This window comes from the organism of the source record quoted next, unplaced genomic scaffold (genome assembly GCF_019419815.1).
Source record: "Pyrus x bretschneideri cultivar Hongxiangsu unplaced genomic scaffold, Pyrus_bretschneideri_v1 Contig1, whole genome shotgun sequence".
In the NCBI taxonomy this organism is placed as follows: Eukaryota; Viridiplantae; Streptophyta; class Magnoliopsida; order Rosales; family Rosaceae; genus Pyrus; species Pyrus x bretschneideri.
In genome coordinates, this window is record NW_025999390.1 from 14,183,452 (window position 1) to 14,464,342 (window position 280,891).

The window sequence follows — 280,891 nt, forward strand, 5'->3', positions numbered from 1 at the left end:
GAAAATATACTGTGCATTTTGGTTTGTCATCCCAGTGGAAAGTTCCAAAACAGATTAAGGAAATGGGGACTGCATTCAGAAAATCTATTTATCTCTACAATTTATTATTAATTTCAAGTTTTGTTGATTTGCCTATGGATTTATTTTTTTAATTTAATATTCTGTTTTGGTTGGTATTTCATGTTATGCGTTTTTTGAGAGGGATGGGAGGAGGAAGGACCTCCTCGTTCTGCAAGATATTCTCGGCTTTGTAGGACTTGGAGAAAATATGGACATGGGCCACTTGATGCCTTGGCCTTGTGAGCGGACAATAAAGTCGTCATCTTTTGGGAGTTTCTGATTAGACTGTTGCTTGTGCTTTCAACAACAATGACAACGAAACTTTATTCTATTATGTAGGGTCCGAGTAAATTTTAAAGCACCAGTACACTCGATTTTACGTCTAAGTTTTCATTTAACTCTAAGTACTCAATGTTTTTTTATTTTTTTAAGTCTTTTCAATATCTTCATGGGTCTACCTTTTTGCCCTGAGCTTCTGTCTCATTATCGTATTTTCTAATCGGAGAATTTGTAGGTCTTCGGTTCATATGCTCAAATCACCTTAACCGATTATTTATCATCTTATCTTCAATTGCAACCGCATGCACTTTACCTCGTATACCCTCATTCTTAATCATATCGTTTCTCGTGTGTCCACACATCCAACAAAACATTCTCATCTTGGCTATACCCATCTTTTGCACGTATTGATGCTTGATTTCATGTTTTTATATAAAAAAATTTGTGCAAAACATGTATTTTTTATTATTAATATCGTCAGATACATCAGTAATATGTCAATATGATTTATTCACAATAAATAATATTGACGCAACACTAGTATTTCAGTATTACCCTATTGAAGATGGATCATGTGCTTTCCGTAACCGGGCTATGTTTATGTAAAATGGAACTTCCGTGAGTGAAGGTTTTCTCCCAAACAAAACACACTCACAAAGCAACACAAGTTGAAGGAAATTGCATTTGCATGCCAACCAATTTGCAACTTGACCTTTTGTCTGGTGAAAAATCACGGGAGACAGGGAAAAATATGTGTGCCTTATTTCTGTCCTAATATCTGCCAATATCTCACATGCATAGATTCCTTTTAATCAATTTTTTTTTAGTCTTCTTAATCTGCATATAGGACCTCTGTCACATTGTTTATCCCACTTGCCTAACTTATGAGCACTGCCAATTGATAGGGCTGTTCATACGTCTATTTTTACCATCACATACTTTTGTTAATTTTTTTAAAATTTATTTAATTTAGTGGTTGAAAATTAAGAAGAGTGTGTCAGAAGTAAAAATGAGTGTGTGAATAACACTACCCTAATTACATTTGCTAAGTTATTGATACAAAAAAAAAAAAAAAAAGCCACTCAAGGGAGAATTTTCAACTTGCTCAATTCAATTAAGACATTATCGGTAGTGGTATTTCGAGCCCATTGCACACTATTATGTAAAATGTTAAAATATATAATAACACGTGAAAAATTAGAATATCATCAACGTGGCATCTGAGGTGTAGACAAATTTCTCCCCATAACAAACTTATACTCATGGCTTTTTTCTTGTTCTGTTTTTTCCATTCCTTGTTTTGCAGAATGCCCGAGCTGGTTACCCAAAACCTATTTCAGTATTTTAATTGTACGGTAGAAAACTGACTGGTCGTTGTTTCAAACCCTACTTGGGGAGATTGGATTCAATACGATTCAAAAAACTCGGAATGAAAGGGTTCACTTTGACTGTTAAGAGTAGATAACTGGTTCGTTTATGGTACTTAAATTACTTATTGCTGCTCTAAATTTTCTTAACAAAAAAAAAAAAAAAAAACAAAATTGATTGAAGAAGATATACTTAGGTACAAGATTGAAATTACACACAACTGCTTAAATCCTCAAGCCCCAAGTCCTGCAGTATATTTGACACCAGTAGTAGGCAACCACAGGTCGCCTTCAATAAATTGGGCTACAGTATAGTTCTGGACTTGAGTAGACTCATTAAACACTCGGTAGCCGGGCCATTTGACTCGGCTTTCGAGCCCCGCTCCGGGCCCATAATTTATGTACTCCCCATAAGACAATGTGCTCAAAGCAAAATCCGCATTCCACTCGAGCCACCCCTCAGGCCTTATGGCATTGCTCAAGAAGGACTGCATTATTACAGTTCTTGAATACAGCTTCCAAGGCCTACCAAGGTAAGTAGAAGTTGAGTTGACAAAGGGTAACAAGTCTGCATCTGCAGTTATGTTGCAGAACTGGATTGAGATTCCGGTCGGCTCGTTCGGGTCCTTCCGGCCCTGGGCCGTGACGCTGTTCTTCTGATTTGGTAGGCCTTTTTTGGCTAGGATCTGGCAGTTTTGGAACACAACAGTTGCATCACCAAAAATGAAGTCAACTGTGCCACTTATTTTGCAATCTCTGTAAAACTGGCGCATTGCGTGTGCGTAGAGTGTGTCTTGGTAGCCTCTTATTTGGCATCTGTAGAACACCGATAGGTCGGAATCCGATCTTAGGGCAACTGCCTGGTGCTTCTCTGGCCCTGCCGTGTTCTCGAACGTTAGGTCTCTTGCTATGAACCCTCTACCACTCACAGCTGAAGACATAGTTCCATGAAAACAAGATCAGTTTTCATAACATGAATGGTTGAATACAAATTCCTAATAACAGAAGGAGTAAATCACAACAATAGTCCTAAACTTATACTCATGTTTCACTTTTGCCGTTCAACTCAATTTTTAAATTTTGTAGTTCGTCAGTTGCGTCATCTATCTACTTAAGTCATGCCGGACTTAAATGTAAAACGGTAAGTGGGACACATAACACAATTGGAAAACGTAGAATTGAATTACATAAGTTTAACAATTATAACATCAATGTTACCAACAGAGATGCATCGGTTGTATATAACCTATTTGCCATGGCGATATTATTAAGGAAAGACTTACACACAAGCAATGCACACAAAATCTGATGGCAAAATAATGAATTGTTATGGTCATGATGTAAGACTATCCAAGGTGATGCTCTGCTAGGTGAGACCAAGAAATTAAGTATGCTAACATGTATTGGGACCATGTACTTTCCTCTCGTACCTCCCACCTACCATTTATTAAGGTGAACATTATTGAATTGGTTGGGATCCCATTTAAGATTCCAATAGTCTTAGAATAGAATACCAGGATAAAGCCAAAAAAAAAAAAAAAAAAAAATCTAAGATACTTTATGTAAAAAGAAAAAGTTTAGGGTGAAAAATCCGAAAAAAATAAAATAAAATAAAACTACGCTCTTTACATACAAATAACACTTTGAATTGTGTACATATTTTCATGTGTTAAGTTGTGATTTGCAAGTAAGAAGGAAAGGGCAGTGTAGGGAAAATTATTGAACAGATGCTTACCAAATGTTGCGGATCGAAATGTGGTCCAACCATCGACAAAATTTCGACTTCCAGAGATTATAGTAGCATCCATACCATCTCCAATCATCATTAGGTTCCATTTTTTCTTCTTGATCTCCACATTCTCTTTGTAAGTGCCTCTCTTGATGTATATAACGTAGCGGGTCATGCTTTCATCCGGCGCTGCTAACACAGCATCCGTGACATTTGTGAAATTCCCGGTACCATCTTGGGCTACAACTGCATCCACATTGACACCACCGGCTTGTAGAAGTTTTCGATCTTCAGCTTTAACCCACGAAGGGATTTCGCCATTAGGCCCGTGGTGATCGGTATTAGGTTGCACTTGGGTGAGGAGGCCTTGGACTAAAGAGGTAACTTGGTTGAGGCCAGTTGTGACCAACCCTTTGACAATGCTGTTGGTGCCTTCGAACCCATCACTGCATGTGTCCTGGTTAACTAGTGCAGCGCTCAACCATGTCCTCAGATCAGAACTTAGTTTCCCTGTGCTGTTATCTTTGCCTAAAAAAAGTACAAATTGGTGCCTTTTTTGTTAATTGGTTGACATGAAAATTCAATCTTATAATATGAAATTGGATTACAAATTGCCAGTCTGCAGACCAATTTTATGTCTATTGGACTTGAGTCGAAAAGCAACTCTATTATCAAAGGCTACTGATTTTTTAATAGAGCAATATTCTAATCAGTCTAATCTAAATTATTGGGATAGAGATTTGAACTTCGAGTGTGAAGAGAAACTACGATGCTCTAGTTAATATGCCAATATGTGATTAAGGCCGTGGATGCAACTAAAATCATAATCTATTCAGTTTGAAGTGTAGATGACTAAACGACGAGTGCCAATCAAATCTATATTATTGGGAGAGAGCCTTGAATTTCGAGTGTGAAGAGAAAGTACAATGCTCTAGTCAATATGCCAATATGTGATTAAGGCCGTGGATGCAACTAAAATCATAATCTATTTAGTTTGAAGTGTAGATGACTAAACGACGAGTGCCAATCAAATCTATATTATTGGGAGAGAGCCTTGAATTTCGAGTGTGAAAAGAAAGTACAATGCTCTAGTCAATATGCCAATATGTGATTAAGGTCGTGGATACAACTAAAATCATAATCTATTCTGTTTAAAGTGTAGATGGCTAATCCACGAGTGCCAAATTAATGTGTGTCTTGCATGCAAAGCTTGTCGGAAATTGCAGAGGAAATAATTTTATATTTTATTTAGCTTAGATTTCAATCCACCCCTTGACTTCATGAACCAGAATCTAAACTACCCAAAACAAGTCAACGGCTAAGGAAAATGTCACATAAACAAAAAGATCCAAAATTAATAACAGACTTAAGCACTTAACTTAAGGGATTAAAGGGAATATTTTTATTTTTTTATTGAAGAGGGAATTTTTTCTGTTATGTTGTAGTTACCTTCCGGGTTCTGGGAAGCAGAGAGAGACCAGTTCAGCTCATCAGCAGTGAAGTCAAGCAAATCGAGGCAGTCGGAAATGGCGTTGGAAAGGTGAAAATCGCCGAAAGCTGTTGCAAACTGAGAGAGTATGGAGGCCACTTGCTGCACAGCACCAATGGTGTCCCTCAAGGAACCTGCAAATTCGGATGCAGGCACTTTCAAGCACTCTGACCGTATGTCATTTGTGATGCTGCAGCTAGCAAAAGGGATTCTGCTTTTGGAGCAGGCACACAATAAGACTAGCAAAAAAAGCAGCTTCCCAGAAGCCATTTACCAAAAAAAGTGCTTAATGACGAAGACCTACTAAATTGTGTGCGACTAACAAATAAATATGAAAGTGGAGGAGGAGACTATTTAAGGCAAAGAGAGGATTGGGTTGATTGAGCAGAAGAGGTTGGATGGGCAGGTGAGGGAATTTAAGAGAGCCGGTGCATCATGGTTGATGCGGCATACGACTCAGTAGTCGTGCTGATTGCAGGTTGGGGAAGCAGGCTTCAAGACCATATTATATACAGATAGAAAGCGGTATCTTCTAGAGTTGTTCGCGGCCCTCATGTCAAATACAAGCTGCTGTTAGATACAAACAGAGCACACAGCGCGCAAAAAAAAGTTTATTCACAAGCATTTCGACGAATATTGATGGGTTTGTTATCGTTAGCCAAACTAATTTTTATACATGTCAATATATATTGACATATACCAAAGTAATATAATGAGTGATATAGAGAGAATTTGTCAATTGCTGTTAACGTAATCTGTCGAGATATGTCTAACATATATTACATCAAACACTTGGTGACATAAAAAGGACATGTATCAGATTGGATTGTCCTTAAAAAACATTCTCATGTATATTTTCTGAACTCTAAGATGGTCATGGGACAACCTTGGTCCCTAATTCCATCCACTCCTGATAAATCGACATAACAATGTTTGAAACTTCTAGCTAAACAATGGTATGAATTAAAACAATTATCTTTTTACCGAGTTGTATTGCTTTCAAACCCCTGTAATGTTACGTGATAGAAACAATCACCCGTAAATTAATTTTGTTTATCATATCAATTTTTTGCTTAGCAAATTATACGACAGTGTTTCGTTTGTTCAAAAGTAGAAACAGTCCATGTGTCGGCAGGCCCTACGGTACAGTTAGGATTTCATTCTCTAATTGAAAAAACCCACATGCAAATGAAATCTAAGTAATAATTCGCCATGATTTAATATTTAGCAGTGGTCACTTGTACGACTAATTAATCACGTCCCATCCGAATGTCCCATAAATTCATTTACGCGGTACTGGATTTTTAGTAGGATCCATTTATGCATGTTATTCAGTAAGAGCAACTTCACCGATGTCTTGAGTTCAATGGACCGGCGATAAAAATAACTCAATAGCCTTAGTAATCTGCTCCAGTCCATGCGGGCAATGGGGCACGGGGGAAGCCCAAGTGAGAGGCCGACTCGAATTAATGGCCCGAGAGCCTGAGGCCACATGAAGCAAGGCTAACGTCAGGATGACATCAACCACATTATAAAATTAATAAAAAAAAAAAAGTAAAAAAATCAATAAAAAATTAATTTAAAATGTAAACAATTAATAAAAAAAATCAGAAAATTTTTAAAATAAAAAAAAAAGATTTAATTTTTCTATAACTATCTTATCATTATGTTCCACCTTACACTACAATTTTATATTTTCTTAAATACTTTGGGTTGTAATCTCTTATTTAATGAAACGTGGTACAACAATACCGATTAAAAATTATATCCGAAATTTTGAAATAAAATTATTTTATAAAATAAAATTACTAATATTTTATGGCCTATTGTCATGGCTATTCAATTTAGAGGTAGAGATGCAAAAGACAATTATTGTTCATTACAAGCAGTTACTGTTCATTAAGGGATTCAATAGTGAGTTGCCCTAGGGGGTCTTTGCAACACTGGAATTACTCTAATTGTGCTCTTAGGAAATGAGCATGATAAGAGAAAAACGTGTATGATACAAATATATCGTTAGGATAACATATCGTGTTAATAATGTAATAATACTTAAAAAAAATAATATTTCGTTGCAGCATGTCTCATGATAATAATGTAATAATACTTAAAAGAATATTTTAGAAAACTTATATATATATATTTACATTTTTGGTAAGAACGCCACTAAAGCAGCATACCCATATCATATAAGTAGTGTTTGAAATTTCTTCCATAAAATTAGAGAAAGATATGGAAATGAAAAATGAAGTCTAAACTTCACTATATGTTGGAAAAACTCTTAAACTTCAACTAAAATCGACAGATTTTATCAATATTTCCGACATATCGGTAAGGTAAATTATACAAAATTACCTCAGCTATAGGTCAAACCACAATCTCATACCTCATGTTTTAAGCATTACAATGTCATACCTCAATTTATGAATTCGTTGCAATGTTAGAATTTCATTAAATTTTCTATCAATTTGACTATTAAATAACGATGTGACAGGGGTGTGACCCACTCCTTCCCCAATTCAAATAAAAAATTAATTAATTTTTAATAAATTTTTAATTTAACTATTAAATTTAATTTTAAAAAAGCCTCACGCTCACGAGAAATTTTTCCAGTTCCAGCTCCACTACCCTTCTCCCTTTCCGTCGTCGCTGCAACTAGATAGACTGATAGCCTCCCTCCGGTGGAAATCGTAACCATCGTCAAAGTCAAGCCCTCAAAAATGTATTTTTTTTTTTCCTTTCCTTTCTAATTGTCATCTTCAATGGAATCAATTCACGTTCTAATGCTTAAACCCATCAGTTTTCTTTGTAATTTTCTTAGGGTTTTCATCTTTCTTTTTCGATTTATTTCGTCAAAATTGAAATGGATTTTGAGGGCTTGATTTTTCTTTTTCAAAAGTCAGTGATCTCTTGAGTTCATCTTCCTTCTTCTCTCTAATTCTGTTTCTGCTAGTTCAATTTGTAGGATTTAATTTAAGGTTTTAAGTTGGAGAATTTAATTTAAGAAAAATTAGTGAAAAATACTTGAAAACTTTAAATTTTAACGAAAATGATAAAAATGTGTTATAAGTGAATAGTACGGAACTTTTCGTTAAAATTCTTTTAATTTAAGATTTTCAGTTGCAGGGCTTGGTATGAACGACAATTAGGGAGAATTTAATTTAAGGTTAAATTTGATTGCTGGTCCACTTCATGATTCCCCCATGGGATTGGGACTCGATCGAACAGAGAGTGGCGAAGGTTTTGTGGAAACGATTGAGGAACAGGGACGATGGAATCGAAGCTGGGTTTAATTGAGCTGTTGTTCATCAGCTGTTATTCGCTCCGGGTGGGTGAGGAAGAGATTTTTTTTTTTAATTAATTTTAAATATTAAATAAAGAATTTATTAATAATTAATTAAGTTTTTATTTGAATTGGGAAAGTAGTGGGTCATACTTCTATCACATCATCATTTAACAGTCAAATTGACAGAAAATTTAACGAATGTCTGACATTGCAACGAATTCATAAATTGAGGTATGTTATTGAAATGTTTAAAACATGATGCATGAGATTGTGGTTCAACTCATAATTGAAGTAGTTTTGTGTAATTTACTCTATCGATTATATATTGACAACAGTCATACGAACTCTAAAGTTTCATTTTAAATTCTTTCATGTTTTTTTACAAATTTTCATCATTTTTATTAAAATGCAACCGATAACAATACATTCATCGATATTTACACAAATTTAGATATCGATATTTAAATCAATGCACATGAGTCAGTCTCGTTATTTGGAGGCCACCACATGCAAATTACCTGTCTTTCTACGCACCCTCTCCTTTTCCAAGACAAATTTTGGATTAATTGTGATAATTAACATACTGCATTGCCGGTGCGCCACGTGTACACATATCTCTTTTCCAGATTTCTGCACCTTCTAAAGTCAATTTGTTATGCTGGCTTACCCCAGAATATATTATTTTCCAATGTTTTATAAGGGAATGAAGAGTTCTTTTCTTCTTCTTTATTTTTTTATCGACAGAATTCTTTTCTTTTTGAATTATGATATTCTGTCCACCATATGCAAGTCTACGCACATTATTTATGATATGTAATGTTTCCTAGACGTATATTGATAGGTTGCTTTCACAATATTCTACAAATTTTCTTAATATCACTTTTTAGATGCTTTGGCATATATTCATATCTGTTGATATGTGTACATAATTTGATTGACGACAACAAGCCTATCAAGTGTTTGATGAAATGCCTTGATGAAGAAATTAAATTTTTTTTTGCATGTTTCGCACTTTGTTTCTCTATAAAAAAACTTACCCATGAACGTTAATGTCTCCCAAAGTTCAAATGCTCAATCCGTCACTGCATATCATAATCGTAATTAAAAAAAATGAAAAGAAACATCAAGATCATTGTAAAGTATATGTATGGTGATGGAAATAATAGCAGGGTTATTGAATGAGCTAATGAAGAAGCCATATAAAGGCACATGCATCTATGAAATTATGAATTAGACAATTCTAAAGCAAGAAAGGAACATTTTCTCTCTCTCTCTCTCTCTCTCTCTCTCTTCTATCTTTTTCCTTTTCATAAATCCTCTTGATAAGTACCACCAACCTAACAAGTAAAAACTCAGATCCCAATTTCCAAAAAAAACAAAAAAAAAAGGAGGAGAATATTAATGTTCTTGGATCAATATTGATGCATGTAGGATCAAAATCATCCGCATTAAAAACAAATTCAAAGTTTGGAAAATTTGAAAGTTATCATCAATTCCATTTTGGTAGAACAGGTGATCAAATTCAATGAAATTCTAGAACACAATTAATACAAAGTATAATATACATATATATGTGTGCGCGCGTGCGCAACTACTAAAGAAGTGTGTATCTCGGCATACAGATTTGTCTCATTTTCTTGTTTGTTTTTCTAAATTTTGTTATGTTGCTCGATTTGTTTTGCAGTTATACTTTTAGGTTCAGCTTTAGAGGGGTAAGGTTTCATGTCCCCCTCCTTCCTCTTTTTCTTGTATCTTTATTATTTTTGTTTTTAGAGGGATAAAATTTATGTCCCCCTTCTCTTTCATGTAATTTTTTTTATCATTTTTTCTTGTATTATGAGGGGTTGGGTTTGTGTCCTCCATGACTAGATGTAACTTTTTTTCTGTTATCAATAAAGTTTCACTCGTACCGTTAAGGTTTTCTAAAAAAAAAGTGTGGATCCAATTGACTCATCATAATACATGCTAATGTGACAATCACATCAACACATAATTACACTAATTCACGTATTATGATATAGATGGATTAAAAAGTTGATATGTATTGTACTTAAGGCCTAATATTATAAATATATCACTGTTACAAATTAAGATACAAGTGAATTTGTAATACTAGATGGAGGAGCAACAGTTACACTGAAATCTTTGCTGTGTTTGGCATGAACTCCAATTTTACTGTTGAAAATGAAAAATAAAGGGAGTTTTAACAAAAAATTCATGGTACTGTTTACTTTAAAGAAAAATCATATTTTTATACTAAAAAATCAATTCTGGTACTATTCACTTTACTCTTTATTTTGTCCTTATCATTAAAACTTAAAGTTTTCAAACCCTTTTAATTAGTTTTCTTAAAAATAAATGTTTTTTCTGGGCAGTCAAGCAAGTCACAGATGCGGATGAAATAAAAGTGCCATGTTATGAATTAAAGGAAATGGAATCTAATACTTGCAGCAATTCAGTCAACTCTAGATGGAAAGTCCTTTTCCAAAAAGCAATAAAGGCCGAAGAAGAATGGCATATGAATGAGCTTTAAAGAAGAAAAGGGCAGATACGCAAAAATAAAACGCGATTTACAGCTTGCGTTTGATTGGACTTTACTCAAACTTGCTTTTGCGTTTGGAGAAGCATCATGTCAAAAAACGCGCTTCTCAGCTTATGGTATTGGGGTGCCTACATATTATTAGGATTATCTTCCATCGTCTTTCCATCTTCTTTCATTCCTTCATTTTACATTCTTTATTTTGTCTTTTTTTTTTCTATAAAAAATTTATATACGATATTAACATGACTTAATCTTGATTGTTCAAATAAAAAAAAAGGAAAGAAAAAAGAAAAAAAAAAAAAAAGAGAATCTTAGTCCACATAATATTTGCATGTCGTTATTGAATCTGTTGGCTACAGTATAGATCTATTAATTATACCGTCGCATACACGTTGGATCTATTTGAATGTCATTATCTCTTGAAGTTTCTTTCTAACAAGAAATTATTTTAAAAAAAAAATTCTCTCTAATTGTATAATAACATATGACATACTTATTTATATTTCGAGTACACTATAAAATCTCTCATTTCTGATGTACCTTAGTAATTAAGTTTAAGGATCGATGTGATCAATGCCCTTGTATCATAGTTTTCAATTCAATGTCATACATATAATTGTTTTTAGGATTCGAAACTAGCATAATAATTTAAGAAAGGGAAGAGATTCGAACTCGAAACGCATAGACAAAAACTCATCACCATATCAAAACCAGCATCTTGGACCACATGCTTGTTAGTCCTAAAATTGACTTGGGTTATGAATAAAAGTACCTAGTAGAGGTCCAAGTTTCCAAACTTTCATGCGTATTAAGAATTGTATGTATTAGGAAGGTAGATTTATTATGTCCCCATCATTGAATTTGTGAACAAAAAGACGGTGTCGGGCTTGTCATGCCGACCGGCCAGTAGACTTGATGCACAATGTAGGCTACCATGTTCCGTATTCCTCACAACTTTCATGTGCAATAAACTGTTGGCTAATAAAGTTATCAAGGAAGAACAACTGTATATGATATGGAGGTGGGGGTGGGGGCCGCACTACAGGTTCACTAGAGATTTTTTAAATTTTACTGTGACAAGAGCACGTCAGGTACATTAAGTATAATAATACGATTGGTTAGAAATTTGAAAAAGAAAAATTTTCAACCACTTATATTATGATACTTAATGTATAAAATTGGTTTTTAGCACATCGAAAATTTTCTCCATCTCAACTGCTAAATCAATCGACTGTGGGATTGTTGGTTGAATGTTTATGGAGAGAATCTTTGCTTTCTCTTTTATGCAATTTGTCGGATCATCTTTGGAATTGCAATATTGCGCTTTCGTGTTTTATTCCTGCGCATTGTAGTACTATTCCTTTCCTGTCCTCCTACGTCTCTTTAATAATGTAGCTGAATAGCGAACTGATCAAATTATTAGATGGATTTAGATGATCCCAATAGGTTTTGAGACTGAAAATATTTTGTTTTTCTTGTCTTTCGATAAACGAGGTTCCAACTTATTGACTTCTTTTAATTTTTTTTTTTTTTTTTAAAAGAAGGACCTTTATGGTACAAGCTCATTAGTAAAGAAAATCATTACTTGAAGATTTTAAGTCGTCTTATATCCACTTCATTCATCTCATATCATTTGAACTGAGACTCCTAGTCTCCTTTCGAGTTCAAAATATAAAATAGAACTAGTATATGCCCACATATAAAGTGTGTGTGAATTTTTTTTTAATTAGAAATGATAAAATCACCTGTAGGTGAAACTTAAACAAAAACATCAAAATTTTATTTTGTGAAATTACATTACTGCCTTAACTTTTTGTTGTGGTAGAAGACAAAAATGTCTGTTCACCCTCTTTTGGTTGACAAAAAAGTTCATTAATTAGTAGTTTAGATACGTAATGGTTGTCCCTGACCTAAAATTTTATTAGGGCCTTTCTTTCTTTGCAATCTCGACGTAGACTATTTAGGTTTTAGGATTTAGATCATCTCCAACCGAAGGGTCCAGAGGGCCAGAGGCCCAAAAATAGCCCGAAAACCGTCTCCAACCGAGGGCTAGGCCAGAGGGCTGTGGAATCTAAGAGGGCCCCACGAAATTGAAGAGGGCTAGAGGGCTGGAGGGCTGGCTGCATGACCGACAGGAATACGTTGCTATTATTTAGTGTAAATGTATTATTGTCGGTTATAGCTGACAGTAATACATTTATACTAAATAATAGCAATGTATTCTTGTCGGTTATAACCGACAGGAATGCTTTGATTATTATTATTATTTTTTTACTGTTTTAGTATTTTTTTTATTTACAAAATTTTTCCTGTAACTTCTATTTTTCATATTTTTTTAAATTCTATTTTTTTCTATAACTTTTATTTTACAAAATTTGTTTCATATATTTTTTTAAATTCTATTTTTTCCTATAACTTCTATTTCACAAAATTTGTTTCATTTTATTTTAAATTCTATTTTTTTTTCCTATAACTTCTATTTCACAAAATTTGTTTCATATTTTTTTTAATTCTATTTTTTTCCTATAACTTCCTAAGCCATTATACAACATTAAATTAAATTAAGTAACATGAAACAACATTAAACAATATGAAATTACATTAAATTACATTAACCAACATAAAAATTATACTACATAAAAAAAAACATTTAACAACATGAAACTTAAACAATATTTAAGTTGTAGTTTTTAAATAATAAATTATATTTGACCCTATAGCCCTCGGTTGGAGACGGTTTTTTGTGATAGGGCTAAAACAAGCCCTTTGGTCCTTTGGCCCTCGATTGGAGACGGAAGCAAATATGGTCATGTACTGTTCATTAAAATATTAATATCTTGAAGAATCTTGGGGGGCCAGATGGCTAAAACGAGCCCTCTGGCCAGCCATCAGTTGGAGATGGCCTGAAAGGGCCCCACGGAATCGAAGAGGGCTAGAGGGCTGGCCATTTTTTTTTTTTTTGCTTATGTTGGATTTCTTGTCGGTATAACCAACAGGAATTCTTTAAATATTTTTTTAACAGTTTTATTATTATTTTTTATTTACAAAAATTTCCTATAACTTCTATTTTTCATTTTTTTTTTAATTCTATTTTTTCCCTATTACTTTTATTTTACAAATTTTTTTTAAATTTCATTTTTTCCTATAACTTGTATTTCACAAAATTTGTTTCATTTTATTTTAAATTCTATTTTTTTTCCTATAACTTCTATTGTCACATCCCGGCCCAGGGCGGATCACTTCCCGCCCCCGACTCCACTACCGTAGCACGATATTGTCCGCTTTGGGCTTACCATTCCCTCACGGTTTTGTTTCTGGGAACTCACACGAGAACTTCCCGATGGGTCACCCATCCTGGAAGTGGTCTCGCACGCTACTCGCTTAACTTCGGAGTTCCTATGGAACCCGAAGCTAGTGAGCTCCCAAAATGCCTCGTGCTAGGTAGGGATGAGAATATACATTTAAACTCCCCTAGGCGATGTGGGATGTCACAATCCACCCCTTTAGGGGCCCAACGTCCTCGTCGGCACACCACGGCCAGGGTTAGGCTCTAATACCAAATTGTCACATCCCGGCCAGGGGCGAATCACTTCCCAGGCCCGACTCCACTACCGTAACACGATATTGTTCGCTTTGGGCTTACCATTCTCTCACGGTTTTGTTTCTGGGAATTTAAACGAGAACTTCCCGATGGGTCACCCATCATGGGAGCGCTCTTGCGTGCTACTCGCTTAACTTCAGAGTTCCCATGGAACTCGAAGCCAGTGAGCTCCCAAAATGCCTCGTGCTAGGTAGGGATGAGAATATACATTTAAACTCCCCTGGGCGATGTGGGATGTCACAATTATTTCACAAAATTTGTTTCATATTTTTTTTTTAATTCTATTTTTTTCTATAACCTCCTAAGCCATTATACAACATTAAATTAAATTAAGTAACATGAAACAACATTAAACAATATTAATAACATTAACCAACATAAAAATTATACAACATAAAAAAAAAACATTTAACAACATTTAAGTTGTAGTTTTTAAATAATAAATTATGTTTGGCCCTATGGCCATTTGGCCCTCGGTTGGAGATGGTTTTTTATGACAAGGCTAAAACGAGCCCTCTGACCCTCGGTTGGAGACGGAGGCAAATTGGGCCCTATACTGTTCATTAAAATATTAATATCTTGAAGAATATTGGAGGGCCAGAGGGCTAAAACGAGCCCTCTGGCCAGCCCTCGGTTGGAGATGGCCTTACACTTCCTCACTTACTCTTTCCCTCTGCACTTTTTTATTCTAACCGTTGTATTGAATAAATCAAAGAATAAAATAAAAAGGGGAGTACAGAGAGAAAAAACGAGATTGCAAACCAAAATCTTTTCCCCATAATATGTGATTGGGTATTTGGGTGGGTTGAGAGGTGGTGGGTTCTAGGTTCCAAGCCCATATCTGCAACCTTATGTCTACAAGCATATGGAATCAAGATCCGAATTATCATTCTTTGTCTTTCCTGACAATTGACAAAGATCGACCGTCCCGACTTGAAATTTGACGCGCTGCTGCCGGTATGAGGCTGCCTGGTATCACTCCGGCGCAAGGGAGAAGAGATTTGAACGGAAGCGTTTGATACCAATTATGCGACAGGGCTCCTTGATCAGATCAAATACTTGAGTTCTTCATGAATGCTATGTGATTATCCAACCGAGCCGGTCATAGTGTCGGGTTCAAACGAACTTGACCAAACTGTAATGCTGTACAAATTTGTGCAACAAAATTCAGAAACAACGGATTCATAACTTCAATGCAGTGTGTAGGCATTTTCATGGTTGTCAAAAGCAAAACATTAGGGGTAGAACAAAATCCGACATCTCCGTCGTTCTAGCATTAACAGCAGCAGCAGTAATGGCGAATACAAAACTACTAGCAAACCTAAAGAACAATGCAAGGTCACAAATAAATAATGGAAAATTTTGGATTATTCAAGAATTTTCGACATCATCCATATTTACAACTTGGGAATTTTCCTTTTACCCTATTCTCCTCTAAATGAATAATAAGGAGAAAAAGGAGAAGAAACCAAGCCCTATCCAGAAGTGGGGGTAATGATATCATCACTTCTCACAATTGTCCTACTAAAACTTTCACCGGACAACCCTATTTTGTCCGGTCACCAAAGAATAGAGATCATCAACGATATTTTCTGTAGCATCCTTCTGATGCACTCCATGTTCTCAACATACCTTGACAAATTGGCGGCCAATCTTGTAACGGGTTGTAAGAAAAACTATGAATTTATGCTATTTATTGTCATCAGCTGCTTCTCGACTTCTTCCCAGTTATGAACCCTGGTGACCAGGGGGTGTTGATCAATAGACTCGGTCTTGCACCAAGGATATGAGTTCTCATAATCAAAAAGTAGAACTCTGATCCCCACCTCGGCACATTCGAGTGCATATCTTGGATTGTCATCAATTAGAACCTTTGCTCCCAGGGACCTGACAAGTACACGTCATCAGAACAGAGATCCGCTATACTATGTATAGTATAGGGTCCTATGAGGAAGATAGTAGTCAACAAAACCAACAAGCAGGTAAACATGAATCATTACCGGAACAGGAAACTTGAAAAGCGGATTTGTAGGTTCTAAAAACCGAAGGAAAAAAAGCTTTGAAAGTTGCATACTGAAACGTTTCAAATACATAACATGTTCAAAACCAGCTGAAGTAGTTCATGGGCAAACCTGCATATTTCTGACTTAGGCCTGGACTCTCCATTTAAAGCAAAGTGGTTGCCAAAGTGAATCTCCTGAAACAGCCCTGGAAAATGTTGTTCGATCCATTGAATGGTGTGGTCCTTAATTGCATTCTGCCGAGACCTGATAATGCACATAGATGCCAAAATATCAAGTTACTGAATGCTCTGGTAAAAATAATAATAAAATGAACTCAGCTAATTGTACATACGTCACAACTGACAGGTCACAAAAATCTGACAACTTATGAATGGTCTCCTGAGCACCTGGAAGTGGGTGGATCCCGGCCTTGAAATATGATGTTTTAAAGAACTCATGAACACGAATATCGGCTGCCAAAACAAAGTAATTATTACCAATCATGACTGCTTTAAAGAAGGGAAAAAGGTATGGCAGGGAAAGAAGTGCAGGTAAAATTTAAGCAAAAATCTCAAAACGTATATCAATTGGAGCATACGTTTCTAATAAATGCTATCTTACATCCAACGAATGACATAAAAATTAAAAAATAATCAAATTGTTAGCAAAACTGAGACAAATTAATTCTAAGGGTCGGTTGTTCATTCAAATGTCTGAATTAATAGAGGTGCAATAAAAATTTGACCATGAAACCAAACAAATCCGGTGATTTAGGGCAGAGATGGACACATTTGTAGTACCTTCATCACGTGAACAGTTCCATATCTGCAACAAAAAATATGATATGTCAGAACATGTCCAAGAAAATGTAAATATTTTCCGAAGAATGCATGTTAATGAAAAGGGCAACAGAAAATGTATAATATATATTCGTAAAGCCTGCTACCAAACAGAACTGGCACCTTATACTATAAGAACTCGGATTTCTGGAGTAACAACTCAACTCAAATAAACTCAATCAAACAGGCTAGGAGGAATGTACGAGGGAAAGCAATATTACTACACAATATTGAAGTATAAATGAAAGATCATGATGTATTATAGACTCTGTGTTGAGAATACAACGTAAACCGCCAACTACCACCAGCATACTAAACCATAAAATGCCAGCATAGTCATTGCAACATAGCACACTCAGTCCTCAAAACAACTCATAGGTTCACTATTCCGAGATATGGCACACAAGGATGCAAACCAACAACCACACTGCATGACCGTAAGAAGTCCAAAATCATGACCCAACTAGTTGGCACTTGGCAGGCAATACCTTGAAGAACTCGTACACATGGTAATCTGAAACTGAATGGTGGGAAGAGTAACGATCAGCAATAAACCGGTTGAGAGCCGAGACAAAGTTTCCCAATACTGCTCACCAAAAACAGCATTCAAACAATAACAACCATATATCAGCTAATACACAACTCCCAAACTCTCTCATATTGTTAAATCAAGACAAACCCTAGTTGGCAAATATGGAAGACAACACAAAGATCATAACAGAGAATGAGACTCAATGCACATAAATTTATACCCTCGTCCACATCGACTGCGACAATGATTTTATCACCGGGCAAAGGATGGTGTGGGATTCTGGACCGGCCTCCGTGCTCCTGGCAACCATTTGAGGAGGCCAATCCAACAGCATCCGGGCTGCGGAGTTCCAGTTCATGATCACGAACCAACTGAGCATTGGGATGACGCTTAATGCTATTGCCATGAGACTGATGGTGGGGATGATGCTGAGATTGCAAGCACCCCTTCACAGCAAAATTGCATCCAATGCTTGTATTCCTCAGATTCCCAGGAAAAGTACCAGCTTTCCCCGGAAAATTGGCAAACTTGCAAGAATGGTCCGCGGAAAAATGGGACGGCGGCCATTGAGCTTGGGAATGAAACCCACTGCAACCACTATGGCTACCCGTAAAAGCAGCCGCCATGGCCCCTGTAAGGTGCTGGCGGCGATGGAGGAGCAAAGGTCGGTGCTTTGAGCTTGCAAAGAGGAAGCGATCGACGCCTTGCCTTCTCAACAACAACATAACGATCCCCAAATGCCCCTCACACCCAAGACCCCAACATTCACAGAGATTGCAGCATAAACCCTAGAAATTGCCGATTTGGGAAATTCCCAACTCCCAAAACGTAGGGGGATGATTCCTGTGAGTCGCCCACGAGATCCACGAGGTTGGGAAGGTGATATCCAAAGAATATTCACGTAATTTCATATAAAGCATGGAAATTGGAAGCTATCTCCGCCTTGTTTGTTTCACAGGAGCTGCGATCCAACCCTATAAATTTGGCAAATAATCTAATTTTTCTTTGTTTAGTTTTATAGTAATTTTCAATTTAAGAGGATTAATTAGTGGTTAAAGCGGAAACTCGGCCTTGATTTCCGATTTTCTTTTTTATAATTCAATTTGTGGAAGTAGAAGTAGATTCCTTCCATCCCCCTTGTAACTTTCTTTGTTCATATCTGTGTTTATCGAGCATGGGACCCACACGAATGTGATCTGACGGTTCTGATTGTGTCTCCATGTTTTCTGCTGGTGGTGGGCCAGCTCTATCTTTTCTTTTCGTTTCCTCTTGTTGCTTCATTTTTGTTTTCTTGGCCATTGAAGGGAAAAGGAGTCTTATTTTGGATTTTGCTTCGGATATGAAAATTGATGTTATTTCGTGTTTATTTAGAGTAACCCTAACCAGCTACTAGATTAGTAACTTTGTAATTGTCATTACCTCTCTGTTTACACACCCCCGCAAGAAACTTGTTGGCTTGAAGTCGTTTTTTTTTATAGTGTTCATTTGTTAAAGTAATGTAATATCTAACATGTACTTTTTTAGAGAATAAGCTTTGTAATCAGGTGAATTACCTTATATCTACAATTGAGAGAAAGTCTTGGGTCGAGAGGCTTGTACAGTGCAGCAAACACAATAGAGTTAGCGAGTGTTTAGCGTGTGCGGTCAGACAATCACTTTATCTAGACACATAAGCAAAATATAAGAATTTCTCATCTAACTAAAGATGGTTAAGATTTTCTCGTACTTGTTCGATCAGCAAGTCAACTTTTAGTTGAACCGTCATATAATGTAATTAGCTAATCTAATTTATAAAACAACGTCAATTCAATAGAAAGGGGATTTATAATGGCAAGAACACAAATCAAGGAAAAAAATCAACATTGATGTAATGCAAAGCAACCCTTAAAATATACAAGTGGTGGGGAAAAATTAGACGATCAATGTGGACACTAGAACAAGTACAAGTAACCCCATCATAACTTTGTAGGAGCTCTGCTCTCTCAACCCGGCAGCCGGCAAAGCAGGAGACCGTCGAGCCGGTTCGTGCTTCCTGAGATCAATCATGATCTCGAACCGGCACGAACTCCTCTGACCATTCTGAGTCGGAGTTGGATCCACATTTGTAGTGACCGAAAGACCAGAGAAGTTGCAAGCACCTTTGCGCTGGTCCATGGTTTGAAAGTACATATTGAAAGCATAAGAGGCATTGCTTTTAGCATCAAGCATTCCACATGAAGATCCATATCCAAGACTTGTGCAATCTGCGTAAGTGCAAGCGTAGTTGACACTTTGAGCTAAATTTGGATCGGAAGTGCTCGCGTCGGGCGACATTACACACCATTGTCTGGCCAAATATCGCACCCCTTTCGCCGGAACCAAAGATTTTCCGCTACCAATGTCCAATGGGTATTTGATTGATCCGTCATAATTGAACATCCCCCAATGCCTCTCGAAATTCCCGGGCAGAACGCTCTTGGCATCTTCATCTATGAGTGCAAATATGTAAATTTCCGGCGCGGTTGACCTCTTTGGGGTGCCTTGTCCCGCAAGAATTCGGTTTACAAGGCCTTGATTGAACCGCCGGGCGTCTTGTATGTTGGCGTTAGGGTCACCATCCGTTGGCCATCCGATTTCTCCGACAATGACAGGCAATGAGGAGAAGCCGTTCTTTTCAAGGGCGGCAATGCAGGTGTCAAAGTTGGCATCAAGCACGTTGGTGTAGGAGATCGAGCCATCGACAACAGGCTTCGCGGTGTTGTTGAAGAAGGCGAATTCTTTCGGGAAGTCGGGGTCGGCTTGGAGGCTGAGGAAAGGGTAGATGTTGATGGTGAGCACACCATTGTTGTCCCTTAGAAACTTCATGATGGACATCATGAGGGCGTGGATGTCAGACCGGAAGTTGCCTCCGGAGGGAAGGCCGCTGTCAGTCTGGTAAACGTCGGCGTTTAGGGGAATCGTCACCTTCACTTGTCTCCCTAGCCCTGCTTTTATGAGGGCTGCTTGAATGTTTTGGAGTGCTGGAAACGTGGTATGCAAGAAAGTGTCTTTGTAGTTTTGGAGGAAAGGTTCATTGCCTACAGCCACATACCTGCATAGATTCACATGTGAAAAATAATTCAATTTCAAATTAGAGAGGATGTTCCTTTTAGTGGTTAGGTGTGACTATTTTCTTTTGCAGTTATTCCGTACATGACATAGGAGAAATTCTTGTGTTCGGCAGGTGGACCACACTCGCAAAAAATGCAACTCTACGATATTAGGTGGGCCAGCATAGAATTGTGTGGAACCCTTGTATAAGAGCATTTAACCTCACACTCATGACAAGAGTTCGGAATTTCAGTATATGAAAAAACGAGCACGAATATTTTGAGTCATTACCTTATATCGACGCCGTTTTTGGATATGTAGGAAGATACATTTTGAGACACCCATTTCTCAGCAACAGTAACACTACTAGCGAGTGGTGCCAAGAACTCATTAGGTATCCCCACCATCACCTGGATGCCAGACCTTCCTAGAGCTTGCAATGCCCCGACATCAGCTTCGAACAGCTTCACCTTGCTGAAGCCATTGTCCTTCAAAAGCTTGACGACAATGCTAGGCGGCAACTGATGTGTCGAACGGGTTCCCCAGTTGCATGCCAAGCCACCAGCACCCTGCAACGCTCTCACCAACCCTTCGCCGGTTAAGCAGAGCAACAAAACCCACAAGCACTGGAAATGGAAACCCATGTTTTGCTTACGCCCCCTTACCCTCAATCTTCGTGTTTTCGAGCATATTTCTACCGGCTCGAAAATGTCCTTTTATGAGAGGAAGGGGATGGAATCAGATGAACGTTTAACTGGAAAACTGGATTCTGGGAGGGAAAGGAATAGAGTGAACTTGTTGTAAACCAACATTTTTTGTGCGAAGTACTTCCCGGATGGGAATCGAAAAACCCATATGGAAGGAATGCCTTTTTCCCAACTGGCATGTCTGTCCAATGCATTTTTCCCAACTGCATGGGGAAAAGTCCCTTTCGAATTATTCTCGCTTTGTGAAAACTGAAAAGATATAAAATAATATAAATAAATAAAAAGTGTTTTTTTTGTTGTAGGGTCGTCTTAAAACGCTTCTGTAAAAAACACTTATGCTCATAAGCGATTTAGTTGTAAATGCTTTTGTTAGAAGCATGTCAAACAAATTTAAAATTTAAATGATTTTTGAAAAAGTGCTTGCAGGTGCTTCTCCAAAAAGCACTTTAAACAACGTAAACAAATGATGTTTGTAATTAATCTACTAATCATTTGTTACTTTAAATTACACCACAACCAAAAAAGGAGGAGATGATTTTGAACAATAAGAGGCCGATGCAAAACAAACATGTTTACTCTCTTTTTTTTACTTTCCTATTAACTCTACATTATACCGTTACGACAAAATTTACCGGGTAAAATGAAAATTAGACCTTCAGCGTATGGAGCAGTGATGTCGAAAATCATTTCTACTGGGTCTCTCGTGAAAGTGGCAACACGGGGAAAGTAGCTTATGGCAGAAGTGCTTTCAATTGTGCCCTGAAGAGATCACCAAGAGCTCCGCGAACAGTCCATCTGAATGAATCAAGCAAATATAAGTTTTCCCGTAACATATCATAATCTCTAATTAGTAATGAAATGATGTAAGAACATGGAATGTCAAATTTAGTTACCTGGTCACAGCATACGAGTTTTGTAAGCAACGGATAGAAGTCTCTAAGATGCCGTCTGAAAATCTGTTGGTTCATAAAGCACATGCCTTTAATCACCTGAAACCAAAACAGCGAGCAAATATTCACCTGTTAATACTGCAAATATTCAAAACTCACGGGCACCTGATCCCGTAAAATATTGTCCATTAAACAAGCACAAGGAGGTGAATTCACTAAACCACGAAAATTTTGTGGCTTCTAGATTTTAACAATATGTTTAAATAGTCCAAATGGCTCTTTATACCTTGATAATTATTGGAGATCGTAATTCCAGAACCCGATGAATATCCATATTAGTAGTCTCCCCAGGACTGGACTGCAAATCAGATGCCTCCCTGAGTACCTGTTCACAGAAAGACACCAGCTTCTCTTCGGCTAATCCTTCAACTTTCTCTTCACCATTAGTTTCTCCCTCTTTGTCAGCACTAAACCCAGAGGTTGCTTTCTGTAAGATCTCCAGATATATACAAGTTCCTGCTAATTCTTGGCGGAGAAGATTCAGAGGTGGCCTGTCCAAAAGATGAAATCGTCACAAACTATGTTCTTTTGTCCAACAAACTATCGTCCTCAAGAAGAAAATTCCATAGCAAAAGAAAATAATTTGCCTACAAGATTTAATCCTACCTCTCATCATGAACTTGGTGCATGCGTGTTCTGAGATTGGTATATGAATTGTACGACGCTGCGAACTCTAATGCAGACAGCAAAATATCCATAATAGCGATCTTTTGTGGTGTTTTCAAGTTGCTCCAGTATTTCTTCTGCAAATTGCAAGCGATTTTATTAGGCAAACAGTTCTCGAAGACTTTCTTTACAGAAACCAATGACAAAAATGTGATCCAAAAAAAAAAATCCAAAATGCAAACCTGAATACCATCAATGGCACCAAGAAGTAAAAGTTGAGTGATGCATTTGCCCCTACAAGTTCCCAACAGTGAACTTTCCTCCTCATCTCTGATATCAGGTTCGACAGCCTCAGTCACCTAATGCAGCAGAAGAATCAAACACATCATAAAGGCATGGAAATCCGGAAGCATATATACACATAAAATAGCCACTAAATCTGGATGCTCTGTGGCCTAACAGCATGAACTATAAATCCTGCAGAAATTAATATCATGCTACATCATATGATCATACCCTAATTGGAGAAGATGGTACTGAAACCTCGGATGGAATAGCCTTAGGCTTAGAAGTAAGATTTCTAAGAAAGAGATTGTCCATAATCCTTTGACCTATTGTTTGACTCCGTTGGAGGCTTCGACCTTCAGCAGATTTTGAAGCACTTCCTGATGGTGATGGAAGGCCTACAGTAGAACTTATCTCCATCAATCATAGTTTTAGTACAAATATTGACTCTCTAGGTTCTATTAATAGAGGAAATAAATTGTAGTAATCAGTAATTAGAGAGTTCTGTGAAGCATATTTTTTTATAAATGCAAACTACCGTAAACACATCTTAAAACCTGACCTTCAGATCCATCCGTGTTCATTTGCACCCCCGAGTTTTGTTTAACCGATACTGGATTTCTTCCATTATCACTGAATTCAAATTGACGGCTATCCACTCCCTCATAATCAGACTTTATGGAAGGGCTATCACCTGAATTGACCTCTAAATGTCCGGTTGGCACCCTATTATTGTTCTTCAGATTCTCAAATCCCAAAGCGTTTAGCAGTTCAAGTGGTTGCGTTGTGTACAAAGCATCTCTGATTGTCATAATAAAAAGAATAGTATTAGAAGTTAGAACAACCACGAAATATACAAGACAATAAGTAATTCAGACCTTATGCTTTTCAACAATGTATCCCAGTCGCTCTCACTAAATTGATGTCCTCCAACTTCAATGAGATGCACAAGTGCACCCAGAGATAATGAAACAACTGCTTGATCAGTCTTTTTGGCACAATCCAAAAGTAGACTGAGTAGGGGTGGCAACATGAAACATACTTCCTGCACAAACGAAATATTTCCACATTTACACGATAAATCTTTGGAACACCAACTTCAAAATGCACTAAAGATTTTTAATATTTTTTACCACCAGAACCGAGATATGATAATACAGTCTGCATTATTATTATTATTTTTTTACCAATGGTCTAATACACCTTATACATCTAGTATTTAGCTCAAACTACCTTATAAAACGTGTTGAAAAGGTTGCAAAGCAACTGCAGCGAGTGAATGCTTGTTTCACGGAACCATACATCATCAGAGGAAACCGAGCTTTCCTTTCCAACATGTCTCACATGATCAAATATGGGAAACAAGATCCGATGAAAAATGCTCTCCCAAAATGCTGATGAGAATTTGCTACCTCTCTCATTCAGTAGATCAAACAAAACTTCAAGCGCACAGCTTCTGACCTCTGGTCTTGGATCTGATGTCAGATCAGACAGACCAGCCAGCATTGGGAACCAGTAATGTTCAGTCACATCAAAAGTTGTATCCACATTTACGTCAATAGGCCTCAAAGCACCACCAGGTATAAGACCCTGAAATAAATTGACCAGCGTTAAACGAAGAGATCTCAATAGCAACGTGACAAGCTATCAATACAAGCAAGTTGGAAGACACCATCGAACCACAGATCTCAACCCAACCCACAACCACCACCACCATCCACAGAAAAGAAACCCAAGAACAGTGCTGAGTGTTTTTTTTCTTCTTCTTTTTGCTAAATAGCCAGTCACCAGACTATCAATAAAGTAAATTAAAAAGCTAAGTAACCCTTTTTCTTTCTTCTTTTTTTCTTAACCACCTGCTGTGTCATGTCATACTGACAACCTAACAAAGCTAATTGGAATATTCTATAAGATAAATTGTCAAACCCAATCATTTCAATTTATAAATTTCACCTGAACTTTTATGGATTCAATTTACTTCTAACATAGTTCAGGAATTATTTACAGTATCTGGCAAACACAAATGCTGAAGGACATATGTGAAAGCAACATGCAATGAATGAAAAGGCATTCACACAGAGGAAATGTTACTATGTTAATATACAAATGATAGGTTCAACATGCAGTAAACCAAAAAAACTAACAAACCTCTGCCAGACGATCCTCACATATGCGCAATAGTGCAATAGCCTTCAAACTTATACGGTGTGAAGTTCTATTATTAGCAAACCTGATAAGACAGTTGACACAGTCCATGAAACAATCTCCAACTACTTGATCGAAGTGTTCCAAGATAACTGCAAATTTCACCATATCATATATACCACAAATGTGAAGATGAGAAAAAACATCAAATATGCAATGAAAAAATGTAAGAGAAATTGTTACCCTGTTCTACATTTTCAAATGCACTCTCAACAATTGATTCCAATTCATCATCTGCAGCAGCTGTAAAAATCATGAAAACGTTACGCCATCCAGACTTGATGCTTCCTATTTTGGATTTTATCATCTGAAAAAGGCAACAGAATCAATTTTGTTTGTAGCAGTCTAGCAGGATAGTTGTATACTGAAAAGGTTAATAAGAAGAAAGGAGTGCAATCAGGAAAGTAAATTATGTACACATACTTGAACGATGCAGTCAACTATTAAGCTCCTTATGGTTTCACTTCGACTATTGCTCATAAGAACAACAAAAGGTTTAAGAATGTCATTTTGGAATGTGAAATTGGCAAGTTCCGCCCGCTCCAGATACTTCATACCAAGCTGCCTCAGGGAATCTATTGCATACATAGCAATTTTTTCATCATGATGACTCCCAGCTGAAATAAAGTGGTTTGCCAAAACAGACCATATTCTAGCCCAGACCTGTAAGGCATTAATAGACATTCAAAATATGGAGAAAATAAAAATAACCAAAGCACAAAACAAAATAACACTTCATGACATGCGGTTAATGATGGTCATCTTCATGCTAACAAACACCTTAGGCTAAGTCACACTTCACACGTCATGAATCAATTTCCTTAGTGAACAACTTCAAGTATGAACTGAGCTATTCATGCCAACATAGGAATGCTTGAAGTGACCAAATCAAGGTGTGAGGCTTAATCTATGGACCAATCAAATAATACAAAACCCAATCAAAGGGTAAATTAGGGTTATCCAACGAAAAGAACCAATCAAATATCCAAGATAGTAGGCTGGGGTTCATATATTGATGTGAAACTAAACTAAATGAAATAAAGGACAAAGAATATCCAGATTTTCCTTAAGCTTGCCATAGTAGCCGATAAGTTTTAGATTTTTAATAAGCAAGTGGCCCACAGTTTACATTTAAAAACATTGACCCATGGTGCCAGCTTTTTCTGTTGCAAAAAGAAACTGATTGTGCAAGAAACAAAGGATATTATCCAACCCCCAAGAGGAATGGGGGATTTCATGAGATGAGACAGGGCTAACTTCTATTGTTTAATCCAAAGGTGCAAAGGGCATCCAACGGTCAATAAAGGACATTAGTCAATTTACTATAGATCATCACATGACTACCAGCAACAGACTTCTCAAGATTCACCATCCAACTTACAAGTAAAATGAAGGTTTCGATAGATAAAAACATACCATGCGTATACGAGCCATGTTGTAGTAGCTGATCTCAACAAGTTTTTGCAAGCTAAACACACGAGCTGGGGTTTGCTCTAGTTCTTCAGCTGATACACCACAGAGTGCAGTGAAGAACTCCACTACAGAATCACTAGGAAGCTGAACGCTATTCACAAATACTTGTTCAGAAGGTTTTCCAGCCAACTCCCTTAAAGATTGAAGAAGAGCATCTTTGGAGATTTGGTTTGATCCTTGCATGACTGTTGCTGCTATAGAGGGATTTGAAGTAATGAACTCAAGCCGAGAAACACATTCTAAAACTGCATTCCATGTATCTCGAAGGGAGCCAGTCCCTGAGTCACAAAGAGATAGTAGAGTTCGCAGTGCTTCCACATTTTTACTACGCATTTCCTTCGGAGCATGCAAGAAAGTAAATCTGAGATCCAAAATCCAAAGCTCAATTAGCATTAGATGAAGTTTGCTTCAATTTCAAAAGTGTGATACACAACACAATTCTTTCCACGTTAAATACATATTTTTCACAATACATAAATATAATATACACACACACACACTCTTAGAATGGCAACAGAAACAACAAAATAAATAGATGCAAATATGTGGAAACATTTGGCAGAAGAAAACACGAGACTGTTTTACCTGACCAGAGATGTTAAAAAGGCATATCGCATGGTATTCATTCCGAGAACATGTGTAATGTGTATTCCAGCTTTCAATCCCTCCATACAGAGAACAACCCTCGACTTATTCTCACCCTCCTCCATTGTAACAGAAAAAGTAGCGAGCAAAGGCCAACCTACAGCTTCAACCATAGGCCTTACTAGCTCTAACTGCTGTGCAGTATAGAAGACCCCTCTTTTTGCTCCTTGGTTCCGAAATATAGCTTGTGTTTTCTTAATGATGGCTTCACTTTCAGACTTAGTATCAACGGACAGCGCACTTGTGGGAAGAGCCAGATTAAGGATACTGACAAGGCGGCCTCTCTCTTCACCTTCTCGCTTATATTTTCCACTTTTCTCAAGACCAGCAGTCTCATCTTTCATCTTTATCTCTTCTTTAACAATTGAAAAATAGATTTCTTCCAGAAGTTCAGTTGGAGCACACTCTTCTGCATCATCCACAGCATTCATGAGTATAAAATCTGACTTGGACATTTTTGGCCACACCATTGGATTATGCGCATCAGTATTCAACATTATAACCGCGTATGCTAAAATGTATGCAGTGTCTGCATTTTTGAAAAGACCTGGATTATCTGCACAATATCTGCACATGCAACACATTAAACATGGCAAGCAATAAAAATGGCATATAATCTCAGTACAATGTGGATGCCTGAATCACATTCAGTCAGAAATTAGATTTTACACATTTACAAGGGATACATGAATTACATATGTTAGAATCATATACATGGGCATGCAAGCATACTCAGTATCCATTTATATACAAAATTAAGGAAACTGACAGCAACAAAAAATTCAGACACCCCCAATACCTTTCTGCAAATTTCTCCATGATGCGATCTATCTTTTGAGCTTCCCCTGGAAGTCTGAATCCTTTAAGAAGTTCACGAATTGCAGTATCAAACTTCATTCCTGAAAACTTCATGGAATCTACATAAGCATGCATCACAGCAAGGGGAAATTCTTCATGGTGACCCAAATATTCCCCAATCATAGCCTGAAAAAAAAAAAAAAAAAAAAATTCATTCAAGTACTAAGAAGTCTGTATCTTTGTAGAAAAAGCAACATATATAAGAACAGAGCTTCCACCTTGTCCAGACTGGGAGTACTTCTCAAAAATTGGGCAACTGAACTGGGTGTATTTTCCACCAATTTATTTGATTTCAGATACTCTACACCCTTTACTGGTTGCCTATTGAACTGCATTATTATTCATGTTCTAAATCAGTTCCAGAGTAGCAACAAATCAGTTCTCAGAAAAAACATAATAATTATATGAAAATATATATTATCCAGGTTAATCAAGCTAAGAAATTTGATACAGATTAATTACCTCAGAGATGGCAGCTTCAAATGTAGATTTATGAGCTTTAGCCTTCTCAAAGTTACTAGTTACATCAACAGATTCTTTAGCTTCACCATATAGAGACCGAGTCTTATTACTCTGGTTTTCTGATTCTACACGCGACTCTTGCCAATCAACTAGTGATTTAAGCACATTCACGAGACACTGGCAAGGTCAAGGAAAAAGGGGTCATCCAGCAACCTCTGGTACCATCAATGAATATCTAGCAGGAATAAACTTATGATAAATCTGGGAAGAGAGTAAATTGCTAAACCTACCTGAAGAGATGAACCTTTAATTGAGGTTGCCTGTGATACAGCAACCACATTTGGATCTGCGTTTTGAGTCCCTTGAGAAATTCTGGATAGAGTTGTAACCTATAGTAACAATCAGAAAACATTGCAGATGTATTAGATGAACAAGAAAAAAAAAATGGATGGAAAAAGATTGTGAGACAGTATGTAAAATTGTACCATACGCTCAAACAGGTTTGGTGCCTCAAGATCACAATCATAGTTCACAAATATGTCAACAAGCATCTGAGGATCCTTGCAAACTTTTTCAACCATCCTGCAAAGCAAAACCTTGTTAGAAGACCAGATAAGGAATAAGGAATCATGAGGTTCTGCTAAGACGTGTTGAAAGTGAATGCCATTGCCACCAAATATAAATGAGAATAACATGTGCATAATACTACAAATGTAACAACCAGAGAAGACAATATACCTAAGAACGCTTAATTTCTGGTTAATTGGAAAATCCAAGCCATCCAGTGATCGTAGAACTATCAAGGGAAAGAAGATGCCTATTTCACCCTGAACAAAACTTGTTGGTGTAAGGAACTGAAGATTTCAAGGTAAGCTTTGCATCTATTTGTCAAAATCATACACCCACCTTGAGGCTTTCTCTGAAGCGCAACAATAGCACTAAAAAAATTCCAGTTGCATACTGCAGGAAGGAAACGCGTAATCAGAAGCACTAATCTCATAGCATACTCCACTAAAATTGCATGGAAGAAAGATATTATGTAAACCTGAAATATGACAGGAGACTGTGAAACTGAAGCCCGCAACAAAGCATATGATAGGTATGCTTTCACCGAGTCAATAAAATGGAAGTTCCTAGTAAATGGATGGCCAACCCCTTCCAATAAACCCTGAAATACCATATAATTAATTACATTATTTATAAAACAGTGCACATAAATATCAAGAATGCTCCTTAAGCATATAAAAAATCATATTCGGCATTCCCAAATCACTCTTTTTCCTTCCATTGTCTTTTAAATACTACTCTCGGTTACTTAACAATATCGCCTGTTTTTTCATGTTAAGCATCCATCTATAAAGCATGCACATACAAGCACAAATTAAATCACTAATATAACCTGCAAGAGCTCAAGAGACAAAATCCTTGTCTTCAAAGTAACTTCATTGTTGTCTTCCTTCATCCCCATCTGCAAACAATAAATTTAAGATTCATGAAGGAGGCTAGGAATTTCTGTCGACAGCTAGAAAACATTGCTCAAAATGCCAACCTTGCAAAGCGTGCGGAAAGCCAGTAAAGCATCATGTTGAACTATGGTCATGCTCTCGAGGTCAATCCCTCTACAAGAAATTACAATAAGTTATGAGCAATCTAATGTAAAAAGCATTTGGTGTATATTGAACTAAGAAAGAGATATCTTAAAGTATAAAATCATATCCAAACCTGGTTATCTTTTTACCATCTTCATGTTGCACAGCTTTGTCCAGGACAGCCTCTAAGCCCTAAACAAAATAGAAGCGACAATCTTAGTAAAAAGAAAACTTGGGCTACATAAAATAGCCAGAATGGGGATACATAGTAATTGTGGAAAACACAGCTTCTTAAACTGCTAAATTCTTGACAACATAGATAAATAAAGAAAAACATGTACCTTGATGTCAGCACCGCCAGCTAGATTCTGAAGTTCCTCAACAGATGCAATGGGCGTATCTTTGACCTGGTTAGGTTGATCTCCTAAAGTCATTTCTTTCTCACTTTGTCCTGAGGAAGTTTCTTCAGCTTCTGTATTTGAATTTTGTCCTGAAATGGTTTCTATATGTCCAACAGAACCAGTTGATGCAACCTCAAGTCCCTGCAAGAATATACAAACTTTCTAGAATAAAGGGTAAAACAACTAAAATGTATGCCTCTCCTGTACAGTTGTATGAGAGACTACAGATAAAGGCATTCAGAACTGAAAATTCAAATCCATACCGGATCAGTCTCCATTCTCCTGAATATGATGCTGATCATCTGTGTAAGCATTGCCTTTGACGTTGCTTGGTTTATGGGACTCTTGCTACAAGCCCAAACTTACATTAGCACTGCTTGAACTTGAAAATGGGATCTTTTATATAAACTTAAAATTACCTGTGCAGAGCAATATTGTAGCACACTCTGATAACTCCCAGCAAAGGTTCCCCGTGTACTGCATTTGAACAGGTTTTAAATAAAAAGAAAATTTTCTTGCACTAAAATTGCCGCAAAGAAAAAGGCACAATGAACCATTACCAAAAATGCATATGCAGTGATTGACAAAATATAAGCTGACTGTATATGCATGACTGTGCAAAGCAAGAAACCATATCCACATACTAACGATGAATAAAACATAGAAAGGACCCAGTACCACTGTACACATGAGTACATTTACAGGGATAAAAGGCCCAACTAAGAGCAGACTATAGAAGTCATATACTAAACTAGAAAAATTATACTTGATACCCAAACATCCCCGATAACGTACCTCTGAACTTCGTGGATGCCACGGCAGTAAGAAGAACCTTCAACACTTGCAGAACGGTACTGCACATCATTTCTCAAAATAAGTAAGAATAACAAACCACATATATTGAGGGAAAACAACCAATGCACATGGCACATACCTATCAGGTGATGAGTTGTCAACGCAACTGCAAACCATGTTCAAAAGGTCTGTGAACAGTGGTACACTTTTACCATCATCTAGACCAGGATCTCCCTCTAAATGATCATATGCAATGAGTTTCTGTGCTTATGAAATTTGAAGTACTAGTTAGCTATTACGAGGTAGGTGCACGAATTATAAAATCAACAACTATACGTAATGATAGCACAAACAAATGACTAATCATTTAAGAATGCAGACACTGACGGACAATGAATTTCTTGATGCCTCGTGTAAGGATTCTGCAAAGTATCAATTTCTTGAAGCACATAATGTTAAATCTACAAATCATAAAATCAAGAAATGAAAATGCCTACATGAATGCAATCCAGAGCAGGTTCTAGGACTTTCAAGTTCTTTGTCTCAAATGCAAGTCGTAGGGGATTCAAAACAAGCTCTGCCTGAGCTCCTTCTAAGGTGTTCCCGGCCTTTGCTAGGACAGTTGAAATAGTTGTGGTTGTGATCACCGGCTTGGCAACGGACTCTGTCCTCCTCAGTTTGAGACTGACCTGGCACTGTATCAGTTTTTGCAGCTCCATCTTCTGTTTCAGGAGAACTACAAAATAGGAGTAATCCCAAAAGTAAAAAATAGTGGACCTAAACGTCTGATCATGTCATTAATCCCATAAAAACATAATAAAAAAAATTCTGCAAGTCCGCTTATTAAAAGCAGGAACAGAGTAAGAGGGAGAAAAAATGATTAATAGTTGAACAACAAATACAGACCTTCCATCACCAGCTGAAGTTGTAGCTTGATTCTTCTCACTTGGTTCGGTTTGTTGAGTCTGGTTGACCTCTTTCGTACTATCTAAAGAGAAGAGACACAGAAACACACGTGAGGGAGAGAAATAACTGAAATTGATTACCGATCCTTAATGGAAGAAAGATCATTCATAAACAGAAGTAAAATAAATCAACAAGACATACTAACTAAAGGCTTTGGTTTCCCAATCCAAGAAGCTTTAGAAAAATTAGCGAGCACACGCATTGACGCTACAAAAGCCTAAATAGACATTTGAGTATTCAACCATTCCCAAATGCCAGAATTTGCTGAAATCAAACACATATAGGCATTACAAAACCAACAAAAACTCATTCCTAAGCTCACACTTTCCCGACATTATCGTACAGTATACTATCATACGGTCATGCCAGCCCGCGAAGCAATCATCAACAAAATTTGATTTCATCCAACTCTAAACTACTGCATTTCACACTAAAAATACAAAAAACAAACAATTCAACAATCTCGAAATCGAAACCAATCTGAACACCGGATCATTCAAAGTCCAAAAATGCATGCGAATACGCAATGTGTATGTATAGGTGTATTCACAAGGGAATCAGACTGAAACCTAAATAAGCCTGAATAGCCTTCTGAAGATCTGCATGCTTTTTAGGAGAGCACTCCTTGAGCATAGACTCGAATGCTCTCGTCACAAAACCGCCAGCAGCGCCGCCCGCCATCTCTGAAAATTATCCAAAGCGTACGTCTGCAACTCGGATTATACCAAGATCCATTACCCATCAAGTGCAACGGTAATCGAAGATTGAATGACAGAGAGAGACAGAGAGACAGAGAGACAGAGACAGAGAGAATTGTACGTTGCCTTGTTCGAATTGACCGTTGAAGTCTTGAAGATGATCACAAATGCGAAGACGTCGTCGTTTAGACTGGCGAGGCGAGAGCGCAGAAACAGAGATCTGGGAATTGGGATAAAGGCGGAGCTAGTCGAGCACAATGCGACTGTATACTCGAGATCTAATGCGTCGTCGTTCTGGACTACCGCTGCTTGTATTGATTTGGTTTACTGGTCTCGTTCTACCGGAGCATTGCCACGACGGGTTTGTGTCTTTTGAGACTTTCGCGCAAGTATAACTGTAGAAAATTATAAATGGAAGCTGCTGATTCAGACCATATTTCGATTTTGACCCCTTGGAATTTGGTAAATTGCTCTTCAGGTCGTTCCTCCTCCTCTTCGGTTTAAAAACCGGGTCAATTGTGAAAGAAAAAATTAGAATATCTTACAGTTTTTTATATCATTTAGATTAAACATCTATGCTTTTTTTAAATTTGATTAAAATGTTTTGACCAATAGTCACCTCTATTTTTTAAAATTAAAATAAATTTTGAATTTATCTTTTTATCTGCATGATGCATTTTTCCTTATTTAGTGGAGATTTTAGTAATTAAACTATATTTTCTCTTCTTCCAAATATGTTTTTTTTATGCAAACATTTAATATTATTTCTTTTTTTCAAATAGTTGGTGATCAACATAAAAGCTCCGTGTAATTTTTTCAATTTTTTGTGAAATTATATTTTTTTTGTTGTTTTTTTAAGTATAGTTGTTGACGAATTATTATTAAGTACAACATGTTACGTATATATTAGTTGTGGGTACGTTTATTTGCAATTTGGTACGTTTGATTTGATACATATTGTTAATATTGGTACATTATTTTTATTTTGGTACATTTTATTTTGTACACATTGTGTATTGGTACGTTTATACTATTCTCAATCCTATTTTCTTTTAACGTACTAAAAGAAAAACTCATTTCGGTACATTTGATTTTGGGGGATTTAAAAATATTTTAAACTATTTTGAAAATAAAATATCTTCAATCGTAGATAATTATTGCTAAATTGTAGCATTATTGTGAAAATAAATTGAATCTAACCAACTTTTTTTTTTTTTTTAACAATTATCTCTAACGGAAGAGAGTGTAATCAAAAGGCTAGATTATAGGAAATTTGTTACAATATAATGTGCATATAGCACCAAAATTATGACAAAAAAAGTTTAATCAAATCACTAAAAGGCATGGATGTTTGATCTAGAAAATTCAAAATTGAGGTGCCTATATCAAAAGATCCCATTGTGAAATGGGTACTATTGTCACCCACACATTTTCACTTATCACCTGCCTCTCCAATTTTGATCAACAATTAACAAAGGTGTCTCAGAGGAAAAAAGTAAATGTGTGAATAGTACTTCAATCATAAAAAAAATAATAGGTTCATTTGAGAATTCTTTTGAATGACTGAAATTGCACTATCACCTATCAATGCACTCATTATAAAAATAAAAAAAAAGTGCGTGAATAACACTTTCACCAAAAGCGTTTTCAACTATTTTAAAAGCAATGTCAAACGAGCCCAATGTTTTCCCTTGCCAAATTAAAATACTAGTTTATAATAATTTTGCCAATGTGCTAGACTTCAATTATTTTTTCATTGTAAACGATTAGTTTTTTTTTTTTTTGATGAATTTTGATATATATATATATATATATATATTTTTTTTTTTCAAAAGAGCCAGGAATAGGCTAAGAAGTGCAAGGGGTGGAGTTGTCCTCCTCAACTAAATCACTAATCAAAGAGGGAGTTTCTTCAACCCATATACTATCTCCTCCAGAATGGAGGGCAAAACGGGCTAGCCATAGGCTACGAATTGGTTTGGCGACGAATGTGGGATGTAGTAGCTTTAACGATCGAAAGCAGCAAAAACTTGGCATCCTCTATGATAGGTCCAATGAGGGACACTACGTAGAAGACCTATGTAACCCATGTAAAAGGTTAGTTTTTTTAAATACAATGCTATAAGGGTAATTATGGGTAAATTACATTTTACCCCCTCAAGTTTAAGATTGATTTCAATTCCTTACAATATCTTTAAAACATTTCAATTTCATACATTACTTATCATTTTATTTCCATTTAAAAATCTGTTAAGTAAACCGTTAAGTGATGACGTGAGAAATTTGAGGTCCCTATTTGTTCTAATGTGGCTGCCACCTTTGTGCCACGTGGCTAAAAACTTAATAAAATATTTAAAATATTAAAATAGTTATTTAAACAAAAGTTAAAAAAAAAAAAAAATCAAATCCCCTACTTCCCCAAATCCCCACTCATGCCCACCCTCCCACCCCCATCACCCACCCCTTCCCCCCCAGTACACTGGCAAAACTAGCCGGCAAAGTAGCTCCGTGTCGGAGCTCGTCGAATCAATGTTTGGAGTTCATTTTTCTCCAAACTGACGTCAGAGATAAGTTCAAGGGGAAAAAGAGATTTTAATGGCGGTGTTGGTGGTCTGAAATTTGTCGGAGATGGTGGTGGTCTTCATCGACCTGATTGATCGGGATTTTTGTCGAGTGAGGGAGAGTGGTGAGAAAGAATGAGATAGTTGGGGAGAGAGAGTGATGCGAGAGAAAGAATGTTGTGGGGTAGGAGAAGGGGTGGGGGATGGGGGAAGGGGTGGATGATGGAGGAAGGGTTGGGTGATAAGGGATATGGTTTTGTTTATTTATTTATTTATTTTAATTTTTTTTAACTTTTGTTTAAATAATTATTTTAATATTTTAAATATTTTATTAAGTTTTTAGCCACGTGACATAAATGTGACAACCACGTTAGTACAAATGGGGATCCCATATTTGCCACGTCATTACTTAACGGTTTACTTAACAGATTTTCTAACGGAAGTATGAAATTGAAATAAAATGATAAGTAAATATATGAAATTGAAATGCTTTAAAGATGCTGTAAGGAATTGAAATAGACCTCAAACCTGAGGTGGTAAAACGTAATTTACCTTATAATTATATAGGAGAGTTGGCTAAATCAAACGGTTTGATTATTATTTTATTTTATTTTATTTTTTGTTTGTCAATTTGATTCACATGAAGAAACTCGCAAAGATCAGTATGATTTTAATTTTTAAAAATCATGGACTAATCAAACCAAACCGCATACATATAATGTTATATTTACTAAAAAATTTGTTACATACTCTACAACCCTTATGAATTTTGTTTCTTCTCTTTTAGTGCGACTTTAGAGTATTGAATTCATGAATTTAAAAGTTAAATACTATGGGCTACGGAATTGGGTTGGCTGACGGATGTGGGATGCAGTAGCTTTAGCGATCGAAAGCAGCAAAGATTTGACATCCTCTATCATAGGTCTAATGAGGGGCACATATGTAGAAGACCCATGTAACCCATGTAAAAGGTTAGTTTTTTTAAATTCAATGAAATAATTATGGGTAAATTACATTTTATCCCCTTAAATTTAAGATTGATTTCAATTTCTTACATCATCTTTAAAACATTTCAATTTCATACATTACTTATCATTTTATTTCGATTTTATACATTCGTTTGAAAATCTGTTAAGTAAACCGTTAAATGATGACGTGTCAAATTTGAGATCCTTGTTTGTTCTGATGTGGCTGCCTCACATTTGTGAAACTTAATTCCAAAAACCCTAGCCGCCTACCACTTCCCTCCTCACAACCGTTCTCTGGCTATGGCTGGGGGCCGGTGGTAGGCCCTCCTTTCCTCTTCATAGCTCTCCCTTCCTTGCTCTTCCCCAACCCAGCCTTCCCCCTTCGCCTTTTTTTCCGATTTTTTTTTCCACCTCCCTCTCCCCCTCCCTTGTGCGTCCCTTCCCCTGACCCCTTTCCCTTTCCGGTTTATCCTTCCCCGTCCTTGCGCCAACCCCGCCGGCCCTTTTAGTTTCTTCCTTCCCTGCTTTCTCCCCCACCTTTTGCACGCGTATCCCGTGATTTCGGGTCTCCTCCCCATATCCGGATTTGCCCTTCTCAAGGTTATCTTGATTTGGGTCTGATGGGGTTTCCAGATTTGGTTGTGGCTCCCTTTGGCTTGTGCGGTTTCGTATTTCGGTGAGTGGATGCCTGCATCCCACTGGCCGGGTGCATCGGATGTTGGTCCCTTCTCGGTTTATTTCCCTTTGATTCGCCTCGGGAGAGGTTTATGTAATTTTAGTTTTATTTAGCTTTCATAGCTTAGTCTTGGTCTTCCTAGGAAAATTGCTCTCTAGGGTTCCTAGGTCTCCTTAGGTTCTCTAGGAGAGCGCTTGTCTGAAGATTGATTACGTCGTTTAGCGTCGAGTTACCTCCAATTTGTTGGAGACATTTTCAGCTGGTGGTTCACGCTAGTTTTGCAAGCGTGTGGAAAGGACTATGGAAGCCATGGTCGCATGCTTTGCTGCATGGTTGACGCTCACAGCACAGCAATGGTTATACGCTACATGTTTGGTGGGTGGAAGATTCCCTGATTTGTTTAGGGATATCTTGTAATTTGATTATGTATTGACATTTGGGGATAGGTCCTTTCGTTGTGCGGGACGCTCCTTTTCCTTAGATCAGATTGAAAGCTCTCACAAGGTTTCATTGAGGCCATACTATTCTCAGTTTGTTGTCAGTTTATACTTGTATTGCTTTGCTTGCAATGAATATCAAATATCGTATTCCTCTAAAATAATAATAATAATAATAATCAGTTGGAACTCGAGTGCAAGACAATATCATAGCTAGTAAAAAAATAAAAAAAAATCGATTAAAAAATGAGAACACTGACTCGACTAACTGACTTAACTTACAATATAATTCACAAATATCTATTTATTTATTAATTTGGACTAATCAAGAATCACAATTTACACAGTAACACCTCGCTCAACCAAAATGGCTCTATAACGTTAAATTATACTTGTACAAATCAAAACTCAAGATCATCCCCAAAAAGGTAGAGCAGTCTCTCAACGGCCCAGCTGGGCTGCGATCTGCTGTGATCCCAGCTCAGGCTCTGTATCTGTGATGACGTCAGCAATGGAGTCCTGCAGAGCGGGCAAGTCTTTTGATTATCCTCATCATGATTATCATGATGGTGGTGGTGATGATGATCATCATTATACTCGAGCCACCTGTCAATGCACTCGGTGTGGAACACGTGGCAGCAGTTCCGCATCTCCCTGACCTCGTCCCCCATCTCCAGCTGGCTCAAGCACACCGCGCACGTGTCGCAGTCGCCGCCGCCGTTGATTCCGTAACTCCCTCTCCGCTCTGTGATTTCTCCGAAGGTGGTCTGAGTCAGACAGTCCCTGATCAGTTGGGTAGAAGCGGAGGAAGAAGAGGAGCAAGATTCTTTATCGTACTCTGCCTGTAGGAAATCAAATCCCTCCTCGGCGGTGGAGGAAGCGGAGGAGGAGGAGAGTGTTTGTCTGAGTCTGAGCGCCCAGAACACAACCCATCTCATCAAAGCAATTACAAAAGCCGCTTTGTACAGTACGTGGCTCAGTATCAAGCCCGACGAGGACGCGTCGTCGACGACGAAGAAACCCATCGGATCAAATGCGAGCAGCGAAGAAACCATATGAAGGAAGAAATGCAGAGCAAGCAGAGGAAGAAGAGAAGAAAAGCAGAGGAGGAGGAAAAGGGGAAGTTCCCAATGGCATCCAGCTGCTTTATAAAGAGGTGGGTTTGTGTGTTGTGAAGTGGAAGGATGATGCGTGTGGGGTCCGTTTGCTTTTATGCTTTGTAAATTGTGACCGACTGGCTGACTGGTCACCGTTGTCCTTTGATTCGTTATTGGGGGATTGATTTGTGCGTTTCTGAGTCAGTTGGAAGGGTCGGTTGTTCATAGGTTTTAAATAGGTTTGATTATGTTTGGTTTTGTAGATTAGGTAGGTGGAATTAGTATATAAGTTTTGTAATGCATCATCATTAAAGGTAAAGCATGTGGATCTGACCATAAGATTACAACTAACTTTTTTTCCTTTTTTTTTCTTTTAATTTCGTCCCTTGTTTATATACCTGCTTTGATGACCAATTGTGAGATGGGGTGGCAACCGTCGTCTTATCCTTTGTGTCAAGTCATGATCTGTTGTGAAATTCACTTATATCAGAACCTTTATTAAAAGGGGTTTTTACTTTTAAATTCACTTATGTCAGAGTCTTAATTCGCAGGGATTTCCATGTTTTAAAAAATCGAGACAAGTTGTGGGACTTATTATATATTGAACTTCAACCATCGAATTGTTTATTTTTTAAGTCATCATTTGATTGTTATGATGAAATTTTAATGTTTGATAGAAGATAGTGTTCGTCAGTTTCTTTGAATTCATTTAGATGCTTCAAATATTTTCAATTTGGCTAAATATTTTGCAAAAATTATTTATAAAATGCAAATTAAAAAATAGATAGTTTAAATCGTTGTGGAATGATCCCATAACTAATTCCCATTTTGACCTAAAATAGGAATACCTTTGGATAAAAGGCCTGCACTTTATATTAATGACTGATAATCACTCAAACTTTAGTATTTGACATCTACATAGTTGTCAGTTAGCCATTGATGCATTGTAAAACTAACTTACATCAATAGTTGACAATTATTAATAGTCACTCACATGTACGTGGATGATCGCTAGTGGTTGATAGATTATTAGATCCAAATCTATCAACCCAATTAGATTAACCGCATACAAATGATTGTGTGTGCAATTGTCATCGATGACACAAATAACAGTCGTCTACCAATGCATTTTAATAATCACTCACATCAACGACATGAACTATCAATCGCACATCTGTTAATGCGTATTGAGATTCACTTATATTGTAGCTGACAATCGCTTTGTCATATCGATTTCTTGTGTCATTTACAGTCTACTATTGAAATTCAAGAATACACAAGTGGATACATTTTTTCTTATGATAAATAGCTTTTTCATGATACGTGAGCATGACCCTCTGCAATCTGCATGCTTGATTACCACCTTTTGATGCACCATATCCCAGTCACATTCCACCAAGGTACAACAGTTTTTCCAAATTCCCCTTTACTTTTCACTGCAATTAGCGATAAGAATGCACCCCACATATGATCGTTGCTTTATTGCTTCCATCCTCACAAGTCACAACAAAGGCCATTTACCAAAGAAAAAGTTGAGAACAGTTTATGATGCAGCAAACACCAAATACCATAACCACAAAAGCAAAAACTTTATTGGCATAATTCGCATCAATACCCAGGATAGTGTGATCCCCCCTTTTTCCCTATCACAAACAGAAGATGATATTTCCGATGCCATCGGAGAGATCTCTTATTGACACTCAAAAATGTAGCATTGTATCCTTTGCCAGGCGTGTCATATATATATATAACAATCCATAACAGAAACCCATCAGGTACTATGTCAGAAAAAACTTCTCGAGCGGAAACAAATGACTTGCACACGTATCTTAAAAATGGTTATACATCGCTCAATAGTCCTCACGGTCTTCTATTTTCTTCCATCTTCTGTCGCATTTTGTATTGGAGAGTGGCGGGAGCACAGTCCAATGGTGTTTCCCCTGTGTGTAAGAAGGAGCCAGTCAAGTGGTGACCAAGTGATGCAATATGTGAGCAAAAGTTGCCTACTAGCTACTAAAGTGTTCCCGGCTATAATCCAAATGTGAGCGAAAGAAAAAGTTCATCTATGACTCAACAGAACAACATTGATACTTGTATTACTTTTCTTTCATCTATGACTCCACAAAATAACATTGATATTTATGTTACTTCATCTAAACAGGTACCCTCTGCATGCACCCCACTTCCACGGGCGTACGCACCACGCTGGTAAGACATGCACCTTTATGCAAGGGGTAAGACAACTCATGATGGTGTCTTGCATTCGGGAAGCAAAGTGCACTTATTATCACCACCTCTCATATCCCAGCTTTTGGGCAGATGATCGGAGAGATTCACCAAAAGAACAACCAGATGGATACAACCTAGGCTAAATGCAGCACAATTCGACCATTCAAACACAAAAATTATGTCGACAGGACATTCCCCACTCATGCCTTGGTAATCTTTATTAGCTATCTTACAAAATAAAGTTCAGCAACAACTTAAAATCTAAGAAAACTGGGGAAAAAAAATTACCCTGTGCATTCTTGTAGTCCAGGCTTGCTCCACCATCCATGAGGACAAAAACAATCTCAGTTTGATTAAAGACCGCTGCCTGACATTAGTGTCACAAAAAGAAATATAAGCCCTGGAACCATTTGGTACATGCACAGACACAACAGAGAGAGAGAGAGAGAGAACATACTAAATGTAGCAAAGAAAGTCCTTGCTTGTCATGGTAATTCACATCAACACCCTGCCAAAATGAGAGTGTTACATAAAACCCACTTTTTGGATATTAATTTTACTCTAACTGTTACCTCACTCAGAAGCTTCCTGACGGCAGCAACGTCACTATTCTTTATAGCTTCTCTCGTACCCTAAAAAAGCACATAAAGAAGTCATAATCTAGAGCAACTAAATTTCTTCTGCATGATTGTACCTTTGGTGACTAAATAGAAAACTTAAAAGTTATACCTCCCCATTGGCTTCATAATCTGTCCGGGTTTTATCAGAAATTCCGTTGTTCGCTTGACCAAGATTGAAGACAGAACTGCAAAGTTTATACAAATAATTACAGACCATTACACAGTGTACTTTGGCACCAACATCCCACATAGCCAGTTTACAGTTAAGCATAATGCAGAAACATTATTGTTTACGAACATCAATGTTTATAGAAACAAGTGGAGGGAATGGTCATTATAAAATGGCTACATTTTCTGAATATAACTGCATGTCTACATTGTGAGCTTATCACACAGAAATCACAAAGTAAATCAAGATTCAACCATTATCCATTATGTCAGGCCAGGAGTTACAGGTATGGCAACAAAAACGTAGAGGCAACCAACCTCTGCTTGCTATTAGACGTGGAAGCTTTGGGTTTTAAAGCAGTTTCTGTCTTCTTTGGTTTTGGAGTCGGCCGAGGGGCAGGGGTGGATACGGTTTTGCTCTGCCACAAACAAAAATATAACCTTGAGATAAATACAATGTGCAGAAGCAACATCCAAAGAAATTGGAAAAATTATACCTGCAAGGGAGCTGCATCCACGGATGGCACTGGCGCTTCACAAATACATAAAGGCATTCCACACTTGCAGTCTGAAATGGTTGGGACAGGCTGATACTGTACAGTTGGTTCAGCCTTTGAATCTACATCTGAATCAATGTCCAATCTAGAAACTGAAGATGTTACACCATCAACTCCATCCGAAGAAGCTTGTCCGTCACGTTTGGTAGTTCTGTGCAAAAACAAAACCCAAAATGACCCAATATTAGAAAAGATTTTTCGTTTCCTTCAAAGAAAATAAAAGGAAAAATAATTGAGAGAAGAAGACCAAAGGACAAGAAGTCCCAACTTTAGCAATTCACCGTGGGGTAGCATAACAACAACATCAGAATGGAACACAGATTAGGGTGGAAGCCTGTAAAGTGCTCAGTATTCTTCACTAAGCATACTTTTTGAGCAGTAGGGCATAAGGAAAGAGTAAGAAGTACAAGTGTACATGAACAACTACGCACAGGTAGGGGAAGGCATGGCATGAATCTCCATACGTAAATAAGATATACAAATGAGTACACCTGCGTGATCCTTTTCAGGTTCATTAGCCAATTATTGCCACTAAAGCACCTTCACCCCTGGACAAACTCAAACACTGAAAGAGGGTTTCCTTTCCATGATTCCATTATAGCTTACCCTGAAGGCCTAGCAATACTTTATTACCAACTACTTAAAAGACCAGTAGCCCTTGAATGTTTAATACAACAACAACAACAAAGCCTTTTCCCACTAAGTGGGGTTGGCTATATGAATTCTAGAATGCCATTGCGCTCGGTTTTATATCATGTCTTCCGTTAGATCCAAGTACTCTAAGTCTTTTCTTAGAGTCTCTTCCAAAGTCTTCCTAGATCTTCCTCTACCCCTTAGGCCCTAGACCTCTGTCCCGTAGTCGCATCTTCTAACCGGAGCGTTAGTAGGCCTTCGTTGTACATGTCCAAACCACCGTAACCAATTTTCTCTCATCTTTCCTTCAATTTCGGCTACTCCTACTTTACCTCGGATATCCTCATTCCTAATCTTATCCTTTCTCGTGTGCCCACAAATCCAACGGAGCATCCTTATCTCCGTTACACCCATTTGATGTACATGTTGATGCTTCACCGCCCAATATTCCGTGCTGTACAGCATCGTCGGCCTTATTGCCGTCCTATAAAATTTTCCCTTGAGCTTCAATGGCATACGACGGTCACACAACACGCCGGATGCACCTTTCCACTTCATCCTATCCAACTTGTATTCTATGGTTGAGGTCTCTATCTAATTCTCCGTTCTTTTGCAAGATAAATCCTTGGTAGCGAAAGTGGTCGCTCTTTGGTACTTCCTGGTCTCCGATCCTCACCCCTAACACATTTGGGCCTCCATTTGCACTGAACTTGCACTCCATATATTCTGTCTTTGACCGACTTAGGCGAAGACCTTTAGATTCCAACACTTCTCTCCAAAGGTTAAGCTTCGCATTTATCCCTTCCTGAGTTTCATCTATCAACACTATATCGTCTAGGAAAAGCATACACCAAGGAATATCATCTTGAATATGTCCCGTTAACTCATCCATTACCAATGCAAAAAGGTAAGGACTTAAAGATGAGCCTTGATGTAACCCTACCGTTATGGGGAAGCTTTCGGTTTGTGCTTCATGAGTTCTTACAGCAGTATTTGCTCCATCATACATAACCTTTATAACTTGGATATATGCCACTCGTACTCCTTTCTTCACTAAAATCCTCCAAAGAATGTCTTGAGACCCTATCATACGCTTTTTCCAAATCTATAAAGACCATGAGTAAATCCTTTTTCATATCTCTATATCTTTCCATCAATCTTCGTAAGAGATAGATTGCCTCAATGGTTGAGCGCCCTAGCATGAACCTGAATTGGTTGTCCGAGACCCATGTCTCTTGCCTCAATCTATGCTCAATGACTGTCTCCCAGAGCTTCATTGTATGACTCATTAGCTTAATACCCCTATAGTTCATGCAATTTTGTACGTCGCCCTTATTCTTGTAGATAGGCACCAAAGTGCTCTTTCGCCACTCATTTGGCATCTTCTTCTTAGTTACTAAACTCCCCCAGAGAAATACTCCTTTCATGTCCTTCATTAAAAAGATTATGAAAATAACCTCTCCACCTGTCTTTGACCGCATTCTCTGTAGCAAGAACCTTTCCATTCTCATCCTTGACGCACCTCACTTGGTTTAGGTCTCTTGTCTTCTTTTCCCTTGCTCTAGCTAATTTATAGATATCCAACTCTCCTTCTTTGGTATCTAGTTGCTTATACATATCATTACCAGCCGCTAGCTTAGCTTCTCTCACAGCTTTCTTCGCCTCCTGCTTCGCTATTCTACACCTTTCACCGTTTTCATCGGTCCTATCCTTGTATAAGGCTTTACAACATTCCTTCTTAGCCTTAACCTTTGTTTGTATCTCCTCATTCCACCATCAAGATTCCTTTTGGTGTGGAGCAAAGCCCTTGGACTCTCCTAATACCCCTTTTGCTACTTTTCGGATACAACTAGCCATGGAATCCCACATTTGGCTAGCTCTATCCCACACGCATTGGGTGATTACTTTCTCTCTGAAAATGACTTGTTTTTCTCCTTTTAGATTCCACCATCTAGTCCTTGGGCATTTCAAGGTCTTGTTCTTTTTTCTCTCTCTTTTGATATGTACATCCATCACCAACAAGCGATGTTGATTAGCCAAGCTCTCTCCCGGTATAACTTTGCAATCCTTACAAGTTATACGATCCCCCTTCCTCATTAGAAGAAAATCAATTTGTGTTTTTGACAACCCACTCTTGTAGGTGATCACATGTTCTTCGCTCTTCTTAAAGAAGGTGGTGTTGGCTAGGAAGAGAGCATATGCCATTGCAAAATCCAAGATGGCTTCTCCATCCTCGTTTCTTTCCCCAAAACCATGGCCACCATGAAAATCTCCATAGTTGCCTGTCTCCTTGCCCACGTGTCCATTTAAATCTCCTCCTATAAATACATTCTCCGTCTGAGCGATTCCTTGACTGTTTAATGAAAGAAATCAATGCCAACTTTAGAACCAAGGCAATCAGATGTAACCTGAACTGTAGCTTTTTACCGGGAGTTGCCATCTGTGGCAACTTCCCTTGAGTTTCTATTTCTAGTCGACTACATAAGTTGGTTGACAAATTTGCAAGCTTAGCTCACCAAGATCAATTAAGTTTTCATTAAAAATAGGATTTCAAGAGTCTTCAAGCTGAAACCAGTGATTCATTTCCATCGTCAATCAACTCCAGTAGTCACAGCAAGAACTCACAAACATCACAGACAATATATATTTAGAATATTGCTAGGTAGACCAAATTTGCAAACCATGTGATGTGACATCAATAGGAAATAAGCACGTTAATCAACACTTGAGTAATAATCCAATCATCAACAACCACGTCAAATGGTTTTTAAATTTAGTTTAAAAAGATAGTCTCCCTAGCATTACCCTTAGAATTGTCATGGATTCGATGAATGAAAAACGCCAAAACATATAGATATACAATTGAACAAGCATGTATAGAAGTATGCGTATTCTAAAAAGTTCAATGAGGAGTAATTTACCGAGAGGAGTCATTGAAACATTCACTGCAAACTCTAACGGGTGAATAAATGCCAAACTGTGGTAAAGCCTGAGATTGCAAAAACACGATCACTCATTAAAAGTTCATCAATTGGAAGCTTTGCTGCAAAGATAAACAAAGCTTTAAGGAAAACAAACACACCATTTGGTTTGCCGAGTGTTCGTGGCATAATGTCCGCCCACAAGACCGGCAATGATGCTGCATAAATCATAAGCTAAAGGGCATCAACTGCGCTGAATAAACTACTCCAAAAATAGTAACTTTAGTTATAAGCATTTGGGTTCATTAACTCTAAAGTTGCTTGTGACAATCACAAACAAGAAATGCTGAATGCTTAAGTTGGATTCAAAGGTTGTAACTTGCGGCAAGATGATCAATCAATAATACCAATTGGAAAAGAAAAAAAAAACCCAGTTTTAGATCATCATAAAAGAAGCATCATGGCCATAAAAATCAAATTTTCAGCTCTGATCTTACCCAATTGGGAAAAATTTAACTAAAACTCTAAACTTTGAGATCCCAATAAAGCATGGGAAGCCATGGCAGTGGAAATTATGTAAAGGGATCCTTCTGGATTCGATATGAAGGAGAACTAAATAAAAGGGTACTCCTAAATTAATCAAATTCCATTACTTTCTGAAAGAAAAGAAAAAATCGTAGGGAGAGAGATGGGTACCCGTCGCCTGAAAGCGTTAAAGCTGCATTTGCAGACGTCACAGCGCGGAGCTTCTTGGAACGACGGAGGCTCCATTCACTCGCATGCAAATTGTGGATCGATTTTTTATACAGACCGAGTCAATCTTCAATTTTCATGGCTTCCTCCACCATCAATCTCCGAGCATCTCCATTTTTTCACTCGGCTTTTTCTTTACCCGGCAGATTTCGGGTTACCCGCCGAGTTTGGCTTCCGGGTTTTTTTCTCTTTTACTTTAGTTTCAAAGGATTAAATTTGAGAGATAAATGCTAAATAATCACAACCGTCCGGAACAGTCAACGTGTTGGACGGTGCAGATCTTCTGCAGATTAAATATTAATTTTCAGAAGGGAATAGTACCACCCAGTACATTGCAAATGATAATTTCTCTTTTGCAAATTATAACATGTGATTAAAATTATTATTTTTTGTTAGGTGAAAGAAATTAATGAGATCGACTAAAAGCGTCACGCGTACTATAATGTTTTTTAGAGAGCTATTCAATTAATTTTTAGTTTTTTTCAGTTAAAATTCAACTTTTAAATAAAGAATGTGATTTGACTACAAATAGTTCTAAGTAAATCATTAGAAGTACATTATGATGTTATTGGCACTAGGTAAAAGAAAAACATTTACACTCTTAAGGAGGGTATTTTTTTCTTTCATTTTTTTGTGAATAAGAAGCTATCAGATTAGACTGGTTTAAATAAGTTTTTTAAATTCCGTCTGTAATTTGCATTTACTATTTCTTACTCTAACCGTTTTTTTCTTAACAAGATGGATAACGCAACGCAAGTCAAATTAACTTTAAAATAACTTTTTTTAAGTGTTAATATCAAAATCTAAGATGGTTTTATAATAAAAGTGAATGTTCAAGTCTAATCTTTAAAGAAGTAAGAAAAAAGCAAAGTAAATAAATAAATGCTAAAGAGAATCTCAAAAGTGAGATTCTTTATGAACTTTCTGTCACTTCTTATTTTTTGCATAATTTTTATACTAATATTATAAAATATTATGCAAAAAACATGAAAGGTTGAAAATTCTATGAAGACTTTTACTTTTAAAAGATATCATGTAGCTTATCTCAAGTAAATAACATTTTATGTACGGGTAAGATTTTTCCCCGAGAAAGCAATAACCCAACAACACACATAATCAGAAAGTAGAAACATATTTGTGACCACACGATCGTATGTGGTCACGAATACGATAACATCGACGGCGACGTACAGCACACTCCAAACGCCAGGGCATTGTCGTTAACGTTTTGAATTGCAGGAAAGCATCTGGACTTTAAACACGTGGGGAAATTTAAAAAAAAATGGTGAAAATTAATTAATAATTGAGAGAGAGGTTTAGTTGGCCACGGGAAGAAGCGGCCTTTTTTTTATGAGTTGTTTTGTGCTTCTCTATATTTTCTGTGAAAGTTGTGAAGCAAGCAACAACCTGTGAGGAAAAAGCAATGGAGGAAAAAGCAGAAGTTGGTTGTGATGTGAAGCTTTCAGAGATGGAGAAAGAAATGGTTGCCCAAAACAAGCCTAACCAGACAGAGGATGATCTGCAAAACCTCAGGTGATCTCAAATTTATGTATAAATTGCAAATTTAGAAACTTATTTTTGTTGGTTTTTTTTTTCTTCCCTCTTTTGATTCGAGCGATATTCTAATTAATTTAAACTACGAGAAGGGTGACTTCGAATTTGGATGTTCAGGAGCACTCTGTTCTAGCCAACTTTGCTACGAATTATGGGTATGAAAAGGGTTTGGAAAGAAAGGGTCAATCTTTGACTGAAATTTGGGTTTAGGAGGATTTTGTTTCTGTGGTTTGGAACAAGATATTTATTTTGCGAATTATTGGGGGTTTTATTGCAAAAGACAAGAAATTTCAGCTGCACTAGTTGTAATTTTCTGGTTTTAGATAAGGTCAATTTGGATTTGTGTGCCTCCACGGTTGCAACTTTCAGAGTGGTACTGTTCATGTTTGTTTCCATCGGATTTTCCAACGTTGTTTAGTTTGTTGGGTAGCAGTTTGGAAAAATAAATGTGATTTAGTTTTTGATCTGGCTTGTTAGTTTTATGATGCTGGTATATTGTGTTTGTGCTTCATAATTTATTTTTTTATTTTTTTGTCAAACGATAGATTTTGTTAGATTAGGTATTAGAATAGCCACCGATGGAATTCGAACCCATGCTGTCATACTGTGCTTCATAATTTTGGGTTGGCAGGAAATTGGATCTTTGTGGTGCTTTCTGTTTTGGAAACAAGAAATTAAGGCAGAATATATAGTAGATTTGGTTATTATGTAATTCTGTTTCTTTTAACTGTAACTCTAGATTTGGGGCTTGTTTGCTTCTGTCAAAAGTGCGTCTGCTAGAAGTGCTTTTATGAGCTTGGCTGCTTTTGGAAGAGTTAAAAGCGCGTCTGACTTGTTTTGGCAACTTGGCAGTTCTTCCCCGAAAACATCAAAAATTTTATAAAATTCAAGTGTTCGTAAAAATAAGCTTCAATGACCTAGAGACAATTTTAAGTTTTTTTTTTGACAAAAGTAGTCAAAAGTGCTTCTACTTGTCAAAAGTGCTTTTAGCCTTGCCTTGCGCTTTCTTAGGCTCACATGAAATTTGGTTTGTCGTTGTTCTTTATGTTTGAGTGCCAGGAAAGGACTATCTACACTAAACATTACCAGTCCTGCTCCGGCTCAGCTTACCATCTTCTACGCAGGGAGCGTTAGTGTGTTTGACGCAATTACTGCAGAAAAGGTAGGTTCTTTTCTGTCCTTAAATAATGTAAGCATTAAGCAATTTGCATCTAACTCTGTCATTTACGTACTTGAGTTTTTCTGTACTGATGCACTTAAATGCGTAATAGGTTCGTGAACTTATGCTTATTGCGGCTGCTGCTGCTGCTGCTGCTGCTGATAAGAAGACCAGTGATGTGAAGAATACTGCGACAAGCGGTCCTCCAAGTCCACTGGTTCGTACAGGGTCGTCTTCGCTGCAAAACTCTTCTGCTCCTGGTTCACCAGTTGTCCAGCCCTACCCTGATCAGAAGAGTTCCATTAGCAAATTGGAAGCTGGTAAGAATTCAATACTTCACCAAGACGTAGTAATGTCGATGCAATAATTGTAAATTCCTTAACGAGATTATTAATGATGGCTACACGGTTCCCACTTCATTGTTTCTGTTGGTTCAGGGTTTCCCATTGCAAGGAGACACTCTCTTCAGCGCTTCCTGGAGAAGCGACGTGACAGGTACCCCCTCTCCAAATCCTGTGATGGGTTTTCATTTTGTCACCGTGCCTATGCAGCCATCTCAGTTTACACATCGATCACTGTGTTTTTATTGCTCCTTGTTCATTCTTGCAGGTTGGTCAGCAACAGTCCATATCCTACTTCGCCAGCAACACCGATGGTCGACAACGCAAAAACTAATCCGAGCAATAACGCTTCTCTGGGTGTGGGTTGCTTCAAACAATCTGCCATGGTTCAGGAAGAAACTCAACCAAGTTCGGTTGCCTAGCCAGCTTGAACTTCTATGATTCTATCCTATTTTATGACTCAGCATGTGTAGTAACTTCGCAAAGACGTACATTTAACCAGTAACTGTTGTGTTTAAATTGCCCGTTTGTGCAATCGGGTCCGCGCGTGTATAAATCATCCGTCGATTGAAACTGAAAAACAACCCTGAATGACAGACTGGTGGTCGACGATGAATTATGTGTTTGATTGGTGACGAAGAATTTGTAAACTTGTTACCCCTGTTTATGCCGAGGCGGTTTGATTGTATTCGTTATGTTATATTACGTTGTGGACTTGACTATAACAAATGACAAACTATTTGTGTTGCCTCGGTCGTGTGGTGAACATGAAGCTACTTGTTATAATAAAACCAAGTTCGCTTTGTATTCTATGGCACCCCGAAATGTATATCAATTGCGCTCGGTTCGGCAGTTTGTGTTGGAACCAAATTTGCACGGTTAGGCACAGTGGCTGAACCTCAAACTAAAGCTCCGGTGGGAACATGTACCGTATGAGTCCCCAATCGAGGGGTTCAGTGCGTTGCATTCCATTTCACGCAATTCCTTCGTTCTGCAAAATCTCATATGCTTTGCCGCACGGCACATCACAATCTTGCTCACGTTAAGCAATGTGGTGTGCCGTACGGCAAAGCATATGAAATTCTTATCCACGAGGTTAGCAATGTAGAATTCAACTCAAGAAGTTTTTTGTTTTGCTCCCTTGGATTCGAACTTTCATTATAGGCAGAAGCTTCGAGCACACCACAACCACAAGCAATTTTCACAGCCAACAAATTGCTTCTTTTACTCTGAAATATAGGAAATACTGGAAGGAAACACATGCACAAGCAGATGAGGAAGCATATAAAATTAACAGTGAGTAATCGTCGATAAAACATAAGAAGTTTCAAGCACCACATCTTACAACACAAAGAAAGATCCAAAATACCATACGGTAAACTCATATTTATTGCCGTCTAACTTACATTCTGCGTTTTCAGTGTGCGCTACGCAGAATTCCATGTAAGTAGCCACCGGTCATTACAAGTGACACAAGTGATACAACGCCGGCTGGAAATACCTTCCCTGACTTCTTGAAACGAGAACCCATCACTGCTAGGAGGGCAGCAGACAACCCTGGAGGTAGGAGAAAATGAAAATTAGTAAATTAGTTAAGGTTGAACAAAATCAAGAAACTCAACTGCACTTGCAAAGAGCAAAAAGGGATATCCTAGAATTGTCTGTATTCTGCGGCATCAGACAATTGAAATATGTCAAGCAAACATAATCCACCAATCAACTACTGCAGCAACTATCAACATAAGTAAATGAGATGATTGCGACGATCACTTACCAAGCCCGATAGATGATGCAAACACTGGTCTTACAGGAAGCTCAGTAGAAACATAAAAGAGTAAGGCCGCTGATATTCCCCCTGCCAACAGTGACTTCTGGCTGCCACTCTTCAAAAAGCCCATAAGGCCACCCACTGTCAAAAAAGCAACTGGACATCAATAAACTGATATGTTCCTAGGGATAATTGCTATCCATGAGATAATTATTTGATTCCCAGGATTTTGTTGTCTTGGGACACAAGAAGCTAACTGGAAGTTTAAAACCAAGGAGGTACCTCGAGTACGAAAGACTTAGTGACATTTGGAAGATACTAGACTGTAAAGCTTCTCGAACTAAAAGAAAAATTTGTAGACCAGTTGAAAAAACTTCGAACTTGCAAACACAAAAAGTCTTCCTATGGGAACCAACCATATCTATAACCCGACCTATATTGCAACACTACTAAAAATCACCTATAAACTTGCAAATACACATTACAACCAGAATCCATAACTCCGTAGCCGAATCAGAGATCACCAATAAATCGGAAACCAACCGTTATACTATTCGACATCAAACACGAAATGCTTTACTTCCTTTGACATTACAAGCACAACTCAAGGCCTAGACACAAAATTTAGCGACAATCGCAACAACCACACAGGCAAAATCTAACTATTATCTACCTTCCTAATCAATTTTACAAGATAATCAAAGATGTTAACTTTAAATTTTACAAGCTAACCAAAGATGTTAACTTCACATTTTACAAGATAATCAAAGATGTTAACTTTATTATTTACAAGCTAATCAAAGATGTTAACGATTCGAAAGCAAAGGAACTTGATTGATTACCTCCAACAAGGGCAGCATATCCTAGGGTTAGTTTCTGAGACATCGACATCCCTTTCTTCTTGATCTCTTTAGGTCCCTCCTCGCCCTCCCCTTTACCCTCACTATTATCACCTCCACCTCCACCCCCTCCGCCGCCGCCTCCTCCCCTGCCGCCAAAATCACCCCCACCGTCTCCGCCGCCGGCAACCGGTTCGATACCGATATCCTTGATTCCCGAATCAACAGTGAATATGGTGGTAGTTTTCGTGTCGGAAACCACTCCAAGTTTTTGAATCGCCGTGGTGTAGCTCAACCCGCGAGACGCTCCGAATCCGTGAAAGGTGAGATTGTTGTTGTGCTGCAGGCGCCTAGCTCCGCCGCCGCCGAGGAGAAGAGAAATGGTGGTGTTGTGGAACGCTCCGATTTTGGGGCGTAGGAGGAAAAGGGAGGACTGGGAAATGCACAAGTCTGCCATATGCGTGTGAGCTTTTTAATTTGGTTTCTGGATTCTTCGTGTGGCTTTAGGTTTATTTCTTCCTTTTTTTACCTTATTGACAATAAATCGTGGGCGCCACATGCTACTCCATGTTGCATGTCCGAAGAAGAAGAAAATATTTGAACTTTTTTTGCTATCAAATGGATGGAAAGGGGGAAAATTTTGCATATCTTTAACAAAAAGTTAAAAACAAAAATCCATTAGGAGAACGCTAATGACTCGTTTATTTTCTACATGATTGAATTAAAGAAGAATTAAGATTAAATTTATGTTAAAAGTTGTTTACTAAACCATTTACCCTTCGTGTAAATAATATCGTTTGTTAAAAAATAGAATTATGTAGAATCGAAGTAAAAATGATGTTTATTTCATATAAATTGTTTATTAGTTCACTGGTGTAATAAAAAACTAGCTTGATTACTAAACTGTTCCATTGTAAAATCATATATTTTACATGCTAATTAATTGTATCACTAATATTAATTAAACACCCTATACAATTTTTTTTTTACCAAAACTTTAATTATCCTAAAAATACTTAATTGTTGTAAATTATACTTATTATGTGGCCGTTCACTTGCCAATATGTAATATGTAATTAGTTAAGATATTTTTTATGCAAATTATGTCTCTAGGGTTAATAACTCCCATGAGTTTTTTGTGTTTCACAAAACCTCCTCGTGTTTTCAACGTATCACAAATACCCCTAACGTTTTAAAATCATTTTACAAATCTCCTTCCGTTAGAATTCCTTTAGTTTTATGCTGACATTAGCGTAAACTAATTTTAAAATAACAAAATTAACCTTGTATAGCTATTTTAGTTAGAAATATGATATCACACTTATGCCCCAACACTCCAATTCACCAATCGCCTACATTAAACATGCTATCCTTTCCGCTCGGTGCTCTCTCTGTCCTTCAATTTTCTCTCGTTTGCTCTCACTTCCTGTCTCAATTGCAATTCGAAATTAGTTTTATCAAGTTATAAAAAGTTATTTTTTTATTGAAAAAAAAAAAGTTATGCATCGTCACCTCTTCATTTTCTAGGAAACAAGTTGAACTTCTTTGTAAAGGCCCAGTCAATAAAATTAGGAAAGGCCCATTAGGCCCAAGATGAAGCTTCCTCACCAGTTCCACTAGAACAAACCTCACTCACCCACAGCAAATCACAAACGAAATCAACACATCCTGCTTCCCTTTCCGCCAAATATAATCAACTATGCAGCGTTCGAAATCCCGCCAATTCGATCCCTGAACCGGTGAAATCCAAATCGGCCCAACTGGGATAATGGGTCGAAGAATCATGGAATGGGCTGCCCGGTCCGATCACATGGGCGGCATTCCGAGGAAGATGGTGATCACGGCGGTGGGGGGTCTGGCGAAGGCCGTCGTCTCCCTCATCAACTCCACCACTGTCCACAATGCCGGCACCCTTCTCCGTCTGGTCCGGTCTCGGCCTAATGGGGTCCCACTCGTCACTGTCAGCAACCACATGTCCACCATGGACGACCCCTTTTTGTGGGGTTTCAAGGGGTTCCCCAGCACTGATGCGAATTTGGCGAGGTGGGTTTTGGCCGCCGAGGACATCTGCTTCAAAAATTCGGTGCTTTCTTACTTCTTCAGACTTGGTAAGTTGAATTTGGTTTCTTTTCTTTGTTTGATTTGGGGGTTTTTGCACATTGTATCTGTTTTTTCGAGGTGGGATTTGTTTTTGATGTGCTGATTTGGTCAGGGAAGTGCATTCCAATTACGCGGGGTGGCGGCATTTATCAAGAACACATGAACGAAGCTCTTGAGAGATTAAGTGAAGGTTCATGGGTAATAATTTCTTAGTCTTATGTTTACTGTTCTAGTTTCTGCTTAATGGGTCAGTCTAGTTTCACTTACTGAGCACTTGTGGGAGATATTCAATCATTGTATATGTCGTGTTGCCGATATCACTCACCTGAGATTTTTATGTAAAGTTTGGAACTTTTGGGGTTGATGGGTTCTTCAGTTGTAGTTTGTGAAATGGAATGTTACCTTATAGACTCAGTAGTTTTGAAAAAGTTGTTGACTTGTGCTGTGAAGTGTATATCTATGTGAAAGCTTTAGTTGTTTAAATTCAAACTTTTGGATCTCTGATGGGCAGTTGCATACATTTCCCGAAGGAAAAGTATACCAGGAAGATGCACCTATAAGACGATTGAAGTGGGGGGCTGCTAGTCTCATTGCTCGTGCTCCTGTAACCCCTATAGTTTTGCCGATTGTTCATACTGGGTTTGAACAGGTAATTTTCTTTTCTTAGGATTCTTCCTCTTTATCTGGTGTTTCGACCAATTCCATGTGTTTCTTTTAAGATTTTGACTAGATTGCTATTAGATGTTAGTTCCAAAGATGGAAACTTCCCAAGCCCCACCCCACTCTCCCCAACGAAATGCGATTCTGACATGTTTTCTTAACAATGAATTATTTACAACAGTATCACAAGCTGTCTGATTGAATATTCTTTTTCGATTCCTTGTAAGATGTATGACATGAACCTGGGTATTAGTTTCATCCATTTAACACGATGGTCCTTGATGGATTCTGATTTGCATTTCCTTGTCTCTCTCTATCCAACATACTCTTTGTCATTTGTATTCAGGTTCCGATCAATTGACTGAAAACTTGAGCCATAACATTGTAACCTGAGATCCAAATGGCTAGCTGTGTAGTTTTGGGAATGATTGCTTCACAGAATATCGTTGTAGAAAATTTCAGCTTTACATCTTTTTGGGGATATTAGAATTTCAGTGTGCCTCAAAGGCTTATGGATGTGGCAGTTAAAACTGTTTCTGTTATGCATTCAATATGTCTTGAAAAAATTGCACTACTGACGTATGGTTTATTACATATGTTGACGTTACCTAAGGTGCACCAGAAAATCTAGTTAAATTTGCTGATATCATGAAACTCTGCTGTGCTTTTCAATGATTTTGTCCACTTTTCGTTATGCATGTCTTACTCTTTGTAAGTCCTGCACAATGATGTAGTTAACTGGAGCTATTCATATAACATAACTTTATCATTTTTGCATTTACACAGAAGGTAAAAATACGTATAAACCTTACATTTTTGTGATCATCTTTTGTTTTTGGTTATTTAACTTTACCAATACAGATCTTTTGCGACCCATTTGTTCAACATTGCTCGTTTCCCATTTGCTACTATTTAAATTTCCAGGTGATGCCTGAGAAGTTTTATCGTGGTAAAAGGCCTCCATTTCCGTTATGCAATAAGCACATTAAGATAATAGTTGGCGAGCCAATGGAACTGGACCTTCCTGAAATGAGGCGGATGGCAACCTCTCTGTCTCGTAATACATCTCATTCTACTCGAGGATGGCCAAGCACTTGCCCTGGTGGTTTGGACGAGGCAGCACAAAAACATCTGTACAGTGCAATTTCCGAGCAAATCCAAAATGTCATGGAGCGCTTACGGATGTTTGCTAAAAGTTTTTCAAAGTCCAAAGATCAAAATCTTTGCTAGCATAAGTAATTTTTTGAAGTATGTTCAACAGTTGGAGAATTGCACTTCAATCACCTTGAGATATACTCCTAAACGGGAAGCGTATGCATCCCTTTACTCCAGCGTTCAATCAGTGAGTTCCGGTTCTATCTAAAGTAACAGGATCCTGCCGGCTTCATTCTACGTCATGCAGTTGAATAGTTAGTAGTTAATTTACAAAACTTGTATTGTTTTATGAGGTTCGTTTGTATCATCGTCCATTTTGTAGTTGATTTTACGAACCATTCTTGTACCATTACTTCTTGTATGTTACAACATAAAAAGGATCGAATGACTTCAAATTCTCCTCTTACTGTTACCATGTGTACAAATTTTGAATTCGGCGCAAAAGTGTATGCAATAGCGTTTTAAAATTCATACAACCGATCCTGCTTAGTGGAATAAGACATGATTGTTGTTGTATTTATATATTTGTAAACGAATAACTTTAGAAAATTTGCATTATTGCCTCTTTTTTTTCCTTGCTAATTCTTTAGTGATACTAAGGGCTACAACAACACTTGACCTTAAACTATCTAAAGAAGATGTCTTTATAAAGGGGAAAAAGAAACACGTGTGGGCTCATTTCACATGTTGCTCTACATTTCGACCAAACTTTTGTTGTTGCTGCACATGCTTTGTAGGCTTGTCCCAGATACAAGTAATAGAATGTATGTTGGATACTAAGATACTTAGAAATTGATTTGTATAAAGGATTCGGACGCAGAACTTACAACTCTTAATTACTTGAGTTACAAGTCTCTTACAATCACTACAAAACTAACAGCTCTTAATTATTTGAACTACAAGCTGCTTACAATCACCGGACAATATTTAGAAAATAGAGACAAACTAATGATAACAGAATTGGTTAGGTGGTTTCAAAATGTGAGGATTGGGGTTGCTTAAATTAAAAGGTACCATCATTGTTGGAGGGAAAAAATTGTTGCCTTGATGGGACTGGAAACTGTTAAGTGCTTTGCTGTCTCAAAGCAGAGCATAAAAAGGGGCCTTCTCTCTTTACCTGCTGCTATAAATAATTTGGTGAACTGCAGTTGGTGGCTTTTACTCGGTACTCGGTTGTTCTCATTAGGCTCATTTGTATGTGGGACTTGCACACTTCTCCTCAACTTTCTCATGATTTCCCTTTAATGCAATTTTTAGCTCCTTGACTTGTTCACCTTGCTGGGTTTTCATTGTTTGTTTTTGCCCTTTACAACATTTTATATAGAACGCTCGTTTTCTTGGCCGTTTGGTAACTAAGAATTCATGGTCGTTCACTTTTAAATTTGTTGTTGAGAGCTGAAACCAAAACAACAATTGAGTGACTATGCATTTCTTGATCACCTGGTGACCACAAGAACATATTTGTGATATGAAAAACGTAAATTTAATAAATTAAGCAATAAATTCATATATCTAATTTGTGTTGCTAAGCCGATCAAGTGGCAATACTCGTGGGTTGTATAATTGTATTAACTCTTGTTCTACATTTGGCATGAGGCGGCAATGCCGGCTAGCTTCTTGAGCAGTCATCATCATATGTTGGCTAATTTGGCTTTTCCATACAGCAAAGCAAGGTACTTTGCATAACCATTTTGTAAAAATATAAATTAATATAGGGACCCAATTTCTTTGTTTGAAAAAAAGAAGTCGATGAATGTGAAAGATGCAGGTTCCACACTTAGATGTATTTTGGGACATGGCACCAACCTTCTAAGACATGGGGGTATTCATATACTTTTAGTTGATAGATTTTTAAGGTGATAAATTGACAAAAAGACGTATAACTATAAATGTTTTTAGTAGTGAGAATAGTCTTTTGTTATCAAATAATTAACTTGTTATGATGTTAGACTCTAAAATCTATTTGAATCACATCATTACGCTTTTTATGAGGGTTGAAATTTATCTGACAAAAAATTTCGCTATCTTAAGACCCTTATAATTACGGCCGTCCAAAAAGCAAAAATATAATCATGGTCGTTTAACAACCTGAAATCATGTCCAAACATGTAGTACTAATTGAACTTAAACAAGATGACATTATTATGAAAACCACAACTAAAGTGTTAAATTACTAAGTTAATTACTAGAAGAATCTTTTAATAAGTATAATAAAATGTATTAGCATGTAGTATTATGTTGTCAGATTATGAATTCCGTTTGGACCCTAAGATGACGGGGCAAACAAAATAACAATTATTTAAAAACTGAAATTATGTCCAAATAGGCAAATATGTAAGTATCAATTAAGCTTTAACAAAAAGATATTATTGTTATTTTTTTCTCTTTTTTCGGTAAAAGCAAGTAAAACCATAGACAAAAGTAAAATTATTGGCTTCTAGAGCAGGAGACTTGGAAGGTTAAAGTTAGATTGATGGGCCCATCACAAAAAGGTCCCACAAGTACAAGCTTTAGCGGATGGAAGGCCCAAAAGTTTGGGGCATTTCCCGCCCCAGGACAATCTCCAAATTACAGTACTGCCCTTCCGTACATTTTCAAATTATACATACATCATATCAAAACTTCCTCCTCGGAAAAATAAATGATAATTTTGAATTGCAAATGACCAAAGGTAGAAGGATATAATGGTCATTTCACACGTGGAAAACTCGAAGGATTGAAATACACACGAGGAAGCACCCGAACGCGCAAAAAAAGAAAAAGCTTTAAAAAATAAATGCATATTGAATTTACGTAAATGGCCTTTGTCTTTTATAATAGTCCCGTGATTCTCTCTGCTTTCACAGGAAGCAGTGGTGTCTTGAGGATTTTTGTAGCTCAGATCTCTCTCCTCTCCCTCTCTCTCTCTCCTCTCCGTTCGTTCAATCGTGCAGAGGTCAGTATCAAAGAGAAAGAGACCTTCTTGTTTTCCTGTTTCATCGATTTATGAATGTCACATTACATTTGATTTTCTTCGGGGTTTTTTTCTCTGTTCGTTCTATCTCTCGATCTGTTATCTCCTCAGAGCCAAATCCAAAGACCCATTTGCAGGCAGGCAATAATCTTACCAAAGGTTGGTGCTTTGTTGATTTTTGAGGTATTTTATTTTCTGGGTTTGCTCGTTTCTGGCTTGATATTGCTGCCTTACCATGAAAGTTGTCGGCTTAATGCGTTGGAAATTATTAGGATGAACTGATTATGTTTTGATTGTGTAATGTTTCGTATGAATGTGTTTTTTACTTGTTTTTTTTTGTTGCATTTGTTTTTTTTTTCTTTTTTTTTTCTGAATTTTATAGGCAGGGGACATAAGGTTTGTTTTTTTTGTTTTGTTGATCTTAAGGACGATAACCTCGTACTTGAATAATTTGAGGAGCTGAAGCTGTTTCTGGGAAGTGAGTGTGTGCCTCTGTCTGTGGGGGTTGCGGTGAAATGACAATTGACCTGAACCCGTCAATGTCGCAAAGTGTGAGAACAACTAATTCTTCTTTTAGCTCTAGCAATGGAAATGAGGATTCAACTCCTTTACACGGTTCTGCTGCTGCTGCTATTTTCGAATGGGGATGATTATGACAGTGATAGCTCCAGCTTGGCACCGCAGTAAGTTCGCTTGCATATTCCTCTTGATCCGTGTCTTCAAATTTCGCATTGAATGCCTTAATTGTTCTGCTTACGAAGTCATTATGCCTGTTTTGTTTGTTAGCAAATTGTTGTTTGAAATCAGTCTTAATGTCTCATTGTAATAGTACTATTACAAAGATGGGTTCTTAAACATGCTGGTTAGCAAAACTGATGAGCAGTTTGCAGTTAAACTTGGTATGATGCCGTCCTACCTCTGACTGCAGCATTCTTTCCTCATGTTAATTGCAGAACACCAAGGACCTATTCCATGGACATCCCGGCAGAACTTGCTGGTGCCATACCCTTGATTGATAGATTTCAGGTAGGAGCATATATTCTCTCATAATCAAGGTGATATGCTTGTACAACCTACATAACATGTGTGCGCATACATTTCAATGTTCATTTTCCCTTGGGTTTTTTGTTCCTGAAATTAAATTACTCGAAGTGCATAGATTACTTATTGCTCATTGTTTTAGGGCAATCAACAGTTGTTATGTTTTTCATATAAATTATTTTCTTTTGAAAATAGGTAGAAGGATTTTTGAGGTTGATGCAGAAACAGATTCAGTCTGCTGGAAAACGCGGATTCTTTACAAAAAAATCCGTTGGTCCTCAACCCCGAGAGAAGTTCACTTTTGAGGATATGTTGTGCTACCAAAAAGTAACTACATGCTATGTTTCATAATGCTCCCTTTTATTAAAATATAAAACCCTTGAAGAGCTAAATTATGGGCTTTTACAGGATCCAATACCTACGTCATTACTGAAAATAAATAGTGACCTGGTAAGCCGGGCAACAAAACTGTTCCAAATCATTTTGAAGTACATGGGAGTTGATTCATCTGATCGAGTTACTCCAGCAAGCTTAGATGAACGTATAGAGCTTGTTGGAAAGATGTTTAAGCAAACGTTGAAGCGAACAGAGCTTCGGGATGAACTTTTTGCTCAGATTTCAAAACAAACAAGAAATAATCCCGATAAGTATGCATCTTTTTCTTTCCAGTCATAGTGTTTTGTTTCTATGATAGATATGATTTGGGTGTGTACAAGGCAGTGGTAAAACTATAGTCAATTCTATGCTCCATGAGTTGACTTGGTTGGTTTTGGTATAACAGGCAATATTTGATCAAAGCATGGGAATTAATGTATCTGTGTTCGTCCTCTATGCCTCCGAGCAAGGACATTGGGGGGTATCTGTCCGAGTATGTCCACAATGTTGCACAGGGTGTGGATATTGACTCTGAGGTTCGAGTCCTAGCAGTAAATACATTAAATGCTTTGAAGCGTTCTGTGAAGGCTGGTCCTAGGCATACGATACCAGGCCGCGAGGAGATTGAAGCGCTTTTAACTGGTCGAAAGCTAACAACAATTGTGTTTTTCTTGGATGAAACCTTTGAAGAAATCACATATGATATGGCAACAACAGTGGCTGATGCTGTTGAGGTAGGCTTATCAACTTTAATGGGAACACGGGCCTTGTGGTCAAAATTAAAATTCTAAGCAAACAGCTTTCTGGTTAAGTAAATATTTCGGGTGGTGCAGTAGCAACATACTGGGTGCATTGGACACACATTTGAAATACTATAAGAGGATTGGGACTGATATTTAAGAAATTTTGTTTCAATCGCTTAATAACTTGAACCTTTTTTTAAGTCCAGTAATTCTGACTATGGCATAATGACTCTGAAGTCTGAATTATCCACTATGAATGGTAACCAAAGTTGTGTTGCTGACTGTTGTCTAAGTCACAAGGTCTTTTGCCACTGAATTTGTTTAGTTTATATTTCTGATTTGCAATTTCGATCCATCACCTTTAAGTACTCATACGATTGTAATAATAATCCGCCCCAGTTTCTTACTGTTAAAAAAGTTCTTTATTCTTGTTCTGTTATACACAAACTATAACAATTTCTATCTTCTCTATTATGTTTTTTTAATAGTTTTCCATGTCGCTTTCAGGAACTTGCAGGGGTAATTAAACTGTCAGCCTTTTCTAGCTTTAGTCTGTTTGAATGCCGTAAAGTTGTAACTGGATCAAAATCACCTGATCCTGGAAATGGTAATTCTTTTATTTTCCTTCCTGATGGTTTCCTATGTTAGGGTTCACTGAACTTTATCTAATTTTCTTGTCACACAGAGGAGTATATTGGGTTAGATGACAACAAGTACATAGGGGATCTATTAGCAGAATTCAAGGCAGCAAAGGATCGAAGTAAAGGAGAAATATTGCATTGCAAGCTGACATTTAAGAAAAAGCTGTTTCGGGAGTTGGATGAAGCTGTCACAGATCCAATGTTTGTGCAGTTGTCCTACGTTCAGGTGCGTAATTTCTATGAAAGTATTACGAGCTTCTTAATCCATTGTTTTTTTCTTCCTTTGGTGAAGCTCATTAAAAAAGAATTTGAGCATTGTTTGTTGACCTGTTGGTTTGTCATTTGCTTTTTGAATGACATCAAGGAAAATATTGCTTTCAAGAGCTGAAGTTGAATCGTGAACATATGACTTCTATCTTAATGATTGCTACGGTAGTATTTAACTACTGGGATTAACCTCCAAAGTTTTTTTTATATGTTGTTATGTTGTAGTTGCAACATGATTATATACTGGGAAATTATCCTGTTGGAAGAGATGATGCTGCGCAGCTTTCTGCATTGCAAATCTTGGTTGACATCGGATTTCTGTGCAATCCTGAATCATGCACGTCAGTGTTCTCGCTACCCTTTTTTTTGTTCCATATTTGATTTGGCTTCTTGTTATCTGTTATTGTTTTAGAGTATGTCACATTTATAGTTGGTCTTTCTATCTTGACTTGAGGTTAATATTTTTCAGTGACTGGAATTCGCTTTTGGAACGCTTCCTACCTAGACAAATCGCAATCACACGAGCAAAACGAGAATGGGAGTTTGATATTCTTTCACGTTACCATTTAATGGTAAGTTACCGCAGAGGGGTAAAACTTTAAGTTGCTATTCATTGCATGGAAATCTGTTGCACGAGTTCTTATATACAGTTACTTTAAAAAGGAGGACAAATCTTGATATTTGATTTGCTTGTCTGTGACTCCTTGTGCATGCATCCTCAATCATACGTCTTTACTTTGAAGGAGATATACTTTTGATATAAGACATTGTTATTGTATTGTAGGAAAGTTTGACAAAAGATGATGCAAGACAACAATTTTTGAGAGTACTGAGACAACTTCCTTACGGGAATTCAGTCTTCTTCAGTGTTCGCAAGATTGATGATCCCATTGGACTTCTTCCAGGGAGAATTATTTTGGGCATCAACAAAAGAGGCGTGAGTTTTATACAAATATAGTATATGTTCCTGTGTGCGCACCTTGTTTTAACGTGATAGACATTACGATATCACATTCCACAGGTTCATTTTTTCCGTCCAGTTCCAAAGGAATATCTACATTCAGCTGAGCTAAGAGACATAATGCAATTTGGTAGTAGCAATACTGCTGTTTTCTTTAAGATGAGAGTTGCAGGTGTTCTTCACATATTCCAATTTGAAACTAAGCAGGTTTTAGCAACTCTCTAAATTAGCTGTTTGTTGATTGATCGTTTTTGAGGTTTATAGGCCTCTTCACTTAAGTTTCTTTGAATTATATTATATGCATTTCTCCTTTCCTTGCAGGGTGAAGAAATTTGTGTTGCTCTTCAAACACACATAAATGACATCATGTTGCGGCGCTACTCTAAAGCTCGGATTGCTGCTAGTGGTTCAACAAATGGAGATCTTTCTAACAATGCCAAGCCCTCTGATGGTGAAGTGTATGGAAAACGTGTACAGGATTTGTCAAAAGCTGTTGGAGAGTCTCAGAGGAATGCTGATCAAGTAAGAAAATAAGATTTAATTGTGCTGAAATGTTGATTACTTCTATTATCTGGTGGTTGAATGAAACTACGTTAATTCAGTTGCTGGAAGAATTGTGTGAAAAGCAAAAACAAGAAGCAAAAATGCAAGAAGAATTAGAAAGTTTGAAACAATCCTTGGCATCTGAGAAGCAAAACCTGACAGAAGTTAGATGTGATCATGATAGGCTTAGGTCATCGTGTGACGAAAAGGATAAGGCGCTTCAGGTCAGTATCACTAATTTTCTAGAATCAGTATTTGCACTCAATGTGCTTTAAATATTTTAACCGATTCTCAAATCTATTTAGGCTGCACTGCTAGAGAAAAAAAGCTTGGAAGCAAGGCTGCAGAACTTGGGTAATCAAGTGGCAGAGAAAAGTAACAAAACACAGCAAGTTGGTGGAAATAACCACGTAAGTTTTTGATGAAAATAAATTTTGGTATCAATTTAGTTAAGTTGGTTCTTTCAAGTGATTTATGATAAGGCACAAGGGATTTTGAAAACAATATCTTACACAGGTATTGCAAAAGCTCGAAGATGAGATAAATCTTCGTGGTGAGGAGTTGTTAGCAAAAGAAAAAACTATAAGGAGACTATCTGATGAAAAAATATCATTGGAGCAAAGACTATCTGGGCTTGAAAAGACTAAATCTGTTGAGGTGATGCCCTTGACATCTTAATTTGGTGTTGGTTCATTGCTTCTTTTTTAATGTTTTTATTGTCTATGTTTCTGGTAGCTGATAGAAGAATCAAATATCTTAGTGAGTGTTGATTATGCAGATTGATTCTATTGAGAAAAAATTTGAGCAAGAGCGCAAAGCGTTAAAGCTTCAAGTGTTTGAACTTGAAAAGAAGCTTGAAGGAGTTAACCAAGAATTAGCAGGTCTTAAGTCAATTCTTGCCACCAAAAACTCTGAGGTTGCTGAATTACAAAGTAGCTTAAAGGAATTGGAGGAACTGAGAGAAATGAAAGAGGTAATGATCCTGTACAGATTCTTTAGTGAAGCTTTTTCTTTCGTTTCTTATATTTATTTTATGTACAAGGTTCCGGTTTTGAAAATGGTAAACATTGCCAACAAATTCATGTTTGATTTCAGGACATTGATAGAAAGAATGAGCAAACTGCTGCCATCTTGAAGATGCAAGGAGCTCAACTAGCTGAGATAGAAGCGCTTTACAAAGAAGAACAACTTTTGAGGAAGCGATATTTTAATACTATAGAAGGTTGTCATTCCTTGAAATCTTTCCAATATTTAAGCAAGCCTTTTTTTTTCTTTCCCTTTAGCATCACTGACGTGAGGTTTTTTCCATTTATATACTTTTCAGATATGAAAGGCAAGATTAGAGTCTTCTGTCGGTTAAGACCTTTGAGTGCAAAAGAAATTACAGAAAAGGAAAGAGATGCAGTTAAAAGTGTAGATGAGTTCACAATTGAACATCCATGGAAGGATGACAAATTGAAACAACATATGTATGATCGTGTATTTGATGGTAATGCCACCCAAGAGGATGTATTTGAAGATACAAAGGTAAGTTTCTTTGTATTAAACAGTTATCATCGAAAGAGAGCTAATTTTTTTTTTAATTGATATGAATATACTTTGTAAATCATGTCTAACATGTTTGTTTACGTGCACATAATGCAGTATTTGGTACAATCTGCAATTGATGGGTATAATGTGTGCATATTTGCGTATGGGCAAACCGGTTCTGGAAAGACATATACCATATACGGTTCAGAAACAAATCCTGGACTTACTCCACGAGCTACTGCAGAGCTGTTTAAAATATTGAGGCGAGAGAACAACAAATTCTCATTTTCGTTAAAGGTATATCTTGTTGGTTCTGTACAATGAACAATTTTAGTGGTTGCCACTTACAACCCTTGCAAGAGCAAGATAAGATTGTTAAATGCTTTCTTTCCTATGAACATGTGAAACTTCTATATAGTAAGTACAATAAAAACGTCCATATAAATAGAAGAAAATGGGAAAAAAAATTACAAATTGGACAAGATATACGAATTACATTCATTGTTAAAAACGTCCATAAGTTTAACACCCAAAAAAAAATATACGAATTACATTCATTGTTGTTGTTTAGGCTTGGTAATGGTTTTTTCTTTTTATTAATTACTACTAGGTAATTTGATCTAAATTATTTTTGCGCAGGCATACATGTTGGAGTTGTATCAAGATACACTTGTAGACCTTCTCTTACCGAAAAATGCCAAGCGTTTGAAATTGGAGATCAAGAAAGATTCAAAGGTAATCTCTTTACAAATCTCTAATACTTTGTAATTCTATAAGGTGTCTTCTGATTAGACTGAAGAGTATTTTAGCTTAATCATATTTGATCCTTAATGCATGTTATTTAATTTTTTTTATTTATTCGGATCTGATAATTAGTATCACATCTTTAAGGTCACTCAACGGTTAATTTTGTGATGTTAGGGTATGGTCACGGTTGAGAATGTAACAGTTCTCTCAATTTCATCACACGAGGAACTGAAAAGTGTCATTCAAAGAGGTTCTGAACGAAGGCATATTTCCGGAACTCAGATGAACGAAGAAAGTTCAAGGTCACACCTCATAGTTTCTGTTGTCATTGAAAGTACCAACCTTCAAACTCAATCTGTTGGAAGAGGAAAGGTATATCAGTATATTTCAAATCAAATGAATAAAGGTGATGCACACTGGTTTCCGTTCACTTCAGGTCTAGTTAATCATTTGTTTTAAAATTATGTTGGTTAATATTTTTCTTTCACATAATCATGTGTAGCTAAGTTTTGTGGATCTTGCTGGTTCGGAAAGAATAAAGAAGTCAGGCTCTTCAGGTAGTCAACTTAAAGAAGCTCAAAGCATCAACAAGTCACTTTCAGCACTTGGTGATGTTATTAGTTCTTTATCTTCTGGTGGTCAACACATACCGTACAGGAACCATAAGTTAACGATGCTAATGAGTGATTCACTTGGTGGTAACGCCAAGACGCTTATGTTCGTAAATGTTTCTCCCGCTGAATCAAATGTGGAGGAGTCGTACAATTCTCTAATGTACGTCGTGTTTCTCTTTATTGTTTGCTTTTTCCAAAATCAAATCATTTGACCCTTAATGTTTTTTCCAAAAGGTAACGACTACTATTTTTGCACTCCTTCATGCTAAATTCAGGTATGCATCAAGAGTTCGATCAATCGTGAATGATCCAAGCAAAAACGTTTCTTCAAAAGAGATCATGCGGCTGAAGAAGTTGGTTGCACATTGGAAAGAACAAGCAGGCAAGAGAGGAGACGACGATGATTTGGAAGAAATTCAGGATGAGCGACCGGTGAAAGATAGAGGTGATGGCCGCTATTCCATGTAACTTTGCTGAAACTGGTTTGGCGAAACTTGTAGGGAAATCCTAGCATTACAAGTTTCTTGCCAGAATTTTGGAATGTAAGCTTTAGGGTTTCGGCAGGGTAGACCACGTCGAGCGAGAGCATACAATTTGGTTCAGTGTTCTAGTTGATATTATATTTTAGGGGTCCTGATTCTCTCGTTTAACATTGTGTTCAGATGAGAAAAGGTTGTAACTGGGTTAGGAGGATATGAGTTGTACAGTGTGGATGGCATGTATATGACGGTTCCTTGGGCTAGCAATGCCACGATAATAGTATCGCAAGCCAATCTTATAACTGAACCATCATATGATTGGTGTTGCTATATGCAATGCAGTTTCTCAAGCCAATTCCGTTACTAATCCATCACATGATTGGCGTTGCTACATGCAATGCAATATCCCAAACCAATCTCGTTACAAAACCGTCGTGTGATTGGTGTTGCTACATGCAACAATGCAGTATTCCAAGCCAATACCGTCACTAAACCCTCACATAATTGGTGTTGCTACATGCAATGCAATATCTTAAGCCAATCCCATAATTTGTAGATCCCAAGCCAATCCCGTCACCGAACCATCACATAATTGGTGTTGCTACAGGCAATGCAGTATCTCAAGCCAATCCCGTCATTAAACCATCACATGATTAGTGTTGCTACATGCAATAAGCCAAACCTATCACTGAATATCACATAATTGGTATTGCTACATGCGATGCATGTGAACCATCACATGATTGATGTTGCTAATTTTTTGTTCATTGCCAAATCGTTCTTTGCTATTGGTATATAAGAGTCTGTGTTGCAATTTGGTTTAAGTTTCTTGTATATTTCTCATATATTGTGTGAAAGTACAATGACACATATATAGGAAAAGAAGGACCGGTTACAGCCAACCATCTTTAGACTAAACCCTAGAGACCGGCTATACTCCTTAATTGAAGGAATTACACCAAACAATGCTAATAAGTGATTTACACCTTTCTGTCTAGGTACACAAGAGGGGCTGAGCAGCCAAGCAGCCAAAGTTGACAAAAAATGCCATGCCATGATTTTTTATTGGGATATGTTATCCACACATCCTATTTTACTTCTCACATATCTCTTGATAATTTTTGTTCGTTGATTTTTTCAATTCGTACGATCTGACGGTCAAAAATTAGAAAGATGTGTAAAAAGTAAAATGAGATGTGTGATATTACACCCCTTTCTGATTTCTTATCTATCTGGAATTGGTAAGTCTCAATAGTCTGTGATAGAAAAACGCGAAAGCAAAATAAAAGCCCAAAATCAGAAGAAAAGAGTTGCTTGCAGACCGGAGGTCGCGGCTGCTTGCGTAAGGTACGAACTAGTAAGAAGGTAGGAGTAAAGATATGGGAGCTGGAGATGAGGATTGCAAGACGATCCCAGCCATTAATCTGCAAAATTTTCCAGATGAAGAAGAGTACAGGAAACTGAGGGAAGCTTCAGAGACATGGGGATGCTTCAGGCTTATGAACCACAGGATCCCAGTGGCTTTGATGTCAGAGATGAAGTGTGTGGTCAGATCTATGCTGGAGCTGCCCTTGGAGATGAAGGAGCAGAACAAAGATTCACTAGCTTTCACTGGCTACATACCTCCCAGCAAACTCAATCCTCTCTTTGAGGCTTTCGGTATTTACGACTTGGCCTCACCTCAGGCTGTTCATGGCTTTTGCTCTCAGTTGGATGTCACTTCCCACCAGAGGTTAGATTTCTACTTGTAACCTTAATAATCTCACAGAGGCCATTTGGTTTAGACTTTTAGTAACACTGAGCTGCGGCTTGCATAGAGCCGGTGTCCGATGAGCGTAAGATCCTATAGTCTATAGTCATGACTCCACGTAGTACGATTTTCAGTTGGATTAATCCGATTTGTTCTAAATTTGTTAAGAAATATAAATATTTTTACAATTATATTGTATAGTTATTATCATCAAAAGATGAAAACACGTCAAAAAGAATTAATTTACTTAATTGGTTTAATAAAAAATAATAAAAATGTTCTTATAATATAAAATATTTTCATATGGATAAAACCAATGTTGTATTTTTAATATAAAATATTTTCATGGATGTCAGTTTGAGGACAAATAACTAAGAAAACATGTTATTGTTATAAATACTACATAAAATGTATAGGAAAATTTTTTATTTTTAATTAGAGATATATTAAGATTATATGTAGATGATGCTTTGAAAAAAAAAATTTTTTTTTGATTGTATGAAATTACATATATGCTCCATATTTTTTATTCAAGTTCTCTTTTAATTAAAAAATTAAACTGATAATTTCATATGATTTTGATTTAATAAAAAATAATAAAAATGTTCTTATAATATAAAATATTTTCATATTGATAAAACCAATGTTGGATATTTAATATAAAATATTTTCATGGATGTTAGTTTGAGCACAGAAAACTAAGAAAACATGTTATCATTATAAATATTTGAAAATAAAAAATATTAAATAAAACCGAATTTTCAAATTGGGCCCACATCAACACATTCCCTCTCCCAGTTCTCATAAATCCCTTTTCCAATCCCACCATTTCCACCTTTTCCACTTTCGGAGCCACCGCCACCGATTCGGCGGTACTGATACGGGATTGGGATGGTGAAAGACCGTATCCGGCAACTATCAAATCTCAACAAAGTCTTTGCATGAATCCAAATCTCACAAATGAAAAAAATAAAAATAAAAGTAATGACCTTAATAATAGCTATGCCTACTTGGACCAATGAGGTTCAGTCTTCATTGCGGTCAAAACTCTACGAACGACAGTCTTGGATGAAAAAAAAGGTTACACCTTACTAATCGCACCATGACTTACAAATTTGCTTATTTTAAGAGGTGGACACTCAATTTAAATCCTGTAGCCCACTTAGCAAAAGTACTAAGTATCTCGCCTCGTTTAGAATTTATGGGATCCTCCCTTGACGACAGTTGTTGAATGAAAAGAAAGCTCCAACCTTCTTAACCTAACGTAAACTGGTAAGTTTATCATTTCTTTATCAATAATACGTTATTAATGTGGTTCTTAAAGTCGCATTTGTTACTGAATGTGCAGAGAGGTGATAGAGAAGTATGCTCAAGCAACATGCGAGCAGGTTGTGGACATCGGGAAGAAGTTGGCAGAAAGTTTAGGGGTGGCCAACACTGATTTCCACAAGGGATGGCCTTGCCAATTCAGGATGAACAAGTACAACTTCTCTCCTGCATCAATGGGGTCCCCTGGTCTACAAGAACACACAGATTCTGGATTTCTAACAATTCTTCAAGAGGATGAAGATGTTGGTGGTCTGGAAGTGATGAACAAATCTGGTGCCTTTGTGCCTGTTCATCCTTGCCCTGGCACTCTCTTTATCAATCTTGGGGACTTCGCTCAGGTCTTACGTCGATACTTTATTTATGTCATATCAAGACTACCTCGAACTATTTGCTATAAATACATCAGGAATATATCGACGTAACTGTTTGATACAGTAATATTGCTATTTGATAACAGTGTCGTTGATATTTTTATACCAAGGTTTGGAGCAATGGGAGGCTGCACAACGTGAGGCATAGAGTGAAATGCTCGGAGGCTAGTATTCGAGTTTCGATCGCTACATTTCTCAGCGGACCAAAAGAGGAAGCGATAGAAGCTCCGCCGGAATTGGTAGATTCGGACCACCCACGTCTCTACGTCCCTTTTGTTTACGACGATTACAGAGTTAGCAAGTTCAAACTGCTCAAAAAATTACAGGCTGATAAAGCCCTTGCACTTCTACGTATCCCTTCCTAATTTGGTGATACGTGTGTGGCAAAGCTTAGCTGCCATATATAATAAAGAAGTGTGATATCTTCACATTTTATTTTACTTTTAACTCACTCTTTTAATTTTTCGGTCGTCAGATCGGATGAATTAAAGAAGATCAACGGACAAAAATTATTAAAAAATATGTGAAAAGTAAAATGAAATGTATGGATAGCACTCCATGATATGTCATCCTCCTTTTAGAGAATCCCCAATAAAAATGTCAAAATTTCAAAAACATATGTCTAATTTGTATTTGATGACTGAGTTGACATTGAAGTAACATCTTTAAATTTTCCTTCTTCAGTTGAGACGTCAGCTTCCGATTTTCTTTGTTCAAGTGGGACCTATACATATATAAAATATGTTATATTAAATTTTTGGGGAGATTCAGACCAATGGTAAATAAATAAGTTGCTTTGGAAGTGGTGGAGATATTTTAAAAATCAAAATGAAGGATTTGAAGCTAACAACTTGACGTCAAATTCCACCTTAGCTTTATCAGATCAGTTGGAGAGACATATACTGTAAAATACTAATGTTAGAGCCTTCACTTTGAAATTGAAGTTTCGGTTGGAGATACTCTTATAATAAATATATAAAATAAGTGTAAATCAAAAGGTTTGTAAGTACTTGAGGTTTAAAATTCAAATCTGACTCCCTCAGTATCATTTCCATAAAACATATTGAATTCTAAGTCATGTACTAAGGAAAATCTGTTTTCCCAATTCTCAAACTTGTAAAATAGTTACCACTAGTTAGACTGTCTGTGCGTTGCTACGGTGGCGTGTTGTCTTGTGTGCTATTTTTGCAATGAACCGAAATAAATGTTAATGAACGAAGGAAAATATTGAAAATGAATAGGTTTTAATAGGTTTAAACACTATATGGCAGAGCTAATGATGAAGGAGAAAATGGTGTGAAAAAATGAAATAAGAGTTTAAAACAAAGGAGAAGCAAAAGAAGAAGAGATGAACACCCTTGTTCAGCAGATGAGGTTTTTTAGGTGGTTACCATTTGCACCCATTTAATTTAATTTATTTATTTTTTTGTGTGTTTTCAGATCAATCTGAAGTCAAGAAATACCACAGGAAATCTGTATTCACAGCAGAGCGACAAAAATGTAAAAGTTTTTTGTTTTATGCGACGTTGGTAAAAGAAATACCCTAAACCGTTCCTCAAAGAAAAATAAGAAAGACCTAAATGTTAACAAAAAAGAATGAGTTTTTTGTTATGTAAACGATCATACCTAGGGCTCGTTCGGGTCAGGATTCAGAACCAAAACCCCTAATCCGAATTCCAAACCAAAACATTTTGGGATGAGATTTTATATCTCGAAACCGAACCGAAACTATTCATTTCCCAAAATTCGGGATTCTCAAAAGTGTTTCGAGATTTTCAGGTCACTTCGGGATTGGGCCTGTATATCCGATATTGCTATGTTGCTGGAATTAGACAAGGAAAGCTCTACGGTGGTCTACTTCCTTCTACAAAATTTATGTTTCAAATCTTCCTCAAGTCGTTTGAATATTGGTGAGAATGCTCCTGCAATTAACATAGAACCATATCTTATACATTTTCCATTGCAAAACATTTGGAGAGAAGATACTTTGACAAAACTCATAGAACTATATCCTGCATGCAGGTCCTGCACTTACCCACCCTAATTCGAAACCCACAGTCCTCAAACCCTCACACATTCGACAAAATACTCAGAAATCAAGTTAATCAACATGAAATTTGACCCTAAACACTAAAGAACAGAACCCCAGTGAAAATCAGAAACCCTTACCTGGATTTTGGGACTCGATTGGTGTCGGATTCGAGTCTTCCTTCATGCTCTGCGTGAGTCGATGGAGGACGAGGAGCGACGTGGATTCGACGGAGGAGCGGAGCGGCGGGACTGTGAGTGAGACTACGAGAGTGTTTGAGTGTGAATGAGTGAGACTGAGAGAGACTGAGAGTGAGCTAGAGCGATTGAGAGAGAGTCTGAGAGACCTAACAAATGGCTTGACTCAATGGACGGTTGGATTAGATCTTAACAAATCCAGTGGTTCAAGTAATTTCAAATAAATAAAAAAATAATTAAATATATATAAAATATTCGGTTCGGTTCGGGATTACCGAATGCTTTCAAAGCTATGGCCAAATCCCAAACCGAAACTTTCGGGACAGGTTCGGTTTCGGGTACCGAATATTTCGGGAAATTCGGTTCGGGCATTTTTTGGTCAAATTTCAGGACAGTTCAGGATTTTCGGGAAAAAATTCCACCCCTAATCATACCAATATGCCCTGAATAAAGGTTTTTTTGGAAATGTAAAAGTATAAAAAGTTCGAAAAGAAATGAGAAGTCGGGATCGATCAATCCCAGCTTCAGTACAGGAAACCAAAACAGATTCGATCTGTAAACATTTTGGAGGAAGGATTGGATATAAAGAGATGCAAATACTGTTTACAATGAATAAAAATGAGTGCAAATATAATTGGTTCGCATATAATAAGCTAGTGAAAACAATGGAGGACATATTGGGATCTGATAATGACATGCTGAGAAAGTCAATAGCACTGATCAATACAAAATTTAAAACGTTGGTGGTTGACCCTGAAACACGAAGGACTAAATTTGGTTTTAAAGGTTGAAAAAAGTGATGCAGATATGCTGCATAAACCATAACGAAGCTACTTTTATGCTTATGTACTGTCTAGGATGACATTTATGGTATAGTTAAAGGTTCTTTACGTTTTAGTAGTAATTAAGTCTGGTGTCAACGCAGCCACTTGAGAAAAATTGGCATTTAATGTCTCCAAAGAAAGCCTTTCAACAAACTGCTTTAGACAAAGTTAAATAAAAAAAGAAAAAAAAAACTTAATGGGAATGAATGCAGATTGGGAGAAGATTTAACCGGTTACAGCATCTTAAAAGTAAGCTGATTGGTTGAATATAGATGGGGTGATTAAATCTATGCAATGTAAGATTAGAAACTGAGGATTGTGGGTTCGATAAAATTCTAATATAAATGGATGAAAAGCTAAAAAATAGGAAGAAGGCAGCCAATAACAAAACTAAGAGAATATGCATATTGCAAAATGGTTAATATTAAAAACTAAATGTTTCAATAGATTATACGAGAAAATATGCCCGCGCGTTGCTGCGGGACTTGAACGCACTCACCTTAACTGCATGAATAAGACACATTTAACCTGAATAAATTAAGACACATGCACCATGCACTCATCTTAGAGAGATAAACAAAGATACCAAAAACGGAGAGGCAATGTCACATTGTTTTGCATGATCTTTACACACACACGTACCCTAAAAGTAAGAGTGTAAAATCTACGCTAAAATAAACAACTAAGTATGAGCAGGACCTCGTAAAAAGTAGGTGATCATATGTGTTCTTCAACTGTCTGTCGAACCTGAAATCAACGAAAGTGATCCACCGTAAAAAACATGGTTAACCACCATGTATTGAAGCTATATATAATCATTGAAGAAAACCTTTTACATCCAGCACAAAGCAAACTATAATCGAAAATGCAGATAAATAAATAGAAAAAAAAAAAAAGGAAGGAGAAAAAAAATAGTCGAAATTTCTTTTATGTCCAGCAATGGAACCAATAGAGATTGTGTAGAAACAATGCAGTAAACCACCATGTATTGAAGCTATATATAATCATTGAAGAAAAACCTTTTACATCCAGCACAAAGCAAACTATAATCGAAAATGCAGAAAAAAAAAAAAAAAAAAGGAGGAAAAAAAAATAGTCGAAATTTCTTTTATGTCCAGCAATGGAACCAATAAAGATTGTGTAGAAACAATGCAGTAATCACCACCAGAGAATGGGGATAAACAGAATGGTAATACACACATACCTATCAAGATAGTAAAATGAAAACAACTAAACATTTAAATTCAAAGGTCCCTCGGAACATGCTAAAAGTAAAACTAAATTGCATAGCGATTGGCATCTAGATTTACCTTTAAAATGGCATGTGATATGTCATTAATAAAAGCCCTGAATTCTTGGTTCACTGCTAAATTGGTAGGAGCTTTTGCTTTATCCATCAGAACCTTAAAACAAAACCTGTAATAGTATGATAAGCGATGAAGATCTGGTAAGTTTATTAGACATTGTTTCAAATACAAATTGGGACTCGTGGGAAAAAAAAATAGAAACAATCAAATATCATATTATATTCCGACAATACTCTGAGATGGTATGAAGTCACCTCATCTAATTTTATGACAAATGGGTGAGACTCGTTAAAGAAACTCAATAATGGATAGAATGTTTAAATCTATCTGATGAAAGAAGTGATAACGTTGTGGTTATTTTATCAGGAGGCGTTAAAACCATGAATCAAGAGGATTATAGACCAGGGATTTCAAATATTTCAATTATAAGAAAACTTGTTTGCAATACTAAGAAAAAGCTTATTATTGTTGATAAAAAATGCACACGACACCAATGGATTATGCCATAAAAATAACACCATGAAAAATCCAGAGACCAAAATCTTGGGCGGCAGAATTTATCCACATCAAAGGACGCACAATCTTGGTTTAAAAAACCAATCAAATTTAAATTCTAACACCATACGATCAAATGTTAATCAAACACACAATCTCAGAAAGCCGAAACCATGTTAAGCAAACGAAACAGAAGGAAAAGAGTGAAGATGTAAGCATTGATAAGAATATGAAAAGTGGCAGCACTGATATCATGCACAGATAGGACAACGAAATATCGGAACCAGCAGCTACAAATAGAACCAAGAAGGAAAAGGATTGATAAAATAAATAAATAAGAAATAGGACAGAGGCACAAACCAACGACATGAGCTCAGTTTTTTCACCATGAATTTTGCATGGCCTAAAATCAAGAAAATGACGTGTTTACCAGGATTTTGAAGTGGACGCCCGCAGTCCGAATGACAGCGATCATCCCTCTTTTGATCGTCTAGAACCGACGCAGGACACTCATACGAAATCCAAAAAGGCAGCATTATCTGGAAAGAACATGCGAAGCCGTCAACAACAACAAAGTAAATATATAGTTCCATAGATGCAAACCAAATAACACTACGGCATGGTATTTGATTAAGATCCGTCTCTACCAGTTTGATGGCAAAAACACACACCTCTCCCATGTGGGAATGAACCTAACGATTTAACGAAAAGAAGACGAAAACCCATGCGGGAATGAACCTAACCACACTGCATGCATTCACATACACTGCCCCAATTTAAGATTCGGTTTTTGTCCAATCTATGTATATGCTTAGATACATCTGAGAATTTGCTTTGCAACAGTTGCTACTCTCATCGTCTTTTGAGAGAGACAAATACAAAGGTAAAGATTACAATGGGGAATAGTTAAGAATCCCTCTAAAATACTAAGGAAAAACATACCTAGAACGGAGTAAACAACTGTTTGTCTCCATAGCAGTTTCTCAGAGCATTTATGCTGTCAGAAAGATAGTGCTCCACTCCAGAAGGATGGACAAATGTACCAGATGGAGACTGACTCAAAGAAGACATAATTAAAAGTTAGCATCTGATGAACAATTAAGGTGATGCAAAAGGGTAACACGCGATGTGAAATTATTATACCAAAATAGCCAAGGTCTGTTAATCTAATCACCAAATAATAAAACAGAAATTAAGCACAAAAGTATCAAAATTAAAAGGAAGGAAGAATACGAAACCTTGTGCATAGAACGTTTGTGAGAATGAATCACACAACAATCAAGGGTGGACAAATCACAAAAGTGACAATTAAAGGGGACCTAACGGACACCCCCATTTCTCTCTCTTTGCAATCTCAGAAATCCCAAGGGTTTGAGGAAACAAATGGAAAACGAAATGCTTTTTCTGTTCCCTTTACCCTCGCAGAAAATCCTCCCATCTCTCTCTCTTACCCTTGTCCCATCTCTCTGTCTGCAAATCGCAGAAAAGAAACCCTAAACAAATCCCTGAAATCCCTCGCCTAAATCCTCCCACATTTCTCTCGAACACTCCCTATCTCTCACTCTCTCTCTCTCTCTGCAAAACCTAAACCAGATCTCCTAAACCGTTGGTGCCACTACACATTGTTATCAATTGTGGGTTTATCAAATCCTTCATGGCTTAGACTGCATGAAGAATTAGAAACTAAAAGATGAATATACGCTGTAAATCATCATATAAATGTAATTGCATTTAAAAAAAAAGAAGGGAATAAAAAAATTGAATTCTATTTCATCAGCATGTAACTGCATGAAAAGTTACAATTGAATGCAGACTCAATCAGTAGTTCACACAAATCTTGCCCCTGTCTACATGTTTTTGGCTTTCAACATTTTAGCTTCAAGACTTAGCTACTTCAACAACAACGAATAGAGAAAATCAAGTTCCACAACTTACGAAAACAAAGTGGCAACTGAGAGATCGTTTGAGGGATTTGAGATTGAGCTTCTTCCATAAACAACATACCTAGAACTTCCCAAATTTTCAAATCGAAATAAAACATTTAAAATTTAAATAGCTTATAGTAATTTAACAAATTCTTTATTAGTGGAGTAAATAAACTGCAACTAAACAACTTATAGTAATTTAATCTGTGTTTGTGGATATGAGAGAGAGAGAGAGAGAGTTATCTATTATAAAGCCAACCTTTGAATTCACTTCTTGGTCCTCTTGTGGCTTATTACCAAAACTCTCCACTGCATTTGCAGTAATGCCCTCTTCCGTAAGTAAAAGGTACAAAAATATCAATTATTTAATGGTAGATATGTACTTTAGACTTTTGAAGATCTAATTCATCCTGCATCTTCTCACACTCATCTTCATGCTGAAGCCGTAAACCTGTCAGCTCAGCCTCATGTTCGCTCCTCATTGAAGTTGCTTTCTATGAAAATGATAAACTGGTTTGTAACGTAAGCATATAACACTCTAGTTAAATAAGCAGTTCCAACTTAATTCAAAGATATTTATTTGAACCTCTCTCAATTCGTTTTCAGCTTGCAGTTAGATATGCTTTAGTTCTTCACTGTGTTCAGATTTTAGACTGAGTATCACGTTCCTGGTGCTCCAACCTATAAAAATACAAAAAATCTTTTACGAAATTCCAAAACAACCAATATGATTAAAAGCCTACATACAGTTTGCTTAATTAACAACTAATGCAGGGCAATTTTCATTTCCAACCAACTGTACGGACACAAAGATGTCTTCTTTAACTACCGCTCTATTGAACAGTAAAAACCCCAAAAACTCTGAACTAATTCAAAATAAAAAAATTGCGTAAATTTAACATCATGCTATATGTACCTTCACAGATTTTCGAACTCGTAGAGTCATTGGTGAGTCGACTCGGCCTTCGTCCCTGTGTGTAGACTCGTCATCCCTGCAAATTGCAAAGCTAGAGTCACCAAATCAATAGGCACAAATATATATGGGAAAAGGCATAAGCTGAAACATGTGCAACATAGATATATTAAATAAACACGAAAACAACCATTAATACACCTGCAAGCAAGAAACTACTCACGGTTTCCTAGATGGACCAACAACCAAAGCGTTCTCCACCCATCTACATTTCCTTAGAATCTTCATGACACACATGATATTACAACTAACAAAATAGCTTAAGCATGTTACAGTGGCAATATAGAATACCCAGATAGACTTAACTTCCACAAAACAATAAGGTATAACTTCCCTACTTCTAACTGCTTATTAGAAATTTCAATTAGAACAAATAATACCTGTAAAGGCAAGGGCATCAGAAAGTCATTCAGAACCACTTCCCGGTGCACCAGACTCAGCCCGGCGAGGCAGTTTTTGGCTAGCTTTGGGTTGAATTCCTACATACTCCATGCTTATCTAATAATTCAAATCAAAATTTTCATTCGAACACAACATTCTTCAAATCAATAACTTCACAAAGGTTATAATTAAAAAAACAAAAATCAAAAAACAAAAAAAAAAAAAAAAACAAAAGAAAAGAAAAACACTAACAATTTCAAATCTATAATTTCAGTAACCTTGTGGCTCATGCGAAGTGTTTTACTGCAAAGAAAAAACAAAGAGTGAGCACAATTAACGCACAAATTTTCAAACAAAAAAAACGACATTCAACTCAATAATTTCACAAAGCTTATAGTTCACAAAAAACAAAAGAAAAACACTAACAATTTCAACTTTATAATTTCACTAACCTTGTGGCTCATGCTAAGTCTTTTACTGCAAGGAAAAAAAAAAGGAGTGAGCAACAATTAAAACACAAATTTTCAAACAAAAAAAAAAACTACATTCAACTCAATAATTTCACGAACCCCAAAAATTACAGAAAGTATAGGCAACGACAGTACCTCTCAGGGTCGGGAGGAGGGAGGAGGAAGTTCGCCATATGCGGGGGAGAAGAGATCGAGGGATCGTTTGAGACAGAGCTTCTTCCATAAACAATATACCTAGAATTCCCCAAGTTTTCAAATGGAAATTAAACATTTACTTAGCTTAATAAAAAGCCAAAATATAAAAAATTAATCAAAAGGTTGAGAGAACTCACATCCCAGTAATGCTCATTGCTGATATTAACACCACTGATTTGTGGAATTCCCACGCCCAACTCCATGACCTCTGTCTCTGCCATCCCTCTCTCCCTCACAACCATGCCCACTTTCGACCCACCCCTCAATCCCGACACCAACCATTGATTTGAGGAGGAAAAATCAATCCAACCCCCTTTTTGCAAGCCTCACTCCTCCCTCTCCCTTCCGCTCCCTGCCAATCCACGCCCATCTCCCTTGTTGTAGCTCTGCAACCCACGTTTTTTGGCAGACCTCCCTCTCCCTTCCTCTCCCTGACATTCCACACCCTCCACCGCTTCTCTGTCTGTAACTAATCCAGCCCCATTCCATAAACCCAGCCCGAGCCTTACCCCCACTTAGGCCCCCTCACTTTCTCGAAACCAACTCTCAAACCCTAGAAGGCAGAACTCTCACTCTCTCGCAACCCACTCTGAGTGACACGGATGCAACAATCCTCGCCCTCTCTCCCGCCGTCGCATAACCCCAAAATCGCGCTCTCCCTGTCTCTCTCTTTCTCTTCCCAAATCGAGCATCACCACTCAATCCTCTCTCTTTCTCTCCCTCGAATCGTACACCCCCCGTGACTCTGTCTGCCTGCAAGCCACATGCCTTCCTCTCACCAATCCCTATCTCTCTCCCCCTCCCTCCCTCTCTCTCTTCTCCCTCTGCTCGCTCGCTCTCTCTCTCTCTCAGCTCAGAAAGAAAGGAAATGAAAGTCTCTAACCCACCCAATCTGTTCGAAACCCCACAGACTAAAACGACCATCGCACCCCTGCCTTTCCACGATTATCAACACGCGGCATGAAGATCAGCGGCAGAGAGAGCCAGTGGCAGCCTCGTAAATAAACTGAAATGTGGTCCAAAACACTGTTCATATGAATAGTGCGATTTCCCCTCCTACTTTAGACTAAAGTAATACCCTGAACAAAAGGTCAAAATTGAAACATCAGCTGTTCCTAAAAGAAAAGAAGAATGAAATGAGACAGCGACATGTAACATCTGATTATAGAGACAAAATCTGCAGTGATAAAAAGAAAATTTAAATGTAAAATTTATTTATAAATCAAATACCCAAATAAGAAAAAGAATAAATAAAGAAATGGGGCACATGGAGAAAAGAAGGCTTACCAAAACTTTGGTTGCATGCCAACTCAAAACAACTGTGGTTCTCAACTGAAACTATATCCAGCTCGATGTCCAGAAGATGTAAATATAGCATCACAAAATATGAACATCATTGAAAAGAAGGCTTATAAACGAAATGTTTAATTTGTACAATATAGATAGAAAAGATTACAGGTTGCTGTTTACATACACAAAAAAATATTGCTCAAGGGATGGCCCTATCAGTTTAGGATAAACAAGTACAACCTCACTCCTGAATCAGTTGGATTCTTTGGTGTACAATTCCACACAGACTCAGGATTTCTAACCATTCTTCAAGACGATGAAAATGTCGGTGGGTTGGAAGAGATGGACAAATCCGGCGCCTTCGTAGCAGTTGGTCCTTGTCTAGGCACTCTCCTCATCAATCTCCAAGATGTTGCTTAGGTACTTTATTGTCTATTTAGTGTCTCTTCAGCTCTACATTTTTTTTAATTAATAATTTGTAACGAGTTTTGTTTATGCATAGTCGCTTATATTAATATTTTGTATCAAGGCATGGAGCAATGGGAGGCTGTGCAATGTGAAGCATAGAGCACAAGGCAGGGAGGCAACTGTTCGAGTCTCGATCGCTACATTCCTCTTGGGACCGAAGAAGGAAGCAGTAGTACTGGAAGCTCCGCCGGAGTTTGTTACAAATTGTTGCCTAATTGAACTGGTTAAACCACAATTTTACAATTTGTTAGAAGCATTGGGATTGTCGTTGAGAGAACAATGATGACATGGTTTGGATCTTAGAGTGATCAATCAACCAAATAATTTGGTTTTGAAGGCGGGTCGTACCTGTATTGAGGGGAAGATTGATGTCGGTTGGAATATGTTTATTTGTATCTACAACACTTATTATGTAATCTGACGTGATGGATTCGATGGACCACAAAAAAATATATCTCTATTTGTATAATCATCTCTCGAAGACTTTGAAATTGTAAATAATTACACCCACCACAAAGAAAGATTAAGGCAATACATTAACTCGTAATTCACAAAGAAGTAGTGATCAGTATGCACTAATCGCACAGCTTTCCAAACTTAAATTGTACACTTCTATTACATGATTCATAAGGAATATAAAATTAAGATCTATACATTTAATATTAACAAAATTTACAAACTATGAAATTCCTCAAGCGAAAAACAAAGATAATTTTTTTAACAAAAAAAAAAAAAAAAGGAAAAATGGGAGAATGTGGGACTGACGACAAAACAAGGATCTTAAATCTAGAAGCTGTCACTACGTTGTCTTGTTCCTCCATTGCTATCCTGGCTGTCGTAGCGCGGGGTCCAGTCAGAAGTATCTGCCACCGATATCTCAAGGGGCCAGGACGACGTCGTATTCACTGTGTTTGCTTCGGTACTCACTCCCTCAGGCATATTGCTGGAGGGCCACACGAAAGCGGGTTTAAAGGGTGGGACCTGGGGCACGGGAACCGACCCGGAAATAATTTGGATAATAGTTTGCGTCTTGGGCCTCTCGCCCGCGATCGGGTGCATGCAGGCCAGCCCAAGAAGCAAAAGCCTCTTGGCTTCCTCCGCCACGTAATCATTTCCCAGCCTCTCATCGACGGCATCCAGCACGCGCCCTACTCTGTGCAACGACCAAACCCAATCCACAATGAATTGGAACCCTCCCATTTTGGTCCACGGACGTTGACCACACACGACTTCTAGGAGCACGGCCCCGAATCCGTAAATATCGGACTCGCACGTGGCTTTCCCCGTGTGGAAACACTCGGGGGCTATGTACCCCATCGTGCCCTGAACACCCTCGAGCTCAGCGTACGAGGTCTTCTCGTTGTCTAGGGCACGCGCAAGGCCAAAGTCCCCAAGGCGGGAGTTGAAGTTGGAGTCTAGCATTATGTTGCTGGCTTTTAGGTCTCTATGGACAACTCGTTGGTCGTACTCATTGTGGAGGTAGTGTAGGGCGGAGGCTACTCCGGCAACGATATTGTACCTCTGGCTCCAGCCTAGGGTTGCATTTTCCGTCTCGCCAAACAGGTGGTTGTCCAAGCTGCCGTTGGGCATGAACTCGTAGACTATGAGTAGCATTCCATTTTTGTGGCACCATCCTGCATATTTGTAACTACTTGTTAAAATATAACAAGTCGTACCAAAGTTTGACCATATCAAACAAAGAGAGCAATACATTTGGCCATTACATATTTTGATTAGTATCATCTACAATTTTAATTACTTTAAATATCGAACTGCGACCTTTGAAATAACTTATAAAAAAAAAAATGTCGATAGAGTTGTCTTGTAAGACAAGACACATAATAAAGTCACTGACTGTACATTTTATAAATCCAAAGATGGATTTGACCTGCCAAACTATTGTTCTAGTTTTCTTTCGGTTGTTAGTTGAATGTTGACTGTTGAGAATTGGCATGCCCACGTGCTAAATACATATTCCTCGGTCCTAATTGGCATAACAGATTCGGTAGGTGGCAATCGCGGCTGATTTGTCATTATATAAGTGATGAAATTTTTTATTTTTTATATTATTAATATTTTAACATAAAAATTTTATTATTTAAATAAAAACACGCAATATATTATGACATATTTTTGGTACATTAAAAAATCTCTTTACTATGCTAGAAGAGCAGAAAACGACGTGGCGTACACCAGCGAATATGGGTCCTCCCTTGTTGGGTGATAGTTCAGACTTTATCATAGGCTTAGGATTTATTTGTTTGACTAGATTCAGGCTGTTTTCAGGAGCCGCTAAATAATAATTTATATACGCCTATCCACCTAGGATTATTGTTAGTGAATTTATTTATTTTATATCGAATAAATTAATTTATAATTGGGTAAACCAACCAAACAAATAAATCTTAAGCCTTAATTAAGTCATTGACAAAGAATAAAGCCTTAATTAAATCACTAGTGTTGTTCATGCAAGTTTCATGTTGATTATGACATGTTATCACTTATCATATTAATAATTGTTCTTACATGATTGATGATGGAAGCAAGCAAAATTTAATACGTATTAGTATTACGCGAAAATGCATTGTAGAGAAATGTTAAGGAGACTTTAACAAAATGGAACTACTTATGAACTCTTTACCATATTATGTTTTAAGGTTAATTTATGTGCTAACATTATAAAACATTATGCAAAAAACATAAAATGTCAATGAATTTATAGAAAGTCTCATTTTTTTTAGAATCTCAAATTTGAGATAGTCTTTTTAGCATTTCTTTGCAGTGTAATGCTAGTAAGTATTTATTTTCACTTGTTAAATTTGAGTCTCATAAATAATGAGTTTTGATATTTTATTTTAAGTCATCTATTGTACTTGTTCATCGTACATCGTACGATCAGTTTTCGTCAGGTACTAATTGTATTTAATTTTAAATAAAAAAAATTAAATAATTTATGATCGCATGATGAATAACTAAGTTGTGAAGATCTCTACGATCTTCTCAATTTGGATCCGAATGGGATCCAAATCTTTTTTTACGTTTAGCTGAAATGCTCTTAACGGGGTCATGTCTAAATAAATTAATATTTAAGAAGAATGGTGACTTACCGAGTAATCGGACGAGATGCTTGTGCCGGAGCCGGTTGATAATGGTGAGCTCAGCCAAAAAGTCGTCCTTGCCCTTGAGATTATCCCGGGAAAATTTCTTCACCGCCACCTCCATGTTCTCAGTGGGCAGCACACCTCTATACACCACCCCAAATCCGCCTTGCCCCAATTTGTGCTTATCGTCGAAATTGTTCGTCGCCTTCTTCAATTCCTTGAAACTAAACTCCCTCGGAGTGCCCGGAAGACTCTTGAGCGCCCCCAAAATATTCTCGTCCGACGCCGCCGCCTTCCGCCGCTTGTACAAATAATACCCCAACCCGCCCAGGGCCAACAGCAACAGCGCCACAGCGGGCACACCCACCGCCAGCCCAATCTTCAACCCCTTATTAGTATTCCCACCATTGCCACCTGGCAGAAGCTCCACCGTCAGATTCCATCTCAACACACAATTGAGCTCGATCGCGCTCCCGGTCGACGCGGCGAAACCGAAATAGGATTTCTGTTTCACTATGTCCTTGAGGTTGAGATTGGCGGTTAGGACTGGGCTTGTGGGCCTGGGCCGGATAACGAACCCGGTCTGCGGGTCCCCGTCTTGCCCGGCCATATAAACGTCTAACTGGTGCGACTCGCCGCCGTATTCGATCCAGACCATGTAAAATCGGGTACCGGGAGGCGCGATTTGGATATCCACATCCGAGAGCGAAACGGTCTTGTTGGACCGGATTGAATTGATGTTGATGCCCATGTGGTTGTCGTCCGGGTCGAAATCTTGTTTAAATGTGTCGAGCTCGACGGCGAGGAAGTGGTTGTTGGGGTCTCCGTCGGTGGTGGCGTTGGTCAAACCGAGGTACTGACCGTCGCTGGCCTCCGGGAGGGTCATATCCGGCGCGATGAGGAACGCCAGGCCCTCGCCTGGGACGGCGGAGCCGTTGAGACGAAAGACGTTAATCAGGAACGACGAATTGAAAGACGCCACGTGGCTTTCGTTTGCTGCGGAATCGGGAGAATCTGAATCCAAATCTTTCCAGAGCGTGAAAGATTGGTTGTAGAAGACTCTACCTGAGCGGTTGTAGAGGGTGAAGTTTCCGGCGGAGTCCGGCGTGATCTGGAGCGCCTGGTTGCTGATCGTCGCCGGCAGGAGCACCGCGAACTTGTTGTAATACGATTGGTCGAAGGGGCCGAACTCGTTTTGAGACGTACTGAGGGTGTCAGTATCGGAGAAAGCTGCCGGCAGCAGCAGAAGCAGCAGGAGAGCCGTCGCACCGGCTGTCAGCTGCTTCAGCTTCATGTGGCAGCTGGAAGAAGAAGACGACGACGTCGTTGCACGCTCGCTCATGTGAAATTGTATGAGACGATTGCAAAGGGAGAGAGATCGTATACAGCTGTAATTAACTGACTATAGTTCTTCAGCAAATGCACATCTCTTTATTTGTTTACAATTTTCAATTTTTTATTGGTTTTTTTTGTTCCTGCGAATTCGATGAGTTTTTTGAACCTTCGGTTGCCGATTCCGTGTTATAAATTTGAAATTTCCAGTCAATTAATTGACTTTTTTTCTTTTTTTTTTTTTTTTTGAGAAAGAATTAATTGACCCTTTTAATTAAAATTTTAATCAATTAATCAAGAGTCAATATTTTTTAAGTTATTTATCGATTTCATCCAGAGTTTATGAAGAGTTGCTAATTTTCTCCTAATTTTTATTTTAACCAATTACTTCTCCAAACTTTTATTTCTCCCTTATCGTTAAAATTTGGAATTTTCATCTAATTTTCTATGCATTTTGATCACATGACAAACGTTTGAAGACAATAAAGTAATTTTATCTCAAACGTGGACAACATATTACTTTTTTCTTCTTCTCCTTCTCTTTCTCTTCCACTAGTTGATTTTGTACACTTTCTATTTGAATTAGCTATGGGAGTCCAATCAGTGTTTCAAAGCATTGGCTTTGCATCCAATTTACCTAAACAAAATTACCTTTTCGCTTTCATCTAGTTGCATGTGTTGTCCGCTGATCAAAATGGATGAAAAATTAGATTAAAATTTTAAAATTTCAAAATCTAACACCATGGAGAAATTGATTTTTTATAAAAATTCAGAGTTGTAATTGACTAAATTTAAAGTTTGAAAAGAAAATTGACAGTTACATACAAATTCTAAAACAAATCGACAAATAGGTCATATTTTTATATGTTTTTTAGAAAGTGAGGATTAGATTCTTTGAACCATTTTTTAGCTTTATCTAGCAATGGGTCAGCCGCAGCGTGAGGCGCTCTTCCTTATCTAGCCACCTAATTTTTTAACTTTGATGTACATGTAACATGGACAGGTTTGTCTTTTTGTTTTCTCTTTTGTATTGTTATGGTTAAATTCTTTCCAACTTCATCTCATGCAATTTTCATTCAATTTTTCGACAAGACAGTCATATTGTTGAGTAATGTTATATTAATTTGCTTTTATTCTGGGTTTATCAAATGTTGACTTTGTCGTTTATTAATAATTTTTTCAAGTTGATTAATTAGTAATAACACATGATCATGTGAAAAATTTATTCCATGCTGCGATCATTAGATGATCTAGATTAATTTGAATTATTACTTTTATTGTGATTTAGGATCAGTTTGAGATTCTTGTGCTTTTAAAAAAAATTTACTTCTGTTGTGCGTTAAGAATAATCAGATATAAAATAAAGCTGATAAGCGTTTGGTTAACTGAATTTTAAAAGTGTTGTGAGTATGAAAAGCAGTGCAAAAGCATTTGGTATAATTTAATATAAAAGTGATATAATTGTATACAATGACAAATGAGCATAGTAATAGGAGTGGGGGTGACAACATCAGGGGTGGTAATGATGGTGGTGCTAATAGTGGGAAGTGTTGGTTGGGTTGGAAAGGTAACAATGGTGGTAGGGCGGTGGCAGTGGTGGTGGTTGCGGTATGGTGGTGTCGGCGATGGCTGCAATGATGGTGGTAATGACAATTGTGGTAGTAATGGTGGCGGTTGTGGTAATGGTGGTGGTGGTGGCGATGACGGCATCTATGGTGGTAGTAGTGGTGGTGGCAATGGTAGTAGTGGCGACAGCGATAGTGATGGTGGTGACATGATGGTAGTGATGATAGTGGTGGAGGTTGTGGTTATGGCCAATGAGGGTAGTGATGACAGTGGTGGAGGTTGTGGTTATGGCAATGGTGGTGAAAAAAATAGTGGTTGTAATGGCGGTGATAGTGTAAAGTTAGTATTTGCAGTGGTAGGTGGTAATGTTTACCTTATTCTCTAAGGGATAAAATGTGTGTGGAAGGCTAAACAATGTCCTTTAAAAAAAATTAATGAAGGTATTACAACAATTGAAAATAATTATTAAAGACCCAACTCTGTTTTTTATTAAAGCAGTTTTTAAAAGCAACCTACAGACTGCTTTTAAAAGCTGCTATCTAGAACCCATTGCTTTTAAAATAAGCAGGATATTTTATTATTACCAAATATTTTTTTACTGCTTAACTTTAAAATTAAGCAATTTTTAATGAAAAAAACAATACCAAATGGGGTCTTAATGCAAACAAATTTTTAGCCGATTAAGGTAATTAATCTTATTTAAGAATTTGCACGTGTAACTCATGACCCTTTTAAAATGTATATGGACCCAGCTTCTCTACCTTCCTAGTTCCCATATACTCCCATCCTTCATATTTTGTGCGGTTACGATTAAGCCACGTCAACATTTTATATTGATTTTTTTATAGAGATAATAAGACAAAAAACAATAGTGATATAAAATGTTGACATGACTTAAATAGGAAGGGATGAAAGTGTATAGGAACTAGGAGCGCAGAGAAGCCAGTCCAATTTATATTGGCCTTTGACTAAATGAAAAGACGTTTGACTTTATTTTAAAAGTATTATTTTTTCAATTTTAAGAAAATAATAAATGATACGTGTTTTCAAAGTGCCGATAACTTGTATCAAGATCTAATCCATAAATAATTTTTTTTTAGAAAAGCTTGAAATAGTTAATGAGTTTTTGTTTGTACAACATTAACAAATCTAACTCTACGTGGTGATAATATTTTGGAGCATCATAGAGCATCCTAGAGTTTTCATTTAAACAGTTGTTGATAATGACTTTGCTGACCAATATCCCGACATTTACCATATATATTTTTTTAACAATTGATATTATTTAGAGAAGTAAGCTTAATTGCACGATAGACTAGTAATAATATGATTTAAATTCATTTTTTACGAGAATCGAACTTAAAATTACTAAACTATAGTACTAAATAGTACATTTACTAGTTAAATACATGGACAACCAATTTTTCTAAATAATTGGATTAAACGAGGTTTTGGAAAATAAAAAGAAAAACGAAAAAATAACGAGAGAAATCCAATCCAAGTAAGAAAAGGACTTCCCAGCCAGAGAAACCATGACTTTCTTTAATCATGGCGACCCCAATAGTGGAGTCAAACAGTCGCCCACAGATCACAGATAGCATTATATAGCAAAAACAACAAAGCCCCAAAACGCAATCGCTCCAAACGCAAAACGGTGCCGAAAACCCCCCAAGTTCACAGCTTCGTCTTCAGGTACTTCCTCCTCCACCCCCTAGTTGGAATCTTATTTCTCTTTCCGTTGATTGCAATTCTTCAATCAGTTACTTTTCGCAGCTGGAAACGAATTCGAATTTGAATTCCCAAATTTGATGTATTAAGTCGATGGAATTCGAATTTTAGGGTTCATTCAGTTTTTTGTTGATTTTACTTTTTCTGGGAAGAAAGATTGTAGCTTTATTGTAGATATGCATGAAGATTAATGTCTTGAATTGGGTTTTTAGGGTTAGGGTTTTTCGTATAATTGCATGGAGTTAGTTAAATTTGGGAATTCCTCAGAGTTAAACTATAGGCTTTGAGGGTGTGATTTGAAGTTGAAACCTTTGGCATTTGAATTTTCAATTGTGAAGGATTTTGGGGACCAATGAGGATTTGCTAGGGGTTCTAATGCATTCATCCTTTGTGTACTGGTGATTGCTGTTAAAAAATATTAGTATTTTAGGTATTATATTATTTGGGTTTTCTTGTAAGTTTAGTTTGGGCCTAGCCTGGTAGTATTAGGGTTAGGTTTGTTCTCTATAAATATAATGCTTCGTAGCTATGTAGAATAAGTTTGTCACAATGTAGCCTCTTGAGGTTTTATAGCCGTTTCGGCATTCTAATTTGTTTAATTATATTCTTATTATTTTGTAGTCTTGTTCATCGGGTAATTTGATATTCAACTTGGTATCAGAGCAAATTCGATTCTTCGGAATTTAATCTGTTCTGGGTAGGTATCAATTTGTTCATCCGTTTGTCCGCTGCATATCAGTTCGTCATGTATGTTTGTTGGTTTGTCAGTCTTGTAGTAGTTAGGGTTTTGTTATATGTAAAAATAAAAAATAAAAAAAATAAAAAAAGATTGAAATTGCTAGAACTCTGAAGTTGAGTCACCAAGCCACGGGTACCGCGTCACTCTGAAGACTAGAACCCCACTGCTGCAATTCGCATATTGCCGGTTTGTCAGCATTTCTGTTGACAAATAATGTTATGTGACTCCTGTCCCTTGTAGACCGGTCACGCCTGCACGAACCTGCCATGCTTGCACCACTCGAATCGTGACCCGCATCAGATCTGCCACACTTGTTCAGTTATACTGGACTCGCATCACACCGTCTTGAAGCCTGTACCGATGCAAACTGCAACCCAGATCCATACCACCACCGCACACCTGTCTGCCAGCTGCTCTCGCCCACATCAGACCTGCTACGCACCACCACCATCCTCACGATCTGCGTCTCTTGCTGCTGCAACCAAACCACCACCGCTGCTGCCTGTTTCTTCTGTTGATTTTTCTTGCTGCCAAGTTGCATCTGCTGTGCCTTGTTGATCTGACTATTGGTATGGTGTTTCTTGTTTGATTAGTTTGGGACCATGAAGTAAACAAAGAGAAAATAAGGAGCAACGAAAGGGAAAAAAAAGGCAAAAAGAGAAAGGAAATAAAAAAATTTGTGTGATGTTGCTTTAGGCCCACACGGTCAAAGGGAAAAAATGGTTAAGTTTGTTTTTAGGTCCATATGAGTTGTTGGCCTGTTTGGAATTGTTTTGTGACTGTTATTTGAGTGCTTGGAGTGTTGACCACTCGAGTGATAGTTGCCAGAATTTGTTGACGTTCGTTTGTTGGTACATCGGAGATATGAAAATCTCATCCGTTTGGTGACGAGGAGCACTCATGTGATTTCTTTCCATACTGTCAACATTAACATGTAAGAATCGGAATCACTTTGCAAGTCAAGTCAAGTTTGCTAGTTCGCTAGTCGAGTCCAATCAGGTCAAGTCAAGTTCAGTTTGCTTGTCTGCCTAACGGAGCTAGTCCGCATCTGCTTGTTTGCAAACGCATGTCGTATTCCGTCATGAGTTTGATGGGGCTTGTTGAAAAATATTAGTATTTTAGGTATTATATTATTTGGGTTTTCTTATAAGTTTAGTTTGGGCCTAGCCTGGTATTATTAGGGTTAAGTTTGTTCTCTATAAATATAATGCTTCGTAGCTATGTAGACTAAGTTCGTCACAATGTAGCATCTTGAGGTTTTATAGCCATTTTGACATTCTAATTTGTTTAATAATATTCTTATTATTTTGTAGTCTTGTTCATCGGGTAATCTGATATTCAACTATTGCAGCATCTAGTGATAAATGCAGGATCCGAAGATGTCGCTGGCCGATGAGTTTTCGACTCCTAAGCTGAAGAAAAAGAAACCCTCAACCAAGAAGCGCCCCTTGTTTTTGCAACAAGGGAATGATGCGAACGGGGCTTCTCCACCTCCGGTAAAAGCAGGGCAGAAAGGAACCAAAAGAAACATGAAGAACGAAGTTTCTCCATCCTTCCAGCAGCAGCCCGAGAGGTTGAGCTCAGATTCGTTGCCTGACTCCTCCCCATCTGGAAGCGGGTACCGTGCACTGAGGCTCAAGTATTTGCTGCTGGAGGAAGAGAGCTTTGCTTTGGGGAGCGATCTAAGAGCGGTTGAAGATGAGGTCAAGACCCTTGAGGACGAGAAGAATGCACTTTTGGACAAGCTTGTTGTGTTAGAAGGCCTCGTTGATCCTTCGGAATTGCATTTATCGTAGTTTATCTCTCGATATCATAACCGGTTTTTGTGGTTGATTTGCACACTTGTAAATTGTAATGCTGTATGATCTCAAAGATTAAAGAGTGGTGTTAAATGTTAAACTTCTTTGGCATACTTCGATGTTCGAAAAGATGAATGATATATGTTTACAACTGTCTGCCGGTATTTGTTTGGTGTTAATGTTGTTAGTCAGAGAAATTTCATTCGTCAAATGCAAAAATTTACGTTCTACAATTCACAGAACCGAAAGCAGACTCTCCGTTGGATACAGAAAATGCCGGAGGAAGCGAAAACAAAGAAATTGTGCTATAATCCAGAGTGAAGGGAGAAAATAACAAATAAATATTTCCTTGATATACTTGGTTTAACAAATAATCTCATATCACCCACAAAAATTACAGATAATCTGATAATAATTCTGCATTGTTTTCTTACTGTGTACGGTTTCTATTATCTGCAAGGATAACAAAGGTCCTAATCTAATTTTCGGGGCGGGTTGTGGGTTGTTATCTCAGCAGCCCTGAGTTCGAATATGCAACTCGGACAACCAGGGGGCTGGTAACTCTTGATCGTCCACTTACCCATGAAAAGAACCCGAATGCATATCCCTTCGATGGTGGAGCAGCCACCTTGAAGTTTACAGTGAACTGTATCTTCTGGCCAAACCTATTGAAGATTAATCGATTTGGGACAATAGTAACATTGATTCCAACGGGTGAGGACACCACAGCTTTATATATACTCTTTGGCTTACCAACATTGGTCACTGTTCTAGTTACCGAGAAGTTACCTACAAGATACGGCACTGTGATAGATGGATAATTCAGGTCAGATGCTGTTCGAAATGCCTGCTTACATGTACTGTTGTCTTGCGTGATTTGATGGACTGCTTTCTCGTCATAACCAACTGAACAAAGGAATTCTACGTAGTCTGCTGAATGCACGTCATAGACAAGACCGGGGTCAAGGACTCTTTTCGGGTTCACAAAGCCTGAGCCATAATCGAATGCGTTAGCCCTTCTTCCTTCAGGGTCCACTAGGATGGGTTTGTGGTTCTTATCCAGAAGAGTAGCTGGAATTTCATTTGTTGTCAGATTCCTTGGTACAATCTTAGGCACAAAGTGGGATAACTTGAAAACTTTATGTTTGAGAATTAAACTGACTGCAAGTTTAGTGTAGTTTCAGCTAATGAAATCATACCTGTAGTCATGATTGCAGATCTAATAGCTGCTGGGGACCATGATGGATAAACAGCTTTGATCAAGGCAGCGATTCCTGTTACATGTGGGCAAGCCATGGAAGTACCAGAAAGAATGTTGAACTGCTTATTCCCTGCTGCTGGGGACCAAGATGCTAGTATATTCAGTCCAGGAGCTGTGACATCAGGCTACAAAGCAAAATAGTTATAAGGTTTTCTATAACATAATGGATTACAAGGCCAGTACATTGTGATTTCTGATCATCAGTTATAATTTACCTTCAAAATCTCCGGTGTCAAAGAATTGGGGCCTTTTGAAGAAAACGCAGTAACACGAGGTGCAGGTTTCAGTCCCAGTATAGTCTTTGCGGGCAAAATTCGAGACATGGGTTTCCTGTTCACAATGGTCGAATCAGTTAAACATAAAACTCAAATACAGAAAATTTGAACCTTCATGTTTTAGTTTATAAGACCAACCGTGTGCGTTTAATATAAGATAAAATATGATGCCCTATCCTCTGTTCAACAATAGCTGAAGGGATGACAAATGGGACAGCAATATCCTTATCTGCGTCATCAATGAGAACCATCCCGACACCACCAGCTTTTTTCACTAGCATACTTTTAGTGAGCTTTGACTCCGTTGAACTCTCAGCATGTCGACAGACCAGAACCTTCCCTCTGGCCTTGGTTCTATTCAAGGAACTTTCTAAACAGTAACTGCAACACAAATTGTAGTAGAGAAAGTGTGACTTAAGCACACTATGCATCGACATCTAAACAGAACTCACTTCCAAGTACCTTTTGATTCACCTGGATTGATACGGAGTAAAATACCCTGCATTGGCTTCAGAGGCGGAAATAATTCTTGCTGAGGCTTTCATTTCGAAGAGACTGAGACTTTCACCCTAATCAAGCATTCAGAACTTATAAGGCTTGCGAAAATAACGCACAAATCTCTCAAACATAAAGTAGATAGAATTACCGTGAAATTAGCACCATTTTCTAGTATGATATCAGAAGTGAAATCCCTATCTGTTGAACTTGCTGCAACAGTGAGCATCCACGGGGCTAAATTTGTTGCAGAACCCGGGTTTCCTTCATTTCCAGAAGAAGCAACCACTAAAATTCCATGCCTAGCAGCATGAAATGATCCGACAGAAATGGCATCACTGAAATAGTCTCCCTGAGGAGCATCAGGACCTAGAGACAGAGACATGATATCAACCCCGTCTCTGATTGCATCATCAAAGGCCGCTAGTAGGTCAACGTCATAACAACCAGAGTTCCAGCATGTCTTGTACACTGCAATCCTAGCCATCGGTGCACCTCCTCTTGCCCCTCCAGCTGCCAATCCCTTATAAGTCATGTTTGACACATACCGACCAGCAGCTATAGAGGCTGTGTGACTGCCATGACCGGAGCTGTCCCTTGGTGATCTGAATGACACTCTGGTTGTTGACTCTTCCTCAGCTTCATAACCAGATTTATAGTATCGAGCGCCAATCACCTTCCTATGGAAAAAAGTTTTTAACCATTTGAGATTTCCAATTGTAAACGTCCATGAAACAAACTAAACAATCCATTCAAACCACGAAACAACCTGTTGCAAGTTGAAGCAGTGAATTTTTCTCCTGATTGACAAAGCCCCTTCCATCTGGCTGGCACCGGAGGCATGTTGGCGTCATCAAAACTTGGAGATTCAGGCCAAATTCCTGCTCGTGACAGTGAATAATAATATTATTAACAGAAATATTTATTTCCCTTTAAACAATTAGTGTCATAAATAGCTTCAATCAGGCCAAAAGCATTCATGTGTACAGAAAGCAAAAATGATGGGGCATGTTCATGCCACATGAGTCATGTGAGAGGAGATAAGACGCCTTATAATATAAACAAAACAGGGACTTAAGTCAACAAATGGGCCATGAATCAATGATAGTTGACTGAACAACCATATTTTACTGAATAGAGATTGTGTTATAGATCTAGATGCACAAAAGAAAGAGTAAATTGGTAAATATAATCGTAAAAAAAAAAAAAAAAGTGCTCGGAGCTCAGTGCTTACCAGTATCAATGAAACCAACAATGACATTAACTTGGTTCTTGGTGGAATACCCAGAAATCTCCATAGTTTCTTCACCCAAAAGGCCCATGAAATCCCAGGAATGAGTGGTGTGCAAGCTTCTTTTCGAATTGGGGAAAACCGAAACAACTCCCGGCATCTCTGTGAATTCAATTTACCATGGTTTTAATCACAAAGTCAAGGATTTCTATTCACATTGTAATTCGTAGAGGTGGATTGGGGAACTTACTGGAAATTTGGAAAGCTTGGAGGTCGGTTAACTTGGCAGCAAAGCCTCTGAAGCCATGTCTGTAACTGTAAATGTGCGATGCCTGAGCTTCCTCCATACTGTTCAAACACCATGGATGCAATTCACCAACACAATCAGAGATGAACAAGCAAACCCAAATCAGTAAAATACACATACATATATAGACACACACACATGATTTTTATTTAAATGAAATAAAAATGGAAAGGACTTTCTGAAAAAACTGACCTTCCAGTGTGCACAGAAGCAAGCATTTCATGGTTTTGTGTCAAAATCTCATCTGGATCCTCACCATTTTTGCTTCCCATATAAACAACATACACCTAAAAACCCAGGAAAAATAAATCACTGAAAACTACCAGAAAAACATAGAATTAAAGAATCCCAGAATTTAATTTACCTTGGATGAAAGGCAAATGCTAATTTCAGCAGCAAGAACACATAAGAACAGAAGAAGAATGCTGCTGATTCTCCCACTACAACAAAAAGACCCCATTTTCTCAAGTGCCCCACTTTTTTTATTTCCTTTCCCGAAAGAGAGGAAAATATGAAGAGGGAGCCAAACAGTTGGATAAGAGAGGGAGGAAGAAGAAGATGAAGATGGCTTTTTATAAGGAGGGACTAGTGTGCTCTTTTTATTTACAGAGGGAATGATTGCTTTTGCATAAAATTACCCAGTTACAAAGCAACCGCCGATGATGATAAAACTTGAAGGCAAGATTAGTGGCAGGGGTGAGAGTGTGAGTGAGTGGGTGAGCGGTGGGAAAACCAGAGAGAACCAACCTCAAAAAGTGAAACCCTGAAACCCGGACCGTTGAAAAAGCGAAAGAATAAAAAGCCGGCAAACATAACAGTTGAGGTAGCACTCGCTCACGCAACTCACTCCATCATCATCATCACATTGTCTAGATTGATGAGACCATATCGTTTACTCACCGTTTATATTGATTAGACCATATCTTTTTTGTAGACATGCTCAACTACTAAAGGCTATGATGTCAATGATCCATTTTTTGTACAAAATGTGATGTGCTACTCAATTAATTAATCAGTAAAAATATGTGAATATGAACATAGCTACATTGTTAAAGCGATGTGTTTTTCATATGTACCTGAGTTTGAATTCCTCTTCTTGAAATTTAGGTTAGTTTGGGTTAGTCTAATGTTCTCAAGAACTTGTATTCATGTTTCACTTTAACCTTCAATTTTATTATATCAATTGCCTCACGTGTCGCACTTGAATTGACAATTTTACCCTTTAATAGACGGAAGGAATAGGACATGCAATACAATTAAAGGATTCTAATATTTAACACCTTAACTAAAGCACCAAAGTGAAACATGAGTATGAGTGTAAGGATCACTGTCAAAATTAACCATAATAAGTTATAATGTGGATCTAACTTCTACGATTGCATTTTTTTTTTTTAGTTTAAGCGATAAACTACACTAATTTACACTAAAAGGAGGGAGTAGATTTGAACTCGAAACAAAATAAGCTGAAAAAAAACATCATAATCACCAAGACAATCCACCTATTACTACAGCTGCACATTCTAACTGAATGTGAATCATGACCAAGTATGATTACTTCGGCATATTTGGCTATTTCCATCATCATCGTAACCAACTTCCTCATGGATTCCATAATTATCTTATCTCTAAGATTTGTACACCCGTGGCCCTTTAAATAATTACTATATAATTTACACAACAATTATGGGGTTTTCACCCCAAATATAGAATTTGCTTTGCCCAATATATATATATATATATATTTATTTATTTATTTATTTATTTTTCATAATTAAGTTAATGGGGTTCAGTTCACGATGTAAACTTGTGATGGTAGTTCTTTAACTCGTTGTTAATTAAAAAAATAATGGTGGAATATGTAGATTAACGTGCATATGCTGCAATGTTCTGCTTCTGAAGCTTCTTTTCTGCTGAGAAAAGGATCGAAGGAATATATAAACTGCAGAATAAATTAAGCCAATTAAACAGAGTACCTAAAAAGGGGGGAAATTATAATTTAATCCCCAAATAATGAATTAATAATTCTTTTTTATTTGCAGAATTATATGGACATGACTAGACAATTAGCCTTGAATTAAGGAAACTCAACTGATACCATTAACAAATAATAAGATCACATAATCATCGTTAATTAGTATAATTTTTATCATTTTCCTTTATCAGCAAGTATCGTTTATGTGATCAAAATTTAGAACTTCTTCCACCAAATTAAAGACTGCCATGATAGGAACTATTCATTTCTTTGGAGGGTCAATACATCACTATGAGCTTCTTGAAAGCTCATCTACCAAGCAAAACCAGTCAAGTATTGGACGCAGTGGCTGAGCTGTTGAGGGTGATTTGCACACAAAGATGTATCTACCTACTCAATATTACTTACTAAACTCAACTACATCAATAACTTTCTCGTCTCTTGATAAATCATACGAGGAGAAAGATAAAAAGGTAAAAGTAAAAAACACGCAGAATGCAACTTTCTATCCTCAACCACGTTCACAACCTAGACCAAACTGAAACGAATGATAATCATAATCGAGGCTTAAAGTTAGAAACTCCACCTAACTAACAGCTCATACAAAGTTAATCTTGAAGTTGAAAAGTAACCACGTATTATAATTATTGATTTGCAACGATAAAAAAATCTACCAGAAGCATGCCAAATCGAGTAAAGGTAACACTTTACCGTGAGTTTGGTAATGATGGTGATTAAGATCACCATTAATTATGGTTATGATGAATATATATTATATAATTGTCAAATGATAACTTGATATCGTATGCACAATCATTGCTAATGATGTTTTCTCCGGAAAGGGATCCTCTCCGGATTTCTTCTTCCCAATCCACCAAATCAGTGGATCTGGGCTTTTGAAATTTGATCCAACGGTTGAAGTTATTATAACTTTTAAAGTGGGCCCCTGATGTAGTCGTTGGATCAAATTTTAATGGCACAGATCTACTGATTTGGTGGATTAGGAAGAAGAGATTTGGAGAAGATCCTCTTCCGTTTTCTCCCAAGCAATAAGACTTGGAAGGCATCCAATCTCACAAGTTGATAAAGATGATTGTCAATTCACTAATAAGGCAAGCAATTATGTTAATCTTTCCTATTGCGTGTTGCTTTAATACTCTACTGGATAATATTAGAGAGAACAAATTTTTTAAACCAAATGACGTGGTTATAGATGATTGGATTATTAATTAGGTGTCGATTAACATGCTTGTTTCTTATTAGTGACACATCATTTGATTTACAAATTTGGTCTCCCTAGCATTATCTTACCCTAATTCATTTTCTCTCCACCAAACAAAAGATATCATATTTGCAAAAGTGGAGGACTAATTCATGCTAGATTTTGATATGTAATCGAAAACATATTTCGAGCGAAATAGAATTTTCTTATAGAATAGTGAGAAAATTAAAAAAATGTGATATATGTTATAGCCTATTTCATCTGACAGGGGAAGGGGGCCGGCAGCAGAGAGAGAGATTGGAGAGAGAGAAGTGTTTGTTGGGTTGTGTAGAATTATGTGTAGATGATGTGTTATTCTCCCCTACATAGTGCCTTTATTTATAGTAATAAAGGAGAGAAGAAATCCTTCATCCCCAAGGAGTATAAGTTCATATAGGAAAGAATAACTAGAATCAAATCTAATCTAAAATTTACACAATCACACTTAAACTAGAAAGTTTATAACATTCCCATTTGAGTGTGTAAATACTCAAGTAGATTCGGCATCATGTAGAGGTTGAGGAAGTCGACTCGTCAGCACTGATTCTAGGAACACACTATTCTCAATAAGGTATGAACTTGCATAATGAAGTAAGTCTCACTAAAAAACCTTATGGCTATGGTAAAAACCCAAGTAAGGACAAAACTCATAGTCTAATGAAAAATGCGTGAGTAATGCAAAGTCAAATGAAACGTCTACGGGACTGTTATCAGGGATGTGATCAACCCAAGGTGAGTGCCTCATTAAAACCTAGTTAGGTAGCAAAAACCTAGTGGGAAAAATGCTTCTAATCGTAGGAAAAAGAGTACATTAAGATCAAACAAGTATACTTCCTGAGGAGAGAACTAGCAATGTTACAACTTAAAAAGTTTACGTGTACCAATTCCATGAACAAGCTTCTGAAACGTCGTATTCGGTAGTGATTTGGTGAAGAGGTTGGCCATATTGTATTGTGAATGGATTTGCGTGATTTCAATCTTCTGATACTCTTGTTGTTGATATAAGAAGAATAACTTCGGCGCAATATGCTTGGTGTTCTTTCATTTGATGTAACTCTTCTTGAGTTGTTTGTAGATCGTCACTGGGACATCAACGACTGGGTAAAGATCGCAGGAGCTTCGAATATAGCGCACAACTGCTCTCAACCAAAAGCATTCCCGAGTTGCTTCATGTAAGGTAAGAATTTCAGCAAGGTTAGACAAAGTGGCAACTAAGGTCTGTTTAGTTGACCTCCAAAAGATTGCGGTGCCTTAAAAGGTAAAGACATAACCCGTTTGAGAGCGCGCCTTGTGCGGATCAGACAAATATCTTGCGTCGGCATAACCAACAAGGCAAGAATCGACTTGAGATAAGGGGGTGCGGCACTCGAGGATCCGTAGGGATAGAACAAGCTTAAATCTGTAGTACCTTTAAGGTAGCAGAAAATGTCTTTAACACCAGTCTAGAGTTTGCGTGTTGGTGCATTACTATATCTTGCCAAAAGATTAACAGTGAAAGAGATGTCAGGTCTAGTGCATTGAGCTAAGTACAATAAAGCATCTATTACACTTAGATAAGGAACTTCAAGCTCCAAAATCTCTTCATCATCCTCTTTCAGACGAAAGGGATCTTATTTTGCATTTAGCGATCGAACGACCATATGAGTACTCTAAGGCTTCACTTTATCCTGATTAAAGTGGCACAACACATTCTGGGCGTAGTTCAATTGATGTACTAAGATTCCATCCGAATGGTGCTTTATCTCGAGATTGAAACAATATCAAATCTTTCCTAGATCTCAAATTCCGACTTTAGGTGCGCGGTAATTCTCGCGAGCTCTTCATGAGTTCTGATAAGGTTCATGTCATCGATATATACTGCAACTATCGCAAAACCGGAATGTGACTTCTTAATGAACACACAAGGGCATAGTTCGTTGTTCATATATTCCTAACTAGTTAAATACTCACTCAGACGGTTATACCACATTCTTTCAAACCGTAGAGTGAACGCCTTAGCCGAATTGAAAGCGTGTTCCGGGGTTTGGAAATATTTAATCCAGTTAATGTAAGTCATTCGGGAACTTTCATAGAAAATTTCGTATCAAGATCCTCATAGAGATACGTAGTTACTACGTCCATTAGCTGCATACTCAGTTTTTCAGAAACTACTAAACTGATAAGGTAGCAAAAAGTAATCACATCCATAACGGGTGAATAAGTTTCGTCATAGTCAATCCTAGGGCGTTGTGAGAAGCCTTGTGCAACAAGACGAGCTTTGTAATGCACAATTTCGTTCTTTTTATTACGCTTCTGAACAAAACCTACTTGTAGCCAACAGGCTTCACATGTGGTGGAGTAAGAGTTACAGGTCCAAACACCTTACGTTTCACAAGTGAATCAAGTTTAATTTGGATTACTTGTTTCCAGTTTGACCAATCGGTTTTACCTCGACATTCATCAACAGAACAGGGTTCAATGTTATCCCTCAATATGATCTCAATAGCTACTGCATATGCTAATGCATCGTTGATGATCATTTCATTTCTACACCATACATCATCTAAGCTAGCATAATAGACCTAAAATCATACAATTCTCGGAAGGTGGATTCGTTTCTTCAAAGACACTTCAGTAATAGTAAATTTCCTTATGAGTTGGATAGAATGAGTAAGCAACAGTTGGATTCACGGTAGGCTATTCAGGTGCTTATGTCATGGGTTTCCTCTTCCGGGGATGTAAATCCTTTGAACCAAGAGGTCTGCCACCCTTATGTGTAGGGGCAGATGATTGGCTAGCCGTTTATGTACGTGGATCACCAAAGTTGGCGTCCTGGGCCTCCAGGAGGGAAATTCGTCGTACATTTGGTATATCTATCTTTGCAGGCACATTCGCAGCTGAAATATGTGATATTGTCACTCACACTAGATTGGTGAAAGCATCTAGCATGCTCTGAGCTATGCTCTGAAGATCTAATATGCGATGCACTTCAGTTTTAGACTTAATGGTACGGGGATCTAAATGAGAGAAAGTGGGAGTCGTCCACTATAATTCGCGTTGTTCTTTAGGAACGTTGACGTTCTTATCTCTCCCTAACGACGGGAAAACTGTCTCATAGAAGTGACAAATCGTTTGTCAAAGGTTCTAAGTAACGAATGATTGAAGGAGAATCAGATCCAACATAGATTCTTATCCTTCGTTGAAGCCCCATTTTTGTACGTAAGGGCAGCGAAATCGACACATCGACCTGCACAACCAAAAAACGCGCAGATGCTATATGTCAGGTTCGTATCTGGTAACCAACTAAAGAGTGCTATATGGTTGGGTTGTAACAGGCCTTAGGCGAACCAACATGGCTACGTGCAATATTGCATGGCCCTAAGCAGCGATCGGAAATGTGGTGCGTATAACCAACGTCGAGCAATCATTTGTAAACACTTAATGAATGCCTTTGCTAGGTCGTTCTGGGTGTAAACATGGGGTACCAGATGTTCAACTTCAACTCCAACCGACGTGCATTAGTCATTAAGAGTTTTAGATGTGAATTCTCTAGCATTATCCAATCGAATAGATTTGATCAGATAATCAGGGTGGTGAGCCCCTAAGGTTGATAACATGAGCCAACAATTTGAAGAATGCAGCATTTCTTGTGGACAACAAGCATACGTGTGACCAACGTGTGGAGGCATCAACCAAAACCATAAAATATCTAAATGGTCCGCATGGAGGGTGAATCTGTCCACAAATGTCCCCTTGAATCCTTTGTAGAAAAATAGGAGGATTCAAACGAATCTTGTCATAAGAAGGCTTAATAATAAGTTTTCCCATAGAACAAGTTTGACATGCAATTCTTTGAATCGAACCTAAACTTTGGGTTAGTGGATGCTCGTGTGATGATTTGAGGATACGGAGCATCGCTGTTCGTCCAGGGTGTCCCAAACGATCATGCCAAAGTGTAGTTTCATCCGCGATTACAGAGGTAGGGCCGGCCACATAGTGGCTTTCTTTGAGGCGTAATGTTGTATTATACAGACCACTCATGATATGCTTCTTCTTCTCTAAAATATGCTTTTGGCCATATTTGTAGGAAGTTATGCACATAAATTCAACTCCAGTTTCTACATAGGTTTCAGCATGGTATTTATTATCTCTTATGTCCTTGAAACTCAACAACGTTCTTTCGGAACGTGGAGAATAAAGTGCCATATCAATGGTCAAAATTGTACCATTGGACAACATTATACATGTCTTACCGTATCCTTCAATCAAGTTGTCAGATGTGCATTCTTAGGTATGAAGCTAGTGAAATATATGCATTCACGTAAAATGGTGTGCATGGTTGCACTAACCATCAGACAACTAACTTCCCTACTAGTCATACCTAGAATAAAAAGTAATTTGAATCAGTCAGATGCATAAAAGTTCTAAAAACAAATATCCATTCAAAATAATTTTAAGTATTCAATGATGGTAATTAATTAGTCCAAAAACAAATCGCCAACAAATAATACATAAAGGAAAATTGTTCAAAATTAACCAAAAAACACAAGGGGGGTTCGACCACTAGGTGGAATTCGGCCTCATTGTCAAAATTTCAACTAGAAAAATAGTTTATGTTTAAGATTCTAATCTTCCATAAGTGTAACGGTCTCTTAAAAACAGAAACCTCCATCTTGGTATTCTATGGTTCATCCACTTGCACAAAGTTGGATTCAAACTTTTTACGATGAGAATGATATTCAACTACAACCTTCTGAGGAGTTCGACAACATAAGACCAATGATCCTTTGAACCACAGCGATAGCACATGTCCGCATCCATGGTTTCAAGTGCTTTACCCTTATTCTTGAAGTTTGGGGCTTTGAGAACGAGGTTAGGGCGTTTCTGGGCTTTATTTCATTCTTTAGATGGGCCTTGGCTTTGTTGACCTTGATGGGGTGGCTTCTAGCAGCCCTTACTACGCCTCTTTTGGTGTTTTGGGCGTTGGTTCGTGCTATAGTGTGCTTCAGGCACAACAGTCACCCCAGTATGTCGAGCTTGATGATTCTTCATCAACAGTTGATTTTGCTTTTCAGCGAGAAGTAATACAGAGATCAAATCCGAGAACTTAGTGAACTTCTGAGCTCTATATTGTTGTTGCAGGACAATATTAGTAGCAGAGAAGGTTGAATAGCTCTTCTCCAGGAGATCCTCTTCAGTCAAAATTTCTTTACAAAACTTGAGAAGTGATCGGATTCGACAAACTTCATAATTATATTCATTCATAGACTTAAAGTCTTGGAAGCGCAAATGCTGCCAGTCATGTCTTACTTCAGGCAAGAAGATGTCATTTTGTGATAAAAAAAAAGATCAGCCAAAGCGACCCATAATGCTCGTGGATCCTTCTCGGCAAGGTACTCGGTTTGCAGTGCGTCATGAATATGTCTTTGGATGAAGATCATTGCAGTGGCTTTCTTAGCTTCGTCAACTGGGTTGTCCGTCACATCTTCAATGACGGGACTAAATTCTTTGCAATAAGGTGGAGCTTCACATTATGGACCCATTTGAGGTAGTTCATTCCGGAGACCTCCAAAGCGGTGAAGTCAAGTTTGTTCAAATTTGACATGTTCCTATCACAAAATAAAGGACAAGATGTGATTAGTGTAATGGAGAAAAATATCAATCCATTCACGTAGGAGTAGAACATTCAGGTTCTAATAGACATGTATTGGTTTAAATTCGCATGAAAAATCTTCAGGTTTTCATGGGTGATGTTTTTAAGGAAAACTTCAGGTTTTCAAACAAGGCATGTTTCTAGAAACTTTAGTTTCGAAATAATTATGAACTTCAGGTTCATATCTTCTTGCAAACAAACGTAAATATATATATATATATATATATATATATACACAGAAATATACAACAAGAAAATATACAAACAGAACTTTAGGTCTATAATTATAATTGAATTAATCATTTGGACTTCAGGCCAAATTTAAAGTGTGGGTGAAAAACTATAAAACCCAAATTGTCAAAAAATAAACAATTAAGCTCAAGGCCCAAAAACATGGGCTAAAGCCCACGGGTGAGCTGAGCAAATGTGTATCGTCAGGTCTAGGCCAGTGTTCTAAAAATCAGCTTAGGTGGTGCCTAAGTGTTGGACGGCAGCCAACCACCTCGATTTACTCCTAATCGGCTACAAAATCGGAGAGCAGATTAGGCAAATGCTGGATGGGATTAGGCGGAGATATGCAAGTCTGGGCAGGGCTAGGCAGAGCTGGGCAGAGACTAATTAGGCTTATGTGAAGACACTGAAACAGCGAAATCTACAATTTTTTTTTGTTGCAAAGTTAGCACCATGAAGAAGACGATTGTGTTCCCAAACCTAACTTTAATTCACGATTTCAATTAAGATGGTCCCACCATCTTTTTTCTATAGTTGTAGCCTGCACGTTTTATTTGAAATGGTCCCCACCATTTTTTTTACTACTTTTTATATCCTTTTCCTTTTCCACTCTTAACCCTGTTATTACTTTTCAATTTTTTTTGTTGTAATGTTTTATTATTCCTTTTTTTTTTTTTTTTTAAGATCACACCATATGTATTTTTATTATGTACTTAAAATGCTAAAACTCTTGCTTAAAAAAAAAAAAAACTATTTAATGTTTGAATTTGATTAATTTATAATTCCAAATGAAATTATGCATTTTTTAGATACGAACAAACACTTATTTATAAGATATTATAAATTTAATTAAATCCGCCTAGTTCGCCTAGGCCCTAGGCCCCAACCCACTACCCAACTAGCGCCTAACGTCTTTTAGAACCTTGGTCCATAGCCAAAATTGGGCTGGGGTAGGCACATGCTGATCATGCCCCAATTAGTATTTGGGCTACGAGCCCAATAGCAGCAAACAGGCTGCAGCAATAGGCCCAAAAACGAGAGGCCCATATGGGCACTGATTAGGTATGGCAAGAAGCAAACTGTGGCTATAAGCTTACTCGGAGGCGCGCTCCGGTGCTTCGCATTGCAGTGTACTGGTGTTCCAACTTCGAGCTGAAATTTAGTGTGACGTAGACATAAGGACACAGGCTAATGTCACGTTGAGGGTCAAGCCATAGCTTGGGCCGTATCAGGCAAGCCCAGTCACAAAAAAAAAAATCCTTTTTTTGTTTTTCCACAGGCTGAGAGGGCCAGCCCAATTTGGGCTTGGGTTTCAGCCGAAAACATCCTAGCCAGAGCTGGGTGCACTCGTCGAGGAAGAAGGTTGGTGTCGCTACTTCAGGCAGCTGTGTTTTGGAAGATGGTTCTTGGTGCAGGGCCATGGGTTTGACGATGAGCAAATTCCTAGTGCCGGATGGGGTACCTCGACATCGAGGGGAAGGAAAAAGGAAACCCATGAAATTCAAATTGGAATTTCATCCAAATTCGATGAATTCTTCTGGAATTTGAATGATATTGGTTCAAAAATCACGACACCATGTTGGATTTTGCCAGAAAATTGCACGGTAATGTCGTTGTCTTTCTGTAGATGAGTTGGGTTTTCCGGGTTGAACGCCATATGCGTCGGGTTTCAGTGGAGGTTGATGCTCTATGTTTGCTCGGGGTCACGAGTTCGAAGAACCCAAATTTTTTTAATTTTTTAATTTTTTTTCAGATTACAAAATTCAGTTGCATGCATATTCAATTTAATAATTTAATGCATGGACATATATTTGATGTAATTCATGGCAATATCAAATTCACATAATTCAACAATTATGGATATACTGTATACACAATTTATGTAAAATCTAAAATTTGAAAAATGTAAAGTTGGGTCATGCATTATAGTGAATGTTCATGCTATCAGGGTTGCAAAAATATCGAGATAAAAACCGTTGTTTTGGAAGAACCTGATTGCATGATGATATTGAATGAATTGGTTTGATGCAGAAAACTTCCACGTCAGATTCCTAAGCGCAGCGGTAAGAGCGTGCTGATAACGTGTTGTAGCCTATTTTATCTGACAGGAAAATGGGGCTGGGGGCAGAGAAATATATGTGTTTGTAGGGTTGTGTAGAGGATGTGTTATTCCCCCCTCCATGTAGTGCCTTTATTTATAGTAATAAGGGAAAGAAGAAATCATTCATCCCCAAGGAATACAAGTTCATGAAAGAATAACTAGAATCAAATCTAATCTAAAATTTACACAATCACACTTAAACTATAAATTTTATAACAATATAGAGCTGGTTATACTCAAGTTTTTCTTATTCATCAACAATAAACTAATCGCAATTAGATCCATATTTTGGAGTGCAAAAATCATGGATGATAGTGGATTATCATAGTGTGTATTAGAATGAAAGTTTAATTTGACGAACTGGTGAATCATACTTAGTTTGGTGTCAAAATCCATAATATCTATTTACGTCGGATAGGGATCGATAGTAAGGAACCATTCTTGATTGTATTCAGCTGAAGGTGATGGAGGATATGAATGCTTCACTCCTTATACCGGTTTCTCTAGAGGATATTAAGGACGCTGTTTTTCAAATGGGCAAATTAAAAGCCCTGGGCCTCGATGGTTTCCAAGGTGTTTTCTACCAGCCTTTTTGGGATAATCTTATGGCTGATGTTAATGGTATAGTTCAAGGTTTTATGTAGGGGTCTCCCTATTTACACCGCATCAATTCCACGCATGTTGTGCTCATTCCTAAAGTTCCAAATCTAGAGTCTATTGCCCAGTTTCGACCCATAAGCCTATGTAACTACTTTTATAAAAATTTATCCAAGGTCCTAGCCAATCGTCTTCAACCATTGCTGCCGGAGCTGATATCTCGTTCACAGAAGGCAGATTCAAGATAACATTGGCATTGCACACGAGTTCTTCCATTATTTGAAGACACGAAGAACAAAAGGTAAATTTGAACTTGGGGTTAAATTGGATATGCATAAGGCTTATGATAGAGTTGAATGTGATTTTCTACTGGCGGTCATGGAAAGGATGAGGTTCAATCAGTGGTGGTGCTAGTTGATATTTGGTTGTCTTTTGTCGGTTGATTTTGTTATTCTGATGAATGGCTAGCCTGGTCAAAAGTTCTCTCATTCACGTGGTCTCTGGCAAAGTGATCCCCTATCCCCATATATGTTCCTCATTGTTAGTGAGGTCATTTCCTTATTAATTTTGCGGGCGTGTGATGAACGATTGATTTCAAGGGTTCAACTTAATCCCCATGGACCTGTTATTTCTCATATTTTCTTTGCTGATGATACACTGTTCTTTTTTAAAGCTGAGGTGGAGAACTATCAAAATTTAGTAAAGCTAATACAATAGTACTATTCAGCATCCGAACAACAGGTCAATTTTCATAAATCTAGTGTTTTTTTCGGAGCTAATGTCTCGAGGGCCTTGTTGGATGATCTTGGCCGCATCATGGGTATGCTGATAGTAAATGATCCCGGAACTTATCTTGGCGTGCCAGCTATGTGGGGAAAGTCTAAGCGGAAAGGTTTGACCTATGTAAAGGAGCGGATTTTGGGGAAACTCCAACGATGGAAACAAGCTACCCTATCACAGGCAGGTCGTGAGGTTATGATCAAGGTGGTGGTTCAAGCAATTTCGGCTTATCCGATGAATCTTTTCAAATTTTCAGATATCATTTACAAGGAAATAAACACTCTGATTACCAATTTTTGGTGGGGACATAACATGGAGAAGAAACACGTTCATTGGGTCTTTAAGGCTACTCTAGGGCTGCTGACAATGAAAGGGGGGCTTGGGTTTCGGAACTTTATGGATTTTAATGATGCTTTCCTAGCGAAACTATGTTGGAGGCTCATCCACGAGCCGGATTCACTGTGGGCAAAGGTATTGAAAGCCTGTTATTTCCCCCACTGTTCTTTTTTTAGTGCGAAATTGGGTGGGCGAGCGTCATGGGTGTGGTCTAGTTTACTTATTGGACGTGATTTTTATTACGGGCAACTCACTAGAAATTCATGAGTAGGAAGGTCATTCAGGTCTGGGGTGATCGGTGGCTGCCTTTCATCCAGGTCGAACACTCCACTTCAACTGTGTCGATGCCGGTCAGTCGTAACACAAAGGTAGCTTCTTTAATTAATCAGGAAAGTGGTGAATGGGATATTGAGTTCTTAAGACCAATTATTCCGCCAGAGGAGTATGCAGCTATGTCGGCAATTTACCCAGGTGACCTTGAGCTCCCGAACCGGTTAATATGGCATCTTACTAAGACATGCTCTTATTCAGTCAAATAGGGTTACCATTGGCTATGTTCCGGGGCATTACCACATACTAATTTCAGCTCCTCTTCATCTTCTTCCATTCCGGAACGGTTGTGGAAACTCATTTGGCAACTCAAATAACCTCCTAAGCTTTGGTGCTTTATATGGAAAACAATGCACAATGCCCTACCCACTATACAGTCTCTCTACAAACGTCATTTTGCCTCCTCCTTTCTATGTCCCATTTGCAAATCGCAGGAGGAATCGGTGTAACACCTTTTTCTCCTTTGTCTATGGGTGGCAACTATTTGGTTTGGGGGCATCCTCAATTATAGAGTTAATAGGGCTGAAATCACTACATGGCTGAATTGGTTGATGGGCACTATCACGGCCTTTAAACATTCGAACGCTGATAATGACCTATTTTTCACTTGGGTTGTGTTTTCTTGTTTGTATATATGGAAGGCCAGTTGCTTCCTCTTTCAGCAGCAACCAATCATCCTTCACAAATGATGCTAGCTATCTCAACCAACGTCAAGGCTTTTAGTGCATCTTTGTGCAGTCATTCGGGTACTATAGGGTAGGGTAGTATAAAGCATAGAACTCATGCTCATTAATCGCAAGAAAGATGGCAGATGTCGTGCCATCCCACCGTTAAAATTAATGTTGATGCGAGTTGGGTTGCTACTTCGCATGATGGTTTTGTTGGGTTGGTGGTGAGAGACTTTGTGGGTGCTTTCATTGCTGCTCGAAATATTCCTATTTAGGCCCCTACTGCTATGGCTGCTGAGGTTATCGCCATTTTAAGGGGTTGTAAGTTGGGTCATTCCATGGGTATTCACAGTGTGGTTGTAGAATCTGATTCATTGAGCTTCATCTCGTGTTTAACGGGTACGCTCACAAATGGCAGGTGGGAGGTGTTTCCAATCTAAACACAGTGCAAGAAACTTGGTGCTTCCTTCCATGACTGTCGATGGTCTTGGATTCCAAGATTAGCCAACCTGGCGACTGACCGTTTGGCGTTGCGAAGCTCTGTGGAGATGTGCAACTTTACTTGGGTCAATCGACCCCCATCTTCACTTGTTCATTTACTTCACCATCATGGTCTACCTTACCCACATTAATTTTGTTTGGTCATGCAAGGGGTGACACTTGTTGTTCCCTTTAGTGTCGGGTTTTCTCCCCTTGCACTTCCGACTTTGTTTTTTGGTTGTTTGTCTCGTGTGGGCTTCCGTTGTACTTTTGGCATCTTTGCCTGGTTAATAATATACCCAATTTAACACACCCCCCCCCAAAAAAAACAAAAAATCTTTGCCTGGTTAATAATATACCCAATTTAAAACACACACCCCCCCCCCCAAAAAAAATCATGATATCTATTTGATTTGACTTAATAAGGAATAAATTTTATTGATTGAAAATTAGAAGGAATCCAACTAATTAAAAAAAAAAAAATGAAACATGAGAGTGAGGGAGGCACGTGACCATGCTAGATAATTAAAATAAAAATAAATAAAGAATAAGAGAGAGAGAGCATCTGGTGCAAATAAAACAGAACACCAGCAAGAAGGTAAGCTCTCTACGCTCCTCCCTCACCTCTCATATATTCTTCTTAATTTTCTGTAATTCTTTCAGTAATTATTATTTTTTCTTTCTATTAAATCATCACTAGTGAAATTTCAATTGGGTTTTGAATTCATTGCAAATTGCATCTGCTCAAAATTCAGCTCAGCTTAATTGTAAACATAATCAATGAATTTTGATCTGCTAAAATTCACGTTAGTGCAGAAAAGTTCTTGTCTTCATAAGTTGCATGACTTTTTGTTCAGATTTCAGTCACTCGGGAAGAAGCTTTCTTTAGTACGTGTACTGGACTGACTAACCCACTCTTATTATAGTCAATAGAATAATTAAAAGCTCTAATCTTTCCCCCTTTTTTAATTGAAAAAAGATAAAAAAAATTATCATTTCTCTTGCACTGAGTTCAATTCCCTTTACATTAGAGTAGTTTAGAATATCGCATTGTCGAGGAGAAAAGAACAATTTGATGAATTTTGTGTTATTAAAGATTTGGCCTCATCATTCCATGGATAATCTTCTAATCTAATGAATGATTAAGATGCATCTAAGTCACTCAATTGGTTCAATTTTCATCAAAGTTTTTGGATTTTGGTAAAGCTAGAAAGGCAATGTCCACCTTTTTGGGTGTTTGTTCATCTAAAATTGATTGAATTTGTGGAGCTTGTTAGCAAAAGAGTAGTGATTTCACACCCCCAATTTCTCCTTCTGCACTCCTCTTTATTTTTGTTCGTTGATTCTTCTTTGATATATTCAATTGTATCCGTAAAAAAGTAGGAGGGAGTGCGAAAATCCCTACTTCTGCAAAAACTTAGACTCAGAACTATAGTAGAACATAGGTCTGAGTTTTACTAGTGTCACTTACAAGCTTGGACTACTGATCATGCAAAATATATAGCCGCTATGTGTTATCCGAAGGAGAAGATGGCACAAGAGCTTAGCAATCTTAATTTTTGGAAAACCGCCTTAGAATTAGTATTGTTTTGCTGCTAACTATATTATGCTTTTTAATATCTTCAGTAACAGAAAGAGCAGAACGAGGAAGAGGAATAAACTATGGCTGCAAGCTTCTTGTTTGCGTGCAATTTTAATGTAAACCATGGCTGTATGAATGATAATCCGTTACCCAAACTGTTCTTGGGTGCTGGACACAGAATCCGGGATCAAACTCTTTCAAATGGAAACCAAACCCATCAATGCTTTCTAACAAGGAAGTCCTCTCGTAGGTTTTCCGTTTCTGCTGTCACCAAAGGTTCCGCGAAATCAAGCAAGTCTGATGAGAAAATCCCCTCGTGGGCTAAACCGGATTCAGACGAGCCTCCTCCTTGGGCACAGAATGAAGGCAAGAAAGATGATGCACAAGAGGGATTTGAGGTTCCTTTTTTTGTTTATCTACTTGCCTCAGCGATCACTGCAATTGCTGCAGTAAGCTCCTTCGCCTGGTCCTTTTGAAACTGTATATGTCCCTTTGATGTGGTGTATAACAGGAAAAATAATGTTGCAGATAGGTTCTGTTTTTGAGTATGTGAACAAAAAGCCAGTCTTCGGAATCTTGGGTTCAGACAGCATATTTTATGCTCCAGTCCTTGGATTTTTTGCATTTACTGGCATTCCCACTTCTGTAAGTTGTTCTGTTTCTTTTGATCTTCTTAATTCAGTTTCAAGATTTGATCTATTCATTTACTGATCCTCTATCATGAACCTATCATTCTGTTTAACTATTGTGCTATGCTAAACCATCGAAAAATTCATTTCAAGGGATCAATAATCTGGGGTATGGATGATTGTGTGTGTGGATGATATGAACTCAATCCCCTTGGCTTTGTAACGTGGATGTTGAATGCAGGCATTCCTGTGGTTCAAATCTGTTCAAACTGCTAATAAGGAAGCTGAGGAGCAAGACAAGAGGGATGGATATCTATAGGGTAAGAAACAGCACCTTTAATGCGTTAACCACCATATAGACTTATCTCTACAAAAATATTGGATTCTCTTTCTTAATCCTATGTTATGGTCTTAGTTATTTGATTTTGTTTATAACGGTCCATCTCAGAGCTCCGAAGTAGCTCACAAAGGTAGATGATACCGATGATTCTCCAATAGTTTTCTAATTTTTTCCAGGAAAGTGGCATGATTGATGATTCTATATGCTGATCTTGTCCCCGTTGGTTGTCGTAATATAAACCATTAGATGTATCTGATGGTTACTGTGGCTGTAGTTATTCCAGTCATACAGTACACTTGTGAAATAAACTATGCGGATCACACATCGCTGTTGTAGACGTCTCATTTTACTAAATCAAGTTCTTTGAATAGCTAAAAGTTTAAAATTCAGAATTTAACCTAATGCATCTTTTTTCTTCGGTTTTCAGCATTGAATATCTCGGTGAGCTCCACATGCAATCCACAGAAACCAGCATAAGTGTTTGCAGATGAATTTTTATTTTTTTATGACATAGGAACACAATCTACCAATGAAATATATCATTTGTTGTAGGTTACCTTCAAACAAATGCATCTCATATTCTCATGTATGAGAAAGTATATATGCCTCTGCACATACCCTAGCATGAAAAGATCTATCAAAACTTTTTCTGTGGAAAATTGTTGCTGTTGAACAGAAGAAGTACGATTTGTGAGCGTGTCGGTTGAAACGAGCACTTAAGAGTATGGAATATCCTTAAAGATGCAGCAAAATAACTTACTTGGTACCTTAGGAGAGATGAAAAACGACACAACAGATAAAATGAAAGAAGAGAAGGTGGCAACATAGGTAAGAATCTTTCCTTAGAAAGCAATGAGATGTGACAAAAATCATAGGTTTAAACGTTTGGGTTCCTTGTCATCTTCAACGGAACCACCTAGGTTTTTTTTTGTTCGTTTTCGCTCATCAAATGTGGCAGCCTAGACATTTGATTTATAACACCACGTGTTCCTCCGAGCTTGTGGAAAATTGAGGAAGCCACACTCCCCAAATCCGATTTCTGCAGTAAAACTTTTCCATCTCTTTCCCATGGATACTTCTCGTCATACACTCGAAACCCCAGTTGAGCACAAGCTTCCTGTAACTGATGATGAGAAATACGCGAACACAAGGACCGAGCAAGTGCAGAGAGCTCAGTGGCTCAGAGCTGCTCTCCTGGGAGCAAGCGACGGGTTACTGTCAACCACGTCCTTGATGCTTGGTGTCGGGGCAGCGAAGGAAGATCGTGGGACGATGGTCTTATCCGGCATAGCGGGAGCTGTTGCTGGAGCTTGCAGCATGGCTGTGGGGGAGTTTGTTTCGGTATCAACACAAAGAGATATTGAAAGGACTTCTCTTTTAAGACAGTGCAGTTACAAAACTGAGATGGGTAAGAAAGAGACGAAGGAAAAATCTAACCTAACCATTTCAGTTGAACTGACTCCTTCAACAGGACTCCCATGTGGAAATTCAGCATCCAAGCCGCCGGAGCAGCCGGAGAAAACGAGGAAGATTACTGCCATTGAGATCACACAAATTAGTGAAGGGAAGGAGTCATTGCCAAGTCCACACAAGGCAGCAGCTGCATCAGCCTTGGCATTTCTGTGTGGCTCACTTGTGCCTTTACTCTCAGCCATGTTTATTCCTCAAAATACTATAAGAATGGCGGTGGTTGTGGTAGTGGCTTCAGTAGCTCTGGCTCTCTTTGGCAGCGTGGGAGCTCGTATGGGCGGTTCCCCGGTGATGCCATCTGCTATTAGGGTTTTAGTTGGAGGGTGGATAGCAATGGCAATCACTTATGCCTTGCTCATGCCTTTTGAAAAGGAAAGTCCCAATGAAAAGGACTGAGAGTTTCTGTATCCAGAATTTACCACATAATATATATTTATGCATATATTATTGTGCTAGTTGAGAAGAACTTTCGGCATTTCAGCTGTAGTTAAGTTTCTATTTTGCGAGTCCGGATTTTTATAGAAAATGGAGGTTGAACTTTTTTTTCTTGTTAAATTATGAATGTAACCAAGTTTTAGAATAAATTATAGAACAAATAAATAAATTTCTTAAACAATTCCAAGTGGGTATTGTTTATTATGCGAATAAGCGATGTAACAAGTTTAGTGATGAAATCTTGTAAACATTGAACCTAATTACAAGAAATCATTCTATTTATAAGCCTCACATGTGACCTAATATCCCAGTAAATAGGGTGTTGAGTTTTCACCCAGCTGTTCAGAGTTCAGAATTTCTTCTCCCTAAATTATTGTAATAGTTTCAAATCTTTTCCATCTTCTTAATAATTAAATTTTTTTTTTTTTGGTAAACTGGATATTAATCCAGGGCATAGCCAAAGTACAAGTAGGGATGGCAATTATAACCGTTAAACCCGATAACTGTGGATAACCGCCCAAATGGATTGGATTTGGGTATGAAAATTCAGGTATATTTTGGGTCTGGGGAAAAACCGTGATTATTATTCGGTTATAGTTTGGAAATGGTTATAGGGGTTCCCAACCATATCCATCCCCAAATCCGAACCGAATAATATATATTATCTATAATATTAAAGTATTAAAAAAAAAAATATATATATATATATATTATTCACCAAATCTATTATCTTGAGAATACAAAATTTGCATTTTGTGAGTTGCATTTCGTGGAAAAGTTCCAAAATTTTAATATAAATCAAAATCTATGAGAATTCAATCAAAAGATCAAACCAACATTATCAACGTTTAGCTTTAATTTTTATGCTTCACAAGATCCATTCATTAAATCATTTTATACATCAAATATTTAATGACGAAATTGATATTTGCTAAATTATTATGCGTCAATTGAATGAATATATTTTTTTTATTGACAAAAATGGATATAACCGTTGACCGATGACAAATCCATTACCCTGTGGGTATGATTATGCTTAATACCCGATGGTTAATTTGCGGTTATGGATATAATTAGTTTTTAGGATTATAGGAATGAATATAGTATTTTCGTTTCCAAACCGAACCGTTGCCATCTCTAAGTACAAGGCCAACAAAGTTACCAGAAGGACACAAACTTACAAACTAAACAACCAAAGGTCCGGACCAAAGTACGTTGACAAGCAAAATGGACCAGCCAAACAAACCAAAGCCCAACCAACAGCGTGGGTTATAAGCCTAATTATAGCTTAATATGCATGCATAAACTTGTGAAGCAAGATGTAACAAGTTTGAATTATATGAAAAACTTACTCGAAAAAACTCAATACGACTGTAAACTGCCTTTTTAAGAACATTCGATAAAATTAGAACGATACATATAACATTAGCATGGCCTTGCGCAACTAAATAATGTCAAAGCTGCCGCAGAGATTTGATTATGCGCCAAGGAAAACGATAGCGGATCCGTGCATGTGAAACAAGCCATATTCACTTTCCAAGGACAATGTTTATGCATTTAAGAAATAATCATCAAATCTCGAGGGTATTTCTTGATCAAACCATAAAATAAGAATAATTTTTCTTATGTCAATCTTCTCCATCTCGGGAAAATTATGCATGATTGAATATACAAAACCACGAGCAATCTGTAGACGTGAGTATAATCATATTAGTTCGAGAGAATGTATTCTCTTCTTGCAGTTTATATTAATTGCATGTAATCGTAATAGGACTAAACACAATCATGTAAATAGAATATAATCAGAGATTTATGACTCATTTGGACGTGCTTTTAAAATAATGGAAACTGCTTTTACAAAAAATGTTGTTGGATTCCAAAAACACTTAAAGTGTTTTTTTTTTTTTACATAATTCACTTGTATTTTAACTAAAGATTGGTTTAAGAAACTTTTTCACCATTTTCAACCATTTTAAAAGCACTTCTAAACAAGCTCTTATGACCAATTAAAATGGACAATCTATTATTTGTTGTGTCAAAATGTGAGTTGGACAAGATGAATTATGAATCCACAATAGAATGAGTTATATAACATATTTTTACACTTGAATTACAAGTCATGTCTGACAAAACTTAATTGATCCCTAAAACTTAACCAATTCAATCCTATCCATAAAATCCAATTCCATTCAGCCCACCAAATAGGATCTTAGAGTTAAACGCCAACCCATCACTTCTGACAAGGAAGAGAGATTAGAAAGAGATATATTGAAAGCAAAATCTTGTGAAGATAAGAGATGATGAGATAAGAATAAATAAATAAATAATATGTATTTCTTGAAGAAAACTTGTAGTAGTCAGAGTGAACGTATGGCAAGGTGGTTGCCCTTAAAAGCTGCTTCTAAAATGGAAGCGTTGTCCATGCTCTTGAAAGTTTCAGAATTATAAGCCCAAATTTCTTGAAAAACGTTATACTTTTACAATTTAGCTACAAAAAACAAATAATGCAAGCTTGAATCTGCTATTTGTTTATACTGTAGTCAATGTAGTTACGTCCACATCTCGATCATGGATAAAAATAGAAAAGAAGAAATCAGTTTACCAATGCCGATTCTCCAAAGATTGGATCGACTTGATCGTTTGGTAAAATGTCTCTTCATTTTATTTTTCCCACTGATAGTTTTTTTTTATGAGCTTGCGCATATGCTCATAGATTCACCATCTCCATGGTTTACAGCTGCAGTTATTGGAACACAAGCATTGCCTATCAGCCAAGCATTCTTCTTGTCCTACCTCCTTGGAACCAGAAGATGATCAGCGTAAGACTTTGTCATCTGCAATTGAAGAAGCACATCACAAAGGCACACTGGTTGAGAGAGTAGCTATGCTCGAGAAGCGTGTTTTACAGGTAAGCAGGAATGAATATTTTTTGGTAGAATTTTTTTCATATCTTCTTTTTCGCTATGAATTTAGTAATATCTTTGAAATATTTTTCATCCTCCCCAATTTAGATAAGCCATGAGATGGATGTGGAAAATGCATCAATTTCAAGCTGCGTCACTATTGAAGCATCTGAGGAAATTGGGCAAGGATCTTCAGAAGCATATGTGAGGAAGCCAAATTGTTGCAAAAAGGGCAGAAGAAAGAAAAATGTTGCTTCCATTATTCAGATGAGAGAATGGTTTAGACGGAGGAGAATGGGATGTTGATTAATTAATCATCCTGAAATATTATTTTCCGCATTAATTAATTAATTGTCGATGCCACATGTTAATCCATCAAGATAATAATTGGTTTCGTGTGCAATTATTAAATTTTTAGTTTAAATAAATATAAGAGGATCACTGCCACAAGTTTTCGTTGATAAACAGGATTAAGATAATAATTGATTTCGTGTGCAATTAAATAAATATAGGATAATGGACAACCTATATTATGTATGTATCCAGAGGCCACAATAATCGTGGACGAAAGTGCACCCTACAATTTATCCCCAAACAATAAGAAAAAAATTATAGAAAATATCAAAAATTTATCACTTACAATCACACATCCTAGAATATGAATAGAAAATAGAGGACATTACTAAATGGGGGTGGGATAAAGAGATGGGCTTATATTGAATTTTTTCAACCAATTGGGGGAGAGAGTAGCAGTTCGAAATTGGGACATCTTCTAACATTGAAAAGTGACTAAAAGCGGAGCCAGATGTGCGATAGGAGTTTCTTAGCCCTTTACCTCCTCCCTAACTCCCCCTCTTTTCATCAATTTCCTCTAATCTCTTTACTTCGTGGCTGCTAAATTAAGAGTTTGCCAGTTGCATTACATGTGTTGTACTTTTGTGTGTATATGTAAGCAAATTCTAATAGAGTACCAAATATCAAAGTCATAGGCGAAAGCTAAAACAAACAATCTCAAAAGAAGACTAAAGATTTATGTGATTCGGTGTATAAAACCTATGTGCACGGGCAAAGCATGAAGAAAAATTTCACAAAACAAATTGAGATTACAAAAGATTGTTTAACTCTCACAACGCAAATTCCACAACTTGCAAACTCTAAACCAAACGAGTAGAGGATCCAAAACAAATGGAGAAGTCTCTCTCAAAGCTATGAATTTGCCACACTTATTATAACTTCAAACAGTGACCTCCACTCCAAAAACTAAAAGAGAGATAACTCTCTACATTAATGGTGACGGCACACAAAATAAACTAACCTCTAATGTCCTATTTATAATGCATAGGACTTTGGTTACAATGAGAATCCTAATCCTAATTGGAAGTAAATCCATATCCTAATCAACTCAGTAATAAAAAAATCTCTCCACGAGCAAAGAATTCAACCAAAAAGTCAATACAAACCAAATTAGATACCAAAACGTAACAGGGTCATGAAACCTTAAACTTTTTGCATGTACCAACTGATTGGTTGCCATCATCGAACGTTCATCGTTGCCAGAAACTTCTGATACTGTTTATATATACTTCTCCCGATCAATGTCCAATTGTCCGCCACTTCTAAATTCGTATCTAACACTCTAATTTTGAGTTGTAAACCACAGCAGCATATAATTTTATGTAACAATATATAGAAGGTTTTTAATTTGAAAAGAAGTACCAATAGTAAATAAGTCTGGTTATGATCACCTAAAAGACAAGGCACCAAGACTGGAGGCGGTGATGGGATTTGAACCCACAAATCTCACATGAAACTGAACAAAGAAACACCACTTGTGCTAAGAGAAAACTTTGTTATACTGGTGCACAACAACATATATAACCTATAGGTACTGTATCACGTTAAAAATTTTGGTGGCCCTATGTGTGTGCAACTCTTACACTCCTTCAAGGGCGGCCCTACTCATGATCTAAATTACAGAACCTAAAATGTATTAAATTGTTGTTGAATGAATTTAACCCAATTTTTTTGGTAACTTTGAGTTATGTTATCTTACTTTAATTTTATAAATGTTTTAACATAAAAAGAATTAAATCCCAGCAAAATTTCCAAAATTACTAGTCACTACTCAACAAACCAAGCTTCATTGTACACACCAACCAACCAAACTTCATTACACACACCAAACATGTATTTTATTATTTTGCCCTTGAATTTTTTTTTAGCCGTTGAATTTTTTTTTACTGTTGAATTTGAATAAAACGAATATGAACTGTTAGTTCAATTTCAAAAGATTGCTAAAAAAAAGAGTGTGATATGGACCGTTGATAGCCAACGGTCCAAAAATCGAAGGATTCACATTACCTTTGGACAACTAGGGCCCTTCCATGCGAGGCTCAGTTGTCAGTCACTAACTGTTTGCAGCCACATTTTAAAAAGAAAAAAGTGAGGCTCACTCAAGATTTGAGTTAGCCAAATCTGAACCCAAATTTGAGTATTGATTTGGATTCAAACTCAATTTGTGTAGGTTTTGGGTCTTAGCTTTAGGTGGCATTATTTGGGTTTAAACCCAAATATTTATGTCTGGGTCTAAGTGTTGGAGTTGGTCTTGGACTAAAAGTTAGTTAATGAGATTAGTCGAACTTGTAACATATAGAAAGGCTTTTGATTTGATACAAAGAGCAAACTTATAAAATGTGGACAAATAAACCACCACGGGGTGATCCAGTAATTGGTGATGAATTCCAGACTCGTACTCCACACGGCACATCTTGGGTTCGATTCCTAACGCTGGTGAATCGCATGATGATGGTCAGGGAAAGACTAAAATGTCTTTGTGAGTCTTCCTAACCCTCGGAAGAGTGGACTGCATGACAAAGACACCAGCTGGTCCCTTTAAAAAAAAATTAAAATTAAATATGGACAAATATGGAAAGGGATCCTCTCTGGATCCCTTCCACCTAATTCTCCTCATCAAACAATTTAGGCCTTTGAAATTTGATCTAACGGCTAAAAACAGTGACACATTCTAAAAATTATAATAACATTAACCGTTAGATCAAATTTCATGGGCCCGATCGCCTGGATTGTTTTATAAGGAGGATTAGGTGGAAAGGGATCCAGCGATAAATTTATGTAACTGCTCTTTAATCACTACTGGTTGTTGTTCACGTGTAATTAATGCGTGGTAAACTACATCTTTTACTTGCCTAATTCCATAAGCAAACACACTTTCAGAATGGGAGGTAGATTGTTTGCCCTTCCATTTCCATACTTTCCATGCCCTCTGGTGATGTGTGGTCATGATTAATCCACGTTAACATTTTATATTAATTTTTTATAGAAATAATAAAACAAAAAGTAATAAGAATATAAAATATTGATGTGATTTAACCGTGATCATATAAATAAAAGGATACGGAAAGAATATAGAAACGAGATGGCAGACGGTCCACCTCAATGACATGTGAAAAATGGACGTTCCGTGCGGGGTGAAGCAAAACCATGGTCTTTCGTTGAATAGTAGTCATTACTGCCGTTGGGAATTTGGTACAGTTGTGAAAAGTTGGTCAAGCGTTGGTCGGCTGCATGTTCGTCATGTTTTGGAAAAAGGCTGATTATGTTATTCATATATTTATTTTTACTCATTAATATATATATTTTAGTTTTATATTTTTAGATCGAATAAATTAAAAAAGATTATTAACCAAATGTTAACAAGGATATGTAAAAAATAAACATAAGTGTGTAAATAATATTATCCATTTGCATAAAGTATCTTTGTGGTGTGGTAACGTGTTAGATATGTAGTTGACCACTAACAACAATAAAGTTTGGGTAGTGATATTCACACATTCTTTCTTACTTTTTACACAATCTTCTCACTTTTTGATCGTTGAATTAAATGAATTGAAGAATATCAAATGACATAAATTACCAAGAGATGTATGGATGGTAAAAATAGGTATGAGGATAACACCACCCTAAAGTTTTATCATAATAAATGAGATCTACTGTATGAATTTAAGAACGATATTGCGCTCGACTTTACATCAAATTCCCTGTTTACTTTAAGAACTCTATGTCTTGTAAGTTGTATGTTAGGTCTATAGTTAAGAAAAAAAATTCAATATAATAATTATGTGATTAAACTAATCTAAATAGAATTTTAATTCAAATTCTCTCAAATTTAACCAATCGCACGTATAGGCAAAAATGACAGAATTTGAATGGAAAGTTGGATCTCGGCTAAGATTGGTAATGAATTATAGTTAATGATATTATCAACATTTTTCTTACTATAATACTAACATAGGCATATCACTCACATCCATTTTGAAATTTAATCCAAAGGTGGTGCTATTCACACATTTATTTTAAGTTCTTACAAATTCGTTGTTAACTTTTGCTTTGATTTTCTTTAATTCAAAATTCAACGATTGAAATTAAGAGACATGTGTGGAAAGTAAAAAATTCACATACCCCTAAATTCAATAAAGAAGATAAAGAAAGTAAACCAAAAGTGGAATTATTTTGCTCATCATCCATAAGTGATGGTGATGCTCACTACATCATTGATTATCGTTAGATGATTTTGATTTAATTTATCTACAACAAATCTCAAGATTTAAACTCTTCTAACATTAATTAATAAGGTGCATCACTACCACTTAAATGTGCTCAGCAAAAATGCACTTAAAAAAAAAACCTCACTTTTTATAAAAGTGTTAACTACTCAATTCGTCTACCCGATCGTGTATTACATGATCCAATTTATTCATTTATCATATAATCTTCGAAAGATCATCTTGTAAAAACTTACTAAAATTAAAAATCATTTAGTGTTTTATAATTATGATCAAGTAAATACCAACACAATTTTTTGGATAAAAAATATATAAATGTTTGGAACAATAATCAAATGACTAAACAAAAATAAGTGCTGGTTTCAACGGCGAAATTGCATCATGGTTAAAAATAAAAATAAAATTTACTACTTAGTAATACGATCAAGTAATATTACTCTTTATTGTTAAGTAATGTTAATTAAAAATCTTAAATTCAATTTGTACCAAAAACATATTTAAACCGCAGAACATGGCGTATAAAATTGACACTGTATTATTTAACAGCAGCGGTAAACATGAAACATTGTCGTAGGGTGGAGATGGTTGTACCAAATTTGTTAAATAAAAAATTGGTGGACGAGTCAGTTTTGCTCACTTTCTTGGTCTTTTATATGCCTCACCGATAGAAAGTGATGCAATGATGCGCGCAACACAGAAAGACCCAGAACATTTGAGAGAAGGGAGCTGGGACGGTGACAGCTGACACCGATGCCGCTCAACAGTGACCACATCTTCCCGAACCCGCCCATGTTCCATCTTTATTAACAATTTAATTTGTTGGGTCGGATTAAATTGCTCCCAAAGGACAAGAAGAAGAAGTTGCAGAAGCAGAAATGGTGGAGATGAAGGAGGAGGAATCTCAGAAAATGGCGGTTTTCAAGGCAGAGAAATATTCGGGTCAAATGTTTTGCACATGGTTCTGGCTCTGGGTATTTGGCTGGGTACAATCCATTTCAACGCGGCTCTGGTTCTCTTCACAATCTTCTTCCTTCCATTCTCCAAGGCTCTTCTGTAAGTGTTCATCTTTCTCAGGCTTTTTTTCCTCCCCTAATTTGGTTTTTTGAAGTTTTTAATTTTGTCATTAATTTATTGATTTATTTGGTGAAAATTTTGAAATTTTCAGTGTACTTGGGTTGCTTGTATTGTTTATGATCATCCCAGTTGATGATAAGAGCAAACTAGGAAGATCACTTTCCAGGTAAAAGTTGCACCCTTTTCGGGCTCTTTGGGAATTGGATTGCTGGTTTTTGAGAGACGTCATTTGCGCAATTTATTAATTTCAAATTTGATCATATTTAGTGACGTTGATGGTTTTAGGGTGTAGAGCTTAGGCTTTTTATTTACAGTATCGGATTAGTTAAAGACAAGACGTCCTGCACAAAGCGGAACTGACAAGTATAAAAGTAATTTATGTTGGTTTGGATTGGATTTTCAGGTACATATGTAAGCATGCCTGTGCTTATTTTCCCGTGACTCTGTACGCAGAGGACATCAATGCCTTTGATCCTAATCGCTCTTATGGTATCTCCTCTTTTATGGAAGTAGAACCGGTTACAAACTTTTAATCAAAAATAAAACCGAAGTACACTAAATGGACATAAACCACGGTTTAGTGTCCCTCTAGTTCTATTTTTTAGTAAAAGTTTGTGAATGGTCAAACTTTTGCATGTTTCCCAATGTATTTATATCACGTTAGAAGCTGTGATGAATTAATAATAGGAGTGGCATTTTGGCTATCTTTGGTTGATGCAGTCTTTGGTTATGAACCACATTCGGTTTTGCCAATTGGTGTTGTTGCACTTGCTGACCTTACTGGGTTCTTGCCTCTCCCCAAAATTAAGGTCCTTGCGAGTAGCGCGGTAAGACATCTTCGCTTAGTTGGCACCACTCTTTCTTCAATTCATGTCTCAACCTTTTTCCCTACAGTTTCTTATCTATGTTCTATACTTTTGCTGATTCTGTGTTGGGGATTATGTTTAGGTGTTCTACACACCATTCCTGAGACATGTATGGACATGGCTGGGTCTTACACCAGCCACAAGGAGTAATTTTATCTCCCACTTATCTGCTGGTTATAGTTGCATCATTGTGCCTGGTGGAGTGCAGGAGACATTTTATATGGAGCATGGCAGTGAGGTTTACATCTATAAAATCTTTCTTGTGCTTTTGCTCTACTTTTTCATCTAGTCATCTGTTGCTATATGCACTCATCTGACAATCAGCTGGTGTCTGATTTCTCAATTGTAATTCCGTTTCTAATTGCTAATCCGTTCTTACTTTGTAGATAGCATTCCTCAAGTCGAGAAGAGGATTTGTTCGCATAGCCATGGAGCTGGGTAATCCCCTGGTTCCAGTTTTCTGCTTTGGTCAGGTATTGCCATTTTTGGCATTTTCAATCTAGTTTTTCCACCTATTAAGTCATCTACTACCCAGTCACGTGGTATCTGTTTTGTGTCTGTGTGCTGGCTTTTCTGGTCCAAATATGTATTGATGTCAACAGGTTTTCTAGCTATTAAGATTAGTTTGTTGCAATTTCTATGTGAAACCACATCCATTTATTGGGATTGCTGATTATACTTTTCTCATCTCTAATGCATTTGCTTCATCTAACGATGGAATGATATTCCCATTTCTTTTCTTATGATCCATCCATGTTGCAGTCAAATGTTTACAAGTGGTGGAAACCAAGTGGGGAATTGATTTTGAAGTTTGCTAGAGCTATCAAGTTCACCCCAGTTTTCTTCTGGGGATTATTTGGGTATGCATTTTGAGTTTAAGATACTATATCGTCATCGTCTTAATAGTAATTAGACTTCTATCTTTGCAATTAGCTTTGGAAAGTATGTCTGTTAAATCTCATAAGGAAAAACTATTCCGGTGAAATTAGATTGAGAAGTTATATTACTATTGAAGGATTTGTTTCTTTTTCTAACCAAACAAGGAATTAGTTATGTATATTTGTACATTTGTGATGTTTGAATGTTAGCAACGCTATGGTTTTTGGCAACTGTTAATTGTTCATATCATGCTTCTTGAATGCAGAAGTCCTGTACCCTACAGTCATCCAATGCACGTGGTGGTCGGAAAACCAATTGATGTCAAGAAGACTCCACAACCCAGCATGGAAGAGGTATGGATTCCACCAAAACTGAGCATAACGTATGTGTTTGGTTCTCTCTGAAGATTCAATCATGGGAAAACTGTGCTTGGACAGTTCCAACTTACTTTTTAGCACTCTTTCTGTTGCCCCGAACTTCATCTTCCACATGCATCATGCTTGATTTAATGCATCTAATCTTGCCTTAAAAAACAAGACGTCTCTCAAAACCAAAGTTGTAATGTTCAATGCCTATTCCGTACCACATCCATCTCCATCTTCAGTTTCTTTTGCAATTGAAACTCCATTCGTGTGAAATATCGTATCTTCTACAGAGCCATAGCATATATTACTTGTTGACTTGAGGAACTCCTCCCATGTCAAGAGCTATTAATGTATTCAAAAGCCTATTGGATATAGATTTAGTTCCATCCCATAAGCGAAATCCATGAACTGAAGTTTATCGGGGTGATGGGAGTCACTGGCTGCTGCAGCTCCACGAAGTTATATATACTGAAGTTTGAAAATTTCGTGGCCTACTAGACCGGTGATGGCTAAAATGTCGGAGTTCATGCTTCTGTTTTCTTTTTACAGGTGAATGAAGTGCACGGTCAGTTTGTTGCAGCACTGCAGGATCTTTTCGAACGGCACAAGGCACGGGTTGGACACGCTGATCTCCAATTGAAAATTCTTTGAACAGTTCGTACGTACTCTAACTATGTACACCTATACATGCAGCTCCCTCTTCTCTGGGTTTTTTTTTTTTTTTTTGAAAATCTTAGTGAAACACTTCTGGAACTATTTACTTTTAAGTTAAGGACATTTTTACCTTGAAAAGTCATTCCTGGTACTATTCATTTACACCTTTATTTTTTCCTTTTGATTAAAACTAAAGTTTTTGAAGATTTTTCGTTAGTTTTTCTTCTTTTTCTTCTATTCATTTTCTGGGAAATTTACCGATAACACATTGTATCAACTATAAAGTCAGATTGTAAAATCGCTCTTGATGTCTTAGCTAGTAGTCAAAACCTTCATCTGGAGCAACATATTTATGTTTGTATTAATTCATACTTTATTAATCAATTTAGTAGTTTATAATTTATATAGGGTCGAAGCCCGTAGTGAAGACACTTATTCCATTTTTCAATTAATTGTTTGTCACACTTGTCCCTACTTGATGTGACATTGATCCTAATTGCTTACGCACAAAAATTATTGTGTGGTAGTAAAATACGTAAAATGGTATCACCAGTGCATGGTTTTAACCATAATTTGTTCACATATAATATCCAGGTGCGCCGCGTATTATATGCCGGAGACTGGCCGGGGACACACAGGGGGAGCAGAGAGAACATTGAACACTACTCTTTCATTCTCAACTTAATGTTTTCAACTTTAACAGAGAGCTCTAACTTTTGCTCCTCAATATCTTTCAAAACCGATAGCAAGTTAGCTCTATACGATTCACATTTCCGTCGTGCGCGCTCGAGTTGACGCTCTAGTTTCTGCATTTTCTTGTCCTGGTGATCCTGCAATATCGAATTGAATCGCAAAATTAACCATCAACTCAAAGAATCGAAAAACGAAAACGTAACAGATGTAGCTCTAATGTTATCATATAGGTAAGAGGTTTCAAGTGGTTACAGAAGGAAACTGACCGCAGATAGAGTTTCAAAACCCCGTTTATGATCACCGAAGGTATTGTTTGATTGATTTCCCAAACGAAACCCATTTTCTCTTCCAGCTGTATTAGTTGCGGCCGCTCTCCCGCCGTTCTGCATTTCAGTGGCAACTTTATTTGCAGCCACTTGAAGGGCATCCATTGCCACATTATAAATTTCAGCAGTTGTAATCCCTTCGTCAACATATCTAAGTGCCTCATGCCGCAGATTATTGTACCGTACTGTTAGAGATTCTTGTGGCTTATTCAACAAATCGCCGGCATGTTCCTCCAATATGACACCACTCTTGGCATTCCTCGTCCAACGCTTCAGAATGAAATGAGATGGCAGAGTGAGAACATTTGTCACCCTAAAAACTGTCAAGATGTGTGCGCAAAGAAGGCCAGAAAACTCAAACATCTGGCAACTACAAAATGCTTTCATCTCATGAACGTTAAATCTAACCGTATAAGCTTTATGACTTTCCCCAAATTTAGCAACTTGAAAAATGGATCCTGCCTCCTCGTCCTCAACCTTCGTTGCCAAAAATGTTAACGTCTCAACCAACTCCTCTTGAAATTTCGTAAACAATTTCCTCGTGTAAAGCCCAGCTGCCTGTTTCTCCATGGGCGAAGGGGTCTTAAGAACCGGAGCAGTGTTTATGGTATCATAATCTGCCCTCACCTCTTTCTCATACCGACTTTCAACAGCTTTCTCATACTGCTTAACAAACAGCTGTAGAGTTGTTGATGCATTGACATATCCATCAAAATAAGAGTTCATGCTATCACTGCACTGTGTTACCGACATTTCCGCAAAGAAGGTGCCCCTCAGGTACACAGGGACCCACTGCTGCCGATCAGCATACATCGATTGAAGCCATTTATGCTCCCCGAGATCATATTTACGAGTTAGGGACAGCCAACAAGACTCGAACTCTTCAATTGATTCACTCAGGTTGACACATTTATGAAGCTCTGCTTCAAAGTTGGAATGCTCACAAAGCACAGAGGACAACTTCTCTTGGCATTCTTTAAATATGTGCCACTTGCAGAAGCGGTGTCGAGTCTCGGGGAAAACCTGGGTAATGGCCATGGTAATCACCCGATCATGATCAGTCGTAATTGACAGTGGAGGCTGGCCAGACATTGCCATGAGCCATGTTTTGAAAAGCCACAGAAACGATGCCTCAGATTCATTTATCAGGAGGGCGCATCCAAAAAATACAGGCTGTCCATGATGGTTAACCCCTGTGAAAGGTGCAAAAGGCAACCGATAGCGGTTTGACCTGTAAGTTGTGTCAAAGGTAACAGTGTCACCAAAGTAAGTATAGTCATTCCTTGCCTTACGATCAACCCAGAAGAAATTGCCCATGCACTGATCTTCATCTCCCTGCACAGCAAAGAAGAATGCTGGGTCCTTAGCTTGCCTGTCCTTCAAGTAATCCAAGAGCAGCTGAGTGTCGCCTCCAAGGGTCCTTTGCTTACAACTCCTCATGTAATTCCTGCAGTCACGCTCCGTGAAGCCAACATTCCTAATACCACCATATTCTTTGATGAGGGCAGACATAATTCCTCTGGGGCCGATCCCAGCACCCTGCAAGGTATCAATCAAAGACTTTGCAGAACCCGATACATGACGATGAGAGCGAAGGGAGTGCACCTTATCAGGTGGAACGAGCTCATGATTATGCTCCTTAACAAAAGCAGACACAACCCATCTCCCAGAGTCGTGAACCTTTATTACCAACATGGCCTTACAACCAACTCGGGTCTCTGCTCGGGGGCGCTTGGCCCGCCCTTCGCAGTCAGACCCAGACTTCCCATTCTTGTTGACACGAAATCCCTCCTTGGCGCAAACAAAAGACCGCTGAATGATGGCGCCATCGCGCCTGGAGCGACGAGACATGCTGACACGAGTACTGAAGCCAATGCGGCGAGCATAGGAATTGTAAAAGGCCTTGGCAGCCTCCTCGGATTCGAATTCCATCCCCTCACAGGGTTCAAGGCTACTGTCTCCTTCCGGGATGTAATGCTCCAAAACAGCAACGCTACTGACAACATCGGAACCAGTAGGAGTGGGAATAGCAGTGGCAGGAGAATCATGAAGGAGGTCATCATGGTCAACAGGTTGGTCAATATAACCCAGACCCATCATGTCGAATTCAAGAACATCATCATTGCCCAAGCTCAACGGTTCAAACTCCATTTTTTCACATGGAACTATGAATTTATTTTTCTTTCTCTATTGCTTAAATTAAAACCAAAATGCTATAAATCACCAATTCAATCATAAATTACAACGAACAAAATTGGGCCAATGGGAAAATAAAAAAAAAATGCATAATTTTGATGGAAATTTTGGATTTTAGAGGGAAAGCTAGAACCTTGGAGGCGATCCATTTGAGCAGGAAGAAGGAGAAATTGCAAATGGGTACAAAAATCTTCACTCTGGAGATGTTTTGGCAGCGCCCGGGAGTGCGCAGGAGCGAGACGGGGCGTGAATTGAACGTTCAGAGCAGTGACGAACAGAGAGAGAGAGAGAGAGAGAGGGAGGAGGGGAGGGGGAGTGGTGGAGTGTGGCGGGGGTTTAGGGCAGATGATTTGGTACTCGACGAAACCTGGAGGAGCATCAGGGATCACAACGTTTCGTGCCGTTGGATCCTTCCCTAAAACCCTTTTCACACTCGGCAAGAAAGATGTGCGATGAGTCAGTATTATATTATATTTTATTCTATGTTTACTGATATTTTAAAATATATATACATTTTGATCGATTTTTTTTTAATTTTTTTAATTTTTATGTTTTGATTGTAGGACAAGCAAATCTTCTTTTATAAAAGTGATAAAATGATGAAACTCGACAGTAATTTCAAATGGCGTAGATTCGCAAGTCATACTTGTTGGTTATGTCAAAATCTCAACCCTAAATTACTAGTCATTTAATCATGACAATTAAATAAAGATAAATACGGAATTTGATATATTGACGTTTTAAATTTATTTGGGTTATAAGTAATTGAAGATGATGTTTTTTAAGAAACTTTCCTTCTATAAAGTTGAAGAAGACGTCCTAAGCTTTTCAACGCTAACTTAATGTTTGATTCGTGACATGTTTTTAAATGACTAAAACGTGTTTTAAGAAAAATAATTTTAGATTACAAAAGCACTTGGACTTTGTAAAAACACTTCTAAGTATTCCAAGTGTTCTTATAGAATTCACTTGAATTGTTATTCAGTACTATAGTTTGGTATTTCTCTTCACTTTGAAGTAAGAGGTTTTAGATTCGAATATCATGATGGTGAATGCGATACCAGATTAAGCTGTCCATTGTGTAATTTTGTTGCACTTTGTCTTTACTTAGTGTAAAAATATCGATGCATTAAAAAAATTAACTTGAATTTTTTATAAAATATTTATATCAGAAATATTTTCACTGAGAACAAATCGTGAAAATATAATTTTAGTAAAAAGAAAATTAATTAATTGCAATATGTGAGAATTGGGGAATAACGAAAAGCACGACGTCGTTCGCGTCATAATTTGAAGCGCTTAGCGTGTCAATTTCACCTGCGAGAAGAAATTAAAAGCAACGAATTTCTGGACCGATTTATCAGAAATAAATAGAAAGAAAATCGGCTGAATAAATAATTGAAAAATAAAAGAATTAGGGTTCTTCGTTCTGATAGTACGAATTTGAAGCTCCTTCTTCTTCAATTCCAACCCAGGTACGCAGCTCGTATAATCCCCTGTTATTTCTTTCCCCAATTTCTTCATATTTTTCTAGTTTACGGGAAAAAAGATATGATTTTGTACGATGCCGCCTAAAATTTCAATTTTTTTGATACAATCGTTTGCGGCAGAAGCGCAGAGTCGTAAATTTTACTTTTGACTGATTAGTTTACCGCTATACGATTTTCTGTTCTTGCTTCTTGCCCTAATTTTTTTATTTATATTTTTTAGTTTTTCTGTTTCATTTTTTGTTGGATGAGTAGAAATTTTACTGCTTTTGTACTTAGAAATGAGTGATACCGAAGAGAAGGAGGAAACTGGACAAGAATTGCCAGTTGATGCTTCAAATAATGGGAAACCAGAAAATGATCATAACAAGCAGAATAATTCTCCGAATTCTGGAGATTCTGGACCGGTCCAGGAAACCCCGAATCCTGCTGAAAATGGCGAAGTTCTACCCAATAAGACAGACGTGGAGATGACCGCTGATGATAACACTAATGTAGAAGTAGAACCACTGTCCATTTCGCAGCAATCCGATAGGGATTTGCCTCCTCCATCAGTCACAATAAATGGTGGGGACGAACAATTAGTCAAGCTAGATATCGAACCTTTAAAGGAGGAGGGCGAACAATTAGTCAAGCCAGATACCGAATCTCTAAAGGATGATGGCGATCAGTTAGTCAAGCAAGATACTGAACCCGTAGCTGATGCCAAGAGTGTTGAAGCCCAGGATTTGCCTCAAAGTAATAGTCATGGCTGTGAGGATGGCAACGTGGTTTCCACAAGTCTTGCAGAGACTGCTAAACCCACTGTTGGTGTTAAAAATGAAGTTTCTCAAGTGCCGGAGCAGGAATCTGGTGATCCCGTGGAAGAAAGTGGAACTGTGAGTCATAAGGAACCTGTTACACCTCATGCCGGATCTTCTGATATAAAGGCTGATTCTGGGAGTGGGGAAGAATTGAAGAATAAGGTGGATGAAAAAGATATTACTACACCCAAAAGTAATGGAACCCCAAGCTCAAAGGGCATGTTTCTTTTAGATGACATTGACAGTGACATGTATGAAGGTAATGGTTCTGGAACAGAAGAGGAGCAATCAGTTTTCATGAAGGAGGTGGAAAATTTCTTTAAGGAGAGGAACATGGAATTTAAACCTCCTAAGTTTTATGGAGAGGGTTTGAATTGCCTTAAGTAAGTCTATTCTCATCATTTTTACTGGTTCTGTATTGTTTACTAATTATATGAATGTTAATTATTTTGGCTAATGCATTTCAACTTTTTATTGGGATAAGGCTTTGGAGAGGTGTGACAAGATTGGGTGGCTATGATAAGGTGTGGAGTCTGCATTTTTATTCATATAGTTTAGACACTTATATATAATATGAGTTTTCATTTCCAGAATTATAGTGTTTTCTTGTTGGAAGCTCATATATAATCTGTCTGCTTATTGTAGGTGACCTCAAATAAGTTGTGGCGGCAAGTGGGAGAAGCGTTTAGACCTCCAAAGTAAGGAACAACTTCTGCTCAACTCCATTATTATTTACGTAGTGCAAGCTCCATTACTTGGAGATGTGGAAATTTTAGAAGTGCTGTAGTTTGTGGACATGAACGAAGAAAATCCACCCTCCTTAATTCTCTAATAGATATAATCTATGAACACTGAAATTGGGGGACTTCTTTCATTGGCAATACGTTGTTGGTCATTTGGTTCTCCTTTGTTATTTGTAAGGGTCAACTTTGAGATGTTTATATCTGCCATATTGTTGTGCAAAAAGTCCTTGCTAAAAAGAACATAAAACGTACATATATGAAGCATGATAAAAACTTGAAGTAAAGTTAATGTGTTTCTAGGTGTGAAATTTCTTTAGTTCCTATTTAACCCCATAATGATTTGCTGTCTTAGAAAGTGGGAAAGGGGTGGTGTGAGGAGTGGATTAAAAAGGTCCAATAATGTTTACTATGCATTATAAGATAGTTAAGTTATTTTTCTATTTCTGCTGCAGGACATGCACTACAGTTTCATGGACATTTCGAGGTTTCTATGAGAAGGTATGTGTGCACACACGTGATTGCAAGCTGCATCTTTCTTATGGATTCTCCATAGGTTATTAGTTGCTATGTGTTTGTAATTTCCCACCTGTTCAAATTTGATACTGGATCAAGAATTATGGGATCGGGCAACCATAATTGTAGACTCAATTGCCTGCTATGATTGAGCAAATCTGGGTCTGTCCATCTTCTTGGTGGTTGACCATGTGGATATGTGCTTGAGTGGCCTGTGCTGGAAATTAATTATAAAAGCTTCTATTCGAGTCACTTGTGGTCGCCTCAGTATTTTTATAAGTCCATTGTTAAATATCTTCCTTGGTGTATAACATAATGTTTATATGTTATTCATTATTGGTTGTTCTTGTGTGACTTCAGGCACTCCTAGATTATGAAAGGCATAAATTTGGTACTGAACCACCAATCTCTTCCCTGCCAGAGCCTATGAATATTGATAACCAGGTAAGTTGTGATCTTATGACCCGGGATCTTTTGGTAATGTTTTGTGTATTACTGTATTAGATGATTTTGTGGTGTTTATTTTTATCCCTCTTCGGTGGCATGGTGTTTATGCCATTTTGTTCATCTCATGGTAAAATGTTTCACTGAATGAAAATGGTATCCATGTACTGCCGAGAACGTATACATTCATTGTTATTCGCATGAAAAATTTCGACACAATGAACCATGGCATGTCAACCTTGAAAATTGGTGCAGTTGGTTGCTCAACAAGGAGTTTCTTCAACAAGCCCAACACTTAATGCATGCTTGTGGTAATTAGTCTGCAGGGTCAGGTCGAGCAAGAAGGGATGCTGCGGCACGTGCCATGCAGGGATGGCACTCACAACGTATCACTGGGAGTGGTGAAGTCAGTGACCCTATCATAAAGGTCTGGAAAGTATAAAGATTTTTGCTCTCATTTTTTTTTTTCTTTTTTTTTCATTCTCTCCATGTAGAAGTTGGTTCTGATATAGTACTACCATCTCTTCTGTTTCTTTAGGATAAAAATGCTATTTCTTTGCAAAGGCGTGAAAAACAGCTTAAAAGCATTGGTATGGCCTCTCAGTGTAACTGGTGTCCTTTGTAATAATATAATTGGTATATATGGTGTCCTTTGTAATAATATAGCTGGTATATAACTTCTCACCTCAGATTTTGTATGTTGACTTCAGGTTCACTTAAAAGAAAGAAGCCACCTTTTGTGGAGCATGTGGTAAAAGCTGCACGTACTAAAGAATCTAAGTTACAGTTGAGATAATGTTCTATTTTTATTTCATTTGTCTATATCTAATATATCAGGAAATTTTTCAGTGACAGTACACAGTCGACATGTTATCATAGTGTTAACTTGGCTTTGTTTTGTCCGTTTGGGTAGATTGGATGTAGATGTGGTCGATCTTGGACCTCCAGCGGATTGGGTGAAGATCAATGTGCAGAGAACTGTAAGTTTATCCAATACATGTTTGAACACAAGGAAATTTGCATTTGTGGAATTTTCGAGCACCATCCAGTATAATGAGATGAGTCATTTTTGCAGAAGGATTGTTTTGAGGTCTATGCTTTAGTTCCAGGGCTTCTCCGTGAGGAGGTAAGTTTACATGTTCCTGAATCCGTCGCTCTCCTTCCTTTTGCTTTGCTACCGTACGATTCTTTGCATTCTTATAGAGATCATTTGTATATTCTTTTAGAAGACATGCATGCAATCGTTTCTTTTGTTGTGTTCTTATTAAGGTGGGAATGGCAGTAAATCATAAGCCACGTTATAAAAACAGGAAGTAGCATAGTTGAAAGATGTTCAGACAAATTTAGGCCCCTTTGGGAGGATCACAAAACCATAGCCAATTTGTGCTGCACTCAACTAACTGCTTTGAGCTGGGGAAAAAGGGAAAAGAAAAAAAAAAATGCTGTTTAAAAATGAACCAACTTTCATCAATCTCCCTTTTTTATTAAATGTGAGAACGGAGGAACCCGGCAAGTAGCCTGCTGATAACTTCGCTAGGCTGTTTCTTTGAGAGCTGTCGCTAAATTATGCCTTGGTAGAGTACGTACATGTTTGCATATCAAGGCATCCGTTGTCAGTTTTTCGATTTTGTACTCATGAAAGGGGAAAAAAAGCTTTAGAATCTAAAATTGAGTTGAGAAGTCCTGCTTGATATTTGTTTGATGTGTAAAATATTAGGTTTATGTTTCGGTAATTACATTGCTTATCCAATTCTTTTGGAAATCAATCTCAGGTGCGTGTTCAATCAGATCCAGCTGGGCGACTGGTTATAAGTGGAGAACCTGAGCATCCTGATAATCCATGGGGTGTCACAGCTTTCAAAAAGGTGTGTTTCTTTTTCTCCGTGGCTACTGTCTAATGTCAAACAAGCAACGGTCATAAAGATCGGACTTCATATCTTTCACTTTACCTTTCTTGACATGTTACAGGCTTAAACATTTTTAAACAGCAAAGGTGATTGATATGGTATTTGGCTTCGTGAACAGGTTGTCACCTTACCATCAAGAATTGATCCACACCAGACATCAGCTGTGGTCACCCTGCACGGGCAGTTGTTTGTTCGTGTTCCGTTCGAGCAGTCGGATCAGTAGCATTTCGTGATGCCTGTCCATTCTTGACCATCAGGCTCTTCTGTAGAAATTAGACAGACTCTAGCAACCGTAATCAGGCCAAGTTAGCTAGTTTAGTTGGTTATAATCCAGTAGGTCAGTACAGGATATAACCTAACCGTTGTACTTATTTACCAACATGTTCAGTTACATGGCTAGGAATCCTCTTCTTCATTCATTTTCTTGAAGATGTAACATTATTTCGGGAAGATACGCTATTTCGAATTTGTGCTCTTCAGATCAATCATATCTAAGTTGTTAAAGATGAAAGATGAAGATAAATAACAGATCAATGAATGTCACAGCCAACAAATAATAATGATTACCATAAGACTGCCCCATTTGAAGATAATTGTACATTTTGAATGGGCATTTCGCAGGGCAAAAGAAAATGCATTCCGTAAATTTGAGTAACACAGCAAAATCATGAACGGGTTGTAAAACTGGCGATGACATCATACGAAAGACGGAAACAGGTGACCGAGGACCGAGGACCTTCACGGGCTAGTCGCCATTGATGCCAAGTCCAACTCTTCATCGGAATCAATCACTTCTTCGAAATTGTAAAAGGGGTTTGCCTGCAATGGAAGCTCCAAGTAAGAACGAAAATATTTTAAACATGAACATTCGACTCCAACACGAAACTAAAAACTACCTTTGGTCTTGGAGTGATTGCTTCAAAGCTATGAAATACAGGATTATCGAAGTTCGGGGGTTCTAGAACAATATAAGCCCCTTTATTTCTGTACCTCTCTTCTGTCCCCTGAGTGACAGAGGAAAAAAAAAAAGTGATATTAATTGATATGAAAACATTAGCGTGTTGGTACGAGTCAGGTTCTAATGTCCAGTGACAACGAAAGCACAATATAATAAACTCGAAGACTCAATCAAGAGTTAAGAAAGGATAACAGCATACCTCAATGGAGATGGAACAGTTAAACGAATAATCAATAGCCATACATTTCAACATGCAAAAGCACCAGTTTCACGTGCTGCGTGACATACACAAAAGCACCATTTTGAATGACATGTTTAACAGCACCCAATCTACTTTAAAAGGGGATGGATATAAGAAGGAAACATGTAAAACCCCATCAAAACAATCATACATGCATCAAGTAAACTTTGCAGCGCAATTTGGCAAAGGAAAACCGTATACTGCCAACAGCCAATCAATGAACAGTTATGCCAAGAATTCACTAAAAACCGAGTTAATGAATACCAATCTCAAAGGATGCTACACAAACCTGGAATTGTGGGTAGTCTGGAGCACTAAACAAAGTAATCAGCTTCCCGGACTCCACAATGTGATCTATGGTGTAACCGTTATCCATCCCACCAAGACCTGGTCGCTTTTCCCGCGCATCTGGACCTTCATGCGATCTGATAATCAACTGTCGTTTTAACAAATATAGAATAACCCAAATCTTAGTATTGCATCTCGACTATGATTGCAAGTCATGCAAATACAACACAAGTAAACGTAAAAAGAGAGTAGAAAGAAATCATCACATGCTTATTGTGGGAGAGAAACATAAAGTGCAACAGCCTCTGAGCAGTTTAGAAACATTACAGCTGCTAGTCATTTTTAAAGAGAATTAAAAACTAGGTATTTTCTTTCTTAACTAGTAAAATTCTAACGAAAGACATAGTCGAACCCTACCAACCATCTACCTATTGAGCCAAGGCCAAGGTGGTTAAAAATTATCAAAGCCAACAACAAACCCATAAGCACCTCCATACTCATACACAAGCCTTAAATGTCATCACGTAACTAGGACATACAAAAATACTCGGTGGTAATAACCTATTTGTCATCAACCCTATATTAGGGTTGCAAATTGATCATCCGGCTGATATTATTTCGACTAACCAGCTTAACATGGCTAGTAAATGCTAAGTTAACGCGTTGTCGACCCTTTGCCACCATATTTGAAAACAAAATGTTACCCTAAATTCAAATTCTCAAAAGGAAAAATAGTTATTGGCTAATTACTATCCAGCCATCACCGCACTTGGAACGCAGCAGTACCAAAATTAAATTAAAAGTTTTGTTCCAAAAAAAGAAACGTGATTTGTCTCGATTTGTCTCTAGATTACAATTGAAGCATGCAATGCTTTGCAGTCGTATTACGTTATCAATTGAATGCATCACTTAGCAACGAAGAAGAAGCAATTCACCATAAAGCAAACAAGAAAAAACATACTCTTAAAAATCAAAGTATCAACATTATATCCTAAAACGAATATTTTTCCATAAGTACTGTGTAAGTAAAGCCTAAGACTAGAAATGTAGATTCCAAATCTTGCTATTACCTTGAGTTGAAACTTCTTGAGAAAATCCTCAGTGCAGTCAGGACCCCAAAGCAGACCAATGCCTCTCTCTTTATTCGGAGAAAGACCAGGCTTCATGGAGGGATCCGACCACAGCACATCACCAGGAATCAAGTTCGAACCTTCCCACGGAGGATCAAGAACCGATCTTCGAGCCTTATTTAATTCTTCAAAGGATCCAAGAGACAATGTACTACTGGGATCAGGATTGAAAGCTATCCTCCTATTCTTCTTCCCTTTCGATCTCTTGGGGGTCGCCGGTGTGCTGCGAAACAGCCCGCCATGAGCAGTATATACATATTTACCAACCATGGAGGTTAAGGGAAGGCCTTCAAAGCACCCAAGACATTTTCGGTACACATGCTTCCCTTTATCTCCATACTTTGTCAGTACTTCCTTCTCGAATCCGTAAACCGAAGTGCAGTATTTCGATTCGTGATTTCCTCTTAAAAGATAAACACTTTTGGGCAAAAACACCTTCCAAGCTAATAAAATTAAGAAGCTTTCTAGACCCCAAGCCCCTCTGTCAACGTAATCGCCATTGAAGACAAAAAATCGGTTTTCTGATGGAAACCCAGCATCATTTAAGAGAAAAAGGAGGTCGTGCAGCTGACCGTGAAGGTCTCCGACGACCACCACGGTAGATTCGGGGCCTAACTGATCGACAGCGACGCAATTGGCCTCTTTGTGGAGGATCTTGGATGCGCAGAGGACCAAGCTATCGAAAACCTCTACGGGAAACACGTCGGGCAACTGGGTCGGGTCCAGATTTCTGGATGCCCAATCAAAAACGGACATGAGGTTTCGGACCCATTCGAGACTGAGCTTTCCGTCGGCCGGCCAACCAACTGGGGTTTCCGGATTAGGCCCCAGCGGTGATGGGTTGTTTTCGGATTCGGAGTTGGCGACAGCGGAAAACGCCGAATCGGAGACCGGCGGCGGTGCTGCTGCTAATACTTCTGCAACTTCTTGAGATGCAGATGGAGCAGGAGCCGCTGCTGCAATCTCTGCATCTGAATTGCTTGACATCTTTGACCAAACCCTAAAAAAATACGAATTACATGTGCATGTTTATGAATTTATATACATGAATTCGTCTGGGAATTTTTCAGAATACATAGTGTACTTCTAATTGTTGCTTCAGTTTATACACATAATTAATTTTGATTAATATGTCAATTTTTTTAATTTAAATCATTGTTTGGGAAGTGCAACAGTCACTTCTCCTTCAATTTTTCACGAATCCGGATACTCTTATTTTAGAGATTCGTGAATTGTATCCGTTCATCGTATATCGTGTGATTATAAATTTTTTAAATTTTTTTATTTAAAATTAAAAATAAATAATATTTAATAAAAGTTGATCGCACGATGCATAATAAACAAACATAATTAATACATTTTCAGGATCCTAACCAAAAGAATCCGAAAATATCCGTTGAATTATTCACAGCTAATTTGTCGTAAAAGAATTAATTGCCGCGTCAGTGCTCGCCCTAGTTGAAGCAAAAGTGAAACGTCCAAACTTTGCTGAGTTGGTATTTCGTATTGCACATCCAATTATGCATCATTTGCGTCTCTATGATCACGTCGGCAATACTATAATATTATGTATATTTATATTTTTATATAATATTGTATTACTAGTTTAGAATGGGATTATGTTTGAGTTGACGTGCAAATCTCACTCATGATTTAAAGTACAATAATATTTTGTGTGTCTTTTTTTTTTTTAGGATAAGATGTTTTGTTCAAAATAACATAAGATCATACAAAAAATAACTGCAAAACAACTTAGTCCAAAGCCCGTGCTTGAAAATCAAGAAGCAAAAGTATCATTCATTTTCTATGTATTTTGAAAATGTTTGTACATGACTTAAAGTTATAAATGCTACATAATTGGTCCTTTAGACTTTAGTACATCAAATTAATTATAATATTCCTATTCGTCCAAATTATTAAGTTAAAAGTTAGTTCTTATACATAAGGTGAGGTTACATGAACGTTATATAAATGTTACGTATGTCAACTTTCATTTCTCCGTCCATTGGTACTTCTATAAGGTTAAGATTTTCTTTCCTAAAAAACAAGTTACTTATTGTGACAAGACTTTGTTCTTGGTCAACCGTAAGACATTTGTTAACCACTTAGCCTAGTGTACTTCTATGTACGTAAGTAAATTGGGAGCATCTGAGTACTACGTTAAACAAATAAAGACAACAAGTCAACTTAGCGATGATGGAAGGATTCCAAAAATTTAAGGGAGTTTTAACGAAAATTTCACGGTACTGTTCACTTTAACGAAAAACCATATTTTTACACTAAAAACTCAATCTTGGTACTATTCACTTTACTTTTTATTTTGTCCTTATCGTCAAAATTCAAAGTTTTCAAGTATTTTTTATTAGTTTTCTTAAAATTTAATTGGACATCAACTTTTGAAACATAGGCCCAAGACAGGCCCTAAGCCTGGTCAGATTCATTGGACTCAAACGATTCTTGAAACCCAGGGAAAAATATGTAACCCTGTATAACTTATAAGGCCCAAACTTGGACTAATGAGCAAGGGACCCTTATAGGCCAATTTTTGTTTTTTCTCTACATTTTTTTCACTACAACGTTATATCCACACTAAAAGTGGGAGCTTTGAGCTAAATTACACAGAGGTCAACCATAATAATTTAGTTCAAATTCGTCATTGAAGAAAATCGAACATAAAACCTCTTACTAGTAAAAAAGAGTATCACCTAGACCATACTTTTAAATATCACATTCCTCTTCGATGCCAGCGCCGTGCGCTTTTTTCCTTTTTTTAAGTTTAAATAATTCGTAGGTTTAAAAAAAAAAATTTGGTTGAATGAAACTAACCGTTGATAGATACTTGAATCTTTAATTATTTTTAACTACACTCCCTGAAACTCCATTTTGATCTCATTTTGTTTTTTGTTACTCAAAAGTCACCACTTTACTCCTTGAAACTTCAAATTCGCTCCACTTTGACTTGTGGACTCTCTCTTCACCCTGAAACTTATAGGTTGACTCTTAAAACATATGTGAGATCCGATATCCACTAAGACTATGTCATATCTGCAATAAATTTGATTATAAATCTCCATTATACGTTAACATTCAATAATTAGAGAATATTAAGTTTATATAAAATTGAAGAGGTGAAAACAAAAATTAAATTGATTAGCCTAGCGCACCTAAATCAAACCTACATAAGAATTAACAGATCTAAGGCAATGTAGAGCGGGTTTTGAGTTTTATAAAGACGAATTTCGAGTTTCATGGGGTAAAATGGGATCAAAATTGAGTTTCAGGGGGCAAAGTGGAGCGTACCTTGAATTTCAGGGAGTAAAATGGTAATTTTTGAGTTATAGAGAGCAAAAGGAAATTAAAATCGAATTTCAGAGTCATAGCTAAAAATAAGCCTTAAAGCAATTCTATATAATAAAAAAAAGGGTGTTAATCTTCATTAACATACATAAGCTTGAGCTATCATTACTTAAATGATATTTAGACATGTAGTTTTCAATAAGATTTGAGACATCTTTAATCGAGTAAATTTTCTATTTGTCTTCCCACTAACCTAATTATAATCCGAAAATATCCAAATTAAATTACTCAAGAATAATCATGCATAACAAGTCTTCTCAATGTTAGAATTGTCGCGTAATTAAAAAATTGTGACCAAATAAAACACATGTACTTGTTTTATTAGTTTTCATTTTTCCTTCTCATGGAATAGTCGTCCAAATGGTAGGAAGAACGTTCTTACCGTCATGGTGGTTTAAGGATTGCCACTTGGAATCCGTCATCATCGGCCACGTCACTCTGGATAATATTTTAGGGTTTTGCTTCTTCTAATCTTCTGAAAGATGGGTTACCAACAAATATATTTTTCGATGCGAACGTTGATCAAACATCCACCCTTTTACAAGTTAGAAGTTCCAACGTTGTGGGAGGGCCACGACAACCCTCTCTGTGTCTAAAAAATTGTACCAAATTCTAACCATTGGAATTGTTACGTTTATATATCGTTTGTTATAAACAAATGGATTAATTTATGGTGGCAAATGTCAATCTGCATTCCAATTTCACCGTGATTTGATTAAATTCCTAATTTCTAATGACTTTCTTCTGTATTAAAACTCGTGCCTTGACTTCCCATGCACATCACGCAAATTCACATACCTACTAGTTCCCATTACGATTCGGCGAGAGATAGTGACAAACCGTGCAGAAAAAATTTGAGTCTCACCGATTTATCGTGATCGATACAATGAATATCTCAGATAATGTGTGAGATATGAAAACTTTTCAATGCAAGATTTATCTATTCATATTTCGAATATATTGAAAAATCTCTTCATCGTTCATAATGCATACACTTTGACAAAAGAAAAATACACATGTACGTGGGTGGCTTCCAAATATTAGCGTGGTAGACTCCTAGTTACTTGATAATTGCAGGTAAAGTTCTTGGGTGTCATCATAAGATGGATACACATAATCATTGTTCTTGGGTGTCATCATAAGATGGATACACATAATCATTGTTCTAAAAAAATTTGTCAAACACTGTGCCTAGACCCCACCTAGATTCTAAGCGGCTAGCCACTACTTACTTAATACTTAGACATTTGAAAATTAAGAAATGATGCATAAACCTGCTTAAGTGTCCATCTACGCACCCGTATAGGTCGAGATTCTCCTTTAGACAGAAAATCGATAATTTATTTTTTTAATAAAATATAAGAGACATATTGAATACTTGGATGAAGGCGGGTGTTCCCTATGTTTTCAATATGTTCTGATACTTTATAACCTATATGTCATTTTATTTTTCATTTTATTATTCCAATACAAGTATATATATTTTTTCAAATATAAACATGCACTTATTTATATGATATATAATAAAATTACTTAAATTCGCCTAATCCACTTGGGCCTCTGCCTAGCCACTTAAGCCCTAAGTAGCGTCTTTAGAACCTTGCATCGAACACACAAGATTGGTGAGACACTTTAACGACTCCATAATGCATACGTTTGACAAATTAAGCAAAATATCTCCTCACGAATCATTTATGATAGAGTGAGTTCTGCATCGGTGGCCGGAGCTGGCCATCCCCGGCACTCTTCTTCCTACCATAACGACAACGGCCTGAACTATATTTAATCGCTTTAAGCGCTAGCTGCATGACATATTAGCACCCGTAAAAAACTTTGAGAAAGTTGATAACCAACAAGGAAAATGTCATTTATTTTGTCACATCTTTTCACCTTTCACTCATCTACTAATTTATCGGTTTGTAATTTTCCTTGGTTTTGTCTATGATAGATTTGTTTGGATGGATTTAATAAAGTTCCCTCAATATTTATACAATATTTAATAAAATAAATAACAATTTTAATATGCTAGAACTGAGATTAACGATTAATATTTATTTCACTAAAGCAGCCTAGCTAGTGACTATTTTTTTTTTTAATGTGTTTGAAAATTGAAAGATACTGTTACTATTATTTATCAAAACCCTATTAAAAAGTGAACCACTCTACCAAAAAAGCCAATTCATAAGTCTATCGAAACCCTAATGTATCCTTGAAAGATATTATTACTCTTATTTATCAAAACCCTAATTAAAAAGTTAATCACTTTACCAAAAAAGCAAGTTCGTAAGTCTTTCAAAACCCTAATGTATCCTTGGAAGATATTATTACTCTTATTTATTTATTAAAACCCTAGTAAAAAAGTTAATCACCCTACCAAAAAAAACCAATCCATACATCTATCATGACCCTAATGTATCCTTAAAAGATATATTACTCTTATTTATCAAAACCCTAATAAAAAAGTTAACCACTCTACCAAAAAGCCAATTCATAAGTCTATCAAAACCCTAATGTATCCTTGAAAGATGTTATTACTCTTAATTATTTATCAAAACCCTAATAAAAAAAGTTAACCACTCTACCAAAAAAGCCAATTCACAAGTCAAACAATGTTAGAATTTAGACAGCCCTAAAACGTAGGATTATATTAGATTACCAGTTTGCGAGGGCTTTGTCCCCACGGATCACTGAATCGAATCAACTTTGTCTAATAATTTGGCTACTTTACTCACCTAATTTGAAAAGGGACACTTGGATTTCCTCTTTCTTTTGTCCCCCTTATGGCCTCCATTCATATGAATTATTCAAAACTAAGCTTTCTCTTAAACAAATGTATATAATCCACGAGCCATTCATCTAAAAAGAAAAAGCTATTCACCTTAAACTTCACTATATTTTGAATATAACGAGTTATTTATTCTAATTCAATCCGACATACCAAATCAGATGCCGAAAATATCCTAAATAGTTACAGTTCGTTTGTCATCTCCTTGTCGCGTATGAAGCCAAACCGTGTTATTTTATGTATTTAATAATGATGTGATTCCACAGTCCACCCACTTGACAGTGCCGTCCAAAAATCCAAGCACTCCATAGACATTTCCAAGGCCCTTCCCTCCAAACCAAACCCCTCCTCCTTAATCATCACCCTCACCATCCAAAAAGTCGTCCTTCAACCTTATTTATATATATACCCCCACACCACAAAACATATTCACATTGCTTCTGGAAAAACTTCACAAACCCCCTCCCCAACCCAAAACCAAATGACAAACATGGGACACATGAGCTACAACATAGTCGGAAATAGCAGACCAAACAGAGGATTCCGGCTAAACCATAGAAGATTTTCCGTCTCCAGGCTCCTACGTGCCCGGTTCGTGTGTTTGTTCAGATTCTTAAGGTGTTCATATGGGCAAGTTCTGCAGTGTTTAAAGAAAAGTATGGGAAGAAATATTCCTGGGACTAGTAGTCCCGGTACTAATTATGGCCCTAGTGGTATCAAGAGGAACAGCAGCAGCAGCAGCAGAAGGAGTTTGGTCATTAAAGAGATGAAACAAAAGAAGGGACGGCCGGGATCAGCTGATTGCTGCAGACTGAGATCATATGGACGGTCCAATTCTTTCTATGCAGAAGCCATTGCTGACTGTTTGGAGTTCATCAAAAGGTCTTCTGTTTCTGTTGATCAAAACCCCTAGTTTTTTTTTTTTTATGTTATGCTTTGTGCTACAACATATATATATATATTTATATTTATATTATTTGCTTGCGCCGGAAACTTGCTTTTGTTTTTCCTCGGTCTCTCTGTACATCTGATCTTGGTCAGGAGTTTTGGTTTTTTTTGGAGGTGACATGAATTTTGTGTAAAAAGCTTGATAAATTAATGTCAAAATTAGAAGATTTTTATTATTTGTTTTCTATCTCGATTTTGTATCGTGTTCTGGTCGATTCTAATTGTGTTCGTGTCGAAGAAATACCACCTCTATTGAGGATTAATTTGGTAGTGAGATTCTGTGGTGGGTGGCAACCTTTTGGGAAGGTTCATAGTAGGTTGAATGCAGATTCAATTTACACCTAACATGTTTTTATATTATCTGTATTTTGCTGACGGAAGAAAATAAAAACAACAGGGCAAAAAGAAAACCAAAGGAAATTTCTTTGTTGAAATTAAGACGAGAAAAAGAAAAGTTGTGGCATTCATATTTGGAAAAGGGTGTCCCCTGCCCACCATCTAATTGTTTAAATCGAGGATTAAAGCAAAAGTCCAATATTAACAGCACTAATTGATGTTGAATAACCCACTAATTGACCACTTTTTTTTGGTTTTACAATGGTAAAGAGGCCTGGGTTATCTGTGAATTGGACTCCAGTCCCCAGAGGCCCAAAATAGAATCATTTGGGCTTTAATTACAAGATTGTCACTAATAAAGCCCGAGTTTTCGACCCAAAAAAAAATGAAGAATGGAGCCCAGTGGACCAAAAACATAAGCCTATAGTTCTCTAATGACAAGTGAAATTAAATGAAGAATGGAGCCCTGTGGTTTAGGAAAACACTACCGATGCAATGGTGTGATTTTAAAAGTCTGAGAGCGATAATTCTGTATATTTCAAACTCACGAGACTCATGCATTCCACTTCTACAATTGAACTCACTCTTAAGTGACTCAATTTTTCTTGCCCACCGTGTGTGTATCATTGCAACTTCTTAGAATTAAACTCGCACTTTCATGCTCACTTAAACCGTATGAAATTGTTTGAAGAACAATAAGTTGGAGTATGGGCTTTTGTGTTTTGGTGAAGTAGCAAAGCAAAGAACAAAGGTTACTTGCCCTGTTCACAAGACGCTCAATTCTTGCTTACCAAGTAACCGTGTCTCCATATTCCCCTCCAAAGCACTCTTCTATAAATAAACCACAAATAAAATCAATATCCAATTATTAATAGCAACGGATTTTTCTCGTTACAAATTGTTTTTTGCGGCAGAAGGCTCGTGCTGTGGAAATAAAACACGTTTCTCTTTTGTCTCGTTTATTTTGTTTGACCCGTTCTATTGACTGGGGCGCAATACGACGTGTCGTTTTTTAGAGATGAGATTTTGCTCAAACCCGCAGGAGGTGCTGAGCCTGCTGAGAAGAGCTTGCAGCGCAGTTGGAGTAGCCGCAGCCGCGTGTCTCTCCTCGTCGCCTTCGTCGTCTTCCGCTTCCACGTCAACAGCACCGAAGCTAGCCTCTGCCATGGACGACCTCAATACCCTAAGGACCAAGGTCTGCATAATCGGGAGCGGCCCGGCGGCGCACACCGCCGCCATCTACGCAGCCCGGGCAGAGCTTAAGCCGATTCTGTTTGAGGGCATGATGGCCAACGACATCGCCCCCGGCGGCCAGCTCACCACCACCACCGACGTCGAGAACTTTCCGGGTTTTCCCGACGGAATCCTTGGGTACGATCTCATGGACCGGTGCCGAAAGCAGTCCATCCGTTTCGGCACCGAGGTGTTCACTGAAACGGTCAACAAGGTCGACTTCTCGACCACTCCGTTCAAGATCTTCGCCGATGAAAGGACCGTCCTGGCCGATTCCGTCGTCGTCGCCACCTGGCGCCGTCGCCAAGCGCCTTCCATTTCCTGGCTCCGAGGAGTACTGGAACCGCGGGATTTCGGCTTGCGCGGTGTGCGACGGCGCTGCCCCGATATTTCGTAACAAGCCGCTGGCGGTGATTGGAGGTGGTGACTCGGCGATGGAGGAGGCGAATTTTCTGACCAAGTACGGATCAGAAGTGCACATAATTCACCGGAGGGACACGTTTAGGGCTTCGAAAATTATGCAGAATCGGGCGCTGAGCAACCCGAAAATCCGGGTGGTGTGGAACTCGGAGGTGGTGGAGGCGTACAGCGAAGGGAAAGGGCCTCTGGCGGGGCTGAAGGTGAAAAATGTGGTGACTGCGGAGGTATCGGATCTGAAGGTTTCGGGCTGTTTTTCGCAATTGGGCACGAACCGGCGACCAAGTTTTTGGATGGGCAATTGGAGCTCCATGCTGATGGGTATGTTGCCACGAAGCCGGGGACTACGCAGACCAGCGTAAAAGGGGTTTTCGCCGCCGGAGATGTTCAGGACAAGAAATACAGGCAGGCTATCACTGCCGCCGGAAGTGGTAACGCTTCTTCCTTTTCTAAGTTCTAACTAAACAAAGATGTCTACTTTGAAATGCAATTTGAAATTGCTCTGTGAAATGTTTAGTTTATGATTTATCAGCTTTTGTGTTGCTTGTATTTCAATTAAGAAGCCCTACTAATTGTGTTGCATGTTAAGATCGAATTGCTAACAAAGACACAATCACTACATGCTAAGGAAATGCTCACTTACCGAGAGGTTGAACTTCGAATTGACATGTTTTACAGGCTATGTTATGTGTTGCCAAACTGTCATTCACCTTCAAACATTCATTTCACTTGATCGTTTGAAATTTCGAATAGATAGTAATCTTCTTGCAAGGCATTTTGGCAATTACACATTTCCTTTCCCTTGCATTTTGTGATTTGCTTATTCTATCAATTTATTAGATAATTGTCAGGATGCAATTTGTTCTTCCCTTTCCATGATGGACTGGAGGCATTTCGGTGATTTCTGCTTGTACACATGTATTGGTAACTTTGTGTGGACAGATTTGGATTAAACATTGTTCCTCATTTGCCAGCTGACTTTTGTGCATAAATCTGTTTCGTTATCTGGTTGAAATGACTACTGAAAATTTTTGATTTTATTTGGTAGTATGATCAGTTATCTTATATGTGTTGCATTGAACTCTTATTTGTTTATTCATTTTTCTTTTCTCATGCTTGATGTTACCACAATGACAACAAACTTCAGTAGGGCTATCTTACTAGGGTAACTCTTATACTGAGTAGAACTAGTGTTTGGTTGAGAGGACCAAACCATGGGGGGATTTCATGCTTTCATGAGAGATGCTGTACATATGATGTGGTTGGGGTGTCCTACTTAAGTTTTTTTCATGACTTAAACTCCCTACTGTAGGGGTAGGGGATCTTGAGCTGTGCTATTCATAGCCAGCTTCCTGACGCTGAATAGCTAAGAAGCTGTCGGAAATATACAAATAGATTGACTTCGAGCTTCAGCTGAACCCACCCTTCTAAGTTAGGTTTATCAATGCGGGGGACTTGATTTCATCCTGCCCCTTGTTGAGCTTCACCTAAGTGCACTAGGTAAAGGTTGCCACATTTTAATTTCCAAAGACTTTCTAAGTTACTCAAGGTTGTTTTGAGGCTCGGTGAATTGAGCTTGGACATACAATGATGCATTCGCACAACTTTTTCTCCAATTCAGCAAGCTTGCATACACAACCAGATAAATTCATAAGGATGCATGAAGTTGAGTTGGATGGATGGTTGCCTGCCTGTTGTGTTTTCTGAGATTTGGCTGGCCTTTCGCATAAAACTATTTAGTTGATGACTTTGCCTGGCACCGTTATCAAGCTCATCTAGATAATTTTGGGCAACTTTATATTTCTTCATGCGTGTAAATGAGCACGCAGAGAACATTAAATGTAATCTTCTTCATATATTCAAACTGTGTTTTTAAGTGCATTATAAGACGTTTAGTTTTTGCAATCTCTGAGACTTGATTTCTTTCATTCCTGTAATGGTGCAGGATGCATGGCAGCCTTGGAAGCAGAACATTACTTGCAAGAGATTGGATCCCAGGAGGGTAAGAGTGATTGACTACCTTCGATTGGCGAGGAATCCAAGCGATGCTCGGTTAGAAGCAAAATTTAATCAACAGCAGGATAAAGAAAAAAACTCGATTTGGAACCAATAAATGTTTATCATTTGGTTGCAAGAAAATGATCTAGAAAATCACGGAATGTTGGAACCGAAGATTTGCAGTAATTATTCAAGTATTTTATTTGTTTTACAGTGTTAGTGTTGTAGGATTCGTTCATAATTCGCATATGAACATGTTCATGGCATGGCATCTGGGAACGAAGAGATCGTGTGCCTTGTATGCTTAGGATGAATAGAAAAATGGCTTGAAGATTTAGTAATTTTTCGTTATTTGGCATCCAAAATTTGGTTGATTTTTATTTTTTATTTTTTGAACAAACGATATTATATACGCAAGGGAGAATGGGTGGGCTTAACCTCATAATGTGCTAGCAATAATGTTGTTTAAACTCGTCTTTGGCGAGGATCGAACTTAAGACCTTTCATTCACAAGTCGAGAGGAATATCACTAGATCATAGTACTAGTGGTTAAAATTTGGTTGAATTGAATAGATTATGCAACATCAATAGCCACTGCCACCGCCAACACTCTCGTCCTCCTCCGTCCGCCATCCCAGGAACTCCTATCGTAGTTACAATCCACCACACCAATCCTCTCCTATAGGCATTTTATTCCGAGAATGGATACAATATTCCCTGTACCCCTCCCCCCAGAACGATAAAGTTGGAATATGGGTTATTCATGTATCTTATGCATTAAAAAGGAGAAAAATTCAGATTGAAAAAGTATCAAAATTGAAGCCCACAAGCCACAATTAGCAAACTAAAGTTTGACGGGTGATCAAGGAGAGGAGGAGACGGATGAGGAGGTGGTGGCGGTGATGGTGGTTGAAGGAAAGTTGGACCGGGGAGTGGGGTTGGATGCGGCTAATGTGATCTTTTATTGTTAGTTTTTTTTATTATTTTGATTTTTAAAGTGTGTTAATTTCTAAGTTAATAGGTGGGACACGAGTCAAACAATTAGAAAAGAAACAAAAACGGAAACAACAGACCCTCAACTAGATGAAAATGGGAAAATTTGGTGTTGGATGGGTCTTTCGGGATCCTAATAGGTACTACTAGGGGTGCAAGATCAAGCATATTTATATGGAGATAAACATGGCTGTCGATGATATCCTAAACATACAATTAGGTATTATTCCAATTCGAGACTTCCCAATATCAAATAAATAAACATGCTTACAGGGAAACTTGAGAGATATCTAATATTTTGTAGCATGAAAATCCCAAAACCAACAAACCATAGTGGTTGTGCATTTTCAGTTGCATCGTGCATATGAGGCGGCCTATCTCTAGATTGGGAGAGATTTTTTGTGTTTGGAACATAGGTGGTTCACTTATATAAGGACACTTAGTATACTACACATGTTCTGAGCATAATAAAAAATTTATCTTAAATTGGGACTATAATAATCTCCGATGAGTTTAACTGTTTATCTCTTATAAATATCTCATAACAAGAGCTCATGACAACCAAGCCGTCTTAGCTCAGCTGGTAGAGCGCGTGGCTTTTAACCACGTGGTCGTGGGTTCGATTCCCACAGACGGCGGTTTTTTTTTTAATCCATTTTAAGCATTTGTGAGGGCAAATTCCATCGAATATTATTATGTTTTTTTTATCAAAACATATTTGTACATAATATAACTTAGGGACGGATTCGTGACACAAGATTTGACACAATGGTCCTTAAATTAGTATTTTTCAATGGTTGAAATCTAATGCGATGTGAAAAAATTCAATAAATATGTATGAAAATTAAAATTCAGATTTTAATTTCCTATTCTGAATTGTAAATTGTGTTTTGATTCTGTCTACCATTCCCCTAAATTTCCATTACAACGAGCAAAGCAGGTCATATTCGTAATGATCAAGGAAACAGAAAATGAAACATGATTAAAGGAGAGAGAGAGAGAGAGAGAAGAAATTTTAATTGGAAAGTTGAAAGTTTTATTTCCAAATTTGTGTTATTGTTTGAAAAGGAGAGGAGAGAGAGAGAGAGAGAGAGAGAGAGAGAGAGAGAGAAGAAATTATAATTGGAAAGTTGAAAGTTTTATTTCCAAATTTGTGTTATTGTTTCAAAACTTAAAATCAATTCGCCGCTTGACAATGGAGGCAGATTGTCTGCCTTCTATTTAGGTGTCATTTCTATTCTTTTTTATTTGTGCAGTTATGGTTAAATCATGTTAATATTTTATATTTTTATTATTTTTTATCTTATTATCTTTATAAAAAAATCAGTATAAAATATTAACGTGGCTTAACCGTGATCGCATAAAATAGAAATGATTAAGAATAGCACTCAATCACGAAGGTGGACAATTTGTCTCCTTTGACAATTATGCTAAGCAACTTTGTCCATAATCTGCCTGTTCACCGCAGATTTAGTTGTCCTTTTTTTGGCATTCGTGATGGATCACGATATTTTTGTCATCGTGGACCCTCCCTTAGCTTTTGCTTTGTTTTTGTGTTTGGTAGATCGAAGTCCTTTTTGCATTCCTACACCCTATGGTCGGTTATATTGACAAAAAATTTACAAAGTACCCGAATCACGTTATCTATAAGAAGTTTTCATAAAACATAAAACTCTTTATATTTCGATTTACCCGATTACTACATGAGGAAAACCAATGAAAAATGTTTGAAAATTTTGAGTTTTAATGATAAAGACAAAATAAAGGGTAAAGTAAATAGCATCAAAATTAACTTTTTAGTGTAAATATGTGATTTTTCGTTCAATTGAATAGTACCGTGAGTTTTTCGTTAAAACCTCCTGCTACATATTGGTTGCATTAAGCGTAAGAGTTGTCGTAATCTTCTATGCAGTCAAAGAGTTTTAGACTCTTTGTTTATGGGTTCACAGCTTAAATACTCACAACTCATGACCAACCATGGAGTCAAAGATGAATAGAGAAGCAAAGGACATAGAAAATATACCATGTTTAAAGAAGAGGGAGATTTTTGGATATATATAATGTCATTTGTTTCGTGCAAAAATATACAATTGGTTATACTGCAGATTTCATAGATACAAGCAACCGCTCGAAGGATCAAAGCTAACCAAAGATCCGGACAAACTCCTTTTGGATATGTTTTTGAAATTATTTAATTCTAATTAAAAAGTACGAACTAAATGACAACTTGACAACAAACAAACAATCGAAGATTACAAAGCCAGCTACTACACATGCTAAAAAAGACACCCCTAAAACCAGATGCTTGGGAATCTCTTGCTCCCAACAAGTGGCTTTTATGTCGCAAACACACGGCGCACCGACAAACTTGTTGACGCGTGTTAGCATCTCAAGTTTAATTATCACACACTGGTTCGAGGCATTCTTAAACCGTACCCACCATATGCATGTTCTGTCACAACCCCCATACTGTCGAGCTTACTTATTTCTCTACATACACCACAGGTTCCAAGGGTATTTATGACATTGTATTCTCTCCTTTCCACGTTTAGCTGGGGCAGGCAAGTTTTGAGACATCCTTGCTAGATCTGTTGTATTTCATGTGGCTATTGACTAGCTGTCCAGCTGCAATTGCTGACATCAGCGAGAGCTCTCCGGCGAGCACTGAACCGGCTACAATGGTGGCCAATTTCCTAGAGTTTGAACCGGGCGCGTCTCTGCTTGCACCCTTTACACCCAGCAGGTCCAAGCAGGCTGCTTGGGATGCAAGCTGGGTTCCTCCTCCAACTGTTCCCACCTGAAGAAGTTAAAGTAAAATAAATTAAATTGGGATAAGTTAGGTGTCAACTCAGTTGAAGATCTCAAAGACACTCGGAAATATATTTTCTCAAAGCCATAAAAAAAAAAAAAAACAAAAATGTCTGCAAATTCTGCATTGGTGTTACGTTCTTCTATATATGTTGGAACTCACAACAATGGTTTCTGTTCCACATTAACCCTTCAAACCCGGGAGTTTTTAAACCCTAGGAGGTTGATATAAGACAAATTGTCTGGAAATAGCAGCATATGACACTAGGCGTTTTATATCTAATAATTTTTTCTACGGAAGCAGCACTGTTTAATACTTGTGCAGAAACATTTAGTATTACTTTGGAATTTGCAGTTAAAAGAATATCATTCCGAACACCAAGTTGTGACGTGAGGAGCCATTTTACGAAAAAATCACAGTTTAAAAGTTTTATGATGTTGTTTTTATAAGTCAATATATTTGTCGGTTTGTGATTTGTAGTTAAAGAAAGAATTACTCCATAAAGTATGGAGCCAAGCAGTACTTGTGGATCTAACATTGCCTTTTAAACTCATTTTAAAATTGAGCATGAATTGCGGATTGATTACCGTAAATCAAGCACTAATTATAGTTGTACTGTACCTCAATGGAAGGCATGGTGACTGAGACATGAAGATCCTTGCCGTCGTTTATGGCTTCCATCATGGTGATGCAGTGAGAGCTCTCTACATTCTGAGCCGGATCCTGACCTGTGGCGACGTAGATCGCAGAAACAATGTTGCTGGCGTGGGCGTTGAACCCGCCAAGAGCACCAGCCATGGCAGAACCTGTTAGGTTTTTGAGCATGTTGAGCTCCACCAAGGCAGCCACATTGGTCTTCAGTACCTTCCTCACCACCTCTTCCTTGATCACTGCTTCACACACTACTGACTTGCCTCTCCCTTCTATCCAATTCACCGCGGCCGGTTTCTTGTCGGAGCAAAAGTTTCCTGCACATTCCGGAGTAAGGAAAAACTAAATCAACCCAATCAATTACAGTAAATATTCTGTTTTTCTTATGCTATCACTTGTCAGACATCTAATCACAAGTTCAGATCTGACAATGTAAACATACAATGCTTTTGTCATATACGTTAAAGTTGGGAGGGCAAAATACATATTCCAACGTGACTAACAATGAATTTTGTATCCTTGGTATTTTTAAACTAACACTATCTTGTGAGTATAACACTCGTCACGTAAAACTTCGTCATCACCGTTGTCAATCCGCTACGAGTACAACAGTCATCACGAAATACCCTCTCAGTTGCACGCAATTCCGACGACATGCGAGAATCTCCCGAAATCAACACTCACATGCAAATTATGGACAAAAAGAAGAGGAAGAAAGAGATTAATTAAGTTACCAGAGATGCCAATAACATCCATGTCAGGGAAGTCGATTTGGAGGAACTCTAGAACGTTTTGGACGCCTTTGGAGACCATGTTCATCCCCATGGCATCTCCAGTGCTGCAAGTAAACCTCGTGTACAAATTCTTCCCTGCTATCGAGCATTGAATCCTCTGAAGCTTTGCAAATCTACTGGATCTGAACGTGCATATGCAGTCAAGTCAACAAACGAAATTCCAAATTATTAATTCTTATTGTGTCATAAACTAATAGATAAATAATAATTAACTCTTCAACTTAAAAACAAAATGGTATTTGTGTGATCACTTAAAACAGGGATTTATACCACCCTCCTCTTGTTTATGTCATTTAATTCTTCTTCACTTTATTCATCCTAAGATTGGAAAAATGCGAGAGCGTGAGAATCATTTTCCTTAATTTAAACGATTCACGCAGAAAAAGAAGGAAATGAACACAATCCCATCAACATCATCGAGATATAGCAGATCAAAGATAAAGTTAACCAATTAATTAGTAACAAAATCATTTTTTAATCATTTCTCCTCTTCCTCGCCAGAAAATAATACCAACTCACACTACATGCAGATGAAACTCCCGAAATAAAAGGTATTCACTTTAGCCCCGCAAATAAACAAAAAAATATCAAAAATAAAAAATAAAAAACAAAAAAATTACAAGTTAGGTGAGGTTGGTGAGGGCATGCGTGAACCCGTTCTTTGTAATCAAGTTTGAATATTTTTTTCGTAGGTGAGACTAATTTATAATATCGTTTTTCAACACAACACAAAACAAAAATAAAAGGAAAATATGACTCACCAACGTGAGTTAAAGTGAGAAAATTAGGGGTAGTCACGTAAAGCTTTTAAAGGATTTTAAAAGTGATAGGTTTGATAGGATTTAAAAAGATCAAAGACTCTTACAAAATTTATATGGATTTTAAAGAATTTCAATGAATTGTGGTGGAAAGATTTGAAATCCTAGGAGGTGGGGTTGGATTCTTTTTGCTCTTGGTTATATATACTTTTTACTCTCAAATCTCACAAAACCTATAACTTATTGAAATCTTCCAAAATCTTAATTTTTTTAATACACTTTTGAATGACTTTTAAAATACTTTAAAATCTTTTAATTGATTACACCTAAATTTGAATGGATTCAAAAACCCTTTAAAATCCTTTAATTGATTACACTATGATTTTAAAGTCTTTCCTCAAATCTGAGTTTGACTATACCCCTATATTGTTAAAATTAAAATGCAAAATATTGCAGGTGAAATTCGAACTATTTTTTGAGAAAACTAAAAGAACAAAACAAAAGAAATAGGGTTGAAGTTGAACGGTCCGAACCTGTTGAACACGACGGCGAGGGAATCGAAGTTGAGCGGGTCCTCGACGAAGAACTTGAGTTTGGCAGCTCTGGCGGCTGAGCTGAACCGGACAACGGGAGCTCGGGTCATCCCGTCCTTGAGAACCACGCTGCTGGCCCCGCCTGACATGTGGATGGCCTTGCAGCCCCTATTGGTGCCGGCCACCAAGCATCCCTCCGTCGTCGCCAATGGCACCGTGTACTCCTCGCCGTCGATCAGCAGCGGCCCCGCCACTCCCACCGGGATCTGGACGTACCCGACCGGCATCTCGCAGCACTGCCCCAGTATCGCCTCGTAGTCGAAGCCTTCCAGCGGGAGCCCCACCAGCGAACTACCGGTTGTCCGCTGCAGAGCCTCGCGCCGTATCGCAGCCGCTCGCCGGCAGTCCCCGAGAGTGGACTCGAGAGAGTATGACGGCGTGGTTCCAACGACGACAGACTTGATAATTTCCTCGTCATCGGTCGACAACGCCGGCGAATTGTCGTCGATGGCGGTTGCGGTGGTTGTGGCGGCGGAGATGGAGGAGGGGAGTGCGGTGGCATTGACTGAATTTTTTCGTTGGACGACAACGTCGTCTTTCCAGGGGTCGTGGGCGGCGCGGGAGCTGGGGGAGACGAAGGACTGGACGAAGTCAATGCCGAAGAAGCCGAGTAGGTAGATGACGGAGGCGAAGAGGGAGAAGAGGGCGGCTAGCTCGGAGAGCGTGACGACGTGAAGCGGCGTGGAGCTGCGGATCTTCTCTCGCCAGCGGTGGAGGAGGAAGTAGGCGACGGTGAAGAAGAGCGTGAAGAAGAGGCCATTGGTGAGGTAGAGCGGGAGGGGAAGGGCGTCGGAGGCCTTGAGCAGCTGCTTGTCGGATTTAATGGGTTCGCCGGCGGCAGAGGCGGTTGAGGATCGCCGGCGAACTGCCATTATTAGAGAGAGAGAAAAAGCGGGGAATTAGGTAATTAAGGAACTAATAAGGCAAATAAAACAAAAGGAAGGGATTAGTGGTGGGGGTTTATTTAATTAATTTGGGGTTTTGTTAGGGAGTTTGTTGTAAAAATGAGCTGGAATGGGGAAAAGGCGGAGGATTTGGACCGTTTTTTATAGAAAGAGGGAGGGAGGGAGGGAGTGAAGTGGGAGTGGGGGCTGAGTTGGTTGGCGCGCTGGCTGCCTGGACCAGGAGTCCCACTCCCGCACGTACAGTGTGCTTACGCGTGTGTGGTTTTGTCTCTCGGATCGGATCTGTGGATCCAGTGGATCCCTTCGCGAACTTTTGGAGTGTTGACCGTCCAATTTGGGAGAGATTTTTCACAGATGAAATGGTACATTATATGCCACTATATAAATGACGGGATATATGTGTGAAAAAATTAATAAATAAAAAAATTAGATTTTCTACCACTTATATAGAAACACGTGATGTACCACCCATCTTCCAATCACAATGAAAAATTTCTCCAAATTTGGAGGAACTGTTGTTATAATCACGTAGATACAAATTCCACCAATAACATCAAAAGAAAATTATAGCAATAGTCTCGCAACTTTAATCTAATTGGAGCAATGATCCATCAACTAAAAATTCATGATCATTTGTTCCTTAACTCATCAAAACGTGCAGCTATAATCTTTTCCGTCAACTCTGTCAGAATTTTGCAAAATGAGTCATATTTGAAGGACTATTGCTACAATCAGGTTAAAATTGAGGGGTCATTGCTCCAATTGAGTAAAGTTGAGAGGTCATGTCTCCAATTGAGTTAAAATTAAAGGACCATTGTGACATGTGACATATTTTAACAGAAATTGTAACGGAGTTAACTAAAAGGATCATAATTACGCATTTTGATGACTTATGGGATCAATGATCATGTAATTTAAGTGCTTTTTAAAAATAAAAAAATTACTATTACGTTTATTTTATTAATAATTTCGTTTTTAATGCAAATGCTTAGTAGCACTTTTAATTGTCATAAAACACGTTTATTATTATTTGTTAAAAAAATATACACTTTTAATATCTAAAGAGAGTCCCAAACAAATTATTAACTTCATTAACAGTGTATATATATGCGACTCCCAAAAATTACTACAAATCCATATGATGATAGACCATCATCATCATCATCATCATCGTAGTCGTGCACTCATGACGGGCTTGTTTTATTTAATTTTTGAATTTTGGAAGTGTCTCGCCATGGACTTCAGTTCCTTCTTCTCTCATTTCCTATTAATTTACTTGCCATTTTTGTTTCCATTTTACTCATCTCTGCCTCTCGTCTGCCTTTTTCACGTGTCGTCTTTTTTGTTAAATTTTCGTACAAGACTTCGACAAGTGAACAAAATTACTCCGTTCCAAATCGTATTATCATATTATATTTACAAGAAACTTTGTTTTTTATTCTGGAAGACTGATCTGTACAAGCAATTGAATATAAGATGTTTGTGTAATTGTTCGGGCAAAGATTTCTTTGGAGAAGATCTCTGAACCTCAGCACAACTCACCAAGGGATTGACACTTTGATGTTTGGTAGTCAGGCTCTTACTTGTTAGTGTGCTGCAATAAGAGCTTGAAGTTAGTTCTGAAATGTATCTTCGTGGGGCCTTAGGTGTAGGCCTTAAGGCTCGCAATCAAAACTAACTAAATGATTAGGCATGCCACTACTATGTCAATATAGCAGATGTAGAACGAGTATGTTTTAAGTCGATTACTTGTGCCCCAAGTTACTCGAACTTCTTGTTTATCAAAGGATTGTCGCAGATGAGTTAAGTCTGCATTAAGTTCTTTTCTTGCCTTGTAAACAAGGACTTTTAGTTCATGATCTTGTATGTTTGAATGGAGGGAGTCTAGGGCCTTTTAAATCATTTGCTTGATTTCATGTTGTTCTTAATGAAAACAGGTTCATTATGTTAACCAGATCCGGATGCACATGGGACTCTTAGGTAGGTAATAACTGGAAATAACTTGAATACATGCTGAAAAGTACATTTAGATGACAAATCTACTAATTTAAAGGACAAACAAAGAGATTCGGGCAAGATTTCACCTTGTCTGGCAAGGTTGAATCTCTTGCAGCCACTTATCTTTGAGTTTACAGGGGTTGTATGCTAAAAGGGATGGATGGTAAACAGGTTTTACACGAGGGAATCGATACTACAACACTAGGGAAGGTAACATAGCTTGTACACTAGACAAAAGATAGCTTTTCTAAGGAAACTATTGCTAAAATGATTGAATCTGGGTTGATTTTAACTTTCTGGATGCAAATCTGGATTGAGAGCAGAGTTTGTATGCTTGTTTGTATGATTGGTTAAGTGTCCTTGTCTCAGATACTTGCTTCCCCTTTTATAGGCAATTTTGGCCTGACTGTTTTCAGCTCTGCTCTTGCCCGAAAGCTTTTAGAGGGTATTGAATCATCAACTTTTTACTTGTAGTGTCACTAGAAAGTGCTTTTTGGCTGATAGTAGGTTGGTTTTCATCACTTGTCACTTCAGTTATAGACACGTGGCTTATGTCTTGGCTGAGAAGGCTTTTAATCCGCATTAGGCTTCAAGGTTAGGCTTCGGGCAAATGCAACCTGCTTTAGCGCCTTTGAGCTTCCTTTCTCCTGAACCTAATATTCAAATATTAACCCAAACAGTAATATTGTATTTAATCCACATGACCAACACTCCCATAATCTAATTTGTTTGATACAATTCAATATATGTACTCTACTTAATTTAATCATTTAAATTTAATTTTACGCATCAATACGTGCCTATTACAGGTATTGATATATGAGATTTTATTCCAAAAGATCTTGATGCTAATATGATAAACACTAACTTTTAGCTTGTAGATTATTGTTGTACTTACTTAGTATTCGAGGCAAATAGAAACTCTCATTCATATCATTGACTATATTGAGTCATACATAAACTCAACAAAAACATATCCAAAACAAAGTCACACCACAATGGAGGAGTCAAAAGTTTGAGAGTGTGAACAAATGTCTTACGTGAGAAAGTTAACTAAACTTTGCATGCGGGTTCTTTACAAGAAGTTGGGTCAATCCCTTAACATCAATTGGTTTTATAGTATAACTCGACTTTCTTAAAAAATTTAGTCAAACATTAAACATTGACTAACCAAAAATACGTATTGATAATCTTGTATTCAGTGAGTAGAATCTAAAACATTCTCAATTAAATGGAGAACTATGTATCACTAAAATTCATAGATTTTGGTATCTACCGCATAGAATGAGTTCTAGAATGCTGATTTTGGGTCTTTATTTACTAAATGGGTGTAAAGATAAATTTATAGAAAACTATATTTTAATCCCTAAATAAGATGAAGTTTAAAAAAATGTCTTATGCAAAATTAAAATTTGATTTTAGTCCTTAAACTCTATTTAATGTCAGCATATGTATTCAATGTCTCTTTTTTACTTTATATTTTTATGAATTTAAATTTTATGAAAATATTATAAATTTAATTCTCATTATGGTAAGCATCTTATATAAGAAAATATTTTTGTAGAGATTTTTCGATACACTTATGTTTTTGCATATTTTCTTATTTGCCACTAATTCATTACAATATTTTTAGGTACGAATATTTTGGTACACTGGGTTAGTATAATATGTTTAGGTACGAACATTTTGGTACACTAGTTTAATATAATATATTTAGGTACCGATATTTCGGTACACTAGTTTAGTATCATATAGTTAGGTACGGAATTTTCAGTACACTTATGTTTCTACATATTTTCTTATATGTCACTAATTCACTATAATATATTTGAGTACGGGTATTTCGGTACACTAATTTTGTAAAATATATTATGATACGGATGTTTAGGTACACTAATTAGAGAAAATTAAATACAATTAATGAATTAAAATGAATTAAAATGTGTATAATTATAAATGATAAATTTAATGTAATAACATTAAATAAGTTATCTATTAAATATAAAAACAAAAATATAATAGGAATTTGAATTAAGTACACATTTAGGGACTAAAATCAATATTCAATCTAACACCAGGTTTTTATTAAATTTAAATTTTCTTGAAGGATTAAAGTTCAAAAACCCCGTAAATTTATATATTGAATTTGGTTTGTGATAGGGGTGCAACTTAACCCGAACCCAACCCGACTTTAAACCCGAACAAGCGGTTTTTTTTTTTTAGTTATAACCCCCTGAACCCAAGCCGATTTCAACCCGTTCATTGATTGGGTTGGGTTGGGTTGATCATTTGCTCAGCCGAATCAACCCGAACCCGTTCATTGATGTAGCACATAGAGCTATTAGGATCACCCATAACTCTTACTGCTTCCAAGTTGATATGGAATTATATGGACCATAAGGATGTACCAAAGATCTGAATTGTACTCAAAATCTACCAACAATCTGACTTTGAATTCATAAATGTTTAGTGGCACAATCATCCATTTGATTGAAATTTAACCCTGGTTCATTCCAGTGGGATTATTATTTTAGTTACCTGACTATTGTACATCTGATTCAGGGGGATGAATGTGGTAGTTTGGTGGACTTCGGTGCTCCAACCATTGACGTGCAATACACTTTTAGTAATTTTTCATTCAAGGCAAGGCACATAAACCCTAAGTTGTTATTTTTCTTTCGATGTTGGATGAAAATGAGTGATGATGGTTTTTTCTACATAGCTCTTTTGGCACTGGGGTCTCATGCTCTACAGAGACTTGATTCTAACTTTGGACAATGAAGTGTTCCTCTCTTTCTTTCTTTTTTTCTTTTCTTTTGGTACTAGCTTTGGTATTTCTTGTATTTTAATTCAAACTTTGCATGGTTGAACATTCATATTTAGTTTTACTTTATAATGGATACAATTTGCGGGATTGAATTTTAATTTTGAAAAAGTTGAGCAACCCGAACCCGTTCATGTCCAACCCGAATCCGATTCAACCCAAACCCGATTAAACTCGATTAAAACCCAAACCGAACCAGAGCCCGAATTATAAAAGTTGGGTTAGGGTTGGGTTGACCTTCCAAGCAGTCCGAGCCTAGTTTGTGATGGTAGATTAGGTAGTAAGTTGGGTTTAAAGAGATATTGAGAATTTAATTAAAAGTAAGGGGTAAGTGGAGTTTAATCCTTGAATTAGATCAACTTGTCATAAAAACTTGGTATAAGATTAAAAATTTAAATTAATCATTTGACTGGCTGTCCACCTCAGAATTAACATTAAAACTCATATTTTATTTGTTTTAAAGTTTTAATGTGTATTTTAGTTCCTAAAATACCCCACAATTAAATATTTGACTTTCTTGCCAATTTTTAGGGGTTGATTTGAATGCCTCATTTCCTCCTATGAAGATAATTACATCTAAAAATAATAGAGATACCACCAAATAAGAAATTCAGTTACATATCAAATAAAAAAAAGCGAATGTAATTATTGATTAGAATTATAAAAAATAAAAAAATCATATCACCATGAAACAAAACTCAAGGAAATCATTTTAATGAATACATAATACCAAATAAATAATCTAATGTACCTAAACCATGGTACCTATATCACAATATCTATATCATGGTACGTACCTATATCATAGTACCAAATACATAGTACCTCCAAATTAAAAGGACCTAATCAGAATTTTAATGCACCTAGAACATGGTACCTATGTTGGATTAGTGTACATCACTTCTATAGTGTGCCAAAATATGGATTAGTGTACCATGTGCAGTACAAATATGCAGATCATATACAAATATTGAACTAATATATCAAGTATTCAACATAATAAAAAAACTCCATTGCAACACCCACCACAAAGCTAAACCCTAAAAAACACCCACACAATTTTAGTGGAAATGCCACAGAAAGGGGCAATGAAAGATTCATACAACTGAACCTTCGCGTTTTAAATGGAAAATGGAACACTCATAAATCGGCATTTAAAATGGTGATTTCCCAACGTGACATATGGGCAATGTAGGAAAAATAGAATCAATGAAACCACCCAAACAATTAAAAGCTGATGTGGATAATGTATGTTGACATGGATATACAGTCAAAGGACTATAATCAATATTTAATCTTGCATAAGACATTTTTCTAACTATAAACTTATTCAAGGATTAAAATCACATTTTCTAAGTAATTAATATGGGTGCAGAGAGTACGTTAGGTGTAGAAAAAAGTTATATGAGTTCAAATAAAATTTCTCTTTCATAATTCTGATGCAAACTGCATATGTTTCTCTGCTGCCGACAAACGTATGGAGACAATAACCTACTTATATATATAACTTGTAACAGAGAGTATTTGAATTCAAATATCTATTCACGTGAACTCAAGAAAGTTATATGGGTAGACGTTTGACCGACCAAGTTATTTTCTGGTGTATGTTCAATCTTTTGGGAAACAAAAAATAAATCGATCGATCTAGCTTATGGATCACTAGCTTATTTCAAGATACAACGTCGATTGTGGTGGTGATCAATTTCTGTCACTCACTCAGGTTCATTTACAAGCTGTTGCCTCGATTTTAAGATTCATATACTGTAATTTGTAAAATTTTAAAGATCGTTTTATTTATTATTATCGTTGCCATTTAGTATGCCTGAACAAATATTATATAATTATTATTGTCGCCACTGAATATGTTTAGGGAAAATGTTCTGTTTATTATTACTGCAGCCATGAGTGTGTATGGAGCATATACGTTAGTTTTTACAAATGTATTGACCATTGGCCAAAAACCCTATTTCAAGTTTTTAATTAACGTCCAGTCAAGCTTAGTTACATTAAGTCAATCTTGCACTTGAATAAAATATGGCGAATTCTTAGTTAATAATTAAAAAAACACACAAAGTCAAGCTTAATTACCTAACTAGCTACTTAATTGCCTGCTTCAGAAACATATATATTATATATGTATAATTAATAGTACTCTGTGTAGTGTGCTTCATATTTTCTTTTTGTTTATAATATATGAATGAATTAATCCAACAGAAAATTCAAACCCTACTATGCAGGGAGACGGCCTGGGGATCGCAGAAGGGACAACGAGTTTAAGAACAAATCAACAAAAATTGAAAAAAAAAAAAAATAATAAGATGACTGATTTCGTCTTACTCTTTCAAATGTGGCCAGCAACACGATTTCACTTTGATTTCATGCTGGACAATATTGACTACTGGTTTTGTTAGTATTTTTCTAGTTGCAAGAGCTTAAGTAAAGTGAATTTAATATATATGCATTTTAAAAAAAAAAAAATTTATTTATTATTATGGTGGAGGGGAGGGTTCGAAACTATTATAATAATTTATGAGAGGAAGAAATTTTGAATCGGAGACGCATAAGTGAAAATCCAACACCCTATCCACTAAAATATTGGACCACATGTGAATTCTTTATTATCTTAGCGCATAAAAAAAATTAATATAATCGAATACTACAATTTTATATGTATACTCCCAAAAATACTAGTATGATCTAAATTAATTTTATACCAGTTGTTTTTTCTTTTGTTGTGAATAATGTTTCCTTACATCTCTTGGCGCAAAATAGAGTCAAAAAAACCTTTTTTATATACAAGAGTCAAGCCAACCATTGGTAAAAGAATTTAATGGTTGTTGGGGGATTATAGATACAAGAGTTAAGCCGCTACCGACCCATGTTCAAACAAACAGTTAAATAAAAAACCTACTAATTAAGCTGAAACCACTTGCATTAGATGGTAATGTACACTACTCTACTCTTGTAGATTGAATTTAATACCTTTTGCTTAGGAGGAATGGTTGGGTTTAATAACTATGATTGAATTAGTTATTGGGAACGGTCAATTAAAGATCGATCGGTTAGTTAGTTGAACTTGAAAAGCGGCAAAATTAACTTTAATTCATAGGTCGAATTGGTTGTAAGGAATGCTCTAATGTATTCGTACTATCTAGGGTTAAGCATGAATTGGACCACCCGTGACCATGCTTGGTATTCTTTGGTAAAGAAAATGAACAATACTTAGTTATTCAAAAATGAGTAAAAATCCCTACTTAAAATTCTTAGTGTTTTAATACATATGGTCGCGAGTTTGCTCCCAATTCAATGTTTCTTTACTGTCTCTAACTTTTTGCAAAATCTATGAACTTAACTTTTAATTTAATGGTGTTATCTTTTTTAAAAACTAATATAACAAATGAAAAGAAATTAAAAACTGTTGTAATCCTATTAGATTCGGAATGTGATTATGTAAATTCTATCATATCTAGGATATTCTTACGAGATTCTACCATATCACTTAAACTAGATATTATCCTATTAGAGTTGTAATCCTATTGGGTAAAGAATTTATTTTCCCTACTACTATAAATAAAGGCACAATGGGGTGAGATAACACACACCTCATAATTACACATCTCTCTCTTCTCTCTCTATGTGCCGCACCCCCTTTCTCTAGCCTCCTTTATACGATTTAGTAAATTATGCTTACAACACGTTATCAACATGCTCTTGATGCTACGCTAAAGATAGTTTATTCTTTAATCAGAGGAGTATTACATTTTAATCATTCTTTATATGATTAATTTATTATTTTATTGAATGAATTTACATGCTATTGATTCAATTTAATTTTTCTTTATTGAACGTGATACAATGCATTAGAGATGCAAGTCTAACTTTCAGAGAAGGATCTTCTACAAATTCAAAGGCTCAGTTGTTTTCTGCCAATCAGGTTTTTTTAAATAAATTAACATATTCGAAACAACCATGAAGGATGAAAACATTCCCCATGATGCATGAACCCCCTAATTTATATTTTCTTTCTATTATATATATTGCATATGTTTTCATATAATTGTCAACATACATACATACATATACATACATACATACATACATACATACATATATATATATATATATATTTGTGTGTGTGTGTGTGTTCATGCATTATGCAACTATTAATCGCTATGTGGAATTTGTGAGTCAAATAATCAAAAGAAATTAGAAGCAATTTAGAGTTTTTCTAAACCCTAGATTTCGAGGAAAAAAAAAATATTCCCTGGCCCAAAAACTCGAACTATTGCTTGGTTTCCTCCATAGAATGGTCCACCTGCAGTAACCCATGCTGATGGGCTTTTGTTTTTTTTCCCACCTTGGCCCGCATTGCAGCAGCAAGCCTGATACTTTTGAATTTTTTTTTTCTCTCGGCCCGTGAGTGCCGCAAGCCTGCAAGCTTGCTTTTGCAGGTTGTTGAGCTGCCTACAGTAGCCTCACATGGCCCAACCCGCAGCTTGCAGCTGCTGGGCTATACAAATTGGACAGCAGCCAACAATCCAATGCTAGGTTGCCTTTTTTTCTCTGTCCAAAGCCATTTTTGGCTTTTTTTTTTTCCCATCCCATGCCCATATTTCTTTTGTGGTGCCCGATTTCACGGCTTTAACCTATTTTTAGGTATTTTCTTTTGCATGACCTGCAACCGTCTAACCCAAAAATATGGCCTAAAACTTTGTATTATTTTTCTTCTACGATCGACCTCAAATGATCCCGATCTATTGAATTAATTAGAGTGACCAGCAGTCCATTAATCCGACATGATATCCAAAATTGTTGGCCTGAAGCCCACTTTTGGATATTAACGATTCAATATTTTATTTCATTTCTTTTAACCACTAACTCCCTTTCGTAGTCCCGAAGCACTTACACTTGAGTTCCTGAAGCAACCTAAATCTACTACTGCGATAACCCGTCCCTAATTTTACGATTTTATAAATTTTAAAAGAGTGATTTGACAAAAATGCCCTAGAGGTAAGTTTGTTGACTTTCATTGACTATCTTTTTGTGATGTGTACAAGCTACTATTTTACCGTATTCTCGAAGTACTCAACAATACGAACGTGTAAGCGTAAGTGGAATCAAATTCGAAGCTACGATTAAAATTTTATGGAACTATGAGCGTAAAGGACGTTTTAGTAATTTCACATTTATGGGAGATAATTTGATTTTGTTTTGGCCTTAGGATGTGTACCACGTGGGGCCCACACCCCATTCTCCTCCCTCACTTTTTTTTTTTTTTTTTTTAATCTCCCCCACCTCACTTCACCACTTTTTGGCTACCACCTCACCTCTTTCCCTCTAACCCTCTCAGCTTTCTCATTCTCATATTTCATCTCTCTTTTTTCTCTGTAAAAAAAAGAAAAAACTGTGGAGCCTAGCAGCACAACCACCACCTCGCCACCTATCCGGGAACTACACCTGAACCACCATGCCATATCCCTTTGTCTCTCTCTTGTTATGCATCCATCTCTCTTAACCTCCATGTCGTTTCTCTCATCTCTACAAACATAGAACAGCCGTGAGGCTGAGGCCATCACCATCGTCGTCTTCCATAGCAGATGACTGTTGAACCAACGCTCCCACAATATCCTACCATTTGAAACCTAGCCCTAGAGTTAGTTCCAGACATCCCAACGAGAATGGCTCTTGGATCATGGAGCTCTAACACTGTGGAGACTTACCGACGTGGATCTCACCATTTTCTGTGAAGGTGAGTGTCGATTATGCTTTGTGTGATATCCCTCATGGTTTAAAATGACTTTTAGGCTTAATGAGTGAAGTTTGGACTGGATTCATGGCAGAAATGGCAAGGGAGGAAGTTTTCCAGATTTCTAGAAAACTAGGAACCGTGGCTATTTGACCACTTTCAGACCAAATTCCTGGCCAACCCCAACCATGATTGGGCTTCCAATGGGTATAGACCTATTTCCTACACTTCTAGCTTCACTTAGGTTTTTGTATCATGGATTTTGTTGGAGAATCGAGCTTGATAGGAGCTTTGGAAGTTGGACCAAAAACCTGCAAAACGTAGGCCTTCATGAGGAAGGCGAGTACGATGGTACTCGTAAGCGCGTGGGCGCGCATGGACTCTTGTTTGTCATCGGCCCGTGTGGCACATGACTACCAGTGCAGCCACTTGTGGAAGCGCGTGCGGCGGCGCGTGGAGGAACCCAAGGTCCCTTTTTAGGTTTCTTGACGTGCCGAATTTGAATTCACCGTCTGTTTTTCGAAATTCGACCATTTTAAAATGGTTCCTTTATTAGCCATACCTTGTACGAAAATGCTTAATTACGTTAGTACGTTATATTTACATTAATGGTTTCGTTTCTAGGTGAAACACATCGCGAGGATCTTCAAAACTCACTAGGTGAGTTCGACCTGACGACATGATCTATGAGTGGGTCTTTTCTTTTATATAGTATATATAATTGTTAGTTTCCATTTATACATATCAAAAATAGTTTTCTACAATACGCCTAGATTAGCGTGATGTTTATAAGATTTTGGCACAATGATAGAAATTATGAAGTTATGCTACGTTCTACGGAATGCACAGGTATGTGTATTATTATCGATGCCATAATTATATTTACGGCTATGAATACTATTATGTTGACTAGAGTTATCAAATCATTGTGGAGTGACCATATTTATGTTATCTGCTCATCGTTTGTTGTACCGGTGTTAGTACTCACCCAGGCCAGGGCCAGTCTTTCACGTGCATATGCACATTGCACCGTACGCTCACTTTGGATCCATTGTAGGTGCCAATCTTGTCTTAGATTGCTAAAGGCAATTAGAACTCGTATGTGCTGCGCATAATGCCAGTCTTCATGTAATTATAGTACTAGAGCGTATATCATTGTTACTCCTAATCATGTTCATGTCAGAATATCTTTGCATAAACTCGTGTGTCAACATGTGTCAATAAGAACTCGATATGATATGTTTACTTGTGCGAGATTATGTGATTACGGACGTCATGTAGTTAATTACGAATTTTGTGACGTATTGTATTCTTGCGATATTGCAGGCTACGGTAAGTATTTTCATACTATACGTAGTATGTAAATTTTAGAAATTATACTTGTTTTACGGTGAAGGGTTTTTATGTTTTTAAAACAATTTTTACAAAGCTTTATTTTTTGGCCCACTTACCCTTGTTTTTCGCCCCTCCAGGTTTTAATAGCTGAGCTTTTGTATCGACGAAGATTATTGGCAAATCTTGGTATTGGACATTACCCTCGATGGTATAATTCTCAATTTACTCCAATGTACTTTACTTATGCTATGACATCAAGTGTGAAATGGGTTCATTCCCACTCACATGTGCACTCTTATATTTAGGCACTTTTAGGTTGAAATTTATTCACATTTTCCACATCACTTCACTTTATGGCTTCGTCACCCTCCTAGTGTCGACCAACACAACTCGATTTGGAGTCTAGATGGACTTTTCGGGTTGGGATGTATCAACTACACTTAGTTGTATATTATATTATGTGTTCTTATAGGTACCTCATTTTTATGAACCAGAAGTTTATAACTAAACTCGAACCTGTAGTTTCAAATTTAATGTCATTGAAACCTGAAGTTTTTATAAAACAATACACACATGAAAACCCAACATTTTCATGTAAACCATGTCTTAAATACCGAATGTTCTAACTTTGATGTTTATGGAGATCTTATTTCCATAGCACCAATCACAATCTTGTTCTATCCATTCAATGGATTGTCGAACCATAACAAGTTCGATTTCACTGATTTGGACGTTTCTTGATATAAACCATTATATGTGGGTACAAGACGTGAATCTCTATTTGAATATCAAGAAGTTAAGAAACCATTGAAGCCAACAATGGCATGGAAGAGCTGAATAAGCCTCTGCCATGCTTTTTATTCAAAGACTTATGCCTAAAGAATTACAAAACAAAAGCACCTCTCGGATGAGGATTTCATGGCTCTTTGGCTCACTCATACGGACCGTCTGATCATGCAAGATATTGGTTGAAGCACACCATGATTAGGTCCATAAATGAGTACGATTCTGAATCTTATAAATCTGATCGAATTTTGACTGGAGAATACTTGCTCGTCCTTCCTTATTTCTAACTCACTTCTAAAGTAGCAGCGTGGAGAGCAGAAGTTTACCAAATTCTTGGATCTTATCACTACCACACTTGTAAGAGAAAGGTACCCCAACAATTTGGTTGAGAAGTACCGAACGGTATACACCTAGTTTCGGATGGAGTCTACCGAATGGCGGTGCTCTGCTTCGGCAGGGGTGTACCAAAGGGCATGTTTTGTTTTGGCAGAGGTGCACCAAAGGTATTCCTCTGCTTCGGCAGAGGCCTCATAAACAGACCCCTCTAACTTCAGTTGGAGCCTATCGAACCCAAGTATGGGTTTGTCTTTTTCATGATCCAATTTTGAGTTTGTTTTTACAACCTATGGTAGAATCAGGGCTTGTCAAGGTATGTCACATGCTTGAAGCATGATCCTTGGCACTTAAGACCTAAAACTTCAAGAATTAGAGATATTGTTCCCGAACCTCAACCCTGCAGAATCTACTTCTGTTTGGATGGAAAATATCATTGGTTATGCACCTGTTTGTGCCCCTACCAATGTCATTGAGAAGTACCATTCTCGTAGTCAATATGTGAGACTAATTTTGCTCAACCGAACATCGTTAGAAGAGCAGAATTTTGACATAAGGGGCCTTGTTGGCCGACTCCCCTTAGTAAACCATTTACTTTGTGAACATTTTTCTATATTCTTGGATTCAAGTTTGGTTTTTGTTTTAGTTATGGATAATCTTATCAATATTGTCCTCAAATATGAGTTAATTGAATCATGTTTCTTGTATACATGTGACCAAATTTAATTAAACGAGTGATTAGGTACGAATGTGGGAAAGTTAGTTGTCTAGACGAATGCAATACTACGCACACTAACTTTATACCTAAATCACATCTTTAGCAATGACTTCAGGTCTATCAAACCTGATTAAGAGCATTGGCACGCTCCTCGTTGTATGAATAGTACTAAATTACCATTTAAAAGACCTTATATTATTCTCGTTCTGGAAGAACATCGTTGAGTTTTAAGAATATTTGAGAGAACAATAATCATGAATGAAACCATTGAAGAGAATAGAGTGTAATATCTTTGTACCACTTCCAAAATACTAAGCCCAAAGCTATATTTTTGGGCCAATAAGCTGTTTCCCAAACTAGGAACACGCCATATGTGGCCAGCCTACAACCGGGTGATTCAAGTAGTTTACTTGCTTTGGCACAACCGTTTGGAACATTTAGGTCGAACAATGATGCCACGACGTATCTCCATACCCGAACTAAGGATCTTGTGCTTACAAGCACACTTTGCTAAGCCCACTCATTTGGGAAATTTGATTTTCTATATCATCTCTTGCAAAGATACAAAACAACCCTCTTTTCATAGTGAATTCAAGGGAATATATGTGGACTAATCCAACCAAAATGCGGACCATATAAATACTTATGGTTTTGGTTGATGACTGGACTAGTCATATGGCTATCCACATATACTTATGATTTTAAGGGTTCACCACCTTAATTATCCCATAAAGTTTGGAAGACTGGATAATGCCAAAGAGTTTATATCGAAGATGCTTCGATAATTATTGCATTTCTTTTAGGTTTGTAATTCACCCAAAATAGCCTCGCAGAGTGATCATAAAGCGCAATTTCAATGATTGCCCAGACCTTGGTGAATGCACCAACTTTCGGTTTCTGCCTAGGGCTATGCAATCTTGTACGCAATTATGTTGGTCCACCTTGAGGCCTATTACCACCCAACCATTTTCGACATTACAGTTGGTTACTGAGTATAAACCTGACATTTCATATTTACGCATTTAGGTGTGCATTCCATGTGCCAAGTTGCACCCCGCAACGTACCAATATGGGTCCTCAAAAGAAGGATGTGAATCTTTGTCGATTACAATTCTCCTTCACACTAAATCTCTTAAAGCCCTTACATGTGATCTCTTTAAAGCTTATTTACGGATTGTCACTTCAATGAAACAATATTCCCGCCATTGGGGGGAGATAAGAACGTCAACGTTCTTGTAGAACGACACAAATTTACGTGGACGTTGCCTACTATGTCTCATCTCGATCCCCGTACCACACAAGTGTGATAGGCAAGTACGATGTATTCTAGCTTTTAAAGTGACGATATCATATACTAGCTACAAACAAGCCTACAAGGATAGATGTACTTAATGGATGTCGAGTCAAAATCCCCGAATGATGTGCCACTCTTGTTGGACAGTTTGGCCACCCCTGTTGATGGTCCAGCACACTAGCAGATAGCCAATGAATCAGTCTTGGCCTGAAGCACGGCACAATAATAATTCACTCCCTAGAAGAGGAAAGTCACGACACAATAATGAATCTATACTCGATCGTTGTCTCAAATCATTTCTATCTTATCGGATTCATTTGGATTACTCCCGATAAGATAAAGGAATGGGAGTGAGATTATCATTGATGATGTTTTCACTTATATGGTAGTTACCGACATAAATAAAAAGCGACGATATCAAACTGTGTTCCTTTGATTAATGACAACGTAGAACTGATTGGACAACCAAAATTACAATCTAGGTTAAATTCATTACCAAAGTGTGTTTTGGACCTATCATTCCTGCACTGCCCAAGGTAACCTTGTTGTGTTACAAGTGGGAAATGAAGTATAATGAGATGAATAAAACAGTGCGATATGATGCACACCTTATGGTGTAAGGTTTCTCTCAAACGCCCTGCGATTGATAACAGCATTACGAATGTGGTTAGTGTTTCTCCATATGGATATTGATACGGAGATTACATGTAAGTTCTCAAAGAATTACATGGACTGGTTCAAATAGTTCCAAACCATGGAACACCTTCTCAACTCTTTTGAGACGTTCACTTACGAATTAAAACAATATGACGGATGTGGTATACCCGTCAAAGTGATTATTTGATCAGTCAAGGATATGAAGTATGCCCTTGCATGTTAAACTATGAGGTCTTATTTCAAATTGCTAGAGTTGCAGTTTATGTTGATGATATGCATCTCACTAAGACTTTAGAAGAGCTTGAGAAAACTGCCTCACATCTAAAGACGGAATTTAAGATGAAGGATCATAGGAAAACTCGTTTATGCCTTGACCTGAAGTTGAAGCATTGTTCTGATGGTACTTTAGTCTACTAGTCAAACTATACCCCGAAGGTCTTACCTTTTTAGTATACTTTGGTTTACCAGTCAAACTACATCCCGAAGATGTTACCAAATAAGACCCTTGAAGAGGTTATGGAATTCAAAATTCCATATCTAAATTCAACTTTGCGCTTTGTTATACTTAGCTCATTGTGTTAGATAGGACATCTCATTCGATGTTACCATTGAATTGGTATTAAAGACGTTTTCCGCCACCTTGAAGGTATTACGAATTTAGGCAAATCCCAATGCATCCTGAGCAGATCCAACCCCCTTGATCCTCGGAATGATGCTTGCCTTGTTTGTTATGCTAATGCTGGTTACTTATCAAACCCACACAAGGCAAATCCTCGAATGGTTATGTATTTACTGTTAGGGATATCACAAAATCTTGGAGGTCCACGATATGACCTTAGTTGTGAAACCTTCGAATCGTTCCAAGACCCACCTTACTTCACTACGCTACACATGAGACATGGTTGAGAGTTTTTGTTGAGCATATTCGAAGTACTTATTGTTTTTATCCATCATTGAGTCCCGACGACGATCCATGAAAACTATGCCGCATGTATCAACCCAACCAAGACATGATACATCATCGAAGTCAACGCCAAGACATATTGCATCTACATCTACATCAACAAAGTATCAGGAGGTTGAAGTCATGCAAGCTGATCCTAAACAACCTTGCTGACCTTTACACGACGGCACTGCCGAAGTCAACCTTCCAGAAGCTTGTCCGAGGAATTGGTATGCCTAACTATTCATATGCAATGTTTGTAGTTCTTATTTGGAAGATCTGTCAAACTGAGGGGGAGTATCCAGAAGTATACTTACTTGATCTTAATGTACTCTTTTTCCCTACGATTAGGAGCATTTTTCCCACTGGGTTTTGGCTACCTAATTAAGTTTTGATGAGGCACCCATCCTGGGCTGGTCATACCCTTGTGAACTTTTCTACTTGTATCCAGAAGACGTATATTTTTTACTTAATGCAACTTCTCACTTTTCTCCTTAGCCTATGAGTTTTTATCCCACCTTGGGTTTTACCATAATGAGGTTTTGTGAGTTTTACCTTTTATACATTCTTCCGTTGTTTTGAAACTCGTATTCGCTCATTGTGTTGACAACTTCATCAATTGAATTTACTTCATCACTGAAGACCTGATGTGCCATTTGTTTAAGTATTTACACACTCAATGGGGAATGCTGCAGTCTTATTATATTAGGAATGTGATTAGGTAAATCTTATCATATCTAGGATATCCTTATGAGATTCTATCATATGTTTTAGACTAGATATCATCATATTAGAGTTGTAATCTTATTGGGGTAAGAAATTTACCTTCCCTACTACTATAAATAAAGGCACAATGAGGTGAGATAACACACACCTCACAATTACACATCTCTCTCTTCTCTCTCTATGTGTCGTACCTCATTTTTCTCTCTGGCCTCCTTTATACGATTCAATAAATTATGCCTACAACAAAAATTAATATAATGGTATTATCTTTTTTAGAAACTAATATAACAAATGAAAAGAAATTAAAGAAAAACAAAAGGAGCCAAACTCTCCACCTACCCGATAACCACCCACCAAACCACACACAACCTAGTCAGCGCCGACACTCCACATCGCCAGCGATAGCTCATTTCCTCTCTTTCAATTTTACTTTCTTCCCCTTTCTCACCGGCAAACCCGCCAATAAAATTCTTTTTCTTCTTGGGTTTAACCGCAACTGTAAAAAATCCCCGTTTTTCTTTTCAAGATTTGATGATATACATCAGATTTTCACTATATTTTTTGTATTAAAAAAAGCTCTGATTCTATCCCCAATTTGAGGATGAAAGTCTAAATCTTGGGCTAAAAGAGAGAGGGGAAGACAAAGGGAAGTTTTGGTGGAAGGGAAAATGAGTTACCGCCGATAACGCGGGGGTGGCCCGTTTGGGTGGTCGTTGGGGTTTGGGCTGTGTGTAAAGTGTAAACCTAACAGCCGTCAGATTGTGGGTATCTTAGGCTTATTGTTTCTTTAGTTTTTTAGGGAAATAGATCCTCTCCGGATCCCTTTCTCTTAATCCACCAAATTAGAGGATCAGTACCGTTGAAATTTGATCCAATGGCTACAAACTAGGGCCCACTTTAAAGTTATAATAACTTCAGCCATTGAGTCAAATCTCAACGGCATGGATCTCCTGATTTGGTGAATTAGGATGAAGGGATCAGGAGAGGATCCCTTTCCGTTAAAATCTCATTTTACACTCCAAACTTTCTATAATTAGAAAGAAAAATATACTTGTAAGAAGTGTAAAATGAGATTTTAGAGTGCTAATAACAGCTCCCTTTATTTTTTTTAATTTATTAATGATGTTAAATTAGAGTTATTTTTTATACACATGTCAAGATTTGAGAGAGGAGAAAAAAAGACACTGAATCAGAGATAACAAACCCAGTATACCATATATTTTGTATTCTTTAATATCTTTTGCTCTAACGATTGGTTTGATAATCGTTTTGATATTAGTTTTCAATTTTTATTCTACAATATAGAAGAGGTATGTGTGACAGAGGAATGAAGGTAGAAAGTACTGCAAAATAAATATCTACCAACGACACAAGAAATGTTGAAAATACAAAAATTCTACATCCAAAAACTGCTAAATTATTGTGTTGGTAGATCACCGTCTCATCTCTCTGAAATCTTAAAACAAAATCCAAACCAAAAACTAAAAAATAAAAATAATTTTATTTACATGTTACACAAAATGAAATGGTATAGCTCCCTAAGATCAATATGAAAATAAAGAAATAAATAAAATAGAAGCCCACGAGGGACGACTTACGGGCTCATAGATGCATGCATGCAATACGTATTATTTTATGAAGCCAAACTCACACCTACGAACATTGATAATTATATACCGATTAAAACCACCACATTCCAACCATATTCCAACTCCTCCTCCCATACTCCCCGTAGCCTCTGCCCATTCTTTATCATGCATGCATGCATGCCTGTCTCCTTTGTTTTATATATACATATGATAGCTGGCGTACTTGCATGCATGTTTGTCATGTCATGTGTCCCCCACAAATCATGTTCTATGTGTTTGAGTGGATATTTAATGCTGGGATTAGTGCGATTGAAGGCTCACTAACGCAAAAAGTAGAAGGATGATTGGGCTTGGACAGTAGCAGCCTAGGAAGAATTGAAAATCATTTTTGCCAAGAAATAGGCAACAAGCCTATGTGAGAAGTGACAAGTGACAGAGGGCAGCTCCCCCCAGCAAAAAGTATTTTTTCGGGGCATGAAGAGGTAAATAACAAAAGTAGATGGTGACTCATCATACTCTGGAGGCCATCACCAAAAGGGGAGGCCTGGACAGTTGGGCTAGCGCTAGAGAGTCTATAAAAGCAATGAAAGACACAAGGAAGAAAGACACTCAACCAATCAATCAAAAGACATTCAACTCTGCACTAAGCAAGAAACGAAAAAGTTTTTGTTTGTTCAAACTTTACCCTTTTAGTTGTAGGTCCACCATAGAAAGCCATCTTTTGTCAAGTTTTAGACACTACTACGAAACCATTTATTAGTGTCACTATGATAACCGACAAGAAACGTATGTTACTGTCGGATTTTAAGCAAAATCCAACAGAAAATGGATACAGTGACGGATATAATAAGCGACAGAATTGCTAGCGTCAGGAAATGAATCTTCCGATTGAAAATACTCTAAAATCGACAAAAATTGTGAAGGACATAACCAACAGAGAATATATTAATAATGAATAAATAAGAGCATTTTTTGTCGGCTAAAATCGACAGAACTTGTATCAGCTATAACCGACAACGAATTTATTAATAATGAATAAATAAAAGCATTATTGTCGGATAAAACCGACAAAAAATATATTAATAAATAAATATATATTAACCACTTTCTGAATCATTTCTTTCCCTTGCATTCACTGCATTTTCCATATTCAACCTATGTTTCAAATCCTTCCTCTCTGATGACAACATGTTTGACAGGGGAAGAATTTGTATGGGCACACCAAAACTGTCACGGTTACTAGAATTCAAACTAATAGATATCCTCATCGGAGCACTTGAATCCTCCAAGCCAGTGACTTTTGCGTTGATTCTTCCTGACATATCGGAGCATTCACCAGCCTGCCCAAAAACATTGCCATAGAACCCTCCCCTGACCGGGTTCTTGTTCTTCTTGGCCATGATCAAATATCTCAAAGAATCTCCTTGCACTATTCTTTATACCATATTTATTATACCAAATTCCTCTGTGCAAGAAGAAACCAACAGGCTTATTGAAGTTGTTTATAGGTGATACAAACAAGTGACGCAAAAATATATATAATTAAAGCAAATAGCTTTGCTGGGTGATAAGAAATAATCAATGGCTAACAAACTAACATCATTGCCAGAGCATCACTAAACATTGTAGATTCACCTGATCAGAGCACCGTAAAATCTCGCTTCTCAAGCAACCTGTCGGTCCAAAGCTTTGTCAGACTGCTTAAAATACTTTCCAAAATGCTGAAATAGTAATCAATAACACATAAACAGATATCCACGAACAATCAAAACAAAAAGTTATCGAATTAAAAAAATTTACGAAATTTACCCTGAAGCATTGAAGCTTGGTTGATGCAGACACAGTAAGATCAGACATAGCTTCATTAGGAAGTGGCGTAGGACACGTCATGCTAGCCACTGTTACAGCATTGTTTGTTTCTACCTGCGCACATTCACATTCCATTAGAATCACTCAATCACAAGCAACATTACTCCCTCAAATGAATCTCTTCCCGAAATCGAATGAAAATCGAAATACTTACAGTGTTCATGAGATCTATGATAATGGAAAGCTCATGGTGCACCAGCTACAAGTTCTCCATCATGCTCTGCCATTGCCATTGCGTCGCCATGCTGTCTTTCGAGCTCTTCTTCTGCTTCTTGTTCTCGTCCTTTTCCATAGCCCAAGTGAAATCAATTCTCCAAATCAAATTCTGTCGTTTCTCGTCATAGCCTACATCACTTTAATCGAAGAAATGGATAATTAGGGTTTTCGAGAAATCAAAAGTTGATGCCTGGTTGGTTGCCAAGAAAATAAAATCAAACAAAAAGAGGATAAATCGAGGTAGCGCAAGAGCTTCAGCCTCCCAATTGAATCTGGCTGTTCGACAACTGTGCTTGAACTCATGCTTAGCACACGCATATACATAAGTGAATGAATTATTTCACCTTGTCCTTTCCCAAAGGCTCTCAGTTGCAAGTGTTGAAGCCGACAGAAGGAAGTGAGGGGAGAAAAGGGGGAAGGAAGGGGGAAGGGAGAAGCAAATGAGGAGATAAGATAAGAGAAGAGAAGAGAAGGAAATGCGGATAGGTGAAAAGGGGGAAGGGAGAAGGCACTGACGCAAGGAAGAGATTGAGGGGTTTTATTTTGGAAAATTTTCATTACTGTCGGTTATAACCGACAGAAAATAAATGGCGGCAAAAATCCCCCCAAAATTCCCTCCCAAAATTTTAAATTTCCTCCTAAAATTTTAAATTCCCCCCCCCCAAAAATTGTTACTATTTAAAAAAATAAAATAATAATCGTTTGGTTTAATAAATAAATAAATAATATGTATTAAAATAGAATACATTTTTAAAATTTAAATAAATAATTGTTTGGTTTAATAGATAATAACCTATGTAAAATATGCAATAAAGAAACAAAAAGATAATTGTACAATGAAAATGTCATCACACAAACTAAATATTGTCTAATCAATACTTGAAAAACATAAATAAAAATTTAGCACAAATTACTTTTTCCACTTCAAAATTTAGGCAAATTTAACAGAGATATACATTCTACGAAACTAGTTTTAATGATCTAACCGTCAAACTTGATTGTAGATACTACAAGATCGCATACATAAAAAATTGCAAAAAAAAAAAAACATTCAGAGATTAGGTAACGGAACAAAATTTTTCGACGGTTATAAACGAAAAATCACAATTTAACGGTTATTTTTGCTCCGATTTTGATGATTTTTTTACAGCTACACTCCTCGACCCTATATGTAACATCCCACATCGCCCATGAGAGTGGATCATGTAAGCCTTATATGTATATTCTCGTCTCTACCTAGCATGAGACCTTTTGGGAGCTCACTGGCTTCGGGTTCCGTAGAAACTCCGAAGTTAAGCGAGTAGCGCGCGAGAGCAATTCCATGATGGGTGACCCACTGGGAAGTTCTCATGTGAGTTCCCAGAAACAAAACCGTGAGGGCGTGGTCGGGGCCCAAAGCGGACAATATCATGCTACGACGGAGTCGAACCCAAGATGTGGTGGGGGCCTGGGTCAGGATGTGACACTATAGGAATGCAATGAACGAATTCAATCTTCAATTTAAAATATTTACACTAGTAGATACCACAAAATCTTATTTTATACTTAATGGAAGTATAATATTAACTCTAAGTGTTTGTTTAGTCTACCGTTTTACTGCAATATGCATTCTACGAAACTTTTTTCAACGATCTAACCGTCGAACTTATTTGTACACAATTCGAGATTGCATATGTAAAAAATCGTAAAAAACAAACATTCAGAGATTACGTAACGGAACAAAAGTTTTCAATGGTTATAAACAAAAAATCATAATTTAACGGTTATTTTAGCTTCGATTTTAATGATTTTTTACAGCTACACTCCTTGACCCTATAAGAATGCAATGAATAAATTTCATCTTCAATTTAAAATATTTACGCTAGTATCTTATTTTATACTTAATGGAAGTATAACATTAACTCTTAAGTGTTTATTTAATCTACCGTTTTGATGTGATACACATTCTACGAAACTTTTTTCAATGATCTAAACGTCAAACTTGTTTGTACACACTCCGAAATCGCATACGTAAAAAATCACAAAAAACAAACATTCAGAGACTAGGTAACAAAACAAAAGTTTTCAACGGTTATAAACGAAAAATCACAATTTAATGGTTATTTTAGCTCCGATTTTGATGATTTTTTATAGTTACAATCCTCGACCCTATAAGAATGCGTTGAATAAATTCAATCTTCAATTTAAAATATTTACACTAGTGGATACCATAAAATCTTATTTTATACTTGATGAGAATGTTTAACATTAACTCTAAGTGTTTGTTTAATCTACCGTTTTGGTGTGATACGCATTCTACAAAACATTTTTCAACGATCTAACCGTCAAATTTGTTTGTGCACAATCTGAGATCGCATATGTAAAAAATTGCAAAAAACAAGCATTCAGATACTAGGTAACGGAACAAAAGTTTTCGGTGGATATAAACAAAAAATCACAATTTAGCGGTTATTTTAGCTTCGATTTTGATGATTTTTTACAGCTACACTCCTCGATCCTATAAGAATGCAATGAATGAATTCGATCTTCAATTTAAAATATTTACACTAGTGGATAAATCTTATTTTATACTTAAATGGAAGTATAACATTAATTCTTAAGTGTTTGTTAAATCTATCAATTTGATAGGGTATGCATTCTACGAAACTAGTTTCAACGATCCAACCGTTAAATATGTTTGTTTATACTCTGAGATAGCATGTGTAAAAAATCGCAAAAAAAAAATTCTGAGATTAGGTAACGGGACCATGAGTGAAAAAAAAAAACATTCAGAGATTATTCTTGCGGCCACCCAAAATTTTGCTTTGTTTTGTGTCGGTTATATTCGACAGGGCCATGAGTGAAAAAAAATATATTTAAACCATGTGTTTATTTATTTATTTTTAATCAATATAACATTTAAAATAATAAAATAGTCAATTTCTGTTGGTTATAACCACCAGAATACTAAAATAATAACCTTCAGAAACTAAAATAATAAAATAGTCAATTTATGTCGGTTATAACCGCCACCATTAACTTAAAAACCGCTAGAATATGTTAAAAATATTTATAAAAAAAAATTCAAAAATACTGGCGGTTATAATAATTTTATGGCGGTTGCATCCAACACTAAATATCCGCCAGGAATTTATGTCGGATATAACCGACATGATTTCATTGTTATCTGACACTAACTAAATGATGTGTCGGATATCTTTTATTTGACATAATGGCTTATTAAACCGCCACCATCATTCGACACCTAAAGCTAATATTGTAGTAGTGAGAAGATCTACTACGTTTTCCCTGTGTTGTAGTATCGAATCTCTTTAGTTTGTAAACCCGATTTATATTTCATTCTCCAAAGATTACCACCCCTGTAAAACACAAAGAGAAGTGGTTGTAAGAAGACGAACATTGCCTAACAAGGTCATAATCTTGCCCAATTCTCCTTTTGTTTGTACTTACATAAAGTAAATTTGTTATTTATGCATTTTTCAATGGATCCTATATCATTTTCGAATGCTTTTCATTCAAAGTTTCATCTATGATTAATCTTGCTAAGCTAATTAACATTGCTTCTTTATTGTTAACCTAAAACTATAACCAGAGAAATAATTTGAAGGGCCTTGAACTCCCTTTAATTGGACATATGATATTCTGAGTAAAAATCCTTGTTTACAAGGCAAGAAAAAGAACTTTATATAGACTTAACCCATTTGTAAATAATCCAACTAAGAAGTCTAAAAAACCTGTGGCGCAAGTAATCAGTCCATTTAATAACCAAAAAAAAACAATCTGTTATACAAAGATAACGGTGGCATGCTCAGACCCATATTAGTTTTGATTGAGAGCCTCAAGGCCTAACAAAGGTCCTACAAAGGCACGATTCAAACTAATAATAAACTCATATTGCAGTACATCAAGCAGCAAACCTTGCTCGACAAGCAAGACCCAAGAGAGTTGTGCGAGGGACAGATCTAGCCTGAACACCATGTACAACAATTTTCTTAAACATCAATATAAACATACCGTGCTAGGTAAGATAGAATTAAGGCGAAAGGCCCTATGTACTTGATATTTGGTATATCTTGTTAAGATTTTAGAGTGGAATCAGTGGTTCACTATTAATTATATCGATAATGTCTCAATCTAATCACATGCACAGTTCTAGCATTCTTCAACATACTGTTTTGCCTAAATTTATTAATTTTTACAGTATCATCTTCGATCCTTTTTAACCATTTTCAATCTACAATAGATGGAGGGGATTCAAAGTTGTGATTTATTATAACATTTGAGACGATTAGGCACGTATTAAACGAAGAGCTAGTTAGTACGAGTCATATAATTAGAAAGTCACAAAGAAGAAAAGCCATCATCGAGCGATATTATAATCAAGACCTAATTTTTAACTCGTGCCTGTGAATTAATGGCATGCAAACTAATTAGTACGTACGTGTTGTTAATTTCTACTGCTTATGTAAATTAGTTCATTAATTAATTAAGGATAAATTATATTTTACCCCCTTATGTTTGAGGTCGATTTCAATTTCTTACAACATCTTTAAAACATTGCAATTTCATACATTTACTTATCATTTTATTTCAATTTCATACATCCGTTAGAAATTTTGTTAAGTAAACCGTTAAGTGATGAAATGGTAAATATGAGGTCCCCATTTGTGCTGACGTTGCCGCCACATTTGTGCTACGTGGCTAAACACTTAATAAATTCCCCCATCACTTCTGCGGCCTCTACCCTCCAATGTTCAAGCATTCGCGCACCTCCACCTCTTCATCTCAACGGAATTTGCCACAGTTCGAAGCTGCAGCACCAACCGTAGCCGCCACTCGGAACTGGGAGCACGCCCTCCAATTCTTTAGGTGGGTTGAGCAGTTTGGCGTCTTAAAGGGTGGGTGATGGGGGATGGGAGATGGTTAGGGATTATGGATGAACAAGTGTGGCTGTGAGGATGAAGGAGATGGAGATGGTTGCTCCGGTGGGAAGGGGATTGACATTGTAGTTGTATGAGATAGGTGGTGGTGATGGAGAAAGATGGACATGAAGTTGGGAGGCTCGGGAGGGAGAATAGGGGTTGGGGGGGGGGGGGTTGCAGGGGAGGTAGGGGTGGGGTGGGTTTTTTGATGGGAGGGGAGGTGAAGAGAGTGGAGGAGATGGAGGTGGATGGGTTTCTGGGTTTTTATTATTATTATTTTTTTTTTTAATAGGGTAAATTATTATAATATTTTAAATGCATAAAAAATTATTTTGTTTGCCATATGGTACAAATTTGGCAACCATGTCAGGACAAATGTGGATCCCATATTTGTTACGTCATCACGTAACGGTTTACTTAACAGATTTTCGAACGAATGTATGAAATTTAAATAAAATAATAAGTAAATGTATGAAATTGAAATGTTTTAAAGATCTTGTAAGAAATTAAAATCGATCCCAAACTTGAGGGGGTAAAATTTAATTTACCCATTAATTAATTAAAATGTAATTTAATAAGTAAATGTATGAAATTGAAATGTTTTAAAGATGTTGTGAGAAATTAAAATCGAACCCAAACTTGAAGGGGTAAAATATAATTTACCCATTAATTAATTAAAATGTGATTTTGACGGCTTGAAGTGAACGTATATGTATAAATCTGAATCTGTTCGTCACTACTGCTAGGAACATAAACGTATTTTTCCTTCAATTTTTGGATGGATTGCGCTTACCCATGGTCGTGCATGGCATTCAAAACGTGTTTAATAATAAGCAAGCACACATGATGATCGGGAAAACGTTTTATGAACATATATGAATATTAAACGTTAATAAAATGTTTTTCATTTTTTCTTATCCCTTTTTAAAGGGGGAGAAGTAGTGACAAATCACGATTATCCATTCTTTCCAGGCCTGGAGAGGTTATAGGTAATTTCATCCTACCCGTGACCACAACCAAGCAGACTCAGTGACTTGGAGCATCGAACCTGGGACCTCCCATGTTTTTTTTGTTTATTGGAGAGCAATAGTCCGTACCCTTAGCACTGAGCCAATTGCTAGGGTTATGTTTTTCTTTTTTCTTATTTTTTATTTTTTAGAACAAATTTTCTCTTTTTTCTTATTAGATTTACATGTCTACAATATAGGTTAATAATATGTTTGCTCACATGAATTAGAATTAAAATCATTTTGATTATTGAGTTATTTGCGTTTACTTTCTTACTTTTCTTGTTTTTAACAATACATTTAGAGTATAAAAATGGGAAATTTTCGTTAAAATTTATAATAAAATATATACCTGAAAATTAGTAATTGAATCAGCTAGTCTCCGTAGTTAATCGATTCCTTTTCCTTACTTCCTCTGTTTCAAAGTTCTCCGATTTAATATTTTTCTCTTTCCTATAAAGTAAATGTGCCATATAAATAACTAACTGCACTTGGGTTATCCACCCAATACGTCCAAAATCCTCCGAGTTTCCTGGGACAAGATGATACTGATTGGGCCTCGTCAGTTTGGTTGAAGTCGTAACATATCCCAAGCCCACGTAAGAGTCCAAGTTGGAGAAGTGATATCCAAGCTCATGTACACATATAGGCTTATCTTTAATTGGATCGGGTTTGAAAATCACGATAGTTGATGAAGATTGAAGACTTTATCATGATTTTCGAAACAAGATGAAAAAAGATTGGAGACTCGATGTGCGATAATTCATCTTCCAAACATATGATGGTGATGTCTTCCAAGTTCCACCCAAACGTGTTTTGTTCTAAGTTCCATCCAAAGTGGACTAAATGTGGTAGCTATGTTTTTCCTATCACGTATTATAAGATTTAAGATATCAACAATATGATGGATCAGCGCATAATTCGTGAGTATCTACGTTAGATTTTTATTTATTTCAAGAACAATATAATTACTAAGCAAACGCTAAATGAGTATTATGAGTTGATACCTCTTACGCTTTCTTTAAGAACGTCAAACGATGGATGCATGTGTTTTTCGGTACTGTTTCCTCACGAGCAGCGCGTCACCTAGGGGAAGGAAGTTTCTTAACTTCCGCTGTCCTTGTTTTCAACCCTTGTTGGGATCCCCTCCGAAATCCCTATACATCCAAACCACTGAGTTCGATGTTGATGCTGTTTAGCAAAGTCTGCAATCCTACCGTATAATAAATAAATAAACTAATGAAAAAGATTTGAAAAATTTGAGTTTTAAAGATAACGATAAAATAAATGATAAAATGAATAGTATCATGATTAACTTTTTAGTGTAAAAATATAATTTTTCATTAAAATGAATATGAACAGTATCAGAAGTTTTTCGGTAAAATTTTCTAATAATAAATCGAAACATATAAATAGCAATCTGTACGGCAGTGTTGTAATGGATGTGAGTGACTGTTCTGGATGTGTTCTTCGACAATAAGTCACGGTTAAACAATTGAACCGTGCACAGTAAGCAAGCCTTCATGTATTCCATCATCTTTTTTGTTTTTGTGAGCGTCTCTATCACCAAAGTAGAGAGAGAGAGAGAGAGAGAGAGAGAGAGAGAGAGAGAGAGAGAGAGCTCTTAATTGTTAATTCTTAATTCCCCGACGGACACGTAGCATGTTTATCCAGTACAGAAAACTAAGCCTAATTAATTCAGAGCATATTCACCTGAAGTTTTGACATTTTATATGCTCGACCGGCACCGCCTTTGCTAGCTGCTATAACCGAATGAATTTTCCATAGAGGGAATAGTTATTTTCTACTGTCATAGTTGCATTTATAGGCATAATAGCATCAATTCACTCGTGTTTTAACACATGTATTTTTTTATTAAATATTATATTTTAGGTCATTAAATATTAGTTATGTTGTTTCTCGAATGTCCAAAATAGCAAAAAGCTTTTCTCACGTAATCGTTAATATCAATATCATCATTAATTCACGTATATTATAACTTGTGTGTGTTTGTTTATTAATTATATATTTTTAAAGTGTTTCGTGCAATAAACACATATTTGATGCTTCTTAAAATATATACTTAAATTGCTTTTAAAACAAAAAAATACTTTTGCCAAAAACATTTTTAATCATTCTAAAAACATATTCATATATGTCTACAACGGTTTGTTCTTCGCATTAAGAAACCTTTCAAAACGAAAATCTTATTTCATTTTATTGATTGAGCACTTGTTTTTTGGGGTGGGTTCCCCTTCTAAAAGAGGAAAATAAAATAGTATTTGATGAGAATAATAACAATGAGTGATGAAAATGTCGGGTGGATTATTTTAAAAAGAAAAGAAAAAGGAAGTTGATGGAAATTAAAAATAACAGCTAAGCAGCCATATTTCTCAGGGCCTGAGCGCGATCGAATGATTAGCACGACCTTTGGGTGTCAGTCGTATGCCCGGCAATTCACTGCAGCTGTTTACCCTCCAAAAAATCCCAAAATTCCAAATCACGGCGCCTTTTTTTACGAATCCCCTTCTGGGTCTTGCTTTACAGTCCTCGAATCGAATTGGGTTAATTTCAATTTCAAAATTCTGATTTGATCCGATCTCAATTCTTCATAAACTCTGTCTCTTTCTGTTTACGACTTTTCAGACTTACTTGTGTTTCTGTAGAGTCCACTACTAGGTCAGTAAGTAGGGGTAGGGTTTCTGAAAGCAAAAGGTAGAGAGCAGAAGATCATGGAGCTCAGCGCCTTCTGGGTCCACGTGTCTGTCACGTGACTCTGAAGATTTTCCTTTTGTTTCAGTCGTCGTCTTCCCTGATCCTCTCTCTCTCTCTCTCTCTCTTTCCCCCCCTTCTCTATGTTTGTGTGTATATGGCTTACCACCAGCAGCAGCAGCAGCAACAGCAAGGAGGTGGGCAGCTGTTCAATTCCCCGTTCGGGGACACGACGTTGACGAAGGTGTTCGTGGGGGGGCTGGCCTGGGAGACCCAGAGCGACACTCTACGACGTCACTTCGAGCAGTTCGGCGACATCCTCGAGGCCGTCGTCATCACCGATAAGAACACCGCCCGATCCAAAGGCTATGGCTTTGTCAGTACCCACTAACCCTTCTCCTTAATTTCCCCAAAAATATCAACATTTGATCAAATTTTGATAAATTTGAAATTAATCAGCTTTTTTGTTTCTGGGTTGTTTTTGTTTGGAGGGTTTAGGTCACATTTCGTGATCCCGAATTTGCAAGAAGGGCTTGTTTGGATCCCAATCCTCTGATCGATGGCCGCAGAGCCAACTGCAATCTTGCCTCTCTGGGTCGTCCCCGCCAACCTTTCCCTTTTCATGGTATATTTTTAATCTAATTCTCGTTTTGTATTTGTTTTCCTTGCATTTTTGCTCTATTGGGTACTTAGGAACTGCTTTTCTAATGCTTGATTTGCTACGAAATTGTTGGTTTGGTTGATTTGATTGCAGGGCAATTGAGATCACCAGCTCCAATCCTCGGTCGTGTGCAACCGCCTCGAGCTGCTTACATGGGAAGCCCCAACCCTGCTTACCACCACCCTATTCCTCATGGTTACCAGCCCTGGGTTCGTGTACCCATCTTATGGGTGAGTTCTAATTTAGAAAGCTCTTGACTTTAGATTATCTTCTCAAGCTTACCGGTTGAGGCCAATTGGGTGTTGGAGCTTATGCAATTTGGCTCCTTTTGTCTTGACTGCAAGAGGCAACATTTCATTCCTGAACACACGACAATTATCTGATCGAGTGTTTTTCTCGCCAACCATTTCCTGAGCATTCCCGTTTCTGAATTTGAGCTATCAAGTAATTGTTTTAGGTACCTAAGACTGAAACGTTAGTGAATGTCATCGTTTACTGTATGTTGAATGCTGGGTGGGATATGCTTGACCACATAGTAACTAACTAGCATTAAGCTGTGCAAATGCATAAAATCACATTATAATGAAAATCTTATGTTGTTTAATTTGCTTTGTAGCTTTTATGCTTGTGCTATAGTATTCATCTCTTCTGCTAAAGGATCTAAGAGTTTTGAGTTGTCGTAGTTACTTGTTGTACTCCCATTGTTTTTCTGACACTTAACCAGTGCCCATCTTGGAAAAGCGTGAGATGAAGCTTGAATTCCATACAACGTGGAAACTCCATTTGGCTATATGATTTCAAGAGATTCATCAATTTCTGTTTTGCAGGTACACAGGATATGGACCTGAATTTGTCTATCCACAGGTCATTATTTTAATATGTTGTTACAAAGCTTTTATTTGCTATTGAAGAGTATAAGAACAATGCTTGATTATTGGAAAGCTGACTTGTCCTGTTACCGTTTTTTGTTCATCAACTTTGGCCAGGGTGCCTACAGTCCTTACATGACTCAGCAGCAGTACCTTCAGATATATGGGGTACCAGGCACCGTTAACCCTGGCGTATATTCATATGGACAATTGGGTCATTCACTCCCCGGGAGTCATGGGTATGCAACGGTTCAAAACTATGGAGTTCCAGGTCATCATGTAATGCAATTTGGCGGCTCCAATGTCGGTGCCGCATCCCCAGCTGCCATTCCGACGATTCAAACACCATATCCTGCAGGCAACATTCTCTTCCCAAAACCCTTCTTCCCATTTACAAAGATGATAACACACCTTCATTGCAATTTAAAACTTTATCAGTATTTTCTCTTGAAAATCTTAAATTTTTCCTGATTTATGGTAACTCATATTGTACGCTATGCCTGCAAACCCTATTTCTTTTTTCTGCAAAACATGTATATGATCATACAACATTGCCGCACTGATGGAAATTGGCAGGAAGTGGTATGCAGTTTAAATAGTTCGAGTGTAAAATCAGTGATTCTGGTTTGCTGGTTTTCTCAGGTATAATTGCACCAGCTCCAGGACACACGCAGATTATGCTTCCTACTAATTCTCCTCAGTTCACCAGTGGTTCCGATCAAACTGCAGGTTGAGTGGTAAATCAGAAAGGTCACATCTTGAGGTAGAGATTGTCACATTGACAACCTTTTTATTAATCATATCTGTGTAATTATACTGGACATCTGTCTTTGTCGGGGATGCAGGTAATCCTTAGATTGCAGCAGGACTAAGAGAAGTTACTGCTACCTAAGTGGCAGGCTCTAAATCTAGCCTTGCAAGTTATTATCTTTGCTTTCTAGAGGTGACACCTGCTTTTCCCTTATAAAATAAGATTTTACTCTTAGCACAGAATAGTAGCTTATGAACTTATGACAAATTGCAATTTAACATTCTGCAATGCAACAAGGGTTTAGCAGTGTTTGGAATGGATAATGATGCTTTATCATCTTTGACCTGAAATTAGTTTACTTTTAGCTCTATTATTTAGAGAGGTTCCGTCATAGTGCGTTGGCACCATGTTCGTGATGAGAAAGAGTGACACACGTGTGTATACACCCGTTGACACCCCAGATTTTTTCCTATTAATTCTGACTGAAGCCAGCAAGTTCCCAACTTTGGGGATTTTTAGCCACATCTGAAACAGGGCTTTTTTCTATAACCAGGAAATCAGGGATCAAAGTACATGGGACCTAATATTATATACATACATATATATGTATATACACACATTTGTCATTGTATCAAGTAATACCCTCATTGTTTTTTTCTTTAAATTTATTTTCTGGTTTATAAAATCTTCTAAATATGTATGATATGTTTAACCATTGCAGGTCATTCATGGTGGTCATCAGAGATACTGCAAAGTCAGCTGTTAGATGTTAGGAGGGTGGAAGAGCATCATGGGTTGTTGCTTTTTCACCTGGTGGTGTCTGTAAAATATGCCGTTGCTGTGCCACGTGGCTGAAAGCCGCTTGGCGCGATATTATGGGTCATTGCTGTTTGCCGGAAATATGGTTTTCCGGCTGCTACAGCGTAATAAGAATGTAAATGTGTAAATAACCCTAAACCCTCCCCTGTATCAAAGAAAGAATCAAATACGATTCGTTTCAGGGACTTGGGACCCAACATATGGGTTCACAGTCAATTGTCTAGTCTCTCTCACACATTGTATTCAGCAGAAAAAGTCATTGTTCAATTTGAATTTGTCTATTCAATCCGCATTTCGTCATTTTCCTTTGGCTAATATTGAAGCTTCAGCTTCTTCTTCCTCTTTATACTATTTGGTTTGATTATTTATTGGTGTGAGATTAATATAAATGACATCCATGTTTGCGGGAGAAAATCCGTCATCTAAACGATTTTGAGTGCAATTGTCACACCTTTATGTTATATGGCTTGATGGTAGTACTGTGTGGTTTCTTCATGCAAGGTTCTAAAAGGGATGGTCGGGTTGCCGGCTGGGGCTAGGCCTCTAGGCAGGGGTCTTGGTAAACTAGGCGGATTTAAGTAAATTTATCATTTATTGTATAACTAAGTGCATAAAAAAAATACACAATGCATTGAGATACATAAATTGCAATATAAAATGACATATAGGTCTAAATTATTAGAGCTCGTTTAGATGTGCTTTTAAAATAACTGAAAGCGCTTTTGGTAAAAATGTTTTTGGAACCAATCCTTAGTAAAAATGCAAGTAAATCTTGAAAAAAATACTTAAATGCTTCCTGGAAGAAGCACATAGAAAGCACTTAATGTGCTTTTGGTACAGAAAAATATTTTCTCTAAAAACGCTTTTAGCCATTTTAAAAGCACATCCAAATGAGCCCTTAGAATATAATAAAAATATAGAGAAAAAACATATAACGTATGATCATCTAAATATTCAATAAGTCTCTAAGTATATTGAAAAAAATATAAAATGTAAAATAAGGTTATCTATTTTATACTTAATGAGAGTCGTGAACTAGACGATGAGTTTTTAGAACAGTGCTCTTATGCAACACATGTTGGCCACCAGATCTCATTTTTGAAAAGAAAAAAAAAAAAAAAAAAAAGGTTTAGAACATTTCGAAAAACTATAGATTAGAACTCTGAATTTTGAGAATCTCTATATGCTTATCAAAATCTTGGGTGTGAGTGGGTAGAAGCCCAAAACTAAAAGGTAATTGTAGTAAGGCCCAATAACCTCAAATCTCATATGCTTCAACCCCAAGCATCGTCGTCCTCGTTATTCCATTTCTCAGATTTGCATCTGTAAAAACCAACTGAAGAGGAAGCAGAAGAGAAAATCGGAGAAAATGGAAGACTACCCAGAAGAAATGAGGAGTCCGCCGGTGAGCCTGGTGTCAGTGGTGGGATGCCCGGAGCTCCACACCTCAATCTCCGCCCACCTCCACTCTCTCTCCCCACCAATCAACACCCTCGCCTTGCCCGACCTCTCCAAGGCCGCACTCATCCTACCCCCAAAGCCCAACCCTACTTCCACTCCCTCCTCCGATTCCTCCGCCCCTCCACCCGCCGGAATAATAAAGCGAGATTGGCTCCTCAAGCACCGCACCAAAATCCCCGCCGTCGTCGCCGCCCTCCTCTCATCGGATCGGGTCACTGGCGACCCGGCTCAGTGGCTCCAACTCTGCTCCGACCTCGACGGCCTCAAAGCCCTCCTCCGCGGCAGAAACATCAAGCTGGTCGTCGTCGTCGTCTACTCCAATCCCAGCGGTCGGAAACTCCGGGACTCGAAATTTGTAAGGTGGATTTAATTGGGCCTTGAAAAGATTGGATTTTGAATTTTGTTGGGTTCGATTTGGTGCAGATGAAATCTCGGAGGATCAGATGGTGGCTGTGCGGAAGCGCGCGGAGGTGGATGCCAAGTATCTTCTCACGTTTTACCGCAACCCAGATGGCGGCAGCGATGGTTCTCAGTTCAAAGAGTCTCTCCATAGACTGGGAAGCGTGTTTGCAGAGCTGGCCGGATTGTATTACAGAGACGAAGGACGAAGGGTTAGAGCTCGCATTGAGAGGAAGTCTTCCAATCCGGCTGACCTCAACATTCGCTATTCCTTCAAAGTAAGTTCAAGCTGGAACATTTGTCTTTTGATCACTAGCTGAATCTGTATCGGTTTTCGACTTTCTGATGATAATGTATGTATCAATTCAATTTCATGAATTTTGTAGGTTGCTGTGTATGCTGAGTTCAGAAGAGATTGGGTTGAAGCTTTGAGGTTTTATGAGGATGCTTATCACACCCTTCGGGAGGTATCCTTTATTGTGCTTTTCCACATTTTTTTGGTCTTTCGAGTTAGTTAGTAGCTTCCCAAGAATCCGAACCCAGTAGTACAATGCCAATAGTATGGATTTTCATCAAAGATATGTCATGGGTGGTAACTTTCGACCTGTTCAATGTTGTTGAGATTATGTTTGAATTTGCTTGCAGTTAATTGCTGGGGCATCAACTAGTGTGTCGGCGATTCAACGGTTAGTTGAGATAAAAACTATTGCGGAGCAATTGCATTTTAAAATTTCAACCTTGTTATTGCATGGTGGGAAGATTGTCGAAGCAGTTGTGTGGTTCCGCCAGCACAATGCTTCATACAGAAAGCTCATAGGAGCACCAGAAGCTATATTTCTTCACTGGGAGTGGATGGGTAGACAGTTCTTGGTGTTTGCTGAATTGTTGGAGACGAGTTCAACAGCCATTCAAAGCATTTCACCTCTTCCCGTAGGCACAGCAGACAGACCTTTGACTGAGTGGGAACTTCAGCCGGCTCATTACTATCAGGTGAGCTTACCATCCTAATATTTTACCAAATCAAGGAATGGCGTGATATATCACCTTAAAGTTCCATAATCAGTTTTTTGAGTTCCATCCGTACTGTTTCATTTTCATTCTACTCAAAGCAGCTGCTGCCCGGACAGTATTCTTACAGTGTTCTACCAAATTAGATTGTCTAATTAACCCATACTATACCAACATTTTATGTAGAATGATTGATTAAAAGTTTGTTAGCTTTAATTAGACAGATTATACTTTCCGCTCTGTTGATTCAAAGAACTTTATTCTTCACACAGTTAGCTGCTCATTACTTGAAGGAGAAGAGATCTTCTTTGGAATTTGCAGTTTCAATGTCAGAAGGTGATATTGATTGCAGTGCTGAATCTGTGGTACCTTCGTCTTATTTGGGTCAGTTTGCTCGCTTGATTGAGCAAGGAGATACATTTGTCATGCAACCGTAAGTGTTGATCAATACTGTGAATTTTTTTTTTCTTGACTTGTTTGATTCTCTTACTAAAGCTAACAAAGTTTAATTCAACTTGCAGCCTTACTGATGAAGAGTACATGCGTTATGCTATTTCTGAAGGAAAAAGGTTCCAAGATTCCTTTGAAATTATTGCTTTACTAAAAAAATCTTGTGAATCATACAATAATCGCAAAGTCAGGAGAATGGGCTCATTTTGTGGATTCCAGATGGCTAGAGAATATTATGCTCTAGGTGATTTTAGCAATGCGAAACAGCTTTTTGATGACATTGCAAGTCTATACAGACAAGAGGGTTGGGTCATTTTGTTGTGGGAGGTATTGGGTTATCTGCGTGAATGTTCAAAGAGACAGAGTAAAGTTAAAGATTTTATGGAGTACTCCTTTGAAATGGCTGCGCTCCCTATATCAGCTGATACTGGTATCCAGTCTTTCCGATTTGAAGAATCTGGTCCAGCTGGGCCTGCGACTCTCCAACAAAGAGAAACAATACACAAAGAAGTTTTTGGTCTTGTTAGTGGAGAACTGAGATTGGCATCAACTGAAAATGGTAATGATCTGAAAGTATCTGGTGAAAGTCCACTTCACCTTGAAGTTGATCTTGTCAGTCCCCTCAGATTGGTACTTCTAGCTTCAGTTGCTTTTCATGAACAAATAATTAAGCCTGGCTCATCCACATTGGTTACGCTGTCACTTCTGTCACAGTTACCCCTTAATTTCGAGATTGATCAGTTAGAAGTCCAGTTCAATCAGTCTGACTGTAACTTCATGATCATGAATGGCCAAAGGCCTCATGTAGCTGACATGAGTGATGGCCAACCGGGTCGCCGAGTAGAGACTGCTCCTTCTTTGGCACTTTCTACAAATAAGTGGCTGCGATTGACATATAACATCAAATCTGGTAAACAAAGTTTCTTTTCTGCACTTGTCAATGTTCAGATTATGCATTTAGGTTCATTTAGATATGCATGCGGTAGAAATAGCCTTATGCATCATTGAATTAGCATATAACATGAGTTTGATGTACTCTATTGTAAGTGATTGAAGCTCAACTCTTAGTTGTGGATGCCCCATCTGGTTCATCCAGCAATTTAACTGGGTTGAGTTAGGCTAGCTTAGAAAACTTAAAAGTTTCCGTCATTGCTTTATGCTTGATTATTAAATTATTGCATTCGTCCTTTGAGTACCAGGAATTCATTTTGTTGATAGTATTGATAGATTTATCATGCCCTCCTATTATTATCTGATTGTAACACAATTCTCTGACTATTCAGATCAAAGCGGAAAGCTTGAATGCATATCTGTTATTGCAAAAATAGGACCCCACTTCACAATCTTTTGCAGAGCTGAAAGTCCTGCTTCAATGGATGAATTGCCTCTTTGGAAATTTGAAGATCGCATGGTCACCTATCCAACCAAGGACCCTGCTCTGGCATTCTCTGGTCAGAAGGCTACTCAGGTTGAAGAGTCAGACCCAGAAGTGGATCTTAGTTTAGGGTCTGCCGGCCCTGCACTTACTGGAGAGAGCTTCATAGTACCTGTTACTGTTACATCCAAGGGCCATGATGTTAATTCTGGTGAGTTGAAAATCAATCTGGTGGATGTAAGGGGAGGTGGTTTGTTTAGTCCAAGGGACACGGATCTATCTACGGATAGTCATCATGTTGAACTTCTTGGTATTTCTGGACCGGACGGAGGAGATGAATCCCAACTGAACGCTGATGAAATCAAGAAAATTCAACAGTCTTTTGGATTGGTTTCCGTTCCTGCTCTCAAAAGTGGAGACTCGTGGTCTTGCAAATTGGAAATCAAGTGGCACAGACCGAAACCAATTATGCTCTATGTATCATTGGGTTATTCTCCAGATAACAATGAAAACACTCAAAAGGTAAATGTCCACAAGAGCTTGCAGATTGAAGGAAAGAATGCAATTATAATTAGCCATCGCTTTATGCTTCCCTTCCGGAGGTATCCATTGTTACTTTCTAGGATAAAGCCAGGTCCTGATTCTGACCTGTCAGCATCAATGCCTTTAAACGAAACAAGTGTACTAGTTGTTAGTGCTAAGAACTGCTCCGATGTGCCGCTTCAGTTGCTATCCTTATCTCTTGAAGCAGATGATAATGATGGCACCGAAAGGTCATGTTCTGTGAAACATGGAGGTCGGGACCTATTACACCCTGCCCTTCTAGTTCCAGGAGAAGAGTTCAAGAAGGTTTACACTGTCACTTCTGAGATGAATTCTTCAAAGCTCAGGTTAGGTAATGTGTGCCTTAGATGGAGAAGGGATTCCGGGACTGCAGTGGAATATGGTTCTACGGCTTCAGTTTTAACTACACACAGACTTCCAGATGTTAATCTAGAGTTGTCGCCTCTTGTTGTGAGTTTGGAATGTCCTCCTTATGCGATCCTCGGAGATCCTTTCACGTATTTTGTTAAAATACAGAACCAGACTGAATTGCTTCAGGAGGCCAAAATTTCATTAGCAGATGCACAAAGTTTTGTGTTAGCTGGGTCTCACAATGACAGCATCTTTATTCTTCCAAAATCTGAGCACATAGTCCGATACAAGCTTGTTCCACTTGCCTCAGGCGCACAACAGCTACCGAGATTCACGTTAACATCAGTTAGATATTCAACGGGGTTTCAGCCCTCAATTGCTGCATCGACAATTTTTGTATTTCCTTCTAAGCCTCATTTCAAGATGGCTGCTGTGGGAGATGATAGGATGGAATCAGTGGTGGCTGAATGAATCCTGCCTCTCTTGAATAATTTTTTGCAGATACAAAGTGGATGTGATGACAGGCTTGCTAGATGCTGTTGGATTGATTTGCGCTGTATTTCGCTAATGTCGAGCAATGACGAGGTGGTTTACTCGGAAACATCAAGTTCAGGATCGTAATATTTCGTGGATCAATAGCATTGACACATTTTGATTAGGAAATGGTTTGCACCTTTTCGAAGTACGGTTTTATCAACGGGAGGAGCTGAACTTGGAGAATCCTGACAAGAACGTACGATTACCAGGGCGAAATAATGAGTAAAAATGGCTTGGAAGTCCCAAGTCTGGATGTGAAGAGTACACTGGTTCAACTACTTTCACTGATGGTTGCAGCTGGTGTCGGCGGGGTGACACTGATCGGAATTGACCAACGGTGACACGTGTTTCAGATTTATGACAGTGGTGTGGGTTGGAAATACTAATAGTGGTGACATTTCTTTGTATCTTTAATGTTAATGATTTGATAAAAAGTTAACAATCAAGGACAAGATGATTTTACAGTCTGCAGTTTGCACCCGTCAATACTTGCAACCAAATGGAATTTTGAATAAGGTTGTGCCCTTTGGAAAACTGATAAACTTAGGCGGGGGTCTTGTAATTAATTATAAAGTACTCTTCTAAATATGGAGATGATAACAAGATAAGTTGTTCAAATTCAAATTTCATGTTGACAGTGGAAACTGTAAACTAATCTGATCTATATAGGACGAATTCGAACTTGGCGCGGTAAGAAAAGTACACTGTCATGATCAATTGGCCTTAAACCGAAATGTACATAAATTTAAAATTTAAAGTTTCATCAAAAGCCAGATTACCTGCTTCAAGGGTCATATCATAGGTTCAGAAGCTTTTTTTGGTTATTGTTTGTGAAAGAGTTGGTTTGATAAAAATACTTGTAAAAAGGTGATCATGCGATCGATCGTTCACGTAACAATTTAACAAAAGTAATGACAAATTTTTACAAAATGATCAAAACGATTTAAAATGGACAAATTCAAAGATCACTTCTATCTTTTTTCATTGTTAGTAACAAAATTGAGAAGTTATACTAATCTCAGAGATCATTTTGGCTGACAAGTTTGGTTTAACAGGGATTTCCACTCAACTGTAAGGGGGGATAGCAAGTTGTCCAAATTCAAAATTGTAAATTTGATTAAATTCATGGAGTGCAGGAGAACAGGGCTCCATAAGTATAAACCTTACATAAAACAACCAAAAAATAGCTAGAAGCTGAAATTCTACCACTACACATCTCACTCATCATCAGCTCACCACATTCCCCCGACGACGGGTCACTCTGGCCAGCACAATATCTGTTTGTACAACCAATACAGTTTTCACGCTTCTTTCAGAAAAGAACGGGTTTCGTGCTTTAATTTACAGAGACTCCGGACTTGTGGACGGCCTAATTCTTGAAGGCATTCGCATGGGTTTGTTTACCGCACCACCAAATGTATCATGTAGGGAATTCTTTGGTGTGATGGACATTTTGTTCAACGCAGAGTCAAATTCATCGAGATCATAACGCTGTTCCTCCAAGCTGTGCAAAATCGCATAATCCATTCCGTCCACATTTTCTTTCGCAACAGATTCACCTATGTCTTCGTCACAGGAATCTTCGTCAATATCATACGTAGGATGAACCATAGACCAGAAAATGAACTTCGGCTGGATGTATCTGTAGATAAAGGAAAAACCAGCGTCAGAAAAGCTTTCAAAAGAAATTTTTAAGCATTGGATTCTTACAGCTAACTAAACTTTCCTTTTTGACCTTGAAAGTTCAAAGTTAATACAAACCTGTCACTTTTCTTCAGCAAGCACGGGTCAAATGGGAAGAACATATCGAGCCTTTCCCTCCCGCCAAATTCCTTTGAAAGTTCTGATTCCAGAAAGTCATTGAATTCGAATTTCTCAAGTGTCATGAATAAACCAGCTGCTTTTGATTGCCTTAGAAACTCGTTTTAAACATAAAAGAACAAAAGTAGGCCAATGATTCGATAGTTTTAAACATAAAAGCATCCTTCTCGAATGGTATAAAAGAGAATCAAAGACCGAGGGAATAGAAAGATAAACACTATAACTTAATGTAGCCTGTTTTTGTCCAGGGTAGGACTACATGTAAACAATCCTTCTACAATTATATGATTGTGCCCAGAAACAGTCCTCACCTCCAGCGGGCTCAATTTGTTATTCAAAACCGACTCTAAAGGCAGACGAAGAAGCCATGACTTCAGCAGAGGAACATCCATCATTGATCTCATTCGGAAGCATAGCAAATACATGATGGCCTGTTGGACCAGTAAATCGGTCATATAAGTAAATATTTGATATTGCAAAAATTTGATATAACATCAAGTAACTTAAGAATAGAAGCACATGAATCAAATTACGCAACTAATAACATAGGGAAAATTTGCAGTGTGAATGTCAAAAAGTTGCACACTTAGTTCCAGAACTAGATATGGAATCTTCCCTCGTATAGTATGGAGATACGATTGAACGTAAATAAACGTCAAAATTGGCAATTCAATATTTAATAAACCAAAAAAAACCAAATTTCAAACCACCGTTGTTAAATACTCTAAACTTTTTCACATAAAAATTTCCCATCCACCTACAACATATTATTAAATTTTTAGACTACCAGTGCATAAATATTCTTCTTCGTTTTTCTTTTCTTAGTTGTAGGAGATAAAAACAAAAACATATTTCAATATGCAACTCACTTGATTAAACAACTGTTTACCCTCTTCACATGATATCTTGAAAACTAAGAAATCTGAACTATTTACTATTGTAAGTCTGAGGAACTGATTCGAAAGTCAAACAAAACAAACCTGACATCCAGAATAAAACACTCGATGAGCTTCCGGATTTACTTTGTCATTCTGCATTTTGACATATTTAGAGCACCAATCCACCAACCTGAAACCAGAGTAACATATGACAAGGGCATTAGACAAATTCCTTCTGTCTTTCCTTTATTTCTTTTTTTTTTTTTTTTTTTTTGTCTTTTTGAATCTAGTGTCTCTGGATCTTTGACCCGACTAATCACTAGGCTCCCCGCTTGACCCCAAATTCTGTCTTTCCTTTCTTATGCCTCATTATTGAGTCATGGGTTTGTACACAACCTTTCCTGTCTTTCCTTGCATGGGGCTATGGGTTTGTACACAACCTTTCCAGTGTGCTAGCAATCACAGAGGCTGACAGAAACTTCGCACGAGACAAATAACTAGCAAGATAAGAAACGGCACTCATTCTGCACAAACCCAAAACAGAAATCAGTACCATAAAGAATGTGTCAAACATCTAAAACCAGAAATTCTGATCTTCAGAATGTCCTATTTCGTGACCGTTAAACCACATAATAGCCTCCCAGGTTTTCCATCATTTCTCTTAACATGGGCAGTGATTACATGTGGGTTAAGTGACACACCTCATATATATCTAACCTATTTTGTATCATAATGGTCAGCAAATGCAAGTCCAGATATTCATTAGAAAAGTGTCAAATCCTAAAAGCTGCACCCAAAGGTACAAGAGTACAAATGTGATAGAATAGCAATTAGAGAACCACTAACAGAAATGATACAGATGATAAAAAAGATGAAATGTTTATGTCCACCTTAAGTGCTTTAAGGATCACAAGCGTAAAAGCAACTCGTGCTACGAATGCAATACCCCAGTTTAAGAACTAAGAAGTAAAAACAAAGAATACCTGACCATACACAAGTAATAGCAAGCATATTACCTGAGAAGTGGGGGGTTGGTACTGCAGAAAAAAGTATTTTCAAGCATCAAAGCAAATGTCACGCCACAATTTCCAGGATCTAGAGAACATGCATAGAAGATCACAAACTGCAATAAGAAAGAAGCAATTTAGTAAGGAGATAAAATAAACCAGTAGATATACAACGAGGAATAAAGTGGAAAAACAAAATAATGAATTAAAAAAACAGATACGGAAACTTTGTAAAAATTACCTGGGCAAACTTGGACTTGTATGCAGTCAAAACAGTCCTCTTAAATGATTCCAGCAGAGTTTCAAAGACCTAAACACACCATATACATGGGAATTAAAATGTAAAGAATGGAGACAAGCATATTGAACATGCCAAGCCTCAAAATCAGAGAGTTCAAAGATACCTCGATTAAACGGCCACCAACTTCACAAGACTCAAGATGCTCAAAAGTTAACACCAACAAGCTATCTAATTTTTCGGCAAATGAATTATTTCCTGAAATCTTCACACTTACTTTTCTTGTAATCTGTATAAATAACTTGCAATCACTAACAATGAAGGCTCAAAATCATCATAAACAATAGAAAAGAACAAAAATGGTGTGAGAACCAAAATAAACATCAATAAACTCAGGGACAACTGCAAAGTAGCAACTATGCTATCATATTCTGCTTCACCCTCTTCTCTCCCCATCGTCTCTTTATCCTTGAATTTTGAAAACCTCTTTCCCCCTTGCATGCCAAGTTCTAGCAACTCGTTGTCAACATTACTTAATTAACACTACAATCGAGGGATTTCAACTCATTCTCTTAAATATACCTGACTCTTCACAAAACAAGCTTAACTCGTAAAGAAACTCAATGCATGGGATATTAACTTAGATAGAGTAATTAAACTCAATCATACCTCACTGCCATCATTCAGATCATCATCTGTAGACTCGTCTACAGCTTCTAGCTCCATCTCAAATATTCCTTTACTTGAGTCATCTTCTATGTCATCCCATCCAATCTCCACCTGTAGGAAGCCAGTTCATAATGTTTGTTACGACAAAAAGCAATTATTCCGTTCAACTATTAATTTCAATTTTCAATTGAATATACATACATCCAAATCTAGCAGCAATTCCACCATGCCAGCTAGCATTGGGATCCGAACTACTTCACCAAGAGCGCCACTCTCCAACTTTAGCATGTTCTCTACGTACATCACAACACTAAGAGTCTACAAGAGCAATATGGCATATCATATAATTATCAATTTAGAGAACACTGGGATGTTAAGTAATGCAGACATTCCAAAGGGAAAAAGACAGAAACATGTTCAATAATGAATCACAGTTGGAGGGAAAAGCCATTATTACGAAGTCAAATCGATATTATACAATGCTATAAACAATGAAACATTGGCCTAAACAATCACGGCCACTTTGAAAACCATATGTCGCCTGTATACCATACGAAAGCTAACAAAGATTGCAGAGGATATCTTTTTGAGTTAACAACACTATTAATAGATGGGTACGTACGTGCTGTGCAGAATTAACTTACATTTATATCATGAAAACGATATTGTGGCGTTGCAGCTAAAACAATCGGCACAAGTCTCGCAGGGGAGAGTGGTAGCACATCAGCAATATCATTCAGAGTTGAATGCACGCGAGATAAAACTTGGCCCTTTCTTGTAAGACCACGTGGCAGCTGGAAACTTCTAGGTGGAAAGAATTGTTTTGTGAGCATTGCCAAACATTCATCAACAAACATCCCATTCGAAGAAGCCTGCGGCATTACTAAGCGAAAACAATCTAAAATTTCTGTCAACTCATTCAAGAAGCTTTGGAATTTGACAAATGTAGAAACATATAAAACCCACGTACCAACGAAACAATGAAATGAATCACTGCATCCATCACCTGAGGCCTGTACGTCCACAAGTTCATCCTAAAAATCTGAAACATTTTCGCAATTCATAATTAATAAAAAAATAAAATAATAAAATAAAATAAAAACCAAGGATTGGACACATGCAGGGAGATACAAAAACAAAAATGTATCCTTACAACTTACTGCAGAGAGAAGTAGATTGTGTAGATCATGATCTATGCAAGAAACTGCTCTAGATGGTGCCTCCAAAGTCGTCTGCCAAGAATTAAACATTAAAAAAAAAAAAAAAAAAATCAAAACTTTATCAAAACCAATTCAATTGAAACCCAATTAATTGAGTATAATGTACTAAGCACGTACCTCAGAGCAATAAACCGAAAAAAAACACTAAACTTCGATGAAACCAATTCAAATAAACCTTGATTGTAATACAACAACATACCACAAGAAAAGCCTCCTCGTCGGCGCCGTGCCCTTCTTCGTGGCTCACAACCGAAATGAGCCGTTCATAGTCCTTGTTTTCAGCCAGAGCCTAAACAATTCAAATCAAACTTGTCAAAATTAACATCCACACCAAAACAACCAAGGGCAAGCTCACTAAAACCCTAATCTGGTGTAAGAATGCACATTTCGGGAATCGGAATCCTGACCGATGGTGAACCTGAAGTCACTGAGCAAAGAATATCCCTGACGTGATACACGAGGTCGGAATCGGTGAAATCACCGTCCTCCGCCGTCTCATCGAAAGTCGCCTCGTTGTTCCTGAACTCGACGCCCATGGTTGTCTCGCCCAAAGCCCGCCCTACGGATCCTCCTGCAAAGAATTTCAGTGAGGATGCCCTAGGCGTCGGGGATTTCGGTTCAGCTGGGTTAGCAGGCGGAGGAGGCTCGGAAAAGAGAGCGGCCAGCCGTCTTCTTTGCTGCGGCTATGGAGTCCTTGCTTCTTCAGTGTTGTGTGCGGCCACCGAGTGTGAGAGAGAGTTTGGAAGAATGAGATTCCCCCAAAAAACCAGGGTTTCCAAGAAGCAGCCGCTTCATTTTTGCATGTATATCTTTGTACCTAATGCCTTGGTCATGATCCCTCTCCTTTTTAAACGCGGGAGACTCTTCCATTTGTTGGTCTTTTTCTTCCATGACACTGATACGGAAACTTAACGGTTATATTTTGTATACAAATATTTAAATTTGTAATCTTTAGAAGTTTAAATTTGTAGCACTTTTTTACCAACTATATTTTAATTATTTTACTTATTGTTTAGCAGGTGCATCCACGTACATTTGACTGTTAAATTTGTTTTATTTTTGTCAGAAGATAATTTTTTATTGGAATCAAAGTCCAACACTTACATAACAAAAATATTACTCTTAGTACAAATATGTATCATCACTTATGCTATCTCTTTAATAGAGAGGGGACACACATGTGCCCTATTTTTATTAGAGAGATGATATAAATATGATGCATCACAAAGCTAATACGGATTACAAGCGTAAATTCGTGAAGAATAAAATTGTAGAATCCACCACCTGTTTGATAGAAATTGCAAAAGATAAATTTGTTTAATTGATAATTAATTGAAAGATCTTTTTCTCGTAAAAATTCATCCCGCTCTTGTCTTAACATCAAAATATGTGGTAAGTATAGCATTACTTCTTAGATAACCGCATTAGCATCAGCAGCTAGAATGTCAAAGAGCCAAATTGGTAGTTAGTGGATCCCAGAAGAAGCTGCCTTGTCTGGAAACACAAAAGCGGCCACGGTGTGCGGTGCTTTGTTACAAGATCGTGAACAATAGCGAAACGAAATCGAGTGAAACTGAGAAGCTAGCACCATTTATCGCCATCACTGTGTTCTTCATTCCTCCTCAACGTAGGCACTAATAATTCAGCTCTCTCATCCTTATTAACCTCCACGTACTCCCCCCAAGCAACGATCCATCCGGGGCGGCGCCATTAAACACCCACACGTTCCGGCATTTCCATATATGCCACAAACCAAACACCACCTGCTGCATCAGTCCCGCGCCCTCCTTTTTGTTGGAGTTTTATCTTATTTTGTTTATTTTATTTTAAAAATTGTTGTAACAAAATTGTGATAAACTAATTTTTTGTGATTTGTTATGAGAGAAGTAGCATCCGTATCGCCGAATATTTCCAACACTTTTTCTGTTGATTTCTCTTCTACAAATTCTTCCAGCAATCTAGGAAATCACCCCCCCCCCCTCCACTTATATGATATCCAGTCGTGACGGACTCCCAAACCAAAAACCTGAGCAAACGGACAACGAACAAATAAATGATTGATGACCATTGAATCAAATGCAATGTATCAATAAGAAATACATGTAAAGTAATTTAAAATATGGAGTTTTAACGAAACATTTCTAGTACTGTTCACTTTCAACAAAAAACCACATTTTTACTTTTTCCCTAGTACTATTCACTACACCTTTATTTGTCATTTTTATTAAAGCAAAAGTTTTTTTTTAACTTTTTTAGTTTTCCTTTAAAATATGATCACATTTGTATTTCAAGCCCAATGTATAATTATTTGGTAAAATTTAGTAATGCCTCTCTTAATATTGAACCTCGTTCCACTTTGCATTCTAATTTCAGTTTTGCCCCTCACTAAAAACCTATTCATGAAAAATTGTGATCTACTAATATTAATTTTATGTGATTTGTTATAAGAGAAGTAACATCCGTATCGCCGAATATTTCCAACACTTTTTATGTTGATCTCTCTTCTGCAACGAACTCCCAAATCAAAAACCTGAGCAAACGGACAATGAAAAAAATAAGTGATTGATGATTGTTGAATCAAATGCAATGTATCAATAATAAATACATGTAAAGTAATTTAAAATATGGAGTTTTAATGAAACACTTCCGGTACTTTTCACTTTTAACAAAAAACCACATTTTTACCTTTCCCTATTACTATCCACTACACCTTTATTTGTCATTTTTCATTAAAACTATTTTTTTTTTGAACTTTTCGTTAGTTTTCCTTTAAAATATGATTACATTTGTATTTCAAGCCCAATGCATAATTATTTGGTAAAACTTTAGTAATGCCTCTCTTATGGCACGTTTATGTACCCGTAATCGGAATCAATTTACGGAATTGGATTCCGAATACGGGATACACCTTTGTTTACGTAATCTTGGGGAATCAAAATACATGTGGGGTTCACACACATTAAGGAATCCAACTCCTAATTTTGGAGGAATTGGACTCCCTACATGAGGGAGGTATTTCAATTCCTTGACACTTGAGGAATCCGGAATGGTTTCTTCTACCAATTATGCCTTCACTTGTTTCTTATTATTCCAACATTGCCCTTCATTTGACACTCATTATGCCATCTTTTAATAAATAAATCAAACCTATTTATATATTTTTATATAGGTAAATTTTATTATATAAATTTAATTAAGAATTTAATTTAATTAATTAGTATGAAAATAATTTATTTATGTAAGGGCAATTTAGTAATCAAACTAGTTTTCATTCCGATTGAAGTAAATTAGTAAACAACTTTTATGGACTCAACATCATTCCTACCATCTTTTAATAAATAAATAAAACCCATTTATATATTTTTATATAGATGAATTTTATTATATAAATTTAATTAAGAATTTAATATAATTAATTAGTATGAAAATAATTTATTTATGTGAGGGCAATATAGTAATCAACCTAGTTTTCATTCCGATTGAAGTGAATTAGTAAACAACTTATATGGACTCAACATCATTCCTACTCCGACTCCAGACAGTTTTAGTAAACAACTTCAACAGGAATCTGATTTTGATTCCATCTCATTTCAATTCCTCCTCAATCCAATTCCTCCTCAATTCAATTCATCTCAATTTGATTACGGATTAGTAAACGCGCCCTTAATATTGAACCTCATTCCACTTTGCATTCTAATTTCAGTTTTGCCCTCACTAAAGACCTATTCATGAGACGTTGCTAAATATGGGGTGTGCTATCTACACATCCATTTTTACTTCTTCCACACCCCTAGTTAATTTCTGTCCGTTGATCTTCTTCAATTCATCCGATCAGACGGTCAAAAATTAAAAAGGTGTGAGAGAAGTAAAAAATGGTGTGTGGATACCACACCCCGCTAAATATTTACCTGAAATTACTATTCCATTTTAGGACAAAAGTGGAATTACCGTTAATTTAAAAAATTAATAATAAAATAATTCTAGCCCATGGGCCACAAGAATCTATTTCCGGGCGGAAGAGGCTGGGTCCGTGACTAAAGAGTAGCGTGGGCTCGAGTGGCCCAAACTTGTCAAGAGTACCCCAAGAATCCGAAAGTTGTAGGCAAGACCCAAGTCCAATCATTTTAGCCCCAGTGAACAATTACAGTTTGGTTCATGATTATGACTATTTAAAGTTCAAACAACTCTCAAAATAGTTATTAAAGTAACTCCAGCCTAGTACCGTTTTGGAATCCCTAAATTCTTCATAGTGTACTAGCCAACCGCGCACCCCGTCGTGGTCATTGATATGAGACAGTAGTTGTAACATGCACACCAAGTTGTTGGGGGAAGATTTCCTTGCTACAAACACTTAGTACTACGGTGTAGTGCTATTTTTCTTCATTTGTAAGTGAGAGGTCTTAGGTTCGATTCTCGCCAAATGCAAATTTGAACCATATTATTGCTAGTTCATTATGACGCTTAGCCCACTTCCTCACCCCTTAGAGTATATAATATGTTTGTTAGAAAAGAAAAATAAAATAAAATAAAATAACACTAAAGAAGAGTGTCAAGGCTAAGAAACTTACGTACACTATGTATTATCACAGTAACAGTTTCTAAAACTTATCATAAATAATATCATAGAATTTAACATTCTTGCACAACAATACATGATTTATTTGAAATACTGTTATCGCAACATCTCAGTTCAGAAACTCAAAGTGCATATTGCATGAGGGAGAAATCATAGGGTCATAGTCAACGAGTGAAAAATGTGAAGTACACATTGGACAAGAGAAATGCAGATCATGTGATGAGTGATAGGAGATGAGTCCTCACTCCCCACACACTATGATAGTGGCAGTTACTAGAAAACCGACCCACCCGCCCATCCATCCATCCATCCGCCCATCATCTATCATCCCATACATCCTCCATGAAACACCAAAAAACCATCACCATAAAAGATAGCCCCCAGAAGGCTTAGCTGGTAGGAGTAGATGCAAAAACGGTTATGCCGTGACCAGCTGCTTTGCAATGCCAGCTGGATGCTGTTGGACGATCAAATTCCAACCCAAAGCCCATAAAGCAGCAACACGTGTCATGCACCACACGTGGACACCTCGACAATGCATTTACTGCGCCTCCAACCCAATGGACCCAACCCTCTACACCGCGTGTTATTATAGATCGAAAGAAATTTTATTTTTTAAGTTGTTAATCATTTAATAAGGGAATTATTATTAACACTCTAAAAATCTCATTCTATACTTCAAACTTTCTATATTAAGAAAGAAAAAATACATTTGTGAGGAGTGTAGAATGAGATTTTAGAGTGTCAATAACACTTCCCTTTAACAAAAACATTTTATCATTTGTTAACGACATATAATGTACCATTTCATTCCAAGTAAATTGAAAAATCTCTCCAGCTCCACAAGTTATAACCCACCAAGGACTCCCATATGACCACCCATACCACCCTCCCCCTACGAAATCCAAATGAAAAAAAAAAAAAAACAGATACTTTTCTTCTTTTTCTTGCTCTATGGTGTTTTATTTATGCATTAAAAAGGCCACTTTTTAGTCAATTTATGGACCGACTTGTAATACATTTACGATTTAAATCTCTAAAGGCTGTACTTCTGATAAAATGGAATCAACTTTTTCTTCTAAAAGTTATTTCCTACAATTTCAAGAGTTTGGTTCAATGGAGCAAATGTTTAGAATTCTTATTTCAAATTTGAACTCATATGGAATCACGAATACATATTTTGAAGTTACCGACCTGTTTTAATGTATTGTTTAAATATAGAGCTAGTATATTTTGTCGTCTCATGTCATACTGAAACTGTTTGAGCGGAAATAAGTCAACATTTCCTGCAATATTTTGTGTAAGATAAAAAAAGTAATCTTATAAAATGCCTTTTTAATTTAACTAGAAAGTACAAAATTAATGGGTCAAATTCACCGACGAGGGCGGCGCAGTCGTCGGAGCTTCCAATTGACGCGTATGCCGCTCGTTTCCGTCTTGTTTTGGACAAGGTGTGGTGACTAGGGAGAGAATTGAATTAGGTGGGTCCCATGGAAACTATGTGCAATAAATGATTGCGGTTTAATTGATTCATTAAGGCCTAAACAACGGCGTTTAGCAGTTTTGCACAAAACTAATAACCCAGGTTTAATTGTTAATTCATTTATTACATGCAAGGAAGAAACTACAGTTCACATGAATAACGTTATGCTTATCATATATTTGTATATTTTTTTTTATTAAAAATATAACTCATCAACATATATGAATCTAATCTTTATTAAAGAAATAGTATAATTGATTATACAAATATATAGTAAAAATAGTGTTTTTGTTTACACATACATATATTTGGAGTTAATTACTCTGCCCCGTTGTGATTTGGAACAAGTGGTATTGTGATTTGGAGAGTTAAGGTTTCGTCATGTCATTTAAAAATTCGCCGACACTTACAAAATGCGACACTTTTGATCCATGTCCGTTAAACTATCAACTTAACTATTATTTTATGTGACGTGACATTTATTAGACTCATTTTGCTCTTAATTGAAAACTAAATTGGTGCCACATAAAATCATCGATACCTTAAGAAATGAGTCTAATAAATGTCACGATGGTTCATTATCCCAAAATTTTCATTTTTCTTGGGTAGTGATATTCACATGTGCATTTTTATTTCTTATACACTACTTTAGTTTTTGTTAATTGATTTTCTTGATTTCATTCGATTTACAACAACAACAAAACATTTTCTCACTAAGTGGGGTCGGCTATATGAATCATAGAATGCTATTGCACTCGATTCTGTGTCACGTCTTTTGTTAAATCCAAGTACTCTAAGAGCTTATTTGGATGTGCTTTTAAAATAACTGAAAACGCTTTTAGTGAAAATGTTTTTGGAACCAATCCTTAGTAAAAATGCAAGTAAATCTTGAAAAAAGCACTTAAAGTGTTTCCTGTAAGAAGCACATAATTAGTGCTTATTGCAGAAAGCACTTAAAGTGTTTTTGGTACCCAAAAACATTTTATCTAAAAGCCTTTTCAGTCATTTTAAAAGCACATCCAAACAAGCCCTAAGTCTTTTCTTAGAGTCTCTTCCACAGTATTCATAGGTCTTCATCTACTCCTTCGGGCTTGAACTTCTGTCCCGTAGTCGTTTCATTTCATTCGATTTGATGATATAATATTAAAAAAGTGTATGTGAGGTAAAATGAGTATGGCGGTAGCACCACCATTTTTCCTTTCCCCTTTTATTCTCTTATATATAAAGGCAGAGCCCCAATTTGTGGTCACGACTTCGACAAAAAACATTAGGACAAAATTGCCCCTCAACCAAAAAAAAAATCCAAAAGCAACTCAATATAATATATCAAATAATGCAAGGGTTATTTGATAAATATATCAAATAATGCAAGGGTAAATTGATAATTTGGTCATCATAAAATACAATATAATATAATATAATATAAGTGGCAAAAGAGAAAAGAATAAAAAAATGGAAGGATGAGTGAAAGTTGATGGTGCCCACGTGAAGGGGAAATAAAAATATAATAAAAAATAATGAATATTGTGTTCAAAACATTTGTAGTGGTGTGTAGTGCCGGTGATAAATTAGTAAAGTTCATTGTATAAAAAAAAAAATTAGTACCTTACAATATTCTAACAATAATGTGATTTAATCAATTGTTTATTAAATATAATTTTTTTTATAAAAATGTCTTTCACACACGGATAATAATATGATTAAATTAATTATTAAATGATTTTTTTTAGGGGTGATCTTAGCCTCACAATACGCTAGCAATAATATGATTCAATCAATTTTTTATTAAATATTATTTATTATTCATTTACTTTAAATATTCGACTTTCTTTTGTCAATTTATGCATATAAATACATTTAAAATGTGTAAGTCACATGTAACATACCGTCATTTAAAAAATGTATTATGCACACACGTGAGCGCGTACATGATGGTTAATATAAAGTTAAAATAAATAAAAATTCAGCCACAAAAGATTGAGAGAGAGAAAGAAGAGAGTGCGCATGGAAATAGCTGGATTTGTGAGAGGACGACGCAAGAGTGTCTTGATTTCTTGCGTCCAAATTCCATAACGACCCCCACCTCTCTACTCTCCACACCCACCACTCTCCTCCTCCACTCACACTTTCACACCCAAAAATCAAATTTTGATTTTGTTTTTGTCTGCAGCGGAGGAAAATGGAAACGACGGCGTTTGAGTCAGTGGACCAAGTGGTGCAAGAGATCATGAGAATTCACAGATCTTTGCCGCCGAGGCCGGCCGTCGATGAGGTGGAAGCGGCGGTGACGCTGGTTCGGAATGTGGAGATGGCGGAGCAGGCCAGGCTCGACGCCATTGCCAGGCAGACCAAGAGCTTGCAAGTTCCGGAGGAGCTGTTCATGGTGCTGCAGGAGATGCAGAGGAAGTTGGTCTACTTCAACGGCAAGGAGGAGATGCAGGAGGCCCATAAGTTGCTCGATCTCGAGAACCTACATAATCTGTTCGACGATTTGATTCAGAGAGCCTCCACTTGCGTCTCCTCTCCCAATTCCACTTCTTCCTCTTCGGCGGCGGCGGTGAATTTGAGTTCGAAGTCGAATTCCGTTTCTGGGGTTCTTCCTCACAGGCCCTCTCCTTCTTCTTCTGGTTCTGCTGCTGCTACTGCTGCTGCGTATGTGTTCAACACTGACAGGGGAGGTGTTGCTAAAACTGCTTCAGCCAGAGTCAGCAGAGATGACAGTTTCGTGGTCAGCAAGCCCAAGAAAGCATTCTACTTGGATGGAATTGGGGCTGGACCTGCTGTTTCTGCAACTCCCCAGATAGTGGATTCGTCTCTGAGGTCGGTTTCCGCTCTCAATTCAACCGGAGGAGGTGGAGTTGGAGGTGGGTTTTCGATACACTATAAATTTATCGTATTTTTATTGATTTATAGGTTTGAATCGTTTATTGATTTATTGGTTTGAATTGTTTCTCGGGCTCTTTGCGTTATTGGGTAATGTGGGTTTCGTTTGTTTGATTGATCGTTTGTGTGTTGGGTTCTATAGGTCAAGAGGGTGAAAAATTGAGTCTAATAAAGTTGGCGAGTTTAATTGAGGTGTTCGCAAATAAAGGCACTAAGGATGTTAATCTTCGGAACAAGTTGATGGATCAAATCGAATGGCTGCCTGACTCGATAGGAAAGCTTTCTAGATTGGTCTCCCTTGATTTGTCCGAAAACCGGATTCTGGTCCTCCCAACCACCATTGGAGGTCTTTCCTCCTTGACCAAATTGGATTTGCACTCAAACAGGATTGCTCAGCTGCCCGACACTATCGGAGATCTTCTTAGCCTTGTCTCACTAGACCTTCGAGCAAACGACTTGACTGCTCTGCCGGCTACCTTTGGCCGATTGATGCGTCTTGAAGAGCTCGATTTGAGCTCAAACAGGCTCGCTGTGCTTCCTGACACAATTGGGTCCCTTGCTAGCCTCAAGACATTGAATGTTGAGACCAATGATATTGACGAAATTCCTCATACTATTGGTCATTGTACCTCACTCAAAGAGCTGCGTGCAGATTATAACCGGCTTAAAGCACTTCCTGAAGCTGTGGGAAAGATTGAGAGCTTGGAGGTTTTGTCCGTGCGTTACAATAACATCAAACAGTTGCCCACAACCGTGTCGTCTCTATTGAGTCTGAGGGAGCTGGATGTGAGTTTCAATGAGCTTGAGTCTGTGCCTGAGAACTTGTGTTTTGCCACCTCACTTGTTAAGATGAACATTGGAAACAATTTTGCTGATCTGCGATCCCTGCCAAGGTCTATTGGGAACCTCGAGATGCTTGAAGAGTTAGATATCAGCAACAACCAGATACGGGTTCTCCCAGACTCTTTCAGGATGCTCACTCGACTACGTGTTCTACGTGTTGAAGAAAACCCTCTTGAAGTCCCACCAAGACACATAGCTGAAAAGGGGGCGCAGGTAAGTTTCTTCTGTTGTTTTGACTTCTTTATCCAATAGGTTTGTAACTTCGATCTCAAGGTTAACTGTGCTCCCATGATGCATCTTAGGCTGTTGTTCAATACATGGCTGAGCTAGTCGTAAAAAGAGATGTTAAAGCACAACCTGTTAAGCAGAAAAAGACTTGGGCTCAAATCTGCTGCTTCTCGAGGTCAAACAAAAGGAAGCGCAATGGTGAAGATTATGTAAAAGCCTGATTAATCACTGAATCCCTGACAAGAGATGTGAAAATTTCTATCGAGTAAGTTACCAAAACAATATCTTGGCGAATTTACTTATGAGCCGGAAAAGTAGAATTCATGCATTTTACCTCCACATATATGTAACGGGTACTACTAGGGATGATTTGATTAGGTTTTCTGTCACATTTTTGTGCCACTCACATACCTTTCTTATTTCTTTCAAACAGGAATACCAGCTGTTAGCAGGCTAGATGAGAAAAGAGACTACGAATCAACATCAACTAAGATGGTGGGTTTCTAAATCGTTCCATTGACTCTTCAATACCAAAATTGTATATCTGTTTTTTATTTGTTTTTGTTAGAATTTTTTCTTTTGATCCATCTGTATTTCTGTTATCTTTGAGTCAAAATGAGGTGTACAATTCAGCCGGCATATAGGAGAAACGAAAAAACTTTTACTCTGTAAATCACCTCCAATCCATTGTTCATGATGTCTCCGTATGTGTATCCTTTCTACCACTTGTAATTGAATTTGTTTCCACTCAAATAGAATCTAGCATCTTATGTTTACTCCATTGTTGCTGATTTAGTAAAAATATTCAGATTCTGACTTTCGACGTGATCTGGGTACCGAAAGTCTTGATCTTATCTGTAGGATGGAGGATCTTGGCCTAAGTTTCTGGCTCAGAGCTTATGAATATTCCCCTGCTCCCAAATCCAGATAGATGCCTGATTGTTGCTTAATACTTAATAGCTTGTTGACTTTGCTCCCAATTGCTCTCCACAGATTATATCTGAGCAGAAGACTCTTCTTTATGATTGCAACTCAGATTATATCTGACTTTGCTCCCAATAGCTTGTTGGTTATTTTCAAAACTTACTGTAGTGTATTGCATTCTGTTGAGAGTCGCATGGTTAGAAAATCTTGAGATTTTAGAGTAATTATGAGATCAGCAACTCCCTTAACCTTCCAGTCATCAGATCTGCAACTTCCTTAACCTTCCAGTCAGCCCCTTCCATGGTCTTACGACTTTGGGGAGACCTGTATTTTTTTTTTTTTTTTTCTAGAAATTGTTTGGTGTGGCAGTCAACGCCTTACGGTTATAGTTATGAGAAGAGTGGACGACTTGACACGTGCTATAACATGAGTGATTGGTAACATCAGGGCCGTGTGACGGTTACACCAGAAATTTTCTATTGTTAATCTTCCCGTTCCAACTATGATCATATCACCACCAGCTGATTCAGCTCCATCACATGCCCCCCTCACTCCTTTACAGCGCATCTTTCATGGGTTGAATTGAAAAATACAGACCCTAGCTTCCAGGAAGGTACATTCAAGACCTCCCCATTCCTGGGACCCTGACTTCCTTGAGACCGGCCCTACCAGCGATGAAAAAGACCGGTGGGTGTAGCGGCGGTGGTGGCCCAGTAGATTTCAGGTGGTTGGCATTTCGGACAAAAAATATATATCAATCTGGCATTTGTCAAATTTACAGGACCCCTGGATGAGGTGGCGAGGCATGCATGTTGGGGGGGTTGAGAAATAGGGAACAAGAGCATCCTGCGCCCAAACCTAAGCATATGTGAAGGGCAGTATTAAATTCGACTGAGTTTTTTGGCCAGCATTTGGCTCTCTGCCCATGTGAAATCAAACCATATGATTATATCAATTGAATTATACAAGATATATTGTTTGATGTGATTAATGATGTGTAATTTATAAGGTGATATTGATTATGCTAGGAATAATCGTTCACGCACTACAAAATTTAAAGGATGATTTACCGATTTGATTGGGTTTGAATTTACAATCAAGTACATACTTGGCCGTTAAATTTGAGGTGGGTCGAGCCATCTAGGTGGGAGGAGAGTGGTTTAGAAGTAGGCTAGATCTGAGACATTTAGTATGGACTTTTGGTAATTTGGAGTAGGTTGTATCATACCGTGCGCTCTACGACTCTTCTTACCAACCCATTATAGCCAATCCCTGAGTCTATATACGTCTACAATGGAGTCTATGCCGACCAGTCACTTATGAGTAGCGTATGCTAAAATAGCTCATTGTGCAAAGGTGCAGAACGTAGAAGGAGCATTCGTTACTCCGAATGCATAACCAAGTGAAACGAAACGCCCCCTTCATTAGTGAAACTGTTTGCTTGTCACATAGCATTCGTTACTCCGAATGCATAACCAAGTGAAACGAAACGCCCCCTTCATTAGTGAAACTGTTTGCTTGTCACACATACGGATCTTCTCCAGATCCCCTTCCACCTAATTCACCTAATTCGGAATCCGAGCTGTTGAAATTTGATTCAACGGTTACAAATAGGGGGCCCTTTTAAAAGTGATAATAACTGTAGCCGTTGGATCAAATTTTAACGGTTCGGATTTCGAACTAGATGGATTAACTAATCTTAGGAGCTCGTGTTTTGATATGTCTTTGCCTCTCTTGAATCATACCCAAAACAAAAGTCAAAAAAGAAATGCTAAAAGGAGTCTTTTAAAGTGAGACTCCTTTCACCTCACATATTTTGTACAATATTTTTTAATATTAACATAAAAATTAATTTTAAATTGTGAAGTATTATGTATCAGAAAGTCCTTGAAAATCCATTTTTGCGGATTTCCTTGGCATTTCTCGAAGTCAAAAGGAAATGGATGTGGCTCCAAATACAATTGACTGGAAAATATTAAAACATTATTTGGGTGGGTTTTTCTTCACGTGAGAAACTGTAAACTTTTCTTGCATTGTGTTCGTGGCTAACTCTCTATATTTGTTTGGTGACTGTCCAATGTCAATGCCGTTGTAACACGAGAATCATGATAAATAAATAAATAAATAAAGAATCTTGATCTTGGATTTTCTTTGTGATGATTCCGAGAATACGCTGAATTATATCCGTTCATTGTATATCATGCGATCAGAAATTATTTTAAATAATTTTATTTAAAATTAAACGCAAACAGAAAATGACAAAAACTGATCGTACGATGTACGATTTACGAATCCCAAAGATTCTCATCAAAAAGATCCGAAAAGGATCCTGTTGAATAAATAAATATGTAAAGCACTACAAATCCCAATCTTCTTTCATATAATACTTGTCGTTGCCTACGTGTATTTATCTTGATACACAGAGCACTAATGAGTTATAATCTCAAATAACAAGTTAATTTCAATGTCAATCGTTTCAAATATAAAGTCATAATTTTGCCATGTTTCGTGCGGGATTTAGAGTAAATTAATTAGAAATTGACTACTAAAAATTAAATAAAGAGATTTAAAATGAGCAGATGAAACGCAGTAGAGAGATTTGCTAATGACTACGTGAAAAAAGTTTTTCTCAAATTTTGTTTTGGATCGTATGGTGTATCTCCAAACTCTTAACCTAATAATATTATGTAGTTTATTTCTAACTGTTTGGATCCAAATTTACACTATCGGCCCGTGCAATCAAGGCCATTGAGTGAGCATAGCTTTCAACCGTCGGATGAAAAGTGAAGATAATTTTGTTATTATTGAAAGATAATATTATGATTTTGTTTGGACCCAAAATTACATCATCGGCCCATGCAATCATGGGCGGATCCGTATAGGGACCCGAGAGGTCTTAGGACCCTTCGGAAGTCCGAAGAAACACTTGTGATCGACCTTCGGGATCCTCTAAAATTTGGGCAGGTGCAGTGGAGAGGCTTGTTGCCTTCATAGATGTGCATGCAACAATGCTTATAACGAAGAAGAAGAGGTTTCTAAATTTTGTTTTAATCCTCCAAATCGTCGCAACCTTCCAACTTTAAACTCAAGTTACCCTATCCCCCAGCACCATTAGCCGTTCCACCACCTCTAGCTGCCTAATTTTATTTCTTCCAAATTCATGTAAGTTTTTTAATCCTAGACTCTAGTCTCAACTCCCAATTGTAATATATAAGTTACATTAACAAATTTCATCTTTGTAGATTCATTAATTGATCCAGTATGTTGCTAAGGAGAATTTGTTGGTTTTATTACCTTTGAGATTAATCTTGATTTAAAAAAAAAAAAAAAAAAAAAAAAGCGGGACAACTAGTGGCAGGCAATCAAGGCCGTTGAGTGAACATAGCTCCCAACCGTTGGATGGAAAAGTGAAGATAATTTCGTTATTGTTAAAGGATAATACTATGGTTTTTATCATAATATTTATCTTTTAATATGAATTATCTTCAAATTTTCTTATACGGGATAAATAGGATGCAAATTTATCTTCAACTTGGAAGCGAGCATGCAGTTCAATTTGATTTGAGATTCTCGGCATTTAGACGTATGCTTGGAGTCGGTTAACCGTGCATGAAGGTTATCTTTTGGTTAATGGTGATATTTGATGATCACAAAAAGATAATGGTGCAGCATATTCCGAGTTGGGATGATTATTAGCACATAAATTTATGCTAATAATTAGCATATTCTTCAGGGGTAGGGGCTAAAGTGTTTCAATTTTGGCAATGCATGCACTTGGACGCAAACATGGGCCCTAACATTGCATGGTTCCTTAAGATGCTATAGAAAGAGTTTCATGTGCATGCAAATTGGTCTGATTCCATCAAATCCAATAGCAAATAGCCAATGAGGATGGGTCACTGTTAAACGGCTAAATGGGATGGTTATTAACAGTTTTTATGAAGTGCTTATCTTCGGGAGATTCAAATTGTGGCCAGCTACGGATGTTTTGCAAGAAACACATATAGAACCACATACTCGTCCTTATAAATACAGATGCAGTGGCAACGGGGAAAAGGACCTCCAATTCAACACAAAACTGCCCTACGCAAAATCTCTCAAACATCTTGAGATTTTTTTATTTTTTTTTTCCCGCCGACACATCTTCAGTTTGGATAAACAGCACTGTGAAGGCAACCGGCGAACACCTTCAGTTTGGATAAATAGCACTGTTGCCGCAGAATCAGCCGACCAAGGAGCACCTTCAGTTTGGATAAACAGCACTTGCGTCGAGGCCGACTGGTTACCTATCCAAGTCTCGGTCGAGAAGGGTTTTCGAATCCTTATTGGTAGAGGTCATCTTATTAGCCTTCTGGGCGAAGTAAGGTGTTACGAATTACGACATTCGGCGTACTGAACGCCGAGTGATTTTATGATTGGATACTCACAAGTAAGTTTCAGAGTTCGACATTCTGACGGCCAAACCACATTCACCATCAAGACATACATCACCTTTGAATACTTGTGTCCGTATAGTCTGGTGTCGATTCGACGTGCTTATACTCTTACGAATATAATCACTGTGACCGAATCTAGCGCCGACGATTTGTGAACTTCGTAGAACTAGCAACCTTGTCTTCAGGCTCGAGAATCCAAAGGCCGAGATTTGTTCCTTCCTCGGCCGCAGTCGCAAGATTAAGAAGTCAGTAACACGCTCAACGCAACATCAACAAATTTTACTCCTCGGCCGACAAGTTGGCATGCCCTGCATTCAACCGAATGACGTAGTTAGCTTATTAGTTACTCGGCCTACGCGCCACGTAGGCTTGGTAGTTTTTTAGGGTCAACATATTTTTATCATAATAATTATCGTTTAACAAATTATCTTGATATTTTCTTATACGGGATAATAAGATGCAAAGTAAGTTTCCGAGCAAGCAGTACAATTCAAATGGACTTGGGACTCTTATTATCAGATTGAGCAGCAGCATGGTGACGGTGCATTAAGATGAGGTTTGAATAGTCAAGATGCATGGTTTTGGGATAATGTTGCAGTCAAGATAATAATGCAAATTGGAATGTCATTGGTACATGGAATTTGGATGACAGAGATCCACGACATTTAAATATTATAACCAATCTTTGGATTAGATTGGTGTTCTGCAAAGATGAAAGGAGCACACGAAAAATGTTCTTTATCACAATATATGGACGTTGAGAGTTAGAATGCAACTGGAATACTTTATTTCAGTGGCTGAGCATTACAAAATCTATAAATAGAGGCAATGACAACGACAAAAAGGACCTCCAATTCAACACACAATTGCCCTGCGCAAAACCTCTCAAACATCTTGAGATTTTTTATTTTCTTTTTCTCGCCGACACATCTTCAGTTTGGATAACTAGCACTGTAAAGGCAACCGGCGAACACCTTCAGTTTGGATAAACAGCACTGTTGCCGTAGAATCAGCTGACCAAGGAGCACCTTCAGTTTTGATAAACAGCACTGCGTCGAGGCCGACTGGTTACTTATCCAAGTCTCGGTCGAGAAGGGTTTTCGAATCCTTATTGGCAGAGGTCATCTTATTAGCCTTCTCGGCGAAGTAAGGTGTTACGAGTTACGACATTCGGCGTATTGAACGCCGAGTGATTTTATGATTGGATACTCATAAGTGAGTTTCAGAGTTTGGCATTCTGACGGCCAAACCACATTCACCATCAAGATATACATCACCTTTGAATACTTGTGTCCGTACAGTCTGGTGTCGATTCGACGTGCTTATACTCTTACGAATATAATCACTGTGACCAAATCCGGCGCCGACGATTTGTGAACTTCGCAGAACTAGCAGCCTTGTCTTTAGGCTTGAGAATCCAAAGGTCGAGATTTGTTCATTTCTTGACCGTAGTCGCAAGATAAAGAAGTCAGCAACGCGCTCAACGCAACATCAACAAATTTTACTCCTCAGTCGAGCTCAGCCGACGAGTTGGCATGCCCCGCATTCAACCGAATGACGTAGTTAGCTTATTAGTTACTTAGCCTGCGCGCCACGTAGACTTAATAGTTTTTAGGGTCAACACTAACTGAGTACATTGGTATTTGTAAATATGCGATCCAAACATAGCTTCTCGGAAATATGACAAGTAATAGGTGAAATGGAAATTGGTTTGCCACTAGATTATTTTTTCTTATCGCTTAAATATACATCAATTTCACATCAGTGACATTTGATATGAATAGCCAAATCAATTAAAATTCAGAGACAAATAACTCGCCTAGTAAAAAAAAAGAAAAAAAATATATATATATATATATATTTATTTTTTTTACAAGACAAATAAAACTATTTTAATTTACAAATAAGAAAATTCAGACTCGATTGCAGTAAGACCATCTTACATGTTTAACATTATTGTCGCGGACAGGAACTGTGCCACATGGTGTGCCATTAGTACACATGATAAATATAAGGGTAAACTGCTATTTGACCCCTTGAATTATTACCCCAGTTGAATTGACCTCCTGAACTATTTTCGTCAAATTCACCTTGAATTATTGCCATTTAACCCCTTGTCTGTAGATTCTATCCATTATTTCGTCAAATTCAAGAATAAATTAGTCTTTCTATCATCAATTCTTACTTATCAACTATAACCACCAATAAATTTATGACATATGAACACAAGATAATGTGTAATGACAATGTGAAATTGTCCTATATGTAAACGTTCGGTTTTTATTTATTTTTAATGTTTTCTTAGTATGCTATATGTTTTACACATTATTTTGTGTTTATGTGTCATAATTTTATTGGTAGTTATCATTGACTAGTATGAATTGATAATGAAATGACTAATTTACCTTTGAATTTGACGGAATGGTGGACGGAATTTAATGGCAATGAGTTAATTGACTGATTTTAAATATTTCAGAGGGTTAATTTACCAAAAAAATCATTCAGGGTGTCAATTTCAACTGGAGTAATAATTTAAAGGATTAAACCGCATTTTACCCTAAATATAATTAGCAAGGTGAACAAAATGACAACGCTTGAGGAGTATGGCCCCGATTGGGCCCGTAACGCTGATGTGCAGAAGTATAGAGTGACCTACTTGACTGTACTCTCTTCATTACGAATGTAAAAGTTTGAAGATCCATAACCAGGAGAAATTTGAGCTCAACGAACACACGTCAAGCAGTATTATTAATCAACGCGTTATAATATGGATAAATAATTAATCTGATATGTCATGAAACTAACATTTAATATTAAAAAAAAATTATGCACGTGTCAAATTGAGTGAATTTGTAACACCAATAGCGGTGTAATTGTCTCGTTGTAAAATTAGGACTAGAAGGTCATCTAGCTAATTTGTTGATGGACAAAAGAGGAATTAACTAAAGAAAAAATTAGACAAAAACATACTGCAAGAAATTTATTTCTTCAATCTTTAGTGACAGTCAAATGTTATTAAAACTGCTGATAGTTTTTTAGCGACAGAATGGCTATTAGCCAATGCTGTCAATAATTCTCATTGGAGGTGGAATGATGATCACCAGTCACTGTAAGCATTTTGATGGGATATTCTGCAGAACTGTGATCGTGGCGGAGGAAGTACTTTTGGGCATGGCAATGTGTTATGCAATGTGTTTTCGTCCTATATCTCCCAAATTAAAATATATATTAATAGACTGTCAACCTATTCTTTCTCGGTCCATTTACTACCTTTCCTTCTAAATATTGGTTTCTCTCTAACTTTTCTTTTGATGCTAGCCTCGTACTCAGGTACTCAGGTACCGTACGTTATAAGACCCGATTCGATCATCAAAATGTCCTGAAGCAATGCTTCCAAGTGTTTCTCATCTTGCTCATCAGTATTCACCAGGAACTCTTGAGCGTAGTTCTTCAAAGAAGTCTTGGGTATCGTCGTCAATGATCAGATCTGTAAGAACAGCTCCAAACCTCTTGTTCTCATCAAAGGTCCACTCATGATCCTTTGAGTTCTACAGAAATAGAGAGCAAAAGAGCCTAGTTCTTCCTTATCTTATGGCGGGCACAGATTCATGCATATACTTGGTTCCCTTAAGAGTTTTTTTTAGTATAACAGCTACACGTACCGGCACGTTACTTGGTGCACCAGTCCACACATTATTAAATGGCCGACATAGTTGTTATGTCATGAACGTAGAAGTTATATATACATCAATAGAAATGGGAATGGCATGCACAGCCTCCACCTCCCAACATAGAGCGACAATGGATGTTGTATCGTCTCAGCTCAAACATTGCTTGGATATAGAGTTGTCTGGCCGTCGAAAAAGAACTCTGGGATCAACAGAAGAACTTCGAGTCGTGTTTGGACCGTATAATCATACTTCACCTGAAGTAATCTCCATGTATACAGATTCCACGAATGCTAATTCCATGATTGGACCATTTGCTAGAAATTATAGTATACTGACATTTCTAGCTGCTGAAAGAAGAGATATATACAAGAAAACAAATTCCACAAAGTTTTATCTTTTTTAATTTTTTTTTAATTTTTTAATTTTTTAATTTTTAATTTAATTTTATCTTTTGCACATTCACTGTACTATAATTTCTTTTATGTACATATATACTTGTTTAGAAGTAGGCCTAGGCTCAATTTGGTACGGCTTGGTACAGGGCTGCTACTAAAACCGAAAATGAATTAACTCGGTACGGTTCGGTTCGGCATGAGAGTGTATGCTGAATTGATACCAAAACTGACGGGTTTGGGTCGGCTTGCTCTGAAAAATGCCCAATTCGGTTCTGGTCTTCATTTACAGGCCCTTTTTATTTTTATGAAAATTGACCCAAATCTGTTCTGGGCTTCAGTTACAAACTTTTTATTTTATTTATTTTATGAAAATAGGTACAAATCCAAATTTTGTTGTACATTATGCCCATTTGTGTCATGAATCCAATTTTTTTTTTTTTTTAACTTGGGCTCGCTCAAAATAGGCCATTGAACCCCAAAACTTATATAATATGCCCAATTGGTTTTTGGGCTTCAGTTACAGCCATATTTTATGAAATAGGTCAAAATCCAAATTCTGTTGTACATTATGCCCATTTGTGTCATAAATCTATTTTTTTTTTATTTTTTAAACTTGGGCTCGCTCAAAATAGGCCATTGAACCCCAAAACTTATATAATATGCCCAATTGGTTTTGGGCTTCAGTTACAGCCATATTTTATGAAATAGGTCAAAATCCAAATTTTGTTGTACATTATGCCCATTTGTGTCACAAATCCTTTTCTTGTTTTCAATCTTATTTCGATTGAGGCATTCACTCTACGGATTGAAGCAATTCGGGCAGATATTTCATAGTGTATTTAATTATAACATTTCAGATGTATTAAATTATAAATAACTTTTAAAGAATTTGAAAAATTTAAGTAAATTCTAGAGAATTTGAGATATTTCATAGTGTATTTAATCATTCTCAAATCATATCCCCTTGAGAATTTGAGATATTCACTTAAAAATCAATAAGTCTATCAAAACCCATAAATTTATTAATTCATTAAAATATTTCAAAATCTCAATTGAACAGACACCTTAAGCCAATTTATTGGGCTCTTAGGTTTCTATCTCTTTACATTTTCTGAAGTTTATGTTGAAAAAAAAAAAAATTACACACGTACAACCAACTTTAGACCCGTTTTATGGCAAGCTATCCATACCACTTCGACCACAATTCCAAGCATGTCCGCCTAAGAGCAACTTCGTCCCTTCCACTTGCTCTTGCAATGGATGATTCAATCCCCTTACTCCAACAAAAACAGCTCCAGCCCACCCAAATCAGTGGGTCTTACTCCCCCAGACTCAGCAATCAGGCTATTCTCGCCTGCCTTTGCGCTTGAGGCTATATGACGTCAAGCTAATGTTGCATGACAAAAAAAAATTTGCAAGTCATTCAGCAGCAGGAGACGGTGGTCGGGGGATGAGGCGGTCTTCTCGAAGACGATCCACTTGGTCTTGGGAGTGTTGCAGCCGACATGGAGGTAGAGCTTGACGGCGTTCTGGCCTTGCGCAGTCGGGGCAGCGGAAGAGGTGGAGTCTTGGGTTTTGATTTGGCTCCAAAGCAGCGGCTGATAATTTTGGACGAAATCAAATAGGCTGAGAATTTTGAGATATGCGGAGGAAGAAGGTCGAAGGAAACGAGGGTTCGATTGACAAAATAAAAATTAAAAAAAAAAAACCAAAATTTCTACTGGGAAGGGATCTGGAGGGGACGGATGCTGGCCTTACTGGGTTTCTAGGAAGAACGAAGAAAGAAGAATGGAAAAAAAAAAAAAAAAAAAAAAAATGGAACAAGCAAAATGAAATTACTGCACGAGCAATTTTTTTACGGAGTGACGATGTACTCAAGTCATTAATGTTTACTATGATAATAATTGCCAATTGCCCAATAACTTGGGTCATTATCGTTCTCAGATCAAACATAATTCTGGATTAAATGTTATTTTTTAGGTTTTATTCCTCTCTTTCCAAATTCAACCTAACCTATGCTAAATATGTGGGTTAAAAGTTAAAAGCCAAACAAAAGTCAAATTTCCTCCAGAATTTAGCCGAGAAAATGGTGTGAGCACCACCATCGGGACCCCACCCACATATGCATGTCTTCTAGGATTTGTTGAATCCAACGACTGAAATCAAATATAATCAAATCTAACTGGTAAAAAAAAGATCTAACGGCCCAAATTTAAATCTAACGGCTAAAATAATTTAAAAAATTATTTAACTCAAAATTCACCCAAATTTAGTAATTTTTTAATATTTATCGGAATTTAGATATTTTTAGGTTAAAATGTTCATAAAATTAAATTATGATAGTGTACATAATTTTTTTTTTAAATTACTTTAAAAGAAAAAAATTAGTCTAAATTTATTCTTTAATAACTCAGGCTAAAAAATTTAGGACATAAGAGTTGGAGCAGAAAAGCTGTTTCTGGGTTAAAAATTTTAGGTTTTAGTCCAAGTGTTGAAGATGGTCGGGGTGGAGTTGCTTTAAGAATAGTAGAAGCCCAGTATAAGCTGGGTTGGTGAAACCTGTTTATGTGCACGTTAACAAAAGATTTGACAAAATTAGACAACATGGATTACATTGATGTGCTAGATCAAATCTCATGGACAATATTTATTCATTTTGAAATTAAATGACCAAAATAAAGACGGTGAATCAATCTTAGAAACCATTTATAATAGAAACTAAAGATATGAGATGGTAAATTTGTTGAAATTCATACACAGTATTTGAAGTTTTTAAAACAATAAAAGTTAACTATTTTCAAGTATAATTGATTTACATAAAAAAAAAAAAAACAAATGTCATTACTTAGTACTACGATCTATTGGTATTCCTCTTCATTTTGAGGTTTAGCTCACTCCTCACTCCCTCAGTATAAATACTATCGTTTGTTAAAAAATGTCACTTATAATAAAAGAACATAAAACCAAGGATAATAAAGAATGTTGGTGTATAAAAAAAAAAATGAAAGATTGGATAGATGAAATGTTAGGAATGTATACCTCTGATAAATCATCGATTCGATTTGGTTTCACATCATGTATGACTGTATAAAATTAACATCTTTGTTCTCATCTCGTCCTTCAAATGCCTCATAGATGTCCTCGATCATATTCAAAATGAGAATCAACACTTAAAGGAATTATAAAATGATATATGACTGGATTGCAATTGTGTGCATACCAACTCAGTCGTGAGTTATTTTATAGGTGAAGACGGTGGCTTTACAGATAACAGTATTGGAAAAAACAATGTGCCCAATATCAGGGATGGATTATGTTTTAATGCACTGTATTTGGTTTAAGATTTGTTTTAGATTTGTTCAAGACGTGCTTATTTTTAATATTTGGAACGTTTTATTCAAACTAATATAACCTTATTCTACACCTAACTTAAACTTTACATGTGAATTGTCTTTTTTACCTATTGCATAAATACCATCAACTACAAGATAAAATTAACAATAAAACTAAAATTTATTAGTAAACTTCAAATTCAATTATCAACCTCTCATCATAACGCAATATTAATCTATGTCATTATATAAATGGAGGGACACTTGAAGAAAAAAAAAAACATTCCTCCACTTTTATGATAACATATAACGTACTGCCCCCGTATTTCAAGCAAATTGAAAATTCTGTCCAATACTTGGGCCTGTCCTTGCCAAGGAGACTAAACACATACCTGAACAACTATACAAACCATTCTCAGTAGTAAATCTTAACGCCAATTTTGAACCACCACACAAAACACTTTCTTTATTTAGTTTTTTAATCTTTGAGTTTTGCTCTCATTGATTGTTTCACTCTTTACATCACCGGTATTAGAGGAGAAATTTGAAAGAAAAAAAATAAGGTAGTTAACAGTTGCCCACTATCTAAGCGCGAGAAGAGGGCTACATGTTGTGTGTGGTTCAAAAGAGGCAAACATGTTGGAAACTGTTAAAACCCAAAAGCACTTACTTAGATCACTTCTCTCTCTCTCTCTCTCTCTCTCTTCATTTCACCACTGTAAAATTTTCCCCAACTTATTACATTGCTTTGAGATTAGAAGATATGTATTTTAATTTCATGGTTTCTCTCTCTTCTTGAAAGGTAAATTCTTTCATTCTTTCCAGGAAATCAAATATATATTCAAGTTTGGCATTCATTTCTAATAAAATTATGTTTAAAGGTTGATGCTACGAAGTCCAATAGTTTCTCTCTCTCAGCTGAATTCCCTTCTGGATTTCAAAGGTCCTCCTATTTGTTTGTGGCAGCAGAAAGAATGCGGGGAGCTGTTTTTGTAGCCATTGCTGCTGCAATAGGAAACTTGTTGCAAGGATGGGACAATGCAACCATTGCAGGTACAGTTTAAATAATATATTTTTTATTTGAGTGACATTTTACTCTAATATATATTTTAGAAGAGCGTATTTGAACTTGGGTGTATGCTAATCTAAATAACAAATCTTTAAGATCTCATTTGAGGCACAAATAATAATTTCTTTTGCAAATGATTGCACGTATCTGGATTTAATGTGAGTCGTGTGAGGCATAGGTTTTCTTTGTTACCCGAAAATGTATCACACACTAGGCGCATTATGTTGTGTGATTTATAGTTTATGATGGAAGCTGTGACATTACAAATCAAATTTGCAGGGGCTGTGCTTTACATCAAAAGGGAATTTAAGTTGGAAAGCCAACCGACGATCGAAGGGCTAATAGTAGCCATGTCTTTGATTGGTGCCACTGTCATCACAACATTTTCAGGACCAGTTTCAGACTCGCTCGGAAGACGTCCAATGCTGATAATTTCATCAGTTTTATATTTTCTCAGTGGTTTGGTAATGCTATGGGCTCCAAATGTCTATGTTCTTCTATTGGCAAGGCTACTAGATGGGTTTGGGATTGGACTAGCCGTTACTCTTGTCCCTGTCTACATTTCTGAAACTGCCCCACCCGAAATCAGAGGGCTACTTAATACTCTCCCACAGTTTACTGGTTCTGGAGGGATGTTTTTTTCATACTGCATGGTGTTTGGTATGTCACTGATGGATGCCCCTAGTTGGAGATTGATGCTTGGGGTTCTTTCTATTCCCTCCTTGCTGTATTTTGGATTGACTGTGTTTTACTTGCCTGAGTCTCCACGGTGGCTCGTTAGTAAGGGAAGAATGGCTGAGGCTAAGAAAGTTCTGCAGAGACTACGCGGACGGGAAGATGTTGCAGGTGCATAATGTGGTGCATTTGAATTTATGAATGCTTATGTTTTTGGAGAAGATATTGTGCTTATGTCTAAAAATATAGCCGGGTTTTCCCTTTTCGATTTTTTGAATGCTTAATTTTCTTTAGGATTGATTGATATGCAGGTGAGATGGCTTTGCTGTTTGAGGGACTTGGAGTTGGAGGGGAAGCATCATTGGAAGAGTACATAATTGGCCCAGCCAATGAGGGCGGTGAGGGCCAGGAAATGGCTTCAGATAAAGATCAAATAAGGCTGTATGGACCGGAGGATGGGAGGGCTTCGATGCTTGGAGGGAGGGCTTCAATGATTGCGAAATCTGTCACAGGACAAGCCAATCTTGGCTTGGTGTCACGACAAGGAAGCTTGTTGAATCCGAATGTGCCTTATGTGGATCCACTTGTTACTCTATTTGGCAGTGTCCATGAGAAGCTGCTTCCCGAAAACACAGGTAGTATGCGCAGCCTTCTTAATTTGCCTAACATGGGCAGCATTCTCAACATGGGCAGTGTGCTAAATGTGGTGCCGCCTGAAAGCCAAGACAAGATGGAGAATTGGGATTTGGAGGGGGATGGAAATGCAGCTGATTTCGATGACAATGTTCGAAGGCCATTGCTCTCAGGTCAAAAATCAGCGAGTATGGTAAATGACATGATGCCTAGAAAGTCCAGTAGCTTCTTTGGCATGAGGCGCAATAGCAGCCTCATGCCGGGGACTAGTGGTGAAGCTGTGAGTAGTATGGACATTGGCGGTGGCTGGGCATTGGCTTACAAATACTCTGAGAAGGTTGGCAAAGATGGAAAAAAGACAGAAGAGTACCAAAGAGTCTATCTGCACCAGGAGGGTGCACTTGAGTCTCGACGAGGCTCAATGCTTTCAGTTGCTGCCGGTCCTGAAATGGCTCAAGAAGGCGAATATTTTCAAGCTTCTGCTCTGGTTAGCCAACCTTCTCTAATTTCCAAGAGGAACCAACTGAGCCAGCATCGCGGAGAAGGAAAGACTGAGACCCAGGACACTATTGTTGAAGGATCCGTTTGGAAGGATCTCTTAGAACCAGGAGTTAAGCGTGCATTGTTCGTCGGGGTGGCAATTCAAATTCTTCAGCAGGTACTAATTCATGCTTTTGAGTAAATGTGTAGAAATAGTTATATTGTAATATGTACTAGGCACTCCTAATTAATCCGTCTAAGAGTTTTGAATATTGTCTGCTTGTTTTCTTGTCTTTGCAGTTCTCCGGCATAAATGGGGTTCTTTATTACACTCCCCAAATTCTTGAGCAAGCAGGGGTGGCAATTCTCCTATCGGATTTAGGCCTTAGTTCCACCTCTTCATCTATTCTCATAAGTGCTCTCACAACCCTATTGATGCTTCCGTCTATTGGCATTGCCATGAGACTAATGGATACTTCTGGCAGAAGGTATAGTAGTTCCCTTGCTCCACAAGTAAACCATCAACTGTTATCTTCATCTCTTACTCGTCTGTCTTCGCTGCAGGTCGCTGTTGCTGACTACATTACCGGTACTAACCGGCACCCTCCTAGTACTAATTTTCGGACAACTTGTCCATTTGGGTTCAGTTGTCAATGCAACAATTTCTACCATCAGCGTTGTGGTCTACTTCTGCACCTTTGTCATGGGGTTCGGACCAATCCCTAACATCCTTTGCTCGGAGATCTTCCCGACTCGGGTTCGTGGCATGTGCATTGCCATATGTGCCCTGACATTTTGGATTGGAGACATCATTGTGACTTACACACTGCCTATCATGCTCACGTCGATTGGCCTTGCTGGTGTTTTTGCTATATATGCTGTTGTGTGCACCATTTCTTGGGTGTTTGTTTTCTTAAAGGTGCCAGAAACAAAAGGAATGCCCTTAGAAGTTATCTCTGAGTTCTTTTCTGTGGGTGCAAAGCAGGCAGAAATTGATGAAAAGTTGACTTGATAGTCAAGGAATTGATGATCATGTTGTTTTGAGTTTTGTTCTTTGTTATATTCACATTTGATTTGTCCTGTTGTATATATAATCTTTGGATATGTGAGATTCTAGCTGGTCATCTCTTGAAACGAACTATGGATTTAGGTCTATATTTGGTTTTATTTCTAATATAAACTCTAAACGCTTAATCAAGATGTCGTTTTATAACTAGCCTGCTGGTTTCTTTTCCCAATTTAAAAAAAAAGTCTCAAGTCCGAGTCTCCCAATTTGAACATTTTGGGTTGAGATGAACTAGGTCCATTTCTTTTCAAATTTGTTCTTATGTAGGTCTTCGGTCCTCCCCACTGCCCAAAAAAAAATCATAACGTTTTAATACAAACGATATTGGATAAGGAGAATCGAAATAGAGGACCTCAAGTGCAAAGGGTTTATACATCTTCTATAATTGCACCATTCACTAATGGTCCAATTTGTTTATATAAATGGAAGCTAGAGTAAATTTCCAATATTAAATTCATGCATATATTCATCTGTTCATATCTGTTGACTGTCTCACTTACCTATTTAGTAAATTAATTAACAAAATTGTTTCTTACAGAATTAATTAGTAAAAATTGTTACAATTACATTTCCTACGTAATTTTCTCTTGCCAAACTGTTGAACATAAAAAAATTTACCAATTATGTTATAATTGTAGAACCATGAGCTTATGTAAATCATTGTCACTCTCATATTCCCTGTCTTCTTCCTTCAAAATTCAAATTCCAAGTTTAAATATTGCAAAAAGATCTGCAAAATCAAGTTCCTCGGTCACAAGTGGCTAAAACTTCACGTTTCAACAGGTAATGCTTTTTGCAGTTTCAAAAACCCACCAATTAACATCTCAGAAAATTTTTAAACGTATAGATTTCGACTTATTCTATTCAAAATTCAAATTTCATTACAGTTTTTTTGGCGAAAAAAAATTGCATTACATAGGTTTAAACATGTCTGAAATCTGTTCATTTCATTCATAATTTCCGACATCCTTACGCAGGTTTGATGACTACCATTGGAGAACACAACCCTACTAATCTTTGTTCATTCTAATAGTTAATCTGAAAAAAAATTAAGTCAGCAATTTTGCATCTGTTATCTGAATTTCTTTTGGGTTTCGAAAGTTGTACTTGGTCACTCAAGAAAAAAAATGAGGGGAGCTGTTTTCGTAGCGGTTGCTGCAGCTATTGGGAACCTGTTGCAAGGATGGGATAATTCAGTCATTGCAGGCATGTACCATAAATCTTATGTGTTTTATGTGTTTAATCACGTATTTCTAGTGTTAATAATTCTATTAATTCTCTATTTGTCCCACAAAATGTTGCAGGATCTGTTGTTTATATCAAAAAGGAATTTGAATTGGAAAGTGAACCAACATTTGAAGGGCTAATCGCAGCCTCATCGCTCATCGGAGCCACATTCATAACAACATTCTCTGGACCGGCATCAGACTGGCTAGGGCGGCGTACAATGCTAATCATTTCATCGGTTCTTTTCTTCATTAGTGGTCTGGTAATGTTATTGTCCCCCAATGTTTACGTCTTACTTTTCGCGAGGCTACTAGACGGATTTGGAACTGGTCTGGCTGTTACACTTGTGCCTGCCTATATATCTGAGATAGCACCCCCTGATATAAGAGGACGGTTGAATACCCTTCCACAGTTCACAGGCTCTGGTGGGATGTTCCTGTCCTATTGCATGGTGTTTGGAATGTCACTGATGGATTTGCCGAACTGGAGATTAATGCTAGGAGTTGTTTCCATTCCATCTCTACTTTATTTCGCTTTGACAGTGTTTTACCTGCCCGAATCCCCTAGATGGCTTGTGAGCAAGGGTCGAATCCTCGAGGCCAAACAAGTTCTGCAAAGACTTAATGGCAGGGAAGATGTTTCAGGTGCCTATATCCGTCCTTGTTTTGTTCTCCCTTTTTTTAGGGAAGCGATTTTAGCACTCATCTTCTAGTATCTGCACTCCAAATCTAATTTTTATAACTATTTGCTTTGCGCTCACAAGCGGAGTGCAGAAGCTAAAAAAGGAGCGTCGAGATTTATAGGGCCCATTTATTTCATGCCATTGACATTTTCGAGCTAACATTTTGGCTTCTATGATGCACAGGTGAGTTAGCCTTGCTAGTTGAGGGTCTTAACACTGGCAAAGAGACATCATTAGAAGAGTTCATCATTAGTCCAGCCAATGTGCTTACTGAAAATCAGGCAAATCAAATACGGCTCTATGGTCCTCAAGAGGGCTTATCATATATCGCCAAGCCTGCAACTGGACAGAGTCTAATATCTCACCATGGGAGCGCGTTGAACCAAAGCATCCCTCTCGTGGATCCTCTGGTCACTCTCTTTAGCAGTGTCCACGAGAAGATTTCCGAAAAAGGAAGTAAAGGCAGCATGCTTTATCCGAATCTAGGTAGCAATTTGAATGTCGGGGAGTATCATAATAAAAATGCACACTGGGACATGGAGAGCCAGACGGATGATGAGGATCACGAATCTGAAGCCTCTGGGGCTTATTGCGATGACAGCTTGAGAAGTCCATTGATTTCACGTCAAACAACGAGCATGGGAACGCCTAGGTCTGGCGGTAGTGCTTTAGGTGTGAGATGCTATGCAATCTTGATGCAAGGAAATGTAGAAGCTAGTGAGGCAGCTGTCAGTAGTAGTATGGACATAGGTGGAGGCTGGCAGCTAGCTTATAAATATTCTGACCGAGTAGGTGAAGACGGGAAGAAGGAAGGAGGATTGCAAAGAGTGTATCTGCACCAGGATAGTGCACTTGAGTCTCGGCCTGCATCGGTTGTTTCAGTTTCTGGTGTAAGGCAAGAAAGTGAACTCATTCATGCTGCTGCTCTGGTTAGCCAACCTGCTGTTTCTGCCAAGGAACTAACAAGTCTGCGTTCTCTTCGAGCAGAAGTGGCTCCTCCATCAGAAGCTGTTGTTAAAGGGCCGACATGGGGAGATCTTCTTGAACCGGGAGTAAAGCGTGCATTAGTTGTAGGGATTGGACTTCAAATTCTTCAGCAGGTTTATCACGAAAAAACTTTGAAGTGCTTACGGGTTATAAAACAATTGGATTTTTATTAAAAAAATCCACAAATATTTTGAAAAACTGTTTTCTTTGTCAGCCGCCTTATGTCTTTTCTTTTCAACTGTGCAGATTTCTGGCATAAATGGTGTTCTCTACTACACTCCTCAGTTCTATCAGCAAGCCGGGGTCTCCGTTCTTCTATCTAATATAGGGCTGAATCCGACATCTGCATCTCTCTTCTTAAGTGCCATCACAACATTCTTAATGCTTCCTTGCATTGCTACTTCCATGTGGCTAATGGATATAGCCGGCAGAAGGTAATTCTCTCTTCTAACACTTTTGATTTCATAGAGCCGGTTACTAACTTTTAATCAAAATCATTCATAGGGGACACTATCCAAACGTAATAAAACACGGTTTAGTGTCCTTCATGGTTTGTTAAGTGTCCCCTCCAGTTCTATTTTTAGACTAAAAATTTGTAACCAGTTTTATTTGTGTATATTTGGGGAAAATAAGCTTTCCTTTTTGCCTTTCTTGGTATGCAGGTCGTTGCTGCTCTCCACATTACCAATCCTGATATTGTCCCTCACTCTACTAGTACTTGTCAACATTGTCAACTTGGGAACTGTTGTGAATGCAACAATCTCCACAGCAAGTGTTGTGGTCTATCTCTGCTGCTTCGTCATGGCGTTTGGAGTAATCCCGAACATTCTATGCGCAGAGATCTTCCCTACGCGTGTCCGTGGCCTCTGCATTGCCATTTGTGCCCTTGCACTCTGGATTGGAGACATCATCATCACTTACTCATTTCCTGTCCTGCTCTCTTCTGTTGGATTCACCGGTGTCTTCGGCATCTATGTTGTCGGGTGCATCGTTTCCTGGATATTTGTTTACTTGAAGGTGCCTGAGACGAAGGGCATGCCTTTAGAAGTTATATCCGAGTTCTTTGCTGCAGGTGTAAAACCAGCTACTGCCGATACATCTGCGGATTCCAATGATAAGTGATTTGATTGTTTAGAGAGTTTGAAAGTTTGGTTTGGTTTTAGAGTGGGATTATGACTACAGGATTTGAGTTGGAGAAAGTGCTTATGAGCGGATTGCTTTTTTTTGAAAGTGATTTTGTAATCATCACTATCCCTCCCTTAATGCCGCACAAGTATCTTTGATGCCAAAGTATCAATTCTCTTGGGTCATAGACTCTAAGGTGACATGTTTTGTTCGACTGGTTGCACTTCTTATAAGCTTCAGAAATCCCTTCAAGCATATTCCAAAGTACTAATTGAAGTTTAAAACAGCCTACTTAACCAAACGTGCATCTCACCGTTTAATACTACGGTGTAGTAGTATTCCCTTTCATTTGTAAATGAGAGGTTTTAGGTTCGATTCTCGCCAAAAACAAATTTGAACCATATTATTGCTAGCTCATTGTGAGGTTAAACCCACTCACTTCTCTTTAGTGTAGATAATATCGTTTGTTAAAAAAAAAAAAAAAAAAAACCCAAACTTGTATCCCATTAGACGGATATTATTGCAAACACTCTTGTTAATTATAATAATCATATACCGAATAACTGAATACGGCTCACCAAAATTCTTACCAAAGTATTTATTGTTAATCATGAAACTAATCAAAATCAAGTTACTCGTGAGTAACAATTTTTCTTTTTACAAAACTCGTGCCTAACATTAATTCGACCTACATACTAGCCTATCGATATTATTTAACTCGTAATAATTAACAATTTATTTTACAAAGGATAAATCACTAATTTTACATATTCAAAACGTACATTATATACAACTAAGTTTGAACTAGATTATTTAAGTTTGTATCAAATGAATTTACAATGTCACTTAAAATTTGAAGGAAAAAGGAAGAAAAGAAAAGAAACCCCACCCTAAGAGCGAGTCGTCACTCATTTAGTTGAAGGTGTGCAAAACCAAGCACTTGGTTTCAGTGTCGAGCTTTGCCCCACCTCCTTCTTTGGTTCTGAATTCATATCCTACTTCTCTGACATTTGAACTTTGTTCTTGCTGGTCATCGAGTGGTGGTTATGCAATGAGGTTGGGCTTCTCCTTTTGGTTTGCCGGTTTATTGGTGATAATTTTCAGTTTTGTTTTGGTTTTTATGATGTTGTTGTTATGTGGTTTAGTATTGTTATTTATTTGGGGCTTGTAAAGGTCTGTGTATGGCCTGAAGTAAGGGTGAATAATTGTTATTTTGTTGTGCAAATCTGGTTATGTGGATTGTTGCCTGTTTCTGGTTTTTGAGCAACTGCGGAGGATGATTCCTAACCTAGGTTTTTAGGGTGTGTTTGTTTCACCTTCTTAAGTGGGACTAGACTAGTTAGGATTATTGTCCCATGTTTGGTATGCTTGGGGACTAACTTAAGTGGGACTAATCCGGAATCGTGTGGACTATCTCCCTCGCTAGGTCGTCTTAGCGAAGCCCCAAAAAAACCACGGGATTGCTAAGACCTGCTTCGTCTCCTTTGCGCCGCTTGGCGTCCTCCCTCTGCGAAGACCTTGCTTCGTCTGCGTTGCGTCCTCTCTCCAACGAGATCACAGCACCACACCAAAACCATTCCCTTGTTTCGAATCCGAGAGAACTATGGCGATATTCTCGGCAATCCGACCAAATTGGAGCTGCATAAAGCTCTAACAATGACTTCTGTGTTGCAAAGCTCCGAGGAAGGTCCCGCTCTCGCCGTTGTCCGATTCCTCTGAGCTCGCCTGGGCCCTCGTCGTTAGACAAAGAAAGAGAGCTTGACATATTCAAATTTACCCAGTACTTAAACCCCAAATTCAATTCAAACATGCAAATTTGTAGAAGAATCTTCAATTCTTTGATGAAAATAAAAAGGTGAGAAAAACTCGGAAGAATCACCTAAAATTCTATTAGTTCGTTTCTCTTGATTCTAGGTTGTGAATATTGATTTGGGATTGTTAATGGTGTTGTTTGAGATTATAATATATATATATATATGTTTGAGAATTGGGATAGCAATTTTAATTCGTCGTATTCTATATATGTGTTTGAATGAATTATATATTATTATGTATCAAATCGTTGCTCAAAGGCCGTGGTTGCCATCGAGGTTGCAGACTCATATGGGTTTGCTTCCATTCCATATCCGTGAGACGACCAGGTGCTCAAAGTTCATATAACGTAATGCATCAATGGATATCTTCTTGATCTGGAAATATTTGATTATGGTTTGCTTGCTGCTGACTACATTGTGTTTCTACTGGGTTGAATTTTCTGTTCTATGGGGTATTTGGGTTCTCTTGATTCATTGGAAAGATTCAATTATGGGTTGTAAAATGTAATTTGAGGTTTTCAAATTGGTTTTTTGGTCATGCACATACAAGTGAAAGATTTGAATTTTCCGGAGTGGTGATCATCTAGTTATGATTTTTCTAGAATTTGGATGTTAGGATTTGGATTTTGCAGAAAATGTTGACGTTGGGGTTCAATTTTTTTGTATTTGCATAAAATTTTGTTATTATCATGCTTCTTAGTCCGACACTACACCAAACGTTTCACTAAGCTAGTCTAGCTTAGTCTATTATAAGCCAGTCCAATTTAGTCCCTGAATCTAATCTAGTCCGAGACAGTTTGGTGTAACAAACGCACCCTTAGGGTTTTCTCTATTAGTCACCTTGGAGCCCTTATGGAGGATCTGTTTTGGGTTGAAACAATTTCATCTTTATTTCCTTTTTGTACTATTTGTAATTTGCTACAACAAAGAACCTTTACTCATGCTTTATTTACATAAAAAACGTCTTCTTTCTATATGCTGATCTTTGATGTAATATGTTCATTTGACTTTATTTTAGGAAATTTCTCTAGTCTGACCAAAAAAATAAAAAGAAAAAAGAAAAGAAAGCCGAGCCCTGTTGCCGTGTAGCACTTGCAATAGGAAAGTCTGATGAGAAAGTCAGTCATTGTCTTCATCAAATTGAGGTCGAAGAATTAGGGTTTTAGATCTGCGAAGATCCTAACTTAATCACTCTCCGAAATTAATCAGAGAAATGGAAGCTCAAGCAAAAGAAGGAGACTCTCTGGAGAAGCGGCCCGGCATCTTCTTCCTTGGTTCCCCCGGCGTCGGCAAACGCTCTCTTATTTCTCGTAATCCCTCTCTCTCTCTCTCTCTCTCTCTCTCTCCTTTGACCGCTATTAAATTCGTGATCTGTTGATTCCAGGATTACTGGGTTTGGATTTTGACGACGCTTCTGATTCGTCATCGTCGTCATCTCAGCTGGTGGTTAATGGGTATGTAAATTTTTTAATTTTGCGATCAAAGAATTCAATTTTTAGGAATTTTGGGAAGAAGAATACAATTTTTAGGAATTTTGAGAACAAAGAACTCGTTTGTAATTATTTGTAAATGTGAATTTTGATGAGTTTTGTGTTGGAAAAATTAGATGGAATATCTCTACAAAGTACTATACTGCTGATGTTTCGGTATGGATGGCTCATCTCCATGACGAATTTTCGATTGAGACCCTCCCAATGTATGACCAGTTGGCTGCCTTGATCTTGGTTTTCGACACAACTGAGGTTTCTGTCTCTTGCCGTTGCCCCTCACTCTTTGTCACTTTGTTTAGCATGATTTATTGATTCGTTTATCAATTTGCTTACACTATGCTGCAGTTGGCGTCTTTGTCTGCACTTCAGAAATGGGTGTCCCGAACTGATCTTCAAAAGTTTGATATACTAGTATGTGTAGGGAATAAGGTTGATCTTGTTCCGGGTCACCCAGTTCATGCTGTATATAGAAGACAATTGCAGAAGCTTGGAGACCCGTTTGCTGATGACGGTCCGGCTTTCACTGTGTATGGAATCTCCGAGGCTGAAGGAAGCAGTTTATTGGGGGATGACGAGCCACCTTGGGAGGCTAGGCACACATGTTTGGAATGGTGCACTGAGCATAACATTGAGTTCGTCGAAGCTTGTGCTTCAAATGCTGATTTTGACAAATGTAAGGCAACTCTTCTTTCTGACATATTTATGGCAAGATTTATGCAAAAGTGGGGAATAAAAGTACCCTGCTCAAAAGTGAAACATTCATGGTACAATTATGACGATCGAAGTATATTGTCACTTGGTGTTTGATAAAATTTTAAGGGTTGGGTTTAGAAGTTGTAGCAGACTCAATTTCAGGGTCTATTCACAAATTCATAATCGCTGTAGAGGATGACCACGATAATCAAATTTTAAGGGCATACCGTTGTGACATAAGTCTTTGTATGCTGAAGCGATTTAGGAGAGTAAGACTTTTACATCATATATACCCGAGTAAGAAAGAGAGTACATCTTGAGTTCACGTGTCATTTTCAATATTAAAAAGAATTGATTCGCCTGTGAAAATTAAAAAAACGTTATATCATGGTGAATGAACATGTCGATTGCACAGTACACCCAATGTCTGTTTTTTAAGATATTTTAAGTTAAAAGTTTTTTTTTTTTTTTTTTTTTTTACAGGTTTGTCAGTTGATGGCGATTCACAAGGTATTGAACGGCTTTTTGGTGCTCTTTCTGCACACATGTGGCCTGGAATGATTTTGAAATCAGGCGATAAGATTGCTGAACCATCACTACCTGAAAGAGGAGAAGGTTATATATTCTATACCGCTTACATCTGGTTTATATACTATATTTTATATTAAGTAGAATTCTAAATGTTTGAAATTTGAATCCTCTCTGCTAGACTTGTCAGACGAAGAATCTGATTATGAATTTGAGTATGAAGTCCTCTCTGCGGGTTCAGCTGACCCATTTGATGACACGGAAGAATGGGTTTCTGCAAATGGTTTTGCTGGACCTTCAGATATGCGAGGACTGGCTGCTCAAAGTAATCTTGTCCTAAAATGCAAAGAAGAGAATGGAACCAGCTGTGGTAAGCAGGAGCCCCATGCCTCAACCTCGACAGCTGCGTTGGATGATAGTATCAACAAAGGAGGGGTATCCAATGCAGAAAAACCTGACCAAGACACAGAACTTGACCAAGCCCAAGAACCAGATGAGGGTTCGAATGTTGAATTTGAGGATTTGGAACAGTTGATGTCTGAGATTGGGAACATGCGTGACAGTTTGAGATTGATGCCCGATTTTCAGAGAAGAGATATGGCTGCAAAGCTGGCCATGAAAATGGCTACGATGTTCGGGGGCGGCAGTGATGATGAAGTGGAAAGTATCGGCGAGTAAAGTCCATCAGCGTTTAAGAGGTGTAAGTAATTACACATCCCTGAATCTCCTCCTTATACTTTTGTCCACAAGCTGTTAAGGAAAGGGGAATCGGCAGTCTTCTTTACGAAAAGAACGAGATAGGTTGAGCTTTGTGGAAATATTTTGTGCTTCATTTGCCTGCTCTCTTGTACTGCATAAGGAGGTTCAGAATAGTCAATACCTATTACCCGTGCCCGAACCGAGCTGCTAGAAACTTATGTGTTTAATGAAACAGTGGAAATGTTAGGATTGTATTCGAAATTGGAGGGAAGAATCAATTAGGTATCTTCTTGTAAACGTTTTTGTATAAGCACAAGTACCTGTGGTGTGATGATCTTGCAAAACTTTGATATGTGAACCAACATGCAAATTAGATCTTTACTCCAATGATTGCTGCATTTCTTACTTAGAGATCACCCCAAAAATAGAGAATAGAGTGGCTTCAATGCTAAGTAGCAGCCGTAAGATTTCATTTTCACATATGTCGAAAATATTTTATTCTCAATCTGAGTCATTTATTTTTCGTATCACTTAGTGCTACGTACTTCTACTAAGTTGAAAACCAAGTTGAAAACCACCAATCGCAACGCAAAAGAGTGGTAGGAGTGCTGGTATTATTATTTCTTATGATGGTAGGAGGCGTAAACGTAGAGAGTTGCCAAAGTTGACTGCCGCATTTGGCAGCTCTTGACAACCCGAAAGGTGGTGTGAACAATGCGCGGATAAAATCTTCCCCATCATATGTATGCAATCATAAGAGAGAGGACACAGTTGTATGCAACTGACAACATCCGAGAACTTTCTCCAGTGAATATGAATGTTAAGCCGGAGAAAATTTATTTATCACTGATTTTATGAAACCACTAGAGAGATGACACATTGTATATGATCGATACATTTGAGAATCTTCTCTAATTTGTGTGAGTTTTTGCCAAAGAAAATTTACTCTATCACCAAACGTATATGATCATGAAAAAGATATCATACGTATTGTATGTCATTAGTAAAATTCGAGAATTTCTCCAATACATGAGCGAGAGATCACATGTTTTATGCAACCGAGGACATTCGAGAATCTCCCTTGTGAATATGAGTATCATTCCGGATGAGATGTCAAGTTCTCATTAGGCAGGAGTTTAGGAGTGGTTAGTGGTAGGGAGGAGCCCCATGCCTCAACCACGACAGCTACGTTGGATGATGGTATCAGCAAAGGAGGGGTATCCAATGCAGAAGAACCTGACCAAGACACAGAACTTGACATCTCCGTTATATAATAAGAAGTATCGGCAGTGGTGATGAAGTGAAAAGCATCGGAGAGTAAGTATTGGTTTGCTATTGAGGTGGTTTTATAAAACGTGGGTATCAAAAAGAGATGAGCTAAAAAAATGTTTGGTAAACACTTAAAAACAGCTTATTTTCACAGTTTTGGGTGAAAAAAAAGCTGAAAATGTGAAGCAGCAAAAATGAGCTTATTCTCACAACACAGCAGAAACAGTTTTTTTCAAAGCACAGTAATACCAAACCAGCAGCGTTTAAAAGGTGCTAAGTAATTGCACATCCCTGAGTCTCCTTCTTGTACTTTTGTCCACAAGCTGTTAAGGAAAGGGGAATCGACAGTCTTCTTTACGGAAAGGAAAGATAGGATGAGCTTTTTGGATATATTTTGTGCTTCATATACTCTGTTCTCTTGTACTGCATAAGGAGGTTCAGAAGTCAATACTAATTACCCGTGCCCGAACTGAGTTGCTAGAAACTTATTTGTTCAATGAAACAGTGGAAATGTTAGGATTGTATTCGAATATCGGAGGGAAGAATCAATTAGATATCTTCTTGTAAACATTTTTGTATGATCACGAGTAGCTGTGGTCTCATGACGTTGCATGATGATGTTCCTAAACTTTGCTATGGAATCAAATACAAATTAGAAATTTCCTCCAGTGTGTAGCTTCAATGCTACGTAGCACTTAGTTTACAGGTGTTTTAGCCATTATATTTTATTTTTAATCTCAGTCATTTATTTCTCGTATCACTTAGTATTACGTATTATTAAAAAAAGAAATTGGTTTCTTTGTGCAAATTATTTTACTTGAAAAAAATTACTCAGATGGAACTTTTACCAAGTTGAAAATCACCAATCACAGCTCACAAGAGTGGTAGGAGTGCTGGTTTACTATTTCTTATGATGGTAGGAGCCGTAAACTTAGAGAGTTGCCAAATTGGACTGCCTCATTTGGTAGTTCTTGACAACCCGAAAGGTGGCGTGAACAACGCGTGGAGAAAATCTTCCCTATCACATGTATGCAATCATAGGAGAGAGCACATAGTTGTGTGCAACAGACAACATTCGAGAATCTTCTGAATGTTAATGTTATGCCGAAGAAAATTTATTTATTACTGATTTCATGAAATCATTGGAAAGATGACACAATCGATATATTTGAGAGTTTTTGTCAAAGAAAATTTATTCTATTATCGATTGTGTATGATTATAAAATATCATACGTGTTGTCTGCTATCAATAGAATTTTAGAATTTCTCCAATAAATGCAAGTGAGAGACCACATGTAGTTTTATTCAACCGAGAACATTCGAGAATATATGAGTTTCATGCCGGATGAGATGTCAAGTTCTCATTAGGCAGGAGTTTAGGAGTGATTAGTGGAAAGTAGGGAGAATAATGGGGTTGGCCAAATTAGGCTTTTGACTGACAAATGTACCGGAGTGACTGGAGCGGCGGATCAACATTAAACTATTGACATAGCCACTTAGGCAGCACACAGGATAAACTCATTTGAACAAGTTGGGGCTCGGTGCTCTTTTGTTCATGAATACCAGGAATATAAGTTGCTTTTAAGGTTTTTTATTTGACCAGAGAGATATTTTGGTTAGGTAAGTGATTGTGAACAATCTACGGCACCAAGTTTCAAATCCAAATTCACTTATAAGTAATGGAAAAGAACGTTCTTTGTTATCTGAAAACCGCTTTTACTGATATTTTCATAAGCACTTTTGGATTATTAGAAGGTTCTCTAGTTGATTGATGAGATATTTAGATATGTAGGTAAGTGATTATATACGAACACCAGTAACATTTTTTTTTAATATTTATTTTAAATCTAAAGCAATTATAAATTGTTAAGAAAGAACGGTCTTGATCATCTAATTAATTAGAGAGATATTCAAGTAGGTAAGCGAGTATGTACAATTTTCAATAAGATTTTCGATACAAAACACTTGTGAATTTAAGAAAGAAACACTCTTAATAATTAGAAAACGCATTTCTCAATGATTTATCCATCGTTTATAAGAAGATATCTAATAACGATCAATAACCTAGGATTATAGTTGGGGGGCCCAAGGCATTTCTTTTCTTAGGAAAGGGATTCTCTTCAGATCCTTTCTTCCTAATCCAGCAAATCAAAGGATCCATGCTGTTAAAATTTGATCAAACGGCTGAAGTTATTATAACTTTTAAAGTGGCCCCCCTGTTCATAGCTGTTGAATCAAATTTTAACGGTATGAATTCCTTGATTTGATGATTAGGAGGAAGAAATCCAGAGATGTCTCTTTCTCTTTTCTTAATACTTATGAGATTTATTCATCACTTTTCTCTTTCTATATATGTGTGTGTGTATGTGTGTATATATATATATATTTTTTTTTGGTGAACTGGAATTTATAGTCAGGGCAAAAATGCCAAAGATTACAACGAAAGCCCACAACGAGGCAAACAAGCAAAAAACAAAGCTGGAAGTGCAAGGGAAGAAAGCCGACACTACTAGGAAGCAACTAGCATCACCCCTTGCACAACCAAAGAAAATTGATGTGAGCAAGGCAGTTCATCTTTATTAAGTACATGAACAAGTGAAGATGGGGGTCTGTCAACCCAAGTAAAGTCACACATCTCCACACAACCGCGCGACGTCAACCAGTCCGCCACCATATTGGCTGATCTTGGAGCCCAAGACCACCGACATTCATGGAAGGAATTGCCGACTTTCTTACACCTTGTTAAGATTGGAAACGCCTCCCACCTACCATTTGTTATGCTACCCTATAAACATGAAATAAAGTTCGAGGAATCAGATTCAACAACCGCATGACTACGACCCAAAGAATGTCCCAACTCACAGCCTCGCAGAATGGCTAAAACCTCAGCAACCGGAACACTAGGGGCCTGGAAAACGAGATCGCCGAGCAGCAATAAAAGAACCCACCGAGTCCCTCACCATCTCTTTCTATTTTCAATAAGTTACTTGAAGACTAACAGAAAGTAGAAATTGATGCGCTTTTTCTGTAGGATGAATATCAGCACCACTGTCAAAAGCCCATCATGTTCAGAGGATGAGATAAACCCAAAGTCTTGTCACTTGTTCTTTTAATCCATCTATGCAAAGTGAGCACTCTAAAATGATGAAATATTTAAAATACCATAAATTACCCTTTAAGAATTTCATAAATTACAATTGAACCAAAAGAAGCTAAAGTATTTAACCATATTTTTATTTTGAATGCATTTAATATTTAAAATTATAGAAAGGAAAAAAAAATAAAAAAAAAACCCTCCCACGTTAGTGGGTGATTTCATGTCTTTAATTCATTTCTTTTTTTTTTTTTTTAATAATTTTTTTTTAAATATGTAAATTAATTATTTAAATAAAAAAATATAAAAAGGCCAATTGCCACACGTGTATGCGTGTGGCTAAAGGCTAGTATAAAATAAAAGATGAACGGTCAATTTAGATTTGAATCATCATCTGACTAAAAATTAAGATTTTAAACTATTGTTTTGATAAAATAATTCCGCGAGTTTACTAAAATTACTAATTTCTTTTCTACTATTATATTCAAAACTACTCTAACTAATTTTTTGTCAACTTAATTCACATGACTTGCACATGACACATTTTAGAGAATAACCTTGTCATTTTCTCGCTTATAAGCCTTTAACGTTGTATATTCTTTGTGAATCTCATTTTTAATTCACCCTCCAAAGTTAACTCTAGACACTCTTTTTTTATTTTTTTTAGTAAGTCCTTAAACTCAAAGTTTGTCACATGCAAGTCACTTGACTTAAATTAACGAAAAATTAAATAGAATAGTTTCAAATCTAATATTAGGAATAGAATTGGCAGATTTAATTAGTTGAATGATTGATTTTTTTAAAAATAATAATTTAAGGACCTAATTTTCCCTTACTAATAATCAAAGACTAAACCAGCACGTTACTCTAAAATGAATGACTGAATGAATAGGGAAAGGAAGAGAGTGAGTAAAGTCATTGCTGATTGTAAATGCTACTCTTTGCTTGCAGAGATAGAGGACGACTTGGTTTTTTTATTTTATAATCAGGTGTAAAATTTAATTTACATTTTGGATTGAGTTTGTAAGTGTAGTTTAGGTAGTAAACTTGAGTTTAAAGAGATACTTATAGTTTTATTAACTGTATATTTTTGTAATTAGAGGAGATAACCAGGTAGGATAGTGAAATTACAGCTCATAGGTTTTGTAGCACAAAAAGAATTCAAGTTTTTTGGCTCCTTCAAATGCAAGAAAATTTTCTTTTATTGACAAATCATCACTTGATACATGAGTCATAATTTTTGTTTTAAAATTTTATAGTACTAAATGTTAATTGTAAAGAGTCGGCAGTGTTAGAAGGACAAAATTTACGTCCCCTCTTTGAGTGCACATCTTTATCCATCCAACTGTGATTTGTGTATCTTCATTGGGCAAACTGCCGTAATAAAGTTTTTTATATCTCTAGCAAAAACTCAATCAAGTTAGAGATCGTTTAGTTATTTATACATTAACAAATTAACGTTCAACCTAAAAAGTTACTTGTATTGTCTTGCATCAACAAATTGACAATCAAGTTACATATTTATACCCTAATGATTAGATGAACACCAATTTGATTAATTATTCGCAAAACGATTCCGTCATATGCTGAACACAAGTATTGTCGTGTTAAAGATGAAATGCAACCTAAAGTTTTACATAAAAAAAACCAAAAGGGGGTTTGAACTTTGAAGGGTATCCCTTCTCCATTCAGTGACCATGCTTGTGCTTGAAGAAATTCTAGCAATCACTAAAACCCTGTCATTATTCTGTTGGACCTGCTTTTAGATTTGGATGGTACAAAATTGAGCATATTTTGAAGCTTTGAGAAGTTAGCGTCAATGGCACTCCAACTTGCAAAGAGTGCTCCACAAAGTTCAACAAAAATGGAAACAAAAATCAATAAAAAATCCCAACTCACAAGTAAGAGCAATGGTTGTGCTTCTAAGTCCAACCATCTGACCTCTCTAAGTTAGGCCTCAATTTTATTTCATTTTCCACTCTCCAAGTCTCCAAGCATCTATGACCCCATTGACCCTTTGCCCACTTTAATGCGACATGCAACAATCATTTATAAAATAGCCACATACAGAATTGGGTGTTGCTTTAGAACCATGGAACCTCTCTTTTTGTAATTTATTAACTTTAGGTTGGGACTGGCAATTTTTTGCAAAACCCTTTACTTTATGTGAAATGATGAAAATAACAAGTTTTGGGTCAATTCGTTAACGATTCGGGTCGTTATCAGCTCATCTGTTAAGAACTAATTAACGAATTTGGTCGTTATCGCGTCACACGTTAAGAATCCGTTAAAATAACAGGTATACTTAAACGACACAAACACGCCCATTTTCAAGGTCTAGACACTAAGCATGTAATTTCTTGCAGGACCTATTAACCTGACATGAAAAGACACGACCCATTAACGAGTCAGGTCATTATCGGGTCATCTATTAAGAACTCGTTAACATAACGTGTTTGACGCGATACAATCCGTTAAAATAACAAGTATAATACGAAAACGATATAAACACAACAAACACAACCCATTAACCAGATCTACATGACAAGTATGATTTAGGAGAGGGAAATTTCAGAGCATTGGAAATATTAATTAACTAAATAATTAAGTATAACAAGGTTGTTTTGTCTTATTACATGAAAAAAGATTTTGAAATTCACCAACCATGTGTCGTATTTGAATAATTTTACACAAAATATGAAATTTCTAATATTTTAAGAATTTGTCTACGATAATACGTGTCAATAAGTAATACGAATTTTAAACAAGTTAGAAGCAAGTATTCATTAGCTCTCCCATCTACTGCATCTACCTTAGTAAGAGTTTCTCTCTCACGTGATTACTCAAACAAAACACAAACAAAAATGTGTGCACATTTGTCAAATCCAAAGTAGTTTCTTGGTTACAAGCACCCTCTCTATTTCCCTAGTTATATAATTTTAACCTTTTTGATAAAAATGGGGAAGAAAATAGCACACAACCACTGCATTGCATTGGTGTCAATTGGGGAAAAAATTTCAGAAGCATAAACATGATGATCCATTGATTCTCTCTGTACACAAAAGAGTGGCAGGAAATACAAATTGATGAGAAAAAGAAAAATAAAAGGCTAGTTCAATAAAGAAAAATTAAAAAAGTGGGTTTGCTAATTAGCAAACTTTAAGGCAGAAAATTGGTAGTTGTAGCCGTATTAGAACTAATACTAACGGCAGTACTGGGTGCAGCAGCAGCCGCCGCTGCCGGAGGAGGAGCTGAACGGTTGGTGTGGTCCTGGTGAGCCTTGAGCTCCGCCTCTGATACTGGTGCCGGAAACCCACCGCACTTGTGACACCGAGCCACCACCAAGATCTGCCGGCACGACGGGCACGAGGAGTGGGATCCAAGCCACGTGTCAATGCACCCGACATGGAACACGTGCCCGCACTGCGGCAGAACCCTGATCTCGTGCCCCTCCGCGAACTCCCCTAAGCAGATGGCGCACTCCGAACCCAGCTTAGGCGGCGGCTCGGCGCCGCCGGTTCCGTACGTGAACTTCGGAAGGGATTGGAGGACCTTCTTCTTGAGGCCCTTGTTGGCGGATGAAGAAGCCGATCCGATAGCGGCTCTGCCGCCGGATACGCGGCGGAGCCAGGCGCAGCGTGCGACGGCGAGTAGACCCACCACGCATATGACGGCGCAGAGCAGCGCTGCCAGTATGACGACGAAGTCCGACTCGAGAGCCACGGCCTCAGGAGGCGGAGCCGCCGTTATGTTTGAGAAGTTGGCGGAGTGGGGGCTGCTGCCTAGAAATCTTTGAAAGCGAGGCATGACTGATCATACGGCGGTATATCTATAATCTAATGTCGTTTTCAGAAAGCAGAGGTGGAAAGAAAGAAAGGTTTGATTTTTTTGGGAAGGGTTTGAAGGGTTTTTATAGTCTGAGCTTGAGAGCCGAGAGAGCGAGAGCAGTTTGGTCTGAAACTTCTGAAGGGAAAGTGTTTGGAGTTGGGAGAAGATAAGGGTTTAGAGAGAGAAAGAGGTAGGCAGGGAGGGTTGGCCCAGGTTGGTCCAGGTGGCGGTGGATTTTCTATATTTAGCCGGGCTTATCTTCATTATCTTTTTCTGCATTAACCAATAACCAATTGACAGACCATGCTTTTCCTCTCAATTAATCCAATTCTAATCTCACTTTACTGTACTTTCACTCTTTCTACAATTATTAACCTTTTGAAAAAAAAAAACAATTATTAACCTTTTGTAAAAAAAAAAACACTTATTAATCTTTTGTTCGAGAAAAAAACAATTATTAACCCCCTTAAACAAATGGGTTTTGTTTTGTCTTTGTTTCAATTTTTTTAAGAGAAGATAACGTTAGTAGTTAAATTGTTAAATATTAGAGGAAGAGAGATGGAGAATGAATGGGCACCAGAGTACATATACATTATTACTTTTCTTTACTAAGATATGTTCTTCTTCTAATTAATCCAATTTTAATCTCACTTTACTACTTCACTTCAATGTTCTTTCATCTCTTCTTGCAATTATTAACCTTTTTAATCAACTGGGTTATGTTTTTATTTTTTTTTAGTACATCGATATTTTTACATTAAGGGATAGAGAATTCTGCTAAATCACACAATGGACAACCTAATTTGGTATTGAATTCGCCATCCACATGATTTGAACCTAAGACCTCTCACTTTCAAGTGAAGAGGAATATCATTAGAGCGTAGTACTGAGTGGCTTGTTTTTGTTTTAGATTCTTATCTAATTACGATTTTGCAATCACATGGCAAGAAAAACAAATTCGCCACCACAGAGATAGGACCGTACAAAGAGATGTTTTTATTATTTTTATTTTATTTTATTTTTTGAAAAGAGAGACAACATGTGGTAAGCTATAGTTATCCACCCTTTTCGGGCCCAGAGAGGTAATGGGGAATTTCACCCTACCTATGGCCACAATCAAGCAGACTCACCAGCTCATAGCATCGAACCTAGGACCTCCCATATTTAAGTTGTTGTTGAATTTAAGAGCATCTCTAATGGAGTCACTAAATAGGGATAACCACCATATAAAATAAGTATAAAACAAACATCAGGACAAAATGAATCTCCCACGGATTGGAAAGTGAGTCCCTAAAGTATAAGGACTCATCGGATGCATATTGTATGTCCTCACATATAGGGACTGTATAGGGACAACCAATAGAACTTTTACCGGAATATCTTTTGTATTACTTATTCTGAAATATATACATGTACAAATCTACGTTCCACAAGAAACAAAAGCTTTAATACAAACCTACTGAAAAAGGACTCCTATTATTTACATTCCTTTTTTCCTACTATTGACTCATGATCAACACTCCCCTTCAAGTTGGTGCATAGATATCACACATGCCCAACTTGACAAGTGAGTCATCAAACTCTCGACTACATACTGCATGAGTTTGAACATCTGCAAGTTGCTCATCTGAACTCACAAACGGGATCGATACAATCTTCCTTTCAAGTTTCTCTTTAATAAAATGTCGATCAACTTCCACATGTTTTGTTCTATCATGCTGTACCGGATTATCAGCTATATCTCTCGCTGACTTATTATCACAGTATAGTCTCATGTTCTCCTTTGGCTTGAACCCAAGCCCCTCAAGAAGTTTTCGAAGCCAGAGAAGCTCACAAATGCCGTGAGCCATCCCTCGAAACTCGGCTTCAGCTGAGGATCTTGATACTACCTTCTGTTTTTTACTTCTCCATGTGACTAAATTGCCTCCTACAAAAGTAAAATATCCTGAAGTAGACCGTCTGTCACCTACACTTCCTGCCCAATCAGCATCCGTGAACCCCTCAATCCTTAAATGTCCATGCTTCCGATAGAGAACTCCTTTTCCAGGTGCAGACTTTAAATAGGCTAAGATACGCATAACAGCAGCCATATGATCCTCACTCGGTGAATGCATAAATTGACTTACTACACTTACTGCATAGGCAATATCTGGTCGTGTATGAGCCAAATAAATTAGTCTCCCTACAAGTCTCTAATATCTCCCCTTATCAACCGATTTCTGATTCGGATCCAAACATAGATGATGTTTTTCAACAATAGGAGTATCAACTGGCTTACATCCCAGCATACCAGTTTCTTTTAACAAATCCAAAACATACTTACGTTGTGACAAGAAAATACCTTTCGACGATCGAGCAACTTCGACTCCAAGAAAATACTTCAAATCCTCTAGGTTCTTCATTTCAAACTCAGCCGCAAGATTTCTCTGCAGCCTTGAAATCTCATCACAATCATCCCCAGTAATAATCATGTCATCTACATAGATGATTAAGGCCGTCACTTTTTCCTGTCTCCGTTTGACAAACAATGTATGATCAGAATGACTTTGGTAATACCCAATCTTTTTCATAACTTGAGTAAACCTATCAAACCATGCACGAGGCGATTGCTTAAGCCCATAAAGAGACTTACGCAACCGACATACTCCGGTACTTCTACCAGCACTGTACCCAGGAGGAAAATCCATATATACTTCTTCCTCCAAGTTCCCATGAAGAAAGGCATTTTTCACATCAAACTGTTTTAATGGCCAGTTCATATTAGCAGCTAAAGATATCAGAACTCGTACCGTATTCATCTTGGCAACCGGAGAGAACGTTTCTTGATAATCTACACCATATGTTTGGGTGTATCCTTTAGCTACCAACCTTGCTTTGTACCTGTCGATTGATCCATTGGCTTTGTATTTGACAGTGAACACCCAACAACAGCCAACTGTTTTTTTTTCCTCTGGTAAAGACGTCACCTCCCAGGTATTATTCTTCTGTAGCGCCAACATTTCTTCATCCATTGCGTTTGCCCATTTTTGATCCTTTAGAGCCTCCTCCACACGGGTTGGTACTCGAGTAGCCTCCATATTGTCCACCAAAGTCTTGCGCTCTGGTGCAAGACCATTGCATGAGACATAGTTGGCTATTAGATATTTCACTTTGCCTTCTGGAGAAAACCTGTTAGGAGGCACACCCCGATTTTGTCTCGGTGGCAGCTTATATGTATTTACATCATTACTTGTATTAGTTACATAATCATCCACAATACTTACCTCAGGTATATCCAGAGAAGATTCATTGGGCAGCACTGTGGAGCTAGAGAGAGAGGGGGGTACATAGTAGGCTCGTCAACAACCTGTCCTGACTGCATGCTGCTTTTGGTGACTGTTGGAGATTTATCACTCTCGGGATCACTCTCATCTGGAACCGGTCCTGACTGCATGCTGCTCTCGGCAACAATTGCAGATTTATCATTCTCGGCATGTATAATCACTGCCCCATTATGCACGGCATCAACCACAGGGATTCCTTCCAAGTCCAACCATTTCAGATCATCACTAGAGCTCTCCCCCTGGGGATCTGAAGATGAAGATACGGGAGTATAAAAATACTCTGATTCAGAGAAGGTCACATCCCAAAGACCCGGGGTTGGAGAGTATGAAAAGACACCATAGGAACATGTTGAGTGAGGACTTGAAACGGAGTTTGAAAATGAACCACCCGAGAGGGCATACGATTAATCACGTAAACGGCATAAGTAACAGCTTCAGGCCAAAAAACCTTAGGAACAGAAGCACCCAGAAGTAGTGCACGTGCCGTTTCTAAGATATGGCGATTTTTTCGTTCAGCCACCCCGTTTTGCTGTGGAGTATAGGGGCAAGTTGTTTCATGGAGAATGCCTTGATCACCAAGAAACTCTGACAACTCACGATTAATATATTCACCACCATTATCAGAACGAAGAACTTTAATCACAGAGAAGTATTGGGTCTGAAGCATTTGAGAAAAATTCCGAAATACCATACCAACATCACTCTTATTTTGTAACACATATAGCCACGTCATACGAGTGCAATCATCAACAAACGTAACAAACCACTTAATCCCAGAAGAAGTAACAACCGGAGATGGTCCCCAAACATCAGAGTGCACAAGTTCAAACGGTAAAGCTCTTTTATTCATACTAGGCGGAAAAGAAGCACGATGGCTTTTAGCAAGAATACATACTTCACAATGTAAGTCTGATTCATTTATTCCACTAAATAAACTAGGTAACATATGCCTTAAATACCCAAAAGATGCATGGCCTAACCGACGATGCAACAACCACACTGCTTGTAAATTACTAGACCGGGATGCGCGAACTGCATGTGCTCTTCCAGAGACGACGTCGTCCACGTAGTACAACCCCTCTCTCTTAGTGCCACGCCCAATTATCTCCTTGGTCTGAATATCCTGGAGTAGACAAAAAGATGGATACATTAGAACAACACAATCCAATTGTTCAGTAACCTGTGGTATGGATAATAGGTGATGTGATAAAGATGGAACAAGCAAGCAATGATGTAAGGGAAGTGACGGGGTGAGATGCACAGTGCCGGCACCACACACGGGTGCCAAAGTACCATTGGCAGTGGATATATTTTTCCTGTGAGATGTAGTCATGTATTGAAACATATTTTTATCATATGTCATATGATCCGTTGCCCCAGAGTCCAGAATCCAACCTGTATGGTGCTGTTTCTCGGAGGCTAAGAGAACATGTCCCATGATACCTGTGTCGGACGACGAGGCACCCTGAGTACGAGTCAACAAATTCTGACCAGAGTCACCAGGGCTAGGCACGGCTTCCTGAACAGTGGGTGTAGCCGCAACAAGGGAGGCACGGCCTCCACTGAACCCGGCTGCTCCACGCTCCTTGGCACGCAATTTTTTCTTTAACTCTGGGAACCAATCAGGCACTCCATGCTTAGTAAAGCATGTATCCTCAGTATGACGGGTTTGTCCACAGAAATTACACTTCAAATCATCTTTATTTTCTCGGTTAAAGGGACGAGAATTTAAAGATTGATTAGAAGAATTACTAGAACGATTTATACCAGCCGGCCGAGAGATCATTGCCATGGACGGCAACCCTCCTTGATTGTTACTTCCACCCATCATGGTAGCATGTCGTTGAGCTTCACGTCGAACAACAGAAAACACCTCCTCAACAGAAGGTAAAGGTTGAGTACGTAAAATATCACTACGCACTTTATCAAACACATCATCCAATCCCGCCAAAAACGCGTACACACGATCAATCTGAACTTCTTCTCGAAGCGTCTTGAGATCCACAGCACATACCATCCGGATTGGTCTCCGCTGATCTAACTCCTGCCAAACGGACTTGAGATCAGCATCATACACACCAACTGGCCGACCCTCTTGACGGAGTCTGAACGATTTAACCTTTAATTCATAAATCTGAGAAATATCTGACCCATCATAGTAGGTCCGAGCTACCTCTTCCCACACTTCTTTAGCAGTACGTAGGTGAATGAAAAAACCCATAATAGTAGGTTCCATGGAGTTGATCAACCACCCTTTTACTATTGCATTCCCTGTCTCCCACGTCTCATACTCAGCACTAGCCTCAGCCGGCTCCTTGATACTCCCAATCACAAAGCCCTTCCTACCGCGTCCAGCGATGTGCATCTCCAAAACCTTGGACCAAAGAGGATAATTTGATCCATTTAACTTCACGGTATTGGGTACAGCAGACGCATCACTCTGAATAACGATAGGATTCACGACTTGATTATTGGTTGAGTTACTGCCCTCTAACCGCATCACACCACTGCCTCCTGAGTCCATTCGGTTTTGCTCACCAAATCACCAAATCAACCCAAAAAAAAAAATATACGTACACGCAACCACACCACACAGGCAAAAAACTGTGCAGGACACGCAACCACACCACACACAGACAAAACTGTGCAGAGAACACACCAATACCGTAGAACAGACAAGCAACTGTGCAGAGAACACACCAATACCTGTAGAACAGACAAGCAGTAGACAAGTACAGCAGCAGACTGCACAGCAGCAAAGCACGGCAGCAGCAAGGCACAGCAATAGACAGAAGCAGACTGCACACACACGGCAACAATACACAGCAGCAATACACAGCAACACAGCAATACACAGCAGTACCACACCCACACTGCAACACTGTTTTTTCTGCAGAAGATTTGCAGAAATTAGGTCAACCAAGCACAGCGGAAAAGAAAACTAGGGTTTTTTTTGCTCTTGATACCAAATAGAACTTTTACCGGAATATCTTTTGTATTACTTATTTTGAAATATATACATGTACAAATCTACGTTCCACAAGGAAACAAAAGCTTTAATACAAACCTACTTAAAAAGGACTCCTATTATTTACATTCCTTTTTTCCTAATATTGACTTATGATCAACACAACCTTGAGTGGAAAACGGGGCCCACAATCTTGATTTTAGCTTTTAATGCTTTTAATTATTTATAAATGATTAACATAAATAAAAAAATGTGCACCTTGAGTGAAAAACGGTACCCATAATCTTGATTGAATATTTTTCTTTTAATTTTTTTAATTAATTAAAGAAAGGTTAACATATGCAAAAAATATGCACCTAATCAAATTATCACGTAAAACAATAAAAACTTCAAATTTAAAGATTCTACTATAAGGACTCTATCATTGGAGGCAATATTCCTTTAGAGACACAAAGATTCACTTTAAATCCTTAAATGAGTATTCAAAAAGAGTGGTGGGATGACCCTAAATAGCGACTTCCATTGGATGCTCTAAGTAATCTGCTTTTTTGTGTTAAAGTGTGAACAAGGCTGTGTATTAAGATACACTCTTTTGTACTAAAGGAAAATTAAAGTGTCAAAAGTATAACTTTGTTCTTGGCCTTTTCCTGGTCACGAATCACCCTTTAAAGTTTGAACCAATTTACCTTTAAAATGTTTAACTTGCAACCCAAATATATCTTTAAGAATTTACCAAAAAGGGAGGTAAATTCCATTGGTTTTTTGTCATCGGAAGAAAGAAAGAGTTAAGTAGATGAATGAATGAATGAGTGAAATGTGTTCTTGATTACAGAAAATATTTTTCCATTTTGGTTACAGTTGTCCATTTTCGCTATCATTATTTGATGTTACCAAGCACGTAAGAAAGTAGATGAAAAGAAAATGACTTTGCAACTTGAATTAAGAAGTTTCTATACTAATAGTTGGGAATGGATTAAGATCCTCTCCTAATCTAAGGATGAGGATCCTCATGACCAAGGGATGTGGGTCGTTGGATGAAAATCCAACGGTTATAATTATTATAACTTTAAAGGAACCCCCTGTTTGTAGTCGTTGGATTTTCATCCAACGGCTCACATCCTTGGTCATGAAGATCTTCATCTTTAAATTAGGAGAGGATCCTAGTCCTATTGGGAATGACTTTTAAAAATGGCACTTGTCAATTAGATTTCCCATGGGAAAGGCTATGGCCTGTTGAAGGGTAATTAAGACTACCAAACTTATATTGGTACAAGTCAAGTCACCTTTCCGTAACGATCCTTCAAACCTACTAAACTAAACTAAACCAACTTGGAAATTGCAAACAAAACCCCACTACTTGTGTTAGCACAAAAGTTGCAATCTCTATATAACAAGTTACAACAAGTGTCTCTCTTCTTCAAAATACTAGACTCCTATAATAGAATCAAAGAGAAAGTTGTGATTAAGACTAATCATCATCTTAAGCAACACTTTCACAGAGCACAAGAATGCACCAACCGCAGATTTTCGCTTGTTTTTTCCTCTTGGGTGCCATGTGACCACATTTTCTCTTATTTTAAGAAGCACCATGGTTTAACATAATGGGATGTATTGTAAGTGATGGATTGCCTTAATAGTAGGGTATTCTTCTCCAACTCAATGTACCATGGATTCAATTCCTCTCCTTGTTTTTAGTATAAATTAGTGTAGAATTGCTTGTATAAAAAAAAAAACTTAATAATGGTAGGTTTTTTTTTTTGTTTTTTTGAGTAATACTAGGGAGATCAAATTTTTTAAACAAAATGATGTGTCATCAATAAGAAACAAACATGTTAATCGACATTTAATTAATAATCCAATCATCTACAACCACATCATTTAGTTTGCAAATTTGGTTTTAAAAATTTGGTCTCCCTAGCATTACTTTTTTTTTTTTGAACAAACTATATTATCTACACTAAGGGTAGGAGAGTGGGTTAATCCTCACAATAGGTTAGCGATTAATGTAGTTCAAATTCGCATTGGGCAAAAATCGAACATAAGACCTCTCACTTACAAGTGAAGAGAAATACCACTAGACCGTAATACTAAATGATTAATGAAAGATATTAACCCAACAAGTAAAATGATGGGATGTCACATTGAGAAAAACCTACCGTTATCGATGGACGATTATTCATTATTTCACTCTTTTTAACTATTAATGGGATGAAAGAATTTCAAGTTTGAAATATTTTTTTACATTAAAAAGAAAAGTTTTTTAGCTAAAATGATCCCTGAAATTTGTATAACTCATCACTTTGGTCCCTGAGATTTGAAATCAATATAAGTGGTCCCTGAGTTTGTACGCCATCAATCATTTTGGTTATTCTATAAAAAAATTATATTAAATAAGGACCAAAATAATAAAAACACTCTGAATTTAATAAACAACAGGCCAAATGATTTGACAAAAAATTGAGGGTATTTTTGTTATTTTAGCCTTATTTAATGGAGATTTTTCATGGAATGACCAAAATGATTAATGATGTATAAACTCAGGAACTACTTCTATTTATTTCAAATATCAGGGACCAAAGTGAGGAGTTATGCAAATCTCAGAGACCATTTTAGCTAAAAAGCCAAAAGAAAATAACACTGAATTAAGAGCTATGAGACGTCTAATTGTATGTGTAGAGAAATTTTCAACGTGTTGAAAACATGAGCCAGTACATCAAATGTTATCATACAATTAGTTAGATTTTTTTCTTCAAATTTTTAATCAATTATATTATTATACTTTATATATCGAATCGTATTCTCTATATACTAAAAAAATCTCTTTGACACAATATTTTGACTGTGGTCAACTGCATTAAATATTTCCAAATCATAAAAATGTTGACTTTTGGTAAGCTGCAAAAGAAAGGAAAATCATGAACATTAGAGCTCGATACATGCATTTTATTTTAGTCAAGAAATCTTTTGACATGCTAATTAGTATGAATTTAGCCACTTAATTAGGCTGAATTTAGTCCTTTATTTGGTTAAATGCATCTTATTTTTTTTGTTAAATAATGCTATTCAGATCATAGTTCATAACTTCATGTAAATTATAAATGATCTAGGGGCTAGTGACAAAAGTGGATACGTATTTTCCGAAAAGATAAGTTCCACTGTGGATAAGTGAACTCATATAATCAACATATGCAACCGTCTGCCAAGTTGGGCCATCTCTCACTCCTTTTTGGCAGTGAAATGACATTATTTTATTTTCTTTTTGAAGTTCAGTTTGGGGGTCTTATCTTCAATGACAATCTCACTTTCAGCAGCATTTGCACATGGGAGGCACATTGTCTCTCGTCTTGTTTGGGTGCTTTCTTATCCTATTTTATTTGTGTGGTCACAGTTAAGTCATGTTAATATTTTATATTCTTATTATTTTTTGTCTTATTATCTTTATAAAAAAATTAATATAAAAGGTTGACGTAACTTAACCGTGACCGCACAAAATAGAAGGAATGGAAAGGGTACACAAACAGGAGGGTAGACAATCAGCCTCCTTTGCACATGTGTTGCACCCACCACTAATTTTCTAAGGGTGTGATATCCACACATCCTATTTTACTTCTCACACACATTTTTAATTTTCGGCCAGTCAGATCGGATGAATTAAAAAAGATCAACGAATATAAATTATTAAGGGGTGTGTAAGAAGTAAAATAGGATGTGTTGATAGCACACCCCATTTTCTAATGCCAATAGGCAATAGCATCAGAAAAAGATATTAGAACACACGAAGATGATTTCCACTCATCCATGTTTATTTTTATATTTTGATATCCTTCGATTTCTTTAATTCGAAGATAAAAAAATGAATGGGATATATAATGTAGAGGAAGAAAATGCAAAAGTATTTAAATTTAGTAGTTGACATAGTTATGTAAGTTAATTGTATGATGAGTAACCTATCCCGTCTTTAAATTTGGTAGTTGATATAGTTATGTAAGTTAATTGCAAGGGATGTGATATCCACACACCTATTTTTACTTCTCCCACACAGTTTTGGTTTTCGGTCAGTCGGATCAAATGAATTGAAGAATATCAACGGACATAAATTAAAAAGGGATGTGTGAGAAGTAAAAAGAGATGTGTGGATAGCACATCCCTAATTGCAAAGTGTTTCTTTAGAAAAAGAAGCTTATTATAGACTCTTCAAGCTTTTCACTTGACTGGTAACGTGAGAAAGATAGGTTCGTAATAGGGCAGGTTTCATGGTAGAAATGAGATATATATCGAGGACAAAATGTCGGTTTGGATCATAAATGGCACGAAATGGTTGATACGAACCCAACACATTCATGTCATCGATATAACTAAAAACTAAAATGCAATCAAAACGAACTAAAATCAATTTGATGTGTTGGGTGAAAAAGGGGAAGTCGGTTAACGCAAGGGCAGTTTTTGAGTTGGGTTTAGAGTTTAGACATTGTACTGCAAACATTACCCATTTGAACAATTTGATGTGTTGGGTGTAAAAGGGAAGGTGGGTAAGGCAACGCCCAACTCAAATCTTGCCTTGCGTACAAAGGTAATGCAGTTACACGCAACGTGTCTAACTGCTTGCATAAAACACCATCTGACTCCCCGACCTCTACTGCTCTTTTTATGCTTCGAGTTGGGACTTGGTGGCACTCAAGTGGTTCGCAATCAATTATAAGAGGAGAGGGAGGTCGGGAAATCAAATCCAAATTACTATACTTGCGCTTCCATCAAGGGCATGCATGCCATACAACAAGAGACAATTTTACCACAATAGGCAATTAAAATGCAAGGCCTGATTGACCAACTCATGGCTTACATGCATGCTGCTTGTTGATTTTGTACTCTCTTTCGATCAACTTTACCGATCGGTAATTATCGTGTTTCATGGAAAACTTGAAGGTGAATTAGTGAAGTCCTAAATTTCAGCTCTATTTTAATTACTATCAAATTAATCTATCTTTGTGGGTTGTTCGTATCTCTCTTTCACTACCTTTTCTGTTATCCAAATCATGTCCATATATATATATGTTTTCTTTTTTGTCTTAGAAATTGAGTCGTGATCTAAAAGTTTTCTTCAGCTAGAAGGTTCCATGCGTGCCTTTTATTTGGATCGAACATGCCTAATTATTAAGGAAAGATAAATATGAAACTAACAAGGAGCCTGTAATTCATGTCGTTTCTTTGTTTTATGATACTTAGTATTCTTGTGTTATGTGTAAGTTTGGTTCATTTATGGAACGACAGGGTAGATACGAGCTCGACACGGTCATCATGTCATTGATGTAATTGAAAACCAGATGCCAAACGGAGCTAACTAAACAATTTGATATGTTGGGTGAAAAGGGGAGGTTGGGTAAAAGGGCAGTTTAAGAGTTGGGTTTAGGGAATAGTGTGACATAGCAATGCAATCCAAACCAATTGTTCTGTTGGGTACAAAAGGGAGGATGCCAAACTTCGAATCTATACAGTAAGCGTTTTACACCTTTTAGTATGTTTTGGTACATCTTATAAACCGGAGTGTACTAGAATTTTCGCATGACCAAAAGATAGTTTTGAACTTGATCAAGTAATCTTTTTCTTCATGTGGTCCACTCCACCTAGAGTCGTTATCTCAATACTCCAAGGTTTTCCACAACACATACAAAGAATGAGGGCCACAACCCCAAAAGAGACTTATGACAATCTCAACACTTTACTGAAATGATTGAGAGCATTTAGGAGCACAATAGATATGAGGACAGCTACTCTTCTTATGTAAAGGTTATTTAGACTACTCGAAGAAAATCCTGGGATGGAATGCGCCCCTGGTATGCTATGTATGGATTATATTATGGCCTGTGTGGGTTTTGAACATAAAAGATGATGGAGTTGACAAACATCTTTATAGGGTAGGTATTATAACTGTGTCAAAGTAACCTGTAAATTGCAGTGAAGAGAGAGAGAGAGAGACTAATATATTGTGTTTGTATTGAGAAAATCATAGATGTAATCGATCGTAGACAGTTTTCCGTAATTTCTTGGAACTTAAAACATTCTCACTATTTATTGAGACACATACTAGTTATCGTCAAGTGAGGTTTCACTTTCAATTGTTGAATAAGGTCTGAAGTTCGAATTCTCCATCGTATTAATACTAATATTATAAATAAATAAATAAAGCAAGCGTAATTAGGTTAAATTCCCATTCTTAATATTTTTTGAGTTCACTGAGAAGGCGCTTAATTATAGTCCATTACAGTACAGAACACCATTAAAGCATGCATGCCTAAAGGACTGAACGGATTTTTACAAGAACATACTTGGCAAATTTCGAACATGAATACACTGTATGTAAGTTACTCTCACATAATACATGTATTCAACTCTAATATTCATAAACTTGTTAATTTCAAGAAGTATAATTGGGTATATAATTAAGGGTTTTAGTGATTATTTTTTTCAATATGTCCAGTCTACGATATATCGTGGCAAGGTCCATAGCCATAATGGCAGGTATGCTGTCTTCTTTTTGTATGTCTCCTTTCTAAATATTTTGATTTGATACGTCTTCTAACTTAACTTGGAGATAATTCTGTCAACTTTTTTATTTGACATTTAAAAGTATAAAAAAAAAAAAAAAAAAAAAAAAAAAGAAGAAATCCAAAATACTAATTAGGACCGACTATTGGGTTGACAAGGTGAGCAAATCCAAAATACGAATCTTCACATTTTTTTCCTTGGTTGTTGGATTAACAAGGTGAGCAAATTCAAAATGGATTCTTCACTTTTTTTCTGTGGCTGTTGGATTAACAAGGTGAACAAATCTCTTCCCAATCTTTTTCTCCATGGTTGTCCTGCTATTTTCTCTGTAGTTTATTCTTGAGAAGTTGAGCAACGAAATACGAATCAGGTATGATATATATGTGTGTGTTTATTGAATTATTTAGAATTTTTGGCTTCTTGTTTATATATAAAGTTGATTCTTATTTATTATATTTTTCATTTTTCCTTAAAGACATGGACAGAGAAAATAATCCTGGTCAAGTCAATGGAACAGAAGCATATGGAAAAGGCAAATCTGAATTATGAAATGTGTATTGACTTAAATCCTGTGATAGACTTTGGAAATAATGAAACATTAGATATGGAAAAAACTGATGTCCGAAAAGAATTAGTTCAAGTAATAGGCATGGATTTTGAGACAGAGAATATGCCTTTGAATTTTACAATGCATATGCTTATACCATTAGCTTTAGTGTTCGAAAAAAGTAAAGCTCGTAAAAATGAGCGTGGCAAGAGAGAGACTTTTTGTTTGCTCTTTTGAAGGGCATTGTCAAAAGAATAAACGTGATCCCAATGTTAAATCTCTATACGCTGAAATAAAATTTGGATGTCTAGAAATGATGCAAATCAGTTGTAGTCAATCGGGAGAGAACTATAAAGTTTTTCAGTTTATTTCTGAGCATACCCGTCAAACATCAAGTCCTAGTAAGACCCCTTTTTTAAGTCGCATAGCAACACGTCTTTTGCACAAAAAGGGGGACCTGGAGCCGTCGATATTACGTTTTCACTCTAATATCAAGGGTTAATATCCTGATATTTGCATGAAAATATAAGCGTATTTACAGATAATTAATCACCTTTAGGTCAAATAAAAGGAAGGGAATCCTCTCCGGATTCACTTTGTGGGGGATCCCTAGCCGTTCATTGTACATTATGGGGCAAGTTTTCGTCAGATATTATTTATGTTTAATTTTAAATAAAAAAAAAGTCAAATGATTTCTGATCACATGATGAACGATGAATAATTAAAATGTGGAGATTCCTAGGATCCCCACAAAGTGGATCCGGATGGGATCTAGTTCCCAAATAAAAAAGTGTTGTCAGTAACTTTTGAGTAAGACTCCCCAATTAAAATTGGAGTAGGATTCTCTTCTCTCTTTTTTTCCCTACCCTTCCCTCCTCTCCTATTTAAGCGGTCATGGTTAAGCCACGTTAACATCTTCTTTTAATTTTTTATAATAAGAGAAAGACAAAATAAGAGAATATGAGAGGAGGGAATGGAAGGAGATGAAAAGAGGAGAGGAGAGAATCCTAGTCCATTAAAATCACACTCTAATTCAATTGACATGCACATCTACAACAACTCAAACATGGAAAACAAGTATATGATATTATTATAGCCTCATTATCAAAACATTTGAAAAGTCGAAAGTAAACTCAGAAATCACATCTTTGCCAATTCAAATGAAGGGGCAAATCTTGACTAAGAGATGAAGAAAAAAATGTAAACAAAAATAGGCATATATAATATAGCTAATACCTCATGCTTGTCCCATGGAAAATACTTATCTTCTTATATGTAAGGAGTTATTAGTTTTTTATTTGATGACAACGATGTGACATCATTTTATCGTACAAATGTCATAACGGAAATTGTTTCTTGTCCCATTACCATTTGGTAGTGGAGGAGATAGATCAACTATTTCTAAGAAATCTTTGGTTTCGACCAGGGTATCGGCACAATGAACTTCATATAGCGTGCCATAGAGCAGTGGTACAAAGAACAATCATGATTCCTTGTAGAAAGTTTCAATCTCTCGAGTGTTCGAGTATTCATATTTAGGAGCTCCAAAATCACAGTCAACGTCGAATGCAATTTATGTATATGGTCCATAGGAGCTCATGAATTGTTTTGATTAATTGTACACATTTTTTCTGTCGCCAATGGTTGTTGGCCAACAACTTACATAGTCTCCCTCCCACATGATTCTCAGGATTTCTAAGAATCATAACCTAAGTTGGTCATGCACAGTCTTCCCTAGAAGAGCTACACGTTCCTTCGCCTCGATCAACTAGTCCTCCAAGGGTAGGCCTGTCGAGAGACTGGAAGTTCAAAACGATTCGGGGAGTAGGATTGCACTGTATCTCTCATCTCCAACCTAAACACCAAAATACAATTAGCATTACTCTTAAAACTCAACCAATATATATTCCCATTAAGAAATTAACCTGCATTATGAAATAACCAGTTATGCAAACTAAATCCTAGACATTAATATTTAGCAGAAATATAAAGAGTGTAAGCACGGTGTGGATTTAATGAGGCAAAACCCACCACTGAAAAAAATCATCTGGTTTCCAAGCCATAAAATACTAAGAGATGAACGAATACAAAAAAACTTAGAAAACTCATCAACCAAACACATATACTAGTTGGCATTGTTACTCGATCTCTCTTCAGCTTTCGATAGAAAGTGGCACGACATTAATGCGACCGTCAATCACCTTCATCTTGAACTTTGAAGAATACTAACGCAATCATGCACAATGTGTGTGTGTGTGTATATATATATATAATGAAATGATTATTAAAAAACAAATCAATTACATAAACCACAAGACACATTTTCATAATTGATTTTTAGTTAAAGCACAATGAAAAATCAGTGATCAAAAAATAATTTTTTTTTTTTTTAAGAAACTCACGGATAACAAATTGATTTTTTCTTTGAGAATTATTATTGGCACTTTAAAATTTTCATTTTACACTTCAAATTTTCTATATAAAGAAAAATACACTATTAAAGAGTGTAAATAAAAAATTTTAAATGCTAATAACAATTTTTTTTTTTTAAATACTTTTAAAACTATTATGTGCTCTCCGGCTCCTATCAAACTTCCTTTAAAAAATAACACTAGTCAATGAAAAAGCAAACTGACATTCTTTCGCAAAAAGAAGCAGCGGGATGCTCGATTCTTTTTGTGATAATCTTAGAGATTATTTAATCATTATGTTTATTATATATTGTGCGATCAGAAATTATTGTAATTTTTTTATTTAAAATTAAATATAAACAATATTTAATAAAAACTAATAACATAATATACGATGAACGAATGTAATTAAAAAATATATAAAATCCTCAAACAATTCTTTGGAGAAAACTCACTGTACAAGACGTTTGTTGAAAAGCCGGTGAATAAAGCTGCACACCTTTTTGTTGTCTTTCAAAAACACGCAGCAACCCAAAAAAAAGCCTATGAAAAAAGCTGCACACCTTTTTTGTTGTGCATGATGAACTTGCTTAAATAAATGTCTTTGAAACGTTGGACATTAAATACGACAGATAAATTTAAACTAAAATAATTAAAAACACAATCGACAGAAGTCTAAATATTACAGACGGGCATATTCATGGGAATACCAATGTGACACTAAAAATCTTCCCTTTTGACTTTGCTAGGCTAAACCCTCTCTAGCAAAAGTTATAACAATAAATCATCATCATTGAACACAAAAACCCAAAAATACCAGAGAGTCCATCAAAGCAAAATAGCTGTCGCGTACAAAAGATAGAAGTTGCAATAATAAAAATAAAAAAAGGTAAACCAGCGATTTGCTTCTTAAATTATCACTTAATTTTTTATTTTCCTCTAAACATTTTAATTGGAAAATTAAGAATTTAAACTAATTTTTTTGACCGATTTGCTCATGCTGTTAATTTTTCATTCATTTCATCTAAATTTCTGTTAAATGGAAGCATATGGACAACATGTGTGAGTAGTTCAGTCGCTTCATTCTTTAAAATAATTAAAAACCTTAGATTTATGAAATATAAACCTATACAAATATGTGTGATTCTATAGCTTTTGTGTCTGAAGGTCTAGTGAAGTGATGTTTTTGTCTACAAATGAGAGTTATGTGGTTTGCACATGATAAGAGTTATTGTTAATTTGGATGAAATTTATGAAAAACTAACGGTAGGGGGGGAATCGGCCAACAAAATTAGTTTAAGTCCTTAATTTTCCAATTAAAAAGTTTAGAGAGGAAATTGAAAGTTGGGTGATAGTTTAGGAAGCAAATCGGCAGTTTACTCAAATAAAAATACTCTTTATTCAGAAATCAAGACAACCAAACAAACATCTTTTCACGTCCAAACATAAGCAAATCTCTCTAGCTTAGGGATGAAGAGAGAAGGGAACAAGGAACTCGCAAAGACCGTATGGGTCAGGGGTTATGCTCTACTATTAAAAGAGAGTCAAGGTGTTAAGAGACAACGTTCCTTTAGCTTTTTAGGGTTTCCTAATTTCTTCTATTTTGCAAAATGTGGGCTTCCTTCATGTGTCGGTTAATAGACCCAATGTGCAAGCATTATAACAAACAAAAAGAAAATGAGAAAAATAAAAGCCTTCTTCTAGATAAGGTTAGGGTTTAGAGATTGGAAGGTTTAGTTAGGGTTTAGAACTTTAGAGATTAGAATGTTTAGACTTTAGAGCTAGGGTTTATAATTGACCCATTGGGGCTTTAGGGTTAGACATGAGTCATATATATTTCGTCCCGAGGTTAACCATAGGCCATGATCAGTGTAGGTTTTAGTTAATAAGGTTAGCGCTTGGTGAAAGGTGACCCAAAAATATGTGATAGACATGAACAAAATTATTCATCAAAATCAGACGTTAAAACAGAGAGAGTTAGAAAATACGGACAACGGTACAACATGGGATTAAGTTGGAGGACTATATCACCTAATATAAGAGTTTAAAGACTAAAATTAAACTCGAGGTGAAGTTCAGCAGCTATTACTACAATTAAGTCTTGAGTAAATTGTAGAAATGGTCCCTTAACTTTAATCCAACTGGAGCAATGGTCCCTCAACTCATCAAAACATGCAGCTATGATCCCTCAACTAAAAATCCATTACCATTAGTCCCCCAACTTTAATCTAACTGGAGAAACGGTCTCTCAACTTGAACTCAATTGTAGCAATGGTCATTCCAACATAACTCATTTTGATAAGAGTAAATTATAGCAATGGTCCCTTGACTTTAACTCAATTGGAGTAATGATCCCTCAACTAAAAATCCATTACCATTGGTCCATCAACTCATCAAAATGTGCAACTATGGTCCCTCAACTAAAAATTCATTACCATTGGTCTCTCAACTTTAATCCAACTCGAGAAATGGTCTTTCAACTTTAACCCAATTGAATCAATGGTCCCTTATCTTTAACCCAATTGTAGTAATGGTCATTCCAACATAACTCATTTTGACAAAATTCTGATGAAGTTGACGAAAATGACCATAACTATACGTTTTGATGAGTTGAGACCCCAATTGTAGCAATGGTCCTTCTAATATAACTTATTTTGACAAAATTCTAACGAAGTTGATGAAAAGGACCATAGCTACACATTTTGATGAGTTGATGGACCAATGGTAATGGATTTTTAGTTGAGGGATTATTGCTACAATTTACTCTTTTGACAAAATTCTAACAAAGTTGACGAAAATGACCATAGCTACACGTTTTGATGAGTTGAGGGATCCCAATTGTAGCAATGATCCTTCTAACATAACTTATTTTAACAAAATTCTAAAGAAGTTGACGAAAATGACCATCACTACACATTTTGATGAGTAGAGGGACCAATGTTAATGGATTTTTAGTTAAGGGACCATTGCTCCAATTTGATTAAAGTTGAGGGACAATTGCTACAACTTACTCATTAAATCTTTTATACATTCTCCTATTCCCACCATTATGCTGCAATCTACTCGTACTACAAATTCCCTCATAAGTTACACAATCAATACGTATGACAGCTGAGATGAGTTTTGAAAATCGGTATAACAAAATCATTGAGCAAAACCAGGCCAGTACAAAGAAGAATAATTGTTGGCTAACATATCTAGTAAAGTATAACCAAGAACTTTAATGTACAAGATATGCAACTACGTGTAGCTGCATTTCAAATAATCCTACTAATATTTCTCCCTGGTGTTATGTTCTTTATCCGGGGCAGGTTTGTCGAACGAGAAATCATTTGGAATAGTGGTCTGTTCCCCATCGTGGGGTTCATTTATCTCGGTCTGTTGCTCAAATGGATCCACTCTTACAATCAAGTTTGTTGATGAAGGTGACAGGGGATCAGTTTCGAGATCAGATGTCTCATGGTCCTCAAAGGCTGCTGAGCGAGTTGAGTGACCAGTAGTTTTGAAGCGATGCAGTGTTGGTCCTCCCGAGGATGAGGAGTCCTTCGTTGAAATGGTGGAGCTTCCACCACCCAGGGTTCGAGCAGGAGACTTGCTTCCGTGCGTCTTCTTTTTCACCGCCATGTGCCACTTTTTGAGGGCCTTGGATGTTTGTTCATCGAAGATGGATTTTTTCATGTGTGAGCCCATCTGCAACGTCCACCACAACAAATGTGCATCCAGTTTAATCATATAAAGAAAGAGATTGGAGGGAAATTCTAATGCATAACACTAATATTTCTAGTGCTTGACAACATCTTGACACCGGGGGTTGGTGAGAGCTCAATACCATGCCTCCACCTCCGCATAAAATTTCTAGTGAACTTCACTACATGAAGAAACGCGGGATTGAGAAAATAAACGAAAATAATACCTGAGTTACAAGGGCATATAGAGGAAGTGTAATGTAGCTGCACAAACAGAGAACCCCAACCCTGCAAAATATTTTCCAAATAATTTTACATACCAATCTAATGAAATATAAATACTTATCAATTTGACCTCACCAATCCCATTAGAGCCAAGCAAGAACATAATAAATCAAGGGAGAAAATGCTTACCCGAGAATTACTTTAGCGATTGCGAGCTTGAAATTGGCATGGAAGCAAGAATTCAACCCAAATGAATACTGCAGCAAAGTTTCATTCGAGATTTGAGTATTAGACGTGAAATGCACTTCAAAGTTCAAAGAGTGATAGAAATATTAAGTGAGAACAGAGCATTTACCCATATCCAGAAAAAGTAAATAATTTGGAATGCGTTCTGCATGTACCAGAAAACTGATTAGACGACCAGTAAAATAAAATATGAGAGAAATCCACACAACACTCGAGAAATTGATACAAATTCAGAAGTTGGTCGATATGCAGGACGGATACAAGATTTAGAGACCGGTCAGCAGTAAAATTAGATATTGATTACCCATTAACATGAAAGTACGGTTCAAGGATCATCTCCTGGCCTAAAATAACATAGATATCTGGTAGCAACAATTTAGGATGAATACTTTTGTGTTCTTCCTTTGAACTTTCTCTTCTTGGAATGGAATTTAACGGAATCCCCATGAATAGGGTCAACCCTTATTCCATGGTATTTACATGATATTTCTCTTTCTTATTCTTAAACAAGTCCCTGAGAGGTTTTAGTTGATCCACAATTTAGAATGAAATTAACCAGCCACAAACATGTGGGATCTTTATTTAACACGAACTTTTCAATCTCTCAACCAATAAAAAACCAGGACTTGTTTGAAAATTTAACATAGAATCAACACCAAATCAACAACTCTTAAGGTCGAATGCTCTTTACTAAAGTTTCCAGCAAACAATAACACCATTATCTACCTTCGTTCGTGATTTTTGACTTTTCTAATGTAGGAAAGTGTTTAAGATGATAAAGAGCAAATCCTGGATCTAGAGTCTGCAAAAGAGAAGGCAATCCAATACCTGAAACAGTGCGAAATGGATAAGATTAAGAATCAAATGAGGCCGACCAAACCAAAAGTATTTGTCGGAGCCTTGTACTAGAGGAATCCCTTGAACCACTGCATGCCTTTCGCTAATTTCAAGAGCCATTTTTGTCAGGATGGCTTGAAGTTTTGTTCCAACAAGTAAGATTATCTGAAATTATGTAAATGGTCAGAAACTTCAGGTTTTTCAACTAATCGCAATTAATCTTTCACAGGAATACAATTTCTTACCATGAGAGGGATCAAGGATGCCCAAAATAGTAACTGCCATCCTGAAAGAACATTATTATACAGGAAAGTCAATCAACGACACTGAACTTTAAAGTCGGAATAATATTTCGCAAAGGATTTTTTTTGGAAAGAAGTAGCTTACCATTGACATTAAGGAGCAAAAAGATCACAAATGATGCCCACAATACAGGACTGCCAACGAAATGAACAAATAATTCAGAACGAACTAAACGAGGCAAGATTGGCTTGTGAAATCTACACTGGTGAAAGAATAAGAAGCAGATAATAAATATTGCTATTACCTAACTCCAACGACAACCTTGAAGTCATCCTCTAATGATCTCTTGATATATTTTTGGAAGTTAAATTTACTTCCTGCGCCTAAATGAACCTGTAAATATGGCATTTCTATAATATGAAATGACACATTCAATATGGAATTCTGAAATTTGTGAAATTGATGAAACTTACAGTGATGAATCCATTGCGCACTGTTAAGTAGTCAGACTTACTAACTGACTTAAAAAATTGTCGAAAGAAACATCCCTGCAAAACATAAATTTTCCAGAAGCTCAGGTTTAACATATACTATGAGAACAAATCCAGAACCTTGAGATTACCAACATGACGAACAACAAAGAAAAAAAATGTTGGAGACTTACAACATAAAAGAAGAATGGAATCCTAGTCCAGAAACTGGTGTGTGCTCTAACAAATGATGTCTCATGAGTAAGTCTGAATCTCGAAGGATCTGGCATGAACACATAGTCAAATTTAGCTTCCAACATAGATCTTTGCTGTCAAGGCATAAGATTCGAATATTTGTATTGACAACTGGGGGATGAATGCGTCAAAGGATTATATACCGTTGGAGAACTCATAGTTATGAGTTGAAGTCTCTGCCTCCCAATGCTTCCAGCCTCGAATCTGTATAAAAGAAGCATTCAGCAAATATGGAACATATCACTGAAGGCAAATTTAATAAACTTTTAGCAAAATAAGGTAGATTGATTAACAACTAACATGGTCTGATTCAAGTTCCTTAGTTTCAAAAAGGCACAAGAGACTTCATATGTCGATATCCAGCCAATTTCCCTACCTTTAGCCTCCCGAGCAGCATTGTGATAAGACTGTATATCACGTGAAAGACCGCCAAGAAGAATATGAGGATGTGCAGTTGGTGCAATCCATTAACTGATATAAGTGGCTCGTATCCCTGTTAACAAGAATCTGATCATGACCAGTTCTCAATTGTTAATAAAACTGCTTAAGTTCAGTGGTGAGGAGGAGGATGAACTTACAGTCTTGCATTTATAACCAGAGGCAGTAGCTAAAGATCTGCGTTCGTACCATAAGAGTCTCCGGCGACTAGCTGTTGAGTCCTCCTCCTCATCAGCCACGCTACATGGCAGCATTGTGTCTCCAACCTTTAGTGGAATACAAATTTTGGCAATGTAACTCTGCCCGAAAGTCAGGATCAGCGAAATAAAACCTAGAATCATCAACTCTGCAACAATTTCACAAAGTCAAATGTCCATCCATAACTTGATATTTCTTGCAAAGTTTCAAATCAGAAACCATTGAATCAGTTTCATGGACAAACAGGATTATTACCAGCTTTAACCTTCTCAAGAGCTTCAAACAGCGCTTTCTTGTGCCTATCCGTAAGCCACTGAATCGAAAGTTTTTTTTTTTTTGAGTAAGAAGAAAGCTAATAAAAAAGCACATTAAGCCATATTGTCAAATTAGCAAATTGTTCTTAACACAACACATTTACTTACTGGTTTCAAGTAAGCATTTGTACCGAAACAATACCAAAAATGAAAGAATACGAAAAGTAAATGTAAAATTGTAAATTCATAAGCACCATGAAGGAGATAAATATGTAAGATTAAACATATTTAAGAATTATTGACATGAACCCTTTTCCCTTTCACTAAAATTCAAGCATTTCACACTTTCTTTTCCACTAAACAACTTAATAAATCATTAATTAACACAACGATCAGAATAAAATTATAATTTTTTAACCCAAAAGAAAAGGATGTTATAAACAAAACGGACCCCAGAAAACTAATATGTTTCATTTCATCTTCCGAGAAAAAGAAAAACAGAAAACTTGTAGCAGAAAGTGAAACAATGCTAGTACACAGAAAACTTGAGCTGCGATCTAAAATTTTGCAGCAAATTAACCATGGCAGCTATGTGAACAAAACCAGTTACTCAGTAAAACTGTAAAAAACGGACCACAATTGAAAAAGGGTAGATTGTTTAACTGCAGTTGCAGATAAATTAAATTTACCGTTCCAGCTTTGTGAAGGACCTTCTCCAAAGCAAATGAGATGATGATGATAACAGCACAGACACCAGCAACAGCCCAGGTGGGTGTACGGTCGAGCTCCCTCGCGTGCGAGGTGGTCTCTTCTGCTCCCATGGCCGTACCCAGCAACCCAGCAACAATGCAGAAGCTCACACCCAGCAGAGAGAGAGGCGCCATCTTTTCGGTTCTTGAGCTTCAGAGAGAGAGAGAGAGAGAACAGAGGCGGCTGTGCTGCAATTGAACAATCTGGGCCACCTTAATTTTTGGAAAGATGCTGACTTTACTGAATTTCCTTCCTGGGTAATCTGCGTGATCTGCGGAGATGGAAATTCGAGTGGTCTGCGGAGAAAGAAATTCGAAGACTGAGGCTTTAAGAACAATGGAGAATGCTGAGTTGATGATTTGGTGATTAGGACAGGACACGGTTTCTTAACCCCAGTTTCCAAGTTAATTCCTTTTTTTTTTTCAAAAAGCAGCAGTTTTGGTTTGGTGAAAAGGATGAGATTAAATAATCTGAATGTCTTAAATACGCGGTTAAACAAAACACTAAGCAGATTAATTAAAAAAGTTGGCAGCGTTTTAGTGGATTAAGGCAGATTTGCTTGCATTGTGGCACTCTTTAGGGAAAGAGGTTATCTTCGGATCTCTTCCATCAAGAATACCAAATGTAATCCAAATTCTTTAAATTTTATCAAACTATTAAAATTAAAAAAGATTACTATTTTAACTATTGGATTAAGTTTTAAAGATATTGGATGATCTTGACGAAAGAAAACAGGAGAGATCTCTTTCCAGGAGGACAATTTTATTGTCTGAATCGACCTCATTCAGGTGAGTTGCTTACGTCAGACACTTTATGGGGGCTTTTACTTCTTCAGTTTGGTACTGTTGTCGGTTGGCTGAACAAACAGGCCTTGTCCTTTGACACTCATTAAAAAACAAAAAACAAAAAAAAAAAAACAAAACATAAAAAGGACATGGGAACGCGTGGATGAATTGTGATTTATATTGTTTTTTTAACTCATTAAATAAGTTTATTACACACTAATTCAGTCTATTCAGACCAGAAAATAAGACAACTGGTGATTAAATTAATGGAAGAGGATCTTGCGGGATGATTTTTCTGAGGATTCTAAGGATCTCGTGATCGAAATCATTTATTGTATATTGTGTGGTTAATTTTTATTAGATACTATTTATATTTAATTTAAAAATAATTTATAACCGCATGATATACGATGAACAATCTCAATCATAAAATCTATAGAATCCCAAAGAAAAAGATCCGGAAAGGATCCTTTTCCCAAACTAATGGCATAAATGATCAGTTCTCTATTCCTTTTTAGAGAAAGAGGTCGTGTCCGGCAAGGAATTGATATTCATTCTAAATCTCAATATTCAGAGTCCAAGATCTTGAAATTGGACCATTTTATTTTAATTTTACCTTCTTCATTGTCCCATTTCGCTAATCCATCTCATAAAATACTAAAAATTTAAATAATTTGAATGTATTTCTCTCTTTTTAATGGTCGGGATTTTAGAGTCTATGGATTCTAGGTATTGAAATCTAAAGAGAATCTCTTTTTCCCGTAAGCAAGTGGGAGTTTAAAAAAAAAAAAAAAAAAAAAAGACATTTTCATTCCTTCAATATGATATGAGAAAGTGCTGCTGTTGCATGCATGAATCCATGATGTAAAGTTTTTTTAGTCCATTGATGGGTGTCACAAAGAACATGTGAAGAGATGGGAGTTGTTGACATTGTATAGTGGCATCTATTGTGCTTGGAATGGTGACTACAATTATTATTTTCATGATATTATTGACATTTTGGCAATTGAAGAGTACGTAAGTTTCATATTACACTTCGTAATTTCATTCATCGAAAATTAGAATTTAGATTGATTAAGCGAGAGAACTGATCATGTGCCTAAATATTAGAGGGGGCGTTGAGAGGAAGCGAAAGGTGCAGTCGCACAGGACCTCAAATTTGATGAGGCCTCCAATTTTTTTGTCATCTAATATTTATATGTAATAATGTTCTATATTTAAAAATTGCTTTTGTTATGTAATAATGTTCTATATTTAAAAATTGGGAATTGTTATTTGCACTTCAAAATTCACATTCTACACTCCAAATTTTCTATATTTAGAATGAAAATTACACTTGTGAGGAGTGTAGAATGAGATTTTTGGAGTGCCATTAACACTTCTCTAAAAATTATTTTTGTTAGCACTTTAAATTTCATTGTGCACTCATTATAATCATAATTTTTTCATTTAAATATAAAAATTTGGAGTATAATGAGATATTTTGAGTGCAAATAATAACACCTTAAAAATGATTTTTTTTTTCAATTTTATTATATAATAATGTTATATATTCAAGTGAAACTTCAAAGTTAGAGCTTTTGAAGTTTTTTTTTTTTTTTTTTAAGATCGAATTGCTTTTGATACTATTAGGAAAACTAATGAAAATGGCTTGAAAACTTTGAGTTTTAACAAAAATGACAAAAATGTGTTGTAAGTGAATAGTACCAGGATTGACTTTTTAGAGTAAAAATGTGGTTTTTCGTTAAAGTGAACAGTACCGGAAGTGTTTCGTTAAAGTTCCCTTGATTATTTAGTGAACATTATGTTTGTAGCTCTTTATACTTATTATTAATGACATTTTTAAACTTGCAATCAAAGAGTGCTAAACTTTGTTTTGATTTAAGTGATTATTTTCTAGCGTTAATACATTATTCTACCTTTTTTAAAACTATCCTATAGAAGGGCCCCTTTATAAATTTCGAACAGGGCCCTCAAAATCTCAGAGACGCCCTTGCTAAACATTTGTCTTTCATATTCACAACAGCTTGCTCATTCGATGCAAATGTGGATATCATTAAAATTTAACTTCCTACATCGAGTTTTGGGTTTAGACCAGCCTAATTCTTGCATGCATAATTAATTTTGTACAACATTATGTCAATTTTCCTCACCAATTGACTGTTGGTGGAAAAGTTGGCTCGATACAAGTCAAAATGAATGTGAAGAGAGTCTCACATTAGAAAAATACAACATCATATGCCATTCTTAGAAACATGGGAGTGTTGTAAGGACGTGTTATGTTGGCTTGCTTTGCTAAGGTGAAGATTGTTTTCGTAACGGATTTGCCCGAAAACAAGCAAAGATAGATGTGAAAGAGAATCTTACTCTTCTAGGGTTTAAATTGAATTGATTCGTATCTAATTGCACCGTCCATTTCCTAATTCTCTAAATAATTTTGTAACCATTTTCTAATCTGTCAATCTGTGAATTAATTCGTCGACGGGAAAAGGAAAGGTTGTAAGAAACTGACCAAACAAGAAGAACCCATGCCCATACAACCAACTTTTAGAGTATTTTTTTTCCTGTACTTAGAATAGAAGAGCAACTAGTAAGTCATGATATTCCGCTACAATTATATTTTGTGTCGATAATACAATATCACATAGATAAAAACTAACAAATTTTTTTATTTTATTAGAACGAAACATCATTATAACAGTGTACTTGTATCATATAAATCATTGCTGTACTTTAGGCTTGTAGCACATAGCTCTTAACTACGTCCTTGTCGTTTCCATTTGTAGACGTTGTAAACGACCGAAACGCATGTGCGTTAATAATGGCCATTGCTTACTTTCGGAAATGAAGCAACGTGCATGGATTGTAGCTCTAGGGTATATAAGAGTCGTGTAAAAAAATGATACAGCAACAATTCACATTAATAGAATAATGCTAGCCTACGCGTGTCGCAAGTGGTTCTTTTTTATTTTTTATTTGAAAAATCAAAAACAGAAAACAAAATAATATATATTAAAGAAAAAGTTAGTTAGTGGGTTTTTTTTTATGAATTTCTTATTTTATTTGAGAATTTAATGGGAGAGGTAATTTTGGAATTATGAATGTTTCACCTTTTTTGCTTTCTTCTTTTATATGTATAAATGATATGACGAGTGTACATTGCTAAATTAATCACACGCTTAATTAATTGATAAACTTTTCTTGCCGAAAATTAATTGGACCAAATAAATTACGTTAACTCCAATTTTGAAAATCAATAGTGGAGTTAAGCATAATTTGGTCCAGTATTTGGAGTTAGCATATTTTATTTTTTTTGGAACAAACAATATTATTTATATTAAGAAGTTGAGGGAATGTAGTAGTAATAATGTGGTTCAAATTTGCTTTTGAGAATAAACGAATCTAATACCTCTCTTACAAGTGAATCGGTATTGGAGTTGGGCATAATTGGGATCATCAACTTAGAATTAGGCATGACTGGGATCAGTTAATTACGTGGACCATATAAATACTGGACATAAAGTTGAGAGGATCCCAATTTAACACGACCAAATTATGCCTAACTTCAATTTTAATTGTTATATTAATATTATATCACAACACGAAGTTGATTATCCTGCCACAAAAAAGACTTCCTTCTTAATTGCTTTTTAGTCAACCGTATAGTTTATATATATACTGATTAAAATTTGCAAATTGATGACAAAACAAAATAATGTCGTGTGGCCCCGATGCTAATTCAAGAATTACATGGAAAATTAAGGTAATTATTGACTTGATCAAGGATTAGTCAGCTCACTAGTCACTAGTCATTCCAAATCCAATATTCTATATATAAAAAAAAAAAAAATTAAAGTTTTCTTTTTTGGAAAAATTAATGTGACATCATGTCAATCTGCCAATAAAACACAGCTTGATGATTTACCAAAAAATAAATAAATAACTAGCACAACTTGATGATTTATCCAAAATAAAAAGAAAAAAAAAATAAGCATAACTTGATGCTATTCTAGTGAATAATCCAACCAAAACTATATCTAATCAACAACCGAACGAGAATGGATCCAAGCTAGCGAATGAACGGAGTTTGTAAAAAGTAAAGGACTATAAACTATACTACCCGGAATAGGAGTCTTGGCTAGTTTGAGCTGAAAGACGAGTCGAAAAAGTCAAAAAGCAAAAATAGGCACAGTAGGCATCAACAGGAAGCAGTGCAAGAATGGGAGGACAGTTTGTCCGAGCAAGTGATAGGGATGCATTCACATTGTTCCACGGTATGGAACCAAGTGCTGAAGATTGTTTCTTGTTTCGAAAATGTGGGTCATATGTGAATGGAGGGAGGATGCCGTGTAAAATACGGTCAATGCCCTACATGTTTATATACACATCAAATTAGTTCGTATATATATTGTGTTAACACGATCACCTTCAATTGTTTTCTAGTGTGATCACTGGTAGCATTCACATTGACAGCAGTTGATTAGTTGGTATGAATAAAAGAAGTATTTTCGTGGGCTACCCTACAAAGCGACTTGAAATCCATGGAGCCACGACAGGGACAAGTATTCGATTGTTGTTGATTCAAGTTGATTTGTAACGAGTTTCTTTTATTATTTTAGACTCATTGTGAACGTGCCCCATAAACCTCGTCATGTAGGACCCCAATTGAAACTCTAGTGCTCGACCCCTTGAACCTCATGACTGTGACCAAGGAACACTAGCAACCGTGACATGGATCTGAAACTTGGACTTAAGACCTCAGTACTTGAACTTGGGCTTGAGGCTGCAAAAACCTCAAATCCGAAACCCTAGTTACAACCATTTTACTATTTTAGGTCTTGGATTTGAAACCTTATGTGTGTTATTTTACTTTTCAATTTCTTTTTTCAAGGAAAAACATGCAATTTGATTCAGTTACTTTGGAAATCAAACTCAAACTAGTATATTTATTCATGTAATCCAACCTCTCCAATCCAATGCTATCCATCGCCATATAACCCTAGTTCCTAAGCCTGTCCAATCCCAATTTACCAAAAAATGACATGTACGATTTGATGCTTCGGTCATTGAGATTTTCTTTTGGGTCAGCCCAAGAGTGGACTTGGGCCGTTCAGCCACACCAACCCAAAATTAAAGCCCGAATTATCAGACGCTCGTTATCTTGTTTTTTTTTTTTTTTTTTTTTTTATAATTAAAAAGGTTTTGAAATGTTGTTATTTTCTGGTCGTTGAAGGTTTGAAACAAGGCGATAAGTCGATTACATCGACACCCAGACTTTGTTTTCTTTTCTTTCTCTCTCTCTGATTCTTTCTGTTTCTGTGAATTGTGGAAGTTGAAAATCATGAGTGCTCTCCCGAGTTCGTTCGTTTCAGTTCAGAATCACAAAACCCGCTTCTTAACGGGTAACAATTCTTCGTCCTTTTTCTTTAATTTTTTTCAATTTAGTTTCTTATGAATATTATTTTATTTAACAAACATATTAGTCTCCGGGCTCTTTAATGCAAGCCGAGGCTCCATTTCTGAAGGGATAAATAAATTGAATGTAAGAGATGCCCATTTTATAATTGTCTGATTTTTGTGGGTTTCTATGATTATATTATATAGCATCTGTTATTGGTGCAATCCATAATCTAATTGTCTACGAAATTGATATTTTACTTAAAGCAGTTGAAAATTCATTTAAAGGGTATGATCAGACGATTTCTTAGGCATTTTACGCTTGAAAGTTGTTAACTTTGAATTCAAAGTGCACTGGGAAATTTAATTGTCCCAGCCGGTGTTTCTTGAGGCCGGTTTTCTAACCATTTCGTTTCTAGTTTTCATCGTTTTGCGCTATAGATAGATAAAGGAAAACTATATTTATATGGGAGAAAGGAGGAATGGAGAAGGTGATGGTGGAAGACAATGTGAAAGGATTCAAGTTCTCGTTTTCATATTATCTCCTTCATTTCAGCTTCCTCCCTCCCACCACCTTCATCCTTCTCCTTTGTCATTTCTCCCCTACACTTTTCTTGTATCTCTACCACAGAAAATGAAAACTAAAAATGTAATGGCTGTCGAACGGGCCCTCAGCTTCTCAATTCATCTTTCTGTTCTATGTGATTTTCCTTGTTCCTTGGCCGCTTCAACTTCTTTTCTTCGGCTTGAGATTCTGCCTACCATGTCCCAATTTCACGGTGCAAAACTTTTGGATTTGAATTTCACATTTAATTTTGTTGTTGATCATTGCCAAATGTTTGATGCTAGGTTCTCCAAAGCCAACCTACCATTGTCTTTTGAACGTAAGTCCCAGTAATTTAAATGCTGCATTTCAGGACAAAGCAAAGCTTACTTCTCATAGAAGGTCATTTGTTGTCCGAGCAGGGTATGCATACTTTTGTGCTGTCTAAAATTTTCAGCGTTTCATTATTATTTTTATCTCTAAAGTCTTAAATGTCTTTTAGCCGGCCAGTTCTTGTGTAATACTTCTCTTCTCTTCCTTTTGTTTTTGCTACTACAGAGCGGATAAACCAAGTTCTGCAAGTATCTTCGTTGGTGGTTTTGTATTGGGAGGGATAGTTGTTGGAGCATTAGGTTGTGTATATGCACCTCAGGTATGGTTGAAGTACTCACCTTATGTATCTATCACAGTTTGACCTGTTATCGTTGCATTGGGTCTGTATCCTGTGTGCTTATTGAATGGTGGATATCTTTGGTGCCTCGATCTGATGTTGTGATTCCTATTGCTATTGCTGCTCAATCTCTGCGTGCCAATGTACTTGCATGCCCTCACTTGTACGAGCCTTTATTTGTGAATTTATGATTCGTTTTGAATATTTATTCATTGTATGTCACATGGTCTTTAGAATGTTACTGCAGTACTGCTGTCTGATTATAAACGCCTTTAAGGCGTGGGTTCTACCCCGTCTCCCCCGTCCAAAGAACTACCTTCTAGAAGATACATAAAGTTATGCTTGTTAAATGATATACAGTGTATGAATTGGTTTTGGGAGATGAGATATGGATGTGGTTTGTATGCGATATATAGCTGATCAAAAGGAGCCAACTTCTTTACAGTGACGCGAAAGCATGTATTTGATTGACATATCATATCCTATTCCCAGATAAGCAAGGCACTAGCTGGAGCCGATAGAAAAGACTTGATGAGGAAGCTACCAAAATTTATTTATGATGAAGAGAAAGCTCTTGAGGTGAGATTTTTTTTTCCTGCAGTTAATATCAATGAGAAAGGAGGTCCGTTTTATGATAGTTTCTACATTTGTAGAATGGGAATTGGATCGTTAAGCAAAAAGTGGGAGTTTAATATGCATTAAGTGGAAACTTTGATTGGTCAATCCCGTATAACTTTTGGATCATGTTATTTGGGATGTTCATTATCATATTTGAACTTGTGTGTTTTCTGTTATGTATTTCGTGACAACAGAAAACCCGCAAAATACTGGCGGAGAAGATTGCGCAGCTAAATTCCGCCATAGATGACGTTTCTGCTCAGCTGCATGGAGATGATGCCCCGAATGGAGCCGCAGTGGCTCCGGACGAAATTGAAGCTTCAATATAATAATAGTTTGCAGAAGTTTTGTTAACTTGTTACATGTGTCACACTGGGAAAATAATGTTGTTAATGTTCTTCTTCTCGTGTGTTTTACTTGTTTATAAATTCAAGCACTTTATTTTTACTTTTATTATTATTGGATATCATCTCTTCCTATATAATGGTTCATGCAAAATCAATGTATACTTTTTGCTTCTGCACATTCTAAATTATTTATTGATTTTTCTTTGATTTATCTAATCCAAACATCAGAAATAATCAAGAATGTGTACTGTGACAAAGAGAGTAATGATGAGTTCATATTATACCATATATTTTATCTTAATCTTAGTATTAATTTATTGGTTATTTTGGTAGAACTTTGATACTTTGTTATGTATTTTTAATATAGGACATTCGACTTCCTCTGGGGCAAAAAAGTAATCAAACGGATGAATTTTGGAGTGATTCCAATTGGAGGATGTTCGTGTGCCTTTCAAGATGATTGTATCAAAATTTCAAATTGTTCTATAAAGTCGTTTGACCGTGGCAATCAAATAAAGGCACAGCGCGCAGCTTTCCCAAATTAACGTTTCTAGACGTTTTGGGTATTTTGAAGGTCAAGATGGCATATTTTGAGGAAGATTCATTCTGAGGATTTGTGGGAGACGTCTCAAGCTTTCAAAATAGACCTTTTGGGACCAAATCGGAGTTGATTTGGTTAGTCAAAAGTGTGATTTTCTGAGAAGTTCGAATTTCAGTTCAAATAGGAAACATTTTATTTTCTGTTTTATTATTTTATTATGTTTCCTAGTTTTATTCTAAGACCTTTTAGGGTTTTATTTTGTATTAGTATAAATAAGATATTTAGCTATTAGGAGGGGAAAAAAAAGGAGGAGAACGCACACACTACTTTAGAAGTTTCAAGTTTATTTTTAAGGTGTTTTCTATCCATGTTTTTAATAATATTTTGTTTTATGGTTGTTAGTAACTAGTTTCGTTTGCTAGGGCGAGGTCACGAGCTTTAGCAAGAATATATAGTTTATTTTCAATTTACTTCTAATATTATGCATGCAGGTTTTGAATTGTTAATCATTGTACTTTAAACTATCTATTTGTAATGATGATTGGCCACCATTAGGATATTTAGAAAAGTAATTTGATACAATTTTGGTGAAGGGTTGTCCCTGAAATTGGCGCTGGCTTCTTGTGGTTAATATGTGTAACTCCTTAGGATGGACGACACGTCTTAAGGGTTATATGGTTTTTCAGAAGGTTTTCACAAAACTTAATGAGTCTTGCATGTTCACATTCGATCTGGACGCCACAAACGGGTTGCATGTTAGATATACGTTTTATGTTGGAGGTTCCATGTAACATCCCACATCGTCAAAGGGAGTGGATCCTGTAAGCCTTATATGTATATTTCTATCTCTACCTAGTACGAGGCCTTTTGGGAGCTCAATGGCTTCGGGTTCCATCGGAACTCCGAAGTTAAGTGAGTTCGAGCGAAAGCATTCCCAGGATAGATGATCCACTGAGAAGTTCTCGTGTGAGTTCTCAAAAACAAAACCGTGAGGGCGTGGTCGGGGTCCAAAACAGATAATATCGTGCTACAGTAGAGTCGAGCCGTGATGTGGTGGGGGCCCAGGCCGGGATGTGACAATTTGGTATCAAAGCCAATCCTTGGTCGGATGTGTGTCGACGAGAACGTCGAGCCCCTAAAGGGGGTGTAACATCCCACATCACCCAGAGGAGTGGATCTTGTAAGCCTTATATGTATATTTTCATCTTTACCTAGCACGATACCTTTTGGGAGCTCAATGGCTTTGTAGTTCATCGGAACTCCGAAGTTAAGCGAGTTCGGGCGAGAGCATTCCTAGAATGGGTGACCCACTGGGAAGTTCTCATGTGAGTTCTCAGAAACAAAATCATGAGGGCATGGTCGGGGCCCAAAGCAGACAATATTGTGCTACAGTGGAGTCGAGCCTGGGATATGGTGAGGGCCCGTGCTGGGATGTGACATTCCAAGTAGGGCATACTTTAGGAAAACTTAACCTTCAAAATATACATGTGTAATTCATAAGTAATTGAAAGAATTACATAGGATTGTTAAGGTGACGGCGGAACCCTAGTGCTCAAATTTATTTTCAAAACTATTTTCTTTTGTTTTCTTTACTTTCCCAATTTATTTAATTATTTTTAATTAAATTCGTTTTTAATATTTTAGGTCATAAAATCACATCTTCCAAACTTTGTTTTCAAATAATTAATTAAGATTTGGTTTGAACATAAATTATTCATTCAATCTCTGTGGAAAACGACCTTACTTGAGCCGCTATATTACGACAACCTTGTACTCTTGCAAGTATTTTTAAGTGTTTTTATCCCTACTTTTGCAGGTGGTAAAATCCCTATCAGGTAATTACTTTGCTTAAATAGACCTTGTGCGTTGATCACTCTGCTTAATTTTACGTTTGCAAATTATAATCAACTGAATACATGAAAGTAACCCCTTGTAGGATGATGAAGTTTGTAGCTCAAATAGCTCAAATCGTCGGTCACTTTCATGCCAAATCATGTGATTGACTCTTTCTCTCTTAATATCCTTATTAAGGGAGGAAGGGTCCATGAAATAGAATGGGAAACGTAACAAGGGACGGAACTAGTTTCCATAACGTGTTTAGCAAGGGACGGAACTGTTTAGCAAGGGTTACCATTTTTTTTCTCTCTTTGACGTGCTCTGGTTCGTTCTTTTTCCCTAAGATTGTTTCATCCATCCTGTTTTTTCTCTCGTGTTCCACCCCAAATGTGAAAGACGATGCAGGAATATATTATAATATAAGGAAGTACTAGATTTTAGACCCAAAAAAACAAGAGGAGGGTAACGGTAAGAAAGTGAACAAGGAAACTCTGAACTCATGCGCTCTAGTGGGATGGTGGTTTTACTTGACGATCGAAAATGCAGAGAGTTGCCTACTCATGTGTTGAAGTATGGGCTTGATTCTAATATTTTTGTTCACCTAATTTACAAGGTGATTGAAAAAGCTCTCAAGAAATTACCCTTTCCATTTCAAATATCCTACCATTTGCTTTCTTGTCTTCAACGGACAATCCAACCCGCGTATAGACTTTCATTCCTCCCCAAAGTCTTCTATCCAAATAGAGGAAGTGTTGGTGCTAAGAACATATGGGATTGGAATCGTCAATGTTCAGTTGCAGAAATAATTAGTATTCAGTTTAAGAAATGGTGATACTATCCGTGTTCAGTTTTCAAAAATGATCAGTGTTCAGTTTAAGAAATTGTGTAGTATTCATGTTCAGTTACAGAAATATTTAGGAAGGAAGAGAGAGTAATGGACGCGCGGACCCACACGTCAGTTTTTTTATTACTTTTTAATTTTTTTATTATATTGAACTTTTGTTATTTTCATTAAAGTTTAAACCCTTTTCATTAAATAATAGTTTAGAGTGGTTTTTGGTTAAATTAAAGTTAGTCCAAGCCCTTTTAATTAAGGGAACTTTAACAAAAAGCTTCTGGTACTGTTCATTTTAACGAAAAACCATATTTTTACACTAAAAAGTCAATCCTGGTACTATTCACTTTACTATTTATTTTGTTCTTATCGTTAAAACAAAAAAATTTCAAGTTATTTCATTAGTTTTCCTTTTAATTAAAGCTTCCAAATTTAATTGGCGAACCGGTGTTTCTTAGGGCTGGGTTTATAACCATTTCGTTTATATTTTTCATTGTTTTGTGTTATAGATAGAGTAAAACTACATGGGAGGAGGAATGGAGAAGGTGATGGTGGAAGACAATGCGAAAGGATTCAAGTTTTCATTTCGTATTATTTCCTTCATTTCAACCTCCTCCCTCCCACCACCTTCTCCTTTGTCATTTCTCTCCTATGCTTTCCTTGTATCTCTAGTTCTCTACCATAAAAAATGAAAAATCTCTGTTAAGTGGGCATTCTTCCACAATGGTCCTTAAGATTGGCACAACTTCTCATTTTAGTCTCTGAGATTTGAAATCGATAGAAGTGGTCTATTCCACCATTAATCATTTTGATCATTCCGTTAAAAGTCTCTATTAAATAAGGACCAAAATGACAAAAAATACCTTCACTTTTATAAACAATGGGTCAAAATGATTTGACAAAATTTGAGAGTATTTTTGTCATTTTGGTTTTATTTAACGGAGATTTTCACGGAAAGACCAAAATGATCAACTATGGACAAACTCAGAGACCATTTGTATCAATTTTAAATCTAGCTAAGAATCATATGAAGTATTATATCCATGAAACGTCTTGACTTCGTCTTCCTCTTTTAAAACATTTACCTTATTGATATTTATTCATTGTATATTGCATGGCCTTTAAAATGTTACTGCAGGACTGCTGTCTGATTATTAATGCCTTGAAGGGGGAGCATAATATGCTTTTTATGTGGAAACTTTG

At 37.2% G+C, this 280,891-nt stretch overlaps 32 protein-coding genes, 1 non-coding gene and 1 pseudogene across 44 annotated transcripts; 19 read left to right on the forward strand and 15 right to left on the reverse strand.

The window, feature by feature from the left end:
* Positions 1–1,865: 1,865 nt before the first annotated feature.
* On the reverse strand, positions 1,866–5,544 carry PME4 (pectinesterase/pectinesterase inhibitor PPE8B). The gene is made up of 3 exons (XM_009361399.3): positions 4,885–5,544; positions 3,442–3,963; positions 1,866–2,637 (listed from the first exon to the last, which is right to left on the reverse strand). The coding sequence occupies exons 1-3, from the start codon at positions 5,192–5,194 to the stop codon at positions 1,940–1,942; spliced, it is 1,530 nt and encodes a 509-aa protein (XP_009359674.1). The 5' UTR covers positions 5,195–5,544; the 3' UTR covers positions 1,866–1,939.
* Positions 5,545–15,699: 10,155 nt separating this feature from the next.
* Positions 15,700–18,520, reverse strand: LOC103950213. Its single transcript, XM_009361396.3, has 6 exons — positions 17,948–18,520; positions 17,684–17,781; positions 17,157–17,181; positions 16,709–16,829; positions 16,486–16,620; positions 15,700–16,240 (listed from the first exon to the last, which is right to left on the reverse strand). Exons 1-6 carry the CDS (start codon positions 18,450–18,452, stop codon positions 16,030–16,032), a joined length of 1,095 nt encoding a protein of 364 aa, XP_009359671.1. The 5' UTR covers positions 18,453–18,520; the 3' UTR covers positions 15,700–16,029.
* Positions 18,521–19,521: 1,001 nt separating this feature from the next.
* On the reverse strand, positions 19,522–21,734 carry LOC103950214 (glucan endo-1,3-beta-glucosidase 5). The gene is made up of 2 exons (XM_009361397.3): positions 21,088–21,734; positions 19,522–20,797 (listed from the first exon to the last, which is right to left on the reverse strand). Exons 1-2 carry the CDS (start codon positions 21,438–21,440, stop codon positions 19,639–19,641), a joined length of 1,512 nt encoding a protein of 503 aa, XP_009359672.2. The 5' UTR covers positions 21,441–21,734; the 3' UTR covers positions 19,522–19,638.
* A 225-nt stretch (positions 21,735–21,959) lies between these two features.
* LOC103950215 (brefeldin A-inhibited guanine nucleotide-exchange protein 5) lies at positions 21,960–33,826 on the reverse strand. Its single transcript, XM_018648194.2, is given in 35 exon segments — positions 21,960–22,298; positions 22,397–22,492; positions 22,680–22,944; positions 23,060–23,196; positions 23,302–23,418; positions 23,576–23,742; positions 23,907–24,145; positions 24,223–24,389; positions 24,578–24,934; positions 25,493–25,641; positions 25,733–25,856; positions 25,973–26,212; positions 26,966–27,383; positions 27,608–28,234; positions 28,467–28,651; positions 28,744–28,854; positions 28,988–29,164; positions 29,278–29,376; positions 29,473–29,569; positions 29,726–29,814; positions 29,894–29,947; positions 30,033–30,155; positions 30,387–30,455; positions 30,537–30,606; positions 30,710–30,768; positions 30,918–31,118; positions 31,241–31,325; positions 31,397–31,454; positions 31,773–31,831; positions 31,912–32,033; positions 32,270–32,440; positions 32,442–32,508; positions 32,679–32,760; positions 33,308–33,445; positions 33,558–33,826. Coding segments are annotated over 34 exon segments (5,220 nt in total). The 5' UTR covers positions 33,420–33,445; positions 33,558–33,826; the 3' UTR covers positions 21,960–22,271.
* A 4,541-nt stretch (positions 33,827–38,367) lies between these two features.
* LOC103950211 (E3 ubiquitin-protein ligase ATL4-like) lies at positions 38,368–39,122 on the reverse strand. The gene has a single exon (XM_009361395.3). It carries the CDS (start codon positions 39,101–39,103, stop codon positions 38,480–38,482), a length of 624 nt encoding a protein of 207 aa, XP_009359670.2. The 5' UTR covers positions 39,104–39,122; the 3' UTR covers positions 38,368–38,479.
* A 1,623-nt stretch (positions 39,123–40,745) lies between these two features.
* Positions 40,746–47,256, reverse strand: LOC103950210 (hepatocyte growth factor-regulated tyrosine kinase substrate). 2 transcript variants are annotated; one of them, XM_009361394.3, is made up of 10 exons: positions 47,000–47,242; positions 46,465–46,521; positions 46,304–46,371; positions 42,690–42,900; positions 42,511–42,611; positions 42,134–42,209; positions 41,977–42,036; positions 41,862–41,912; positions 41,693–41,771; positions 40,746–41,115 (listed from the first exon to the last, which is right to left on the reverse strand). In XM_009361394.3, the coding sequence occupies exons 1-10, from the start codon at positions 47,072–47,074 to the stop codon at positions 41,036–41,038; spliced, it is 858 nt and encodes a 285-aa protein (XP_009359669.1). In that variant the 5' UTR covers positions 47,075–47,242; the 3' UTR covers positions 40,746–41,035. The 2 variants fall into 2 exon arrangements, with proteins under 2 accessions (XP_009359669.1, XP_048443818.1); XM_048587861.1 differs by lacking the exons at positions 40,746–41,115; positions 41,693–41,771; positions 41,862–41,912; ... (2 more) ...; positions 42,511–42,611; positions 42,690–42,900 and adding an exon at positions 42,910–45,735 and having other exon boundaries at positions 47,000–47,256.
* Positions 47,257–48,397: 1,141 nt separating this feature from the next.
* On the forward strand, positions 48,398–50,915 carry LOC103950209 (protein TIFY 3B). The gene is made up of 5 exons (XM_009361393.3): positions 48,398–48,589; positions 49,670–49,772; positions 49,882–50,089; positions 50,207–50,264; positions 50,379–50,915. Exons 1-5 carry the CDS (start codon positions 48,480–48,482, stop codon positions 50,530–50,532), a joined length of 633 nt encoding a protein of 210 aa, XP_009359668.2. The 5' UTR covers positions 48,398–48,479; the 3' UTR covers positions 50,533–50,915.
* Positions 50,916–51,383: 468 nt separating this feature from the next.
* LOC103950208 (protein FATTY ACID EXPORT 2, chloroplastic) lies at positions 51,384–53,288 on the reverse strand. Its single transcript, XM_009361391.2, has 3 exons — positions 52,721–53,288; positions 51,885–52,019; positions 51,384–51,667 (listed from the first exon to the last, which is right to left on the reverse strand). The coding sequence occupies exons 1-3, from the start codon at positions 53,172–53,174 to the stop codon at positions 51,528–51,530; spliced, it is 729 nt and encodes a 242-aa protein (XP_009359666.2). The 5' UTR covers positions 53,175–53,288; the 3' UTR covers positions 51,384–51,527.
* A 1,053-nt stretch (positions 53,289–54,341) lies between these two features.
* LOC103950207 (N-acylphosphatidylethanolamine synthase) lies at positions 54,342–57,044 on the forward strand. The gene is made up of 4 exons (XM_009361390.2): positions 54,342–54,825; positions 54,930–55,015; positions 55,329–55,466; positions 56,402–57,044. Exons 1-4 carry the CDS (start codon positions 54,486–54,488, stop codon positions 56,705–56,707), a joined length of 870 nt encoding a protein of 289 aa, XP_009359665.2. The 5' UTR covers positions 54,342–54,485; the 3' UTR covers positions 56,708–57,044.
* Positions 57,045–59,461: 2,417 nt separating this feature from the next.
* Positions 59,462–67,863, forward strand: LOC103950205 (kinesin-like protein KIN-14E). The gene is given in 26 exon segments (XM_048587875.1): positions 59,462–59,567; positions 59,697–59,744; positions 60,012–60,217; positions 60,219–60,268; positions 60,539–60,611; positions 60,822–60,953; positions 61,035–61,273; positions 61,408–61,735; positions 62,252–62,351; positions 62,430–62,611; positions 62,878–62,993; positions 63,122–63,224; positions 63,437–63,589; positions 63,674–63,820; positions 63,935–64,135; positions 64,216–64,380; positions 64,462–64,566; positions 64,673–64,813; positions 64,935–65,129; positions 65,252–65,378; positions 65,481–65,683; positions 65,801–65,983; positions 66,326–66,421; positions 66,608–66,805; positions 66,936–67,207; positions 67,323–67,863. Coding segments are annotated over 24 exon segments (3,819 nt in total). The 5' UTR covers positions 59,462–59,567; positions 59,697–59,744; positions 60,012–60,100; the 3' UTR covers positions 67,516–67,863.
* A 905-nt stretch (positions 67,864–68,768) lies between these two features.
* LOC103950206 (2-oxoglutarate-dependent dioxygenase DAO) lies at positions 68,769–71,423 on the forward strand. The gene is made up of 3 exons (XM_048587880.1): positions 68,769–69,258; positions 70,625–70,943; positions 71,087–71,423. The coding sequence occupies exons 1-3, from the start codon at positions 68,906–68,908 to the stop codon at positions 71,339–71,341; spliced, it is 927 nt and encodes a 308-aa protein (XP_048443837.1). The 5' UTR covers positions 68,769–68,905; the 3' UTR covers positions 71,342–71,423.
* A 10,598-nt stretch (positions 71,424–82,021) lies between these two features.
* On the reverse strand, positions 82,022–86,134 carry LOC103950204 (probable L-type lectin-domain containing receptor kinase S.5). The gene is made up of 2 exons (XM_018648188.2): positions 84,638–86,134; positions 82,022–83,164 (listed from the first exon to the last, which is right to left on the reverse strand). The coding sequence occupies exons 1-2, from the start codon at positions 85,971–85,973 to the stop codon at positions 82,317–82,319; spliced, it is 2,184 nt and encodes a 727-aa protein (XP_018503704.2). The 5' UTR covers positions 85,974–86,134; the 3' UTR covers positions 82,022–82,316.
* A 2,900-nt stretch (positions 86,135–89,034) lies between these two features.
* Positions 89,035–91,959, forward strand: LOC103950203. Of its 6 annotated transcripts, none has more exons than XM_009361380.3 (3): positions 89,035–89,221; positions 90,237–90,565; positions 91,348–91,959. In XM_009361380.3, exon 3 carries the CDS (start codon positions 91,361–91,363, stop codon positions 91,790–91,792), a length of 432 nt encoding a protein of 143 aa, XP_009359655.1. In that variant the 5' UTR covers positions 89,035–89,221; positions 90,237–90,565; positions 91,348–91,360; the 3' UTR covers positions 91,793–91,959. The 6 variants fall into 6 exon arrangements, with proteins under 6 accessions (XP_009359655.1, XP_009359654.1, XP_018503703.1 ...); XM_009361379.3 differs by having other exon boundaries at positions 91,355–91,959; XM_018648187.2 differs by having other exon boundaries at positions 91,367–91,959.
* Positions 91,960–92,126: 167 nt separating this feature from the next.
* On the reverse strand, positions 92,127–96,239 carry LOC103950202 (subtilisin-like serine-protease S). The gene is made up of 11 exons (XM_009361376.3): positions 95,729–96,239; positions 95,557–95,651; positions 95,308–95,405; positions 95,061–95,219; positions 94,596–94,707; positions 93,978–94,506; positions 93,806–93,900; positions 93,470–93,712; positions 93,272–93,386; positions 92,995–93,181; positions 92,127–92,866 (listed from the first exon to the last, which is right to left on the reverse strand). Exons 1-11 carry the CDS (start codon positions 95,822–95,824, stop codon positions 92,301–92,303), a joined length of 2,295 nt encoding a protein of 764 aa, XP_009359651.1. The 5' UTR covers positions 95,825–96,239; the 3' UTR covers positions 92,127–92,300.
* A 13,961-nt stretch (positions 96,240–110,200) lies between these two features.
* Positions 110,201–112,916, forward strand: LOC103950201. Its single transcript, XM_009361374.2, has 5 exons — positions 110,201–110,350; positions 111,379–111,783; positions 111,863–111,979; positions 112,205–112,283; positions 112,731–112,916. Exons 2-4 carry the CDS (start codon positions 111,415–111,417, stop codon positions 112,280–112,282), a joined length of 564 nt encoding a protein of 187 aa, XP_009359649.1. The 5' UTR covers positions 110,201–110,350; positions 111,379–111,414; the 3' UTR covers position 112,283; positions 112,731–112,916.
* A 136-nt stretch (positions 112,917–113,052) lies between these two features.
* LOC103950200 (vacuolar iron transporter homolog 2.1-like) lies at positions 113,053–114,262 on the forward strand. Its single transcript, XM_009361372.3, has one exon. It carries the CDS (start codon positions 113,372–113,374, stop codon positions 114,167–114,169), a length of 798 nt encoding a protein of 265 aa, XP_009359647.2. The 5' UTR covers positions 113,053–113,371; the 3' UTR covers positions 114,170–114,262.
* A 2,286-nt stretch (positions 114,263–116,548) lies between these two features.
* On the forward strand, positions 116,549–117,511 carry LOC103950199. Its single transcript, XM_009361371.2, has 3 exons — positions 116,549–116,851; positions 116,946–117,116; positions 117,220–117,511. Exons 1-3 carry the CDS (start codon positions 116,777–116,779, stop codon positions 117,415–117,417), a joined length of 444 nt encoding a protein of 147 aa, XP_009359646.2. The 5' UTR covers positions 116,549–116,776; the 3' UTR covers positions 117,418–117,511.
* Positions 117,512–122,311: 4,800 nt separating this feature from the next.
* On the forward strand, positions 122,312–125,935 carry LOC103950198 (diacylglycerol O-acyltransferase 2D). The gene is given in 10 exon segments (XM_009361370.2): positions 122,312–122,612; positions 122,615–122,747; positions 122,860–122,934; positions 123,172–123,257; positions 123,489–123,595; positions 123,717–123,872; positions 124,021–124,107; positions 124,397–124,494; positions 124,779–124,866; positions 125,428–125,935. Coding segments are annotated over 10 exon segments (975 nt in total). The 5' UTR covers positions 122,312–122,569; the 3' UTR covers positions 125,530–125,935.
* A 247-nt stretch (positions 125,936–126,182) lies between these two features.
* LOC103950196 (protein FAR1-RELATED SEQUENCE 5) lies at positions 126,183–129,147 on the reverse strand. Of its 2 annotated transcripts, XM_048587934.1 has the most exons (3): positions 126,933–129,147; positions 126,492–126,821; positions 126,183–126,362 (listed from the first exon to the last, which is right to left on the reverse strand). In XM_048587934.1, exons 1-3 carry the CDS (start codon positions 128,700–128,702, stop codon positions 126,195–126,197), a joined length of 2,268 nt encoding a protein of 755 aa, XP_048443891.1. In that variant the 5' UTR covers positions 128,703–129,147; the 3' UTR covers positions 126,183–126,194. The 2 variants fall into 2 exon arrangements, with proteins under 2 accessions (XP_048443891.1, XP_009359643.2); XM_009361368.3 differs by having other exon boundaries at positions 126,492–129,145.
* Positions 129,148–130,060: 913 nt separating this feature from the next.
* On the forward strand, positions 130,061–135,148 carry LOC103950193 (AT-rich interactive domain-containing protein 6). Of its 2 annotated transcripts, none has more exons than XM_048587943.1 (13): positions 130,061–130,222; positions 130,490–131,420; positions 131,522–131,561; positions 131,683–131,735; positions 132,233–132,278; positions 132,654–132,737; positions 133,057–133,164; positions 133,276–133,327; positions 133,448–133,523; positions 133,651–133,717; positions 133,813–133,863; positions 134,510–134,602; positions 134,763–135,148. In XM_048587943.1, exons 2-13 carry the CDS (start codon positions 130,516–130,518, stop codon positions 134,865–134,867), a joined length of 1,680 nt encoding a protein of 559 aa, XP_048443900.1. In that variant the 5' UTR covers positions 130,061–130,222; positions 130,490–130,515; the 3' UTR covers positions 134,868–135,148. The 2 variants fall into 2 exon arrangements, with proteins under 2 accessions (XP_048443900.1, XP_009359639.2); XM_009361364.3 differs by having other exon boundaries at positions 130,062–130,222; positions 130,514–131,420.
* Positions 135,149–135,182: 34 nt separating this feature from the next.
* Positions 135,183–138,398, reverse strand: LOC103950194 (serine/threonine-protein phosphatase 7). Of its 3 annotated transcripts, none has more exons than XM_009361365.3 (4): positions 137,202–138,386; positions 136,133–136,279; positions 135,541–135,648; positions 135,183–135,463 (listed from the first exon to the last, which is right to left on the reverse strand). In XM_009361365.3, the coding sequence occupies exons 1-4, from the start codon at positions 138,246–138,248 to the stop codon at positions 135,383–135,385; spliced, it is 1,383 nt and encodes a 460-aa protein (XP_009359640.2). In that variant the 5' UTR covers positions 138,249–138,386; the 3' UTR covers positions 135,183–135,382. The 3 variants fall into 3 exon arrangements, 2 of the variants coding, with proteins under 2 accessions (XP_009359640.2, XP_048443910.1); XM_048587953.1 differs by lacking the exon at positions 135,183–135,463 and adding an exon at positions 135,802–135,877 and having other exon boundaries at positions 137,202–138,388; XR_007259728.1 differs by lacking the exon at positions 135,183–135,463 and having other exon boundaries at positions 135,635–135,648; positions 136,133–136,268; positions 137,202–138,398.
* Positions 138,399–145,656: 7,258 nt separating this feature from the next.
* Positions 145,657–148,546, forward strand: LOC103950195 (thioredoxin reductase NTRB). The gene is given in 4 exon segments (XM_048587957.1): positions 145,657–146,212; positions 146,214–146,580; positions 146,583–146,768; positions 148,283–148,546. Coding segments are annotated over 4 exon segments (1,131 nt in total). The 5' UTR covers positions 145,657–145,705; the 3' UTR covers positions 148,354–148,546.
* Positions 148,547–149,893: 1,347 nt separating this feature from the next.
* TRNAK-UUU lies at positions 149,894–149,966 on the forward strand. Its single transcript has one exon. It is a non-coding gene; the product is annotated as a tRNA-Lys (tRNA).
* A 1,515-nt stretch (positions 149,967–151,481) lies between these two features.
* Positions 151,482–155,975, reverse strand: LOC103950192 (3-hydroxy-3-methylglutaryl coenzyme A reductase 2-B). The gene is made up of 4 exons (XM_048587963.1): positions 154,874–155,975; positions 153,523–153,704; positions 152,759–153,105; positions 151,482–152,125 (listed from the first exon to the last, which is right to left on the reverse strand). The coding sequence occupies exons 1-4, from the start codon at positions 155,803–155,805 to the stop codon at positions 151,877–151,879; spliced, it is 1,710 nt and encodes a 569-aa protein (XP_048443920.1). The 5' UTR covers positions 155,806–155,975; the 3' UTR covers positions 151,482–151,876.
* Positions 155,976–185,118: 29,143 nt separating this feature from the next.
* LOC103950191 (RNA-binding protein 24) lies at positions 185,119–188,913 on the forward strand. Its single transcript, XM_009361361.3, is given in 8 exon segments — positions 185,119–185,889; positions 186,012–186,138; positions 186,268–186,377; positions 186,379–186,404; positions 187,002–187,038; positions 187,161–187,401; positions 187,686–187,806; positions 188,516–188,913. Coding segments are annotated over 7 exon segments (852 nt in total). The 5' UTR covers positions 185,119–185,670; the 3' UTR covers positions 187,778–187,806; positions 188,516–188,913.
* A 1,064-nt stretch (positions 188,914–189,977) lies between these two features.
* On the forward strand, positions 189,978–195,222 carry LOC103950190 (trafficking protein particle complex subunit 11). The gene is made up of 7 exons (XM_009361360.3): positions 189,978–190,403; positions 190,498–190,751; positions 190,860–190,940; positions 191,119–191,463; positions 191,754–191,914; positions 192,003–192,841; positions 193,215–195,222. The coding sequence occupies exons 1-7, from the start codon at positions 189,983–189,985 to the stop codon at positions 194,690–194,692; spliced, it is 3,579 nt and encodes a 1,192-aa protein (XP_009359635.2). The 5' UTR covers positions 189,978–189,982; the 3' UTR covers positions 194,693–195,222.
* A 632-nt stretch (positions 195,223–195,854) lies between these two features.
* On the reverse strand, positions 195,855–201,423 carry LOC103950283 (annotated as a pseudogene).
* Positions 201,424–208,615: 7,192 nt separating this feature from the next.
* On the forward strand, positions 208,616–211,380 carry LOC103950187 (plant intracellular Ras-group-related LRR protein 4). Its single transcript, XM_009361359.3, has 4 exons — positions 208,616–209,514; positions 209,676–210,589; positions 210,679–210,869; positions 211,038–211,380. The coding sequence occupies exons 1-3, from the start codon at positions 208,830–208,832 to the stop codon at positions 210,823–210,825; spliced, it is 1,746 nt and encodes a 581-aa protein (XP_009359634.2). The 5' UTR covers positions 208,616–208,829; the 3' UTR covers positions 210,826–210,869; positions 211,038–211,380.
* A 12,956-nt stretch (positions 211,381–224,336) lies between these two features.
* Positions 224,337–227,231, forward strand: LOC103950185 (monosaccharide-sensing protein 2-like). Its single transcript, XM_009361354.3, has 5 exons — positions 224,337–224,415; positions 224,711–225,277; positions 225,418–226,397; positions 226,520–226,707; positions 226,784–227,231. Exons 1-5 carry the CDS (start codon positions 224,337–224,339, stop codon positions 227,229–227,231), a joined length of 2,262 nt encoding a protein of 753 aa, XP_009359629.2.
* An 841-nt stretch (positions 227,232–228,072) lies between these two features.
* LOC103950186 (monosaccharide-sensing protein 2-like) lies at positions 228,073–231,966 on the forward strand. The gene is made up of 5 exons (XM_048571182.1): positions 228,073–228,491; positions 228,590–229,156; positions 229,378–230,294; positions 230,428–230,615; positions 230,844–231,966. The coding sequence occupies exons 1-5, from the start codon at positions 228,413–228,415 to the stop codon at positions 231,301–231,303; spliced, it is 2,211 nt and encodes a 736-aa protein (XP_048427139.1). The 5' UTR covers positions 228,073–228,412; the 3' UTR covers positions 231,304–231,966.
* A 2,162-nt stretch (positions 231,967–234,128) lies between these two features.
* LOC103950184 lies at positions 234,129–236,917 on the forward strand. Its single transcript, XM_048587989.1, has 6 exons — positions 234,129–234,430; positions 234,505–234,574; positions 234,727–234,862; positions 234,956–235,283; positions 235,787–235,918; positions 236,013–236,917. Exons 1-6 carry the CDS (start codon positions 234,334–234,336, stop codon positions 236,507–236,509), a joined length of 1,260 nt encoding a protein of 419 aa, XP_048443946.1. The 5' UTR covers positions 234,129–234,333; the 3' UTR covers positions 236,510–236,917.
* A 6,991-nt stretch (positions 236,918–243,908) lies between these two features.
* Positions 243,909–244,774, reverse strand: LOC103950183 (RING-H2 finger protein ATL80). Its single transcript, XM_009361348.3, has one exon. The coding sequence runs from the start codon at positions 244,698–244,700 to the stop codon at positions 244,053–244,055; it is 648 nt and encodes a 215-aa protein (XP_009359623.2). The 5' UTR covers positions 244,701–244,774; the 3' UTR covers positions 243,909–244,052.
* Positions 244,775–263,630: 18,856 nt separating this feature from the next.
* Positions 263,631–268,570, reverse strand: LOC103950182 (MLO-like protein 8). Its single transcript, XM_009361347.3, has 15 exons — positions 268,055–268,570; positions 267,367–267,424; positions 267,054–267,259; positions 266,852–266,968; positions 266,619–266,679; positions 266,415–266,503; positions 266,224–266,298; positions 266,055–266,143; positions 265,895–265,944; positions 265,753–265,793; positions 265,499–265,672; positions 264,780–264,815; positions 264,614–264,681; positions 264,427–264,487; positions 263,631–264,203 (listed from the first exon to the last, which is right to left on the reverse strand). Exons 1-15 carry the CDS (start codon positions 268,247–268,249, stop codon positions 263,784–263,786), a joined length of 1,740 nt encoding a protein of 579 aa, XP_009359622.2. The 5' UTR covers positions 268,250–268,570; the 3' UTR covers positions 263,631–263,783.
* Positions 268,571–274,104: 5,534 nt separating this feature from the next.
* On the forward strand, positions 274,105–276,648 carry LOC103938903. Of its 2 annotated transcripts, XM_048588006.1 has the most exons (6): positions 274,105–274,302; positions 274,384–274,442; positions 275,215–275,264; positions 275,400–275,493; positions 276,004–276,090; positions 276,324–276,648. In XM_048588006.1, exons 1-6 carry the CDS (start codon positions 274,242–274,244, stop codon positions 276,456–276,458), a joined length of 486 nt encoding a protein of 161 aa, XP_048443963.1. In that variant the 5' UTR covers positions 274,105–274,241; the 3' UTR covers positions 276,459–276,648. The 2 variants fall into 2 exon arrangements, with proteins under 2 accessions (XP_048443963.1, XP_009347229.1); XM_009348954.3 differs by lacking the exon at positions 274,384–274,442 and having other exon boundaries at positions 274,108–274,302; positions 275,147–275,264.
* Positions 276,649–280,891: the final 4,243 nt, after the last annotated feature.

What these genes read in the sequence shown, in the direction of transcription:
- PME4 (XM_009361399.3), bottom strand. Translation starts at nt 5,194, where the DNA reads ATGGCTTCTGGGAAGCTGCTTTTTTTGCTAGTCTTATTGTGTGCCTGC. An exon ending in TGCTTCCCAGAACCCGGAAG is followed by an intron (nt 3,964 to 4,884) that starts GTAACTACAACA and finishes TACTTTTTTTAG; the next exon opens with GCAAAGATAACAGCACAGGG. An exon ending in ATTTCGATCCGCAACATTTG is followed by an intron (nt 2,638 to 3,441) that starts GTAAGCATCTGT and finishes CTATGTCTTCAG; the next exon opens with CTGTGAGTGGTAGAGGGTTC.
- LOC103950213 (XM_009361396.3), bottom strand. Translation starts at nt 18,452, where the DNA reads ATGTTGTTGTTGAGAAGGCAAGGCGTCGATCGCTTCCTCTTTGCAAGC. An exon ending in ATGTGTACGAGTTCTTCAAG is followed by an intron (nt 17,182 to 17,683) that starts GTATTGCCTGCC and finishes TTTTTGTTGCAG; the next exon opens with ATATGGAACTGTTCACGTGA. An exon ending in TGTGACCTGTCAGTTGTGAC is followed by an intron (nt 16,621 to 16,708) that starts GTATGTACAATT and finishes GTGCATTATCAG; the next exon opens with GTCTCGGCAGAATGCAATTA.
- LOC103950214 (XM_009361397.3), bottom strand. Translation starts at nt 21,440, where the DNA reads ATGGGTTTCCATTTCCAGTGCTTGTGGGTTTTGTTGCTCTGCTTAACC. An exon ending in AAAAACGGCGTCGATATAAG is followed by an intron (nt 20,798 to 21,087) that starts GTAATGACTCAA and finishes GAATCTATGCAG; the next exon opens with GTATGTGGCTGTAGGCAATG.
- LOC103950211 (XM_009361395.3), bottom strand. Translation starts at nt 39,103, where the DNA reads ATGGGTTTCTTCGTCGTCGACGACGCGTCCTCGTCGGGCTTGATACTG.
- LOC103950210 (XM_009361394.3), bottom strand. Translation starts at nt 47,074, where the DNA reads ATGGAGCCTCCGTCGTTCCAAGAAGCTCCGCGCTGTGACGTCTGCAAA. An exon ending in ACGTCTAATAGCAAGCAGAG is followed by an intron (nt 42,210 to 42,510) that starts GTTGGTTGCCTC and finishes TAAACTTTGCAG; the next exon opens with TTCTGTCTTCAATCTTGGTC. An exon ending in GGACTACAAGAATGCACAGG is followed by an intron (nt 41,116 to 41,692) that starts GTAATTTTTTTT and finishes TCTTACACACAG; the next exon opens with GGGAAACACCATTGGACTGT.
- LOC103950209 (XM_009361393.3), top strand. Translation starts at nt 48,480, where the DNA reads ATGGAGGAAAAAGCAGAAGTTGGTTGTGATGTGAAGCTTTCAGAGATG. An exon ending in CATTAGCAAATTGGAAGCTG is followed by an intron (nt 50,090 to 50,206) that starts GTAAGAATTCAA and finishes CTGTTGGTTCAG; the next exon opens with GGTTTCCCATTGCAAGGAGA. An exon ending in CTGGAGAAGCGACGTGACAG is followed by an intron (nt 50,265 to 50,378) that starts GTACCCCCTCTC and finishes TCATTCTTGCAG; the next exon opens with GTTGGTCAGCAACAGTCCAT.
- LOC103950208 (XM_009361391.2), bottom strand. Translation starts at nt 53,174, where the DNA reads ATGGCAGACTTGTGCATTTCCCAGTCCTCCCTTTTCCTCCTACGCCCC. An exon ending in ATATGCTGCCCTTGTTGGAG is followed by an intron (nt 52,020 to 52,720) that starts GTAATCAATCAA and finishes CTTTTTTGACAG; the next exon opens with TGGGTGGCCTTATGGGCTTT. An exon ending in TGCATCATCTATCGGGCTTG is followed by an intron (nt 51,668 to 51,884) that starts GTAAGTGATCGT and finishes TCCTACCTCCAG; the next exon opens with GGTTGTCTGCTGCCCTCCTA.
- LOC103950207 (XM_009361390.2), top strand. Translation starts at nt 54,486, where the DNA reads ATGGGTCGAAGAATCATGGAATGGGCTGCCCGGTCCGATCACATGGGC. An exon ending in GATTAAGTGAAGGTTCATGG is followed by an intron (nt 55,016 to 55,328) that starts GTAATAATTTCT and finishes TCTGATGGGCAG; the next exon opens with TTGCATACATTTCCCGAAGG. An exon ending in TTCATACTGGGTTTGAACAG is followed by an intron (nt 55,467 to 56,401) that starts GTAATTTTCTTT and finishes TTAAATTTCCAG; the next exon opens with GTGATGCCTGAGAAGTTTTA.
- LOC103950206 (XM_048587880.1), top strand. Translation starts at nt 68,906, where the DNA reads ATGGGAGCTGGAGATGAGGATTGCAAGACGATCCCAGCCATTAATCTG. An exon ending in GATGTCACTTCCCACCAGAG is followed by an intron (nt 69,259 to 70,624) that starts GTTAGATTTCTA and finishes CTGAATGTGCAG; the next exon opens with AGAGGTGATAGAGAAGTATG. An exon ending in ATCTTGGGGACTTCGCTCAG is followed by an intron (nt 70,944 to 71,086) that starts GTCTTACGTCGA and finishes TTTTATACCAAG; the next exon opens with GTTTGGAGCAATGGGAGGCT.
- LOC103950204 (XM_018648188.2), bottom strand. Translation starts at nt 85,973, where the DNA reads ATGAGCGAGCGTGCAACGACGTCGTCGTCTTCTTCTTCCAGCTGCCAC. An exon ending in GCATCTCGTCCGATTACTCG is followed by an intron (nt 83,165 to 84,637) that starts GTAAGTCACCAT and finishes ACAAATATGCAG; the next exon opens with GATGGTGCCACAAAAATGGA.
- LOC103950203 (XM_009361380.3), top strand. Translation starts at nt 91,361, where the DNA reads ATGCAGGATCCGAAGATGTCGCTGGCCGATGAGTTTTCGACTCCTAAG.
- LOC103950202 (XM_009361376.3), bottom strand. Translation starts at nt 95,824, where the DNA reads ATGGGGTCTTTTTGTTGTAGTGGGAGAATCAGCAGCATTCTTCTTCTG. An exon ending in TTTACTCCGTATCAATCCAG is followed by an intron (nt 93,713 to 93,805) that starts GTGAATCAAAAG and finishes TTTGTGTTGCAG; the next exon opens with TTACTGTTTAGAAAGTTCCT. An exon ending in TCTTATATTAAACGCACACG is followed by an intron (nt 93,387 to 93,469) that starts GTTGGTCTTATA and finishes CATTGTGAACAG; the next exon opens with GAAACCCATGTCTCGAATTT.
- LOC103950201 (XM_009361374.2), top strand. Translation starts at nt 111,415, where the DNA reads ATGGCTGCAAGCTTCTTGTTTGCGTGCAATTTTAATGTAAACCATGGC. An exon ending in CGATCACTGCAATTGCTGCA is followed by an intron (nt 111,784 to 111,862) that starts GTAAGCTCCTTC and finishes ATAATGTTGCAG; the next exon opens with ATAGGTTCTGTTTTTGAGTA. An exon ending in TTACTGGCATTCCCACTTCT is followed by an intron (nt 111,980 to 112,204) that starts GTAAGTTGTTCT and finishes TGTTGAATGCAG; the next exon opens with GCATTCCTGTGGTTCAAATC.
- LOC103950200 (XM_009361372.3), top strand. Translation starts at nt 113,372, where the DNA reads ATGGATACTTCTCGTCATACACTCGAAACCCCAGTTGAGCACAAGCTT.
- LOC103950199 (XM_009361371.2), top strand. Translation starts at nt 116,777, where the DNA reads ATGGATAAAAATAGAAAAGAAGAAATCAGTTTACCAATGCCGATTCTC. An exon ending in TGGATCGACTTGATCGTTTG is followed by an intron (nt 116,852 to 116,945) that starts GTAAAATGTCTC and finishes CATGGTTTACAG; the next exon opens with CTGCAGTTATTGGAACACAA. An exon ending in TCGAGAAGCGTGTTTTACAG is followed by an intron (nt 117,117 to 117,219) that starts GTAAGCAGGAAT and finishes TCCCCAATTTAG; the next exon opens with ATAAGCCATGAGATGGATGT.
- LOC103950196 (XM_009361368.3), bottom strand. Translation starts at nt 128,702, where the DNA reads ATGGAGTTTGAACCGTTGAGCTTGGGCAATGATGATGTTCTTGAATTC. An exon ending in GTTTTGAAACTCTATCTGCG is followed by an intron (nt 126,363 to 126,491) that starts GTCAGTTTCCTT and finishes TCGATATTGCAG; the next exon opens with GATCACCAGGACAAGAAAAT.
- LOC103950193 (XM_048587943.1), top strand. Translation starts at nt 130,516, where the DNA reads ATGAGTGATACCGAAGAGAAGGAGGAAACTGGACAAGAATTGCCAGTT. An exon ending in TCAGTGACCCTATCATAAAG is followed by an intron (nt 133,165 to 133,275) that starts GTCTGGAAAGTA and finishes CTGTTTCTTTAG; the next exon opens with GATAAAAATGCTATTTCTTT. An exon ending in GTGTCACAGCTTTCAAAAAG is followed by an intron (nt 134,603 to 134,762) that starts GTGTGTTTCTTT and finishes CTTCGTGAACAG; the next exon opens with GTTGTCACCTTACCATCAAG.
- LOC103950194 (XM_009361365.3), bottom strand. Translation starts at nt 138,248, where the DNA reads ATGTCAAGCAATTCAGATGCAGAGATTGCAGCAGCGGCTCCTGCTCCA. An exon ending in TCAAGAAGTTTCAACTCAAG is followed by an intron (nt 136,280 to 137,201) that starts GTAATAGCAAGA and finishes TTAAAACGACAG; the next exon opens with TTGATTATCAGATCGCATGA. An exon ending in CAATCACTCCAAGACCAAAG is followed by an intron (nt 135,464 to 135,540) that starts GTAGTTTTTAGT and finishes CTTCCATTGCAG; the next exon opens with GCAAACCCCTTTTACAATTT.
- LOC103950192 (XM_048587963.1), bottom strand. Translation starts at nt 155,805, where the DNA reads ATGGCAGTTCGCCGGCGATCCTCAACCGCCTCTGCCGCCGGCGAACCC. An exon ending in GGATGTTATTGGCATCTCTG is followed by an intron (nt 153,106 to 153,522) that starts GTAACTTAATTA and finishes CGGAATGTGCAG; the next exon opens with GAAACTTTTGCTCCGACAAG. An exon ending in TCACCATGCCTTCCATTGAG is followed by an intron (nt 152,126 to 152,758) that starts GTACAGTACAAC and finishes TAACTTCTTCAG; the next exon opens with GTGGGAACAGTTGGAGGAGG.
- LOC103950190 (XM_009361360.3), top strand. Translation starts at nt 189,983, where the DNA reads ATGGAAGACTACCCAGAAGAAATGAGGAGTCCGCCGGTGAGCCTGGTG. An exon ending in ACATTCGCTATTCCTTCAAA is followed by an intron (nt 190,752 to 190,859) that starts GTAAGTTCAAGC and finishes TGAATTTTGTAG; the next exon opens with GTTGCTGTGTATGCTGAGTT. An exon ending in AGCCGGCTCATTACTATCAG is followed by an intron (nt 191,464 to 191,753) that starts GTGAGCTTACCA and finishes TTCTTCACACAG; the next exon opens with TTAGCTGCTCATTACTTGAA.
- LOC103950187 (XM_009361359.3), top strand. Translation starts at nt 208,830, where the DNA reads ATGGAAACGACGGCGTTTGAGTCAGTGGACCAAGTGGTGCAAGAGATC. An exon ending in CGGAGGAGGTGGAGTTGGAG is followed by an intron (nt 209,515 to 209,675) that starts GTGGGTTTTCGA and finishes TGGGTTCTATAG; the next exon opens with GTCAAGAGGGTGAAAAATTG. An exon ending in TAGCTGAAAAGGGGGCGCAG is followed by an intron (nt 210,590 to 210,678) that starts GTAAGTTTCTTC and finishes GATGCATCTTAG; the next exon opens with GCTGTTGTTCAATACATGGC.
- LOC103950185 (XM_009361354.3), top strand. Translation starts at nt 224,337, where the DNA reads ATGCGGGGAGCTGTTTTTGTAGCCATTGCTGCTGCAATAGGAAACTTG. An exon ending in CAATTCAAATTCTTCAGCAG is followed by an intron (nt 226,398 to 226,519) that starts GTACTAATTCAT and finishes TTGTCTTTGCAG; the next exon opens with TTCTCCGGCATAAATGGGGT. An exon ending in ATGGATACTTCTGGCAGAAG is followed by an intron (nt 226,708 to 226,783) that starts GTATAGTAGTTC and finishes TCTTCGCTGCAG; the next exon opens with GTCGCTGTTGCTGACTACAT.
- LOC103950186 (XM_048571182.1), top strand. Translation starts at nt 228,413, where the DNA reads ATGAGGGGAGCTGTTTTCGTAGCGGTTGCTGCAGCTATTGGGAACCTG. An exon ending in GGATAATTCAGTCATTGCAG is followed by an intron (nt 228,492 to 228,589) that starts GCATGTACCATA and finishes AAAATGTTGCAG; the next exon opens with GATCTGTTGTTTATATCAAA. An exon ending in ATGGATATAGCCGGCAGAAG is followed by an intron (nt 230,616 to 230,843) that starts GTAATTCTCTCT and finishes CTTGGTATGCAG; the next exon opens with GTCGTTGCTGCTCTCCACAT.
- LOC103950184 (XM_048587989.1), top strand. Translation starts at nt 234,334, where the DNA reads ATGGAAGCTCAAGCAAAAGAAGGAGACTCTCTGGAGAAGCGGCCCGGC. An exon ending in CAAACGCTCTCTTATTTCTC is followed by an intron (nt 234,431 to 234,504) that starts GTAATCCCTCTC and finishes TGTTGATTCCAG; the next exon opens with GATTACTGGGTTTGGATTTT. An exon ending in ACTACCTGAAAGAGGAGAAG is followed by an intron (nt 235,919 to 236,012) that starts GTTATATATTCT and finishes CCTCTCTGCTAG; the next exon opens with ACTTGTCAGACGAAGAATCT.
- LOC103950183 (XM_009361348.3), bottom strand. Translation starts at nt 244,700, where the DNA reads ATGCCTCGCTTTCAAAGATTTCTAGGCAGCAGCCCCCACTCCGCCAAC.
- LOC103950182 (XM_009361347.3), bottom strand. Translation starts at nt 268,249, where the DNA reads ATGGCGCCTCTCTCTCTGCTGGGTGTGAGCTTCTGCATTGTTGCTGGG. An exon ending in TCCTTCACAAAGCTGGAACG is followed by an intron (nt 267,425 to 268,054) that starts GTAAATTTAATT and finishes CTTTCGATTCAG; the next exon opens with TGGCTTACGGATAGGCACAA. An exon ending in AAGGTTGTCGTTGGAGTTAG is followed by an intron (nt 265,945 to 266,054) that starts GTAATAGCAATA and finishes TTTCGTTGGCAG; the next exon opens with TCCTGTATTGTGGGCATCAT.
- LOC103938903 (XM_009348954.3), top strand. Translation starts at nt 274,242, where the DNA reads ATGAGTGCTCTCCCGAGTTCGTTCGTTTCAGTTCAGAATCACAAAACC. An exon ending in TCATTTGTTGTCCGAGCAGG is followed by an intron (nt 275,265 to 275,399) that starts GTATGCATACTT and finishes TTGCTACTACAG; the next exon opens with AGCGGATAAACCAAGTTCTG. An exon ending in GTTGTGTATATGCACCTCAG is followed by an intron (nt 275,494 to 276,003) that starts GTATGGTTGAAG and finishes TCCTATTCCCAG; the next exon opens with ATAAGCAAGGCACTAGCTGG.